The sequence below is a fragment of the Pinus tabuliformis genome, chromosome 6 (assembly GCF_031772625.1).
Source record: "Pinus tabuliformis cultivar Carrire ecotype Pingquan chromosome 6, CPIR1, whole genome shotgun sequence".
Lineage (NCBI taxonomy): Eukaryota > Viridiplantae > Streptophyta > Pinopsida > Pinales > Pinaceae > Pinus > Pinus tabuliformis.
In genome coordinates, this window is record NC_142292.1 from 859,671,794 (window position 1) to 859,960,151 (window position 288,358).

Consider the following 288,358-nt stretch of genomic DNA (forward strand, 5'->3'; position numbering starts at 1 on the left):
TCTCCTTTGTACCTGCATCCTTTGGTCTTCCTCGCTTCTTATCCCTTTTTCTCTTAGTCTTGTCATTACCTTTGCAACCCTGAATAGGCTTCAACTTATGGTTAGATTGCTCATAACATTGTTTCAACATCCCAGTTACTTCTTCCAATGTACGAGGCTCATCATACTTAATTTGATCTTTAAATTCTAAACTAGGAAATCCACTAACAAATATTTGAACCTTTGTCTTCTCATCCATAAGATACAACACATACCTCAATAACTACATGAAATTATTTGTATACTCTTCATTCTTCATAGATCCCATCTTCAACTCGCAGAACTCCTTAGCCTTACCATCATAGTATCTATTTTACAAGTACTTCTTCCTAAAAAGTCTCTTGAACTCATGTCAACTCAACTCCTTTATCTTGATGCCTCTAACACACTTCACATCTTCCCACCAAATTTACGCTTTCCCTTTGAGATTGAAAATGGCTATCATAGCTTTTATGTTCTTTATATAGTCATGCAACTCGAAGAAAGTCTTCATCTCAAGCAAACATGATTTTTCATCGTTTGATTGCTTCAACTCTCCATCAAATGTAGGAGGTTTTTATTTCTTGAACTCATCTGGAAATTAGTGCTTCTCGTTCCTCCTATAAGGATGATAATGATGATGACCATGATGTCTCTCCGATCCAAAACTAGAATAGAATCCATAACCACTACCTCTCATGTCAAGTGTATCCATACATCTACCACCTCTGACCATGTCATCTATGTTGGACCTGTGCCCTCCATGAGACTACTACCATACACTCCATTTGTCCTTTCCTCCCGTCCATAACTGATTTTCGACTGTCCTTATCTTAGAAAATATAAAAAACTGTGAAGGATCACTGCATTGATCTTTGCTTTCTTTTCCTATTGGAAAGTATTTCCTGTGACTGAATGATCCTATCATTATCTGCCATACAAATTCCTATTTCCGCCTTTAAATGTCTCAAAGTATCTTCTATTTCAGGAGAGTACTCATCTTTGTGCTTCTCATCTGATCTATAAGGAGAGTCACGTGAACTGTAATCCACCATTTTGGTTGTCATATATGATCTTCTACTTCCTACAAACATACCATGTCAAATAAACCAAATATAAACATAATCAACATACCTCAGTGAAGTTCAAGGGAGACTATCTCATCTGCACAAATCGGTCCATATATATATATATATATATATAACATCAACATATCAATCATCTTAGAATACCAGAATCATTAACCTCTACATGACTAAACAACTACGATAATGACCATCGTGAGAAGTAACCCACATGGCATGACAAACACATAGAAAATTATACATGCATACATAAAAATCACATATACCCCAAGTTCTAGGGTTACAACCTTACTCTGATACCACAATGTAACCACCCCTCCAACATTTACCCAATTTCACTAGCCTGCTAGGGTGAACATGAGATGAAGAGTTACTATGACATGACCTAACCTTCAAGCTTCAATTATGAAAGTGGGGCTGACAATCGATAATTCATAGACATCCCTCAAGGCTTACAAGACACTCATGAGCCAAAGAACCACCCCAGCTGACCAAAACCATGGTTGGGACTGCTTTTCTCTGCCTTAATATCCCAACTGCACATAGAAACCTATAAGGGTGTGGTTATAGATCTCCAATTGCATGCATGACATTGTTTCCATGCGATTATAGCCAAAAATATCTAGTTCAGAGGGTGCAGTATTGAGATCAAAGCCACAATTCCAGGCCAACCTCCAAACCACTACCTAGAACTATCTGATACTTTCTAGAATCATTATTGACATGAGGAAAAAGCTAAACATTCAAACTCAAATCAACAACTTGACCTCAACTGCCTAGAACACACTAGACCTTTTCTCACATGGAAAACATGTAAGCTACAAGTCATGAATGCATTTATGATCATAATATTATGAGATTCATCTGAGAATTACCAAGAAGGCTATATTCCCTCTCCACATAGTTTCAAAGACAATTATTAGTCTATATATTCATCAACCAATCAATAACTAAACAATTCATAACAAGATCCATAGATAATATACATCATATATAACCAACATATAACCGAAAATTGACCAACATAGAGATCATGGAAAAACAACCATAAGATTACCATCAAAATAAACACATATACTCATAGATCACAATAGGAAAATGTATCATATTAACATGGGAAAATACCAACCAATTCAAGGACTTCCAAGTACCACTCGATCATAGATTGGGCTGAACCAAATCTCTCTTTCTGCTAATCGCCCTCGTGCCATATTCCAAGCATGAATGTGGGATCTCGTGGAATAAACCAAGGCAAAACCAAACCACGGATTCCAAAGGCCAAACCACCTCAACCCTCAACCATGGTGTCTCCACCTCACGGTTGGACATCACTAACACCAACTAGATATGTCTCTATCTAAGCTGTCCAGGGCTCTAGGAACTAGTAACTCAACCCACGTCCTTTCAGCGATCTAGAGCATTTGTCTAACTTGGCTCCAAGGACTAGTAAATCAACCCACGAAGGGCTCTAGAGTGTTTGTCCTAACCTAGGATCTAGCACTAGTATCTCAACCCTAGTTGTTCTAGGGCTTCTATAACGTTTTTTCTAACCCACAACCATAAGGAATTAGGAGTACCAAGTAGAAAACAATCAAGTGGAAAAACCCACAACACCATGACTATACAGGAAATGGAAAGGCAAGGCTTAAACCATTGTCAATCTAGGAAATCCTCTATGCCAATGACAACACATAACTAGATAATCATATGGATATACCATGCATCCATAAATCAGCAAGGAAATCACACATGCAACACGTTACCTGCAAAGAAACCTAGATATAGTTGTTTATTCACTTGTTCCCTTGTGATTTCTTGCTTTCCTTTGCCTTCTTTATCCAAATCCAAGTGAAACTAGAATGCTCCAAGCATGCTCCAAGTGTACAAGAGTGTGAGAGAATGAGAGAATAGGAGATAGCTCCAAAACTGAACTAACAAGAAGCTATGAACTGATCTTCAAAAGCCTTTTTATTATTGAGGCTTCTATTTTCTTCATTTTCCTTCAATTTCCCCCTCATGTAAATTTGTGTCTCTTCACCTTCCTTTTCTGCTATTTTCTTTTATTTTCATAAATAAAATGCCAATTATTGGCACTTTTCCTTTGCCAATGCCTTTGTCTATTTCCATAGCCATAAATTAATCACCGGTGATACCCATCACTATGATTTTCCCAACATTCAACTTGGAATATGTTTCCCATGACCTTGGTCTTATTTTATTTACATAGAAATCAAAAAGAGGTTGTTAAAAATGTGAACTCCTCTTTGATTTGTTTCCTTTTTTAAGGAAAATTCCATAACATGTGTCCTGTCTTTCTATATATATAACTCCTTACTTCTCTTCATCTACCTTTGTCTCTCAAGAATAATATTTTCCCCCTTGCTTCTCCTCCTCTAGGTGATTGGCTGCTAGAGCTTTCTTCTTCTTCCTTTGGAGTTTGGAATATTCATATGTTGGAAGATTCCTTTCCATTTCTTGGATCCCTTCCTTTGTTTCTTAGGCTTTTCTTTCTATTCAATATCTCCTATGCTCTTAAAGTTTCCTTGTAGGAATTTTCCATTGTCTTCAGGGGCAAGAGGCCAATATCATCCAATATATCATACCTTAGGTCATTTATATACATATTCACTTTTTGAACATCTTCCTTTTGTGGTATACTTTGATGTTCAGTTTGTAGAATTATTCAGTGTACTCCTTTACTGTCATGGTTTTTTGCCTCAGATTTTGCAATTGTCTAAACAAATTTAGATATTAATATTTAACTTTGCTTTTAAACTTGGACACCATCTTGTCATAGTTTTTAATTTTCGCCTTTCCTTTCCTTTTCTTACCAGCCTATAGTTCATCCCATCATATGTATGTATGTCCCTTCAACCTAGTCACTACATATTTGACATTTTGGTCATCTTCCACATCTTCATAATTGAAGTATTTATCCATTGTACTGATCCAATCAAGAAACTCTTCCACATTTAAGTTTTCATCTTACAAAGGAACTTCCATATTTTGCCTGGATCCTGCCTTTCTAACCAACTTTATTAGTTGTTCCTTTGTCAATCCTCCTCTTTTTTCTCCTTTTATCTCCTCTTCTGGGCTTGTATCTTCACTCTCACTGGAATCTTCCATGTAGTTTCCCTTCTTTGAGTTGCCTCCATGGCTTCCACCATTGCTTGGATGTGCCTCAACTCCAGTTGTAATTCAATGTTTTCCATATTTCTCTCTCGACCTCCTCATCTAGGAAACATGTTTCTTGTAGTTTCTTTCCTAACCCTCTCAAAATTGTTCAAGCCTTTAGCTCTGGTACTAATTGACAAAACTCTGCTAGGTGGGCTCTCAGGGTTTGACAAGAAAATTTTTGTGTTTTCCTGAATTTTAATTTTCTATGTGGTATGGTTGATCTCCCATGGGCTATGAACTCCAATATTCTACTTCTCACACTATGAAGGGGTCACAGAATTGGAACCCCAAAATATCTTTAAAAACTATGAGGGTTGCAATCTAAGTCCAACTTTCAACAAACCCAAATTTTCTCTTAGATTAAATTTAGGTTCATCGAAAGTTGGACTTAGATTGGAACCCTCAGAGTTTTTAAATATATTTTGGGGCCCTGGTTCTGTGGCCCCTTCACTGTGTGTGAAGTAGAATGTTGGAGTTCATAGCCCACGAGAAATCAACCATACCACATAGAAAATTAAAATTTAGGAAAACACACAAATTTTCTTTTCAAACCTTGAGAGCCCACCTAGCAGAGTTGTGTCAATTGGCATCAGAGCTGGAGGCTTGAACAATTTTTAGAGGGATAGGAAAGAGACTACTGATGAAAATGACATTAACTCAGAAAAATAGATAAATCACATATAAAAACCAGAGACACAATATTGACGGAAAAACGCTGAAGCCTCATGATTCTCTCTCATTCATACATTCTTACATCCAAATAATTGAAATAGTGTTACAAATAAATAGATGAGAGATATTGGTCTCAAGATAGTGCGTGCTATCTTGGACATCTTTGGTTGAGATAATTTCTCCTTTGGTTGAGATAATTTCTCACCAGACACACCAATATAGGAGTTACCTAAACTAACTCCTATCTTAGAGGAACAACCCAAGAGTTAGGCACAAATTCCTAACTTGGAATTTTTAATTAATTAATTTATTTTTGGATTTATTATTGTTTTATGAGAGAGTCTAACATTCCCCCCCTCAATGATAAATCCAAAAACGAGAACCATCTTCCAAGTTCTCATGTTGATCCTTAAAAACATTGCCTGAAAAAACCGCCAAAAACTGGATGCTGGAAAAAACTCAAATCTGAAGAGAACATGAATCAGCTGCATGCTTGATTCATCTCTGAAGGACGCTTGACAACTCCATCATATGCCAAGCCGCAAAAGGATCCAACTGTCCTTTGCTTGAAAACAGCATCCGGTGTCCACTGACACAATTTGATGATGATTGCCCACTGGCTGAAGATGTCGAAAAAAAACTCAATGTTGCTTTTGCTATGATGAAAGCTGCTCACTGCTGCTTTGGCTGTCGATCGCCCACTGGCGAATTTGCTGATGCTCACTGCTGATGACAAATGCCCACTGGCTGATGAAGATGCCCACTGGCTACTTCGCTGATGTTGTCGAGACTTTCAGTCTGACAACCACTTGTCAATTTCATTGAAATTTTCCCCCCCTTTGTCAGCTGAAAGGAGTGACAATCTTCTCCAAAATATATTTGAACTCCCCCCCGTCAGGTGTAGGAGAGTTTCACTGTCGTACTCCCTCATTCAACTACATGAGAGTACCATTATCGATTCACTGCTGGCTGCACTATGTGTGAATGTAGTCGGTTGTAGAACTGAGACAACCGTTTGACTGTGGATGACCATTCCCAAGGATCAATCCATTCATATTGTATCTTCAATCTGGCTGATTTTTGTTGGTTGCGACATCTTTCTGAGGAATGATTCTGCTTGCCACAATGGTGACAAGGATGGAGATCAAAACATTGATCTTCCATATGACCAGTTCTTTGACAATGAGAACACTTTGGTTGAACTTCAACTTCAGGTTGCGTGCAATTCTGATTGTCGGCAACTTTCTCAGAACCTGCTGAGGTGAGTGGTTCAAGAAATCCTGCACTCACAAACTTAACTGGATTGGAATAATCTGGGATTTGTAAGTTGGTGTCATCAGGGACATATCCTAAGCCACGTCTATTCTTGTTATTTTGAATTTCTTCCCAGGGCTTGATGATGGGTTTGGAAGAAATTTGAATTTGATCATGAACAACTTCGACACTTGAAGTTGTTGGGATGAATGACTTATCATCGGGATGGTTCAAAGACTTGAAAGTATCACTCTTTTCTTGCAATTCATTCATTTGAAGTTGGGACTCAAGCTGAAGAAACTCAATGGTTTCATGCGTTTGCTGTAGATGCCGTGAAATATCAGCAAGAGTTTCTTTGCTGACGTGCACCATGTCTTCATCACTGGAGATGATCAAACTGTGAAGAATGTTTAATAACTGAATATGCTGCGCCATCTGAACTTGCTCACTTTAAGTCAGGCTCTCTTGTTGTAGATGTCGTGCTTTGAACTATTGCACTTGATTTTGTTACTTGGATGACAGGCTCGCTTGCTATGGAACTTGAATGGCACGCTCGCTTGATTTGTGGCTTATTGTACTTGCTGAGAACACTTGTTAGAACTTTCTGGAATTCACACTCGCTTGATGACGAACTCAACTTGCTTGATTGGTGTTAGAGTTGAACTTGTTTTGGTTGTTGTGATGGTTGTGTGAAGGAGTTAAAACTCATGGACAGGGTGTCGAACACTGTCGAAAATGCACCCAAAAAAGCTTACAATGATTTCAATGGTTCACTACAATGACTCAATTCAAGGCTTGGGTGTTGGTTTCAACCGAGAATGCACCCTGTACAATTCAATGTGATTGGAATTTGATTTACAAGTTCTTAAATTTGTTTGCAAGAATGTCGATGTAGACTTTTGCTTTGAAATGCTTTAACTTGATTAAGTGAATTTGCTTGTTGATGTAGAATGTTGATGTTGACAATCTATGATTATGAGTTGTATTTGCACAGATGCAAGTGTCGAGTTCAATTGTCCTTCCTTGACGCTATTCTTTTACAAGTGTTGTGCTTGCTTGCATTGAACTTTATGTGTGTGGTAAATGCGATCATTTATGTGTCAAAACTAGACACAAATCATAAGCAACAACATGAAGCCATAAAAACACTCGCCATCACAAATACACATGGTGTACCTAAGATCCCCTTATTCAATTTCGGGCGGATCTAGGACACAATCACCACAAAAAATATGATATCTTTATTAATCACTGAGTACATCTGAAGCAATGATAATGCCAAGCTGACAACCCTTTGAAACAACTCGCCTTCAAAATCTGAATGGATAGTGACATGATCCCTCTCAAAGTAAAACAATACTTTGAATTACAACAACTTTCCCTTATCACTCCAAATACAAAATAAGACACTTATATCTCCACAAAATATTCTTCAGATTTACAAAATGTAATGTACCTTATCACTCCAAATACAAATAGAAACACTCCTTATTTCTTCAATTTCAAAGAGCGAAATACCAACCTTTCAACTCACAATCTCACCACTCTCATGCATAAAAAATGCATCTCCAATTTCATGTCAAATAAATCCACTCTCACTCATTTACCTTTCTTCCATTAAAAAACAATTTTATGGATTTTATAAAATCACTTTATGAAAGGTGAATTCACGTAAATCCACTCATTCTCTCACATTCCACTCACTTATCCCTCAAAATAAAAAAACACACCTTATCACTCCAATAATTTCTGTTAAACTCCCATTGAATAGAATTTTATGAAATTCTTTTAAAAGGGTGAATTAAAATGTGAAGTGAGTCACTTTAAAAGAGAACGTGTCTCCTTCAAAAATGTAAGACACACTTTTTAAAACAAAATGTTGTAAGTAACCGTATTAGCAAAACAGCCTTTGCTCAACATTTCACCAAGCAATTGATTAGCTCGTTCAACATTACCTCTCTTGCAATACCCATGAAGAAGCGTGCTGTATGTTATGCTGTCTGGAACAACTCCGTTTCGAAGCATCGCATTCAGGATCCTCTCGGCATCAGATAGCATACACTCCCTACACATGTCGTCGACTAATTTTTGCAGATACAAATGGTTTGATTCAATAAAATGAAATGGATGTGGTTGTACCCATCTCTGATCCACAGATGGGGATAATGAATATAACCAATAAAAATCTCAGCAACAACATTATAAACTTCAAATTTCTTCCAAAGCAGCAGTGAGAACGTGTGCGCCTTATAAACATTGAGTTATTCGAACCTTGAACCTGCTTCTGATGCAGAGCAGTCCTCGAAGATATCACTGAAAATAAAAATCTGCAGAGAAATTAAATTCTGGAAATACTTGTCTGTGACAGAGTGCACTTGGCGCTCAACTGCGTCTTCTCTTATTCCCTTCGATGAATCTCTTCTATCAGCGCAGTGATCCAATCCTAAATGCGCTAGGCACAAATCTTTCCACTTTATTTCTGCACCTTCCAAAGGTAATAGATTACTTCGCCCTTTTCTAAATTCCTGGCGCTGGGGAAAGCGGAATTTTCACTTAACCAAAGAACATGATTTGCTTATTCGTGCGAGGCTTCAGCACTTAATTACAAGAATTTTGCTTTGATGCTATTAAATATTACTCCCTTCTGGATTTAAGTAAGCGCAAGACCTCAATTCTTTTATAAATCAACTGCATATCCATATAATGTGCAAATACGTGCAAGACATACCTTAACTGTAGAGTTCAAGCTATTGTTCCAGCTCTGTATTTTCCAGCCACGCAAGTCAACACTCCACTCTGCGCACTGTAGTTGTTCTCATAGATCCTACCAACAATCACTCAAACCGCACAGCAGTTCGTTTCAGAATGGCAACAGAAAACTCGTATGTGTACACACAGGAAAAGCCGTGGTTCTTAATAACAAGGCCATTTCTGTGGCTCTCACTCTCTTAATCCCAAAGAGTGAACCGTGTGCTCTGATACCACATGATGAAAATGACATTAACTCAAAAATAGATAAATCACATATATAAAAACCAGAGACACAATATTGACGGAAAAACGCTGAAGTGAAAACCGTGTGCTCTGATACCACATGATAAAAATGCAATTAACTCAAACAAATATATAAATCACACATAAAAACCAGAGACACAATATTGACGGAAAAAGGCTGAAGCTTCATGTATTCTCTCTCATTCCACCCTTCAAATAATTGAAATAGTGTTACAAATAAATAGATGAGAGATATTGGTCTCAAGATAGTGCGTGCTATCTTGGACATCTTTGGTTGAGATAATTTCTCCTTTGGTTGAGATAATTTCTCACCAGACACACCAATATAGGAGTTACCTAAACTAACTCCTATCTTAGAGGAACAACCCAAGAGTTAGGCACAAATTCCTAACTTGGAATTTTTAATTAATTAATTTATTTTTGGATTTATTATTGTTTTATGAGAGAGTCTAACAACTACAAGAAACATGTTGCCTAGACAAGGAGGTCAAGAGAGAAATATGGAAATCAATGAATTACTACTGGAGGTTAGGCACATCCAAGAAATGATGGAATCCATGGAGGAAACTCAAAGAAGGGAACCTAATATATCAAAAGATTTATTACAATTTGATTCAGGAGTATCTCAGAGTTTCTCCCTGAGACTCGAATTACTTTTTCCCTATGTCCCTCTCTCATTCGAGCTTGACATATTCATATATATTCAATAGGGGGAAAATATCTCATAAAAAAAGGGAGGTCGCTTACCAACAATACCTCTCATATAACTACATATAACCTATTTCTAAAAATTTACCCTAACCAATTATTTACATCTGTCTGATAGGGACACATAGGCATAACAAATAGACTCTTTCAAATGTAATTTTATTTCATGGGAAAAATAAAAGAGCCCATGTGGGATGTTCTTGCATCATGAATATTAGGAAACCAAGTTACATGTATGGATGAAGCCAAAGACACACTGCAACAACCAACTTAATTAACAAGAGAGATACAAAATCAAGAGGAAGAAATACATGTAGAGGAAGCTTCTAGGTGGATATAAGGCCGGGGAGATAGTAAATCCAAACAATGGAAGCGCATGAGAGTTGGGTGTAAGAAAGATTAGGGAATAATCTAATGCAAATCTAATAGAATATTAACATGTAAGAGAGGAGTATGGACCATCAAATATTTATGGGAAACTTAAATATATTTGGGAAGGAGTGGGTGAATATTAGGTTATGAAAAATTTGATAGAAGTTCCCTTAGACATGTAATTTTATTAATCAAAGAAAAATCCATCACATAAGGGTTCAAAGGCATAGAATATATATAACCTCTCTAGCCTTCTCTCATCATCGTAGGTGTCCTTGATCAACAACTTAAAGATAATCACTATGACAAGGTTGTGGGAAGTCCTATCTTCCACGGAATGCAAGACTTCTAGAATCAACTTTATTATTTTAGAAAAATGCATTATAGAATAACTTATTAATCTAGGAAAATTATCTCACTAAATAACCCAATAAACTTTAGGATTATGAGGTTAACTCCCCACCTTTGATCTTGAAGTTTATTTTTACAAATGCCATGTTCTTCTCTAAACTTTGCAAATTTTATTTTTCCTATTGTCCTAGAAAAAATGTTTGAAGTTCAAACTTCAAGTACACAATATTTTGGTTTGATGATGTCGTTGTTGATGAGAGTTCTTATGAAGTGATACTTGGCCTTGTCATGCTTTATTTTATTATAAAAAAATGGATTCTGGCCATTTTAATTATGGATTAATTATTAATGAATAATGTAGTTGGTGTTTTTTGAATAGCACCAAGATCTTGCAAATTTCTGTGTAGCCAGACATTTTCAAATGTTGCTTCCCAAGCTTAAATGGATTTTTCCTTTGTTGAAGAATTTATGATTGTTTCCTACTTTTACAACTCTAAGAAATTGTTGTTGAACACAAATTCATTAGATAACCTAATGTTGATGTTTTATCATTGATATCTCCTGCAAATTCTACATTGAAATACACAACAAGTGTAAAATTTTTGTTCTTCTTATAAAGAAGGCCAAAATCATTTTTTCCTTGTATCTAAGAAGGACCCTTTTTGCTGCATTCCAACAATCTTTTCTAGGTGCTTGCATGTGTATCTAAAGAATGTTGATTTCATATGATAAATAAGGGCAAGTAGTTATCAAATAAGTAAGGTTTCCATTGAATTATTGATAGCTCATACTATTTTCAATTTCCCCCCTTCAAATTTGGAAAGTTTGAGGCTTTCCCCATAGGTGTAAGATAGGGTTTATAATATTCCATGCCAAAATTCTTCAACAATTATGTAGCATACTTGGTTTGACTAAGGAAGATTTGATGATGTTGTTGTGAAACTTTTACTCCAAGATAGTATCGAAGTGGCCCCAAGTCTGTCATTTTGAATCCCTTTTGAAGTTCATGTTTTACCTACTCAATGTGATCTTCATGATTTCCTGTAATAATTAAATCATCAACACTAAGAACAATGATGACCAAGTTTTGACCTTTCATCTTGAAATATACATTATCTTTAGACTCACCATGATGAAAACCAACAAGACTAAGGTATTCATCCATTTTGGTATACCATGCAATGGGTATCTGTTTCAAGCCATATAAAGCTTTGTTGAGTTTAAAAATTATGGCTGTTGAGCCATATAGACTTCTTGTTTCAAATATCCATTAAGAAAGGAATTTTTCACATCATTCTTATTGCGTTCCATTTTTTTGTTGGGGAAAATGTTTCTTCATGGTCAATCCCTTCTTTTTGAGAAAACATTTTAGCCACAATTCTTGCTTTATATTTGTCTACTTCCATATTTTCTTTATACTTGGTAAACCCATTTGCAGTGAATGGGTCTAACATTTATAAGACAATCAAAAAGTTTCCATGATCCATTTGTAATGACCGAGTCATATTCATCCACCATGGATTGCCAACATTCCTTATGCTTCATCTATTTTGCAAAAGTTGTTAGTTCAATGGAATCATGAGTGAATAAGGAAAACATTTATTGACTTGAACTATTCCTTGTTTTTCTTTATTCATCTACATGAGCATCTTTTAGTAATTGTGTGAATAATTTTAGTTTTCTATGTTGTCCCTATAATGAAGTTACTATAATATATCTATCTTTTATTGAGGAATTATCATCTGGAGAAAAGTTATATAATTCATGAAGATTCATGTTAAAGGCTAAGTCTTTTTCAATCCAATTTGATTTTCTTTCAAGAATTGTTTCTTTGCCTCCTTTTCCAAGTGACTAAGGATATTATCATGCTCTTGCATTGTTTGAATTTTTGTCTAATCTAATATAACATCCTGACTAATAATAAACTTCTCAATAGATAACAATCTGCATCCTTTCTTTTTATCTAAATAGCCAAGAAGAATGCATTTCATAGACAATTTTCTAGCTTAGTCCTTTTCTCCTTAGGAACTAAGGCATAGCAAGTGAAGCCAAAAACATGAAAATGATTCATTGAATGCTTAGTATTGCACCAAGATTCATATGGAGTAATTCTATCTAAGGCTAATGTGGATGATCGATTCCTTAGATAAACTATTGTACAAACCACGTTTTCCCAATACCTTGGTCTTAACTCCTTAAAGTGTAACATAGATCTAGCCATTCCCATAAATGTGAAATTCATTCTTTTTATGACTCCATTCTATTGTTGAAAATAAAAATGATTCAATTATCTTTTTATTCCATTTCTCTTGCAATGGTCATTCACCCCCATTATCTATTCTCAATGTGGAAATCTTTTCCTTGGTGCATTTTCAACTAATTGTTGAAATTGTGTGGATTTGTCAAAGGCTTTTGATTTCTCCTTTAGAAAATACACCCAAGTCATCCTTATAATAATATACGAAAAAAATAAAGTATCTTCATCCACAACAAAGGATTATGTAGGACCACAAATGTCATCATGGATTAGTTGTAACCATTGGTTTTATTGCTATGTGCTTATGCGAAAAGGATCCTTCTTTTATTTTCCATTAATACAACCGTCACATTTAAATATCATTTTTAAAATGGGGCTATCCTATAACCACCTCATCAGCGTAAATTTTACTCAGGTTATTGAAATTCAAGAGGTCAATCTGTAATACCGTAATCTTAGAGAGCTAGGAGACAAATCCATTGATGCTACCAAATATCATTTGTGAGGAATAATTGTTCCTTGTAATCTTAAAAAATTTCAATATCCATATCCCTTCATTGTTGTTTTGAAAATTTGTTTATCTAAATTGGTTATGGTCCATTCAACTTCCATGATGATCAGATGACCTCCTTGTCCAATGAGCACCAATGAAAACAATTTTTTCTTGAATGTTAGAGCATACCATACATTAAAAACTAATCATTTTCCAATTCTTGAAAGATAAAAGTGAGGTGATCCTCTTCTTTGAGGTGTGTGAGTTGTGTCATTTGCCAAATAAATTGCAATGAGTTCCATATCTTGATATCTCTATAATTTTTGTTTATTTATTTATTATTATTTCTGTAGCACATGTGTTGAGTAGCTCTTGTATCAAGTATCCAATCATCTTCAAATTCTTTTCTTGGAAATTTATTGGTGGTCAGTGTATCTAAACATTCATTCTCCTAAGTTGTTGTGAGTACATAATCATACTAATCATTTTATACTTATTGAGTTGATGTTGAAGTATTAGACTTCAATTTTTCTTTATTCTTTTGTGAACTCTCATTTCTTGTCCCATAATATTCTGCCACATGTCCAATGTGAAGACATATTTTGCATTTAGGTTGAGTTATTTATTCACATTTTTGAAAATTTTCTTGAGATCTCGTAAACTATTGTTGATTTTGATAATTTCTTCCTCTTCCTTGGCTTCTTCCATGTCCATGTTCAAAGTTTTGACTTATTTCTCTTCCTCTATAATTGTCATTGCACCAGTACCTTCCTCTTGTTATTTCATTATAAGTGCCTATTACTCTTGTATTTTCATTTAATGAGCCTCTCCGACTTGAGATTTCTCCTTCCATTGAGTTGATAAACAGAAGATATTACCTTGATTTTTTAATTTTATTTCATTTTTTAATTTGTTTATCAAATGCCATATTATGTTGGACCGACAAGCCACCAAGGGAATCAAAAGTTTGATTAGCCAATTTGTTAGCAATTTGCAATATTTATAGAAAATATTTATAGGAGGGTGGTGCACATTCATCAGGATGGTGGTCATTAAAATTTATTCCACGTCTTTAAAAACACATTTCAGGAGTTCTTGTTGAATATTTTTCAATTGAGAGGTATAATCCAAAACATCTTCCTCTTCATCCATATTTTGATTGCATAATTTATTAGGAATTTAAATCCTTTATTCTTCAACTTGAGTATCAATCATACTTAAAAAAAATCCATGCAGTCTAAGTATCAAACACATTAATTTTAATATGAATATATACTGCATCATTGACTAAAGTTCTCAATAGTGCAAGTGCCTTTTTATCTCTTACTTCCCTTTTTGCTAGTTATCTAGCATCAATGGGCTTAATTGGAGCTTTGTCTCCATTGCAAATATATTTTCAAAAATCATTAAAGACTTATGTATTTTTCATGTGATGATGCCAAGTCATGTAGTTTTTGGTTCCTTCCAATTTTTCTAATTTGACAAATAGGTTGATTAGTTTTGACATCGTGAATTATTTACAAAAAGCCCATGATCAAGAAATTGAAGAATATAATGCACAAGAGCAACTTCACACTCTACAAATGAGTGCTATAGGGGCTGGGTCTTGACCCTTTAATAACCTAAAAAAAGGTTGTTGATAGAGTATTTTACTTGACTTTTATCAATAATTCAATTAAAAATTAAAATTGAATTTCGTTGAACTTTCAAATTTTGATCCAATAGTCTGTAATAAATCATAAATGTGCCTAGGCTTTGAAAATTTTGATGCTTCAATAACAAATCGATGATTATGACCGATTTCAAATAAAATTATTAAATACTCACTCCCCGCTCCCCCTTTTAAATGAGAAAATACTCTCAATCTTTAAAAATAAATCAATCGTTATCTCTCCAATTTTATATAAATTCTTATTTCTCCAACTTTATTTATTAAAGAAAAAAACTCATAAATATGTCAGTACCATTAAAAAAAATGTGTTGAACTTTAAATAAAAAAAATTAACATCCATTGTACCTAACAAAATTGTTTTTCTTCTAAAGGTGGTGAAGCCTTAGAGGAGCCGAACTTCAACCCAAGTTCTAGACTGAGACTGTTGAGACTCTATAGTTTTTCTTTGTTTGAAATTTTCACAGATAGATACATCCATGTTGTTAACGCTCAGGTTGTCCCTTGGCTCCTTAAGGGATACGGCCTAGGTAACCACAGACCAATCTTTGGACTGTAGGTTCTAGCCCACCTGCAATTAAAGAGGGCTCTCTCTTTTTGATTTAGCTTTGTTGATGATGATTTTAGGCTAGTTATTGGGTTCAAGGGGTTTTGTTTGTGTTTGGTGGGAAGGTGGGAAGGAGGATGCTTTTAAGTAGAGAGGCAATGCATAGTGTGGTAAGTTTCAAACCATTGGGCATGGAGTCATGGAGTAGGATTGCTGGTGCGTTTTCTTGGTCATAACAGGAAAAGAGGAGCAAGATAGTTGCTCATGAAACAACATTCAAAGCTAAACGGAGATGGATTGAATGCTAAGGAATGAGGGGCAACAAAGAATCCCTCAATCAGGTTAGCAGAGGGAAGGTGAACGAGCCTTATCTAGGAGCAGCTAAGAATTCCTAGATAACAGTCATTCAGATGTGAATTAGAGCAAATATGAGCCATAAGGAATCCATATTTATGCCTAAATCAAGAAGAAAAATTTAAGAAAACACAGAAGCTGAGCATAGAGTGCAGCTAGGCAAATTATAAACCAGTCTTTCGTTCTGTGACTTGAGCATACATGAAACTAAAATAACAAAGGTAAGAAACACTTATTGATTCAATCTAGCAGCACAAGAATTCCATCATTCACTCTTTAGGACCATTAAAACACATCAACAGTCCATTCTCCAAGCTTTCAGCAATCTTTGATTAAGTAAAACATGTCAGTTACAGAGCGAGTCTTGTCTCAAGTAAGCTTCATCCATCAACCAACAACCAACCCTTGAACAATGAATTAGGGTCATTTATATAGAGACAGATATCAAAATATCTATTACAGCTGACCTAAACAGGTCTGTGGGAAAAAGGTTCTTTTAACCTAAACTTGTGCTGAAATTAAATGCAAGAAAGTGACTAGAGCTGCGCCAGAAGCAGCCAAATCAATATGAATTAATATGGTATCCTTTGGTGGCTCGATGCAGTGCTTCTGCAATAACTGTGCTTCGGGTATTGATCCACTGATCTCATGTGACTTTGATGTGCATTAACTGTGATTTTAGAGCCTTTAAATGGCTTTACTATTTGTTGACTTTGCTGGGGGGGCTCTTTAATGTTGATCTGCTTCGAGCCATTGAAAAAAATCCTCACTGATACTCTTTGCCGCATCCTGATACTCTTTGACATAAAACTGGGGTTTATCTGCTCCTCGGGTACACAAAACTGCAAAATAGCTCCTTTTCGGGCAAAAATCACTGCTGCAAACTTGCGCTGGACTGGGGCTTTCCATTTTGGCCCTTTTTTCTTAGCGATGCGCGATTAGCAGCGCATCAAAAACTGCCTCAGAATTTGATTCCGGGCTTCCTAAGTCGCGATTTCGCCCTTCGCGCCCTTTTCGGCGGTGACGTCAGCATGATGTCAACATGTGGGACCCAGTACGACAGATGATGTGGCAGGGTGACGTGGCAGGGTGACATGGCAGTTATGTCACGCAGGGAGGCGGTAACTGGTTTCATGGCGCATTGCTTTTGTGCACAGGCAGTTTGGGAGGAGGGGGCTCCGCCACAGTCAAGAGGGTGACGCGTGGCGGGAGTACGACGGGAAAACCGCCCATCTCCTGGATGCTAACCATCGACACGTTCAGAGGGGAAAAGACCCGCCCACCGTAGATCTCGGGCACGGGCGATTAGACGGCTGGCAGAATAGATAAAGCGGCGGAGGGATAAGGAACAGGGCCCACTTTAATTTTATTTGTTTATTCATATGGTGGGGGGGTTTAGACATTAGAAAAGTGGGTTTCATGGGATTGTGAGTGAGCGGGGCAAATATTTACATGGGAAACTTTAGGATAAGGGTGTAACATGGGTGCTGTAAGGTTAGGGTTAAGGGGGAAATGGTTGTTAGTGTGACCAGATGTCAGACTAACTCCAGTTAGGACACGGATGGGTTAGTAGGAGCCCCAGATGGACTGCTGCTTCCCGGACTTAGAAGAATATGGCTATAGTGCCAGAGGGAGGGGATATTTAATACTTTTGGGATTTTATATAGTTTTTTCATAATAGGGGAAAAGGAAATGATTTAGGGAGTTAGATAATAGAGTTAGGAGTTAATATGAATTTGTGAGATGGAGTGTAGGGGAGAAGTTAAGCTTTGTGAGCTGAAACCTTGACACAGAAAGTGAATGGACTGTGGAAAAATGACTTTTACACAAGAAATGTGGCTTCTCTTGACTGGAGAAAGTCAAAGCCTGACTTAGTAGTTTTACAACAAATGAAGTGAAAACAGGACTGGTTGGGCAGATCCCAAGGTCCTCAAGGGGATGTTAGTGAGTGATTTGGGGAATAAGAAGGAGGGGAAGTTAGACATGCCTCGCTTGACCTGATCCAGCTGAAAAATTGTCTCATAACTGTGATCTGAATAAATATAACACTTGAAAACATGAAATGGATCACATAGCTTGATTCTGCAACCACAAAACTACTTACCCAATCTAGTTACCTAGCATTTTTTCTTCTTTTTGGTTTGGGTGCACTTGAACTAGCAAACCCAACTTTTCAACTTTTTTTCTTTTTTTGCTGTCCTCTTATCTACATCTACACTTATTTCATCCAGGGGCTCAGATTAAGCGTTGAGCACCCTTGCTTCTCTACCTATCTACAAATCTGCCAAGATTAAGCTATTTGGACGGATAATGATTCTCTACATTCTACAACAGGAAATTGAAACCTAGGGAGACCAAGATTAAGCTGTTTGGCCTTCCCTTTAACTGAACATTCTTCAAAAATGGATAACTCATCAAAATTGGAATACAACAGTGGCATTTAGACTAGAACACTTCATGGCCTCTTTTGGAAATATTGAGCGTTGCAGTATGCAAAGAACGACATATTTGGCATGTAAAAATGTAAATCATGAAATATGAACACCTGTTGCAACAGGAGGCTAACAGTGGCTCCACTTGGGGATGGCTTTTCCTTGGAAAGCCAAGAACAGCAGGTCAGACTGCCTTGATCTTCTATTGTTGCTGTGGACTTAGAAACACCTCTTTGTGCTGACTGTTGGATAATTGAGACTTTGGAATAAGAACAACATTTCCCTCAACTAAAATTGCTTGCTGAAATGAGTGCAATGACAGAGATCTGAAATGGTAGTCCTGGTTTGGTTCTGTCCTCATAGACTTTGATGTTGTTCTTCTAACAATCGGACTGCTTATACAAAAATAACAAAGAACTGATATATACAAACATTTATGTACAAATATAACCCAGCTGGGCTGCTTTCAACAAAAGGGATCATGATAATGCTTCAACATTCGGCCATTTACAGGGCCTTCTTCAGCTGTGCTGCCATCTGTAGCCTTGAGAAAATATGTGTTATTGCCTTGCACAACGCTGATAACAAATGGGCCTCTCCATAGAAAATCAAATTTAGCATGTTTGCCCTTGTCTTCCCTTCTTGAGTCCCACCTTAGGACTTTGTTACCAACACAGAAATCTTCAGCCTTAGCTCTCTTATCGAACATCTTTTTAAGCTTGTCTTGCAAAATTTGAGCTCTGTCATATACTTGCTCTCTGGTTTGCTGAAGATGGATGGTCTGATTGATTCTTCGTTGAATGTCATTTGGTTCAGCCTGAATCTCCTGTAACAGCTTGATAGTAGGAATGCCCAAGGATGAAGGAAATCTGGCTTCCATGCCATATACTAGCTCATAAGGGCTCATCCCAATGGATCTGTTGGTTGAGAGTCTATCTGCCCATAGGGCACTTGTTAGCTTTCTGTGCCAGTTCTTTTTGTTTTCTTCTAACACTTTCTTTATGATGTTGATGAGGCTTTTGTTGGATGATTCGGCCAAGCCATTACCTTGAGGGTAATAGGCTGTGGAGTGACCCAGGGTAATGTGGAATTTATGGCAGAAATTGATCATCTTTTTGGATTTGAAGGCAATGGCGTTGTCAATGGTGATTTTCTCAGGGCAGCCAAATCTAGAAAGGATATTGCACTCAAGAAATTGGATAATGGTGGTGTCATTGGCTTGCCTACATGGGATGGCCTCAATCCACTTGGTGAAATAGTCAGTGGCTGTTAAAATCCACTTGTGTTGGCCTGAAGAAGAAGGATGGATTTCTCCAATGAAGTCAAGACCCCATTGTTGAAAAGGCTTTTCAGTTGAGATGGGCTTAAGGGGAAAAGGCAATAGCTTTCTTTTTCCTTCAAAGATTTGGCATTTGTGACATGAAACAACAAATTTCTTGACATCTGCAAATAGAGTGGGCCAATAGTAACCAGCCCTTAAAATCTTGTCAGCTGTGGACTTCCAATATAAATTCCCTCCATAGTCTCCAGCATGGAATTATTTCATGATATTGTTAGTTTCATTCATAGTCAAGCAATTAAGTAATATGCCTTCATGATTTTTCCAAAATAAGGCACCGTCTAAGACACAAAACTTTAAAGCTTTCATTTTCAAAAATCTTTTCTTGGTTCTGGACAATCCTGGGGGAGCACACAGGTTTAACAATACAAAGCAAATGTCAGCATACCATGGGGATTGCAAAAAGGTTTCACTGATCTGTGGAGTCGCCAGCTCCGATTCATTGTCCAGTTGGTTAATGTCTAAGGCTTGAAAATTTGTTTCGGACATCAGTTTGGCTAAACCTTGTCCCTTTATCAGTTTGGTAGGTTTTATTTCTATGTCATATTCAAGAATGTTGGCAATCCACTTGCCTCTTTTGCCTTCAAGTCCCTCTTGAGTTAATATGTCTTTTACAACAGAGTTTGGGACATAGGCAATCACATGGGAGTATAGAATGTAAACTCTGAAGTCTTTAATGGCCTTAACAAGGGCATAAGCCTGTTTTTCCATGATTTGGTATTTCAAGGGTGCATCTCTTAAGGCTCGGCTGAAAAATGCAATTGGCTTTTCATTTCCTTGATCATCCTTTTGCAAAAGGACAGCCGCTATGGTGTGCTCAGATGCAAATGAAAAAATAATAAAATCTTTGTCAAATTGTGGACTTGTCAGGACAGGCGTTTGAGTCAAGGCAGTTTTGATACTTTCAAAAGCCTGCTTGGTTTCAAGAGACCATTTTACTTTGGCATCCTTTTTTAACATGTTACTTAACAGTCTTATCAGCTCAGCTAGATTTGGGATAAATCTCCTTAGGAAATTAATCTTTCCAAGGAATGCTTGCAACTCTTTTATGTTTCTTGGATAGGGTATTTGGAGAATGGCTTGGATCCTTTCTGGATCAATTCTGATACCATCTTTTGAAATGATGTGGCCTAGTAATTTACCTTCTTCAAGGCCAAACAGGGACTTCTTAGGATTTAAGGAAATGCCATATTTCCTACATGTCATGAATATTTGCCTTAAGTGTTTGAGGTGCTCTTGATTAGATTTGGAAAAAGGGGTAAGGTCATCGAGGTAGACAACTAGGAAATCATGTATTTCCTTGGCAAATGCAATATCCATTGCCCTTTGAAAGGTAGCACCAGCGTTCTTTAGTCCGAAAGGCATTTTAACATACTTAAATGTTCCCCACGGTGTGGTAAAGGTTGTCTTGTCTTGGTCATCCGGGTGAACAAGTATTTGATTGAAACCTAAAAATCCATCTAGCAAAGAGATTCTAGATGACCCCACTACTCTTTGTAGGATGTGGTCCATTTTGGGCAAAGGATAGTGGTCTTTTAGGGAGACTTGGTTTAAGTTTCTTAGGTCCACACACAGTCTGATTTCTCCTGACTTCTTTCTCGTGGGAACCAGATTGGATACCCATTCAGAAAATCTGATGGGTGCTATGATACCTGCTTCAAACATTTTCTTTACTTCCTTCTCAATCAGGGGAAGAAGCATAGGGTTGATTCTTCTAAGTTTCTGCTTGAATGGTTTTTGATTTGGTTTTAAGGGAATGGTATGTTGAATTACTGAAGTGTCATAGGACTTTAGGTCCTCATAACTCCATGCAAATACATCTTGAAACTCTTTGAACAGATCGACATACTTTGGTTTTTGATCAGGTGGCAGATTTTTGGACAACTTAATCATTTTGGGCTTCTCTGCTGTCCCTATGTTGTGTTCTTCTATAGCAGCGTTTAGAGGCTCCATTTTAGGTTTTTTAGGGACATCATTGGCATCAAACATATCCTCTAATGGGGTTAGGCCAGCAGGGAGAAAGTTATCCTTCAGATCAATGATCTCGGCTTCTGTTTTGGCTATTTCCTCCAAATGCATCTGTTTCAGCTCTTCTATGTTTGCATTGTCAAAAACAGTTGGGTGAAGGATTTGTTTTGCTGTTAGAGCTGTTACAGTCTATTGATTTTCATTTGTTTGCTGTTGGGTATCATTCATGGCATCCATGTCGATGTTTATATTTGAAAACTCACGCTCAAGAGTGAGGAAATTGTTAATCTGGGCATCATTTTCGAACACTTGCCAATCTTTAACATTGTTTGGGACAGCAGGCCTATGTTTTATCTCAGCAGTGAAATGGTGATTCGGCTCAAAGGGAAGCTTGCATGTACTGGCGAAAGTTGCTAGGCTATGTGCATGAATGTTATGATCTCTTGAAATCTTGGCAAGCTTGGATTCAGTGAATGTATTGAGTATATTGGTGGCAGCAGCCCTATAGGCCCTCATTCTATTGTCATTAGTAACAAAGTTACCTTTCATTTGTTGTATGACTAAATCGGAGTCACCTAGAATGGATACTTTTGTAGCGCCTAGAAATTTGAGCAGTTTGAGGCCTAAGAGCAGAGCCTCATACTCTGCCATATTGTTGGTACATCTAAAGTTTAGTCTATAGGCATGGCCTTCTGCATGATTGTTATATGTATTGTGAATCCATATCCCTGCCCCTGCTCCTAACTTATTAATAGACCCATCAAACTCTAAATACCATGTGATTTCTTGCTTTTGGCTAGTATTAAGAGTTTCAGTCATTTTAGGATTGGGCAGATTTGAATTTTCTATTTGGGGAGATTTTTCTTGTATGCTGGTTGCATTGGTTATTTTGACAGTTTCATGGGTATGGGTAACCGATTCTTCATTTATGCATGTTTCTTGTCCTAGAGCCAAAGGCTTCTCATTAGTTGGGTAACATCTATCATCATTAAATAGAATGAATGAATCCATATCAGAATGGATTGAGTAGAGAGGGAAGTTTTGGGGCTTTTCCTCACTACTTACCACATATTTCATCAGTGTTTCCCTGTACAGTCTCTTTGGTTGCCCAAAGACAGATATGGTGGCATAAGAGAGGTCTAATTGGAGCGATCCTTGGAGCTTTTCCCCCCATGATCTTGATAGGAGCATGCCATATTTTGTTGGAATGTCAGCAACTACTACGTCCATTAGGATTGTCTTGTTGGGATATTGGACTAAAGACACACAAAGGTCTTTGATTAAGCCTAAACACTTGACCTGACTTGAGTCGAAGGAGAATAGATCTTTATAAGGTCTTGTTATATCAAGGTTTAGCTTTTCCATTACAGCTTTGGGCATAAGGTTGTGCGAGGCACCTGAGTCAAACATAGCATTATGCAAGATTTTTTCATGTATGTGCAAACTGATATAAAAGGGTAGAACAGATCCATATGTTGATTTTCCATTAACTTCTGGACCGAACAACAGCTCAGGGGTATCATCTAAAACATTTACACTGTCTTTGACCTCTGGCATTTGAAGTGATTTTTGGATTTGTTGCCTATACACATCATGCTTGGCAAGTTCTGAGAGGGGGATGGATATCTTAAGTTTTCCAATCTCTGCTTCTAAGTTAAATGGTTTCTCCAGTGGAATCTTTGCGTTAGCAGTAGCAGCAGCAGATTTATCCTTTTCAAGTGTATTTTCTGTGTTTTCCTTTTGATTATCAGCATTATGGTGAATGATGGTTTGTGGTATTTCTGTTTTGGGAAGGTTTTTAGGAGTACTGTTCAAATTTTCTTTTGAGGAAGAAGGAGGCAGTGGCTGATCAATAGAAGGTTGCATGTCTGTTATGTCCTCTACAGTCACTTGATGCGGGTTTGGGACAGTTGTGTCAGCTGGTTCTGTTATAATAGCCTTGCCTTCAATCTTTTTGGGCTGTTTGCTCTCTTTTGATTTGCTAGGTACAGGGACATCAATGGTTCTAGTTCTCAGCTTGTATTGTTTATGGACCTCATACACAGCAGAATCATAGCCTTGTTTAAAATCAAAAGATTCTCCAGACTTAGTCTGAAATTGATTTATCTCATGGTCATCTTGGTCTTCTTGAGTTAGAAAAATTTGTTGCTCACCCTTCAAATCTATCAGGTTCATGTGAGTCTCCTCTGTTGGCTCACTAGATGTGGATGCTTCTGTGTAGTTTTCTTGGAAAGGAGGCCTAATATCATGGTTGGGACTAGCCCTTCCAGCATTTGGGTTTTGATTCTTTCTGAAATTTGGGTTCCTTATGGTATTTAGCTGCTGTCCTTCTCATGATGATTTCCTCTCAACACTCTCTACTCTGTCTCCCAACCTATGCATGCCATTGATAATAGCATCTAGCTTTTGCTCTAAGGCTGAGGGTTCTTCCTTAAAGGTGGTTCTTCTCTCATTTCTAGCTCTGTTTCTTTTGGCAATTAAGTTTGCCTCTACAGTGACAGCCAAATTTTGCATCTCAGCAAGGCTGTTAGGGGCTCTTTCCTTTAACTGGTAGGCCATATCTGGGTCGAATCCATCAGGGAATTTATACAAAGCAAGGTCAGGTGGAGGCCTCAAGTTCTGTGGTATTGCATTATAGACATTATTGAATCTTGCACAATAGTCCAAAACAGTCTCTTGAGGGCCTCTTTTAATTGTGTCGTACTCAGCTAGTATGTGCAAGGGGTCTTTCTTTTTCTCCCATCTGTTGATAAATGACTGGTATAGGGCTTCTGGGTCTGCTATGGAATTGGCCGGGAGTGATCTAAACCAAGTCCTGACATCACCTGTCAAACTTTGGACAAAAATCTTCATTCTCACACTATCATCGTCAATCTCATAGCTTTCAAAGTAATCCTGCATTTTCTTTGTATGTTGAAGGGCTGTGCAGGCACTTGTGCCATCAAAATAGGTTATTTTAGTCTGGTAATCCTGAGGCATAGCCCCGGGATTAGCAGGCAAATGTAAAGGTGCATATCTGTTAGCCATATTCACAGGGATAAGTGGAACAACAGGGATGAATGGAACAACTGGGATAATAGGAGGGGTAGTGGTGGTATGTGTAGTGAATGGAGGTGTGGAAACAGTGCTTGGAGAGGTAGGTGATGAACCAGGTGAAGTAGGGTTTGAACGAAACAGAACTTTAACAGGAGTTGGAAAAGAGCTAGGCTGAACTGTTTCAGGACTAGAGGCAGTAAAGTCTTCTTGTTTTTGCTTGCTAAGGTTTCTAGGGATTAAATTGGGATTTTCAAGAGCAGTTGGAGGATTTGGGTCTGGATTTGATCTTGAATAATGTGAATTCTTCTTGGGAGCCAGCTTCAGCTTGTTTTTTGGGGTTTTTCAAGAATATAAGGGTTAGAAAGAAACTTTTAAAGGTCAGATTCTTCCTCAAAGGATATTCCCCAGCGGAGTCGCCATTATGTTAACACTCAGGTTGTCCCTTGGCTCCTTAAGGGATACGACCGAGGTAACCACAGACCAATCTTTGGACTGCAGGTTCTAGCCCACCTGCAATCAGAGAGGGCTCTCTCTTTTTGATTTAGCTTTGTTGATGATGATTTTAGGCTAGTTATTGGGTTCAAGGGGTTTTGTTTGTGTTTGGTGGGAAGGAGGATGCTTTTAAGTAGAGAGGCAATGCATAGTGTGGTAAGTTTCAAACCATTGGGCATGGAGTTGTGGAATAGGATTGCTGGTGCATTTTCTTGGTCACAAGAGGAAACGAGGAGCAAGGTAGCTGCTCATGAAACAACATTCAAAACTAAATGGAGATGGATTGAATGCTAAGGAATGAGGGGCAACAGAGAATCCCTCAATCAGGTTAGTAGAGGGAAGGTGAACGAGCCCTATCTAGGAGCAGCTAAGAATTCCTAGATAACAGTCATTTAGATGTGAATTAGAGCAAATATGAGCCATAAGGAATCCATATTTATGCCTAAATCAAGAAGAAAACATTAAGAAACCACAGAAACTGAGCATAGAGTGCAACTAGGCAAATTCTAAACCAGTCTTTCGTTCTGTGACTTGAGCATACATGAAACTGAAATAACAAAGGTGAGAAACACTTATTGATTCATATAGCAGCACAAGAATTCCATCATTCACTCTTCAGGACCATTAAAGCACATCAACAATTCATTCTCCAAGCTTTCAGCAATCTTTGATTAAGTAAAACATGTCAGTTACAGAGCGAGTCTTTTCTCAAGTAAGCTTCATCCGTCAACCAACAACCAACCCTTGAACAATGAATTAGGGTCATTTATATAGAGACAGATATCAAAATATCTATTACAACTGACCTAAACAGGTTTGCGAGAAAAAGGTTCTTTTAACCTAAACTTGTGTTGAAATTAAATGCAAGAAAGTGACTAGAGCTGCGACGGAAGCAGCTGAATCAATATGAATTAATATGGTATCCTTTGGTGGCTCGATGCAGTGCTTCTGCAATAACTGTGCTTCGGGTATTGATCCACTGATCTCATGTGGCTTTAATGTGCATTAACTGTGATTTGAGAGCCTTTAAATGGCTTTACTGTTTGTTGACTTTGCTGGGGGGGCTCTTTAATGTTCGTCTGCTTCGATCAGCTGAAAAAAAATCCTCACTGATACTCTTTGTCGCATCCTGATACTCTTTGACATAAAACTGGGGTTTATCTGCTCCTCGGGTACTCAAAACTGCTAAATAGCTCCTTTTCGGCTCTTTTCGGGCAAAAATCACTGCTGCGAACCTGCGCTGGACTGGGGCTTTCCATTTTGGCCCTTTTTTCTTAGCGATGCGCGATTAGCGCTAGGCACTAATCACGCATCAAAAACTGCCTCAGAATTTGATTCTGGGCTTCCTAAGTTGCGATTTTGCCCTTCGCGCCCTTTTCGGCGGTGACGTCAGCATGATGCAGGATGTGGGACCCAGTACGATGGATGACATGGCAGGGTGACGTGGCAGTTATGTCACGTAGGGAGGCGGTGTTGTGGGGAAAAGTATCCAACATGGAATGACCCTATCCCACTCTAAGCGTGATAGTTCCTTAGCAACAGTCAAAGCAAAGCTATCTAAGATTACTTCTTTATGACATGCAAAAGAGGAAAGGAAGAGATCCACTTACCGATGTCTTGCGCAAATGGTCGATCCAATCTTCTCTCTTTGCCGCTTGCTCCCAGCTCCTTGTCTTCTCACGGGCCCAGCTACACAAGATCCTGCAAACAAGACAAGAAAAGGAAACTACAAGAAGCATGCATTCATAATTGATTCAAGGATTAGCATAAATCAAATACGCAAGTAAGACAATACATCATTGAAACACATGCGAATAGAAGAACCTCAAATGCTTTATTAATGGAAGAAAGTAAGGTTCAGGTGGTGATACAACCATAAGAGGTCCAATCCAGCATCACCTTCCCGACGGAAAGAAATCTCCTCTTCACCTCCCTCAAGCAATCACCCAATACTCTCAACTGTAAACCAACAACAATTCTTTGCACAAAATTCCGGCCTCCTGATCCCATGGGATGAGATCCTTATATAGAGTTTTGGAGTGAAGATAAGTCAGCTTGATGTGTGATTGTTGTCCTCTTCAACCCCAGTTGTTCTTCATTTCTTGAGTCCACTTGGAGATTCTACCTTCCACTCGGAGTTTTAGAACCTCTTACTCTTCACTTAGGCGAATCTTTTGATCCAAGTGTCATTTTGGAAGCTTCCTGGGCACTAACACATTGAGGAAAGATTCCTCCACATGTCCAAACTCGCTCAGCGCAGGTAGCCTTTGATGAAGTTGACATTCAGCGCAGGTACACCATGGAGCAGTTGACATTCAGCGCAGATGCTCAGTGGAGCAGTTGCTATGATCCAAAATTGACCTGTTTTTGAGTGTTTTTCAGTGGAGAACTGATCTGAAGTGCTGTGGTTTGCTGACCTTGTTCCTCTAGGGGTAGGAACAACATGTTTAGGGACTTTGGATCCCTCAGATTATTGACATTTCATGCTTCATGCTGTAAGGCACAAAAATGTCTATAACAGTTGCCCCCTAAAGTATGAGGTCGTTTATCGGGTGAAATGCTTTATTAGGAGGATCCGAAGTTCATTTAATCGTCGGGAGGTGACCTGTAACAAAATACAATACAATACATTATTTTTCATACTGCTTTCATGATCTAGCTGATGCGGGCATTTCCCATGCTCAGCTTTATAAATACATTTTCTGTACATAAACAGACGATCGTCTGATAGTAGACTGATAATTCTCTGCTTAAATTATCATCCTTTTAGTAGGATGATCATCTACTGCACATGTCTATGTCTTTATCTCCTGAATATATATCGCAGCCCGGATGGATGAAACTAGATCCGGGGTCTTAAAACTTGTCCGATCTTCACTCTAAGTACAGGTCGATCCATGTGAGAATTTCTTGGAGTCGAACATGGAAAGACATCGCTTGATTACCAGTCAATAATGTAAACTGTTAACAAGCGCGAGAGGAATCACCGATAATGATGATGACCCTCAAGGTACTGTAGCACAATTCACGTGGCATGAATATAGGATTTGGCATCGAACACCACGCAAAGTCTCCCGGTCGAAGGTCATTAATGTATACCTGTCGCCGGAAGTGAGAAACTTGCCATTGAGGCATGCAAGCTTCAAAGTACTGAGGGGGTGTTCCTAGATCAACTTCTTGGATAATGAGCTGATGTCGACAAGAAGCGATCTGTCAAAGGAGGGCCTTAATGAATCCCACATCAGTGACACGGAACGGAGCTAGTGATTGTGATGATGGTGAAAACGATATGTGAAATATGATTCAGGGTGGCGGTCATGAAAGGATGAAAGATGATGTATGGCAGTGGATGAGACCCGGTTGACACTCTCTGAATGACATCTCTTGAACATATAATGACATTGATGTGATGGATCGGTAGCATTACCCCAAATGTGGATGGTATGGCGAGACCATGGTGAAGGGACTGGCGAATGAAAACAACCCAACCCGATGTTTTTACGGAGGCAAAAGTGTCATGTTCAAGAGCGACTTGCTACCATTAAGCTTTGAGGTTCTCCCAATTTTTCCCCAGTCATTTCTGACCAGTACCTCTTTATTTTTGTCAAGCTTGAGGAGGATAACATATGCTTGTTCTATAACCTGCCCTTCGGGCAAGCCCATCGCTATGTTTTAACGAGCCTAGCGATAGGGAAACTCGTTCTCGTCTAAAGACAAGTTTGTCGCTATTCAATATTTTTAACGAGCCTAGCGACAAAGACAACTCGGTCCTTTTCATTTTTAGAGAGTCTAAAAAGGGTACATAAAGTTAACTCCAAAGGTCCTTTTTCGTCATCTAATCCCTTAAGTCCGAAAAAGTATAAAAAATACAGAAGGGATAAATGTTCGATAGCTTTATCGAGCCGAACTAGACAAGCGCTCGATCTTTTTGTGCAATAATCCCTCAGGTCCAAAAAGATTAAAATCTAGAGGAGGGATAGCTCTTCCGGTCCCTTTAACGAGCTGGAAGGCCAAAACTCGGCAAACTTTTCATATTTTACGAGTTAGTGAAAAGAGCTCAAAGAAGACTTGTATTTTGAGGAAAGAGTGATAAACAGGGATAGCAGCAGATTCCAGGTACAGGTTGGAATTTTCCAATCACGGCAATGTTACAAGGATGGCTAGGTGAAATCACTCTTCGCAGCTGTTCCTCAAAATAGGTAAACAATCAAGTGGATGTGAATGATCGGCCAAATGACGAGTGGAGGTGACGGTGCAAACACGACCAAGGTTTTTATGGCTGATGAATCTACGGTCTCAAATGGCTATTTACCAGTTCATTTTTTTTTTTTGATGAGCTTGAACTCTGGGGGAAGCTTGCTCAGAGGTGCATTTATTTTTTAACGAGCATGAACTCTTGCTAAAACTGCTCAGTTTTGCGTTTATTTTTTAACGAGCATGAACTTTGCCAAAACTGCTCGTTTTTGCGTTTATTTTTTAACGAGCATGAACTTTGCCAAAACTGCTCGTTTTTGCATGCCCCCAGCATCATAATAACGCATGTCAAAGGAGGGTGCCCCCCAAGCTTCATTGCATTCAACTTGGTGGTTGGAATGAAGGTTTACCTTTGAATTTTGAAAAGGGGATTTGTTTCATTTTTTAATGAGGTTGACACAGTAAAAGAACTATCCTCATGACTCCTTGTTTCATTTTTTAACGAGGTTGACACGAGATAAGAACCGTCCTCGGAGCCCACTGTATTTACAGTATTTCCATTAGGGCGATGATCCATGTTGACAAAATATTTAGGAATCTTCCGAATCCGTTGGCTATAGAAGATTTCATATTGTAGGTTTCCACTGTGGCTACTTCCACCAGATTACCCGCCGGCGGTAGGGCAAAAGTACCCATTAAGGCAGGGTCTTTTAGGAGACCTACTCCAATATTTTGGAGCGACTGATTACTTTCATGGATCATTGTGCTGCTTCCCGTAACTTGGGAACTGTTGGGGAGAAATGTTTGTTGATCGACGATTGTAATTTTTCCTTGAAAAGGAAATACAATCCTCCTGAAGTAGGTCGACACAACTGCAGCCATGGCATATATCCAAGGCCTTCCCAGTAGGATGTTGTAATCGAGGTTTCCGTCGATTACTTCAACATCAACTTCTACTGTTTTGCCCCCCAGTTCAACTTGCAAGTTACTTAAAATCCCGTATGGAGTGTATGATCGTCCATCAAATGCTTTTAATGTCGTTGATGATTTCGACAAGGGTGGTGAGCCTAAATTTTTCCAGCAACTCATCGACATAAGACATGTAGATGCCCCCTCATCAATAATTGTTCGATGAACAGTTTTGTTGAGGGCTTTCACTTGAATAAGGAAAGCTAGTTGAGCTGGTATCTGAGGGTCATATCCTTTATGATCAAAGGCCACAAGATTGGAATCCATTGGGCCAATCCCACCTATGGCTGATAATAAAGCTTGCTCTTGGGAGGTGCAATTTTGCGCTACCTCAAGTGTCGACATAGCGGACAACGATTGGGCCAGGTCCTCTATTATATTATAATCCTGTGTTATTTTTTCACGAGGATTAAATTTCGATTTGTGTACTACTCCCTTTGGCGACTTTATCATTGGTTTAGGAACGATGGGTGGCACAACTTTGGTCAAAGTTGTTGTTGAACTACTAGGTTGTTTATTTGCCTTGTTGTTCAACTGCTTTGGATTCCTGTAATCTTTATTCTTTGTCAAAGCATTATTCTGCTGCTTTGAGGTAGACAACATAAGCACTTGGGATCGGGAAGCATTTTGATTAGCAACCAGATTTTGTCTTGGGTTAGGAAACGGATCAGTCAATACTGCTGGGGTTTTTGAACTCTTGAAGAGTTTCTTAACTTCAGCTATATGTGGACAATCTTTCGTCCAATGATCCTCATCGCATATATGACACCCTGTCGGGGGTTTCCCTTTCTTTTTATTTTTCTTCTTGCTCCCTGGTTGCTTCAGTTGTTTGCCCTTGTCGGTCGACATGGCATTTACTTCTGAGGCAAGAAATTCTTCATTTGCATTTTGACTAGAAATTTTGTGTTTGCCAATCACGCCATTGCTGGCGTGAGAGTCAGTGTTCGATTTAGGAGGGGGAGGAATTGAAAATTCAGGTCTAGGGGCGTCAGGTATTTTGTCGTAGAGTGTGCCAGACTGAGTATATACTAAGTCTAAATATTGAGCGCGAGCAATGACTTGCTCCTCTGTTACGACTCCTCCCTTGGCCACATCTTCCGTTATAGCCGGAAGTAACGACTTTATAAACCATTCAGCTAACAGCTGATCGAGAACGTAAGTTTTCACCATCCTACGACGACGACGCCACTCATGTATATGATCAGATATGTGAGTAGCTGTCGTTTGTTTGAAGTTGGTCAGTATTTCGGTTCCTGTTTCATACCTGATTGGTAATTGAAAATGGGTTAAGAAAGTCGTGGCTAAGGAGCCGAAATTGTCGAAAGAGGCTCTTGGCAATTCAATGTACCATTTAGCCGCTGGACCTGTCAATGTCCTCTGGAAGAGGCGAAGTCTTATCGAATCATCGTTTAGAGTGTTCGATGAACACCACAGATGAAAACTCATGACGTGATTCGACGGGTCTTCACCTGGATTTCCATTGAATTTAGGAATGTCCGATGGAAGTTTATGCGGAATCGCTGGCCACCAAGGGGCATAAGCAATTGGATCATTCGTCAGCCGGTTTAGATCTGGTAATTCTAGAGTTGCTACAAAAGGCAACTGTTGGTTCAGATTAGGCGAAGCGTACCCAGGATACGACGGAATCGCCTGAGATTCTGGGTTCGCTCCCCAGTGGAGTCGCCAGTCTGTTGTGGGGAAAAGTATCCAACACGGAATGACCCTATCCCACTCTAAGGGTGATAGTTCCTTAGCAACAGTCAAAGCAAAGCTATCTAAGATTACTTCTTTATGACATGCAAAAGAGGAAAGGAAGAGATCCACTTACCGATGTCTTGCGCAAATGGTCGATCCAATCTTCTCTCTTTGCCGCTTGCTCCCAGCTCCTTGTCTTCTCACGAGCCCAGCTACACAAGATCCTACAAACAAGACAAGAAAAGGAAACTACAAGAAGCATGCATTCATAATTGATTCAAGGATTAGCATAAATCAAATACGCAAGTAAGACAATACATCATTGAAACACATGCGAATAGAAGAACCTCAAATGCTTTATTAATGGAAGAAAGTAAGGTTCAGGTGGTGATACAACCATAAGAGGTCCAATCCAACATCACCTTCCCGATGGAAAGAAATCTCCTCTTCACCTCCCTCAAGCAATCACCCAATACTCTCAACTGTAAACCAACAACAATTCTTTGCACAAAATTCCGGCCTCCTGATCCCATGGGATGAGATCCTTATATAGAGTTTTGGAGTGAAGATAAGTCAGCTTGATGTGTGACTGTTGTCCTCTTCAACCCCAGTTGTTCTTCAGTTCTTGAGTCCACTTGGAGATTCTACCTTCCACTCGGAGTTTTAGAACCTCTTACTCTTCACTTAGGCGAATCTTTTGATCCAAGTGTCATTTTGGAAGCTTCCTGGGCACTGACACATTGAGGAAAGATTCCTCCACATGTCCAAACTCGCTCAGCGCAGGTAGCCTTTGATGAAGTTGACATTCAGCGCAGGTACACCATGGAGCAGCTGACATTCAGCGCAGATGCTCAGTGGAGCAGTTGCTATGATCCAAAATTGACCTGTTTTTGAGTGTTTTTCAGTGGAGAATTGATTTGAAGTGCTGTGGTTTGCTGACCTTGTTCCTCTAGGGGTAGGAACAACATGTTTAGGGACTTTGGATCCCTCAGATTATTGACATTTCATGCTTCATGCTGTAAGGCACAAAAATGTCTATAATAGGCGGTAACTGGTTTCATGGCACACCGCTTTTGTGCACAGGCGGTTTTGGAGGAGGGTGCTCCGCCACAGTCGAGAGGGTGACGCGTGGCGGGAGTACGACGGGAAAACCGCCCATCTCCCGAACGCTAACCATCGACACGTTCGGAGGGGAAAAGACCCACCCACCGTAGATCTCAGGCACGGGCGATCGGATGGCTGGTGGAACAGATAAAGCGGCGGAGGGATAAGGAATGGGGCCTGCTTTAATTTTATTTGTTTATTCATACGGCGGGGGGGTTTAGACATTAGAAAAGTGGGTTTATGGGATTATGAGCGAGCGGGGCAAATATTTACATGGGAAACTTTAGGATAAGGGTGTAACATGGGTGCTGTAAGGTTAGGGTTAAGGGGGAAATGGTTGTTAGTGTGACCAGATGTCAGACTAACTCCAGTTAGGACATGGATGGGTTAGTAGGAGCCCCAGATGGACTGCTGCTTCCCGGACTTAGAGGAATATGGCTATAGTGCTAGAGGGAGGGGATATTTAATACTTTTGGGATTTTATATAGTTTTTCATAATAGGGGAAAAGGAAATGATTTAGGGAGTTAGATAATAGAGTTAGGAGTTAATATGAATTTGTGAGATGGAGTGTAGGGGAGAAGTTAAGCTTTGTGAGCTAAAACCTTGACACAGAAAGTGAATGGACTGTGGAAAAATGACTTTTACACAAGAAATGTGGCTTCTCTTTACTGGAGAAAGTCAAAGCCTGACTTAGTAGTTTTACAACAAATGAAATGAAAACAGGATTGGTTGGGAAGATCCCAAGGTCCTCAAGGGGATGTTAGTGAATGATTTGGGGGATAAGAAGAAAGGGAAGTTAGACATGCCTCGCTTGATCTGATCCAGCTAAAAAATTGTCTCATAACTGTGATCCGAATAAATATAACACTTGAAAATATGAAATGGATCACATATCTTGATTCTGCAACCACAAAACTACTTACCCAATCTAGTTACCTAGCATTTTTTCTTCTTTTTGGTTTGGGCACACTTGAACTAGCAAACCCAACTTTTCAACTTTTTTTCTTTTTTTGCTGTCCTCCTATCTACATCTACACTTATTTCATCCAGGGGCTCAGATTAAGCTGTTGAGCACCCTTGCTTCTCTACCTATCTACAAATCTGCCAAGATTAAGCTGTTTGGACAGATAATGATTCTCTAGATTCTACAACAGGAAATTGAAACCTAGGGAGACCAAGATTAAGCTGTTTGGCCTTCCCTTTAACTGAACATTCTTCAAAAATGGATAACTCATCAAAATTGGAATACAGCAGTGGCATTTAGACTAGCACACTTCATGGCCTCTTCTGGAAATATGGAGCGTTGCAGTATGCAAAGAACGACATATTTGGCATGTAAAAATGTAAATCATGAAATATGAACACCGGTTGCAATAGGAGGCTAACACATGTGATCATACCGCTTGTTCAAATTACCATTCCACTCAAGAAATTTTGTGAGAACACAATCAAATCAAAATTGGGCACATTTGTTGTGGAGGGCAAACCGTTGTGGAGGGAAAACCATTGTTGTGGAGGGCACATTTGTTGAGTAAATTTCAAGCAAATCACTATTAGATATCATTATCAAATATAGTTGTGACATACAATATGGATATTTGTTGAGTGCATCGACCTTCAAATATGGAGGAGTGTATGTTCATAACATACCACATTCATTCCCCTTCGCATATTCACAATGGTGTAACACTGTAATCGTGGTGTTATGGATGTAGTATTGCCTCCCATAGTTGATCTTTTATCGGATTTCTTGTTAACAATGGTGATGGTGGCCGACAAAAATGGATGACACTTGCCATTTTTATACCTGAGAATTACACAATGAACATTTTCTATGACTCCACATTCCTACTGGATAGACTCGCAATATCTTAACAAAATCCCTTGGAGAAATATTAGAAAGTATTTTATCATACGTAAAAGCATTCAAATTCTTCGTGTGACCATTTAAACAAAGAGTTCTAATGTAACAAGAATTTACATAACCCAAAACCAATGTCATATTAGCCATATAACTTTTACGAATTTACTATACAAGATTATATTTGACCATGGGTAAGAAATAATGAAGAAAGCATTTTGAAGACCAAAACACTTTGTGATTTAGAATTGGCCACTTAAACAACAAAAATAACTAAGGTAGTGTTAGAGGTGCAATTTCTCGATAATTATCTACCGCAACATTTTAGCTACAAGAAACAATTTTAATGATAATGAATCTACTAAACTAAGGAATTACACAACTAGATGTTATTTTAAATCTATACAACACCTTTGAATAAAATAATTATGGATTTGATAAAGGAATTTTATTATGTTAATTTTGTACCTAGAAAAAGATAAGGCCAAGCATGATTAACATGAAAAAAATAATTTGTTGAAGGTGAGAGATAAAGAATGGTTACAACTGAACAAGGAGAGGCTACTGCATATTGCTAAGAAAATCAAGGCTTTGTTGTATGGTCCCTTTGAGATACTAGAAAAGGTGAGAGGTATTTTCTATAGACTCAGTCTAAACCCATACATGCGCTTTTACTTAGTTGTCAATGTAAAGAATTTGAAACTCTACGAGCCTTCCATGCTACATCAAGAAGTGGAGAAAGTCTTTCCTTTTATAAATGATTTGGTGCCAGATGCTTAGGTAGAGTTGACATATGATATAGTTTGGTAGAAGAGCTATAAAACTACAATATAGGGGTGGCATGACCTTTGGTATATTGGGTTGAAAGGAAAACTTTTATGAAAAGATAAATGGTACACTAAAGTGAAGGTGGAGGAAAAATTTCCTCGCCTCATTCAGTAGAAGATTTTGGGGAACAAACGCCTCTCAAAATAGGGAGGTGTGATCCAGATTTTATAATTATGTTATTTTGTATCCATCTATATGCTTTTAGAGTGGAAAAAGTGTAGGAATAAGTTCACAGGACCATTTTTACCAGCCAAACCTAATTTTCAAACAAGGGTTTGAAACCTTTTGGGGGAATTTTGAGGTATTAAATGGTTTTTTTTGTGGCAAAAATTTCTTTCTTTAGTGTTGCACATTTCATCTTATTCTGCACACGGATACCTTTCCAATGGCACAATAAGAACCTCAAATAGAGCTCATATGTAAAATTTATGCCACTCGAAATTTGACCTTCATGTTTTGTCCACCATAATTTGAGAGGATATCATGTTAACCCCCATCACTCATGGAAAATGGGCTATCCATGATCATGATGAAGAATACCCTAGAAGTGTGCATATTGCAACTCTAGTTAAGGGTTGGAGGAGTCAAACCTAACCACTAGTAGGCTATCGGGTTGTGTTATAACTAGGCCACTAGTGGGAAAAGGGGTTCGAACTCTTTTCAAGATAATTTTGTTCCATAGATGAGAAAATTAGTTGAGAGGGATAGGGAGAGCGAAAACATAGAGTATTTTTTCACTATAGTAAAGCATGGGTCACAAAACTTCTTTGTACTTGTAACCATTTTCTATTCAAAGAAAGAGAGCAGAGTGACCTCACCTTCTAGTTGAGTTTTCTCCCAAAAGGGTTTCGGTGGATATATCTTGTGTCAATTATGTTTTGTGAGTTTTTATTTCGCTATTCTCTATTTTTTGCATAATTATAATTTACATGCATACATAATAAACAATGATTTACAGATCCAAAAATCTAAAGAGAAATAAACCCTCATAGTGTGGATTTCAAAACTTTTAACTATAAATTTATCAGATTTGTTGTGATGAACTTTCTAATGGAATATCCACTATATTTTATGGATCATTTAGCAAAAGGATTATCACATTCAACAATAATTAATTATACCTATAAATTCTTCTCTAAATTGGTAGAGTTTCCTAGTGATTGATCACTATTCAAGCCATTTATGTGCATGATAGTAGGTACTAATTTTGTAGAAAAATAGAAATCATAGTGTCTTCATCGAATTTCCTACAACTTAGGGATTTCTCAATTGTGCAAATGGGATAAGTTAATTCAGGAATAAGATCTTTTTCTTATTTATCTTCTAGCAGTGTAGGAATTTCTACTTCAACCAAATCTTGAGTAAGAGGGTAAAGTAAGAGTTGTTTTTGGGGCTAGGCATTGGTTATTGTAATGTTACCATCTCTAAAAATAATGTAAGATTATTTTTTTTCCATCTAAGGTGTCCCTAAAATGAGTGGATACCCACTAAACCTAGCCATTGATTGTAGAACTAGAAAACTAGTGGAATATTCCTAGGAGTCAATGGAGACCATGGCATCTTCTATCATAACATCTAGTTCCATTGCTGACCTATCGAAAATTGAAGTATTGTAATGGTCTACCTCTGAGTGTCTTGGAGATTGAGCTTTATCATTTGTCATTGGTCATAATGTTAATGGAATCTCCTAAGTCAATCAGAGTATTTTGGACTGAAATTTGGTTGATATGGACATATATAACTAGGAAATTTAGTTGATATGGAATCTTCATCCATTGTGTAGTAGTATGGAGAAGCAATCCCTTTTAAAAGGCTTTACAAATCTCTATATTTATTTTCCAAAAAGTCCTCAAGACATTTTATTCTTCCTAAAGAGATTGTTTCACACTCAATTATCTGTTGTTGAATGCTACTTCATAGACCAAAAGTGGGGGTTTGGGTAAAATATTTTCTGACTTATCTCTAAGTCGAGGAGGCATGCACTTTAATTTGGAATTGTAAATATTTCCCCTTTTTTTTTGAAATAAAAGCTAATGTAGGAAAGTATGTGGTTTTTTTATTTTCGAGACGAAGGCTAATGTGGGTAACTTGATGATAACTAAAGAAAAATGCATGCTTTTGAAACCTCCCTAGAAGAACACTTAAAAGTGATGGGATCCAAAATTACAACAATAATGTTTTCATCCTATTGTTCTCAACTTTAAATGTTAACCTAGGGTTCATACAAACATAAGAGGTGTTGTGAACTATATATGCAAGCCACAATTTCCATACTTATGATACTAATCCTAGGTAATGAAGGATAATGTCACCTTGCTAGCTTAAGTGAAAGAAAATTAGTTAATGGTTGGTCACTGAGACCCATTCCAAGATAAATCTACTGAATCAAATCTCAACTAACTCTACTTATAATCAAAGAAAGATGCCATCTCTAAGTTGCATAAATGAAATTTCTACTACATATTTGGAAAAATAAAGGGGCTATTGCTAAATTGTAAAAACAAAAATATCTAATTTGTAAAATTCAAAATGTAGAAGCAAAAACATTCATAACAAAATTCAAAAGAAGAGTATATATTTCTTAATCCCCCTTCTCCTAAAACATATTTCCTAGTGCCATTTGTGAAGTGATAGGCAAAGTCTGCCTTGAAATAATTAAAAATTGTCAAATGAAGGATTCAAGGCTATTCTATAAGAACACCAATAGAACTATAGGGAACTCTACAACACTATAGGAAACTCCTATATGTAATTCTAGATTGCAAATTAAAGAGACAACATGATTTTTTAAGGCTAAATATGCATCATAGTGTCTAAAGCATTTATGGAAAAAAAATAATTACTCAAGAATGCAAAATAACTATTAATAACTACCTTCTATAGGAACATGGAATCCTACCATAAACTAATTTTTTGCAATGAAAGGAAATGTAGAAACAATTTCAACATTAGAAAACATGTAAATGGAAAGAGAGAAAATACACAAGGTTTGTTGGATCTCCTATGGGTAGGCCCTCTCTAGGGTGCTCAGAGCCCTTTAGGAAATCACACTAGTTGAATGAAGAACAAAAATGATTTTTCATTAAATTGCTAAAATGAAAGACATAAGTTCTTAATTACAAAAATTGAAATATATAAAGCGGGATAAATGATAACAAAACATAACTCCCTTATTAGGTCAAGCCTCAAGTTATACTTATATAATATGTGGGGAACAACCTCCTTGTCAAAAGGGCTAATTTCCTTTAAAAATCGCTAAATCAAGGTCTAGTTTTTAGTGATGTCTTCTAGTTATATAAACGTGTTCCTCCAATAGGATGAGTTGCCTTAAATGAACACAAGTGGATGAAGGTCAAGGTCTACTATAGGAGGGCACAATATCATTAAAATATCTCTCTGTTGTTGGTTGAGAGTCACAAAATAGTCCAAAATATTAGATTGAGCTAAATAAAAAGTCATAATATCCAAAAGGTGCACTAATAATTCAAGCAACCCTAAGGTACACATAATAATTATGCATCTATCAAAATGTTCGTTAATTCAAGGTTAAAAACATGTAGAATTGATAAAATATTATTAGAGATGGGCTTATAAAATGTACATTGTGTGGGCCCATCAAAAGCTATGACAAATGAGTCCTTGATGTCACTCAAGGATAAATAACCTATATAAAATATAATTCTAGTACAAGAGTAAAATCCATAATTTTTTAGTGAAGACTTAGTGTGAGGAGTCATCACAAAACATTGAAATGATTTGCTACAAAGATCACTAAGGAACACATAAAATTTCATGTCATGGTCGGGAATGAATAATTCCCCTAAAAATTCTAATATGGGGATCAACCTTGATTTCAAAATTTATTTTGGATGATGAATAATTCCCCTAAAAATTCTAATATGGGGATCAACCTTGAGTTCACAATTTATTTTGAATGATTGGATAGGTTTTAAGGCCTATCTAAAAGAAATTGTGGATTCATTGTACTCTCGAGGAAGCAAGAACAAAGGGCTTGCATTTTTAACTAAGCATTGGATGTATTGAAATTATAACTTCTGAAAATATACCTAGCAATATTACTATATTTTCACACCTAATCTATAATCGGATATTAAGGGCATGTTTTATCGTAAACTAACTTGAATGAAATGCCTTACTCAAGACCATGGGGAAGGAATAAGAGCCTCCTTGAGTTGTATTATGTCCAAAAGGATATATGTGAAATTTTTTATTTCAGCTTATTGGAAATTCACGAGGACTCTGATCCTTGACCATTACGTTTGAAATTTGGCCTCTTGAATTAATTCTTGAAATGGGTTATAAAAGCATTATAATTTACCTAAATTAAGGTAGGTGAAGGATTCACTTAATTCTTGTTGGCCATGGAATAAAATGATCTTAATGATCTCAAATTAACTTGTTTAATGAAGTTAACTTGTTTAATGAAGTTTAGTTATTAGATATAATTATGTAAACTTAGAATGTGGAAGTTGCATGCTACTAAATGCCTAATGAATCTTTACTTGAATCGCCCCTAGATGCATAAGAGAGTTATCACAAGGAAAAAGGAATGTCTAAAGGGAACCTTTCACAAGTTGTCATTAGACTTAATAATGGGAGGGTGGCTTGAATTGTATTTGGAGATTATTATTGTGGGAATGGTTATACCCATGTTGCAGGCCTTGGGAGAGTTCCATGGATTAATTCAAAGACATTGTTCACAATTACCAAGGATAGAACTATTTTATCTCATTCCTACTTATTCTATAAGGGGTTATGGTCATTTTTATGCCAGCACAAATATGTAATTCAATGTCTAAATGTCTTTAGATTTGGATTGGTTTATGTTGTATTATTTTTTTACCCACATAAAATCCTAAATTTTATTGGGTTGAAATTTTTCAAGATTGGTGAATATATTGGAAGAATTTAGTATCTGTTTTGGCTTGTGTTAAATACATAGCATAACTCTAAAAAAATGTTTATTAATTCTCCTAGTCATATTTTAAATTCCTTAATTTTTATTCCCATTTTGTTGTATGGTCAAGTGTATATATATATATATATATATATATATATATATATATAGATAGATAGATAGATAGATATATAAGCAAACAGAATATATATATCTAGAAGTAAGATGAACTTGAGACCTTATACGAATAATTGTATTTAATTTTACAACTAGTGTCTATTTGGAAGAATTAATCCAATTTTATATTTCTACATGTAATTATTCCAAATGGTAGACATGTTTAATTCTAGTGTAATGGCATGTAATTGGTGTGGAACATATGCCTTATGAGATAAACCTTGACTTTCTCCATTCCTAACAATAAGATTTACTAATTCCATTGACAATAATGAATAGAAACTTATATTTATGTTTAAAATACTATGTGAGAGGTCTTCTCTACCTTGAAAAATATATTAAGTCTATATCTGGCAGAATATGGAACAAAATGTCAGTGTAAAGGATGGGTAAGTCCTACACCTTTGCATAATATTTCTTTAATTGGATTAATGATATGGTTATATTATATTTTTGGGCCTTGCGAAATGTGAAATTATAAGTCAATGTGAAGGATTGATAAATTTTAGACATCTATATAGTATTTCATTAATGAAAATATAAATATCTCTGTACTATATTTAAGATGTTTGCATGATTAGGTGGAATGTGGGAGACTAAGTCAATGTGAAAGGATGGATAAAATATTAAATTAAGGCCCATGCCTCTAATTTGAAACATAAATTAAGGCCTATGACCATCCTTCAGCACATTAAACCTCTCTTTTTGTATTAGATAATTTATTTTTAACTTTAATATATTTGTTACAAAGGTTTATGAATAATTGAATATTTGTGCCTAATATTATTTATTTTTTATGGAATATTATGAGAATATTAGGCATTTTGAAGATTTGGAGGAGGAGATAATTAAGGGACTTATTCCTTACTACTGGAGGATCAATAATAAATAATAAGTCAACAAGATATTATGGAATTATGACACAAATTGTGCAACTCCAATGATTGAGAAAATCTAGGAATGTGTTCCACTAATCAAGGGAGCAGATCCATCAATCAAGGGAGAATATCCACTAATCAAGGGAGCAGATCCACCAATCAAGGGAGAATATCCACTAATCAAGGGATTTCAGTGGGGAAAGATTCCTCCATTCATGGGGAATTATTCTTAATCATTTTGTATAAGTACCAAGTTGAATTTGCCTCTAGGGAATGATTGAGAAAATCTAGGAATGTGTTCCCTGCCATTTAATGCAAATTCCTAGTATTGGGGACTAGATCCACTAATCAAGGGATTTTGGTGGGGAAAGCTTCCTCCATTCATGGGGAATGATTCCTAATCATTTTTTATAAGTACCAAGTCGAATTTTCCTCTAGGGGGAGATTTTCATTAGTGTTATTGTGGAGAGAGCTTGTATTTTTGCAGCTCCATTGTATTTTCTTGCAGGGATGTAATTCTATTGATGAAAATAATGAATATTGGTGTCATGTTAAGATTCTAAATATTGTTCTCCTCCATAAGTCTTTGAGTTTCCTTGGGCTTGGCCAACCCAAGGCCCTTTTGTATCATTTTCTTTCCTTCTTTTCATTGCTTATTCACATGCATCTCTAGTTTTTATTTCTTTCTATTTCTGCATTTAGAATTAATGATTTCTTGTTGTAGGATTGAGTTAATTGGTTGATGTAAGTTCTTTTGCAAGATCACAAGAATTATTTCATCTTAGGAAAAGCTTTAGAAGTTCATAGGAATCATTGAGTTGCTTGGATTAATCTTCTTATTCCCAAATCTAGATTGCTGGACCTCCTTTTAAACAAAGAACAATAAATTTCTGCTAAATTTTTAGAGCATGCTAACGAGCTTCAATCAAATTGAATCCACTTTCATTAGATCATAAAAAAATTCTAGTTGATAACAAAAATTACTCCATTGCAATTACACTTGATTTGGTTAGGCATTTCTTAGATTTACTAGCTCACTAGTTCTCAGATTTCTAGATTTTTGACTAGTAATATTTTTGTTTTTTGTCTTTTTCATGGGTTAACATAGGTCTTTTTGAATTATTAAACTTGGAATAGGGACCTAAGAAATCATAGTTAGTAAGAAAATTTATCCCATCCAATTTGGATTTGATTTTCTTGGTCATTAAACCCTCACCAATTTCATCATTTCACAAGGAAACTTCTCCAACCCTTTTGAGTGAATCCATCCATCTCCCGACTTTGGTTTTGAGTTCTGAGTGATCCTAGGAATTTTCCAACTCCATTCCACCCATCACACACCTTTCTTAGGCCTCCCATCACCTCCAACAACTCACATTTTTCTCTCAGATGTATCTTGTAGGTTTATTGTAATTCCTACAGGATCATCCTGTAGGTTTGTAGTACATCCTATAGGTTTTCCTGAAATGGTCTGTTTTGGGGCTGAATTGAGAAAAAACCTCTAGGAAGTCACCAAAATCCTCCCAAGGGTCTCTCACACCATCCAACCATCTCCTAACCCTTCCATCCAATATCCAACATCCTTAATCCACCTGCCACATCACCAAAGGAAATTAGTTTGGATACTTGATTTTGCATGAAAAGACAACAAGACAAAAATAAATTTATTTCAGTCCCTTTACTTGCACATTAGTGATGTTTGATGCTTCTTACTCCCATTAATTAGATAGTAGCATTTGGTTCATGATAATTTAGAATTATTGCAAAGCATAGTTTCTTCGTAGTAAATTAGGAAATAGTGTGATTTAGGATTGAATTTCCATCTCTTTCTTTGTACTCTCTTTCTTACAATAGGTTAAGGTTCCATTTTGAACATTTCATTTTCTGGAATTAGTTTAGGATTTGAATTCAGTACCTGCACTCCATTACATCATGACAACAAAGGAAGGGCAGATTGCATGTTGCACATATAGTGCCAACACCTCTTAAGTTTGTATAAACCTCGGTTTGATAATTAAAGTTGGTAGCCTTGGGGGTTGCAACATTCTTGTTGCAATACCAAGGCTCATCAGTAAACCAAGAAGAATGAGATATAAAATAAGTCTAATACATGCATAATGTGGAGGGTTGGGTCTGTGTGGAAATGTAACAAGGGCACAACAAAAAGTAAGTTCCCTCTCTCCACATAAATGGAGTTTGAAATGTAGATAATAAAATGTCATTTACTTTGGGAATTTGGTTCAACAATTTAATGTGGACAAAAAATAATAATAGAATAAATGTTTTGGGGAATCTTGTAGATAATTTTTTTTCTTAAATGTAAAGTTTATTTATAAGGGTTTTATATAAATATCTTTTCCTAATGTAATTAATAAAATAATAATGTTTCATGGATAGAGGTAAAAACCTTACACATAAATAAATAAAGAAAGTAATTCATAAGGAAGTGTTGAAGCCCTGAAAATCGGGTCTACAACAAGGGGGATAGCCACCCGATCCCGACCTTGGTTAGTAGCTCATTTTCCATTTAGTATAGTGGGTCCAACTGGGGATATGGGACCAATTTCCCAATTTATGTGTGTGTGTGTTGAGAATTGATATTTCCTTACTAATAATTCCTAAGTAAAATGGTTTTATTCTAAATCTAATGTAATTGTATTCTAATGAACAAAAATATCTAATTCTAAAACTAACCCGGGATGTAATCTTTCTTTTATGCGATCTAAAATAATTTCAAATGACAATTGGTAATAAAGATCATTCAACTGCTATGAGAAAATTTTTTAATAAAGATAAACCATTTCGTATAAAAAGTTAGAAGAAACAATTGTGAAAAACATATCGCATAATAAGCTACTCATATATTAAGAATAAATAAATAGCTATCATCGTACAGAAGTGCCAAATTATAACTCAAGCATTCAAGCATTCATATATAAATAACTGAACATGAATATCACCTTAACACATAAGTAGAAATAGTTAAGAGATAAAAGTACCATTTATAACTAGTTCTACTCATGAGCTTCAACAATAATGATTTATCTCTTCTTAATCCAACATCTACTAAGAGTACAAAAGTGAAACATCAGTAGTAGATATTAAATGCAGATATCAATAAATCCTGTTCCATTCATTCATCAAAACCTCCTCAGAGGGTGCAAAAGTGCATGTTCTGAGGACAAGTTTTTGACAAATTTCAGGACCCTTCTCTGAATGCATGAGAAGGATTTAAATACTACTAGCTAAATCTAAAAATAATTTATTACAAAAATGTAGGATACAATTTAAATGACCATCCTCTTTTTAGGCAAAAATAAAGCAAAATTAAAACTAAAACTGAATCTAAAACTAAAATTGACAATTAACTATCTATGTATCTGTTCCTTGTAGTTGCAAGCGTTCAACATTTGCTTTAGGAGAGTTGGCTGGCCAACTTCCGCTTTAACTGTCCTGCGAAAACAGAATCGGAAAGTGATGGCACCATCTTCTTGGCAGAATTAATGATACATTTGAGAGTCATGCATTGGCTGTGTGGTTTTACCAAGTATGTCCAGTAAGAATCCCAATTCAACTTGATTAAGCTTTTGATGGGCTCTGCTCTTTGTTGAGCCTTCTGTCTCCAACTTGTCTGTAGATGCTGTACATTTGGTAGATATTTACATGCCACTTGAGGATATCCCTAATAAATACCATTGGTTTTAGAGTTCAAGTTTTGCCTTTCACCTTTAGCACTTTTTTCTACAAATTTCTAGGCTTACAGGTGACTTAGCGATTAGAGGCTTTCCTTCTCGAGGGGTTTTTCCTGGCGATGAGTGATTAGCGGAAACTGCCTCTATTTCTCGATCCGGGCTTCCTTGGTGCGATTTTTTGCCTCTTGTGCGCTTTTTTGTTAGAGGATATAAACCTTAAATTTTGTGGAAAGAACGACTCCATGAGTTCTGTTATCACTTAGAACCATAGTTCATGTATGTAATGTTGTCCACAAGTTCCATATAAAAATCTTTGGTTTAGTGAATAGGTTTATATGTGTGTGTGTCACTTTGAAATTAGAATTTCAAAAGGTATTGATGTAAGTCCGTGTAAAAAACTCGTTTGATACCCTCCATCATTGTCAGTTAAGGCATGTCTTGTCTTGATTACGTCATTAGTACTTTGCGCAGTTTCGCAGCGTAGTTTGTTTGGTCAATTTAGCTGCGCAATGATGTTTCCGCCTTTCCGCAGCGTACTGTTTACCAGCCATTTCGTAGCGCGTTTTGTCAAATCTTAACTGTCAGCGCTACGAAATCGGGGTTTCGGGGTTTTGTAGCGCCTTTTTTTTGAAATGTCAAGTCTGGGAGGGGTGAGTCATAGGTCCGTCCACGGTTGTCAGTTGATGTCCTCTCCAGGTCATGATAGATCATCATTCCGCCATAAGGTCCAGGATCACGCATATGAATATCATCTTAAGGGATTTTATGAGGTATGGTTGTGTCATAATGTGTAAACATGTCTGCTGTATGACGAGTGTTTTCTTTTAAAAGAAACGCAAAGAAGCCCGAGTTCTCATTTGAAGGGATCATCGCAAGCGAGCCTGCACTCCAAAGTCGAGATTGTTTTCGAGCTGTAGCTGCTATTAGTTTCCCGTGTGAAGATATTCGAAGCAAGATGGAAAAGAGGGAACATCGATCCGGTAGGTGCCTGAGAACAGAGCCAGAGGGGCTTGATGTTACACTCGGAGATGAAGGAGTAGCAAGAGCCTTTCGGAATGCTGGTTGCTGGAGGTTCTGCGAGAAGTTGAAGGGAGGACATGCAGAGGTAATGAAGGCTTTTGCATTGAATTTTACGGGATTGAATTCAAAGGTGTCAATGTTAGAAATTCCTGTGTCTCCTGAAGCCATTTCTATTGTCACAAAAATTCCGAGGGGAGGACCAGAATGGTTCAAAAATTTTAAATTCGACATGAGTCCCTGTAAAGAATTTTTGAAGGAACAGTATGTAAATGAGGACCTCACCAAAGCGGTGCCAAGGAGTTACGTAAAAGAACATTATGCTATGCTCCTTACATGCATCCAGAAATACCTAACATGAGAGGGAAGGTACAACAAAGTTTATTCCTATCACTTCAAACTTTTGTTGCACTTCACAGGTAAAGCTTCAATAGATATCCCTTTCTATTTGTTCAGAAGCATTAGTAAAATGTGTGATAAAATCCAGTTAAAGAAAGATGGTTGTGAAACATCCTTGTTTCACCATGGTCTGGTAAAGTTGCTGGTGTTGGATGCTTTGCAAAAGATTGGCAGAGATTGGGATTCTTTTGTTTTTATGGCCGGCTTTCAGATCAAAACAGGCCTCACTCCATTGCCTGTGAGGGAAAGGGAAGAAAGAATTGAAGAACCTACTCTGGCTGAGCTCAGAAAGGAGGTGACAGACCAAAAGAAGCCTAAAACCAAGTTAAGGAAATCAGAGAAGTCTGTGGTGGCAAAGGAGACACCTAAAACATCAGCAAAGGAAACACCTAAGTCATCATCTAAGGAGACACCTCAGTCATCAAAGCAGAAGATCCAGAAAAAGAAGGATGAAGCTGGACCAAGTGAAGTTGAAAAGATTTCAAGGGTAAAAACCAGAGGTCAACTAAACAAGGAGAAAGGTAAGTCAATTACTGTGGAAGAAAGCCCTATGTCAAAAGGCAGTTTAAGTGACTTACTTGTAGCTATTGAACTTGAACAAGATCAGCCAATTCAGATTGAACCAATAGAGTTTGAGCAAGATCACCCAGTGCAGCCAATGCATATTGACCTCACTCAATCTTCACCCGAAAGTACTAAGAAACCAAGAGCTTCAAAAAGGTTGAGATTTGAGGAGCCTAGTAAAGAATATGTTTTCAAGCCACGTAGGCCAGTCACAAGAAGACAAATGAAAGAGGTGGAGAAAGCGCAGAAAGAGGAGGCACCTTTAAAAGTGCCTAGTACAGATGTACTTGAGGTTTTGACCAGAACAGTTCATGCAGCCAGGCGTAAAGACAAGAGTCAAAAGGTGATTATTAGCCAAGGAGGCAATGTCATAGCCATTAGGAAACAAGCTGGAGCAACACAAGAAGAAGTGCCTCAGATTAAAAATGTTTCTAAGGAAAGGGCAGTGAGGTATACGAATTATAAAAAGGCTGTACTAAAAGGCAGAACAAGTCTAATGGGCCAAACTGACTCAGTGTCTGATGCATATTTGTGGACAGTGCCAGCTCTGAAGCAGGCAAAAATCATGAAACAGCTGAACACAAGCTTAAGAGCAGAAAACAAGGTTTTGAAGAAAGAAGTTAGCAGTTTGAAGAAGAAGCTAGGTAAACTAGCTGATTAATACAAGGGGAAATTTGCTTTTCAAGTTTTGATAAATTTTGGTTTCCATCATTTTGAAACTTTTTGGATCCCTTACACCTGTATAAAATAGCTGAAGAAATCATGAAGTTAAGTCAACAGTGCTTTAAAATTCATATGTTCTGTTTTGATTATCTACAGCAGTTTCGTAGCGCGCTACGAAACTGCTGTAGATGACTGTTTTGTGAGAAAAAATGAAATTGATGCTGAGGTCAGCAAATCTTGAAAAGGATGATTCGAGGCCAGTAAGGAGACTATACAAAGCTATCCAGATATTCAAAGGGTGACAGGTGTGAGTGTTAAAGAAAAAGGTGAAACTTTTTGTTTTTTGCTAAAAGTCCTCCTAAAGTTACTTTATGACCGAATTGTTAGGGTTCTGGTAGGGTTACCGAGATTTTGGGAGGTACACCTGTTCAGTTCACAAAGCATCCAGATCATGAGGCATATTGGATTATGCGTGGTTATTAAAGGTATTAAATGGCTTGGAGCATAGTCTTTAGTACATGAAGACTAATGGAAGGCAGGGACCGTGAAAACAGGGCACATAGCCTCATCAACTAATGAGTCATCCACACAGCAAGTATCCGAAGCTGCTCGTTCAGTGAATGTCTCTCTAGCATGTCTTGGCCACTACAGAAATGGTACAGGTGTCAAAGTTCAAGAAAGCATCAATGCACACGAGGAGATAGAATTAGAGTTTAAATAGGAATGGGACTCTATGTATTTACAGCGCAATACCTTTGTATTTAATAAGTTTGTTTAGATATAGATAAGGCAATTAATGATAGGATTTCGAGCTCCCCTCATGCTGGAGGAGGAGTCTCAAGTAGTTGTAGTTTTGTTTTCCTATATATAGGAAAAACTTTGATGTAAAAAAGGTTGGGAGATTTATGAAAAAACAGAGTTTCATTTTGGCTGATGTAAAAGACTTATTACAGTAATAGAAAAACAGCTGTTGTTTCTTCTCAAGATTCTCAATAGATCATATTGTTCAAATGTAGGGTGGTTTATTCTCTTAGTGTTCTTTTTACAGTATTGTTACAGCATAATCACTCAGAATTCATGTTTAATGCTCTGACTTCCTGTATGCTTGGCAATCTGTGGTTTATGTAAAGTATGTTTGAACATATGATGTAAAGAGCCTTGACTTCCATGAAAGGACAGTGCTTTTGTTTACTGAAATGGGTGAGACTCCATAAGCCCAATGAAGACTAATTTGAAATTTGTCCAACCATCTTATTTTTCATGTGTTGTTTAAAAGAGTTAGCCATCTTTTCTTGCCCTTAATGCATATCAAAAATCCGTGAGAGAGCCCTCTCTGACTAAGGAGGCTAAACCTTAGTCTAAAGCCTGGTCTGAAACAGTTTCATGAGATCTTGCTAAGTAGCAGCCCTTAGTACCCGATTTTGTGATAACAAGTTCTTTACCCCGAGTCTTAAATTGTTTGTTTGTGATATCAGCACTATCTAGTACCCATTTGACCATGTTCGTGTATGGAAGAATTTTGGGCCTCTACGCTATCCAGTGCAAGAACGAACATGCTAGTTCTATAATAGATGCTACAGACGACCCACGTGAATATGCAGAAGCTGTAACTTCCATTACTCTGGGATTTTCTTCCTCAAGTAGGCTGTGCATGCTTTCCCAAGTAGTAACACCAACATCTCTATTACAGGTGGTGTCTGTGTACAAAGGCGTCATTTATTTATCTTCAGAACTCGGAGCTTTACCCTTCTTTCCCATAATATTCTGAACACTGCTATGTATACTTCTCTGTTCTTCGCTCCTGCAGTTTAAAAATGAGGCAAGAGTAATGATAAGAAAAAAAAGGTGACGAGAAAGCTTTAAATGTCAAAAACATATAAAATATATCACCTTACATGAAATGGCTCTTTAATCAGATCAAAAGCATATTTCATTAATGATTGCCAACTAACTCATTAATTAACATTAACGCACATAACTTGGCATTGGTTTATGGGAAAACTTTTTCGAATGGCGAGCCCTGTAGATCTGCGATGAGGCGGTTTTGTGATTTGCTTCACAATATCGCTAATCCATTGTGTGTGGCAATCATCCATTAATGTGTTTTCTACGAAATGTGATTTGCAAGATGCACCATTGCATATCGGTGGTTTGAGGCATTTCAACTTAAGTGATATTCGAGGCATGCGAAGCGATGAGTGTCTTTTAGACACATGATTTCACATCGCGGTTTCGCAATCTTAGGATTCTGATTGTAGGAAGGCATCCATTACCTTTTTGCGATGTGATGCTCTTTATTGAAAGAGTGGTTTTATTCGAACATTATCATAAAACTTAAGTCTTTTTAGATTTTTTGGGTATTCTCCTAAGTTTCGATAGTAAGTTTTATTCAAAAAGGGAATACAACCACTAATTCATTTTTAATTTTTTTTTTGAATAAGGGTCCTCACTTATTTAGTATTAGCGCTAAAACTAAATAAGAAGGGTGATTGTTGCTAGCCACAACAATTGGCAATTCACTTGGAAGAACCAGTTATCTCTGCTTTTCTTTTGAATTTTCTAAACTTCCAAAATAGAAAACTTGTCTAGAAAATCAAACTTTATTATAGAAAGATAAAGTACATCATGCTTTCAATTGTCTATGGTAGTTAGTTTCTTCTATGTTAACTTTGGTTATTTACTTCCTAGAGCTAGTCATTATATCTACATCAGTCACTACTTGGTTTATAAAGATAAAAACAAAGGATTCTCTGTAAATTAGTTTTAAATATGCTCATTTATCGTAGGTAGAGCCTCTACTGCCAGCAGGCATTTATAGCCTCGACAGGGTTACCTATTACCCAACAATGATCCTGTATCCTACTTGGAGAATTATACGCTTTTCAAAGGGAAATCCATATTCACACTTACTGCTTTTATTTTCTTTTAATCCTTAAAGAACAATGTCTTGGTTTGGTAGCCAAATTATTACAGTGCCACTCACTTGATTTATAACTTTGCTGAACAAGCTGGATCGTGATGAGACCCCTTGTCTTTTGATTGCAATAATCTCGAGTCATTGCCCTGTTGCGATATGTAGTTTTGGCAAATTCAGCAAGCTATAATATCTATGATCATGATAAGTCGGCTCGTGATGAGACCTCTTATTCTTTAAGTTAAAGTGTATCGTTGGATTATTCCTTGAAGCTCGTAATTCCCTAGGTGGGGAGGAAGTCATTGTTTCCTTAAGAATAGCTCTGGACGACAATGGTAGAGTTTTTGGAAAGAGCTTTTCTACAGAGAATCTTCGTTTTGTTATTGATACCTTTCATTTGACTGATATAAAACAAATTCTCACTAAAGGTTGCTTTTTATCAAAATTTACAAAGTTGAAACTAGTATCATTTTCAGGCTTATAGCCTTTGACTGTATCTTTGAATAATAATGACCAATTTTCTAAATCAGTTCTATTTATACAAGCGAAAAAACAAAATCTAAAAGAAATACTTGTTTTTTTCATGAATTCCAAACATAACCATTTACAACTGATCAAAATAAAGGAAAACTAATTTACAAAAATAGAAGAATGATCTCCTATGGAAAGTATTTTTTGAGGATCTACCCATTAACAGGTAAAGACTCTCTTTTTCTTGTTAAATCCTGTAACATAAAAGTAGATGGACCTATGATTTCTGCAATTTGGAAAGGGCCAAGCCACATTCCTTGAAATTTTGTATGTTTTCCCTTTTCCTCATGAGCCTTATCCCATTTTAAGACTAAATCTCCAATTTGAAAGTCCTTTCTGGATATTTGAATCAAAAGAAGCTTTTACTAATGCTTGGTGATGAGCATGAGTTATTTTAGCTTGTTCTCGTTGCTCTTCTAGCTTAAGGATTTGTAACTGCCTTAGTTGTAAGGAAGAGGTTGGTGTTTCGTCAATATATTGAACTAAAGCCAAAGAGGGAATCACTAGATGAGTTGGAAGGACCACTTCTTTCCCATAAACTAAATTAAAGGGAGAAGTGCCAATGGAGGCTTTTTGCGTTATTCGGTCTGCCCATAGAGCATATATTAAGGATTTGTGCCAATTCTTATGAGTTTGATCAATGGTTCGCTTAGTGATTCTGATTAAGTTTTTATTCGTAGATTTAGCTAACCCATTCCCTTGTGGGTAATAATTGGCAGAGTATTTAAGGTTGAAACCCCTTTAGAGTGCAAATTCAATCATAGCGTTGCCAAAGAAATACGATGCATTATCAAACATTAAATCAGAGGGTAAACCAAACCTAGCGATTTTTGAACTGATCTATGAAATCAATGATGTGTTCAACATTAGCTGTCTTGAGAGGAACTGCTTCTACCCATTTACTAAAATAATTTGTAGCTGTAAGGATATACCTATGCTGTTTAGAAGAGTGAGGAATGATCTCACCTATTTTATCCAATCCCTATTGATCAAAAGGTTGGTCAATATTGACTGGTTGCAAAGGCAACGATGGTTTCTTTTGTCTCCTAGTAGCAGTTTGACAAACTTGACATTTCCTTATGTAGCTATGTGCGTCTTTGAATAGTGTAGGCCAATAATAGCCAGGATGCAAGATTTTATGTGCAGTAGCATCTCTAGCATAATGTCCACCTGCTGGTCCATCGTGGAGTTCCTGCAAATTTTTTTTAGCTTCAGATTTCTCAAGACATCTAAGGAGAACAGAATCATAATTCATCCTAAAAAGTACATCGTTCACGAGCTGATATTGCTTAGCCTTCAACCTTAGAGCTCTCTTCTTTGTATAATTGAGGTTTGAAGGGGCATATCCATTCTTTAGATAAAATATGATATCAACGTATAATGATTCAATATCGTTTAGGCTTACCTCATACATTTGTATTTCTACAGATGGTATTTCGGAAATAAGTGATGCTCCAGCCAGCATTTTGCAAAAGCCTTGACTTTTTACAATATTTGCTAGTTTAATTTCAGCGTCATATTCTTGTAAGGCAGTGACCCAATTGGCTCTTTTCTCACCCACCTATTTCTGTACTAAAAGATTTCTTACCGCTGGAAACGGTACTATGATTTTTGTATGGGTTTTAAGCAGAAAGGGTCTGAAATGTTTGATTGCTATAAAAACAGCATAAGCTTGTTTCTCGACATCTAAATAATTTAATTCAGCGCCTTGTAGATTTAAACTGAGAAAGGAAATTGGGGCTTCCGCCTTGTCTTGATTTGCTTGAGTGAGTATCGTAGCATATGATCTATCAGAGGCAAATATATACAAAATGAAAGGATTAGAAAAATTTAGAGTTGCTAGAGATGGGGTGTTAACAATTGCTTGTTTAATCAGTTTGAATGCTTCATATTCATCTTGGTGCCATTTGAAGATTGAATTCTTTTTAATCATTACTTGCAAGGGAGTTACGATTCTTGAAAAATCTGGAACAAATCTCTTAACAAAATTAATTTGGCCAAGGAAAGATTGCATAGCTTTCTTGTTGTGAGGAAAGGGTATTTCGGAAATCTCCTTGATTATGTCGGGATCAATATGGATTCCAGATTTTTACACTGTAAATCCAAGAAGTTTTCCCTCACTTAATGCAAAAAAGGACTTTTTTGGGTTAAGTGAAATTCCATACCTTAGGCAACGTTGGAAGATCTGTTTTAAGTCTCTGAGATGATTACATCGTTTTTTAGAATATGCAATTATATCATCCAAGTGGATTACTACTAATTTCTTTACTAATCCCTTAAATGCGATATCCATGGCCCTTCGAAATGTGGCACCAGTGTTGGTCAGACCGAAAGGCATCTTTTGATATGCATAAGTACCCGATTTGGTTCTGAACGTGGTCTTTAATTGATCATCGGGATGGACCAAAACTTCGTTGTAGCCAGAGAAACCATCCAAAAAGGACATTAATTTTGATCCTGCAACTGCCTGTAATATTTGCTCCATGGGAGGCAAAGGAAAATTATCCTTTTGGGAGGCTCTGTTAAGATTTCGAAAGTCAATGCAAATTCTAATGTATCCATTCTTCTTTCTTACGGGAAACATATTGGAAACCCATTTAGAATCTTGAACAGGAAAAATGATTTTGAATTTCAATAATTTATTGAGCTTAGATTTGATCTGGTTTTCTAGATTAGGATGGATCTTTCTTAGCTTTTGCTAGACAGGTTTTTCATTGTTTATCATTGGGATGGTATGCTGAATGATAGAAGTGTCGTAAGTCTTAAGTTCATCGTAGTTCTAGGCAAAGACACTTTTGTATTGTTTCAAGAGATGAATATACGCTAATTTTTCTTTAGGAGCTAGGCCAATACCTAGGTTGATATTCTGTGGCTTGGTATCAGTTCCTAGATTTACTAATTCATGGTTCAGAGTTGAAATTTGAAGTTTTGAATTGGTAGATCTTTTGAATCGATCTTTCAGATAATATAGGTCTTCTAATTTGACTACTGATTTTGGCATAGCATTATTAGTGCTATCTTGTTGCAATTGTCTGTCATGTTGGGCCTCATCAATTATCTGATTGGTGTAAGATCCCTCTGATGTGAGGAAGCTTACAATATCAGGATCATCGTTGAAAATTCTCCATTTGGTAATATTATCAGGAATTGAGGGTCTAAAGATTAATTCGATTGAAAATCTGTCAGGGCTATAGTCTTTTGAGGGAATGAGCTTGGAAGCTACGCTTTCCAAGAGGTCAGCACTAGCATTTTTGGGTCTGGGAATTGATGAAATATTGAATACTATAAAATGTTCAGTCAGATCTTGTACTAAAGATTGATAATGCTTTAAATGACCTGATAGAAAATGTATAGTATTTCGTACCTGTCTGATAACAATTTCAGAATCTCCGAAGACTTGTAGATATTTGATATCTAATCTGATTGCTTTGTATAATCCTTATACTAAGACTTTGTACTTTGCAGTATTATTAATGCAATTGAATTCGAGTCTACAAGTTAGCATAGTTTTGTTTCCTTCTGGACTGATTAATACGCATCCTGTGCCTGCTCCTTCGTTAGACTTGGAACCATCAAAAAATAAGTTCCAAAATAAAGATTTATTTACAGGACTATCTATAAAATTAATACATTTAGAACTATCTGTTTGAGAAAAATTTTCTACTTGAGATAAAACAGAATGTTCTAAGTAAGGTGAAGTATGAGCATTAAAATTTCCTAAGAAAGAATCAACAGAAAAGTTTCCAATTATATTATTGTTGTATGCTACGGGTTCATTTTCTCCTTCCAATTCCGTTACTATGTATTTCTGATGTCTTTCTCGCTCAACCTTTATTTGATTTGGTTTACCATTGTAAGGGAGCCACATATGTGACCAATTGGTTGCAAAGTATCCATGGAGTTTTTCAGACCAATCTCTGCTAAGAATTAAGCCATAAAATTCTGGAATATCTACAACTAAAATGTTGATAACTTGACATACCTTTGGATTAGATGAAAACCTTATGGTAACCTAATTTAGGTCGCCGATCACTTTAACTTTTGACCGATCTAGCTGAACTATGCGCACTGCAAATTTTTGAGGTTGAATGTTCAACTTTGCACATATTGATTTAGGTAAGATATTAGATGAAGCTCCTGAATCTACTAAATAATTATGCAAATTTTTGTTGAAAACTTCATAAGTAAGAAGAAATGGGGGAGTATGAGATCTTGACCTTCCTCCAATTAAAGCGATATCATTTGGATCAACTTTATTAGTCACATTAGTTGGAGGTCTTCCCATCTCATGGGAAGCTTGTGAGATTACAATGACAGGTAGAGGTGCAACCGGTACTGCATGTAACTCTTTCAAAAGTACCTTCTGTTGATGTTTTAACTTGCTCAATTCGTAAAAAGTGATGTTAGCCCTAGTCTTCTGCGTGTATTATATGATATTATACTCCATCTCATCAGAAACAATCAATGTTTTAGATGGAGTTGGTGAATCTGTTTGAACTGAGCTTGTTTGAGTCACTTTGGGTGACGTTGTCTTAGCCGCGACTTTATCCTTAGGCATTGAGCTTGCGCTCTTTGGCTTAGGAGTAAGTTGAGGAGGATCGAGTTGATTTTTATTTCTAGTACTAACCGGTGATGCCTCTTGATCTTCTTCATCTTGGAGGATGAAATCCCACATACCCTGTACTTGTACAACTTATTTTTCATCGGTAGGTTCTTCGGTAGCAATTTCCTCTTTTTCTTCTTCTGATTCAGCATTTGTAATAGCATTGGAAGGCTTTGAATCAGTTGAAAGATTTCTTCTATAAGGCTTGTATTATTTTTTAGAAGAAGTCTCTGCTACTTGTTTCTTAATGTCAATCATTTCATTAGACATGGTTTTCAAAACTTTTTGCAATCCTTCTAAGTCGAATGGGTCTTTCGATTGTTTTTTTTTTGGATCTTCTTTAAAAGTAACCTTCTTAGATTTTCATTCATCAACGACATTTTTCTTTTCTAAGGCTATGATATGTTTCTCTACCACTATTGCTTCCTTCATATTGTCAGCTAAAGTTGTTTTGTTAGCCCTATTGACGAAGATTGATATGTTTCATGGTAAAGCAGAGATGTACCATTCACTTCGAACTTCTTTGCTAGGCTTGGAAGCGGTAGGCATTTTTTTCAATAGTTTATTGAAATGTGAGTTAAAATATTTGATAGGTTCCTTTGACTCAACCCTAAGGTTAGACAGGTCATTGAAAAGTGTCGCAATGGACATGTTATCACCGAACTTAGCCAAGAATTGTTCTTGGAAAATATCCCAACTAGTGATAGATCCGAATGACAATGAGAAATACCATGATCCAGCCGCTCCTTGCAAAATGTAAGGAAAAAGCCAGACAACAACATCTTCATTAGTAACCCCATTGAGATTTATAGATAACATAAAGTTGTTTATATGTTCTTTTGCTAGCATGCCTGCTTCAGGATTAAACTTTGGCAGCCATTTTCCAGGATGGGCTGGTATTTGACTCAAGGGCACAGGCATTAAGACTGCCCCTGGGTTATTCCATGGAGTTTGGGCCATCGCTGAACTACTAACAGAGGAAAGCGTAGAAGATGATCCTTGCAGTTGGGAAGATGAGGATATTATAGTTCCAGATGATTGAGAAGGAGATGTGGAAGTTCCAGTGGATTGGTGGACAATAGTCTGAAGTGGAGGGGTGGATGGTTGACTTCACAGTGGAGAGGTTGAGATGGATGATGATGACGAAAGAGTCTCGCTATCAAACCTTTTAGGTGATTTCCTTGATCTCTTCCTTGTAGGTAGAGGTAACTCAATTGGCTCAATACCAAACTTTTCACTCTTTAATCTAGTAAGAGGATGAGTAGGGTTATATTGCGAAGTCACACTACCTTGAGATTTTTTAGATCTTTGGGTGCTATAGAAAATCACTGAAGTTTATGGATCAAAGATTCAACTTCAGGAGGTTCAATAATAGATTTCTCTGAAATGTTCGGGTTTGTGGCAGTGGTTGTTGTTTTATCGATTTCTGGCTCAATAATTAAAGATTCTAAATGCGATGGAGAAGTCGGGGGAGATGGTGAGGGAAATTTACTCTCAGAATGGTATTTAGATTTAGATTGACTTGCCATTCATAGTTCAGGACCCTCCTTCTAGTGCCAAATATGTTGAAGCCCCAAAAATCAGGTCTACAACAAGGGGGATACCCACCCAATCTGGACCTTGGTTAGCAGCTCCTTTTCCGTTTGGTATAGTGGGTCCGACTGGGAATATGGGACCAGTTTCCCAATTTATGTGTGTGTGTGTGTCGAGAATTGATATTTCCTTCCTAATAATTCCTAAGTAAAATGCTTTTATTCTAAATCTAATGCAATTGTATTCTAATGAACAGAAATATCTAATTCTAAAACTAACCCGGGATGTAATCTTCCTGTTATGTGATCAAAAATAATTTCAAATGGAAATTGGTAATAAAGATCATTCAATTGATATGAGAAAAGAATTCAATAAAGATAAACCATTTTGTATAAAAAGCTAGACGAAACAATTATGAAAAATATATCACATAATAAGTTACTCATATATTAAGCATAAATAAATAGCTATCACCGTACAGAAGTGTCAAATGATAACTCAAGCATTCAAGCATTCGTATATAAATAACTGAACATGAATATCACCTTAACACATAAGTAGAAATAGTTAAGAGATAAAAGTACCATTTATAACTAGTTCTACTCATGAGCTTCAAGAATAATGATTTATCTCTTCTTAATCCAACATCTACTAAGAGTACAAAAGTGCAACATCAATAGTAGATATTAAACGCAGATATCAATAAATCCTATTCCATTCATTCATCAAAACCTCCTCGGAGGGTGCAAAAGTGCATGTTCTGAGGACAAGTTTTTGACAAATTTCAAGACCCTTATCTAAATGCATGAGAAGGGTTTAAATACTACTAGCTAAATCTAAAAATAATTTATTACAAAAATGTAGGATATGATTTAAATGACCCGTCCTCTTTTTAGGCAAAAATAAAGCAAAATTAAAAGTAAAACTGAATCTAAAACTAAAACTGATAATTAACTATCTATGTATTTGTTCCTTGTAGTCGCAAGCATTCAATATTTGCTTTAGGAGAGTTGGCTGGCCGACTTCCGTCTTTAGCTGTCCTGCGAAAAAGGAATCAGCATGTGCTGGCGCCATCTTCTCAACAGAATTAATGATACATTTGAGAGTCATGCATTGGCTGTGTGGTTTTACCAAGTATGTCCAGTAAGAATCCCAATTCAACTTGGTTAACATTTTGATGGACTCTACTCTTTCTTGAGCCTTCTATCTCCAGCTTGTTTGTAGATGTTGTACATTTGGTAGATATTTACATGCTACTTGAGGATATCCCTGATAAATACCATTGGTTTTAGAGTTCAAGTTTTTCCTTTCGCCTTTAGCACTTTTTTCTACAAATTTTCGGGCTTACAGGTTACTGAGCAATTAGAGGCTTTCCTTCTCGAGGGGTTTTGATTGGTGATGCATGATTAGCGAACGCTGCCTCCGTTTCTCGATCAGGGCTTCCCTAGTGCGATTTTTGGCCTCTTGCGCGCTTTTTTGTTAGAGGATATAAACCTTAAATTTTGTGGAAAGAACGACTCCATGAGTTCTTGACCTTGAGTCTTAAATTGTCTATTTGTGATATCAACACTATCTAGTACCCATTTGACCATGTCCGTGTATGGAAGAATTTTGGGCCTCGCCGCTATCCGATGCAAGAACAAACATGCTAGTTCTGTAATAGATGCTTCAAACGACCTGTGTGAATCTGTAGTAGCTGTAACTTCCATTACTCTAGGATTTTCTTCCTCAAGTAGGCTGTGCATGCTTTCCCAAGTAGTAACACCGACATCTCTATTGCAGGTGGTGTCTATGTACAAGGGTGTCATTTCTTTATCTTCAGAACTCGGAGCTTTACCCTTCTTTCCCATAATATTCAGAACACTGCTATGTATACTTCTCTATTCTTCACTCCTGTAGTTTACAAATGAGGCAAGAGTAATGATAAGGCAAAAAGGTGACGGGAAAGCTTTAAATGCCGAAAACATATAAAATTTATCACTTTATGTGAAATGGCTCTTCGATCGGATCAAAACCATATTTCATTAATGATTGCCAACTAACTCATTAATTAACATAACGCGCATAACTGGGCATTGTTTTATGGGAAAACCTTTTTGAACGACGAGCCCTGTAGATCTGCGATGAGGTGATTTTGCGATTTTCTTCGCAATATCGTAGACCGCAATATCGCAAATCGCAATATCGCTAATCCGTTGCATGTGGCAATCATCCATTAATGTGTTTTCTGCGAAATGTGATTTGCAAGATGCGCCATCACATATCGGCGGTTTGAGGCATTTCAGCTTAAGTGATATTCGAGGCATGCGATCGTGATTTCGCATCGCGGTTTCGCAATCTTAGGATTCTTCTTGTAGGAAGGCATCCATTACCTTTTGCGATGCGACGGTCTTTATTGAGAGAGTAGTTTTATTCAAAATTTATCATAAAACTTAAGTCTTTTTAGATTTTTTGGGTATTCTCCTAAGTTTCGATAGTAATATTTATTCAAAAAGGGAATACAAGCACTATTTCATTTTTTTCTTATTTTTGAATAAGGGTCCCCACTTATTTAGTATTAGTGCTAAAACTAAATAAGAAGGGGGGTTGTTGCTGGCCATAATAGGAAGGTAAAGGATGACATCCCCGATGGGGATGTCATTAACTAACCCTTCAAAGGAAAAATGAGGAGGGACATTTATTGTTCATAACACATGGCATGGCATGGCGATGGAGGGTGGAATCAAGCCTTACACCCAACATCCTTTCTAGTTAAATACATGAGCGTGGATTGGCGAACAAAACTTTTGTATTGCAGTGGAGGTGAGGTGAGTTGTGTGGAGAACAATTTGGTCTCAGATTTGACTATAGGGGATCTCACGGACCCTCCTGGAGACCTTATCGAAACACCATTTGCTAGCTCTCTAGAACCAACTTTTCTTGTGTCAGAATAAGCGTCTCTTATGGTACCTAGTTTTGCTTCATTTTATGATGGTTCGTTATGGAAATGGTAATTGTTTGGTCCTAACTATCTCATGGAAGTAGTAAAATTTTGGTGCTATTTTGGTTTAGTTATGCCTGGAGTATTGGTGTCATTTTGGAAAGTTACGACTGGTGTTATAAGAAAGTTATCCACATGCAGTTTAGGTTTCAAACTTAGCTCTTTTCTTTGTTGGCTATTGAGGTGTTTGGTACTAGCTCTTTGGACCTATAGGATGGTGGTTGTTCTCTAGATGACTTCATCTGATATATGACATTCTGTATCAATGCTTCATAATTTCTCAGGCTTTCTCTGTTTGGTAGATTCATGTTATGAGGAATGGTACTGGGATTGGAGTTAGTTGCTTTGGAATTGGTATCTATGTTAGCTGTGGAATATTTTCCCCTTGTGTTATGTAGGTTTTTCTTAGCAATGGTGGTGGCTATGGAGTTATGTGATCATTGTTCTTCGTTGTTAATGTAAACATTCCTTTTATATTCCTTGCAGTTTGTTCTCTGACCATCTCCTTGATCCGGATTTTGGGGGGAGGCCTCCAAGGTCTAAAAGATTGAAATGGATTTTGGGGGAGAAGCCCCCAAGATTTGAAAAATTGAAATGCCTGAAGAAAAAGAGGAAAATGCCCAATAAATAAAACCACAAGGAAAGTTTTTATTAAAATTGAGAATAACTGTAAAAGCTACATTGTGGTGGACAAATTGTCCTTTTACAAAATGCAACCTTTTACTTATAGTATTTTTCAGTTACAATACCACAGGAAAATTCCATGGGCGAATGAATACCATGGGTGGATGTCACAATACCACATAAAATACCATGGGTGAATGAATACCATGGGTGGATGTCACTTACAATATTATGGGTAGATGCCACTTACAATACCATGGGTGGATGAATAACATGGGAGGATGAATACCATGGGTTGATGCCATTTTCCATTTGGATCATTCCTTCCTCCTTAAAAAGCAATGGTTCCCATTGCATGAAGTTCCTTCCTGCAAAGCCTTTGTTATATATGAAGAGCCACTGAAGAGAAGGGTTTTATGTGGTTAATCCATAACCATGATGAACAAAGATCCGAGGATAGAGATACCCTGTAATGCTTGTGACCAACTGTGATACTGATAGTGTGTGGCCTAACAAATGGACTTCGATGAAGTGTGGGTTTGTAGATTACCCATAACCATGAAAAACAAAGATCCGATGATAGAGATACCTTGTAATGTTTGTGACTAACTGTGATACTAACAGTGTGAGGCCTAGCAAATGAGCTTTGATGACAAGGATTTTATGTAGTTGACCCATAATCGTGATGTTGGTTGTTGATGAAGTAGTAGGTGTCTACATAGCCTAGGGTGGGAGGGCATGTCTCCAAAGAACACAAGCCAAACGCTGATATGCTGAAACTGATGAATGTGAAGCAAGTGACTACTAAAGTGGGGTGGGAGGGCACGTCTCCAAAGGGAACCCGCTCCGAATGCTACTTCAAGATTAAAATGGACATAACTCAATCAAGATAACTCAAAATAATTATTATAACATGTTTTTGGAAACAAAAGGACCGTTTGTCACCTTCCCAAGTGTTGGAAATCCTTATTTGGACACTCTAAAATCTCATATTCACATTGCAATGTTTCCGCTGTCACAAAAGTTATTAAAAAATAGATAATTTTAAATGAGCGATATCTCCCACATCTAAACTCTGATTCGATCCATTTTTTTTAAAATTGAGTGATTTTTTCGAGAGGAACTCAGATCTACAATCACTTTTTTAAAATTATTTACTATAATTGCAAAAAAAAAGATAGGAGCACCGTCATCCATGAATTGCTATAAGAACATTTCTACAACATAGCTGATTTTAAATCAGTGATATCTCCCTCATTGGGACTTTGATTCGGCTGATTTTTTTTTTCTTGAATTTGGGTATTTTTCGTAAGGAATCCAGATATGTTATTTGTTTTCATAAAATTTTCACAACAAATTTTAGATCTGATCTACAAACTTGCCACCCAAAAATATTCCTGTAAAAAAAATGAAAAAAGGAAAGTTCTTCTCGCTTGGCCCAAGAAAATGCTTTGTGAAGGAAATAACACATGCCTAAAGTTTGTTGAATATTGCTGCAAAATTTGAATTTGAAATATGCATCAAACTCTCATTCCTATGGAATCATAACCTACTTTGATACCACTAATCTACTTTGATACCACTAATCTGGATCTTGGGGGGGGCCAAGATCTAAAAGATTGAAATGAATTTTGGGGGAGAAGCCCCTAAGATCTAAAAAATTGAAATGCCATAAGAAAAAGAGGAGAATGCCCAATAAATAAAACCACAAAGAAAGTTTTTATTAAAATGGAGAGTAACTGTAAAAAAATACATTGTGGTGGACAAACTATCCTTTTACAAAATGCGACTTGTTACTTATAGTAATTTTCAGCTACAATACCACAGGTAAATTCCATGGGTGAATGAATACCATGGGCGGATGTCATAATACCACGGGAAAATACCATGGGTGAATGAATACCATGGGTGGATGTCACTTACAATACCATGGGTGGGTGCCACTTACAATACCACGGGTAAATTTCATGGGTGGATGAATAACATGGGTGGATGAATACCATGGGTTGATGCCATTTTCCATTCGGATCACTCTTGGCTTGTTCCCTTTTATGTATGTGGCCATCTTTAGGTTGGTTTTCATTATGTACTATTATTTTTCATAATGCAATTTATTTGCAAAAAAGGTAAAGGATGACATGGTAGAGCTAGGAAACCCTAGTGCCAACAAGGCATCATCCTCAAAGTGACATGTGGATTTAGGGTGCCACATCATTTGCAATGTCTCAATAGTACATCAAATTGACATAACACTATTTAGGAAAGCTTTTGAGGGATATATCTTATTTTCCGATAAATATCATGGGATAAAATTTATATTATCAAAAGTCTCTAAACCATTTGAAGACAATGGAGGCCTCAAAAGTGGCATTGGAATTGAATAAAGAAAGTGAAAACTTTATAACCTCCATATCCATAAGGTGACTTAGTGAATTGGTTAAGTTATACTTTCAATGTAAGACACAATTTTAGCTTTCAGCTTCCCTTCCTTTTATTACTAAAAATATTTTAATTTTGTGAGACCTCAAGAATGATGTTAAGATAAGCTAGCTTTCCCATATTTTCACACTAGGAATTATAGAGTTCAAATTCTATATCTTTCTATTTCTCTTTAATTTATTCTTTATAAAATCCTTAATGAGCCTTTTTTTTCTCTAGATAAATTATTAATATTAAATTATATATAGATAGATTATTTGGAATTTTAATCTCAACTAAATTTAATATAAAATTTAAAACCTTTAAAACTTGGTTTAATAGGTATATTTATACAAAAAAATATTTAATAATAAAGAATATTAATATATTTATTTTCATAATTAAATTTAAATGCATTACTTTCCATCAATAAAATTAATTTTTATTGAAATTTACATCTTTCTAACATCAAACACTTTTGATTATGGTTTTGTTTAATGAAAATCTCTTTTTTTCCATATTAGATGTCTTTATTTAAAGTGTGCCTCTCATTGTGAATCCCATTGTATGCATTCACTCAGTATAAAATATTCCAATCCTTTCATTGGAATTTGGCTAAAGTGGAATCTCTTCAATATTTATGTAGGCTTTTATTTATATTTATATATATATATATATATATATTTTTTTTTTTTTTGGAATTTTAACATAAACTAAATTTTAGTATGGAATTTAAAACCGTCAAAACTTGATTATATATATATATATATATAAATATAGTTTTACCAAAAATATAAATATATTTATTTTCATAATTAAATTTAAATACATTACTTTTCATTAATAAAATTATGTTTTATTGAAATTTACATCATTTTAACATTAAACACTTTTGATTTTTTTTTTTTCATATGAGATGTCTTTATTTAAAGTGTGACATTCATTGTGAATCCCATTGTAATCTAGTTGGGCTTATCCTTTTACTCAATATAGATAAAATATTCCTTTCATTGGAATTTGGTTAGAGTGGAATCATATTCCTTTCATTGGAATTTGGTTAGAGTGGAATCTCTTTAATATTTATGTAGGCTTTTACTCAAATGTTTCCCTTCCCTTGACTATTATTATTTCTCATTGTTATAAAATTAATAATAATGATTTATATTATTATTTTCATAAAATTTTGTTATAAAATTAATAATAATGATTTATATTATTATTTTCATAAAATTAACAATAATATTGTAAGTATAGAGTAATTATCTATTTCGCTTGTTAAATTTAAAAGAATTATTTAACTTATGTCATTGCCTAAGAAGTGACATCTTCCTTTCTGTTTTTATATTAGTTTATGTCATTGTACAAAATATTTCCCTAGGTTTCTAATGTTGACATTAGAGTTTGGCATTCCCAAGGTGGTGACTTATGCTCGCCACCACCACCAAGGCTCCAGAATCTAATGTGATGTGTCATTGCTCCTGCAATTACATGAACCGCAATTAATGGATATTACATTCTAAACATTATAGTGTAAATGCTTCATCGTACCTGCTGTTAGTTTTATTTCCTGCTGCATAGTAATACAGTGCGATACATTGTAGCGTAATGCTTCTCAGTGTTAGGTTTTTCCTCTGATGCTCGATGTATAGTGAATTTAAGTGTAGTAAGTTCTATGTATTTTTATTTATTTCTCACCGTTGTTACAATGTATTACATTGCAATGTAATTCTTCTTGACACTTCATTTGATGGTTCACGTGTCCTGGTGTCAATTATGGTGTAATTCTTCAAATAATTGTTGGTTATGTTTCATAGATTACAATGGCGCTATCTGTGTTGTTTACGTTAATGGTTATGGTCATTCCTACTATTTTGTGTCATTCCTACTTATTCTATAAGTGGTTATGGTCATTTTTATGCAAGCACAAGTATGTAATTCAATGTCTAAATTTCTTTAGATTTGGATTGGTTTATGTTGTATTATCTTTTTACTCACAAAAAATCCTAAATTTTATTGGGTTGAATGTTTCAAGGTTTGGTGAAAAATTGGAAGAATTTAGTATGTCTTTTGGCTTGTTTTAAATACATAGCATAACTCTAAAAACTGTTTATTAATTCTCCTAGTCATATTTTAATTTCCTTAGTTTTTATTCCCATTTTCTTGTAGGGTCAAGTGTATAGATATAGATATATATATATATATATATATATATATATATATATATATATATATATATATATATATATATATATAAATAAAAGAAAGATGAACTTGAGACCTGATGTGAATAAGTGCATTTAATTTTACAACTAGTATCTATTTGGAAGAATTAATCCAATTTGATATTTCTACATGGAATTATTCCAAATGATAGACATGTTTAATTCTAATGTAATGGCCATTACATGTAATTGGTGTAGAACATATGCCTTATGAGATAAACCTTGACTTTCTCCATTCCTAGCAATAAGATTTACGAATTCCATTGACAAGAATGAATATAAATTTATATTTATGTTTAAAATATTATGTGAAAGCTCTTGTCTACCTTAAAAAATACACTAAGTCTATATCTTGTAGAATGTGGAACAAAATGTCAATGCAAAGGATGGGTAAGTTCTACACCCTTTCCATAGTATTTCTTTAATGGAATAATGATATGTTTATATTATATTTTTGGGCTTTGTGAAATGTGAAATTATAAGTCAATGTGATCAGGAGCTCAGGACTAAGTGTCGTAAAATGGTCAAAAATTAAAATGCTCAGAACTGGCTCAAACTTGAATGACTGGAAAGAGCTCATCCTTCTAATTCTGGTGCTGCAAATGGTTCGAAAAACGGGTTTCCGTATGCAGAAGTTATGCCAAAAACAAAATCGCCCAATGACTCTTAAATTTTGAATTTAAAAAAAAATAAAAAAAAAATAAAAAAAGAATATTCTTATGAATATTCCTTTTAGGGTAGGCCAATCAAAGGATGCCACGTGGCAGACCCGGAGGCTGCCACGTGTCCATGGTGACGTCAGCATATATGTGGTGCATTTCAAAATTTTGTGAACGAATGCAAGATCGAACCTACAACCTCCTTACTACAAGCAATACGCCTTACCAATAAACCATGCGGGAAGGTCTTGATATGAGAGCGGCGGAAAATTATTATAAAGTTTAAACTTCCGTTGGGTAGGGCCCTAAGGGGGCCAGCCCCTAATGGCCAGCCCCCATTCCATATGCCCTTACACCCAAAACTATGGGCCTAGACCCTTAACCATTGGCACGGAATCCCATGCAAACAGCCAACCCGGAATTTGTGATCACATGCGCACTGAATGCGGAGTTAACTAATAGTCAAGTTGGTGGAAATTTTGGCGGAGTGCCAAATTTGGCGGACCCGCCATATTTGGCGGGCCTAACTGGCTCCAACTAAAGTTATCTGGAGTTTTTGTAGGGGCAACTGGCAGTTGGGAGTAAATGGCCATAAATTTGGCTAGGAAAGTCCGTTTTGGACGATTTTTATTTATTTATTTTGGGTCTCTTCGACCTTTTGAAGCCATTGGAAGAGGTTTCAAAGCCATCTGAGGTAATTTGCAGGTGATTTTACTTCGTGGAAGTTCCAGGAGCCACTAGGGCCAAATCAGTTTGGGAGTTGCATTGGGAATTGTGCAGCCAGTGAATGTGGAACGAAGGTCATTCCTGAAGGTTTCCAGCATTCTGAATCCATTTCTACAGCTCGTTTTTCCTGTTGAGGCATTCTTCTCACTGTTTAGCTTCAGGGAAGCTTTCAGGGCCACTAGGGCCATTTCAGTGCTTGAGCTGTTTGGGGGCTATGTTCATCCATTTTTGGTGATTCAAAAGCCTATGTCTGCTATTTTTGACCTTCTGAGTCTAATGGAAGAGGTTTCAAAACCAATTGAGGTCATCTTCACCTCAAAATTCTCCATTCAAGTTTAAAGGGCCAATTGGGGAAAGTATTGTATAAGGTACAAATCCATTGTTTAGTGTTTGGGAAAGAGCATGTGTAGCTAATTCCTATCTTTTGATTCTGTATTTATAGTCAGATCTATCTTTCGAGACACTCATATTCTTGTATTAGCCTTTGTAGCATTTTTAATACAAGAGGACAAGCCTAGTTTGAGAGGTTTGGTCCAGCAGATGTAGCCCAGAGGGGGTGAACTACTTTATCATTTTGATGTCTTTATTTGCTAAAGATGATATGCTAAACAAAACTAATATAAAGTTTTAAAAAACAAATATATATAACTTGCATACACACATAATCACCTATTCAGCTGCAGAAAGTTATTTGTCTTATTTCGCAAGACATTAAACTTCAAGTATGTGTATGTCAAAGACTTCTAAGTGTTTACTTTGTTATTTCTTTAGGCAGAGCCTATAGAGGGCCAGGTAGCCTCTGGAACTCATCCTCTCTTTAGAGGTGACATGTCCGGTGAATGCCCCTACAGTCTATCTCTGTATAAGAAATAAGAAGTTTTCACATTTTCAGAGGTCACTTGGAGTGTATAACTCACATTTGAAATTATGGGAAATGGATACCTTGCACCCTTAAACAAGTACATTCCATTTTCAAATTAGATGGTATTAGAGCTCTAGGTTTGCTTGACTGACATCACTAGCTTCATTTTGTAGCTTGAAACGTGTCTTAAGTAGTGTTGAAGATTGACTGCTTTATTATTTTGCAAACTACTTGTTGTTTGAGCTTGCTGAAGCTCTTTTGTTCATTTTTATAATGAAAACTTCCATAAGTGAGTTCTCAAAATCGTCCTCCTTCACAAGATTTTTTGATGAAGGCTTGAAGCAAGAATTTTTCATCATGATGAATATGGTGAGAGAAATGTATGAGGATGAAAGAAAGAGATCTAGACTTCAAGAGCAGTTGAATTCCATGAGGGAAGAGAAGCAGTTTCTTTCTGACCAATTGCAGGAAATGGAAAGGCAACTTCATATTGCAAACATGAATCAAGAAAGGATGCATGGGTTGGAGACACAAATCCTTGTTGCCAAAGAAGCCTTAGCCAAGTATCAGCTTGAAGAAGAGGTAAACAATTCTAGTTTGTCTTCAAATTCTTATAAGAATGTTTATGATGGTTCTTTTGAGAAACATACCAGAGGCATAGGGTCCAAGTTGATGTCCAAAATGGGATATGAAGGAAAAGGATTGGGCAAACATGCACAAGGTATAGTTAAGCCAATAATGGTTGAGGTAAGGCCTAAGAATTTGGGTCTTGGCTATGGAAAATCTTATGGAGAAAGTTCCAAAGCAGCCATGAAGGCAATTGAAACAGTTCCTAGAAGGAGTTTCATTTTAGGTTCTCTATTTCAAGGTTGTAAAGGTTGTATCCTTGAGGAATGCAATAGTTTGAAACATACCTTGCAAGAAGAAGGTGTGCATAAGCATGCACTTGAACAAGAAAGTGGTGAAAGCTCTAAAACCATTGAAGGGATTGATGGTGTTCGAAAAGGAGCTTCTTCTTCATTTGATTCACCTCCTCATGAAGGTAATGAAGGTGAAAGAGAAAGGTATAAATCTGATTTCAATCATATTTCCTTTGATCATGTAAAGCATGGTAAATTTCCACATAAGCATTGGAAAAGAATTGCATGTTCTTTTTGTGGTTTGTTTAACCATAGTGTTTCTAGATGTTGGAAAAGAATGACAACATACAGGAAACTTTTGAAGGAAAGGAGGTAAGAAGCCAAAGTTCCATTGAACAATGCAAATAATGTTGTCAAGAAGATGAACATGTGTTGCACTTATTGCCATAAGCATGGACATACTGTTGAAAGGTGTTGGACTCTGAATCCAACAATGCTTCCACGAAAGTTAAAGAAATTGGAGAAAGAGTATGACAAGAATGGGAAGGAAGTTTCCATCATTGATATGTGTCAGGATGATACACATGTTGATATTGATGTGCAGTTAAAGGAAGCGCCTTTTAAATGGATTGGTAAGAAATGGTTAGAATTCTTATCCAATTAAAGTTTCATGTCTTTTGATTGAATGCATTTCTTGGTTAAGGGAATGCAAGTTGCAGGATGGAGAAGCTGAGTATGAGACCCACTCTATCGCAGCGAAAGTTATATTCATTTCAGCTTTGAAAGTACATGTACATGTGATCGAGGATATTGTACTTATGATTGTACTTAAGATAAAGTTGAAGGATAAACTGCATGAATGAGAATGATATGCATGAGCACAAGGATCATGATGATTTCCTTGTATTTTAAACATGTATGTGTGATTAACTTGAAGGGTTGATTACTTTGCTTTTAACCATGCATGTAATGTAAATTGACTTGGAAAAAGTTAATTTGATCTCCAAGATTGTAAAGAGGAGAAATGATGAAGTGTGTCATTTTGTAAAAGCCTTCTCATTTGGGAGGCAGCTCTTCTTCTGGAGCGGAGGTGCCATGGATGGGCATCGTGACAATTGATAAGGCTGAACAGAAGAGGATATTTCTGTTCCTCAAGTGCTGTACAATTCAGTTCAGAGATTCAGTAAGCTTTTGGGGACCAAAAGCCCTCTCATTTGGGAGGTGTGATCAGGAGCTCAGGACTAAGTGTCGTAAAATGGTCAAAACTTAAAATGCTCAGAACTAGCTCAAAATTGAACAACTGGAAATAGCTCGTCCTTCTGATTCCGGTGCTGTAAACGGTTAGAAAAACGGTCTCAGTATGTAGAAGTTATGCCAAAAACAAAATCGCCCTATGACTCTTAATTTTTGAATTTTTTCAAAAAAACTAAAAATAAAAAAAGAATATTCTTATGAATATTCATTTTTGGGTAGGTCAATCAAAGGATGCCACGTGGCAAGCCCAGAGGCTGCCACGTGTTCATGGTGACGTCAGCATATATGTGGCGCATTTCAAAATTTTGTGAACGAATGCAGGATCGAACCTACAACCTCCTTACTACAAGCAATACGCCTTACCAATGAACCATGCGGGAAGGTCTTGATATGAGAGCAGTGGAAAATTATTATGAAGTTTAAACTTTTGTTGGGCGGGGTCCTAAGGGGGCCAGCCCCTAACGGCCAGCCCCCATTCCATATGCCCTTACGCCCAAAACTATGGGCCTAGACCCTTAACCGTTGACACGGAATCCCATGCAAACAGCCAACCCAGAATTTGTGGTCACATGCGCGCTGAATGCGGAGTTAACTAACAGTCAAGTTGGTGGAAATTTTGGCGAAGCGCCAAATTTGGGCAAACCCGCCATATTTGGCGGGCCTAACTGGCTCCAACTAAAGTTATCTGGAGTTTTTGTAGGGGCAACTGGCAGTTGGGAGTAAATGGCCATAACCTTGGCTAGGAAAGTCCATTTTGGATGAATGTTTTTTAGATTTTGGGTCGAACACTAGGGTCATTTCAGTGCTTGAGCTGTTTGGGGGCTATGTTCATCCATTTTTGGTGATTCAAAAGCCTATGTCTACTATTTTCGACCTTCTGAGTCTAATGGTAGAGGTTTCAGAACCAATTGAGGTCATCTTCGCCTCGAAATTCTCCATTCAAGTTTAAAGGGCCACCAGGGCCAATTGGGGAAGGTACTATATAAGGTACAAATTCACTGTTTAGTGTTTGGGAAAGAACATGTTTAGCTAATTCCTATCTTCTGATTTTGTATTTATAGTCAGATATATCTTTTGAGACACTCATATTCTTGTATTAGCCTTTGTAGCATTTTTAATACAAGAGGACAAGCCTAGTTTGAGAGGTTTGGTCTAGTAGATGTAGCCCAAAGGGGGTGAACTGCTTTATCATTTTGATGTCTTTATTTGCTGAAGATGATATGCTAAACAAAACTGATATAAAGTTTTAAACAACAAATATATATAACTTGCATACACACATAATCACCTATTCAGCTGTAGAAAGTTATTTGTCTTATTCCGCAAGACATTAAACTTCAAGTATGTGTATGTCAAAGACTTCTAAGTGTTTACTTTGTTATTTCTTTAGGCAGAGCCTGTAGAGGGCCAGGTAGCCTCTGGAACTCATCCTCTCTTTAGAGGTGACATGTCCGGTGAATGCCCCTACAGTCTATGTCTGTATAAGAAATAATAAGTTTTCACATTTTCAGAGGTCACTTGGTGTGTATAACTCACATTTGAACTTATGGGAAATGGATACCTTTCACCCTTAAACAAGTACATTCAATTTTCAAATCAAAATGTGAAGGATGGATAAATGTTAAACATCTATATAATATCCATGATACAGGTGGATGTTGGTGGCCACCCACCAATCCCACTTGGACACCCACAACTGTCTCTTATAACTTTTCAGTTTCTTTAATTGTAGCACAATTTACTATTTTTGGCAGTTTTTCGGGTCTTGAACTCCTGGAGATGTTTTGAGGCCCTAAACGTCATTTTTTGGAAAACTGGGAGAAACATGGGTCCATGGACTGATGTTGCTCATCCCAAAGTTGTAGTCCTTGGATAGATATTTCTAACGAGGTATTGTGCACATCAAATAGAGATCGTATGCCAAAGTTACGACCCCGGGAAGTTGATGTACCAATTTACCCAAAACGGGGCCCTTAGTTTGGAACTTCATCTCTTAGAGTTAGGTTTTTGGATGTTTAAGGTTTTCCATTATTTATCAACAATAAAAAGGCCTTCAAGCCTCATTGTAAGATAGTTCAAAGGCATGTAGCCGCCACATATATTCTTAGAGATAAGCTCCAATCTCCCTAGCTAGTTTATTTCCATTTCTATTTGTAAGCATATTTCAGTATTTTACATTTATGAAATTAAGTATTATTTCTACTGCATCTCTGTGTTTATGTTTATTTTTGTACCTTATAGCATTCCTGTTTAAATCCGGATCAGTGATATCAGAGTAGTCTATTTTTCTCTACATGTCCCCAACGAGGTCGAGATATAAGGAGTTAGGGCTTGAACTAGTCGAATCCTTGCAAGACCAGGCTCGAAAATGCCAACAGACTCCCATGACGAATGAAAAGAAATACGAGGGGCCGGAGATCCTATCAAAATCTTGCTCGAAGAAGCCCTCGAGCAACAAAGGAACACGATGATGGAAAACTTTGCCCAGATCCTTTAGCGGCTACCCAGGGGTGATGCATCTGCTTCCAACAGCTACTCTGGAAACACTACACCCTTTAAGGTAGAAGTTAACTTTGAAATCCCCATATTCAAGGGTTAGATAGATGTAGATGTCGTAGATAAATGGTTAAATCTGCTAGAAGGTTATTTTTCTGTTCATGATTTTTCCAGCTGGGAAAAGATCACTTTTTCACTTCTCAAAGAAACCCCCCACATCAAGGACTGGTGGGAAACCTACTGCGAGCAGAAGGATGAAAGTACGGGCTCACTATTTTCAGCCGCACCCACTTGGAATTCATTTCGAGATGCCATCAAGGAGCAGTACTACCCTGTCAGGAGCTATGAGGACAAATACATAAAGTGGACCACGCTACAGCAGGGAAGGGACCAAGATGTGCCAGAGTTCACAAATATTTTTCATACCCTTCGCACAAAGTTGGGTATCAAGGATTCTGAGTTGCATTTGGTACTCAAATACCACAACTGCCTACACAAGTACATCCAGGATGAGATGGAGTTCCTAAACATCTCCTCGCTCAGCATGGCATACCGATACACCGTCAAGATTAAGTAGAAGTTTAAACAAAAGAATCAAGACTTTGGATCTACAAATCCGAAGAACAGAGGACAAAGCCAAGGCAGGGTGACCCAAGAAAACTCGTCGAAGCCATAGGAAAAGAACAACACCACGAAGTCAAATAAGGACACATGAAAGTGTTGTGTGTTCCATAAGAGCCCCACTCATAACACAAGTGAGTGTCGGACCAAGCAGTCGCTGGTGGCTAAGTTGAAGGCTTTAGAATCAGATGCATGTTCTGATCCTGAGTTAGAACCTGACAAGGGGAATGACAAAGGGTTAGAACCCAATAATGGGAATGACAAAGGGAATAAAATCATTGATGCGGAGCCCAAAGCCACTATTCCCATTGCCAAAGTCTAGAAGAATGAGCCCGAAGATATAGAGGAGGGGGAGCGTCTTTTCCACTCACAAATGTGGGTGAAGGGTTCATCGCTACAATTCATTTTCGACAGTGGCAGGCAAAAGAACCTCATTTTAGTAGAGGCCATGAAGTGTTTGGGACTACCAACCATACCACACCCACAACTGTACAACATCGGGTGGCTTCATCAAGGATGAGATCTCTGAGTCCACCAGCAGTGCCACCTTCCCTACAACATCAAGCCCTTCATAGATGAGGTATTGTGTGATGTTGCACCGCTTGATGCTTGTGATGTATTATTAGGCCAACCATACTTGTGGAAGTGACATGCTGTGTATGAGTCAAGGCCTCATGCTATCATTATTTCTTTGTGTAATACATTATACAGGATACTGGAGGTAGCCCCACCTAACACCACTTCTTTGATCTCTGCTAAGAAAGGCAATAAGATCATCTCCCAGACTAGGAAATTTATTTTCTATCTGGTTCACCCTCAAAGTAAGGGGAAGATCATAACCACATCCATGGCCCCAGGAAGGGTTCCTCCACACAACAAAAGCAGGTGGATACAGTCATGAAAGAAGACAGGGACATCTTCTCCTCACCCACAGGGTTACCATTGTACTGTTAGGTCAAGCATTCGTCCGATCTGACTTCTGGAGCATCTCTACCCAACGGGCCAATCTATTGCCACTCCATTGTGGAAAATACCAAGTACAAGTAATGAAACGATCAACATCGGGTGCCACACAAGTTTCAGGTGGGCGAAAAAGTCTGGTTGCACCTACAGAAAGAATGCCTTACAAGAGCCCATCAAAAGCTCAGACAACTTCTGTATGGTGCTTACACCATTAACAAGGTTGTGGGAAATAATTCTTTGGAGCATAGCATCCCCCCATTCCTTCGCTTGCATTGAGTCTTCAATGTGGACTACCCTTGACCATGCTTCCCACCATTACGGGACACATCAAAGGTTGCATAACATCTCACCAGGGACTAAGTGCAGCAGAAGTTTCCTCATCTCATGGAGGAACTCAATGTAATGGGGGCCATTGCTTCCTAAGGGCGGAGGAATGATCCAGGTGGATGGTGGTGGCCACCCACCAAACCAAGTTGGACCCCCACAATTGTCTCTTTCAATTTTTTAGTTTCCTTAATTGTAGCATAATCTACTATTTTTGGTAGTTTTTTAGGTCTTAAACTTCCAGAGCTGTTTTAAGGCCCTAAATGATGTTTTTTGGGAAAATGTGGAGCAACATGGGTCCATGGATTGATGTTTCTCATCCCAAATTTGTAGTCCTTGGATAGATGTTTCTAACAAGGTATTGTGCATGTCAAACACAGATCGTATGCCAAAGTTATGACCCTGAGAACTTGATGTACGAATTTACATAAAATGGGGCCCATGGTTTGGCGCTTCATCTCCTAGGGTTAGGTTTTTGGATGTTTAGGGTTTTCCATTGTTTCTCAACAATAAATAGACCTTCAAGCCTCATTATAAGACAATTCAGATGCATGTAGCCACCATATCTCTTCTCAGAGATAAGCTACCATCGCCCTAGCTAGTTTATTTCCATTTATGTTTGTAAGCATATTTTAGTATTTTACATTAATGAAATGAAGTATTATTTCTGTTGCATCTCAATGTTTATGTTTATTTCTATACTTTATTGCATTCATGTTTAAATCTGGATCAATCCATTAATGACAATATATATAACTTTGCACTATGTTTTCGTGATCAGGTGGAATGTGGGAGATGAATTCAATGTGAAAGGATGGATAAAAGATTATACTTTGGATGGGAAACCAAGAAGAATGAGATATAAAACAAGTCTAAGGCTTGAATAATGTGGAGGGTTGGGTCCATGTGGAAAGGTAACATGGGCATAGTAAAAGGTAAGTTCCATTGCTCCACATAAATAGAGCTTGAAAGGTAGATAATAAAATATGATTTACTTTGGGAATTTGTTTGAATGATTTAATGTGATATAAAACAATAATAAAATAAATGTTTTGGGGAAATTTTTAGATAATTTTTTTTCTTAACTGTAAAATTTATTTATAAGGGTTTTTAATAAATATCTTTCTCTAATGTAATTTATAAAATAATAATGTTTCATGGAAAGAGGTAAGACACTTACACATAAATAAATAAATAAAGTAATTTATAAGGAAGGTAAAGGACGACATCCCTGATGGGGTGTGTAACACCCTCCTCACATCTACCCAAGTAACGAGCCAACTGGGGTAAACATGCAAAGAGAGGCTACTATGATTGGATTCGACCTCTTATGTGACCATAAGGAAGTGGAATTGATGGAACACATCAACTAACCTATCCACGTCAGCAACAAAACCCTTACGAGACATGTCAACCACTTAGAGATCCTTTTCCTAGGTCCCATTGATGTTATATACATCTTAAGCCTCAATTGCTCCAATGATATATGCATTGAAAGCGTCCAAAAACCTAAAGTCACTCTCATAGGCTTACCTGCTAACATCCAGAGACCCAATTTTCTAGTGTTATGCCAACATCCTCGAGATTTGAGCCAATTTTTCAGGCCTAGTGCTGAAGTCACTTCCCAAAATTGAATGATAACGTAGGAGCAATAAAAGACCAGGGAAACAATGATGCAAAGGAAATAGGTTGAACAAGACCTTAAATAGACCCCTACTAGCCATGACATGCATTTCATCAAACATGTCACAAGCATGTAATCTACAGGTGTAACCAACATAATTAAACATAGGGACTTTGCACTTATCTGAGAATCACTAAGAACCATTGTTACCTCATGTCATTTGTTGCATTACCATCTATTAAGCCATAGATACATTATCCATTCATTTACAAGTAAAAACATGTTGAGAGCCATACATAGATGCTATCATAAAACACACATATAACCAACATAATAACAATAGAAATACTCATGAAAGTAAAACCATATAAATCACATATAATCCATCAAAATTCTCATAGAAAGACAAGGAGAAAAAACCTCATTAATGATGCCAAAACCAAACCCGGGATGGTACTTCCACGTTCCACCTGACCATAAAATGGCTAAGCCAAATATTTCTTCAACCATTCACCTCCTTTCCATATTCTAAGCACAAATGTGGGACTCAAACCAAAAGAACCAACCAGGGCATATCAAGGCTAAACTAACTCACCCTCATCAATAGAAACTAGGCTTTACCATAATCCATCCTGGATCACTAGGCTAACACAATGAACAAATCATAATAGGCTTTATCGTGATCTCCACCCAATCACTAGGAAAAACAAGCATGGATGCCACCGAATTTCTCCAGCTACACCGTGAGGAATTTTCCTGCTTCCTAGTCTCTCAAGATTTACCACAATCCAAACCCGGATCATTAGGCCCTAAACCGAGACCCACTCTTTAGGCTTCCCATGGGTGGAGATCAATAGGCCAACACAATGAACAAATCATAATAGGCTTTACCATGATCTCCGAACCTGGATCACTAGGCCCTAAATCGAGATCCACTCTCTAGGCTTCTCTCTAGACTTCTCTTGAACACGTGGATGACACTACTCTGGATTTTGGCAGCATTTAACATCATAGGATTAGAGGTCATGGTGATCTAGCAAAGACCATATGTGAGGTTTAAAATGGATAACCCAAAACCTAGGTGTTATTGAGAAAACTAGTGTCCATTCAAAGCTACTAGTCCCACTAAGACGGGTAGCTATCTTAGAAACAAACAAACTAAAGTTACTTCTGTTTTCCTTTATGAGAGATAGATTAGAGAGAAGAAGAGAGCACCAATATTAATCTTTCACTTGGCTCCTTACTTGTTTCCTCTCTCCTTTGATAGAGCTTTGCCACTCCTTCCTCACTTGTCGCGCTTCAAAGAACACCTGTAGAGTCAAAGCAACATAATACCATCAAAGCACAGAGATCTATAACCATAAACAATTTAGAATCAGATGTACATTAACCATACAAATGCATACGCAAATATAAGATTCAGAAATATACAAGTATGTGGAGGAAAACTCAAACAACTTTATTGATAGAAGTAGTAGAAGAGAGGATTACAACCCAGTTGTCTGATCCAGCACCATCCTCCCAGCATCAAAGCCCTCTTCACCTCATGAAAAGCTAGATCACCCAACAATACAATGTTTCATAGAGAAACCAACAACACTTCCTTACAAATACAAAATTCTAGCCTTTGGATCTCTAGGATGAGGGATCCATATATAGATATTTGTAGGTAGGTGAGTCAGCTTATGGGATTTTGATTAGTGTCATTTCACTAATAGTTCTTGGTTCCACTTGGAGACTTCATGATCTCTTACTCATCCTTGGGCGAATTCAGAGAGGCAAGTGTCAAAGGGGAAGTTTCCAGAAGATTCCCTGGGTTTCCACTTAGCAAACTGCCTCTGCCATTTGTCTACTCTCACTCATCACACCCTACAAAAGGGCTTTTCAACATGCATCATTCCCTTTGTGTGTTGCAAGTGAGATGCATCGCACCCTTAGCATGGAGCAGTTTGTATGGTCCAGTTTTGACCAGTTCTGAGCAGTTTTTCAAGGAGAACTTTTGCGAAATGATGTAATCAGCTGACCTTGTTCCTTTAGGGTATGAAACAATAATTTTAGGGGTTTAGAATCCCTTGATTTATGGACATATGTGATTGGGTTGCAGTGCCCAAATATGTCTATAACAGTTGCCCCCTAAAGCATGAGGTTGTAAATCTTCTGATGTCAGGTGAAATGCTTTATCATGAGGATCCGAGGTTTTTCGAACTGGAAGGTGACCTGTAATAAGATACAATACAATACATTATATTCATAATATTTTCATGATCTAGTTGAGGAGGCGGGAATTCCCATGCTAAGCTTTATAAATTCATTTTCATGTACATAGGATAGATAACCGTCTGTGTGGCAGACTGATGATTCTGGTAGAGCCATCATCCCTTGGCTTGGATGATTATCTGTGCAGCTATGATGTAAATTTGATGTTTTTATTTTCTTTAATATATTGCAGCCCAGATGGATGAAATTAGATCCGGAGTCTTCAAAATCATTCAATCTTCACCTGGAGTACAAGTCGATCCATGTGAAAAGATGTTCTAAGGTCGAACATGGAAGGACATTGCCTGATTACTATCCAATGATGTAAGATGTTAATAGGCACGAGAGGAATCAACGATAATGATAATGATCCTCAAGGTACTGTACTGCAATTCACGTGGTGTGAATACATGAGTTGATGTCAAACACCATGCAAAATCTTTTGGTCGAAGGTCATTGATGTAAACTTGTCACCTTAAGTGAGAAACTTGCCATTGAGGCATGCAAGCTTCAAAGTACTGAAACGGTTGTTCCTAAGTCGACTTCTTGGATAATGAGCTGATGTCGACAAGAAGTGACTCGTCGTAGGAGGGCCTTAATGAATCCCACATCTACGACACGGAACGGAACAAATGATTTTATGGAGGTGAAAATGATCTGATGATACAAGGTTCAGGGTGGCAGTCATGAAAGAATGAAGTGTGAAGGTATTGCAGTGGATGAGATGTTAGCTGGGTTGGTGAATTCTCTGAGTGACTTCTCTTGAACATATCAGTGATACTGAAATGGATTGGTAGCATTAACCCGAAAAATAGATGATACAGAGAACTAATGGTGATATGACCGGTGAACGGAATAACCCAACTCGACTCAATCATGGTGATGGAGTTAAAGTGTTATGTTCAAGGGCGACCTGCTACCAATGAAGTTATTGAAGTTTTCTCCCCTTTTTCCCCAGTCATTGCTAACCAGTACCTCTTGTTTTTGTCAAGCTTGAGGAGGATAACATATGCTTGTTCTATAATTTTCCCTTTGGGAAAACGTGTCGCTATGTTTTAGCGAGCCTAGCGACAGTGAAACTCACTCTTGTCTGCATGGACAATTTTGTCACTATTGTTTTAACGAGTTTAATGACAAATATAACTCAGTCCTTTTCAGTTTTAGAGAGTCTGAAAAGAGATGGAAAGGAAACTCCAGTAATCCTTTTTCGTAGTATAAGCCCTTAAGTCCAAAAAAGTATAAAATAATATGAAAGGGATGACTTTTCTGATCACTTTAATGAGCCAAAAAAGACAAACACTCAATCTTTTTGTGTAATGATCCCTTAGGTCCAAAAATATTAAAATCTAGAGGAGGGATGGCACTTCCAATCACTTTAATGAGTTGGAAAGGCCAATTGCTTGGCAATCTTTTTATATTTTACGAGTCTAAAAAGAGCTTAAAAGAGACTCATCTTTGAGGAACAAGTGATATTTTCGGGTAGCGGCTGGTTCCAGGTAAGGTTTGGAACTTTTCAATCACAACAGTTTGAAGAAGGTGGCTAACAGAATCACTCGTCGCAGCTGTTCCTCAAAAGGGTAAACAATCAAGTGGAGGCGTATGATCGGCTAAAAAGTGGAGGTGATGGTAAGAACATGACCAAGGCTCAAAAGCTGATAGTAATGTGATCACAAAGGTTATTTACCGAAAGAAGGGTTCATTTTTTAATGAGCTTAAACTTTGGGGGAACATATGCTCATTGCTAGGTTTATCTTTTAATGAGCTTGAACTTCATGTAAACCTGCTCGTGCTAGTTGTATAAGAAGGATGTCTCTCATTAGTAGGTTCATTTTTTAGGGAGCTTGCCCCATGCACAACTTTTCTCTTGAGCCTTTTGTATGCAAGCTAGGAACGACCAACCTACGAGGTTAAAGGGTTGAGAGCCTACAAACTAAGAAAATAAAAGATCATTTTTCTCTTGCATTCAAAAAGGTTTGCATGCCCCAGGTATAAAGAGAAGTAGAGTTTCCAGGTTACCATATGGAAGTTCTTACATTAAAGCAAGGTTGTTCCATCCGCATTTGCAAACAAAACACTTCCTTGGCTCTGTCCATTGAAATAGACAAAGGTGAAAGGGCTGAATCCACTTCCAATTACATAACCTTTGACGGGGGAATCTTATTCAAGTCTAGTCCCATTTTCCTAAACGGATGGGTGTGTCAGACTAGTCATATATCCTATGTGGAAACCTACATTATATCTGGGGTTTTCCTACCGAAGCAGACCAGGGTGCATGCCCCCTGGGTTTAGTCACATTCATTGAATCACTCGCACTCATCAGTGGGATGGACTGGAGATTGATGAGACTTCCTTGTGCAAAAATACTAGTTAGGGATGGCACTTGGCTAGTAGCTGTGTTTGAACTGGGGAATGAAACCTGGTCTATGAGCTAGACCCCTCTGCCTTCATGCGAGAAACACATCACTTGAAAGAGTGAGGAAACAATAGCTCCCATGCTATAAATGTAGTCACGCCCAAGGAGTAGATTGTAATATAATGGCCCTTGGACTACCATTGCATTCAGATAAACTGTTTTCCTTCTCAAAGTTATAGGCAAATTTGGAAGGATCCCTAACAGTCGACTGGTTCCTTTGTTGAAGCCTAACAAATTTCAAATCTCAGGCAGAAGCAATAGCGAACCAAGTGCTTTCCAAGAAGTTGAGGAAAGGATACTCTTGGAAGCCCCTTCATCTATGATAGTACTAGCCATGACCATTCTGTAAGCTTGTACTATGATCCAGAATGGTACATTAGATGGAAGGTGGGGTCTCGCTAGTAGGTTCCAATTGAAGGAACAACTAGATTGCTTGGAGGAGGGACCAAATAAATGGTCGGATGAATCTCTGATGAACTTCCTTCCTGCAGTAAAGGAATGGGTAGATTTCCCCCATGTTTATCGAATTCTATGTTAACAAAAAGAATTTGAACGATGTCGTTCTCATTCTCTTTGGTGACTATATCATCCAAAGGTGGACCTTTTGAAGGCAAGACTGGGTTGACTACCGTTTCGACCTGTTGACTTTGGTACGATGTGGAATCAGAGCGTTTATCTTCAATGATAGATGCTTTAACCGACAATAGAGTTGTGTCAGTCAGATTCTCAACTAGTGATGGACTAGGCAAGAGTTTCTTGTATCTAGGAGGAAGTCGTTGCCGAGAAGCAGGATGATTATCCAAGACTCTTTTAGCTGCGTCCAAGAAGGTACAATAGTGAAGGGCATGTCACCTTCACACAGTCTACAAGGAAATTTATATCTTCCTTTTTGTCCATTAACTTCGTTTTCACTAGTTGACGGTGTACTTTCAACATGATCATCAGAGGTTGAAGACACCAGATTGTGCAAGCGGGGAGACCAGTGCCTTAAGATCCGTGATATGCAAGGACAATCTCAATGATAGTGGTATCCTTTGAAAATGACACATGGAGATTTAGGTTAGATGGTGCAATGTGTGGATTTTTGCTAGACGATGCATGGTTGCCCCCTTTCACCATTGGCTTCTTCTTCTTCTTCTCCTTCCCTTTCTTCTTCTTCTCAGTCACTTGGTTTTTAGCATTATTAGCTTCACCAATCGAAGAGGAAGAAGGAGAGGAAAAAAAAAACGAAGTAGAAGGTGGGGGAGTGACTTTAGTATCATCTAGTTTCTGATTTGATTGATGAGGAATTACAGTGTTTTGAACAACAGAGGTCGAGAAAAGCCATACTGGCAGGCCAATTGTGAGTCTTGGAAGGGACAATGTAGCCATATGTGGAGCACCAACATCTCCCTAAGAAGAGAAAGGACTAGGATTCCATCCAAGGGGAAATCCTTGATTGGTGGACTCCATTTTCTCAACCTAAGAACAATGAGGGAATAGTGATGTTATTCCAATTAAAATAAATTTTATGATGCTTTGACACAACTTGCTTTTTCAATTTTTAAGATTCGAGAAAAAGCTAAAGGTGACTCTAGTCGCCTTCGATTTTTAATGAGCCTGAAGTGACAAGTGCTTAGACAGACCCTTTCTTTTAAGGAGTCTGAAAAGGAACGAAAGTGACTACTCTGGAAATCTAGACAGAGGGATTACAAAAACAATCGAAAAACTGCAAAATACTTTTTACATACGGTAGTCAATCTTCTTGAATGCTGTGTTTAGTGCATTGCAATTGATAGGGCAGAAGACACGACTTCCTAAGGATAAAGGATATAGCCTATTGTGGTCTCCCAATATATACTTGACGGTATGTGGGAGCACAAGTCTATACTGGCACTTGTCATATCAAAGAGGAGGAATCACCCAACTTACGATGAAAATGATAGTTACCAGGTTTTACGATGCTGGAATACGTCTCTAGCCTAGACTTCTAGATGTTGTGCGTTAGGTTCCAAAGCATTTTTATGTTCATTGAGGTTTATTTTACGGTTGATATTTCTTAAGAAGTTTACCTTTAAGGTTCACCATGTGATGTAGATATACAATTCCTAAATATGCAATCTAAGATGATAAACAGTCGTTTATTTTCTTTTAGCAATGAAAATCCTAGCTACTAAGGAAAGAGAAGTAAAATTCTTTCAACATAGAGCAGAGAGCACACACTAAGATGCACTGTCCTGAATCAATTTCCATATGCAGTCTAAATGCAAATGCAGATGCATGTAATTTTATTTATTTATTTATTTTTATTTTTTATTTATTTTTATTTTTATTATTTTTATTTTATTTATTTATTTATTTATTTATTTTTATTTTTATTTTTATTTTTATTTATTTTTTTATTTTTATTTTTCCTTAATATGTGAATGACAAAAAGAAAACTAAGTACAGATCTGAACTATCTTTCCTCAAAGTGACACTTTAGCAATTTATTTTCAAAAACGAAAGGAAGACTATGATGACACTCTAAATTTCGACTTGAAAACTGCTTTCGACACTTCAAAGAATTGATGATTCAAATCAAATATAATAGCAAAAGTGTAATTGATTCTCTAAAAGAGGAAGACTTTACGACACTCTTTTTTTTTACTGAAAATGACACTTGCGACACTTTCAAATCAAAAGATGACAGTTCGATTAAGCTACTTTTTGCAAAGGAGGACTGTAAATGATGAAAAATACATAAAAAACATTTACATTTCCTTATCAATGGAGGCTGAATAATACAAAGGAAGAAGGTTTCAACAGTGATATACTAATCATAGACAACAAAACTACTGAATAAAGCTGAAGACGATGAAGAAAAAACCAAAATCTAGAGGTAGAAACAGTCTCATTCAATCATCACACCTGTAACACAAGGAAATAGGGATGCATCTCACCTGAAACACACGGGAGGTGTGATGCATCTAATTTGCCAATGAGAGATAGTGCAATGGTCTAGGGACAAGACTGAGCTTGGTTTTCACTCACAGTTTACATCTCAGTTTAGGGATTTAGGCTAAGCTAATGATAGACAGTAAACATAAAGTATAGGGGATGATATAATGAGGTTATTTGAGCTACCTCTAGGGCACTTAGGATGTTTGCAAGTTAGATGTTCAGTTCATAAACCAACCCGGAGATTGACTGAAGTAGCGTTGATCTACTTTGCAGTTGCATAGCAAAAGCAGTTTGAAGGTTAGTTGGCTTAACTTCAAGCTCCATCTATATTTTATAAAGAAAACAAATAGAAACAAACAAACAAACTATTCGCTTCCCCAGTGGAGTCACCATTTTGTTATCGAGAAAACTAGTGTCCATTCAGAGCTGCTAGTCCCACTAAGACGGGTAGGTATCTTAGAAACAAACAAACTAAAGTTACTTGTGTTTTCCTTTATGAGAGATAGATGAGAGAGAAGCAGAGAGCACCAACCTTAATCTTTTGCTTGGCTCCCTGCTTGTTTCCTCTCTCCTTTGTTAGAGCTTTTCCACTTCTTCCTCACTTGTCCCGCTTCAAAGAACATCTGTAGAGTCAAAGAAGCATAATACCATCAAAGCATAGAGATCTATAACCATAAACAATGTAGAATCAGATGTACATTAACCATACAAATGCATACACAAATATAAGATTCAAAAATATACAAGTATATGGAGGAAAACTTAAATAGCTTTGTTGATAGAAGTAGTATAAGACAGGATTACAACCCAGCTATTTGATCCAGTGCCATCCTCCCAACACGAAAGCCCTCTTCACCTCATGAAAAGCTAGATCACCCAACAATACAATGTTTCATAGAGAAACCAACATCACTTCCTTACAAAATTCAAAATTCCAACGTTTGGATCTCTAGGATGAGGGATCCATATATAGATATTTGCAGGTGGGTGAGTCAGCTTCTGGGATTTTGATTAGTGTCATTTCACTGATAGTTCTTGGTACCACTTGGATATTTCATGATCTCTTACTCATCCCTGGGCGAATTCAGAGAGGCAAGTGTCAAAGGGGAAGTTTCTAGAAGATTCCCTGGGTTTCCACTTAGCAAACTGCCTCTACCATTTGTCTACTCTCACTCATCACACCCTACAAAAGGGCTTTTCAGTATGCATCGCACCCTTTGTGTGCTGCAAATGAGATGCATCGCACCCTTAGCATGGAGCAGTCTGTATGGTCCAATTTTGACCAGTTCTGAGTAGTTTTTCAGAGAGAACTTTTGGGAAATGATGTAATCAGCTAACCTTGTTCCTTTAGGGTATGAAACAATACTTTAGGGGTCTAGAAGCCCTTGGTTTATGGACATATGTGATTAGTGTTGCAGTGCCCAAATATGTCTATAACACCAGGGAGGCAAGTGATAGAGCGAGGATGTCCCAAAAACTGACACAAACAACTGATGAGTGTCAATTTTCAATAGCGACATGCTGTCTAAAGTGAAGAATACAAATAATAAAATACTTCCAATTTCCCACCACCATTTCTGGCGAGTACCCCAATTATTTTTACACAAGCTTGCTAGGCATAAAATATGCTTGTAATATAGGTCCATCCTAGTAAGTTTCATGAGCCCTAGGAAGGAGTAGCTCAGTCTCGTCATAATGACAGGTTCTATGTCGTTTAATCTTTTAATGAGTCCGAAAAAGGTGAAACTCGACATCTTTTTCATCTTTAGAGAGTTTGAAAAAGACACGGAAAAGAAAAATCCAAATGGTCCCTCTTCGTAAAGTTGTTCCTCGAGCCCAAAAAGGTAGAAAACAATACTTGAGAGAACCTCCTAGCCATGTTCGACCAAGGTATACCTTTTCCGTAAATAGTTTTATTCCAACCAGAAAAAAGGGGTAAACGTATACTGCGTTAGAGTCCTATAGTGATAGGATTCATAATTTTGAATTGGCTATGGTTAATTCTTGAATGTTGTACATACCTTTGCTTTCTGCAAATGTTTCCATATTAAAATTAAAAAATGTAAAGAGGGTATGTCTTAAAAGAAATATCAATGGACAATAAAAGTAAGAAAATATAAAAAAATATCGAAAATGGAAGAATATGAACCCCAAAAAAAAATAGATCATGAAAGTGTGCAAGTCCAAGTGCCACTACTTTTTACTTTACTGTCTTAAATAATGGTTGTGTGTAACTTGTCATACATGCCACAACCCATGGTAGTCAAACTGATTAATTTTGATTATTTCATGCTTTGAATTTTATGTTTATAGTTAGAGAATAAAATCTGACCAAACAACGTAATCTTGGTAGATCGTTAGATAGGTAGAGAAAATAAAAGGGGCTCATCAGTTTAATCTGAGCCCTTGGAAGATATAAGGTTAGAAGTAGATAGTTTGTTTTATAAAAGAAAAGGAAAGAAAAGGGTTTGCTAGCTTAAGTGCATCCATCAAAGTGAAGAAAAATGTTAGGTTAGGTAAAAGGGTAGGTAAAGAAAGGTTGCAGAAATACAAGTCATTTGGCGCATAAGCACTACTGTCATGCTTAACTATGTGTTTCAAGTGTGCAGGAATGGTTATCAATGGAAAAATCATGCTCATAATATGAGTTTAACTAACTCCCCTTCCTTTCACAAACTTCTCCCTTTCATGCTTATTAATTTCCCCATCATCCCTTAAAATACCCCTTTTCCCCTCCATTTTTACCCTTACTTCATTATCCCATATTTTCCCCCTAGAAATTCCCTTTAAAATCCTTTCCCCCTTGCTAAAATCATCATTATGTTCCATAAATCCCTTTTCCTAGGGTAAAAACCCTTTCCCCCCTTTGTGAAAAGTTATTTTCCCCTTTTCCTTATCTAAAAACCTATAAATCAACTTATTTTAAGTTTAAAAACCCTTTTGCCTTGAAAAAAACACACACGATGGATCATTTGAGTTAATCCATGAATTAAAGTTAATTAAACATGCTTAAGTATGTTTTATTAGGCGAGCCCCTCCCTAACCTTTCCCCCAATCCCCTCCGTGCATCTTTTCAGCGCGATCATCGTCCGATCAACGCCCATCTAATCTGATGGTTATCACTCCATTTCGCACGCATTCAACTTTCGAGCTTTAACAGCCCTATAGCACCCAAAATGGGTGGTTTTTCCCGGACCCAGTTCGGTGACATGTCACTATCACAGTGTTGTAGCATTTTTTGGTTTTGATAAGACAGAATATTTAAAAAATGTTAAGTTAGGATATGGACATAACAATAGTAATTTTTTTTTTCTTTTTCGAAAGTATCTTGATGATGATGTCCATATCAAAGAAAATGTTAGGTTATATGTCCTAAAAAAATCAAGGCAAAAAGAAAATGTTAGGTTCGAAAGAAAAGAAAACAAATAAACTCTGAAAGTGAGCAAGTCTAAATGCCACTACTATTGTTTCTACAAAATAATGGTTGTGTGCAGCTTGTCTTAAATGCCACAACCCATGACAAATAGTTTAATCTTGACTACCTCATGCTTTAAATTTGATGTTATAGTTAGAGAATAAAGATATGGTCAAACTATTTAATCTTAGCAGATTAGTAGTTAGGTAGAGAATAATAAGATGCTCATCAGTTTAATTTGAGCCCTTGGAGGTTATATGGGTAGATTTAGTTATTTTGATTTTTTTAAATAAAAAGAAAGGAAAATGGTTTGCTAGCGTAAATGCACCTATTAAGTGAAGAAAAAATGATAGGATAAGAAAAGGGCAAGTAGAAGAAAGGTTGCAAAATAATGATGATTGATTGGACAAAAGATACATTATCATGTTTTACCATATGTTTCTATGTCCATGATTCAATTACACATAGCAAATGAAGGTCTAGAAGATCAATTAATTAACTTCCATCATCCCCTTTCATCCCTATATTTATTAATTTCCCCTTCCTACCTTCATACATTCATATTCATTCATTTTCCATAAAAGCCCCTTTTCCTAAGGTCAAAACCCTTTTTGCCTAGGAAAAGTGACAATCCCATTTAAAATTGCTTTTTACCACAAAAAACCCACAAAAGTATGTTTACCCTAAGTATTGATGCATATGCGAAAAGCAAATAAACCATGAAAAGGCATTATACTTAGTCTATTTCCCTTTTTCACCTATATTTCCCTTTTCCCCCTATATTTTCCCTTTTCACTTACATTTTCACTTTCCGCTCATATTTTCATATTAAAACTAACCTATAGTATTAAACCCCTAAAAGTCCTTCTCCCACATATATTAAATCCCTTTAATAAAATACCCTGAAACCTTAAATTTTTATTATAAAACTATGTATTTTCATTAAAACATCCCATAAACGAATTGCTAACCTTTTTAACATGCATCCGCTCCCCTCTGATTGTGATATGCGATGCACAATGGACCCAAAACCGACACAATATATATTATAGTTCATTGCCATATTGCATCCACCTCCATTGCAAGTCCTAGCTAAAGCATAACCCTCCACCATTGCGATCTCTGATATGTGATTGGGACCCAAACCCGATCACATATCATACATGATTTATTCCTACATCGCATCCGACCCCTATCACATTCCTTTGCGATGGGCCTTTCCTTTGCTAAGCTCTGATTGCGATATGTGATTATCCAAGACTTGATATCATTATCCGCCCGCATTCATATTATTTCAAGTCCGCCATACCGTGTTTTGCGAAGGTTTTCTTTGTTAAATCATTTTTATGATTTCATCAAAGAATTAACCTTAACCTCCATTTAACCGCTAAATCTTAGTTTTAACCTATAATAAAGCCATTGCCACAATAATTGATCATTGAGCCTCTCCGTACTGCTCCTCTCCATCACCGTCCGATCTAAGCCATTCAAATCCAATGACCCTCAATGATTTCGGGTTGGCTCTCTATATGGGCATTACCCACCCGAAAAGCAGTATTCCACTGTCCTCCCTTACTACGTGTCAAGCTCATATCAAGTGACCTCTCCCAAAGCCTCCCGTGCTTCATAAGAGGTGTGATGAAAACCAAAACCGCCTCCCGCATAATGACAAAATAGTTACTGTTCATTTTGCACCATAATTCAAATAGAAGATTGCTTTTCCGTTTAAATGCAAAAACTACCATTTTTCTCCATTTTGCCTGTTTTACATAGCGAAGCCTCCATAAGCCTCTATGACCAAAAAAGCCATCATTTTACCTTTCGATATGCTCTGGACTCCTTCAAATAGCCTTTCAACCTCTATAAAGCCATTGAAGACCTTCTGTCACCTATGTTTTTCATAACAGTTTCTATGTTTTGTAGGTAAAGACTCCTATTCTAGGCTTACAAAGGAAAAAGCCTATATACAATTTGAAGACAAATATGAAGGATTTATTGTTGAAAAACATAATAGAAACCTAAAATGCACAGTAAAGGTAAAAAGAAACAATAAAGGTTACTCTGCAAGGTTAAAGGATATTCAAAGAGATTAATGAGTATCTGATGAAAAATTAAAATGAAGGAATCAACCAGCGCAAAGGATTCAAACAATCTAGCAGCTTAAAGGGTGAAAAATCAAACAAAAAAGCCAACACAACCTGAATAAAAGGGACAACAAGAAGCAATTCAATAGTTGCCCCTATCTTCTTGCATGAAGATCTTTCCTTTCCTAGAATAAATCTTAAACAATTTTAGGGATTTTCTTAGTTTCATTCTTGTATAAATATCTCTCTTCTTGAGTTGTTAATGGTTCGAAGTTCAGGATTCATGGTTCATTGCTTGTTAAGTTGTGAGTGTTCATTCTACTTTGAAACTGGAAGCCACCTTTGAAGGAATCTCTTCTAGACACTTGATGTACTCAGTCTTTCTGGAACCTTAATACAAAGCAGAGGATTCTGAATTTGGTTTTACATAGTTTGTGTTATCCCGTAAGTTTTTCCGGTTATCAATCATTATGTTTTTCTTCATATTCTTATGACTTATAGAGATATCTAGGTAGGAAGAACTGTGTCTCAATTTATTCCTATAAACTCCTGAAGCGATCATCTATTAAGAGAATGGATTAATGAACTGTCTGTTTAACTAATCCCCTCTAATTAATAAATCGTTAGCATCTTGTGTAAGCTTAATTATACTGCCTTAAACCTTTGGAACGTAGTTTAGAAGGCTTTCCTACTTATGATTGTTCCATTTTACAGTTTGGAAACTATGATAATCATATTATTTTCTGTCTTCTTCTCACCACTATTTTGATTTATATCATTGTGTAAAGCTTTATAGCAACCCTTTACTAAGATATTAATATAACCCAAAGGATTAATTACTTCAATTATGCACCTGTCTTCATTCATTTGTCTTTCAAAACTAAAACGAAAAACCCCAAAACAATTAATTTAGATGCTCTGGCATTGGTAGTTGACCTACTACTGTCTCAGAGGTGCAACATCAGACTGGCGCCATTGCTGGAGAATCGAATTTTATTTAAGTTTCCTTGGGGACAACAATATTCATTCATTTTTTTCCTTTAAAGGTGATTAAAGGTTTATAAAGGTTAAAATCATTCACCTAGGCAACTCCACAGTCCCAAGCTGGCACCTTTTAAACATACTAGATCTCATTTAGAAGCTGACATAGTTAGACCTTCGTCAGATCCTGAAAGAATTCTGAGAAAAGCTAGTTCTAAAAGGGGACACCATCCATCTTCTTCTTCCTCTTTAGTCCTACAGTCGGAAGAATTAGAATCATTTGACCCGTATAGTAATATCCCATCTGGTCCTTATTACTCCCATTTATCACCTAAGATTGCTGAACTTCTAAATAGAGGAGTTGATTTTAAGTCACCCTACGTTATTCATTCATTAGAATCTCATCCAATACCCACATTACCACTAGGATCACCTAAAACTAAATCTGATTTGGGTGTTAATCTACCAGAATATAAACCCACAGATTTCATATCACCTACCACTTATCATTTTCCTTCCATTTTTTACCGACCTGAAGCTTCTTCTTCTAAACAATTTGATGAGACTTTCTTTATATGTTCCAATCCTCTCTTTGAAACAAAATAAGGTATTCCTTTACAAGTACCAAAGTTAGTTCTTAGGACTCTGAATTCTTTCAAGGGATCTCCTCCTTCTTCACCTCCAACTAGTTCATCAACCCCTAACTCACCATCTTCTTCCTCTACTTCTTCTTCATCCTCTACATCCACACAAACACCGCATACTCCACATGGACAACCTCACATACCTCAAGTACCTCATACACCACCTGCTGTCATGGCTTTCCAACCTATTGTACAGGCTAGATATGCTGCCTTAGTCTTACCTAATAACCTTGATGCATTCCCAGTTAGATACCTAAAATACCTTCCCAAGTATAATGGAGAAACTGGTCCCTCAGCTGAGGACCATCTTCAAGCTTTCCTAGACTTTGCAGACAACATGAATATTGAATAAGAAAATGTTTATATGAGATTGCTTGTACAATCACTTGCAGGAAATGTGAAGATTTGGTTTAGGCAGTTACAAGTAGCTTCCATTAGAAATTGGGAATAGCTTACAACCATATTTAAAAATCAATGGGGTGTGAAAAAGGATCCTCTTTATTTCCTCACAGAATTTGAAGAGCTTAAAAGGAACTTTGGTGAACCAGTATCATATTTTATCATAAGATTCAATGAACTCTATCACAAAATGTCTATTGATTGTAAGCCCCCCTGTAGCAGCAGCTACGTCTAGATTTTCTAAAGCCTTTGATGATGACTTTTCCGTTATGCTACGAGAGAGAACTTCAAGAACTCTTTAAGATATGAAAACAAACACTATAGAAGTAGAAGCAAATAGGGATGCCTCACCTTCTTTAAAACTTAAGGAAGAAAAGGCCCAAAGAAAACTCAAATTTGTTCAAGAAGCCTCTAGTTCATCTAAAACTAAATCAGAAGATTCAAAAATAGATGAAATAAAATCTCTTCTTAGAAACCTACAAAATAGGATTTCAAAGATTGAGACCCAACCTAGGACAATACAACAAACAATTACTAGACCTAAAAACCAAAATCAAGGTCAGTATAAAAGAAATCTGCCACTACAAATTCTTTAGAGACTTAGCAATGATAAATAGGTTCCTACTACTTTATTGATAGATGATAAAAAACTTGATGATAATACTATGATGATTACTGAAGATATTAATATTATGGATTTTTCTTCAAATCAAACAGCCATCATTCCTCTCTCACAACAAAATCAGGTTCAAGAAGATCAGGAATCTTCACAAGTCTCTAAATATCATGCTTTATTTGAATTTTTAATTTCAGAATTAAACAAGAGGTATGATCTTAGGCCTAGGCCTAGTCCTGGGAGACCTCCAAAGGAAACTCCAATAATTGAACCACATACCAAAACTGTTGAAACTCAAACAACTCTTATTCAACACTTAGATCAGTCAATTGATACTACCCAAACTGGTAAAACATTTTGACTACATTTAATGTTGAAAAAGAGTTAGAGAGGGTTAAGATCCCAATTCCATTGTCAGAACTTTCTAAAAACCTTGGCTACAAAATCCAAGTCAGAAAATGGATACAAAATACCTCGGTTGATGCTGAAGGTGATGTCATAAGTCTGTAAGATGAAAAACCAGTAGTAGTTTTTGGCCCTAGTTCAGACATGATAGATGAGATAGTGCATCCTTTCTACGTAACTCTTAAAAAAAATGATTCCATTTTGTATAATTGTATTCTTGATTCAGGAGCATCACACAACCTTATGCCAAAATCTATCATGAACCATTTGAAACTAGATCCTACCATGACTTGTACACCTTTGATTCTAAAAGGGTGCCTTGTTTGGGATTAATCAAGGATCTAGTGGTTACCCTTGCCCAAATTCTAGTGAAAAGTGTAGTACTTGATATTGTTGTCACAGATATGCCTCCCAAGTTTGGAATGCTCCTTTCTAGGTCATGCTATGCCAAATTAGGGGGAAATCTATAGATGGATATGTCATATGCTACTATTCCTGTTTATGGAGGAGAGAAATTAAGATTATATAGAGAGGTAAGATTTGTACATACTATTTGTAAGACTGACCAATGAAGGAACCATCCAATTTATGCAATAGATCAAGACTTTGGTTGTTTTCAACTCATTCCAAACCAACATAAAAGTCAAGTAAAAATTGAAGAGGTAGTTGAAATTCCTGAACCAAAACAAACTGATATTTGGAAACTATTCTTTGATGGCTCTTGTACAAAAGATGGGGCAGGAGCTGGAGTAGTTTTAATTTCACCTAAAAAAGGAAATATAACCCAATCATGTAAATTAGATTTCGATGTTACAAATAATGTCACTGAATATGAAGCTTTCCTTTTAGGATTGCAATTAGCTAAAAGCTTAAAAGTTCAAAAACTTAAGTGTTTTTACTGATTCAGAACTTATCGTTAAGCAAGTACGAAATGCTTGCTAGACCAAGCACCCTAGACTTAGCTCCTGTTATCACCCCAAGAAACTCACCTAGGTTGTAAATCGGTGATGCTCAGGAACATTAAAAAATATATAGTTTGTTGGATAAAATGATGGATAAATGGAAGATATGCAGCACCTTTAAGCCAGATAACCACTCCTACTATGATTTACCCCAAACATGGGTGAAGACCCCCAAACTACAAGGCTTTCAACCACCAACTACTCACGGTTTAAGGCAAAAGTGATAACAGAGAAGACAGATTGCACTAGCAGATGCACAGAGCTCTGTGATGGCCAACTGCAATCATTTAGAGGATTTGCAAGACTATTATTCAATAGACAGTGAGGATGACAGCTCTCTGTTATTAGAACAACAGCAACCTGCAAACAATTTTCAGTGAACCACTAAACTTTAACATAGAGGTGGGATGACAGCCCCTCTGATATTAAAAATCCACAGCACATCAAATAAATGTAAGCAGGCACAACCTAGAAAATAGAAGAATTGAAAAGCGAGCAGATGATAGCAAAAGAAGCTTGTATTAATGGAAATCAAGACCAGAAGCTGCAGGTCTCATGGTATTAACAGTCTCCAGAAGTTGAAAGGCTACAATAAGCTCTCATTCACCAAACACTCATCACCTTGCTACATTTTTCTCTTGAGTATATATAGTGTTATAATACAAATTATCTCTATCAAACCATGCGTGGAGGAGCCCATAAATGGCCACCAACCATATTTACATTCAGGAATGTGCCTCTGATACGAATCTGGCTGTGATGTAAATGGATGTGACCTCTCTGTTGCTCTGCAGTCCTCTTATGGCATGAAATACCAATGGAACCATAACCATTGAATGCTCTGATCAGATAAGGGGTGTCCTGCTTCCTCCTCGGCCATACTGTTGATTAAATGCAGTCGCCGAACATTATAATGGCTCCATAATGACTGTTTTGCTTATTAAGCAGTGAAATACTGTCCAACTGCTCATTCCTGCCCATAATGCTTCACCTGAACTTCAAAAGGTTCATCTATGGCTCAATTGTGACTGATAAATGATGATCTGTCTGAGGCACGTCTTCTTTCCTGTTAGGCCATACTATCAATTGAAGGCAGCTGCCTACTACGATGTATTGTTGCATGCTTGCATTAATCATCTTCGCGCCACTGAGAAATACTACCCACCTTGCTATCTTTTAAATATCAAAGGCCCCCACATATATATCCTTTCTATCGGGTCCGCCCTTTTGGGTTGCGATGCATATCTTAACCAGCCAATCCTCTGTTTTATTGTATTTGAAAATACATGTAAAAATTCCCCAGAATTAATAAAAATAGCTTTGGCGGACTTGAAATATATATATTTTGCCTTTAGAACCCTTTCGGGCCCGAACTCCATCGGCAATCGCACCTGCCACAGGCTTCCTTTTGTATTTTCTTTATACAAAGAAAATACACAAAATATATTGAAAATGCGAAGGGTGCGGATTTGAAAAATTATGAAATGGAGCGCTGTGTGCATATTGGGTCCGGCCCGTCGGCCTGCACCATAACTTATGTAAGAGCGCCTGCCGATAGCAATATTGCCGCGGACCCGAAATGATATAAAATGAAGTGTTGTATGGCCATCGGGTCCAGCTTATCGGATCAAAACATGATTTATGCTAAAGCCTGCTCCTTTGAAAGTGCCGATGCGACATCGGCGGACACTGCGGACCCGAAATACCATAAAATGCAGCGTTGTATGGCCGTCGGGTCTGACCCATCGGCGATCGCTCCCGCCCCTTTGACAATGCCGTTAGCGATACGCCCGTGCGATATCGGCGATCGCTCATCGACGAATATATTATGACGCTACCACTGCCATCCCCTGACTTGCGATATGCTGACGAGACCTGGACCGCTGATCGGCCAAATCCAACGGCCAAGACTACAACGGATCCTTAAGCCTGCTCTTGTGAATTTTAAATGACTTTAGAGCAATTGCACCTCCCGATAGCGTATTTCTACCCTCCAAAGGGCTTTCCTCTTGCAAATTTTATCGGTGGAAGACTTTTTAGCCCAAAAATGAGGATTTCGACAGCATCGATGGTTCCTTTGGCATGATTATGAAAGTGTTCTCAGCCTTTGAGAATGTTTGAATCCATTTTTGATGCTTTTGCATAACAGTGCTAACACTGGCTCCTTCTGGGGATGAGATCCTCCCTATGAGGTCTCAAGAACCTGCAGATCAATGCCTTTCCAGAAAAAACATATTAGCTAAAATTCCTAGTGTTCCATTGGGCATGGAGTCTACTGTGACTATACTAAAAACTGATAAAAATAGAATATTTACAGCTTTTAAGGCCAAAAGACCTTAAATCACATAGTTCTTCAGAAACCGCCCATTGACTGGGCCATCAAAGACTGGTTCCCCTCCCATACTTTTCAGTATGAAAGTGTTGTTTCCTTGAATCTGTGCAATGATGAAAGGGCCTGTCCAGAGAGCATCAAATTTCCCATGATTGCCTTTCTTTTCTTTAAAAGCATCCCATTTCATGACCAAATCCCCAACCTGGAAATTGTTTCTTTTTGTCTTCTTGTCAAAGGCTTCCTTGACCTTTTGTTGATGTGCTGTAGCTTTTTCAATCAGCTGCTCTCTGGTCTGATATAATTCTGTTAAATCAGTGATTCTATTGGCCATATCATCTTCTTCATTCTGTGCTGTTTGGAGCAATTTTGCCACAGGGAGGGTAAGTTGAATGGGAAAAACAACATCAGTACCATATACCAGCTTGAAGGGAGAGCAGCCTGTAGATCTCTTAATAGTCACTCTGTCCGCCCAAAGTGCATACTTCAGCTTGGCATCCCAATTCTTTTTATTATCCTCTAACAGCTTCTTAATAATCCCGATCAGGCTTTTATTAGAGGATTCTGCTAGACCATTCCCTTGGGGGTAATAGGAGGTGGAATGGACAAGTTTAATGCCCATTGAATCACACATTTCCACCAAATCCTTTGCCTTGCAGGCTGCTGCATTATCTGTTATAAGCTTATGTGGGCAATCGAATCTGCTGAAAATGTTTTCTGATAAAAATTTCATCACCACATTATGATCAGCCTTCCTTGTTGGGATTGCTTCAATCCATTTTGTAAAATAATCAGTGGCAACTAATATCCACCTGTGCTAGGCACTGGAATGTGGGTTGATTTCACCAATAAAATCCAAGCCCCGCTGCTGAAAAGGTCCTTTTGCAATTATTGGCTTTAGGGGCAGGGATTTCAACTGCTGCTTACCTTCAAATCTCTGGCACCTATCACAAGATTTAACAAAAGCAAATACATCAGAAAATAAAGAGGGCCAATAGTACCCGGCTCTGAGAATCTTTTGGGCTGTAGTTCTCCAATAATGATGTCCTCTACATATGATGTCATGGAATTGCTGCATAACTTCTATTGACTGTTCTTTGTCGAGGCATCTTAAAAGCACTCTAGATGGATCCCTCCAATAAAGCAAGCCACCATTAATGCAATATTTCATCGCCTTGAGCTTTAACGTCCTTGCTTGACTTTGATAAAATTTTGAAGGAACCTCTAGCTTTAACAGGAAATTAATTATTGCAGCATACCAGCTACATGAAGCTAGGTTCCCAGCCACCGACTGTCCTCTTTGCGCTTCAGCTGTTTCATGCTCTTTCATTTGACCATTGTTTGCTACATTGAACAAGAAATCAATGTCCAAAGACCTGCAATTTTCTTCAGCCAACAGTTTAGCAAGTCCCTGACCTCTTACCAGCTTGGTGGGCTTCAGCTCTATGTTGAATTCTATCATTTTTGCAATCCACTTCTCTCTTTTTCCATCAGCATCGGGCTGCGCTAAAACATCCTTTATTGCAGCAGAAGACACATATGCAACTATTTTGGAATGCAAGATGTAAACTCTAAAAGCCTTCAAAGACTTGATAAGGGCATAAGCCTGCTTTTCAATAATATCATACCTTAGTTCAGCATCCCTCAGATTCTTGCTGAAAAAGGCAACTGGATGCTCTTGGCCTGCTTCATCTTGCTGCAACAGGACAGCTGCAATGGTATCCTTAGAGGCAAATGAGAACAGATGAAACTCCTTGCTATAATCAGGACTTATTAAAGTAGGAGCTTCCACAATAGCCATCTTAATGGACTCAAAAGATTTTCTGGCCACATCAGTCCACTTTACCTCTACTCCCTTTTTTAACATGGAGGTTATGTGCTTAACCAGCTCAGCAAAATTAGGAATGAACCTCCTCACAAAGTTAATTTTGCCAAGAAAGGACTGTATGTCTTTCTTTGATCTAGGGAGGACCAAGGCTTGAATAGCTTTGACTCTTTCTGGATCGATTTGAACTCCTACAATAGACACTACATGCCCCAACAGTTTGCCTTCTTCCAAAGCGAATTGGGATTTTTTTGGATTGAGAGAAATCCCAAACTTCCTGCATTTTAAAAACACTTTTTTTAAATGATGTAGATGATCATGATGGCTGCCAGAATAAACAGTTATGTCATCAAGATATATCAGCACGAATTTATCCTTTTCACCCACAAAAGCAATATCCATAGCGCGCTGAAAGGTGGCTCCAGCATTCATTAGCCCAAATGGCATTTTTGCATACATGAACGTGCCCCAAGGAGTGGTAAATGCTATCTTTTCTTGATCATCTCGATGCACAACAATTTGATTAAAGCTTGAAAACCCATCTATGAAAGACATCACTTTGGCACCTGAGACTTGCTGCAACAAATGCTCCATTTTTGGCAGGGGATAATTATCCTTTTTGGAGCATTTATTTAGATTTCTGAAATCAACGCACAGTCTCATTTCTCCATTCTTCTTCCTCACAACAACCAGATTGGCCACCCATTTAGAATATCTGAGAGGCACTATAATTTTAGCAGCCAACAACTTTTTAATTTCTTTCTCAACCAGAGGAAGGAGCATAGGATTCATTGGTCTCATCTTTCGTCTGAAAGGAATAGTGTCTTTTTCAAGTGGAATTTTATGTTGAATTACATTTTTGTCATATGTTTTCAGATCACTGTACTCCCAAGCAAACACATTAGCAAATTGCCTCATTAGTTTGCAATATTCAGCACTCTGATCAGCAGATAGATTAGTGGACAGATTTATGAATTTGGGCTGACCTGGACCTCCTATATCATGCTTGCAAACTTCAGACTGATCTTCTTTTTTGGCAGCTTTGTAAGGCACATCATTATGGTCAAACAATCTCTCAAGAGGATTTAAACCTTTAAGAATATGGTTACTAGGAAGCTGGACTATACTATTCTTGCCAATCTTATTTCTAAGCTGGGACTTGGGATCTTCTAACAACACATCATTATTTTGCTCAATTTGCATTTCAGAGAACTCATCAATGACTCGAAGGAACCTAATTAACTCATCATCATCATCAAAAACATTCCAATGGTGGAAATTATCAGGCACAGAGGGTCTATACTTCATTTGTACCTCATAAACTAGTTTGGGAGGCGATGGAGGAATGAACAAACTAGCAGAGACAGCAAGGGAATCAGCAAGCTGATTTTGGGCTCTAGGAATATATGAAATGCAGAAAAAATCGAAGAACTCTTTGACTCTCCATACCTCATCTCTATAAGCTCTCAGCCTTGGATGCTTTGCTTGGAATGTTGTATTTACTTGCTAAATTATCAGATCAGCATCTCCAAATACCTTCAACTTCTTTATTCCTTTGTCTTTGGCTGCATGAAGGCCCAATAGCAGTGCCTCATACTCTGCTATGTTATTTGTCACCTGAAATACCAGCTTCAGAGACAACTCAACTCTTTCTTTCCATGGAGATATTAACACCACCCCTGCTCCTGCAGTCTCTTTGGTACAAGCTCCATCAAAGAACATCTCCCAAATCTGTCCTCCTCTATCGTGCTCGGCTTGATCTGTTGGTTTCTTGACCTGCAACGCAGCCTTCTGAGATTCTTCTATTTGGAGAATTCATGCTCCAAAATCAGTGTCCACTGCATAAATGGGATGGTTTGTAGGGTTCTTCTCATCACTAATGATATATGCCAGCTGTGCTTCTCTATATAATCTCCTGCTTTCTCCTCCAAACACTAGAACAGTTACATAAGATAAATCATTCTGCAATGTCCCTCCTAGTCTCTTAATCCACCCTCTAGACAACAACATACCAAACTTAGGGGGAACATCTGCCACCACTATATCCATCATCATACTCTTCATGGGCAGCTGGGTTAAGGTAATGGCCAGATCCTTAATTAATCCAAGGCATTTTACCTTCCTTGAATCAAACGAGAACAAATCATGATAGGGTCTGGTGATATCAAGGCCTAGCTCTTCCATGACAGTTTTAGGCATTAGATTGTGGCTGGCCCCTATGTCTAGCAGGCAATTGTGAAGGATTTTATCATGGATAGTTAATGAAACATAGAAAGATGGAGAACTATTATCAGCAGGTTCAATCATGTGGCTAAGCACAAGAATAGGCTTGTCATCTTGCAAATTGACAGAGTCAATGGAGGTTTGTTTAGACTCAAGGTCAAGGGCTTCAAGGATGGGCTTCCTGAACAATTCACTCTTCACCAATTCAGCCAGAGGCATGGATATTTTCAATTTCTAAATTTCTGACTCAAAACTAAAAGAAGAGGATACTTTATCAACAGTTTTTACCTCTTGAACTGGAGCTTTGAGGGTAATAGGATCAGCTGCTGGTCTTTTTTGCCTGCTATTCTGTGGCATTGCTTGAGCAACTGCTTCTTGTGCAACATTTTCTTTGGCATTCTTTGCATTGGATCTTAGATTATATCTTTGCTGCTGCTCACCAGATTGCAGAACAGCACCACTGTCCCATCTCTGATTGTTTTGCTCTTGCAGCAATGACTCTTCATATTCAGCCAATGTTAAAAATGCAACGCTGCCTTTATCCTCCAAGCAGTGAATTTCATCCTCATCTTCTTCAAACTGTTCCCCCTCCATGACTGCATTTTGAAAGGGAGCTTTCACTTTATGATCTTCTTTTGCTTCTTCACCCCTTTGCATAATTTGTAGCTGCTCATTTGCTTTTCTGAATGGGTTTGGATTCCTTGAAACAAAGGTATTTTGCTGCCTTGTTTTGCCTGAAGCCTGCTCAACCTTTAGCTTGGAAACTTCAGCGGCCAATGACTCTATCATCTTAGTCATTTTGTCTAATTTAGGCTCTGAAGTTGAAACATGGGAAGAAGAAGCCTCACCTCTCGGACTTCTTCTATCAGCCTGACTCTTCAACTTCTCTGCTACCATAATATTGGATTCCACCTCCAGGGCTGATTCTTGCATATCATTCAAAGTTGCACATCATCTTTCTCTCAACAATAAGCAGAAATCAGGGTCAAAAGCATTAGCATATGTAAGTTTGGCAGTGGTGGGGGTAGGCTTTACCTCAGCTGGTATTTTACTATACATTCTATTAAATCTCTTATTGAAGTCAGGCACAGACTCACCCTTTTCTCTTTTCAAGTTTCCAAACTCTGTATGATAATATAGCAAGTCCTTTTTATCTCCCCATTGCTTCAAAAATGCATCATCTAATGCTTCAATATCTGTTATAGATATTTGGGGTAATTCTCTAAACCACTTCCTAGCCTCTTCATCAAGGCTTTGGACAAAAACTCTCATCCATACATCATTCTCACTGATATCTAAGTTATCAGCATAACTATAAAAAGCTTCAAGATGTTCCTCTGCTGTCACTCCCTCTGTTCCAGTAAATTTGGGCATATATTTTTGATATTCTCCTGTAGGCATGGCATTTAAAGGTGCAGGCAATACCAAAGGGCCATATCTAGCATCAACAATTCTTTCAATCCTGGTGGGTGCTTGTTGTCCTGCCATATTTGGGATATAAGGAGGAATAGTAACAGATGGAGCAGTAGGAAATAATGCGATGGATGGCAGAGATATCGGGATATTTTGGACAATATGGGAAGCTTTCTTTGGAATAAGATTCAAAGGGGAACTGAGTGCGCAAGGGGTTGCGTTAGTCTCTGAATGAACTTCTTTGCTAGCAATGTTGTGATTTAAGATTTCAAGCTATGATTCTTCAACTATAGACTCATTTTTCAGAGATAAATCAGAGCTTTTAGGCTTACCTGATCCTGATGCCCCTTTCTTTGATGATTTCTTTGCTTTAACAACTTTCTCAGGGTCAAGCAATGGTTCAGCTGGAGACTTCTGTAGATTTCTTCTAGTGTGCCTCACAAACTGAGCCAGAACTTCAAAGTGGAGTCGCCAAAGGATGATCTTCCACCAGTGGAGTTGCCAGACAGAAGATTACAGCTAAAAAATGTGTTCAAACCTTGTTTGTCATCAAAGCTTGAAACTGTGTCGTCTCCCAGGGAAGTTGAGCTTCAATTCTCCTCTCCTTGGCAATGGCGCCAATTAATATTATCACCCCAAGAAACTCACCTAGGTTGTAAATCGGTGATGCTCAGGAACATTAAAAAATATACAGTTTGTTGGATAAAATGATGGATAAATGGAAGATATGCAACACCTTTAAGCTAGATAACCACTCCTACTATGATTTACCCCAGACATGGGTGAAGACCCCCAAACTACAAGGCTTTCAACCACCAACTACTCACGATTTAAGGCAAAAGTGATAACGGAGAAGACTGATTGCACCAGCAGATGCACAGAGCTCTGTGATGGCCAGCTGCAATCAGTTAGAGGATCTGCAAGACTATTATTCAATAGACAGTGAGGATGACAGCTCTCTGTTATTAGAACAACAACAACCTGCAAACAATTTTCAATGAACCACTAAACTTTAACATAGAGGTGGGATGACAGCCCCTCTGATATTAAAAATCCACAGCACATCAAATAAATGTAAGCAGGCACAACCTAGAACATAGAAGAAGTGAAAATCAAGCAGATGATAGCAAAAGAAGCTTGTATTAATGGAAATCAAGACCAGAAGCTGTAGGTCTCATGGTATTAATAGTCTCCAGAAGTTGAAAGGCTACAATAAGCTCTCATTCACCAAACACTCATCACCTTGCTAAATTTTTCTCTTGAGTATATATAGTGTTATAATACAAATTATCTCTATCAAACCATGCGTGGAGGAGCCCATAAATGGCCACCAACCATATTTACATTCAAGAATGTGCCTCTGATACGAATCTGGCTGTGCTGTAAATGGATGTGACCTCTCTGTTGCTCTGCAATCCTCTTATGGCATGAAATACCAATGGAACCATAACCATTGAATGCTCTGATCAGATAAGTGGTGTCTTGCTTCCTCCTCGGCCATACTATTGATTAAATGCAGTCGCCGAACATTATAATGGCTCCATCATGACTGTTTTGCTTATTAAGCAATGAAATACTATCCAACTGCTCATTCCTGCCCATAATGCTTCACCTGGACTTCAAAAGGTTCAGCTATGGCTCAATTGTGACTGATAAATGATGATTTGTCTGAGGCACGTCTTCTTTCCTGTTAGGCCATACTGTCAATTGAAGGCAGCTGCCTACTACGCTGTACTGCTGCATGCTTGCATTAATCATCTTCGCGCCACTGAGAAATACCGCCCACCTTGCTATTTTTAAATATCAAAGGCCCCCACATATATATCCTTTCTATCGGGTCCGCCCTTTTGGGTCGCGATGCATATCTTAACCAGCCAATCCTCTATTTTATTGTATTTGAAAATACATGTAAAAATGCCCCAGAATTAATAACAATGGCTTTGGCGGACTTGAAATATATATATTTGGCCTTTAGAACCCTTTCGGGCCCGAACCCCATCGGCGATCGCACCTGCCACAGGCTTCCTTTTGTATTTTCTTTATACAAAGAAAATACGCAAAATATATTGAAAATGCGAAGGGCGCGGATTTGAAAAATTATGAAATGGAGAACTGTGCGCATATCGAGTCTGGCCCGTCGGCCTGCACCATAACTTATGTAAGAGCACCTGCCGATAGTGATACTGCCGCAGACCCGAAATGATATAAAATGAAGTGTTGTATGGCCATCGGGTCCGGCTTATCGGGTTGGAACATGATTTATGCTAGAGCCTGCTCCTTTGAAAGTGCCGATGCGACATCGACGGACACTGCGGACCCAAAATACCATAAAGTGCAGCGTTGTATGGCCATCAGGTCCGACCCATCGGTGATCGCTCCCCCCCTTTGACAATGTCGTTAGCGATACACCCGTGTGATATCGACGATCGCTCATCAACGAATATATTATGATGCTGCCACTGCCATCCCCCGACTTGCGATATGCCGATGAGACCTGAACCGCTGATCGGCCAAATCCAACGGCCAAGACTACAGCAGATCCTTAAGCCTGCTCTTGTGAATTTTAAATGACTTTAGAGCAATTTCACCTCCCGATAGTGTATTTCTGCCCTCCAAAGGGCTTTCCTCTTGCAAATTTTATCGGTGGAAGACTTTTTAGCCCAAAAATGAGGATTTCGATAGCATCAATGGTTCCTTTGGCATGATTATGAAAGTGTTCTCAGCCTTTGAGAATGTTTGAATCCATTTTTATGCTTTTGCATAACAGTGCTAACAGGTCCTACCGAAATGAAGTATGGGATTCAGTTGAAAACTTCTTTGATGCTTTTAATTTGACTCATATTCCCAGAGATCAGAATATTCATGCAGATGTCCTAGCTATCTCTGCTTGCTCTTTTAAAATTCCTGATCATACTGATGTACTCTATCAAATACAAGTCAAATATAGGCCATCTATCCCAGATAATATAAAACATTGGCAAATATTTGAAGATGATGAAAAGTTGAAATCATTTTTGTTTGTAATAGATGATTTTTCATTTCTACAAATTGATGAAGAGAGAACTGAAATAAATGAAAATATAGATGGAAATGATACTTCATATTTTAAAACCCAAATTGCTAATCATGACATTATTCAATTATCTAATAATTTTATTCCAAAAGGACTCATTCCTTTAGAAAAATTGTTTAATCAAAATGATGTCCTCCGAAACCCTCAATCCATTTCTTCAGAAGATGACCTAGAAGAGATTAACATTGGAATTGATGAAGATATCGAAAACATCAAATTATGTGCATCTCTAGACCCTGAGATCAAAGCTCAATATCTTAAGTTACTACAAAATCATAAGGATGTTTTTGCTTGGACTTATGCTGATCTAAAGACCTATGATACTTCATTAATACAACATAAGATTCCTTTGAAGCCAGAAGTAAAACCTTATCGACAGAAACTTAGAAGGATAAATCCAACCCTTCTACCAACTATAGAAAGGGAGATTAAGAAAATTCAAGATGCTCAGATCATCCTCCCTCTTAGATATTCTAATTGGGTTGCAAATCTAGTTCCTGTTAGAAAAAAAAAATGGAGAAATAAGACTCTATGTGGATTTTAGAAATTTGAAAAAAGCATCATTAAAAGATAATTATCCTTTGCCCAAAATGGATCAGTTACTTCAAATGGTTTCAGGAGCACTAAGACTTTCTATGCTTTATGGTTTTTTCAGGTTTACAATCATGTGAATGTTGATACAGCGGATAGAGAGAAGACAACCTTTACTACACCTTGGGGTACATTCATGTACGCTAGGGTGCCATTTGGCTTAACCAATGTTGGAACAACATTTCAGAGAGCTATGGACATAGCTTTTATGGGTTAGGTAAATAATTTTGTGGTTATTTATCTTGATGAAATAATTGTTTTTTCTAAATCTGATCAAAAACATCTAAAGCGCTTGATGAAGGTTTTTTTACAGGTGTAGAAAATTTGGAATATCATTGAACGCTAAGAAGTACTTGTTTGTTGTCAAAGAAGGAAAACTGTTGGGCCATATTATTTCAAAGGATGGAGTAGTAATTGATCCCAAACGAGTATCTGCCATTGAAACATTAACCTTACCTAGAAACAAGAAGGAGATTCAAGCTTTTATAGGAAAGATTAATTTGCAGGTTTATTCCAAATTATGCAGAGATTGTAAAAGATATAGTTGATATGCTCTGAAAGGATCATGAAATAAAATGGATTGCCTCTTCTAGGCATGCATTTGAACAAATAAAAAGGGCTATCTTAGAAGCTCCCACCTTAGCCAGCCCTGATTATACTAAGACATTTAGTATTTTCTCTTTTGCCTCTAAAACAACCCTTGCTGCCATTCTATTACAGAAAAATAAAGATTCCCATGACCAACCCATAGCCTTTTTCAACAAGGTTATGATAGATGCTGAGCTTAAGTATGACATCATTGAGAAGCAAGCCTATGCCCTCATTCAAGCCCTGAAGTCATTCAGGATGTATGTTTTACATTCACCTATTACTACTTATGTTCTTAATAGTGTTGTGAAAATTGTCCTAACCCAACCAGACACTGATGGGAAAAGAGGTATATGGATCACTCAAATTCTAGAGTTTTATCTAACTATCAAGACTACCAAGCTAGTAAAAGGTCAAGGATTAGCCAAGCTTCTAGCTGAATCCAACTACAAAGTTCTTGGAATCAATTCTGTTTTAGAAATACAAGGGAAGAATACACAAGAAACTTCTGTCCCAGAAGGGGAGAATCCACAAGAACCACTACCTTCTGAGTAGATCAATCCTATACACATTCATGAAAAATTCTTGTTTTCAAATTGGTATCAAGATATTGTAAATTTCTTGATCCATTTTGAGTGTCCAGCATCATTCTCCAAAACCTAGTGTAAACCTTTAAGCTAAAATCAGTCAAGTACTGCATTATAAATGCAAATTTATACTGGAAAGATCCACTGAATATTTTGTTATTATGTTTAACAGAATCAGAAACTGAAGGAATCATTGATTAGTTTCATACAGGATTTTGTGGGGGACATTATGCTTGGAGAACAACAACATACAAGATCATGAGGGGAGGATTTTATTGGACCACATTGTTCTTACAAGTAGGGGCAAAGGTTAGAGGTTGTGTTCCATGTCAAATGTTTGCTGGTAAACAAAAATTAGCAGCTCTTCCACTCGTTCCATCAATAGTTTCAACACCTTTTTCTCAATGGGGATTAGATTTTGTTGGAGAGATTCACCCCACTTCAAGTAATCAACATAGATGGATCCTCATTGTAACAAACTACTTTAATAAATGGGTGGAAGCAATTCCAGTCAGAAATGCTATTGATTCAGTAGTAATTAAATTTATTGAGGAGAATATCTTATCTCGATTTGGTTGCCCAACCCAAATTGTCACTGATAATGCAACAACTTTTTCTAGTGTTAAAATGATTAAATTTTGCTAGAGATATCAGATTCTGTTACACCATTCAACTCCATACTACCCTCAAGGTAATGGCCTTGTAGAGCCATCAAAAAAAAGTTTGGTAAAGGTAATAAAAAATACTCTAGCTGATCATAAGAAGAGTTGGGATTCACATTTGATTTATGCAGTATGGGCAAACAGAATTACTCCAAAGAGATTAGCTAGAAAATCTCCATTTCAGTTAGTCTATGGGAAAGATTCAATATTCCCTACCAATTTGGCCTTCCCTGTTTTAAAATTCTTGCAGGATTCAAAAGATGAACCTGATGATTTTTCAAGAAGAATAAATCAGATTATTGAACTTAATGAAAACAGAGATGAAGTTCAATACAAATTGAATAAATATCAGCATAAAATGAAGGTCTTATTTGAAAAAAGAGCCAGGGAAAGGGACTTTAAGGAAGGTGATCTAGTTCTAAGATGGGATGCCAGGAGAGAAGAGAAAGGAAAGCATGGCAAATTTGACAATCTATGGTTTGGACCTTTAGCAATTGCTGAAGTGAAGGGTAACAACACTTTTGTGCTGCAGAATCTTGAGGGGCTATATTCCACTTATCCTGTAAATGGAAGGTTTCTCAAACATTACATTTAGTACTAAGAAGTTGAAATAGTTTTCATTGTAAATACTCTGGTTTTCTTTTACTTTTCAAGATGTCAGTGTGATCTTCTTACAGCAAGGACTCCATAGCTCGAGGAGAAGGCACATGGATCTGTAGGTTCTCTGCATTCTATAGGAGAAAGCAGTCCCCAGTTGGAGCCAATGTTGTAGCATTTTTTGGTTTTGATAAGATAGAATATTTAAAAAATGTTAAGTTAGGATATGGACATACCAATAGTAAATAAAATGTTTTTTAAAATATCTTGATGATGATGTCCATATCAAAGAAAATGTTACGTTAGATGTCATAAAAAACTCAAGGCAAAAATAAAATGTTAGGTTAGAAAGAAAAGGAAACAAATAAACTTTGAAAGTGAGCAAGTCTAAATGCCACTACTATTGTTTCTGCAAAATAATGGTTGTGTGAAGCTTGTCTTAAATGCCACAACCCATGACGGTCAAATAGTTTAATCTTGACTGCTTCATGCTTTAAGTTTGATGTTATAGTTAGAGAATAAAGATCTGGCCAAGTTGTTTAATCTTGGCAGATTAGTAGTTAGGTAGAGAATAATAAGGTGCTCATTAGTTTAATCTGAGCCCATGGAGGTTATAAGGGTAGATTTAGATAGTTTTCTTTTGTAAAATAAAAAGAAAGGAAAAGGGTTTTCTAGCCTAAATGCACCTATTAAGTGAAGAAAAAATGATAGGATAAGCAAAGGGTAAGTAGAAGAAAGGTTGCAGAAGAATGATGATTGATTGGACAAAAGGTACATTATCATGTTTTACCATATGTTTCTATGTCCATGATTCAATTACACATAGAAAATGAAGGTCTACAAGATCAATTAATTAACTTCCATCATCCCCTTTCATCCCTATATTTATTAATTTCCCCTTCCTACCTTCATACATTCATATTCATTCATTTTCCATAAAAACCCCTTTTCCTAAGGTCAAAACCTTTTTTGCCTAGGAAAAGTGAAAATCCCATGTAAAATCCCTTTTTACCCAAAAAACCCACAAAAATATGTTTACCCTAAGTATTGATGCATATGAAAAAAGCAAATAAACCATGAAAAGGCATTATACTTAGTCTATTTCCCTTTTCCGCCTATATTTCCCATTTTCGCATACATTTTCACTTTCCGCTCATATTTGCATATTAACACTGACCTATAGTATTAAACCTCTAAAAGTCCTTTTCCCATATATATTAACTCCCTTTAATAAAATACCCGAAATCTTAAAGATTCATTATAAAACTATGTATTTTCATTAAAACATCGCATCGACGGATTGCTAGCCTTTTTGACATGCATCCACTCCCCTCCGATTGAGATATGCGTTGCACAATGGACCCAAACCGCAATATATATTATAGTTCATTGCCATATCGCATCTGCCTCCATCGCAAGTCTCAGTTAAAGCATAACTCTCCGCCATTGCGATCTTCGATATGCGATTGGCACCCAGACTCGATCACATATCATACATGATTTATTCCTATGTCACGTCTGGCCCCTATCGCATTCTTTTGCGATGGGCCTTTCCTTTGCTAAACTCTGATTGCGATATGCGATTAGCCTGGACACGATATCATTATCCCTCCCACATTCATATTATTTCAAGTCCGCCATACCGTGCTTTGGGAAGGTTTTCTTTGTTAAATTGTTTTTGTGATTTCAACGAAGAATTAACCTTAACCTCCATTTAACTGCTAAATCTCAGCTTTAACGCATGATAAAGCCATTTCCACCATAATTGATCATTGAGCCTCTCCATACTGCTCCTTCGCTCCATCACCGTACAATCTAAGCCATTCAAATCCAACGGCCCTCAACGATTTCGGGTTGGCTCTCTGTATAGGCATTACACACCCGAAAAGCGGTTTTCCACTGTCCTCCCTTGCTATGTGTCAAGCTCAAATCATATCAGGTGACTTCTCCCAAAACTACCCGTGCTTCATAAGCAGTGCGATGAAAACCAAAACCACCTCCCACATAACGACAAAATAGCTACTGTTAATTTTGCGCCATAATTCAAATAGAAGAATGTTTTTCCGTTTAAATGCAAAAGCAACCATTTTGCTCTATTTTGCCTGTTTTACAAAGCAAAGCCTCCATAAGCCTCTGTGACCAAAAAAGCCATCATTTTACCTTCTGATATGCTCTAGACTCCTTCCAATAGCCTTTCAACCTCTATAAAGCCATTGAAGACCTTCTAACACCTATGTTCTTCTTAACAGTTTCTGTGTTTTGCAGGTAAAGACTCTTGCTCCAGGCTTACAAAGGAAAAAGCCTGTATATAGTTTGAAGACAAATATGAAAGATTTACTGTTGAAAAACACAGTAAAAACTTGAAATGAATAGTATAGGTTACTCTGCACGGTTAAAGGATATTCACAGAGCTTAAAGAGTATTAGATGAAAAATTAAAATGAAGGAATCAACCAGCGCAAAGGATTCAAACAATCTAGCAGCTTAAAGGGCGAAAAATCAAACAACAAAGCCAACACAACATGAATAGAATGGAAAGTAAGAAGCAGTTCAATAGCTACCCCTATCTTCTTGCATGAAGATCTTTCCTTTCCTAGAATAAATCTTAAACAATTTTAGGGATTTTCTTAGTTTCATTCTTGTATAAATAACTCTTTTCTTGAGTTGTTAATGGTTTGAAGTTTAGGATTCATGGTTCATAGGTTGTTAAGTTGTGACTGTTCATTCTACTTTGAACCTGGAAGCCACCTTTGAAGGAAGCTTTTTTAGACACTTGATGTACTCAGTCTTTCTGGAACCTTAATACAAAGCAGCGGATTCTGAATTTGGTTTTACATAGTTTGTGTTATCCTATAAATTTTTCCAGCTATCAATCATTATGTTTTTCTTCATATGCTTATGACTTATAGAGATATCTAGGTAGGAAGAATTGTGTCTCAATTTATTCCTATAAGCTCCTGAAGTGCTCATCTATTAAGAGAATGGATTAATGCACTGTATATTTATCTAATTCTCTCTAATCAATAAATCATCAACATCTTGTGTATGCTTAAGCATATTGCCTTGAACCTTTGGAACATAATTTAGAAGGTTTTCTACTTATATTTGTTCTATTTTACAGTTTGGAAACTGTGATAATCATATTATTTCCTGTCTTCTTCTCACCACTATTTTGATCTATATCACTGTGTAAAGCTTTATAGCAACCCTTTACTAAGATATTAATATAACGTAAAGGATTAATTACTGTTGGCGTTATGATGCATGTGTTGTACTTGATGGCAACCCCTTGTAGAAAAACATCTCACTTATACATAACTAGATGAATCTACAGAAGAGAGATCAGATGCGACAGAACACGTGGGATGCAGGCAGCTCAAAGGAATCAGTTCAGATGTAATGTACAATGACAACTCATTAAGCTGACAGTTCTTAGTATGGCAACTCACTCAAATGGCAGAACACAGTTCAGGCTCTCAGAATGGAAGAAAATGAGATACCCGCGGGTTCCTTTTCACAAAGCCACGTACATACGTAGGTGCACCGATCAAAAGGTGCATACATATACGTAGGTGTACCGACCAAAAGGTGCGTACGTATAATACACACACTTTCATGCAGAGAAAAGCGCACACATGTGGGAAATCTTATGGTTGGTCCATGGTATTTAGTCTAACATATTTTAACCTATGGTTTTGGTTCGTGGTTTTGCATCTAAAGTATTGAACCCAAGTATTGGGTCCCTAGTATTGGATCTCGATGGTTTTGGACCATGGTTTGAGTAAGGTTTAGAATATAAAAAGGGAAGGAGATCATTTGGCTTGGCGTGACTGATGTGTTGAATATCTTGAGAAGAGAAAGATCTGAAATACTCGTGATCAGTTGGTGAGTTATAGCTGGACCTGAATCAAGGAGGAACCTGAACATTACAGGATGGTTAAGATCTACTGATGGGTCGAGATCTCCTTGGCACATCATCAGATCTATAAATCTGATAATCTGGGTATAATTGAAGTCTGATTAAGAAAAAGGATAAATTATCTATACTCGCAAGTCTGACACAGTGGAAGAACGTATACCCGCATGTTCGACACAGTGGAGGCACGGATATACGCGAGTTTGACACAGCGTAGGCACATCTTCTGCAGGTTCGACACAGCAGAGGCGCAGACACCCGTAGGTTTGACACAGCAGAGGCGCGGATACCCGCAGGTTAAGCAAGTGAATACTGTGTATAGACGCAGGTTCGCTTTGACATATCTGTGGATTTACGCAGGTTTCTATTGGTGAAGTAGCGGACTTTTCTTGAAATATGTTTTGGCTGCTTCTATTTATTACTGCAATGTTCTGAGTTTTGAATTGGTGTCTAGTTACTGGTACTGTGTTCTGAGAAGTTATTGATTGATTCAATATGTGTACAAAGGAGATTGGTTGTTGCAGATCTATTTGATGTTTGATTGATATTCATGGATCCAGTCTGAAAATTTATGAAACGTGGTCCCTGGAAGAAAAGAGAAGGTTGAAGCTTTTTGTAGGTCAGCACCTACGTAGTAGTACCTCAGCTAGTACAAGTGCTAAGGGAGTTGTAGCTCCCTTCCAGGAGAGTCTGGAGAATGAGAGAAGGTTGTAGCCTTCTGCAGGTAGAAGCATGCATACTGGTATAAGACTGTACCAATACAGAACCATTTTAAAAGAAGTTTCTTATTAAAAAGAAGATTGAGACGACTTGCAGCAAGTGGTTTTCACCCACATTGGGTTTCCACCTTACATCATGGTGTTCATGTGTGCTTCTTGTGTGTGATGGTCTATTCTATTTTACTGCTCCTATTTACTGTTCATATGGTTAATAATGTTCTGATGCACTCATTAAGGATCAACTAATTGAATCATAACTTTACTGGATATACGTTTGTTGCATTACACACAGTTGCGTATATACATGGTTTGCCTTAACTGAAGTAGCGTATATGAATATTAATATGGAAATGAAAAAGTTATATTGATTTAATAATATTGGTTCACCCCCCCCCCTCTCAGTATTATTTCCAACAATTGGTATCGGAGCAGGTCCTCTAGTAGAAGCTTGATCGCTTGAAGGAGATCCATAGAACAATGGGAAAGAAAGTTAAGAAGAAAGTGCCTAAGAAGAAGAAGACATTTCAGAAGAACTATGACAGTGGGAGAATCAATTGGGGAATATGTGGAAGAAGAACTTCAGATTCATAATCACTTCAGAATGAAGATGAACTATCAGGTATGAATTTGTTATCCTCTGGTGATACACTTATCTATCCATTTGAAGATGATGAAAGTGATAGTGAAACAACTGAAATTTCTCTTATGGTTGAGAAAGAAAGATATCAAATAGAGGTAGAATTTAAAAGGCTTACAGACAAAATTAGAGATCAACAAGATCTATTGAACAAAAGGGAATGTGCCTTCAAAGAAGAAGCTACCAAACTAAAAGCTAACTAGAGGAAGGAAACAAGGTAAGGAAGTCATTCAAGGACAAGGAAGATCAATGTCAAAAGTTGCAGGATGAAGTCAATGAAAGGAGCACAACAATCAAGAAAATTAGAGATAGATCCAGTTACTATGAAAGTCTTGAAGCTACGATCCTCTCGCTAAAAGAAAATCTTGAAGAATAAAAAAGGCAGAATAAAGAACTAATCCAAGCTCTTGAAAAAAAGAAAAATGAAGTTCCTGAACTAAGACATTAGTTGGAAGAAGGAAGAAAAGCTGAAGAAAACATGAAGAAGCAGTATCATGAAAAGGAAGAGCAACATCAGGTTGAGGTAAATATTCTTAAAGATAACTTAGAAGAAAAGGATAAGCTCTTATGATTTCAAGATAGTACTAAGATCTTGGATGATATTCTTAGTAGTCAAAGGTCTCCTGCTATCAAAACTGGTCTTGGTTTTCATGAATATGTTGAAGGAGAATCTAGTTCACAAAGTAAGACAAAGGAATCTAATGTAAAATCTGAAATGTTCAACAAGGATATGAGAGGTCAATCCCATCAACAACCAAGGAAAGAAATTCTTCAAAGAAAATATTTTATTCCTAACTATGGAAATAATAGTTGGTCAATTCCTCAAATGAATAATGTTGAATGGTATGTATGTCATAATCTTGAACATGTTGTAGCCAGATGCAGAAGAAGAATGGTTCAAGGCTATCACTTAGAAAGATCATCATGTTCTAGGTAATTTAAGGGATATTGCTTTGCTTGCAATGTGTTTGGTCACAGAGCTGTTGATTGCTATAGAAGGAATATGAAACATGTAAGATGTTATGCATGTAACAAGCTTGGACATACAGCAAAGGAATGCAGGAACAAAGTATGAGCACAATACCAAAAGGAGAAAACATCATCACACTTCAAGATATGGAAGAAGAAGGAAGTACAATTAGAAAGATGTGGCATAGAAAAATATACAGACATAACAGACTCAGAGGGACTTGAAAGTGCAAAACTTCAGTGTCCTAAATCTCATACACAAGTTTCATAAAGGGAAGTCGCGTACATATGTGAGCTGGTTACTGCACAGTCGTGTATATGTTAGTTTGAGGAAAAGAAGTGGGACAGGCTCAGGAAAAGGGGTCTGATATGATTCAGTCCATTATTTGCTCTGTTTCATAATGGTTATAATCTGTTGATATTTTGTGGAAACGTCTTGATTCTTAGGAATGATTTGATCTTAACTTGTGGATGATGATACTTCTTATATGCATGATCAGATCTGACAGTAAGCAAGATGGCACAGGTTCAGGGGGAGCATATGATTTTAATAATGCATTGTTGCCATTATGGTTAGTAGTCCTTAATGATGTTTCTTATATGGCTAAATGATACATCTTGCTATGATATGGTTATGAGTTGTCCATGACAAAATCTCATATGATTCTTGGGTTTACATAGTTGGTGCTTTGATCAGATTTGTGGATGCATATATGGTGCTTACATGGTGATCTTCATAAGGATAAGGAGAAGTACAAAGCTTGAATACACTTGATGATGAGTCACTCATATGCTGATGTTGTCATATGCATAAAGATCATATAATAAAATTATGATGTAGGATTCTTATAGATCTAAGTGCTCACATGGATGAGGATTGTTGCTGTTGATGATATCAAGAAGTCTTGCCTAAAGATCTTGAGCTCAAGAAACATAGTGCTATACATAGTATGCTGGATACATGAATGTTTACTCAAAGTTGCATTGTTGGAGACATGATGATGATAAGTTCTTACCTATATGATAGGTTGATACTTACATATGTTGATTGATGCAAATGTTCCCATGTGATGATACTTGGATCATGTAGATCTTGATGTTGATGAGATGGCTATGGTGTTTTTCACATATGATATAATGTGAATGATGCTACATGTCATATGCAGAATTCTATTCAAAAGGATGAGTTGATGTAGACATACCATGTTGCTGGTCGAGATGCTGTTATCAGATGATTATGGAGCAGATCATACATTGTGTATGATAGTTGTTGATGACTATCATGGTCTTGTTTAGATATTTGGTCTCTATTGTAAATGTCATGTATATCATTCAGTGTAAAGGTCATATCAAGACTCATGATGTAATAGTTTGTCTCTGTCTATTGTAGTCATTTGATGAATCCCTTTTGGTCACATGATGTAAATTGTACCCCCACTATGCATGGGAAGAATGATGTAATATTTCAGTCATGTATAAACAATTGGTATCTGGTATATCCCCACTTGGTTGGGAGATGGATGTATGTATGAGTCTTTGGTGATAGGAAGGTCATTTATGATGTATAGAGTCATGTTATTTTTGTAGAACATCTTTTTGTAGACCTTGCTTACAGTCAGGGGGAGCATGAACAACACACTTCAGCAGAGCAGAGATTTTAGCATGTACTCAGAGGGAGCATGGACAGATTGGTACACCTTGGCTTATACAAAGGAAGAGCTCAATCAGAGATTTCAGCAGGTACTCAGGGGGAGTATGGACAGCGGAATGTATATCAAGGAAGAGAATATCTTGGTTCACACTTTGCCCTTGATGTCAAAGGGGGAGAGTGACTTGGTATGGTTGTTGCCATCAAGTCCAAAGGGGGAGATTTTTGGCATTATGATGCATGTGTTGTACTTGATGGCAACCCCTTGTAGAAGAACATCTCACTTATACATAACTAGATGAATCTACAGAAGAGAGATCAGATGTGACAAAACACGTGGGATGCAGGTAGCTCAAAGGAATCAGTTTATATGTAATGTATAATGACAACTCATTAAGTTGATAGTTCTTAGTATGGCAACTCACTCAAATGGTAGAACATAGTTCAAGCTCTTAGAATGGAAGAAAATGAGATACCCGCGGGTTCCTTTTCACAAAGTGGCGTACATACACAGGTGCACCGATCAAAAGGTGCGTACATATACACAAGTGTACCAAACAAAAGGTGCATATGTATAGTACACGCACTTTCATGCAGAGAAAAGTGCACACACGTGGGAAATCTTATGGTTGGTCCATGGTATTTTGTCCGAAATATTTGAACCTATGGTTTTGGTCCATGGTTTTGCATCTAAAGTATTAAACTTAAGTATTGGGTCCCTAGTATTGGATCTTTATGGTTTTGGACCATGGTTTGAGTAAGGCCTAGACTATGAAAAGGGAAGGAGATCATTTGGCTTGGCGTGAGTAATGTGTTGAATATCTTGAGAAGAGAAAGATCTGAAATACTGGTGATCGGTTGGTGAGTTATAGCTGGACCTAAATCAAGGAGGAACCTAAGCATTACAAGATGGTTAAGATCTACTGATGGGTCGAGATCTCCTTGGTGCATGATCAGATCTATAAATCTGATAATCTGGGTATAATTGAAGTCTGATTAAGAAAAAGGATAAATTATCTATACCCGCAGGTCCGACATAGTGGAAGCGCGTATACCTGCATGTTCGACATAGTGGAGGCACGGATATACGCGGGTTTGACACAGCGCAGGCACGTATTCCACAGGATCGACACAGCATAGGTGCAGACACTCGCAGGTTTGACACAACAGAGGCATGGATACCTGCAGGTTAAGTAAGTGAATACTGCATATACACGCAGGTTCGTTTTGACATATCTGCGGATGTACGCAGGTTTCTATTGGTGAAGTAGCATAATTTTCTTGAAATATGTTTTAGCTGCTTCTGTTTATTACTGCAGTGTTCTGAGTTCTGAATTGGTGTCTGGTTACTGGTACTGTGTTCTGAGAAGTTATTGATTGATTCAGTATTTGTACAAAGGAGATTGGTTGTTGCAGATCTATTTGATGTTTGATTGATATTCATGGATCCAGTCTGAAAATTTATGAAACGTGGTCCCTGGAAGAAAAGAGAAGTTTGAAGCCTTCTGTAGGTCAGCACCTACGTACTAGTACCTCAGCTAGTACAAGAGCTAAGGGGGTTGTAGCTCCCTTCCAGGAGAGTCTGGAGAACGAGAGAAGGTTGTAGCCTTCTACAGGTAGAAGCCCGCGTATTGGTATAAGACTACACCAATACAGAACCATTGTAAAAGAAGTTTCTTATTTAAAAGAAGATTGAGATGACTTGCAGTAGGTGGTTTTCACCCACATTGGGTTTCCACCTTACATCATGGTGTTCATGTGTGTGATGATCTATTCTATTTTACTGCTCCTGTTTACTGTTCATATGGTTAATAATGTTCTGATGCACTCATTAAGGATCAACTAACTGAATCATAAGTTTATTGGATATACGCTTGTTGCATTACACACAATTGCATATATACACGGTTTGCCTTAACTGGAGTAGCGTATATGAATCTTAATATGGAAATGAAAAAGTTATATTGATTTAATAATACTGATTCAGCCCCCCCCTCTCAGTATTATTTCCAACAATTACTTCAATTCTACATCTATCTTCATTCGTTGGTCTTCCAAAACTAAAACTAAAAACCCCAAAACAATTATTTTAGATGCTCTGGCATTGGTAGCTAACCTAATACTATCTCAGAGGTACAACACACAACATTTCTTATCCCCTCTGAGTTTTACCACCCTTCCCCCAAAAGTGGTGCAATGAGGGGCAAAACCACCCTGTCAATACCAGTCACTGTTGATAAACATTTTTTCCCACTTTTCTCAGTTTTCGCCCAATAAAGCCCTACAAACACCATTTTCACGATTTTTTTGATCATCTGTACATTCATAGCCTGAGTTTTCTTGCATGCCTAAAGTCTACAGACCGTCAAACAACTATAAGATGCCATCTTGCCTTCAACACATGTCCAAAGCCACTACCTGTCACCTACAACCTAAGGCTCTCAACTAAATTGTTATGCTCTTAACCTGCAAAACGATACCCAAATACAGAATATGCAAAGAAAAGATACCCAGAACACAGAATAGCAATGATTTTTATTAGTTAGAGAGTAATGTTCACTTGCCTCTTCGAGGGGGCAACCTCCAATAGAGCAGAGCTCAATTACAAAATAAGACATGATGCTCCTCACAGGGAGTCTCTATCCTTTATATATGACTCATACATGCAATACCACGAATCAATACTGTGGGTTTTATTAATGCCATCTATCTAATACTACGACCCATTTACAACTAACTGTGGTCCCATTATTAATTGCGGGTTAACCACTTACAAATATTAATATGGGCTTTATTGACTCTTGACTATGACGTGATCCCATGACATAAATAAGGGGGTTAGGGTGGGACCCTAACATGCCCTCCCCCTTAAGACTAGCCTTGTCCTCAAGGCTGAAGCTGTGGAAACTACTGAAGAATAGTGGCTGGTTCCCAAGTTGCATCTTTCGGAGAGGTGTCTTTCCATTTGACGAGGACTTCCTTAATCATGCGGCCGCGCAGGTGCTTGTCTCGTGTGTCTAGGACCTGTTTGGGTTGAAGCCAGATTGACCCTTCTTCGTCCAATTCAGGTAGACTGGTTTGAACTCAGTAATTGTTCCCAATCACTTTCTTGAGGCATGATACATGAAAAACTGGATGGATTTTTGCAATAGGTGGCAAAGCCAACTTGTAAGCCACTTCTCCAATGCGCAGAAGTACTTGGTATGGTTCGTAGAATTTTGGAGATAGCTTCTGACAACCCTTGCCTTTGAGTGATGTTTGCTTATATGGTTGCAGCCTCAAAAATACCTGATACCCTTCTTGAAATTGGCGCTCTGAGCGATGCTGGTTGACCTGTTGCTTCATGCGGTTCTGAGCTTGATGAAGATTCTCTCTAAGATGGGCGAGCATGGTTGCGCGGTGTTGTAGGAGTTGATCCACTGCTTGTACTTTTGAGCACCCCTTGAGATAAGAAGTAGGGGAAGGTGGAAGTTGACCATATACTGCTTCATAAGGAGTCATTTTGGTGGTGGCATGATAATTGGTGTTATACCACCATTCAGCCAGAGGTAACCACTGTACCCAAAGGTGTTGCTTTTCTGAAGTGAAACACCTGAGGTAGTTTTCTAGACATTTGTTGATGGCTTCGGTTTGACCATCTGTTTGCGGATGATAGGAAGTACTGAGTTTTAGTTGAGTGCCTTGTATCCTAAAGAGTTCCTGCCAAAAATTACTGGTGAAGATCGGGTCACGATCGGACACAATAGAAGTGGGCATGCCATGCAATTTGAAAATCTAATCCATGAAAGATTGAGTGACCAAAGTTGGTATAAACGGGTGGGGTAGGGTGCAGAAATGAGCATACTTTGATAGTCGGTCCAAAACCACCATGATGACTGACTTGTTCCCTGACTTTGGAAGACCTGTAATGAAATCCATAGAAACCTCCATCCAAATTGATGTCAGAATGGGCAATGGTTGTAATGTGCCTGGTGTGTTGACGGTTTCCCCTTTGTGGCGTTGACAGACATCGCATTCTGCTACGAAAGTAAGGATGTCATTTTTCATGCCTGTCCAAAAAAATGATCTTCTGGTGCGAGCATACGTCTTTTGAAAGCCTGAATGTCCTGCAATGGGAGATGATTGCAATTCTGCCAAAATGCGACTTTTGAGGGTGGATGTTGGTGATATTACGACTCTGTCCCTGTAGCGAAGAATATCATCCTGCCACGAGTAGCCCTTGGTGGAATTTGGATCTACCTGCAATTGAGAAATGAGTTGGTATAGCCCGGGGTGTGAAAACCATTCCCTGCGAGCCTCTTCAATCCATTCTGGAATGGGGAGGGAAATTGCTAGCAGAGTACTTTCTTCCTCAAATTGGCGAGATAATGCATCTGCTACACTATTGTCTTTCCCTTTCTTGTAAATGATCCCATAATCATATCCCAGCATTTTGGCGAGCCATTTATTTTGTTATGGGGAGGATAGGCGTTGCTCAAAAAAATATTTAAGACTGTGATGATCTGTGCAGATTTGGAAACGTCGCCCCAATAAGTAAGGTCGCCAGGTCTCGACTGCATGTAAGATGGCCATCATTTCCTTTTCGTAGGTAGATTGGCCCAGATTCCTCCCACTTAGTTGTTGGCTTGTGAAGGCCAAAGGTCGTCCTTCCTACATTAAGATCGCCCCAATACCTGTCCCTGAAGCATCACATTCAATGACAAAATATTTGGTGAAGTCAGGTAGTGCTAAGACTGGAGTGGAACACATGGCATTTTTGAGAGCTGTAAATGCCTGTTGTGCTTCCTCATTCTAGAAGAATGAATTTTTCTTTAGGAGTTGAGTGAGGGGCTTCGCTATGTGACCATAGTTGCAGACAAATTTATGATAATAGCCTATGAGACCCAAAAATCCTCTCAAGCTCTTCAAGGTCTTAGGTTGAGGCCATTCTTGCATTGCCTGGATCTTTTTGGGGTCCACCTTGACACCTTCACGCCCCACAATGTGGCCCAAATACTCAACTTCTTCCATGCCAAATGAACACTTGGACATCTTGACAAATAATTTATGCTTGCAGAGCAGTTGCAAGAGTAGATCTACATGCTGAAGATGTGCAGCCCAAGTGCCACTATAGATGAGGATGTCATCGAAGAAGACAAGGACAAATTTCCTGAGATATGGTTTGAGAATGTGGTTCATAAGGCTCTAAAAAGTAGAGGGGGCATTACAAAGACCAAATGGCATGACCAGGAACTCATAATGTCCTTCATGAGTTTTGAAAGCAGTCTTGGAAATGTCTACTTCCTTCATGCGAATTTGGTGGTAGCCTGAGCGAAGATCCAGCTTAGTGAAGAATTGAGCCCCATTGAGTTCATCCAGCAAATCGTCAACCACCGGGATGGGAAATTTATCTTTGACTGTCAAATAATTGAGGGTCCTGAAGTTGGGACACATCCTCCACTCCCCATCTTTCTTGAGCACCATGACCACTGGGGATGAATAAGGACTAATGCTGGGACGAATGACACCTGCTTCCAAAAGTTCCTTGATTATTTTTTCTATTTCATTCTTTTGGGTGAACGGATATCTGTATGGGTGCACATTTGGGGGTTGGGCCCCTAGAACCAAGGTGATGCTATGATCATGTTCCCCTCGCGAGGGTGGAAGCTCATGAGGCTTGTCAAAGACCGACAGATGGTTATTTAAAATCTGTTGCATCTCAGGATGAATTGGCAGAGACTTGGTTTCGACTACCTGGATGGCATTAAATTGAGCTACCACTCCATGATTGCCCTTTTTTAACAATTTTTCCATCATATGCGAGCTGATGATAGAGGGGGCTCCCGCCTGGAGTCCACTGAGGGTATGTGTGTAGTTGTTCTACTTAAAACTCATATATAACTCCTGGAAATCCATTGTGATTGGCCCAAGAGTGCGGAGCCATTCAGCGCCGAGGACAATGTCGCAACCCCCCATGTGTATGGAAAACATGTGGGTTTTCAACTGATAATCACCCATTTGAAGTTTGACATTTTCACAGCGGCCTTCAAATTTCATTGTGCCCCCATCCGCAATTTGGACTTGGAAGTTAGAAACTGCTTGTACAAAACAATGCACTGCTTCTGCGACTTTTTGATGGATGAAATTATGTGTACTTCCACTATCAATAAAGACTACTACTGGGCAATGTTTAAGAAAACCTCTGATTTTGAGAGTTTGAGGGGAAGAAATCCCTGCCAACGCATGCAGCGAAATAACTGGTTCATCAGAGACATTGTCCTTTTGGTTGTCTTCTTCTAGCGCCTCATGTTCCTCAAGTGGTGGATCTTCCTCTGTTGAGCTGTAGTCAGTGGCATCTATTTGAAAAAATTTGGGCTCCTTGCATTTATGACCTGGGGAGTATTTTTCATCACAGTAGTAACATAGTCCTTGCTTTCTTCTTTCGGCCATTTCCGCAGGTGACACCTTTTGGACCTTAAGTGTTTGAGTCATGTTGTAAGCTTGTGGGGGGCGACCTTTAGCGGAGAAATTTGGGCGACTGTATTGGGCTGCTAATGCACGTTCCACGTTATGAGCTACCTTGCAAGCCTTCGTCCATGTGGGAGGGTGGTGCAGTAGGACTTGAGCTTTGATGGCTTCTTTAAGACCGCTGATAAAACATTCCGTGTAGAACACATCTGAGAGACCCCAAGTGCAGAAGGCTAAGGCTTAAAAAGCTGTAATATATTCATCCACTGTACCAGTTTGTCGGAGCTTAGTAAGACAACCCAAAAAAGAGGATTCCTGGTCAAAGCGGTCTTGAAGAGCTTTTGTAAATTGGGTCCAAGTCCTAAAAGGTCCATTGCAACGTTGATGCCATTCCCACCATTGCCACCTTTCCTTGTCCAAGTACATGCTCCCCAACATAAGCTGAGTCGCATCATCTAAGATGCGATTCAGTTTGAAATACTGCTCCATTTGTGCTATCCATGCCGACGGGTGAGAACCGTCAAATTTATGCATATCCAACTTGGGAGGTCGCTGACTGGGTTGTTGGTGGGTGTGCCAGACGTGAGGAGAGTGGCTAGACTCACCCTCATTGTATCCATTGCCATTATATGCCTCCTCGTGGGCTTGCTCCTTGCCATTCGGGATTATTTTCTCGACCTGGATACATAGTACGTTAAGTTGAATGAGGAGGGATTGCATGGATTCTTCAAGTTTGTCCATCCTTTCATTGGCCATCGCTTGAGCTCTAGTTTCTACCATACACCACCCTGATGAAAAATTGGGACCGCCTAAAAAATTTTCATTAATAATTGAATGGTACCACTGTGCTCAGCTCGTCGTCCTGATTCTGATGGGCTAGATCACCAATAAGTGCCCCGGAAGATCTCAGACTAACGGAGTTTTACTCCTTCCTGATCAATACTGCAGTCGCCAAATCCTCAAAATGTCAATGCGGCCAAAAGTCCTGCGAAAATTATACCTCAGTATAGGAACCCTTCACAACAACTCCGATCTGGTCGATCTGAGAGATCTGAATGGCGGATTAGATAGCTCTGGGCAGTGGAACAGACTTCTACTGCGGATCTGCTGGATCTAATAGATCGGAATGACTGATCTACGAACTCGAGACTGTGGGACTGATGTCTGCTGCTGTTGCACCCCTTTGCACAAGAGGATCTGGAATAGATGATGTGTGATCCCCCGATAGAAAAGGGAACTATGGTCTTGAGGAGTGTCAGGTGCTACAGATCGCAATATACATAAGGGTCTGGCAGTAGTACTCAGCCCAATGTTTCAGGGCTCTAACTAAGGAGGATTGACCATACCCTTAGCCGTACAACCCGACTACCCTATCGTACGAGTGAGTAATCTCTCCGAGTGCTGTTCTCGGTGTACTGTAGCCACAAGACGGCCGACGGTTTATCTATGGCGAGGTTTCAAGGGAGCCTAGGGGGCTTTCGATATACCCAGAGGGTACGTGGAAGACAGTCCGTGCGCAGTTCTGTCTAATGCACTACTACTCAAAGGGGTACCCACAAGGGTTACAAGGGAGTCCAACAGACGTGACCACCTCTTGTATTTCCTGCGCGCATGCCTCCCCAAATCCGCAGCTTTATGCGCTCAACGACAGATCCCGTGGTTTAAAGACGCCGGAACACGTCTCTAGGCAAAATTTTTTTTTTGCTAAGAATTGGAGATCCCACCGGCCCTGGAAAGTGCTCTAATACCACTTGTTATGCTCTTAACCTGCAAAATGATACCCAAATACAGAATATGCGAAGAAAAGATACCCAGAACACAGAATAGCAATGATTTTTATTAGTCATAGAGTAATGTTCACTTGCCTCTTCGAGGGGGCAACCTCCAATAGAGCAGAGCTCGATTACAAAATAAGACACGATGCTCCTCGCAGGGAGTCTCTATCCTTTATATATGACTCATACATGCAATACCAGGAATCAATACCATGGGTTTTATTAATACCATCTATCTAATACTACGACCCATTTGCAACTAACTGTGGTCCGGTTATTAATTGTGGGTTAACCACTTACAAATATTAATATGGGCTTTATTGACTCTTGACTATGACGTGATCCCATGACATAAATAAGGGGGTTAGGGTGGGACCCTAACATTCATAGCTTGAGTTTTCTTGCATGCCTAAAGTCTACAGATCGTCAAACAACTACAAGATGCCATCTTGCCTTCAACACTTGTCCAGAGCCACTACCTGTCACCTACAACCTAAGGTCCTCAACTAAATTCACAACACCCACCTCCGGTTTCATGTACTCTGCAAAAACACACCACATTTACCCTTGTTAATATAAAAAAGTTCAATTAATTTAACATTTAATGAACTTAACTTGGCTATCCTACCCATGAATTAGGTAATTTTCACCCACACCTTTAAGAAACCTGCAAAATCTAGACCACTAGTCGAATCCCACCAATTCAATTTCCGACTTTTACCCCAGTTTTCCACACAATGACTACCCACATTTCCTTGAATATTAAGCTTATCAGAACCCTCCACCTTGACCAATATCACCTACCCTTAGCTAATAGGGATTTTCATATTAAAGACATGTCTTCAGCCTTTGAAATAATGAAGCTTCACTTCTGGAGCAAAGAAAGTTTTTTAAACCATGCTGGTGATATTTACCTCTGGGAGTCAAATCTCCCCCTCTACTCATTCCCAGAGGTCCACAAACATTATCCATTATTTTCAGACCTGTTACATCCCCAGCCAGAGAGTTGTAGTAGCCCCCAATCAACAACTTCTCTTCACTATCACTCCAGAATCCATCAATCAGATGTTATAGGTCCATCCTAGCCCAAATTTAGCTCCCTTTTCCATTGGAGGACTACTAGAACTCTATAATTCTATTGATGATGGTAAAGCCAAGCAAGTGTTCAAGGACTTCATAGTTGTAAAAGAACACCAAGTTTTACTCCTCCATACATAGCCCCCATATTTTCACAAACTACCAGAGATATTATCACCATGATATCTTCTATCCTTGGATACAAGATAGATGAACATGTAGATGCAGTCACTTTTGCATTCCTGTCCCTTTTTACCCCTGGTAAACCTCTTGCCATCAAGTTTGACTATGCTCAGTTCATTGCAGACAAAATGCATGAAAAACTCATCAAATTGCCCACTGAAAGGGTTTTTAAGTTCTCTGTAGTATTGTATTATTTGTTCTTGTACCACCAAACTGATAAATTCCCCATGAAGATCATAAAAGGCGACAGTAGAGGAAAAGAGAGGTTTGTACTCTATTGGACATCTATTGTCCAGTGATATTCCACTGTCATTAATTATAAGGACTTCATAGATTCCATTGCCTACCCAGTGATGAATATGTTGATAGGGACTGTGCAACCTAGGATTAGTCCTTAGATCAATAAGGTCCTTCAACTGGCTAAAAACAGTAGAGTGGGAGACTGGTACTTATACCAAGATCACACAGCTATTAGAGTCTATGGCTACCAACTGCCTCCATATAAATTGCCAAAGTATCTTCCCTTAAGAATTTTTGCCTTGGAATATTTTAGGTAAATGATCAACTCACATGATGTCCACTTCATGGCTACAAAGAAGAAGGCCCAATTCAGAGTCAAAAGTGAAATAGGCCTCTTTATTTGCAACAATAGACAAGCTGGAACAGAGGCAGGCAATATGTTATAGGAGTTGAAGTTTGCCAAGAGTTTTATGTGGTAGTATGACCCTCATGGAGTAATAACAAAAATGAGAACCAGAGTTAAACAAGCTCCTTATGCACATTATTCAGTGTCTGAAATTGAAAAATATGCCAACTAAACTGAATGGCTGGAAAATACTTTGGTAGATAAAGATAGCACAATTTTTTATGTTGAAAATGCTCTGTATGATATTCAGCAATAGATTGACCTGAGTGAGTTCTTGCAGGTCCCAGATCAAGGCCAAAGGATGGATGCTCCCTCTACATTGCAAACACCCATGAATAAGGAGAAAAACCCAAAAATCAGAAAAGAGACTTCTAGTTCCCACATGGAAATAGTGGATGAACAAGGAGACCGAAGAAAAAGGAGAAAGCTGAATCCTGTATCTAAACAGGAAGAACAGAGTGAGGCAAAAAGAACAGAGTCAAAACCACAGTCAGAATCATGACCATACACAATAGGTCAGAAAGGGAAAGAGGAAAAGGAAATGAATGAACCCACCACCTCTAACACACAGTTGATAGAAAGGAAAAAGTTTGCAGAGGTTTCCTCCTTTTTTAGACCAGCTGACAAAGAAAAAGCCATAAAGGATAGATATAAGGAGATTAAAATGAGAAATGAAAAATTGAAAGCTGAGACAGATGCTTAGTATTTCAAACATTCAGGTCCTAACCAAAGCAGACTAATGACTACATTTGATATTGAGGAGGGAAAGATGCAAATGTCATATAATAGTGCCACAACCCAAGTCTCCAGCAGATTATAAGAAGGCCACATTTGAAGTATTGGAAAAGGACATCCATCCCATGGACCAAATAGAGTTTCATAAAAAAGTTGGAGAGATGATATACTCCACCTTGACTGGTATGGCCATGGATGCATAAATATTACAAGAGTCCTTGAATAATACCATTTCACAGTTTAAACTTGAGATGGCCTCCTCCAATGCTAAAGACACAAGGATTAAATCCTTGGAAGACCTAATCATTGAGCTAGGCCATGACCCAAAGGACATAAAGGCTACTGAGCAATTGATAAAAAGGAAGAATGAAGACATTGCAGCCCTGAAAAAATAGCTCGAATTGCCTCAGTCACAGTGCCCTCAAACAAAACAAGTCTTAGAGATACAAACTACCCAGGAGGAAATTCTTGACTTAGTGTTGCAGTTGAACACCCAGCTAAAAGAAATGGAAAAAGAAATCGACGAGTTGACCAAGTAGGCCAGCCTCCAAGAAAATGTAGCCACAGTCATGCCAACTGTCACCACAATAGTACCATCAACATTGGCTCCTACAGTTCCATTGGCCACTGCATTTCCTGTGACAACACCATCCACTTCAGCAACAGGGTCGACCGCAACAAATTCTAGAGGTGAAGAAGACAATAAGTTGGCTAAATCCATGGAAGAGATGTCCCTCAAAGCCAATGAAATTAGGAGACTGGAAGAGAAAGTAAACAGTCTAGAGACAGACTATAAACTTGCTCAAATAATGAATAAGGAAGAACAACACAAGGTAGCAAGATTAACTGAGAGGATAAATAATCTGGAGAAAGAAATGACCCTAGGTGAGCCATTGGGATAGACAAAATAAAAACTATGGGCCAATATCATTGACTTTGTCAATGATATTTGGCCATCAATTCAGGTAATTTTTGAGCAGATTGATCTGGTTAAAGAGTTCACAGAGGCAATTCAAAAGGTTAAAACATAACTAGAAGGGATGCCAGAAGAGGCAACCAGGATCATTGACTTTTTGAATTCCAAGAACAAATATGAACTGGAAGAATTGGATATTAGTGATAGGATAGGGACAATCCTTGATGTAAGAAGAGTTCTTACTAAAAGGAATTTGATGCACAACTTGGAAGACAAGTGTTAGACTATGCAACTTTCTGTTGATAGATTTAAATTCAAATTTGACACTTTGATGCAGAAAGGTTTACCAAGTACTTTGGTAATTAATTATAGATTGATGACATAAGAGGACTACAACAAAAAGCTCAGGGAAGTGGCTAAAACTCAAGTCAACAATGCAGCCATCCATAACACAGAAAAACAAGGGATTCCCTCTGGTAAAGTTCTTTACCAAGCTTTGGAAAACTTGTTTTACCTCCAGCATGAGGTAAAACACTTGTTTGTAAATAAGCCTACATTTGCTAAGTACATAGAGGCTGATGAGGTCTTCAAGAGGTTGAAGAACATTCAATTACCAACTAAAGAAATATGGGAGTAGCTAATTAACTTACTTTAATTCAAAGTAAGTTCAAAAATTAATACAGTTTGGTAAAGACAGAATGCTGAAAGTAAATAGGAAGCTATCCCAATCAAAGCGTATCAGAGTCAAAGAGTATCAGTAAGAGAAGATAAGTCGAATAGCATCAGATGACAACAAAAAGATCGATCAACACAAAATAAAAGGAAATCAGATATAATAGTGCCAAAGAGAAATCAGTTAGAAAGGTGGCATTACACTTTTAGAATTAGATATTTTTTCCCTAAAATAAATCCCAAGTCAGTTTGGGATATTTTGTAAATAATTCTATATAAATACTTCATAATTCGAAGTATGTATGGTGGATTCTACTAGACATTTCTATAGAATTTTTTATCAGAAAACCCAGAGGGTTATTGTATAATTTGTTGAACCAGAAAGCTGGATTGATAAATAAAGATCAGACATTTCAAAAGATCCATGTGTTAAGCGAATTTCATACAAGTAATCTCATGTGTTATTGTTATTTCTCTCAAGTTATTCATAATCTTTAATGTTTTTCCAAATATAAATGTTATAACTGGAATAATACTTCAGAACTTGTTTAATTACACGTTGTCTTAACAATTATAGTTTAAATGTTTTCTGCTAATATCTAAATTAAAGAATTCTTAATTTCTCTTTGGTTTAGATTGATTTCTTGAATATCTAGGCTAGAGGATACTTAATTTCCCTTTGATCTCAATTATCTCTTCATTCATCATTCATTATTAGGGTTGAGAACCCTTAATTTCTCTTTCACCCCTAGCGAAAACCTTTTACCCCTCTGTCTCAAAGATCTGAAAAAAACTTTGCTATCTTGCCCTTTGGACATTCACTTTAGTGAGTTAGCTATTTGACTCCACAGCCCAATGGTTTAAAAGACATCATTCTATCCATCTGTCTAAGTGATCCCACCACCCAATCTTAAATACAAATAAAAAACCCCTTGAACAATCATAACTAGCCTAAAAGCATCTTACCTAAAACAAAGTTAAATTTTAAAGAGAGATCCCTCTCTAAGAATCAGGGATGCTAGGTCTTGATCTCCAAAAGCGATTTGTGGTTAGCTTTGGTTTTTATTTCTTTTTACTTCAAAATAATTACCAGAGTGATAACATTTCTAGTGGCCATACTAGGGACTTCAATCCTCAGTCTCATAAAACTTTAAGGAAACCTTAAATTAAATCTTGAGCACCTTAAGGTCATTATTCGAAGTAAATTTTCAAAAAATTTCATAAAAACAGTTTAAAAAACTTAAAATTATGGCTCCTAAGAAGATTCACTATACTAGGGCAAACCCAGATCCAAACCCTACAACTATAGTGGATGACCCAAACAGGATTCTAAGGAAACCAAAAAATGAAGAAACTCAGGCAAGTAGTAGCTAGTTAGACAAAGCCAATTCACTCCTTGAGGAGTTGTCAACTTTAGAGGAAGTCCCTTTGGTTTGTCATTTTACCTCTCACTATTTAGAACCAAATATGAGAATGATATCCATGAAACAGTTTTAGACCCTGAGTTTACTCAACTCATTGAATAAAAAAGGGTTATCCATCCAGATTTAGATAAATTTGTCTTGGATGCTTTTGAAAAGTTAGAAGCCTTGACCTCTATGTTGATTAGCAAGATAGATAGTGCTTACCTTCAACAATATGTTGATCTAGCTACCTTTACTGCTACTGCCTCTCAAATTTCTGCACAATCTTCACCCACTGTAAATACCCCTTCCTTTATCACAACTTCATCAATTGTATCTACCACAATCCAATCACCTAAACCACTTATTAATCAATCATCTTCATCATCCTCTAGTTCACCTCCATCAGTTTAAATCCCTTCTTCAACCACCACAACTTTACCCCCTAGTCAATCTAGAATTACAACAATGGATAACTGATATGCCCCTCTTGTTCTGCCTGCCCAACTCCATTCCATGCCTGCAGATTATCAAATTAAGATTTTCTTGTTTGATGCTACTGGTCATTACACTGCCTAATAGCATGTACACAAGATGTCTGACTTTTTTGAATTGCATTACATAGATGAAGCAGATGTCCAAATGAGGATTTTTTCCCAAACTTTAACTGGGGATGTCAAGAAGTGGTTCAAAGCCTTTCCTGCCAACGATATTGTAGAATTAGCTAATTTTCAAAGGTTATTCAATGATAGATGGGAGAGAAAGAAAAACCCATTGCAAATACTTTCTAAATATGAAATATTATAAGAGCTCCCAATGAGTCAGTCTAGGACTATTGCACTAGGTTTAATAATATCTATAACGCAATTCTAGCCAACATTAAGCCTCCACCTGACCTAGCATTAATTAATTTCCCTGATGGTTTTGATGATGACATGTCATACTAGCTAAGGGAAAGAAATCGTGAAACACTTGAACAAATGCAGAGCAATGTTGTTAGTGTAGAGGCCAATCTGTTAGCTAAGAAAGCACAAATGAGGAATGAAAAGAAATTTGTATTTAAAGATGAAGCTTCAACTTTAGATGGAAAAGTAGATGTTTTAGCTAATAGTTTAGAAAGAATCATGGATATGTTAGAAAACATGGAGAGGAAAAATCAATGGGAGAATCAACAACAACAACCCCCAGTAAGAAACCCAAATTTTAGGAATAACCCTAATCCTGCAAAAAATGCTACACCAAACCAACATATTAGGCCCCCCTTCCAATAAAATTATATTGGGGATTCACAGAACCAAGAAGCAGAAGATGATACCAAGATTAATTTACTAGAAACCAAAGAGGAATACACTGTTTTTCGTACTCAAGAAGAACATGAGTTGTATATGCTTCAGCAGTTGCAATTAGAATTTGGTGAATCTTTTGATTTTAAACAGGGATATGAGTTAGCTATATATGAGGTACATAAACAATATAGCTTGAGAAGTAAGAAGAATAATGAGACTCCCATAAAAAGATCCATCCAAACCCAGACTAAGATAATAAAAGAAGCTCTAGTTAACAAAGTGCTGCAAATTCTCCCTAGGGGAACACAGGAAATTTCAACCCCTAGGATTGTAGATATAACCTCCACTAAAACCCAAACAGAGACAATTACTAAAAATAATCAAAATGAAAGAAATCAAGGCAAGATAGTAGAAACACAAACTAAAATGCCTACCACTAAGAAACAGAATAAAGACACTCAAACTACACATTAAGGAAGATTTGAATCAAACAAGCAAATCTCAGCTCCCTTTCAACATTAAAAATGAAATAGCTAAATTAAAGATATTATTTCCTTTGACCGAACTGGTAAAGTATCAATCTTATAGGTCACAAATAACTAAGACTTCGAACATAGGAGAGGGAGAAGATTTTGTTAATTTGAATAATGAAAAGCCTAAATTATTATTTGGCCCTGAGGCCAATGGTATTTATCAGCAAGGGGGAGTTCCCCCTTTTTGCATCAGCCTAAACATCCATGATAAAATTTTGCATAACGCTATGTTGGACTCAGGGGCATCCCACAATCTGATGCCAAAAGGTAATAATGTGAAGACTGAACCTAGACATTACCAAGCCTTATAAGGATTTTTTTTTTCTTTTGACTCCAGTGAGGTTAAATGCCTTGGTCTAATCAAGGACTTATGTGTGACTCTTGTCCAGTGCCCTGCAAAGAGAATTCTAATGGACATTGTAGTTGTAGACATCCCACCAAAATATGGAATGCTACTATCTCGCTCATGGGGAGAAAAACTGCAGGGATCTTTGCAGTTGGAACATAGTAAACTTTGAAACGGGAACTGATATTGTTACCCTTTTCGTAGAGAGCAAAAAATTGACTTGATTTTGAAAAGGGATGATGCAGAACACACATGTTTTTTTTAGGGCATAGTTTTTGGCACTTTAATTTTTTTTATGTACATTACGTTTTAGAATGGTAGTGACTTTCATGCTAATTTAAAAAAGTGGGTATTCTGCATCACACCCTTTTTTTAAAAGACCTATTTTTTGACTTTAAATTTTCTAATGTATGAAATGTAAATAATTATTTTCTAAATATGATAGTTTTGAAGTGGTCGTTTTCTTCATATTTTCTTGTTTTTTATTTTAATTTTAATTTTTTTGTAGTGAGGTTTTTATTTTTTTGCATTTTTAAATTAGAAAGTCAATATTTTGAATTTTTTATAATCTACATATTTATACATTCTTAATTAATTTTTTAATCCACATGAAATAATTGTTTCTAAAAAACAATATTTTTTAACAATAGACATAAAAATAACCATTTTTAACATAAATATAAAAAAAAAAATTACACGTTTTGATAATTTTTTGCTAGAATTGACATGTCAAAATCACAATTTTTATACAAAAATTTTATTTAAAAATGGTCAAATAATAGTTTTTTTAAATGAATTTCATGTCAAAAAAATAATAATAATCACCTTTTAAAAAAAAATGATTAATTTAAAAATCAATGCGAAAATCACATATTACAAATATTGAACGCATAACAACCTTAATTGATTGATTATTCTTCTCATAAAATGTCAAATTCAAAACATTGCAAAGCTTGATTTCCAAGCATAACTTAAATTTAATCAACAATGTCACGTAATCCAAACTCTTCGTCCTTTAGAGTTTCATCATTGTCTTCTTCCACAATATTTTTTGCTTCCTTTTTCTCATTTTCCTCTTCTAATGGATCTTTGATGTCTGCGAATCTCCCAATGTATGTCTTTCCAAACATTCCATGTAATGGTGGTTGGGGTTCGTTTGCCTTTTTGGCCACACGTGATTCACTGAAGTCCCCTTTCTTCAACCCAATTTCTTGCATTGCATCTGGAAGAAATTGAGGAGCATTAATTCTTTGCTGAATGAAATTGCACTGTAATGGATCTCTCTCAATTGCAATGAAATTTCTTCCTTTTTGAAGGCAACATGCTAGTGTTGTACCTAATTATCAAGCACAAAAGAAATAATGAAGTAAATTAGTACAATGACATATTAATTAAAAAAATAATATATTGAAATTCAATTCCATATAATAAAACTTACCTGAGCCAGAAAATAAATCCAGAACCCAATCTCCTTCATTTGAACATATGTCTATAAGATAGTTAATCAATAATTGTGGTTTTTGATAAATGTTAACTATCTCTCCTTTTGTTTCTTTGTCTTCATATGATAGTTTTCTCACAACAACATCATAAGTCAGTATTTGGCTATGACTCTTTCCGTCCAGCCGATTAAAAATCATAGACATATGGCTATCATATTTTGTCCAACTATCAATATGAATGAAGTCACAATCATTTTTAAATTGTTGATCTTCATTGTTAAGAAGATTTGACTTTTGCCTGTAACATGAAATAGTAAAAGTTCAATTAACTTGTACATAAATGAATTTCTCAACATTAATCAAATATACATTTTAAATGTCTTACCATGTAAGCTGCATCCTTGAATTTTTTTCCCTTGAACCTTGACAATATCATTGCCAATTGTGTCTCTGAATGAAATGTCACAAATCTCCATAATGGTGATGACGTCACTTCTACAAATCCTGCAACCACTTTATTAAGAGCTTGATAAGTATAAGGGTCACTATCATAGTAAATGTTTGGAATATTGAAACCATGGGGAATATCTGCAATAACTAGGGCATAATCCCTTTTCGGTATGAGTTTAGCAATGTCTTCATAGTCGCCTTGTATTACTTGATATTTAATAGTGTCTAGCCCATTCCAAATGAAATGATTAAGAGTTGGATCAAGTTCAACATTCTTAATACATTGTTTCCTCAGTCTTTCGATCTTTATTTTTTCAATAAAGGTCTTGAAACTATTTGGTGCTCCAATATCTTCCTTCCTAATCTTTTATAAAATAAACAAATATATGTGTAAGTTATAAATTAAAAATAGTACACAGATGAATAAAAATGAATGTATAAATCAAGATACCTTTTTAAATGCAAGATAAAAAGCTTTTAATGTTGATGTAGAACTTGAATCTGGATAGTTGCGTACAACATCATTCCAACTATATTCATTCAACAATCTAACCATTTGTTCTTGAATTTTCATGTGGACTTTCTGATTACATAGATAAAGTAAGAAAAAATTAATATAATGATATGTATAACAAATACTACCAAGAACAACATGTTTTATTTAAAAGATAACTATAATCTAGAAATAAATAAAAATAATTCAGCAAACTTACTTTTGAAATTCTTCAGACATTTCCTCCAATGTTAATTCCTCTGACCTTACACGAGATAATATTGTTTTGACAATTTTTTCATCTTTCACTCCTTACATCTCCCTCCAAGTCGTGATAGTCATATCGTCTAGAAGTTGTTTCAGTTCAGGAGCTGATTTACTCTTGCTACATATCAATGGCTTAGACTTTTTGGCTCTCTGGTTTTTAATGCCAATGCCTTCCCACATGCTAAAAATCTCACAATAAACTTCCAAACATCTCCAGTTCTAAATGCCAATTGGAAAACGTTATCAACAACTCTAAATAAATCACTATTTTTGTTGCCTTTTCCACCTTTTGAATTGGTTTTCTCTTCAATTTGATAGCCTATTTCCATACAAAATTCCTTTTGGAAATCTGTAGTAACATTTATCCTATCCCCACCACATTTTTCGTGAAATTCACTATGAATAAATCTAACCTTTTGGATGAAAGTCATAGACATCCTATACTCATTATCTGAATTATGATCCCATGCCACTAACTTTGCTTCTGTTTCATTTAAATAAGCATAAATGATACATTTCATTGTTTCAAAACGTGGGTTATTAGGATATTCCTCCATCAATTGTCTTTGAGCTTATACAGAATGGTTCCCCCCACGCACATAATAATTGTATTCAAAACAATTTTACTTATCAAATGCTTCTTTGTTGGGAACTTGAAGTGGATCAACAAGAAGCACATAACTAACCACATGAGCATATGGATTGTACCTCATCAATGTCTTCAAGTTGTGAACATGCAGATGATGTGGCTTTCTGACTTGATATTGACATTGTCCTTCACTTGCCTTATAGGTTTGTCTAACATTAAGCTGAAATGTATGACCACCATCAATTAAGTTTCTCTTTGTCAAATTCTGTAGAATGGCATTTTGGTTTGTTTTGATAATGCCATCATCTAAATCAGCTCATGGTGTAATGATTTCTATGCTTTCTTTTGAAGTTTCACTAGGTTCTTGACTGTTGGTAATGGCTACTTCAAAATCTTCAACTTTACTTTTCTTCATCATAACATTCTCAGCAGATTTATTCTTGGGCATTGTTACTTTTCGTCTTTTACTACTTTTCTCAGTTCCAATTTCATCTTTAGTAATGGAAACATATGCTTCACTATTAGTTTCAACTTCATCATCCTCAAAAGTAAATTGTTTACCCTTGCTAGATTTATCCACTAGAGGCCCTTTTTTTTTTACTCTGGGGATGTAGTTTTGTGGCATCATCAATTACTACATTTTGCTTGTTTTCCATATCTTCTTCTGACACTGAGTAAAAACTGTTGACAACTTTCATGATATCACGCTCTATGAAATGAATGCCTCCCAACCTAATTGAACAACTTTCAACAAAATTTTGCCAAAAAAAATATCATATGTCAATAAAAACAAAGTTAAAAAAATATAGCGAGACACTTTCAAGAATGCAAAATACAAATATAAATAACAATACTTACGATGTTTTGTGTCATCTAATTTACGATTTGTTTACACAACTTTGTAGATACCTCTCTCATGTCATACAGTGAATATGATAGTCGGTATTTAATCATTTCATGTGACTTGGGAGATTTTTTAAATACGTAAACAACTTTAGTGTTTGGTACCGAACACATATCTATGACTCTTCCCATCACCTCAAAATTTCCATTATCATTTGGTATATCAGTATATAGATATATATTCATATTTGTGCTTTCTTTTTATTTCACATATGAGACCCTTGATGGAAATTTCACCTCTTTTGAATTCTTCCAGTCTGAAATTATCTTCTTATCACTTGAGGCACTTGAAAGATTTGTAGCCATGAGCTCAGGTGGAGTTCATTCACCAATGTTTTTTGAAGATGCACCTTTAAGAGTCTTTGGTCTAGAAAGAGTCACATAATTTTTTTTTTGATGCCATTTTCCTGAAAAATAGAAACACATAAATCAGTAAATAACAAAAACATATTAACTTAAATTAGCAATGAAAATATATCATAAATTTTTTATTTTTATAATCAGAATCGGCGTTGGGCGGGTTGGTGGGGGGACGGGAGGTCGGGTGAGGGACGGCGGGGCGGGGTGGATAGCTAGACGAGTGAGGGCGGGTGGACCAGGTGGGTGTGGGCGAGAGGAGTGCGTGGGTGTGGGTGAGTAGGCGATGGGTGGGGGCGAGAGTCTGGGGGTGCTGCACCCGACCCCCTTCCACCCCCATGCACCCACGCTGTCCCTCTTCCATCACATCCACCCGCCTCTCCCCCATCCCTCTCGCTTCCCCCCTCACCTGCACGCCCTCCTTGGCACCCTCTCCACCCATGTGCTCCCACATCCCCCCAAACGTGTGCTCCACTCACCCACCCCCTTGCCCCCTACACCTCCCCCTCACGCCTTACGCACCCCTCACCCATCCCCTCACTTTACCCCTGACCCACCCACGCCCTCCTGACTCCTCACCCTCCCCCTCCCCCCGTGCCATCCTCCCCCTCACCACCCACACCCTGCCCACCCCCTCACACTCCCCCTCCCCCTCTCGACCCACCCTTTCCCTCCCTACCCACGATGACCCCTCCCCCCTCCCTCCCTGCCCACGACCCCTCTCCCCCTCCATCTCCCCACCTTCCGCTGCCCACGTCCCCTCCCCGCACCCCTTCCCTCCTTCCCTCTACCCCTCTCCCCCCCCTACCCCACCCACAACCCCTCCCCGGCCCCCCTCTCCCCCCCTACCCCACCCACAGCCCCTCCTGAGCCCCCCTCTCCCCCCCTACCCCACCCATGGCCCCTTCCTGCCCCCTCGCTCCCCTCCCTCCCCTGTCCACGGCCCCTCGCCACCCCCTCATTCTCTCCCTTGCACTCCCCCGCCCATGGCTCTTCCCCGCCCCTCCTTTCCCCTCCCCTCCCTTGTCCACGGTGCCTCCTCGCCCCCTCCCCCTCCCCCTCCCGTCCGTCCCTCCCGTCCCACCTTCCCTCCCTCCCCTCCCACGGCCTCCACCACCCTCGCAAGCGGCCCGACCCCCTCACAGGTAGCCTGCTCCCCCACCCCCCTGCTGGGGTGGTGCAGTAGAATCGCCCAGCCACTAGTTGGGCAAGGGGCCGGGCCGCCGGGGTAACGTGGCTGAGGCCGGCGGCCCGCCTCCCCAGCAACCAGGCGATTCCGGGGGGGTCAGCCTCAGCCGCGCCACCCTGGCGGCTCACCCCCCCGTCCGACCGACTATCGAGCGATTCTCGAAATCTCCTGGCCACTAGCGTGGCGCCAACCTTGGCCGCACCACCCCAGCGGCCCGCCCCCTTGCCCGACAGGTGGTTGGGCGAATCCGGGAATCACCCGGCCGCCTCAGCGGTGCCATGCTAGTGACCCGCCCCCCCCACTCGATTGGCGACCAGGTGGTTCCAGGAATTGCCCGGTTGCTGGTCAAGTGGGGAGGTCGTGGGCTGGGAGGGTGGGGAGGGAGGCAGGGGAAGTGGGAAGGTCATGACAGGGAGGGAGGGGTGGCGCATGGGGAGGGAGGTGGGAGGGGTTGTGGGGAGGGAGGGTACAGGGGGAGGGTGGGGAGGGGGGTTGAGGGAGGGGTGGTGCGTGGGGAGGGGAGGGGAGGGGAGGGGTGGTGCGTAGGGAGGGAGGGGGAGGGGGTGGCAGGGAGGGAGGTGGAGTTGCGCGCGGGGAGGGGGGGTTGAGGGAGAGGGAGAGGGAAGGGGAGGGAGTGGGGGCCGGGCAGGGGGGGAGGGAGGGAGGGGGGGTGGGGCGAATGGGCAGGGGTATGGGGAGGCCATGGGAGGGAGGAGGGAGCAGGTTGGGAGTTGTGGAGAGTGGACGCGGGGGGGCGGGGAGGGTAAGGTGGGGGGGGAGGTGGTGTCGTGGGGGGTGGGGGGCGAGGGAGGGGAGAGAGGGGCCATGGGAGGGGGGGAGTGGGTGGCGGGGCTGAGGGGGCATGGGGGGGGCAGGTAGAGAGGGGTGTGGGGAGGGCATGGGAAGGGAGAGGGAGTGGGCTGGGAGTGGTGGAGGGTGGGCGCGGTGGGAAGGGGTGGAGTGGGGTAGGGAGGGTGGGTGGAGTGGGAAACTGAGGTGGGCGGGAGGGCGAGCGTGAGGGGGTGGGGAGGATGGCCATGTGTGGGTGATGGGTGAGGTTGGGAGGGCACGTGAGGTGAGGGGTGGATGACAGGGAGGGTGTGTGGGTGAGGGGGCAGGTGCGGGTAGGGATGGGAGTGTTGGCGAGTCATGTGGGGATGTGAAGGGGGGTAAGGAGGTAGGGGCATGGGGTGTGGTTGAAGGGGGTCAGAGTGTCGAGAGTAGGGGGGGTTGGTTATAGGGGGTGAGTTGGGCCGTGGCGTCCACCCTGGCAGCTCGCCTGCCCACCGCAGGGGTTGGGCGATTCTGAGAATCACCCAACCCCCACGACAGGCGAGCGAGCCACCGGGGTGGGCGCCGTAAACCTTACACCCCAGCCCCCCACGCCCTCACACCCCGCCCAACCTCCCCACCCACTATGTGACACCACGGCGGCCCACCCACGGCTGTTGGGTGATTGAGTCTGATTGGGCCCACCATGCTCACGATGGACGTAATCGTTATTTTGGCTAAGAAAAATTATTAATTTTAAAAAAAAAATTTCTTCATTAAATTAATTTAATATGAAAATTTTCAAGGAGAAAAATTTAACTTACCTTTCAATTGCGAGAATTCTTCATTGAATATGTTGTTGATAGTAATATAGCTGCTCCAAAAATTCATGAGTCTTTCAACGAACTTCAGAAAACCTGGATGTGACGTGAATAATAATGATAATGAAATTTAACATATAAGTGAAATTACGAAGACGTTTTACTGTACGGTTAATGTGGGATAATTTGTTTTAAAATATTATAAAGCAAATATTGTAGAATTGTTTTACAATGGGTTCAATGTGGGATTAATTTGTTTTAGAATATATTATAAAAAAAAAAAAAAAAAAAAAAAAAAAAAAAAAAATTCAATTGTTTAGTAAATATTATATACTTTAACTATTAAGATAATTAAAGTAGAAGTTGTAGTTTACAATTTTAATTTTAGTAATTTATTTCATAAAAAAATTTAGTTTACATTTTTCAATAAATTGTAGAATAAAATAATGAAGGTAAATAAATCTAACAAAATTTTTGGAGGGAAATATTTTCATGAAAATTTTTGGAGGGAAATATTTTCGCGAAACTTTTTGGAGGGAAAATTTCATTATTTAAGCTATATAATATCTTTAGGAGACTCTCTATTTGTATCATTCAACATCTTCTATTTGAAAGGGATGGATTGTTCTGATAGTGAAGTTTTGATTTATACACCATCAACATCTTCATTGCATAACAACTCTATTCATATTGATGAATATAGCGGGAATTCTTCCACTATGAGTAGAAAGTCAATTATTCCACCTAGTCTTGATTCTAAGGACTATGAGAGCAGCATTGATGAAAGAGGGGATGGATAATTTCATATAAATAAAGAGTCACAGATTCCACTTAGTCCTAATTCTAAGGACTATGAAAGCAGCAGTGATGAAGAGCATGATGGTGAAGTTCAAAAGAATGGAGTGTCACGATGTCCACCTAGTCCTAATTCTGAGGACTATGAGAGTAGTAGTTTTGAAGAGCATGATGGTGAAGTTGAAAAAAATGGAGTGTCAAGGTGTCCACTTAGTCCTAATTCTGAGGACTATGAGAGTAGTAGTTTTGAAGAGCATGATGGCGAATTTCAAAAGAATGGAGTGTCACGGTGTCCACTTAGTCCTAATTCTAAGCAATGATGAAGAGCGTGATAACGAATTTCAAAAGAATGGAGTGTCAAAGTGTCCACTTAGTCCTAATTCTAAGGACTATGAGAGCAGTAGTGATGAAGAGCATGATGATGAATTTCAAAAGTATAGAGTGTCACTGTGTCCAGTTAGTCCTAATTCTAAGGACTATGAGAGTAGCAGTGATGAAGAGCGGGATGGTGAATTTCAAAAGATTGGAATGTCATGGTGTCCACTTAGTCCTAATTCTAAGGACTATGAGAGAAACAGTTATGAAGAGAGTGATGATGAATTTCAAAAGAATGGAGTGTCACAGTGTCCTCTTATTCCTAATTCTAAAGACTATGAGAGTAGCAGTGATGAAGGATAGGATGATGCACTTAGTCCTAATTCTAATGAGTATTAAGGTATCAGTGGCAAAGGACAGGATGTAGTATCTTCAATAAGTATATAGTCACATTTTCAATGTAGTCCTAATTCTATGGACTATGAGAGTAGCACTGAAAATGCACATGACGAAGAATATCCATTAAACATCAAGTCAAAGTTTCCATTCAGTCCAAATTCTAAGGACAACGATAGTAGCACTGAAGAAGGGGAAGATGAAGAATATCCTCCAAGTCAATATTTGAAAAGCAAAGCTGATCATAGTGTGGATAACATTCTTCTTAATGATGATGAAAATCCTTATACAAATGATAATCCAATGATGGAGATGTTGCCAAGAAATATTGTATCGAGGAGTAGGAGCAGACCTTTTCGTATCAATACAAACTGTTCTAGTTATACAAAGGGTAGAGCAGAATATCTGACGAGGAGAATTTCAAATAAATAAAGAGTCACAGATTCCACTTAGTCCTAATTCTAAGGACTATGAAAGCAGCAGTTATGAAGAGCATGATGGTGAAGTTCAAAAGAATGGAGTGTCACGATGTCCACTTAGTCCTAATTCTGAGGACTATGAGAGTAGTAGTTTTGAAGAGCATGATGGTGAAGTTGAAAAAAATGGAGTGTCACTGTGTCCAATTAGTCCTAATTCTAAGGACTATGAGAGTAGTAGTTTTGAAGAGCATGATGGTGAATTTCAAAAGAATGGAGTGTCACGGTGTCCACTTAGTCCTAATTCTAAGGACTATGAGAGCAACAATGATGAAGAGCGTGATAACGAATTTCAAAAGAATGGAGTGTCAAAGTGTCCACTTAGTCCTAATTCTAAGGACTATGAGAGCAGTAGTGATGAAGAACGTGATGATGAATTTCAAAAGTATGGTGTGTCACAGTGTCCAGTTAGTCCTAATTCTAAGGACTATGAGAGTAGCAGTGATGAAGAGCGGGATGGTGAATTTCAAAAGATTGGAATGTCACGGTGTCCACTTAGTCCTAATTCTAAGGACTATGAGAGAAATAGTTATGAAGAGAGTGATGATGAATTTCAAAAGAATGGAGTGTCACATTGTCCTCTTAGTCCTAATTCTAAAGACTATGAGAGCAGTAGTGATGAAGGATAGGATGATGCACTTAGTCCTAATTCTAATGAGTATAAAGGTATCAGTGACAAAGGACAGGATGTAGCATCTTCAATAAGTAAATAGTCACATTTTCGATGTAGTCCTAATTCTATGGACTATGAGAGTAGCACTGAAAATGCACATGAGGAAGAATATCCATTAAACATCAAGTCAAATTTTCCATTCAGTCCAAATTCTAAGGACTATGATAGTAGCAATGAAGAAGGGGAAGATGAAGAATATCCTCCAAGTCAATATTTGAAAAGCAGAGCTGATCATAGTGTGGATAACATTCCTCTTAATGATGATGAAAATCCTTATACAAATGATAATCCAATGATGGAGATGTTGCCAAGAAATATTGTATCGAGGAGTAGGAGCAGACCTTTTCGTATCAATACAAACTGTTCTAGTTATACAAGGGGTAGAGCAGAATATCTGACGAGAAGAAGTTCTATCAACACTCACATTTCAAGTGAATGTTGCCAAAAAAAATGCTTGAAACATATGGATTTCACATTTGCATTAGAAAGTAGGAAGAGATATTTGTCAATGAATAAAAGCATGCAAAATTCATATTTACTTGGGTGCATGCAATCTACATTGTTAGGTTATGATTGTGATATTAGGAATTTATTTATGTGTAGAAAATATTTCAAAATGTTTCATTCGATTGGGAATTTTTGTCTCTCGAGAATTCAAGAAAATTTGGAAAAGGATCCCACATTTTATTCAGAAGTATGTCATAAAAGATTGTTTGGGCCATTATCAAACATTGCAATGTCATGGATGAAAGATTTCTTTTCAAAGCATGGAGAGTGTATGCCAAATAGAGAGACAATACATATTCTAGATAATTTTTCAAGACGAGAAATATACAACTTATACAAATAATATGCAGAAGGTGCTGAGGGACATGGCCGGTTTATTACATATCAATATTTTATGAAGGTATGGAAGAAAGAATTCAACAATGTCCGTATTCCTAAGAAGACAAGGATGGAGATTTACAGTACATGTGATTCTCTTAAATAAAAAAGGGACAAATGTGAAGGCTCAGAAAGATGTAAGCATTCATAACTTTAACTTTTAAAATTGTATAGTCATCAACTATGAAAACATATTTCTTAATGAATTTCTTTTATGTTGTGTAGATTTAATTGTCAAAGAACTTTAGGAGCATCGCAAACAAAAAACAAACGAAAGGAAGAAGTTGTACAAGCATCAAAAGAAGTGTTATGATAATATGAATAAATATTTGGGTTTGATAATTGATGGTATGGACCAGAAGAAAACACTTTTACCACATTTTGTTTGCACACCCAAAACTTTACAGGAGGAAAACTTTATTTAGTTTCACTTGGTCGGTTGTATGGTCTTCAATGGGAAAATGTTGTTAAGGGTGTACTTCACAGCTCCAAATATTCATAATGATGCAAATCTGACCATAACCATAATTCATGATGTGATTTCTCATTGATCTGGTAATCTTCTTGAAGTTTTGTATCTACAATTGGACAACACTTGCCGTGAAAACAAAAATCAGGTTGTTTTTGGATATCTAAACATGCTTGTTGAATTGAGAATTTTTCAAAAGGTAAAGGTTGGTTTCCTTCTTTTTGGGCACACTCATGACCATATTGATCAAATGTTTAGTCATTTTTCAGTCACATTGAGGAGGAAGGAAGTTGGGATCTTTCCATCACTAATTGAATGTATTAAGAAATCTTACATTCCAGAGCCTACTTTTGATGTGTTGGAAGAAACTGTTGACATGCGAAGGTTTATTCTGGGATCATATGGTGAGGGGAAATGCATTGAACAACTTAATGACATTAGCTTCCAACATCAATTTCGTATAAAAAAAATTGATGGGAAAACACTAATATGGGGCAAGAAGTATTCAACTACTATAGAATGGGCACCGTCATCAGGTTTGCAGTTTTTGAAGTTCATTCCATATCATCCAATATTTGCATCAAAAATATTGTTATTACAATTAGTTGGTGAAGTTTAGAATGCATGCAGACAGAATAGAGATATAAATTATTCTGATTGCTTGGAAGAAATTAAAAAATGTATTAGATATACATATGAGTACTTTGCCATTGCTGATTCAGTTTGGTGGGAGTCATTTTTCAATAATCAAAGTGATATCATTTCAACAACAACAAATGAAGATATACCTTTGAAAAATCCATTTATTTAGCCACAAAATGTTTCGAATAAACATGAGGAAATAAACATTGTTGAACAACAATAATCTCAAGGTATTATTAATTCTTCACAATCAGCAGAAAGAGAGATGTATATTGGTTCCAGAAGATCTCGTGCACAACGTGAAGCCATGGAAGACCTTTATAGGGGTTCAGTATAGGATATTAAGGAGGGTTGCATGATTGCAGTGCTAGCAGATGGAGATCCCAATGGCTATCCATTCTGGGTTGCTAAAGTTATAAAGGTCTTTACAGAAAATGAGGATGTTACAATTGTTGAAGTACATTGGTATGCCACAAATACACACCCATTCAATGGTGTGTATAAGACAGAGATGGTAATTGACAAAAAAATGGCAGAAAGAGAAAAAGAAAGGGTACAAATATAAATCGCCGCCGCACAAACATATTAAAATTGGAGGATGTTGACTTAATTGTTTATGACTTCAATTTAACAAAGAGAGGAACTCTTCGCTTCAAGACGATAGAGATTCTGAAAAGATTGTTACCAGAAGGAACAATGTTGACATGGGAGTCTGTTGAAGCTAGTCGTAGATCTAGAAGAATTTTGAAACCTCAAATGTTGGGCATGAATGTGGACTCAGATGGGGCAGTAGTTGATGAAAGAGAAGAATATGGAACATCTTCGTCAGCCCAGTCACTCATCTGAAGATGTGAATTCTAATGGTGTGCAAGAAAATATGAGTGATTTTGAATAATTGTTTAAGATAGTTTATATAACTAATGTATGCATCATATCTTCAAATAAAATTAATGTTTTCCATATGGTGTTAAATGAGAAGTTATGAGGCATTTTTATGTTGTTGGATTATATGTCTTAATTATGATATATTTTATTGTTTAAAATATCTACAATGCAATATTAAATTAGAGATATAATGTATGTTTTATTCAATATACAAATATTGACTTTTGAATTCATTTAGTGATGTAATTTGTTCATAATGTCATGGTTTTTTAATTTTATAGTTGAAAATTTTCAATTTTTTTGTATCTAGCATGTTATGGTTGAAAACATGTTGAATTTATACTTAGGAAAGAAAAATGATATTTTACAAAAAACATTAATGTGCTTTTTTCCTCATAAACAACTTTGTTTGACACATAAAAATTTGGTTTTACTAGCATTTTTTAAAATTTTTGAAAATTGGCCCTAAAAAAAGTTCATTGTTCCAGTATCATCACTTTCGTTTTGAAGTTATATTTTGCACGAAAATTTCATAGTAAATTTCGTAGTCACTGCCATTTTTAAAACATGTTCAAAATTAACACCTAAAAAATAAAAACATCATTGAGTATACACACTTTTCGTTTTTAGCATTGTTTTTGATGTTTTTTCGGGGTTTTTTGGCCAGAGTTCCCGTTTTGAGTTTATAGTTCCCATTTCAAAGTTTACATTGTTTTGGATATGCCTTATGCTACCATATTTGTTTTTGGCCAGCCAATAAAATTATATAGGGAGACATTGATGAAGTACATGGTGAGTAGTGAGGAAAAGCCAAAAAAGTTTCCTATATACTCCATGCATTCATATATGGACTCCTTCATATTATAAAATGCAGAAAATGATAAAAAGGAAATCACAGCCAAAGACCTTAAGTACAGAACAGCTAACAGTGAGAACATATTCCATGAGTCACTTTGGCATTTAGACTTTGATGGGTATGTCAATAGGTTAGGTGCTGGTGCAAGAGTGTGGATCCATAATATGGAGAATAATCATGCTGAGGGACATGATTTCAAATTGAACTTCAAATGTACTAATAACATGGCTGAATATGAAGGCCTGATTTTGGGGTTACAATTGGTTAGGAAATTGGGAGCCAAAAGAGTTTCCATCATGGGAGACTTAGAGATGATTATTAAATAGATTAGTGGTGAATACTTTGTCAAAAACCCTAGGCTTGGTCGATATAGGGATACTGTCTTAGACTTGATCAAGGACCTCCTGGAATCCAACTTTGTTTCCATTCCAGAAAACAAAACATGGATGCCCATAGTCTGGATACCTTTGCTAGTACTTGTAAATTGTCATTTCAACCAAACCACCAGTACACTGCAAAAGTCATACATAGGTCTATTATACTAGACAACCTCAAGTATTGGTAGATTTTCTCCTAGGACTCTCAGATCTATGATTTCATGAACAACGAAGGTGATTTTTAGACATGTAAGATAGATACTGACTGTACGATAGATAATAATATAGAAAGAAACTTAGATCTAAATATTTCCGATGTAGCTAAACCAACTAAAGTTACTAGTGTAGAAATAGATAGTTTAGGAAAGGTAGAGATAGATGAAATGATGGATGATGATCTTGAGATTCTTCATTTGAAAAATAATTTTTTGCCTAAAGGATTAGTACCTTTAGAGGATTTGTTTAACTCTAATGATGTAGCTAGGAAACCCAAGATGGAACCCCTCAGGGCTGACATAGAAGAGTGTAATATAGGGACTGAAAATAATCCAAAACTTATTAAGATATCTAAAGCCTTACACCCAAAGGAAAAGGTCAAATATATCAATCTGTTTAAGGAGTTCTAGGATGCATTTTCCTGGAGTTATGAAGACTTAAAATCTTATGACACCAGCATAATCCAACACAAAATACCTTTAAAAGAAGTTCACAAACCTTTCAAAGAGAAACTTAGGAGGATAAACCCAGTTCTTATGCCATCAATAGAGAAAGAGGTTAAAAGAATTTTTTATGCCCAAATAATAGTGCCCATTAGATACTCATACTGGATTTCAAACTTAGTTACAACTAAGAAAAAGACAGGTGAAATTAGAATTTGTGTAGATTTTAGAAACTTAAAGAAGGTTTATTTAAAAGACAACTACCCCTTACCAAAAATGGACTATATATTGCAAAGGGTAGTGGGCTCTGTTAGCAATCTAGGAAACTCTCCTAGGTTGCAGCTCGGAGATGCCTGGTAGCATATAATCTTCAATATTGTTCTTAGAACTATTGGAGTGGATGACGGTTTGGATCAAGTTAGATAACCATTTTAGCTCTATTCTCACTCGGGACATGCATGAACACCCACAACAATACAAGGCTTTACACCACTAATGCTCAATAATTTATAGATTCAATGGATAGATGGAGAATACTGATTGTACCAGTAGATTGTATACATAAACACATATCAATGGCCAGCTACAAGAAGTAAATGAGAATTGCAAATCTAATTTATTAATGTAGAGATAAGATGACAGTTATCTGGCATTAGACACAGTAGAAAACATGAATAACCAATTCAAGTGCAAGCATAGAACAACAAAAGAAATGGAAATTGAACATATAACAACAAAAGAAGTTTATATTGCTAGAATGAAGATGAGAAGCAGCAAGCTTGAAGGAACAGAGTAGCAACAATCTCCAGAAGTTGAACCTTTGTTACATTTACTTTTTAGCCTTTTATAGGCCTTTTACAATGCTCTTGAGCTCTCAAAGGCTCGTAGTCTTAATCTGTCCTCTCTGTCCCTTAACTATTTGATTCACTAAATATGCAAGCATGGCTCGAAGGTTTTCTCCTTTTGAAAGAGGAATAACCACCTTCAGGTAGTTTGATGTGTTGTCTGGGAGCTCTCTCGTGCCAGAGATGCTCCATGATCACTTGTTGGTTTTGGATAAGTTGCACTGTTGATGCCTCATGAAAGATTCTGTTTCGGGCTGTGTTGCACTATTGATGCCCATGATCTTTGTTGTTGTGGCTATGTCAGGTGTGTTGTGTTATGCTGTGCCCTTTCAAATGTTTAGCAATGCATGCTTTCTGTTAAAACAGAACAACGCTGCCATATTGTTTCTATTTTAAACACAAAACACAACAATATTGAGAAATCCCGCCCCTCTCTGTCCTTTTCAGACTTCAAAAGTCCTCAAAAATGGTATATATATCTATCGGGTCCGCCTTTGGGGTGATATCACATCTCTACTGTTGATCTGGGAATTCTAGGTCCAACGGTCATGATCCATTTCAGGGGGCTCTTTTGTATTGGAGTTAATCGCCCGATGAGGGTGGTTTTCTCTCTCCCCATCCTGGACACGTGGCAGTTGTTGTATGGCATCAGGCGAAGCTTGGCCTAAACCACTTATCTGCTATGTTATTTGTGACTTGAAAGTTTAATTTTAAAGATGAATGAATGTATTCCTATGTGGGGGACATAAGGACTACACCTACCCCTGAAACTTCCTTAGAGCAAGCTCCTTCAAAGAACATGTCCCAAATATGTGGGCTTTCTTCCTCAGCGACCTGGCAAACTTATTTTTTAAGCTGCATGGAGGTTAACTAGGATTCTTCAATATGAAGAATACATGCTCCAAAACTAGTGTCAACAACATAGATGGGATGATTAATGGGATTCTTCTCATCACTGATGATATAAGTCAATTGAGCTTCTCTATACAATCTCTTGCTCTCACCTCCAAAGACTGGGATAGTAGCATAGGACATATCATTTTGTAATGATCCACCTATTCTCTTGATCCAACCTCTAGAAAGTAATATGCAAAACTTGGGGGGTACATCTGCTACCACAATATCCATCATCATGCTCTTCATGCGCAGCTGAGACAAATTGATGGCTAGGTCCTTGATTAATCCAAGGAATTTCACTTTTCTAGAGTCAAAAGAAAACAGGTCATGATAAGGCTTGGTAATGTCAAGACCCAGCTCATCCATGACAGCCTTGGGCATTAGGTTATGGCTAGCTCTAGTGTCTAGAAGGCAGTTATGAAGGATTTTATCATGAATAGTCAGAGATACATAGAATAATGGGGAGTTGTCTTCACAATTTTCAATCATTAGGCTGAGAATTAATAGCTGGCTTGGCATCTTGCAGATTTACATAGTCAGTGGAGGCTTGGATGGCTTTAGGCTCAAAGGCCTTGAGGATGGATCTTTTGAAGGACTTATTCTTCACTAGTTCAATTAGAGGCATAGGTATTCTTAGCTTCTGAATTTTTGATTGAAAACTGAAAGGAGAAGGAGACTTGTCAAGGCCTCTTACCTCATGAGCTGGAGCTTTGAGGATGATGGGATCAACTGTTGGTTGCTTTTGCTTATTAGCTTGATGTAATGCAAGGACAATAGCTCTTTGAATAGGAGCTTCCTTGGCATTATTCATCTTTGACCTCAGATTATATCTTTGTTGATCTTCAGTTTGTAGAACAGCTTCACCATCCCACTCTTGGCTGATCTGGTCATTGAATAATGACTTTTCATAAGCAGCTAAGGTGAAAAAGGAAGCATTACCTTTGTTTTCCAGAAAATATATCTCATCATCTTCTTCAAACAGCTCTTCTTCCATGACTGCATTTTGAAAAGGGGCCTTCACCCTTTGGTCTTCATTGGCATCTTTGCTTCTTTGAAAAATCTGCAACTGCTCATTAGTTCTTCTATATGGATTTGGATTTGGATTTCTAGGAGCAAAGGTATTAGGAACTCTCCCTTTCCCAGGGTGCTTCTCAACCTTTAATTTGGAGATTTTAGAAGCTAATGACTCTATCATTTTGGTCATTTTATCTATCTTGGGATCTGAAGATGATGAGGACTCGCCCCTCTGTCTTCTTCTATCAACATTTCCCTTGAGCTTCTCTGTAGCCATAATGTTTGATTCCACTTCCAAGGCTGCATCCTGCATGTCAGCCAAAGTACCACATCGTCTCTCTCTCAACGGTAGGCAAAAGTCAGAATCAAAAGAACTGGCATAGGTGAGTTAAGAAGAGGTAGTAGTGGGTTTTACTTCTGTTGTTATCTTGTTGTACATACGGTTAATCCTCTTATTAAAATCAGACAAAAACTCACCATTTTCTCTCTTTAAATTCCGAAACTTAGTGTGGTAGTAGAGGAGATCCTTCTTATCCCCCTAATGCTTTAGAAATGCATCATCTAAAGCCTCAATATCTATTATAGATCTTGGGGTTAGTTCTCTGAACCATTTTCTAGCCTCTCCATATAGGCTTTGGACAAAGACTCTCATCCACACATCATCTTCACTAATGTCCAAGTTATTAACATAGCTATAGAATGACTCAAGATGTTCTTCAGCAGTAACACTTTCAGTCCCAGTGAACTTAGGCCTATATTTTCGATATTCCCTAGTAAGCATGGAATTCAAAAGAGTGGGTAGTATTAGAGGTCCATACCTAGCAGCTATGATTTTTTCCATTTTGGTAGATGCTTGTGGACCTGCCATAGCTATGGTGGCTAAAAGAGTACTGGAAGTCTGAATGATAGAGGGATGAGGAGTGACTAATAAGACTAAAGGAGTATGATGGATAGGAGGTGAGGTTTCCTTTGGGCTTACAACAAAACGAAACATAAAGTAAGGAGATTTATGAATCTCTGAGACTTTTTCTTCACTGCTAGTATTAGATACTATACTCTCAACATGTATTTGTTCTATTACAGGATTTTATTGAAGAGATATAGGAGATTGTTTAGGTTTACCTGAACTTGATGCTCCTTTTTGCAATGCATTTCTCTCTTTGGTGATTTTTTCAGGGTCAAGTACTGGGTCAGCTTGTAGCTTTTGAGGATTTCCCCAAGTATGCCTCACAAACTGAGCCAGAAATATGAAGTGGAGTGGCCAAGAGGTTTGGCCTCCAATAGAGTCGCCAGATAGATGATTACAGCCAAAAAAGTTCCCAGACTTTGTTTATCATCAAAGCTAGATCTATGTCGTTTCCCAGGGAAGCTGAGCTTCAGTTTCCTCTCCCCAACAACAGCACCAGTTATGTTAGCACTCCAGGAAACTCTCCTAGGTTGCAGCTCGGAGATGCCTGGTAGCATATAATCTTCAATATTGTTCTTAAAACTATTGGAATGGATGATGGTTTGGATCAAGTCAGATAACCATTTCAGCTCTATTCTCACTCAAGACATGCATGAACACCCTCAACAATACAAGGCTTTACACCACTAATGCTCAATAATTTATAGATTCAATGGATAGATGGAGAATATTGACTGTACCAGCAGATTGTATACATAAACACATATCAATAGCCAGCTACAAGAAGTAAATGAGACTTGCAAATCTAATTTATCAATGTAGAGATAAGATGACAGTTATCTGGCATTAGACACAGTAGAAAACATGAATAACCAATTCAAGTGCAAGCATAGAACAACAAAAGAAATGGAAATTGAACATATAACAACAAAAGAAGTTTATATTGCTAGAATGAAGATGAGAAGCAAAAATCTTGAAGGAATAGAGTAGCAACAATCTCCAAAAGTTGAACCTTTGTTACATTTACTTTTTAGCCTTTTATAGGCCTTTTACAATGCTCTTGAGCTCTCAAAGGCTTGTAGTCTTAATCTGTCCTCTCTGTCCCTTAACTGTTTGATTCACTGAATATGCAAGCACGGCTCGAAGGTTTTCTCCTTTTGACAGAGGAATAACCACCTTCAGGTAGTTTGATGTGCTGTCTGGGAGCTCTCTCGTGCTAGAGATGCTCGATGATCACTTGTTGGTTTTGGATAAGTTGCACAGTTGATTCCTCATGAAAGATTCTGTTTTGGGCTGTGTTGCGTTATTGATGCCCATGATCTTTGTTGTTGTGGTTGTGTTGGGTGTGTTGTGTTATGTTGTGCCCTTTCAAATGTTTAGCAATGCATGCTTTCTATTAACACAGAACAACGCTGCCATATTGTTTCTGTTTTAAACAGAAAACACAACAATATTGAGAAATCACGCCCCTCTCTATCCTTTTCGGACTTCAAAAGTCCTCAAAAATGGTATATATATCTATCGGGTCCGCCCTTGGGGTGATATCACATCTCTACCGTTGATCTGGGAATTCTAGATCCAACGGTTATGATCCATTTCAGGGGGCTCTTTTATATTGGAGTTAACCGCCTGATGAGGGTGGTTTTCTCTCTCCTCATCCTAGACACGTGGTGGTTGTTGTATGGCATCAGGCAAAGCTTGGCCTAAACTACTTATCTCCTTTGGCTCTCTCTAAATCCTGTCGGTTTTGTGATTTTCCCTTTATATTGTAAATATGTCAAAAAAATTGGAAACTATGAGAAAACAACCTTGGAAAACCTGAAATATTTATATATTTCATTCCCGAACCCTTTTGGTTTTGGGCTTCATCGCATCGATGCCACTCCTTGTCTCCCCTTGTATTTCATTAAATAATGAAAATATGCAAAATACAATAAAAATGGCTTGATGCGGATCTCAAATTTTATATATTTCACTTCCCAGACCCTTTCGGGTCCGGGCTCCATCGCTATCGACGCTACCCAATTCCCCTTTGTATTTCATTAAATAATGAAAATACATTAAAATGCACTGAAACTGGCCTACCTGCGAACCTGAAATATTATCAAATATCTTGTATATAACCATCGAGTTCGGTTATTACATCACACATATACATGTGCATAGGCCCCGCCCCTTGGTGCTGCTCCGCTGTGTTATAGCGATGCGATCTAATCGCAATTGCTTATCGCTGATGCCTAGGGCCTTTACTTAAATCGTTGATGCCTTTGCCGATGCCACCTGTCAATTCGATCATCGAAGATTACTGATCGGTGGTGTCTTGCGCCCATCCTTAAGTCATCCTCTCTACAACACTGATTGTGGTTACCCTCTTAGATCTGGGTCATTGATAGTCCAGATCTAATAGCTACTGTTCTTTCAATGTTTAAGCCTACGATTTTGGTTTTTTCATGGTTTTCAAGTGTTTTTGCTTCCTGATAGTGTATTTCCACCCTTCCAAGGGCTCTTGGCATGCGACTATTGGGATTTTTAAATGATCCTTAGGTGAATTTTGAAGCCTTCAGTAGTGTTTTGGATCCACTTTTGGGCGAAATGCTTCGAAGGCTAACAGTCTCATCTAGGATTTCATTGTTAGATGGATTCTCTGGGTATAACTAGATATTAGTCCAACCTGAGGACCAATTCAAAATTGCGTTTACTACTCCTTGGGGTACCTTCATGTATTTGAAGATGCCATTTGGATTAGTGAATGCAGGTGCCACATTTCAAAGAGCTATGGATATAACTTTTGCCAAGGAAATCCATGATTTCCTAGTAGTATACCAGGATGATATCACAGTCTTCTCTAAATCTGACAATGAACACTTAGACCACCTCAGAAGAGTATTTATCAAATGTAGGAAATTTGGGATTTCTTTAAATCCTAAGAAGACACTTTTTGGTCTAGAAGAGGGAAATCTATTAGGACACATCATATCTAAAGATGGGATTAGGATAGACCCTGCTAGAATAGAAGCTATTTTGACCATTTCCCATCCCCAAAAAATTAAAGAGTTACAATCATTTCTAGGCAAGATTAATTTTCGTAGGAGATTCATCTCAAATTTAGTAGAATTAATTAGGGAATTAATAACATGCTAAGAAAGGACTCAGCAATTAAATGGACATTGGAGGCCAAACAATCCTTTGAAGCTATTAAGGAAGCTTTAACCAAGACTCCAATACTGATTAGTCCTGACTTTAACAAAGATTTTATTATTTTTTCTTTTGCTTCAGAACACACCATTGCAGTAGTCTTGCTGCAAAAGAACAATCAAGGATATGAACAACCAATAGCATTCTTTAGTAAATCCTTAAGAGATGCCACACTCAAATACAATATCATGGAAAAATAGGCTTTAGCTTTGGTTAAGGCTATCAAAGATTTCAGAGTATACATTTTGTACTCTCACATTATTGCTTATGTTCCAAACTCTGTAGTTAAGGACATTTTGACTCAAAATGGGCCTGAAGGAAAAAGAGGCAAATGGATTGCCACAATATTGGAATATGATATAGAGATAAAGCCCACCAAGCTCATCAAAGGCCAAGTTTTAGCCAAAATCATGGCTAAATTGAACTTTCAGGTCCTTGATATCAACTTCATTAGTGCCCTTGATGATCACAAGGAGATGGCGACTCCACAGATCAGTGAACCTTTTACAGATTCACCCTAGTATGCAGATATTACATTTGTATTACTAAACTTACAAGATCCTCCTGGATTGACAATAACTAAAGCCAGATTCTTAAAAATGAAGTCATTAAGATATTGTGTTGTAGATAATGCATTGTTTTGGAAGGACAGTAGTGGTATTCTTTTAACATGTTTATTAAAAGATGAAGCTGACAAGATTTTACAAGAGTTTCATGCAGGGGATTATGGAGGGCACTTGTATTGGAAGATTACTGTTGACAAAATTCTGAGGGCTGGTTTCTATTGGCCTACTTTGTTTGCAGATGTTAAAAAACATGTGACCTCCTATCATAAATGCCATATTTTTTAGGGAAAGAGAAGCCTTTTACCCTTGCCTCTTAAACCAATTTCCACTGAGATGCCATTTCAACAATGGGGGTTATACTTCATTGGAGAAATACACCTAGCCTCCTTAGCTCAACACAAGTGGATTTTGATAGCCACAGACTATTTTACCAAATGGATAGAGGCCATACCTTCTAGGTAAGCCACATACATTGTCATATTCACCTTCCTAGAGAGTAATATCCTGTGAAGATTTGGATGTCCCCAGAAGCTCATTACTGATAATGTAACAATCTTTAAATCCAAAAGAATCATATATTTCTATAATAAATACCACATCACCTTTGTCCATTCCACAACCTATTACCCTTAAGGTAATGGACTAACAGAGTCATCCAATAAAAGTCTAGTCAATATTATCAAAAGTTACTAGAAGATAACAAAAATACATGGAACATGAACTTAGTCAATGCCTTATGGGCAGATAGATTGACTACTAAGAAGTCTATTGGAACATCACCCTATCAGCTGGTTTATGGGATGGATGTAGTTTTTTCCATCATCTTTGGGAGTGCTAGTCATGAAGACACCATAGGAATTACAGGTGGAACCAAATGATATTCAGAGAAGAATAAATCAAACCATACACCTATAGCAGACTAGAGAAGAAGTATATGCAAAATCACAGGTAATCCAGCAAAAGATTAAGAAAGTATTTGATAACAAGACTAAATATTTTCACATAGGAGACAAAGTCCTTAAGTGGGATTCAAGGAGAGAAGAAAAAGGAAAGCATGGAAAATTTGATTTTTTGTGGAAGGGGCCTTATGTCATTTATGACTACAGATGCAACAATGCCTTTTTCTTGACAAACATAGATGGATCAGATCTATTAGGAGGACTTGTTAATGGTAGGATGCTGAAGCACTATTTTTCCACTGATTCACAATAGTTCATTTTACTTTGCATCATTGTATATAACATTGTAGAGTGTATATTGGTTTGGATGGTAATCCTTTGAAGTTGAAGCCCAGAGAGAAGGCCCTGAGCTTTGGAGTATTTATTGTCATAAGTATCAATAAAGCAGGAATCACAGAAGCACAGTTCACAAGGTAACTACAGTCACAATTTAAAGGCTATTGATCTTCATAGTTCTTGGCATTTCACCCAAAAATTTCATCCCCGTGTGGAGCCACTATTAGAGTCCTATAGTGATATGATTCATAATTTTGAATTGGCTGAGGTTAGTTCTTGAATATTGTACCTACCTTTGCTTTCTGCAATTGTTTCCATATTAAAATTAAAAAATGTAAAGAGGGTATGTCCTAAAATAAAGATCAAAGGACAATAAAAATAAGAAAATATAAAAAAATACAAAAAATGAAAGAATATGGACCCCAAATAAAAACAGATCATGAAAGTGTGCAAGTCCAAGTGCCACTACTTTTTGCTTTACTACCTTAAATAATGGTTGTGTGCAGCTTGTCATACATGCCACAACCCATGGTAGTCAAATTGCCTAATCTTGACTATTTCATGCTTTGAATTTTATGTTTATAGTTAGAGAATAAAATCTGACCAAACAACGTAATCTTGGCAGATCACTAAATAGGTAGAGAAAATAAAAGGGGCTCATCAGTTTAATATGAGCCCTTGGAAGATAGAAGGTTAGAAGTAGATAGTTTGTTTTATAAAAGAAAAGGAAAGAAAAGGGTTTGCTAGCTTAAGTGCACCCACCAAAGTGAAGAAAAAATGTTAGGTTAGGTAAAAGGGTAGGTAAAGAAAGGTTGCAGAAATACAAGTCATTTGGAGCATAATCACTACTGTCATGCTTAACTATGTGTTTCAAGTGTGTAGGAGCAGTTATCAATGGAAAAAGCATGCTCATAAGATGAGTTTAACTAACTCCCCCTCCTTTCACAAACTTCTCCCTCTCATGCTTATTAATTTCCCCATCATCCCTTAAAATACCCCTTTTCCCCTCCATTTTTACCCTTACTTCATTATCCCATATTTTTCCCTTAGAAATTCCCTTTAAAATCCTTTCCCCAAGCTAAAATTATCATTATGTTCCATAAATCCCTTTTCCTAGGGTAAAAACCCTTTCCCCCTTTGTGAAAAGTTATTTTCCCCTTTTTCTAATCTAAAAACCTATAAATCAACTTATCCTAAGTTGAAAAACCCTTCCACCTTGAAAAAACCTGCTCGATGGATCATTTGAGTTAATCCACAAATTAAAGTTAATTAAACATGCTTAAGTATGTTTGATTAGGCAGGCCCCTCCCTAACCTTTCCCCTAATCCCCTCAGTGCATCTTTTCAATGATATCACCGTCCAATCAACACCCACCTAATCTAACAGTTATCTCTCCATTTCGCATGCATTTACTTCCGACCTTTAACAGCCCAATAGTGCCCGAAATGGGCAGTTTTTCCCAGACCTAGTTTGGTGATGTGTCACCATCACAACATTTCGCATCCCCTCCGAGTTTTACCACCCTTCCCCCAAAAGTGGTGCGATGAGGGGCAAAACCACCCTCTCGATACTAGTCACTGTTCATAACCATTTTTTCCTGCTTTTCTCAGTTTTTTCCCAATAAAGCCCTACAAATGCCATTTTCACGATTTTTTCGATCATTTGTATATTCACAGCCTGATATTTCTTGTGCGCCTGAAGTCTACAAACCACCAAACAACTACCATATGCCATCCTTCCTTCAACACTTGTCCAAAGCTGCTACCTGTCACTTGCAACCTAAGACCCTCAACTAAATTCACAACACCAACCTCCGGTTTCAGGTATTTTGCAAAAATACACCACATTTACCCTTGTTAATATAAAAAATTTCAATTAATTTAACATTGAATGAACTTAAATTAGCTATCCTACTCATGAATTAGGTCATTTTCACCCAGACGCTTAATAAACCTGCAAAACCTAGACCACTGGTCAAACCCCACCAATTTAATTTTTGACTTTTACCCCCATTTTCCACACAATGACTACCCACATTTCCCTGAATGTTAAGCCTATCAAAACCCCCCACCTTGACCAAGATCACCTACCTTTAGCTAATATGTATTTTCAAATTAAAGACACATCTTCAGCCTCTGAAAGAATGAAGCTCCACTCCTACATCAAAGACATATTTTTAAACCATGCTGATGATATTTACCTCTGGGAGTCAAATCTCCCCCTCTACTCATTCCTAGAAGTCCATGGTCTCCCAGACATTATCCATTATTGTCAGACCTGTTACATCCCCAACTAGAGAGCTGTAGTAGCCCCCAATCAACAACTGCTCTTCACTATCACTCCAGAATCCATCAATCAGATGTTACAGGTCCATCCCAGCCCAAATTTAGCTCCTTTGTCCATTGGAGGACTACTAGAACTCTATAATTCTATTGATGAGGGTAAAGCCAAGAAAGTGTTCAAGGACTTCATAGTTGCAAAAGAACATACACCAAGTTTTACTCCTCCATACATAGCCCCCATATTTTCACAAACTGCCAGGCATATTATCACCATGATATCTTCCATCCTTGGATACAAGATAGATGAACATGTAGATGAAGTCACTTTTGCATTCTTGTCCCTTTTTACCCTTGGTAAACCTACTGCCATCAAGTTTGACTATGCTCAGTTCATTGCAGAAAAAATGCATGAACAACTCATCGGATTGCCCACTGAAAGGGTTTTTAAGTTCTCTGCAGTATTGTATTATTTGTTCTTGTACTACCAAACTGATAAATTCCCCATGAATATCATAAAATGCGTCAATAGAGGAAAAGAGAGGTATGTCCTCTATTAGACACCTATTGTCCAAGGATATTCCAATGTCACTAATTATAAGGACTTCATAGATTCCTTTGCCTACTTAGTGATGAATATGTTGATAGGGGCTATGCAACCTAGGATTAGTCCTCAAGTCAAAAAGGTCCTTTAGCTAGCTAAAAATAGTAGAGTGGGAGACTCGTACTTGTACCAAGATCACATAGAGATTAGAGTCTATGGCTGCCAACTGCCTCCATATAAATTTCCAAAGTATCTTCCCTTAAGAATTCTTGCCTTGGAATATTTAAGGCAAATCATCCACTCAGATGATGTCCACTTCGTGGCTGCGAAGAAGAAGGCCCAATTCAAAGTCAAAAGTGAAATGGGCCCCTTTATTTGCAACAATAGACAAGCTGGAACAGAGGCAGATAGTATGTTACAGGAGTTGAAGTTTTCCAAGAGTTTTAGGTGGTAGTATGACCCTCATGGAGTAATAACAAAAATGAGAACCGGGGTTAAAATAGCTCCTTATGCACATTATTCAATGCTTGAAATTGAAAAATATGCCAACCAAACTAAATGGCTGGAAAATACTTTGGTAGATAAAGATAACACAATTGTTGATGATGAAAATACTCTGTATGATATTGAGCAACATATTGACCTGAGTGAGATCCTGCAGGTCCCAAATCAAGGCCAAAGGATGGATGCTCCCTCTACATTGCAAATGCCCTTGAATAAGGAGAAAACCCCAAAAAGCACAGAAGAGACTTCTAGTTCCCACATGGAAACAGTGGATGAGCAAGCGGACCGAAGAAAAAGGAGAATCTTGTATCTAAATAGGAAGAATTGAGTGAGGCAAAAGGAACAGAGTCATAACCACAGTCAGAATCACAACCATATGCAACAGGTCAAAAAGGGAAAGAGGCAGAGGAAACGAATGAACCCACCACCTGTAACACATAGTTGATAGAAAGGCAGAAGTTTGCAAAGGTTTCCTCCTTTGTCAGACCAACTAACAAAGAAAAAACCATAAAGGATAGATATAAGGAGATTAAAATGAGAAATGAAAAATTGAACGCTGAGACATATGCTCAGTATTTCAAATATTCAGCTCCTAACTAGAGCAGACTAATGACTGCATTTGATATTGAGGAGGGAAATATGCAAATTTCATATATGCATCCGATAGTGCCACAACACAAGTCTGCAGCAGATTATAAGAAGGCCATATTTGAATTATTGGCAAAGGACATCCATCCTCTGGACCAAATAGAGTTTCATAAACAAGCTGGAGAGATGATATACTCCACCTTGACTGGTAAGGCAATGGAGACATATAGATTATAGAAGTTCTTGAATAATACCATTTCATAGTTTAAACTCGAGAAGGCCTCCTCTAGTGCTAAAGACACAAGGATTAAATCCTTGGAAGACCTGATCATTGTGCTAGGCCATGACCCAAAGGACATAAAGGCTACTGAGAAATTGATAAAAAAGAAGAATGAAGGCATTGCAGCCCTAAAAAATAGCTCAAAGTGCCTCAATCACAGCACCCTTAAAAAAAACAAGTCCTAGAGAGCCAAACTACCCAGGAGGAAATGCTTGACTTAGTGTTGCAGTTGAAGAACTAGTTGAAAGAAATGGAAAAATAAATGGACAAGTTGACCAAGCAGGCCAACATCTAGGAAAATGTAGCCATAGTCATCCCAACTGTCACCACAACAGTACCATCAACATTGGCTGAGAAATTGGCTCCTACAGTTCCATTGGCCACTGCATTTCCTTCAAAAACACCATCTACTTCAGCAACAGGGTCGACGGCAACAGATTCTACAGGTGAAGAAGCCAATAAGTTGGCTAAAGCCATGGAAGAGATGTCTCTCGAAGCCAATGAAATCAAGAAATTGTAAGAGAAAGTAAATAGTCTGGAGACAGACTGTAAACTTGCTCAAATTATGAATAAGGAAGAACAACACAAGGTATCAAGATTAACTGAGAGGATAAAGAATCTAGAGAAAGAAATGACTCTAGGTGAGCCATTGGGACAGGAAAAAGAAAAACTGTGGGCCAATATCGTTGACTCTTTCAATGATATTTGGCCATCAATTCAAGTAATTTTTGAGCAGATTGATTTGGTTAAAGAGGCCATAGAGGCAATTCAAAAGGTTAAAACATACCTAGAAGGGATGCAAAAGATGCAACTAGGATCATTGACTTTTTGAATTCCAAGAACAAATATGAACTGGAAGAATTGGATATTAATGATAGGATAGGGACAATCCTTGAAGTAAGAAGAGTTCTTACTAAAAGGAATTTGATGCACAACTTGGAAGACAAGTGTCAAACTATGCAGCTTTCTATTGATAGATTTAAATTCGAATTTGACACTTTGATGCAGAAAGGTTTGCCAAGTCCTTTGCTAATAAATGATAAATTGATGACATAAGAGGACTACAACAAAAAGCTTAGGGAAGTGGGCATAACTCAAGTCAACAATGCAGCCATCCATAACACAACAAAACAAGGGATGTCCTTTGGTAAAGTTCTTTACCAAGCTTTGGAAAACTTTTTTTACCTCCAGCATGAGGTAAAACACTTGTTTGTAAATAAGCCTACATTTTCTAAGTACACAAAGGGTGACGAGGTCTTCAAAAGGTTGGAGAACATTCAATTACCAACTAAAGAAAGATGGGAGCAACTAACTAACTTACTTTAATTCAAAGTGAGTTCAGCAATTAACATTGTTTGGTAAAGACAAAATGCAGAAAGTAAATAGGCAGTTGTCCCAGTAAAATAGTATTAGAGTCAAAGAGTATTAGTAAGAGAAGATAAGTTGAAGAGCATCAGATGACAACAAAAAGATCAATCAGCTAAAAATAAAAGGAAATAAGATATAATAGTGCTAGAAAGCAATCAGTTAGAAAGGTGGCATTACATTTTTAGAATTAGATATTTTTTCCCTAAAATAAATCCCAAGTCAGTTTGGGATATTTTGTAAATAATTATGTATAAATACTTCATAATTCGAAGTATGTAGGGTGGATTCTACTAGACATTTCTATAGAATTTTTGATCAGAAAACCTAGAGGGTTATTGTATCATTTACTGAGCCAGTAAGCTGGATTGATAAATAAAGATCAAACATTTCAAAGGATTCATGTGTTAAGCGAATTTCAGACAAGTATCATCGTGTGTTATTGTTAATTCTTCTCAAGCTATTCATAATCTTTAATGTTTTTCCAAATCTAAACGTTATAACTGGAATAATACTTCAAAACTTATTTAATTACGCTCTGTCTTAATAGTTATACGTTTAAATGTTTTCTGTTGATATCTAAATTAAACAATTCTTAATTATCTCTTAATTCATCAATCATTTTTAGGTCTGATAACCCTTAATTTCTCTCCCACCCCTAGTTAAAACCTTTCGCCCCTTTGTCTCAAAGATCTGAAAAACACTTTGCTATCTTGCCGTTTCGACATTCCCTTTAGTGAGTTAGTCCAGTTCTGCTCCCTCACTATTTGACTCCATAGCCCAATGGTTTAAAAGACATCATTCTATCCATCTGTCTAAGTGATCCCACCACCCAATCTTGAATACAAATAAAAAACCCCTTGAACAACCATAACTAGCCTAAAAGCATCTTAACTAAAACAAAGTTAAATTTTAAAGAGAGAGCCCTATCTGAGCATCAGGAAGGCTAGGTCCTGATCTACAAAAGCGATTTGTGGTTACCTCTGGTTTTTATTTATTTTTACTTCAAAAGAATTATCATAGTGATAACATACTGGGTAAATAATGTTTCACTGCCTTTAACAGTTCAAGATGACAAGAGCTTGACAATCTTTTCGTATTTTGAGAGTCAGAAAAGAGCTCAAAGATGACTCCCTACTTTTATTTTCTTTAACGAGTCTAAAAGGGAAAAATACCTTAAAATCTTTTCATTTTTTACGAGTCAGAAAAGAGCTTAAGGGTGACTCGTCCTTAAGGAATGAGTGGTATAAAGGGTAGCAACTGGTTCCAGTTATGGTGGAACTTCTCAAAAGATGTAATGGTCAAGAGGTTGGCTAACAAAATTTGTTGCAGTTCCTCAGGAAAGGAAAAACAATCAAGTGAAAGCATATGATCGGCCAAAGATATGGTGGCCATGGAATGAGACAACCAAGGCTCATCTAGCAGAAATTAGCTGATAAAAATGGAAATCACGAGATGTAAATTGGCCATGGGTTCAATTTTTCAGAAGCTTGAACCATGGGGAACTCTTCTTGAATTCAGTTTCATGTTTACACAAGCTTGAAACAAAAAACTATGCTTGAGTCTAGTTTCATTTTTACACAATCTTGAAACAAAGACAAAATATGCTTGAGTTACATGCCTCCCAAGCTTCATTTCATTCACCTAGGTGGATGGAATGAAGGTTCACTTTCTAGATCCAGGAAAGAATCGACTAGGATTTTACGAGATCTTAATCAAAGACTCAATTTGGAAAAGGGAGTTGCTTCATTTTTTTAATGAATTTGATAGAGTAAAAGAACTATCCTAAAGACTCCTTGTTTCATTTTTTAAGGATCTTGACACAAGGCCAGGAATCATGCTCAGATACTTTGTTTCATTTTTAAACAAGGTTGACACAAGACCAAGAACTATCTTCACGACACCTGTTTCATTTTTTAATGAGGTTGATACAGGAACAAACTATCCTCGAAATGATCCAGGTGTATATTGGTGGCTAGTTGTCAAGTCCACTTGGACCCCCACCATTGTTTCTTTCTACTTCTCAGTTTCCTTAATTGTAGCACAATTTACTATTTTTAGAAGTTTTTCGGGTCCTGAACTTCTAGAGTTGTTTTGAGGCCCTAAACGACATTTTTTGGGAACATTAGGAGTAACATGGGTCATTAAATTGATGCTGCTCTTATCAAAGTTGTAGTTCTCAGATAGATATTTCTAACGAGATATTGTGCGTGTCAAACAGAGATCATATGCCAAAGTTATGACCTTGGGAAGTTGATGTACCAATTTACCCAAACCGGGCCCACAATTTGGTGTTTCAACTTCTAGGGTGAGGTCTTTGGATGTTTAGGGTTTTCCATTGTTTCTCAACAATAAATAGGCCTTCGAGCCTCATTGTAACATAGTTCAGAGGCATGTAGCCGACACATCTCTTCTCAGAGAAAAGCTACCATCACCCTCGCTGGTTTATTTCCATTGTTGTTTGTAAGCATATTTCAATATTCTACATTAATGAAATGAAGTATTATTTCCATTGCATCTCTGTGTTTATGGTTATCTCTGTAATTTGTTGCATTCCTGTTTAAATCTGGATCAGTGGTATCAGAGCAGTCTTCTTTTTCTCTGTTTTTCTTTGCATGTCCCTAATGAGGTCGGGATATAAGGAGTTACGGCTTGAATTAGCCAAACCTTTGCAAGACCAGCCTCACAAATCCCGATGGCTTCCCATGGTGGATGAAAAGAAAGATGAGGGGGTAGGAGATCCTATCAAATCTTGCTTGAAGAAGCCCTTGAGCGACAAAGGGATGTGATGATGGACAACTTTTCCCAGATCATTCAGCGGCTACCCAGGGGTGACGCATCGGCTTCCAACAGCTACTCTGAAAATGCCACACCATTTAGGGTACAAGTTAATTTTGAAATCCCCATATTTGAGGGTTAGGTAGACACAGATGTTGTCGATAAATGGTTAAATCCGCTAGAGGGTTATTTTTTGTTCATGATTTTTCCAATTGGGAAAAGATTATTTTTTCCCTTCTCAAAGAAACCCCCCACGTCAAGGACTAGTGGGAAACCTACTGCGAGCAGAAGGATGAAAGTACAAGCTCACTATTTTTAGCTGCACCCACTTGGATTCATTCTGGGATGCCATCAAGGAGCAGTACTACCCTATCGGAAGCTATGAGGATCAATACATAATGTGGACCACACTGCAGCAGGGAAGGGACCAAGATATGCCGGAATTTACCAATATTTTCCATACCCTTCGCACAAAGTTGGGTATCAAGGATTCAGAGTAGCATTTGGTACTCAAATACCGTAGCTGCCTACACAAGTACATCAAGGAAGAAATAGAATTCCTGAACATCCCCTCACTTGGCACAGCATACCGATATGCTGTCAAGGTTGAGAAAACGTTTAAACAGAAGAAGCGAGATTTTGGATCTGCGAATCCGAAGCAAGGGAAAGGTGCCCCCAAACCGTAGAACAAAGGACAAAGCCAAGGCGGGGCAGCCTAAAATAACCTGCCAAAGCTACAAGCAAAGAACAATGCCCTGAAGCCGAAAAGGGACATGGGAAAGTGGTGTGAGTTCCATAAGAGCTCCACTCACAACACAAGTGAGTGTTGGGCCAAGCAGCCATTGGTGGCCGAGCTAAAGCTTTCAGAATCAGATGCATGTTTCGACTCTAAGTCAGAACCCAACAAAGGGAATGGCAAAGGGAAGCAAATTATCAATGTAGAGCCCAACACCACCATTTCCACCACGAAGATCCAAAAGGAGGAACCCGAAGATCTAGAGGAGGAGGAGCGTCTTTTCCACTCCTAGATGTGGGTAAAGGGCTCCCTACTACTGTTCATTGTCGACAATGGGAGCCAAAAGAACCTCATTTTGGTAGAGGTCATGAAGTGGCTGGGCTTACCAACGATAGCACATCCACAACCGTACACCATTGGGTGGCTTCACCAAGGACGTGATCTTCACGTGAGCCAATAGTGTCACCTTCCATACAACATCAAGCCCTTCACGGATGAGGTATTATGTGACATTTCTCCCCTTGAATTTTGTGATGTATTATTAGGACAACCATACTTGTGGAAGCAACATGCTGTGTATGAATCAAGGCCCCGTGTTGTTATTGTTACCTTGGGAAATAAGTTGTACAAGATACCAGAGGTAGCACCGCCTATCACCATCTCTTTGGTTACTGCAAAACAATGCAATAAGCTCATTTCCCAAACCGGGAAATTTGTTTTCCTAGTGATATGCCCTCAAGGGAAGAAGAAGACGATGGTCGCGACCTCCAGACAGGGCCCCTCCGCACGACAACTACAGATGGACAAGTTCATGGAGGAGTATGAGGACATCTTCACCTCCACTACAAGGGTTCCTCTACACTGTCAAGTCAAGCACTCCATCGATTTAACCCCAGGTGTGCCGCTGCCCAATGTACCAATCTATCCATGCTCCGTTATGGAGAATGATGAAATCAAGAGGCAGATTCAGGAGCTACTGTAGAAAGGTCACATCCGTCCGAGTTCATCACCATGTGGGAGCCTGATCGTGTTGGTACAGAAGAAGGATGGGACTTAGGGACTCTGTATTGACACTCGGTCACTAAACAAGATCATTGTCCATAATAGGTACCCAATTCGATGGATTTATGACCTCCTGGACCAACTGAAGGGGGGGAAAACATTTCAGCAAGATCAATTTGAAGTCAAGATGTCACCAAGTACCAATCGAACCCTCTGATGTGTGGAAGACTGCCTTCAAAGCCAAGGAGGGCCTTTTCGAATGGTTTGTTATGCCTTTCAGATTGACGAATTCTCCTACAACCTTCATGAGGCTAATGGATGACATCTTATGGCCATTCACCAACTCATTTGTAGTGGTATACTTGAATGATATCCTAATCTTCAACCAAAGTTGGGAAGAGCACCTCCACCACATCTGACAGGTTCTCCAAACATTGCGGCAACACACGTTATGTGCCAATTTGGAGAAATGCGCTTTTGGCATGACCCAGGTTTAGTATTTGGGATACATTATTGATGAATAGGGGGTGCTTGTGGATCTATCCAAGATCCAAGTCATTCGGGATTGGCCATCTCCAAGCACTCTGATAGAGCTCTGCAACTTCCTAGGTCTTGCCAACTTCTACCATAGCTTCGTGCTGGTATTTTCTCATGTCACTTGGCCCTTGAGTCAAGTCACCAATGGAGGAGTGAAAGAAAAATTATTTTGGTCTGTATCTCAACAAAAGGCATTCACAGAGTTGAAAGATTGCCTCTGCTCGACACTAGTGCTTGTATTACTAGACTTGCAACAACCATTTGAGGTCGAGACAGATGCCTCTAACTATGCGGGAAGTCTTTACTCAACACGGGCATCTAGTGGCATATCACAGTGAGAAAATTTCAGACACAGTCTGGAAGTATCCCACTTATGACAAAGAGATGTATTCCGTTGTGCAGGTCGACTGACAATGGAAGCATTACATTTTGGGGAAGGAAATGCTCATCCACATAGGTCACCAACACCTGTAGTTCATAGAAACCCAAGGGAAATTGCAGAATGATCACCATCCCAAACCTACAATAGTTCCATTTGAATATCAAGTATAAGAAGGGTAGCACCAATAATGTTGTAGATTGCCTCAGTCGACCACCAATCATGGCGTTAACCACCATGCTCAACTCTTGTGGGCACAAGACTTCTGAGTGACCCATAATTTGGCCAAGCATACCAGACACTCTTGGAGGGTCAGAATGTTCCAGATTTTCACCTACAAGATGCCCTGTTATGCCAAGATGATTTGGGAAGCACACTACAGTCGGGTTGCTAGGGATTTTGGGGTCAAGAAAATGGTGGTAGTACTGTAGAAGTATTTCTATTGGCCGAATCTTAGACAGGATGTTGGGAAGTACATCAGATCATGCACTACCTGTGCCATTGCCAAACCACCCATCAAGAAGCAAGGGCTCTATACCTCGTTGCCTAGTCAACCTTCGAAATCCATCTGCATGGATTACATGTTAGGCCTTCCTTCCACTAAGCATGAAAACGACTGTGTTTTTGTGGTTGTCGACAGGTTCTCGAAGATGGCCATTATGGTGGCCTGCAAGAAGAATATCACAACAGAAGCTGCTATTAAAGTCTTCTTTGAACGAGTGTGGATACACTTTGGGATCCCACAGTCTATCGTCTCAGATCGGGACAATAGGTTCCTCAGTAAATTTTGGTCTTGTCTCTAGTTGATGCTGCACACCAAACTCACTCAGTCCACAACCTTCCATCCTCAAACTAATGGCCAGACAGAAGTTGTCAATAGGATGATCGTACACATTCTGCACATGTACAACTCAAAGCATCCACGCACATGGGACGAGAACCTCCCTTATGTTCAGCACAGCTACAACTGGGCTCTCCATAGCTCAACTGGCCACAACCCTTTTCAGGTGGGCATGGAATTCCAGCCACTATGTCCCATTGATGTGGCCATGCTATTTGCAGCTACTCACGCAGATTTGACTCATGTCCACTCTAAAACAGATAAGGAAAACAACTTCATTGAGCACATCCAACATATTCACTAGTAGGTTCATGACATTTCGGAGAAATCAAATGCCAAGTACAAGCAGTGACATGATCAACATTGGGTGCCACACAAGTTTCAGGTGGGCGACAAAGTCTAATTGCATTTGCAAAAGGAATGCCTTACCTGAGCCTATCAGAAACTCAAACCACTCCAATATGTTCCTTACACCATTACCAAGGCTTTGGGAGACAATGCATTTAAGCTCAACTTTCCTCCATTCAATGGCTTGCATCCAGTGTTCAATGTGGACAACATTCGGCCATACTTTCCACCATTACTAGACACATCTGACATTGCATAACAGCTCACACCCACAGAGTTAAATCCAGATTGCATGGAACAAGCTACAACTGATCGGATCATGGACACACAGGTCAAGCACACTTGCCAATAGAATATCCAACTGTATCGAGTTGTCAAAGTAGGCCAACTCCTTCACCAGGGCAAGTGGCTCACCAGGGACCAAGTTCAACAAAAGTTTCCTCATCTCATGGAGGAACTCAATGGAATGGGGACCATTACTTCCTAAGGGGGGAGGAATGATCCAGGTGGATATTGGTGGCCACCTTCCAAGTCCACTTGGACCCCCACCATTGTTTCTTTTTGCTTTTCAGTTTCCTTAATGGTAGCACAATTTACTATTCTTAGCAGTTTTTTCGGGTCCTGAACTTCCAGAGCCATTTTGAGGCCCTAAGTGACAGATTTTGGGAAAATTGGGAGCAACATGGGTTTTCTCTTCCCAAAGTTGTAGTTCTCAGATAGATATTTCTAACGAGATATCATATGCCAAAGTTACGACCCCGGGAAGTTGATGTAGCAATTTACCCAAACAGGGCCCACAGTTTGGCATTTCATCTTCTAGGATGAGATTTGTGGATGTTTAGGGTTTTCCATTATTTCTTAACAATAAATAGTCCTTCGAGCCTCATTGTAACATAGTTTAGAGGCATGTAGCCAACACATCTCTTCTCAGAGATAAGCTACCACTACCCTAGCTGCTTTATTTCCATTATTGTTTGTAAGCATATTTCAGTATTCTACATTAATGAATTGAAGTATTATTTCCATTGCACCTCTGTGTTTATGGTTATCTCTGTAATTTGTTGTGTTCCTATTTAAATCCAGATCGCGAAATCTGTTTCATTTTTTAACGAGGTTGACATAGAAAAAGAACTATCCTTGTGCTCCTTGATTCATTTTTTAACGAGCTTGGCACAAGACAAGGAACTATGCTCACTTCCCTTGTTTCATTTTTTTTAATGAGCTTGACATAAGACAAGGAACTATGCTCATGAACTCCTTGTTTCATTTTTTAAGGAGCTTGACACAAGACAAGGAACTATGCTCCGTAGCCCTTGTTTCATTTTTAACGAGCTTGACACAAGATAACGAACTGTGATCTAGTCTCCTATTCATGGACCATACGAGAACATGTCTCCCAAGAGGTCCTCACTAGATGGGAGAACCATGCTCTAGGAGGAATACATGTCAATGGGTACCAATGATAGATGAAGTTCCAGTGCCCCTGGTACATAATGTACTATACCATCTGTATGATCATCATCAAATGTGGAGATGGAATAGGTAGCCACATAATTGACCTGTGGCGGGGAAGGTACTGCTTGCAAACAAAATCCAACAGGGGATGATGGTTACAATGGAGGCACCTGGTGACCAATGAATGACAATTCATCAATGGTCACTATTCTCCCTTTGTGTGGAAAACAAACCACACGGAAAAGTGAAGAAACAAGAGCTTTGATGACATAAACATAGTCGTGTCCAAGGAGAAGATTGAAATCTAAGGGACCTTGGACTACCATCATGTCTATATAGATGATCTTTCCTCCCAAAGTAATAGGGAACTTCAGAAGGATCCCTAAGGGTTAACTGGTTTTTCCGTTGAAAGCCAACAGATTTTAGGTGATAGGCACAAGCCGTGGGGAACCCAAAGCTTTCCAAGTAGTAGAAGACATTATTCTAACAGATGCACCTTCATCTAATATAGTGTCATGTACACCATATTATAGGCTCGTACTATGATCTAGAAAGGCATATAAGATGGAAGACAGAAAGTAGTCAATGGGCTCCAATCAAAAGAAATGACAAAACTACTTGGTGGGGGTATCATATGATTGCCCCCATGCTTTACAGGAATAGGAGAAGGACTCTCTGGAACAACTGGGATGGGAGGGCCACTCTTTGATTCATAAGAATATGAGGAGACGAGAAGAACATGAGTAGTATGATCACTACTCTCTTCAGGAATAGAGTGAACAACTGAAAGCGGAGCTAAGTCGACATTCTTTTTGACCAATGGTTGGTCGGGAATAAACAGAAGAGAGTCATGCTTAGGAAGAGTAGGATGTGCAAGAGATGAATCCATGTCAATCTCTTTACCAACTAGGAGAGGGTTAGAAGAAAGTCTCTGATAACCAATAGGTAGTTGGCTTGAGGAGCTATAAGGTTTTCCAAAATTTTGGAAGCTTTGTCCATAAGAGGATAAAGGTGAAGAAGATGCTTCCCTTCACATAACCTACAAGGGAATCTAATCTTCCCTTTCTTCTTAACATCATTAGCTAAAGGCATAGCATCGAAATGATATCTAGAGGTTGACGGGGATGGTCGATTCAGGTCTTGGGACCATACCTCTAAGACTCTGGGAATACCATTACAGTCTCAAAAGAGATGATCACCCTTACATAGACTGCAAGGGAATTTTACCTTCGGCAAAGGATCAGAAGGTTTGTTGACAGGAAGTGCATTTGGAGCAATAGCTGCATGGTTGGCCTCTCGCTTATTTGACTTCTTCTTCTTAGCCTCTTGGTTACTAGATTTCAAACTTTCACCAGGTGAACTAGAAGAGGAGGGTGAAGAAATAGGGGAAGAAGGCGAGAGGTCATCCTTAGAATCACCATGATGTGATTCAAGTGAAGGAGATGGCTGGGAAAGTGTTGGGACGCTCGGGACCACCAAGGTTGAAAATAACCAGATAGGTAAACCAATAGCTAACCCAGGAAGGGACAGCGTTGCCATATAAGGAGCACCAATGTTTCCAAAAGAAGGAAAAGGACCAAGATTCCCATCCAAGGGGAATCCTTGACTGATAGACCCCAAAAACATTGCCATTGGAATTGACCATAAAAAATCACTAAGGAAGATAACTTTAACCAGGAATATTTCATGGGTAGTTAATTTTAAGGCACTGAAACGAAACTTTGCCTTTTCATATTTTAAGAGTTGAGAAAAGAGTGAAATGTGATTCTAGTCGCTTTCAGAGTTAATGGTCTTGAAAGGACAAGATATCGATGATATTTTGAAATTTAAAGAGTAAAAGGAGATGAAAATGACTTCTTAGGATAATCTAGGCAAAATGATTACTAGGTTATCGTGAACTACAGAATACCTCTCGGCGAACCGAAAAGTACGAGCAAGTTATCTCTGCGACTGCTGTGTTCAGTGTATCACATTTACAAGGTGGTAGACTCCACTTCCTATGGATAAAGGATGGAAACCTATAGGGGTCTCCCTTTATATACACGACAGTATGGGGAGCACAAGTCTGTACTAGCGCTATCTAAAGTTAATGACATCTACTAGGTTTAAAGTCGCTGGAACACGTCTCTAGCCTAGAACACTAAATGTGAGTGTTAAGTTTCAATGCTTCCTTGGGTTAATTCAATCAATTTTAACAGTTGATCTTGAATTAGGTTTCAATTCCAAGGTCTTACCACTGTCATCTGAAAAACTCCTATATGTAATTGTATGAGAAAATAAATATTTCTTTGATGAAATTTAACACTGATTGATGGATAGAGAGCACACAATCAATGTGACAATCAAAGAATGAAATCTTTCACTAATACATGTCCTAAATGAACTTAATCTTCCCTTAACAACAACATAAGTTTCATTTCATTTCAAATGCTTATGATGATGCAATTATGGTTTCTCAATAATGCTACTAATGTAATATTTTCACTTAAGTAAACTAGAATGATGTTCTTCTTTTCATAAAATGAAAAATGAATCTTTCACATAGAGCATTTTTAATGAAAAACTCACAATTCTGAACAAACAAGCATCAATCAATCCAAGGAATTATAAATGAAACTAAAAGCAAACTCTTCCCTGAATCAAACAAACCAAACACATAAATTCTTCAACTGACAAACCAAGCAATGTAATCTATGCTTGAAAAGAGAAAAGAAACACTCCAAATAAGAGAACAAACGAGACTCTTTCACTCATTCAATCGAAAATGAAACAATGAAGATGTTGCGATTGAAAGATGGATTAAATGAAGCAACAAACCAAAAACTTGAAACAATGAGTGAATTAACAAATGAACAGAAATTGACCTAGATGTCCTAGGGTCATAGAAACCATCCAAAAACTCAAAAAATCAAGTAATGAAACTTCAAGCCAATCAACCAATCAAACCTAGCAAACAAATCATCCTAGTAATATTAGTTCACAGGGAGAATAGATGCAGAAAGGCCAAGAAATGGAATCTAGAAGGGCAAAAAACACTAGAATATGGTTTTAAAAAAACCCTGATTTCAGCCTATAGGAATCGACATGACTGTTTAACAGGAAGAAAGAACCATAAAGGGATGTGGCATGATTGTTTAAGCAGAACTAGTCCTGGTCAGCGCGACTATCAGAAAAATAATAGTGTTGATCGAGGGATTCAAAGATTTTTTTTTTTTTTTCTCAAACCACAGACATACTAGCTACTCTAAATTCAAAATCAAAGACTGCAAATGGTGTAATATTCAGAAAACAAAGGAGAAACAGTGATCTGACAAAAGTCGTCACAAAACGACAAGATGAAGAACAATCTAAAGAGAAGGGTGTCATCCCTAGCGGAGTCGCAAATTTGTGGTGTAGAATATTCTCTCTGCAGACAAAGACAATCCCTCTAGCCTAGGGGAGAGGGTCTATCCACAAACAAGAAAATCTAACATAAGTTCCCTTAGATTGAGAATGGATAACATCCTATCTCTTGTATCGCTTATCCTTGCTTGATGAAGTCCTTGTGTCTTTGCTCCAACGATCAGTCCCTTCATGTCAATCAAGCACCTGAAACAAATAGACAAGAAACCAAAGCACATGTGATAGCATACAATAGAGTTCAATCTACTTAAGAGGCTAAGGAGTCTTAAGATACCAAATACAATATTGCAATTGATATAGGAAACAAAATATCGGTTGTATTAATATGACAAAAAGAAAAGTACAACCTTCGCTTAAGCATTGCAGGTTTCCTTTGATGGGTCTGGATCCTAAGCATATTTCTAACATCTCCTCAAACACCTCAATCATGGGAGTTTAAGGTCTCTTTCTCCTTGTTCACACTAAAACATTCTACAAGCTATCCTCCCTTTAACAAGCTCTTAACAAGCATAAACTAAGAGCTAAGATTAGCAAGCTTTTTCATATTATTCTAGTCCTTCCATAAGCCAGCTGAGGTTGGAATAGGAGAAGTTTATATAGGCATGAGAGAGGGGATATGCTTCCTCTTGTGATGGGAAGGAGCGTTATCTCTTGGATTAGTTCCCTTTTAATAAGGGAAAGGAGCCCAAACAGTCTCTCTCAGCTCTATCTTGACTAACATTTACTAGACTTCTATTCACGAAGCTTCTAAAGTTGGAAGCTTCAACTCCATTTTTAAAAACTTTCCAAAAGAGGATCGACACAGGTAATCAAGGGATAACCACGCTGATCAGCACAGGGCTCAATGTTATTCTCAACAAATCGGCATGGGGAAGAAACTGAGGGATAATGTGGACCTTTAAAACTAGGTTTAAAGGAAGTATCTCTGGAAATGATGTAAAGGGAAAATGCTTTGTAGATGGAAAGTGACTTAGAGAGATGTTCTTCATGATATGGAAGTACATAGGTTTTACTATAGAGGTGTCCTAAGATCAAGCAATAGGGAGTACAAGGACAGTGAAAAATTACTATGTAACAACATGGCAGGACTCTTTAGCAAATGAGGATGTTGCCACTCACTGCTATTCAATCACCAGCTGCTTCAGAAAGTCAAATAGAAGTGATGCTTGAGGCTAATTCTTGAGTCTTAGAAGCTTTATTGAACCCCCCCATGGCCTACTTCTCGAAAAGATCTTTCCAACGGTATAAATAAGTCCAAAAAAGGGTTCCTAGATCAAAAGATACACTTATATGAAGAATCCCTTTGGAAATCCCTAAAAGCATGGAAATGAGAAAGGTGGCTAAGTGTTGGAGAGAGAGATCACAATTGGGACAGTGGAGGCATATCGACATATCGACTATCGATGAAGTGAAGAGGAATTCACTTAAAGACTTATCTTCAAAGGCGAAGGCCGATTTCGATTTGTGAGATTTCCCCTAGACGCAATAAAAGATCACAGTTTGGTTAATAAGGGCCCTGCATCTGGATTATCGATGATATTGCAATCCCGCACATCGACGTTCCCTAGGCTCAAACTTAAGTTTTATTGGTGGTTTGGAAGGCCGATTGTCATTTTCAATGCCGCATATCGAAATCGGCGATTTATAAGAGTTCAAAGACCATAGTGGGGGGAGATATTGTGATGTGTAGGGTTTCTCCTGGATGTGATAAATTATAAGCTGCAATCTATAAATACTTCAGGTTCTGGGAACCCACCAAAAAGGGTTTCATTGTGATATAAGGAAAAATCCTTCCTCGCATGTTATGGAGATCCTTAAGCACTTTACAAATGGGCTCTTGGTCTCCACCTATGGTCATACGCCGAAATTCATAAAAGGGGCTATCAAAGGGGGCCTGAGACTCATTTAAAGGAAAAAATCGGCCTGTTTGCCAATTTTTCTATTCAAAGCTGCCTGTCTACTTGTTTTCAATTAAAAGCCTGCAACCCAGATAAAACACTGCACAAAGATATTTTCATAGATCGAGGGGGCGACCGCTAGAAATTAATGAAGTATGGGCATAATCAAGAAAAAGACAACCTATCATGCCTTATTAGTTAGCACCGAATGGATTTTCATTGCTAAAATAACTCAACATCCATCAAACCACCTTAAACTGTCGAAGGAAGCTCAAAACAATAAGAACGTGGCTTAACAAGTGGCTTCCACTGAAACATCAATGAGACACGTCCTCCTTCCTTTCTCATGCCTCTTCCTCTTTGTATTAATGATTAAATTTTTCGAATGGGTATTTAACCCTGTTGTAATTAATTTTCAAGGGGCAGATCTTGATAGAGCCGCAACAACTCGTCTTGCATGATAGCTGAGGGCTCAGAATTGGATTTTTGTAAACATTAATGAAAGCCTTCCGTTATCCTCTTATAAAAGGGTCGAAGAGATATGTAACATGGAGGGGTTGGTTCGGTGGGTTGGTTTGGGAGTGTTGTTAGAGAGATTTAGAAACATGAGAGAGCTGATCTCTGTAATACCGCTTTGAATTCTATCTGTTTGTAATGCAGGTATCAATGATTTGAGGACTGAATAAACGATTGGTTATTAGGCTTTAAAGCATATATCTTTTTCCTCTGTTGATTCCAAACTCGTTATGGGAAGTAAGTCTTTCCCTTTTTGTAACTTCATTTCATTATGTATTTCTTCCTCAAAACAGTATCAAGGATGTTGTCATCGTTCTGGTTGCTAATGAATTTATCTACGCTGGTAGATAGGAGAGTTTACGTGTGTGAAATTCTAGATTTAATTCAGTTATTTTATATGCACTTAGTAACTATTCTATTTCAGATTTAATAGTGTTTATAAATAGATTACAATACCTATGGTATCCCAGACTTGCCTCAACTGTTGAACAAAGTATGATACCCATTAATATGCAGTTTGAAACCTTTGAACAACTCCCTCTATTGTTGTCATCCCACCTTCCTATTCTTCCATATTTCTATTGGAAATTAATGGCTGAAGATTATGCTTCTTAGCCTTCTGCAACTGATTTCCTCCTTCTTCTACTCTTCTCCATCATCATTTCAACCTCTGTTTAAACAGTTCCATTTCCATTTGTAGGCCAACAAAAGAAGAATCCATCCCTCTTTGAATTTGTCCCATACATCCCCTGAAATTAAATGCTTAAATTAGCCTAAAATTCCATCATTAATGGCACATAGAAATAGAACTAAACCCTCTGGCCGCCATCTCAATTTCATGACGATTAGAGTGTTGCTCACCCCTTTCGAAACATCTCACAAGCACTCCTCTACCCAAGCTGTCCTAGGAACTAGTCTACAATCAACCCATAGTCTATCTCTAGGGATATTTCCTTGCCTCCTGCTGCACTTGTGTTGTAGGTGCAAGATTTAGCCACAACATCTTTCTGCCACCCTTTCTGGGGACATAGATTAGAATATTTTTCCCTAGGTATGACAAAACATTTCACTTCCTCGGATAGGTGAGCATAGGAAGTGTGGGTTGAAGATCTCTCACCTTGGCGACTCCATTATCAAATCTGTGGTAAATATCCTGGCAACTCCATTGTCCAGATATCTATTTTGATCATCCTTGATCCGGGTTTAAATAGGAACGCAACAAATTACAGACATAACCACAAATATAGTGATGCAGTAGAAATAATACTTCATTTCATTAATGTAAAACACTGAAATATGCTTACAAACAGAAGTGGAAATAAACTAGCTTGGGCGATGGTAGCTTATCTCTGAGAAGAGATGAGGCGGACATATGCCTCTGAACTGTGTTAAAATGAGGTTCAAAGGCCTATTTATTATTGAGAAACAATGGAGAACCCTAAATATCCAAAAACCTAACCCTAGGAGCTGAAGCGCCAAAATTGTGGGACCAGTTTGGGTAAATTGGTACATCAACTTCCCGGGGTCATAACTTTGGCATAAGATCTCTGTTTGGCAATCATAATACCTTGTTTCAAAGGTCTCAAAGAGAAGGCCAAAAACAAATAGGCAAGCCAATTTGGTACATTTTCAGTGTCTCCGTTTTCCCTAAAACCGTCGTTTAGGGCCTCATAATGACTCCGGAAATTCAGGACCCAAAAAATTGCCAAAAAGAGTAAACTGTGCTAGAATTAAGGAAACCGAAAAACTAAAAGGGACAGTGTTGGAAGTCCAAGTGGAAAAGGCAGGTGACCACCAATATCCACCTGGATCAATCCTAGCCTTTCAAATAGCCTCATACTCACTCATACTACAACATTTAAGATGACCATTCCTGCATTCTTGGCCAGCCAATGTTCACCACTAGATTTCTCTGCTATTGTTGGTTTTCCTCATCATGTCCCCTCCATTTCATGAGTGGAACACCTATTTGCCCAAATTTAGTGAGAACTCTAAGAAAAGACTTGATCAACACCTCAAAGAATTTGACAATTGCATGGAAGAACACGATATCTTTCTTGAATATGTCCAGATGAAGGTATTTAAATTATCTTTAGAGGGAGAGGCTAGGATCTCATTTAAAACACTACCTCATGGCAGCATATCTTCCTTGAAATCCTTCCATTCAACATTCTATAACTACTATAAGAGATTTTACCCACATAATGCATTATTTTAAGATTGCTGCATACTTTATATTGGAGAAATCAGTTTTGAGGTAGATGAATATGCTGAAGATGCTTGTGGAGCTTCTCTCCAAGAAAGCATTCTTTCCCATCAAGAAAAAATGCCTTATGAGCAAGAAGAAGAAGGAAGAAACACCTATGATCTGCAAACCAACTCTCAAAGCACTTTTTCTTTTGATTTGAATGTTTTCCCTTCTTATGATCGATATGTTTATGATGAAGAGATAGGTGAGGCAGAGCTTCCATTCTTTTAGCTAGGGGAAGTTGAAAAAGTAAAAGAGGCTCCTGTTTATGATGCAAATATTTCACCTGAAGAGAAAAACCAACAATATCCTCCAATTTATGATTCATATGACTCAAAAGAGGAGGAAATGGTCATAGAGCTGCAAAAAGAACTAATTACCAGCTAGTGGAAGGAAATATCCTAGTAGAAATATTTCCATGAAGAGCCCAAAGAATAGTTGCTGCAAAACTGCTCAACGGGCCCTCCAATTTATGATTCTTATAGCTCTAAAGATGAAGAGCCTATTGCAGATCTTCAGAACAATTGTCTCGTTGAAAAAGGAGCAGTAAATGAGCAACAATCAGTCTTTCTTGGAAACACTAAAGTTGAGGATTTGGATAATGTTTGTGGCTGCATTGGCCAAAAGGATATTGGTCAACAGACTGTAGGTGAAATCAAAATTGCTACAAACATTCCTAGTCTATTCCATGACCCTGTGGCTGAGTACATGAACCTATTCTTAAGCCAACAATAGAGGTCACTTCACCAGCATGTGACAGGTCCCTTGCTAATTTTTCATGGTGCATGCTGATTTTGGTTGTGTTTTTTCAGTAGTATGAAGGTTTATGGTCTAGTACTTAGCTAAATTTAGCATTTTATAGAAGTAGGACTGTACATAAATAATCTCACCAATTGAGCATTTACTTTCAGTTGCTAGTTTTATTTTCTGCATGTATATAAATAAAGATAGGTCCTATGGAGATATTCCTTATTTTTGAAGTACATATACTACTGACTCCATGCCCAATGGTGAAGAAGGTTGGTCTGCAGGTTCTCAACACCTTTCTAGTAAGGCATTGTACCCAAAAGGAGCCAATGTTGTCAGTCACTACTATTTCGTCACGAGCTGCTTCAGAAAGTCAAATAGTAGTGATGTTTGAGGATGATTCCTAAATCTTAGAAGCTATCAAAGCTTGATTGGACCCCACTCCCCCACCCCCAATGGCCTAGTGCTTGGAAAGAGCCTTCCAACAGTATAAAGAAGTCCGGAAAAAGGTTCCTGGATCAAAAGATACACTCAATTGAAGAATCCCTTTGGAAAGCCCTGAAAGCATGAAAATGCAAAAAATGGCTAAGTGTTGAAGACAGAGATCACAATAAGGACAGTGGAGGCATATCGACATATTGGCTATTGGCGAATTCAAGAGGCACTTACTTAAATACTTATCAACAAAGGTGAAGACCCATTGTGATTTGCGAGATTTCCCCCAGAAATGATAAAATATCACATTTTGGTTAATAAGGGCCCTGTGTCTAGATTATCGACGATATCACAATCACACGTATTGGCATTCCTTAGGGCTCAGACCTAAGATTTATCGATGGTTCAAAAGGACAATTGTGATTTGCAATCTCGCATATCGTAATCGGCGATAAACGAGTTATAAGAGTTCAAATACCACACTGGGGGCTGATATTGCGATATGTAGGGTTTCTCCCGGAAGCGATGAATTATAAGCTACAATCTATAAATATTTTGGGTTTGGGGAATCCGCCAATAAGGGTTTCATTGTGATATAAGGAAAAAGCCTTACTCGCATGTTATGGAGATTCTTAAGAACTTTACAAATGGGCTCTTGGTCTCCGCCTGTGGTCATATGTAGAAATTCATAAAAGGGGCTATCAAACGGGGCCTGAGACTCATTTAAAAGAAATAACTAGCTTGTTGTCCAATTTTCCTGTTCAAAGTCACATGTCTGCCTGTTTTGAATTAAAATCCTATGAATAAGATAAAACACTGCATAGAGATCTTTTCACAGATCGAGTGGGCAACCGGTGGAAATTAATGAAGTATGGGTATAATCAAGAGAAATATGGCCTGTCATGCCTTATTAGTTGGCGCCAAACACATTCTCACTACTGAAATGACTCAACGGCTATCAAGCTACCTTAAACCACTAAAGGAAGCTCAAAACAACAAGAACATGGCAAAACCAGTGGATTCGACAAAAACATTAGCAAGACACCTCCTCCTTCCTTTCTCAATCCTCTTCCTCTTTGTATTAATGATTGGATTTTTCGAAAGGGGGATTTAACCTTGTTGTAATTACTTTTTGGGGGGTAGAGCTTGACAGAGTCACAACAACTCATCTTGCATGATAGTTGAGGGCTCAGACTTGGATTTTTGTAAACATTAATGAAAGCCTCCCCTTCTCCTCTTATAAAAGGGTTGAAGTGATATGTAACATGGAGGTGTTGGTTAAAGTTATGGGCAATAAGTCTTTCCCTTTTTGTGACTTAATTTCATTATGTATTTCTTCCTCAAAATAGTATCAAGGTTGTTGGCATTTTTCTGGTTGCTAATGGATTTATTTGCACTGATAAATAGGAGAGTGTACCTATGTGAAGCTCTAGATTTACTTCAGTTATTTTATATGCACTTAGTACCTGCTCTATTTCAGATTTACTACTATTTATAAATAGCTTACAATACCTGTGGTAGCCCAGAATTGCCTCAACTATTGAATAAAGTATGATACCCATTAATATGTAGTTCAAAACCTTTGAACAACTCCCTCTGTTGTTGTCATCCCACCTTCCTATTCTTCCATATTTTTATTGGAAATTAGTGGCTGAAGATTCTGTTTCTCAGCCTTCTACAACTTGTTTCCTCCTTCTCCTAATCTTCTCCATCATCATTTCAACTTGAGTTTAAACTATTCCATTTCCATGTGTAGGCCAACAGAAGAAGAAGCCATCCCTCTTTGAAGTTGTCCCATACAACCCCTGCACTTCAATCCTTAAATTACCCTGAAATTCCCTCATTAAAGGCACATAGAACCGGAACTAAACCCTTTGACCACCTTCTCAAGTTCGTGACAATTGGAGTGCTACACATCCCTTTCAAAACATCTCATAAGCACTCCTCTACCAGAGATGTCCTAGGCACTGTTCTACAATCAACCCATAGGTTGTCTCTAGGGAGATTTACTTCCCTCATGCTGCACTTGTGTTGTAGGTGCAAGATTTAGCCACAACAGAGGAAACGCCAAGTGACAGGCTACAGTTTGCTGATTGGAATCGCAGAAGCCCATGGGTAGAGAATCGACTGCCAACAATCCTGGGTTAGGATTTACATTATCTCAATCGCAGATCAGAGGCAGGTTGGAAGTAAAGAATTGGCCCTAGAGCAAGCCAGAGTGTGATGCAATATATCGCAATAGCAGATCACAAGAAAAGAGGTTAAGGAATTGACCCCTGGCAGAGTCAGGTTGCGATTTGCAATATCACAATTGCAAAATATAAAGGGAAGCAGTCATATGGAGAATCACCCCCGGATCCACTGATTGCGATTTGCAAAGTTCTTTTAGACCTGATATATTATATACTGTAGTTTAATAGTCCGTCAGGTCCACCTTTATCGCATGCCACTTGTAGCAAAGGTGAGGTTTGTCCGCCGATTGAAAGCGTCGATTCTCTATGATTAAATGTGTGGAAGTTAAGAGGTTTCACTATGTTTGGCGATTTGTTACCCACGTGCTATGAGGGTTCAAGATTATTGGTGAAGAAACTACCCACCTCTGATACTTTTCCTTTGTTAGGAACTACCCAGGATTGAGGAGTTAGCCACCAGCATATATAATGGACTATCCTTATAGGAAAAAGGTAGAGAGATTGGCATAGAAGTTCAGAAACCATTGCGTACAACAGTACCTTAACTTGGTAGCAAGCAGGAACCTCACATTGAGAAACACGTAGGTTCCGAGAGGGTGCAAAAGCTTCATTTCTCTGAATTGGGTGTTCAGATAAGAAATTTTGCATGATTTTTTGCCAAGATTTCAATGGTACTGTCTGTTTTTGAAGCTTGGCTCTCCATTATTCATCCATCTTCTAGGTTGGAGGTATAAGGATTGTAAATGAATGTTTCTTTTACTTCGATATATTTTTATGCCACTTAATGAATGAAGGCCTCCCCACTATTAAGCAAGGCCTAGAGACGTAGTCCAAATTGGATGAAATCTATAATCAAATATCTGTGTCATGGTTTCATGCTTATCTTGTTATTTCCGCATTGTTTTATGTGATTTTAAGTTCCTTGGTTAATAAGCTATGTTTCATGTAATTTTGATGCATCTATAGGTAAAATATCTTGGATCAGGTTTGGTATTAGAGGATGTTGGCTTGTATGGGCCTGACCCAGGTTCAGAGGTGATTTAGCCAAACAAATCTCAGTACTACTGGCCCTTTCGACAACAGTCCGCGGAGCGTGGAATGAGGTGTCATCCGAAGTAGTATGGGAGGGTGCTAGAACTAGGTTTCCACACCCTGGGGATGTCTGATGAGCTTCTGGTGGTCCACGGTTTGACCCTGCGCACATGCCGCTACATGCATCTATTAGTCCCTCACACCCTATGATGTTGCCTTCACACAACCCTACTTGGGGCGTGATCCATGTTATTACCGAAGTTCCTCACTACTAAGCTATTATTACCCTATTACTTAACTTATCTATGTAATTATAGTGATAATTAATAGTATATCCAACATTCATATAAGTGCGCGCGATAAACAAAACAATATAAATGTATAGAATGCAATATACAAGCAGATGCACAGAACTTGGAATCAACCTCTATTTCCTATTCTTTGTTCAAGGTTACAGACTTGACACTGCCCTACGCACTCAGTTGTAGGGGTCTGCGCACTCAGGTGTGGCCTTTACTAGGCCTTGCGCACTCAGCTACAGAGCCTCTTCCTACTATTACGACCCAATACTCTTAGATTCTCACTTTATTCTCTATCTTTTCTCTGCTCATCTGCTAGCTATCTTTACAAATTAGAGACTTGCTATATTTATACAATTCTATGGTCCACAGACCATGGGTAGGCCGACATGACATTACATTACATTACAAAACTTAGGGCGGACAACCCTATGACTCAACCTATACTTCGCACTCCATGCCTACAATTCACAAGGTCTTATAATACATTTGACCAGAACCTGGGCTTTGAGCCCCAAAACATGTTTTGGGGGGATCTGATTCCAACATAAACATCATGACTCACCATCGAGTCACTCTGTTGACGCGACGATCTTGGCGTGGGGTCCATCCAACTGGTCCCGAATGGCTCAGAGGTCTGCAACGCACTATTCTGCGGTTTGCTAGACCTACTGCATGCGCTCTTCTTATGCTTCCTTGTGAGGATCAAATCCCTGCCTTAGCGCATAGATCCCCTACATTTTCGCGAGCTTGCCCTCGATATCTACTGTAATTTTGAAGGCCTTGTAAATCCATCATTGGATGCGCGCTTTTATAAGTGCTTCTTTCTATCTTGCGGCATCCACCTGCTCTTTCAGTGCCCTTTGTTGCTGCATCTTTGTGAGCCATTGAATGAGGACAGCTATCTGCACAGTTCCCCTTACACTGTCATACTGCTCCTGAAGCTTGCACACCTCTCTTTCCAGGCACTGTATGTTGGGGTCCTCTTGCAAGGATGTAAGGACTCTAAAGGCTTGGTCAAACATACCAGTATAGTCCTGCACTGCCCATCCAATTTCTTCCAATCTTGTTTGGATAGTGCTAACGTGCTGCTCTCTAACTTCCGAGGAAGTGGAAAGTTATGCCTTTAGCTGCAACTCAACAATCTAGAGATTCAGCGCCAGCTGCACTTGCATTATTTCCTTGCACGTGTTTTGGACTCCACTTGCCAAAAAATGGATCCACATTTCTGTTGGTAGGTCCGTGGTGATAGACAACTCTGGGACATGCTAGCATTCTTTATCCACTGTCTGTACTGACTGCTGGTTTTGTGACACCAGTTTGTCATGCTACAGGCTAAGTTGTTCGATGTTGATCTTTTTCTCACTCATCACCTAAATCGCGCAACCCTCCCTGGCATGGAGCTCTGCTGTTATTCCATCCTGTAGTTGGTATAGTGTGTCTCGTGGAAGGGCAACCAAATTAAGACCAAGTCCCTTGATCCTGCCAACCGCAGCTTTGTCGATCTCATTCTCTACTGCTAACACCCCTTCTGGTAGCACTAAGGTGTTGGCCATCCTTGCACATAGCATCTGCTCTACTGCCGATGTGCCTACTATGCCATAGGTGGCTACGGTTCCTTCCTGTGGGGGCCACACCTGTAGTTCCTATAGCTGTGCCCTTAGGGCCCCCAACACAGTCTGCTGCTCCATCATGGCTTCATGGAGTGCTTCCTTGGTGACCTCGCGAACGTGTCGCCGATGTCATAGAGGTCACCTTCCATTAACATGATCAGGTTGATGGCTAATTTGGAGGCCTTGAACTTTTTCCCTAGACCCAATCTCTCTGTGACGCGTGGCCTTTTGAGTTGGGTGGAAGTTGTGCCCGGGTCTGCACCTTCTTCTGCAAGGTCTATGTCCTCTGCCTCCCATCCTATAGACAACTCCTGGCCCTCCTCTTCCTACGTTGTTGTGGCCCTTGTTGTCTGCGTTGTTGCTGCTACTTCGGTGGCCTTTGGCTGCTCCGCAACTACCTGTGTTGCCTCACAGAATGCCCTTACCTCGACTGCCGCTTTCTCATTATGCCTCTTCTCGGCCAGCTATGTGACGCATAGCTTCGCCTCATCCTTTCTTTTCTGTATTGTGGTCCTATCCAACTCTGCCAAATATGGGGTGCACCACTCGAGAGGCCATGATTCTAACACTATAAAAATTGCATCATCAGTGATGATGAAGGGGATCTTGGTCCACTACTGCGCCGAATCCTTTCATGCCTTGATGTAAATATTATGCATGTTCACCTTGAATTCTGCAAAGCTTCGTAGAATATTGTGCACTGTGGGGGATAGGCGCGACCTTCTATTAATCCAAATTTGGATTCTCGCATCCATGAGCACCTAGAATATCTTTATATCGCGAACCCGTTTCACATCCTTGGTAGCCCAGAGCGACGCATACTTTATGGCCTCTGGTAAGTCATGCTCAATGCTTGGGAAATGACTGTCCTCTAGTAGTTCTCTCGTTACCAGCAAAATGGATAAGAGCAACCAAGCGTAGTGGAAGGTCTTACCCTGCTCCTAGGCTTCCTTGTAGTTGATCAGAATTCCTTGTAGAGGAACTCGGCCCAGTTGAATTGGACCCCCACTGCGCATTGTTCGGCCAATGCAACTACCAACGGTGGTACTTCATTGCTGTGGCCTTTTCTCATTACCTTCCTGGCCAGGAGTTGGGTAGCTATGTGTGCCCCTTCATCCTTGATACTGCTGATGGTGTAACCCCTATTTTTCTTCTTGAGTTTATATTTTTTCTTCATGGCTTCCACGAGAGCCAAATCACTGCTTTTTCCTGCTATCATCACGGGGTCCTTTCCCTCACAGGGAATCCGAGAAATTTTTTGGATGAGATCCGCCGTGATGGGAATAGGCTCCTCCAGCCATAAGTACACATCATGCACCAAGTAAAGTAGCTGCCTGATGACGAAAATGGTAATAGGTACACAGTGAAAGTGTGGTATCAACAACAGATGAAGAAATCTGGCATTCTCCACACCACGCAACCATTTTTGTGGCTCTAGTGTTATGACTGGCCCTTCTATGCTCTGCTTCATGAGGCTCTCCATCTCTAAGTCTAGGAACTTCTTACTATCCACGAGGTCCCAATCTTTGAACTTCATTGTGGGCATGTGGCCCAAGTGTGAGCCCTCAAACACAGTTCCATTAGGGATGAGCAGGGTCTAGAGTAAGCTCTTTGTGGCATCCAGATCCTTTGGTATCTTGGTTTTCCCTTTTCATAAAGGGACGTACTCAGGGAATTTCACTACAGAGCACACTGGCTGGATATCCTCTTCCCTATCTTCTGATTCCTCTACCTCAGCAATGAAAGCCTATAGGTCGTCCTCCTCGTCATCTAACTCAATGATGACGGCCTTACCCTTTTCTTCCATTAAGAGCTTACCGAACTGCGGATTCCTCAGGGATGTGTGGACTGGTCCCGCTGCCTGCTTATGTTTTTTTGGTCTCGGTGTCCAAGGTGATTTTGAGATTTATGGCACAACCTCAGTACCTTCGAGAACACCATGTACCATGGGGTTCTACAAGGCCTCGTCAAAGGTTCCTTCTACAAATCCCAAACCTCTCCTAGTAGCGCCATCTTGTTTGAACTATCTGTGGTTTTTTGTGAACTTCGGGGCTCAAATATCGCTTGGCGCTCAACACTCTATGATCTAATCAACTGCTCAAATCTCAAGGGAAAAAGTGTTGTCTCCTGGCTAGCCCCTAGAGTTTTATAGCACCTTTTGAATTAAAATTTGACCATTCCCCCCAATTCTCCGCCATCAATGCTTTCTTGGTGGCAGATTGTCCCAACTCTTGCCCTTAATTCACATCTTAAATGCCCACTGCCTGCTCCCTTTTGCCTTAAATCGAACATTCTGTCATGAATAGTGACACCAATGGTCACTTCCCAACCTACCTACATGGCAGCACAGCCCACCATGCGTGGGCGTGAACCTTGTGACATGCTGATTCTGCACGCACCTCCCTTATCACGCAGCTCCTAAACAGACTCTTTTATAGTCTCGCACTCTCTTTCAACTACTTAGAGTGATGAGACTATGCTTCCTACGGGTAGTTAGGTGGTCACACCACCTATGTGAGGCTTCAACTCGCCTTCCAGTATAGTCTGCGGAAAATCCTTAACTGCCCTTGTGAAATATGACGCCACACATTCTATCATATGTAGTGCACTTCCTTGGTTACCGCATTTGATGAGATGTGGTTGTAGCCATGGCAACAGAGTCATAAATTCTCATCGACAGTCTTTTAATTTAGTGGTATGATCATACACACCCTGCCTTGTCATCCTTGGTTTATTGATGAGACATGCTTGCTTGATCTCATTTTCCAACCGCTTGACCTCGGCGTCCATCAAAATTCTTTTCTTCCTCAATCGTACCCAGACTTTTTCGAGTTCGCGAAGTATAAGGTTCCCTCACAAAATGGCTTCCTGAATCCTTATGTGTTCAACCTCGTGTAGCTGTGTGATTTCTTCATACTGGTATTTGTGCACTGTCACATATGTGGGAGCTATTACATGTGGATTCACATTTGTATTCTCTTCAGAAATTATGGTCTCTACTCTAATCCACACCTTTGAAATCGTTTCTACGGTCAAGGTTTTGCACATGGTCCTATAGGCCCATTGAACCGCTAGTATGCACAGGTCCCAATCAGTGTGTCTCACCTAGTGAACCCCGTTCAGTACTTTTCACACCCTATTGAATGCTTCTTCGTGGATAATTGGTAGCACACCTTGCCTTTCCTACTGCTACAGTTTGTTCCAATTCTCTACTCTGGGAGTGGTGTGTGCTTGTGCAGACTGTACAGCATATGTCTATACCCATCTAGAAAGGTGGGCATGCAAGTTGTTTCACCCCTGTTGATTGGCTCTCATTCTAAGCTGGGGTTTTCCAAAGCGTAGGTGCATCATCCTTCTGCATCCGTGCTAGTCCTCAAAACTTCCTTGATGCATACCCCACCATCATGTGGCTGTTGCACGCAGTGCCCACTTCAGAGCATCAAACTGCTGTTGTTCTAGTACTGTGCTTTCAAATTTGTTTAAGAATTCATCCACCACTGTCAACCCATCATATGTAGGCAGATCCCTTGCCTATGTTGTCACGTAGCGCAGTGATCTAATCATCATGTTGTAATTAAGCGTTGTTACTTCGTGCAACCGATTCTGCCATCGCTCTATCTCTTCACCTAAATTTGAAGTGCAGGAGCTTTCGTGCTCCCATGGAATCCTTCCATCTATAGTTGGATTCACCCAATGCTCTTGTCACATGGTTATCTTGTAAATACAATTGAGATCGTCATCACTACCGTCATCATGCACCAGTTCAATGTATCACGCTCCTTCGGCTGGGTCTAGTGGTACTACTACGTGTAGTGACTTTTTCTCAAAGATCATTTTGTGCTTCTTCAGATTTATGACTCCATTCATATTGGTGGCCCAGTCTATTCCTAGTAGCATAGGATAGGGATTACTGTCATCGACAATCTCTATCACTTCAAAATCTACCTACGCGCTCACACCTTCAATATCTACTGTTACCCCTTGCAATCTTCCCGTGGGCAAGATCTTCTGTTGGTTTGCCATTCGTAACTGAATAGGAGACCACTGTAGCATGGGTTTTCCCATGCGTTCCTATGTTTGTTTTGGCAGTACATTCACATCTGATCTGAGATCCAGGATTACTTGATCCATTTCATGCTCATCGATTTTTGCAGTCAACCTCCTTTCCCTTCATGTGCGTAATGCATGCTTTCCAAGTTTCTGGACCACATGTAGTTCTCCTAACTCCGTCCACTTAGTGATAAGTTCCTGTAGTCATTTTATTGCCTTGCTATCACGTAGCAGTTTCATGCATGTCTCTAGAAAGGTAGTGAGCACTGAAGGATCCATCCCTGGTTCTAATTGATCCTTACTACTTGAAGTGGAGGTCTCCATGAAGCTCTTCTTAGCTTCCATGAATGTCTCCTTGGCACGTTCTAAATCAAATTTGGGTCCTTTGTAGGAGCCTTACGAACCCACACACTTTCTTCTGACTTCTTACCTTTATCATCGCCAGTGGCGATACCACTCCTGAGCATCATGTTTACATGCGGGTCTTCTTCGCGCGGTTCAAACCTAATCATTTGTAGATTCTGAGTTGGGGGAGGCTGGAGTACCCCTTTTGCACGTAGCCTTGCTATCAATGTAGGGTAGTCTTCTACCTCATGATCAAATTGGGTACAGTACAAACATGATGTCCTTGTCGGGTTTGTAAAATTGTGTACATATTGCCCTGGCCCTCCACAATTATAACAAATTAGTTGTCCCCGACCCCTTCCTGGTCCCATTCCACCTCAACCTCGACCGTGCCCCTGAAATCTAGTGCTTGCCATTCCTACTTTTGGTTTGAGGGCTCACGTTTCAGTCTTCACCCTGTGGGCAGGAGTCTGATCCATCATTAGTTCATAGCTTCTGCAGGTGCATTCATCATGGCCTACTGACCTGTAGGAATTTTAAAACAATTGCTGGGACATCTATGTATACTTCTGCAATAGATGACAATTATCCATAGTGTGATTTCCTCCTATTTGACAGATCATGCACCATAATGTAGGTGTCGCACTTGGTCCTGCCTGTGCCTCAGGTCTTAATGGCATTGGCCCTCCTCCTTCCAAGTAATTCATGAAACTAGGCAGTGGTCCTTGTCACACCCTTGGCCTTTGCATTTTATGCACCATACCTCCTCACATGCCTCTAGCCGAGGTGTCCTGTCCTGTTTCAAACTTTGCATCTCCAGACATAGATTTTGCAATTGCACATGGAATTGTTGGAATCCTAGACTAGGGTCTTGTATAGGGGTCTCATGAAATATCATCGCCATCTCCAAAGCTTTGGTTTGGGTGGAAAGTTTTTGTTGTGACAGTGCCATCCTTAAGTGAAGTGTTGATGATGCTACAAACCATGCGTGGTGCTATCCATCTGTCAACATCATGTTGGCTTCGCGAATCATACCCTTCACTCTTTGGTCCAGATCCCAGGGGGTCTCACCCAGGAGCATCACGATCTCCTTAAACCCGATGATTGATTGTGTTTTCGACTTTGGCCTGCTAAATTCCCTGTTCAGTGTGGTCTGGATTTATGCAATTCCTTTGTTTGGATGGTCATTAGAATGCTTGATGTACCATGTTAATGTGTGATCCTAAAACGTGCTTATCAGCGTAGCCTTTTTGATATTGTCATCCATGACTCCTTGTGCTTCCCATATTGCTCTTACCATGAACCAAAATTGGTCTGGATCTTCATTTCCTACTCCTCTAAATACCGATATTTTGATCGCGCTTGCCATACTAAACTATGGTGGTGGTTGGGGCAGTGAGGGTGGAGATGGAGGTGAGGAGGGTGAGATGGGTGGCGGTGTAGGTGGAGGTGGTAAGTGCAGAATTCACTGCCTCATCAGACTGACCACACTTCTTGGAGAAAATTTTGCGAGCTCCTCCTCACTTTCCTACGAAGGGGAAATGAAGAGACTGTTTTCTAACTCTTCACTACTTTCGCTTCTACAGATCTTCCCATTTCGTGTAGTCCTAGACATTAATTTATTCACATAAATCGCTTTTCACACAATAGCATCTTAATCCAAGTGTTCAAAGATTTGATATACTTACCTTGCGGTCCCTTGAGGAAACGTCACTCCACATCACTATAGTTGATGGTTGTATCTACCGTGAACTCAGTGATAAATCCTCCTATAATGCGGTCGAGCCAATGGTCCATAGCTCACACGATCTTATCTCCTGATGCTTCTAGTCTGCGCACTAATTCTGGAGTCCGCACAATTGGTTTGTAGAGCCTACACCTTCCTTGAATATTTGCTAGCTTCGTGATCCACTCACACAACTCAAAAGGAAAGGATGCAAAGAAAATTTCATGGATTTCCATATATAAGTAGAGCTCCAACCACTATTCCTTAGATACTCGTGGATTTCTGTTTTCCTGTGCCGCAAACTTGTGAATCTTCTTGTCCAACCACTCTTCAATTTCTTTCTTTGTTAGATTCCAGTGGCACAACATCAGACATCCTTTATGTAGATCCTGGTCCTAGCAAAAAAACCATTTGTTGGCTTGTATGGGCCTAACCCAGGTTCAGAGGTGATTTAGTTAAACAAATCCTGGTACTGCTAGCCCTTTCGGCAACAGTTTGCGAAGTGTGGACTGAGGTCTCACCCGAAGTAGTATGGGAGGGTGCTAGAACCAGGTTTCCGCACCTTGGGGATGTCTGATGAGCTTTTAGAAGTCTATAGTTTGACCTTGCATGCATGTCACTAGCGCATCTATTAGTCCCTCGCACCCTATGATGCTGCCTTCATGTAGCCCTACTCGGGGCACGTTCCATGTTATTACCCAAGTTCCTCAATATTAATTCGTTATTACCTGATTACTTAACTTATTTGTGTAATTATAATGATAATTAACAGTATATCCAACATTCATATAAGTGCACGTGATTAAAAAAATAATTTAAATGTATAGAATGTAATATACAAGTAGATGCATAGAACTTGGAGTTAACTTCTCTTTATTATTCTTTGTTCAAGGTTACAAACTCGAAACCACCCTGCGCACTCAGCTGCAAAGGTCCGCGCACTTAGCTGTGAACTCTACTAGGCCTCTGCGCACTCAGCTACAGAGCCTCTTGTTACTAATATGACCCAATACACTTAGATTCTCACTATGCTCTATCTTTTCTCCACTCATCCGCTAGCTATCTTTACAACTTAGGGCCTTGCTCTATTTATACAATCCCATGGTTCGCAGACCATGGGGTAGGCTGACATGACATTACATTACATTACAAAACTTAGGGTGGAAAACCCTATGACTCAACCTATACTTTGTGCTCCACACCCACAATTCATAGAGTCTTACAATACATTTGAACAAAACCTTGGCTTTGAGCCCCAAAACATGTTGTGGGGGGATCCGATGCCCAACAGAGGAGGTCTTTGTCAATGCGAATTGCATGAGTATATGCCAACTAGGAACAAGCTACAAAAAGGTGAAGGAAATCTTAAGTCCTTTGATCTTGAAGCAGGAATATTGGGCAGCGGATCCCTTGTGTAATGGTTTTGGGGCTCAAAGCCCGCAATTTTGGGTAAAAGTAGGATAAAGGTTCCGTGAAGTGCATGGAGTGCGAATTGTAATGGGTCAAGTCCAAGGGTAGTCTGCCATAAAATATTATAGGATAATCTAGAATGTGTCGGCTTGCCCATGGTCTGCAAACCATGGGAATGTATAAATAGAGCAAGGCTCTAGGTTTAGAAGGAAGTTGGGAATAATAGCTTGGATGGAATTATAAAGTGTATGGGTTTGTAAAATCGAAAGCATTCTGAGTCTGTAAGTTCGAGTCGTGGGTGGTAGTGGTTAGAGTAGGCTTTGCGGCTGTGTGCGCAGAGGCCTGGTAGAGTCCGGAGTTGTGTGCATGGACCCCTGCAGCCATGTGCGTAGGGTGGAATTGGGTTGTACTGAACGGAAGATAATAAAGATAAGTATTTTGGAATTATTTTGTATTTGATTGCAACTCTAAATGATTATGCTTATGTTATGGTTTTTTAAGTATATTTAAGATTTACGATTGCACGCACTGGGTTTAACTGTTAAATGCTCAATTAAATACCTTAAGGAATAAATCATATCTATAATAACTGCAATAATACTAAGGATATAAGAAAACCCCATCGCAGATCTTCACAAAGGCCAGATAGCTGTGCGGAATAGCGTAAGTGCATAGATCTGGTTGCGACCCCTCCAGACCTCATCAAGGCATCCCTAAGGCGCGGAAACTTGGTTCCAGCACCCTCCCATACTACCTCAGATGAGACTTCAGTCTGCGCTATGCGGATTGTTGCCGAAAGGGCTGGTAATGTCGAATTTGTTTGGCTACTTCCGGTCCTGGGTTAGGACCCAATAAGCCAACAAATGGTTCCGTTTCTAGGATCTGGATCTGCTTAAGGGATGTTTGATGCCAGAACACTGGAACCCTATGAAAAAAGAGATTGACGAGTGGTTGGACCAGAAGCTTCACGAGTTCGTGGTGCAGGAAAAAAAAACCCCACAAATATCTGAGAAGAGGTTGCTGGATCGTTACATATACATAGAAATCCATGAGATCTTCTTCACATCCTTCTCATTAGAACTGTATGAGTGGATCGCGAGGCTAGCAGGCAACATAGGGAGGTGTAAGCTTGATCAGCTGATAGTGTGGACTCCAGAGTTAGTGCGTAGGCTAGAGGCATATGAAGATAAGATCGCGCGAGCCGTAGATCATTGTTTGGATCAGATAGTAGGAGGGTTTATCACTGAATTTGCGATAGACACAACTGTCAACTACAATGAAGATGAAAGTCGTTTTTTCAAAGGACCACGAGGTAAGTACATCAAATAGTTGAATACCTGGATTAAAATGTTGTTATGTGAAAAACGAGTTATATGAATCCATTGATGTCTGGAGTAACACAGAGTGAAAGAGGCTATCAAGGGATCAAAGGATTAGAGAACAGTGCCCTGATTTCAGTTTCATGGGAAAGTGAGGAGGAGCTTGCTGGGTTTTCTTTGAGAAGTGCAGTCCAGTTGATAAAGCAGCACATTCCATAGTTATCGCCCCATCCACACTGTCACCTTCTTCACCTACATCCACCCCATCTCCACCTACCCCACCTCCACCACCTCCAAGGGTGGGAATGGTGAGTACGAGCAAGTTTCCTGTGTTTAGAGGCATAGGAAATGAGGAACCAAACCAGTTCTGGTTTGTGGTAAAGGCGGTATGGGAAGGCCAAGGTGTTACGGATGATAACAACAAAAAGGCTACTTTAGTGAGCATGTTTCATGATCACGCGTTGATGTGGTATATTAAGCACTCTAGCGATCATCCAAATGCCAGAATTGTGGAGGTCTAGGATGCCTTGAACAAAGAGTTTAGTTGACCAAAGTCAGAAACTCAGTCAATCATCAGATTTAAGGAAATTGTGATGCTTCTAGGTGAGACTCCATGGGATCTAGATCAACACCTAAAGAGTATGATCCACAAAGATAATATGATGCTTTTAGATGTGCAACACTACACCTGGTTTGTGGCATCCCTAACACCATACCTAAAGACAACATTGTCACAACAGAAGATCTCAACTCAGGCTGAAGCATTAGAGATAGAGATGAGGTTGCATGAAACGCCAATACAAGATCGTGGGTTGGGAGTCCAAAAAATCCATGTGCAACTACAAAACCTATGCCAAGAGATGCAGAGTTTGAAGAAGGATAGGGCACCCTAGTCAGAGGCATGAGAAGAAGTGTGATGTATAAAATGTAAGGGCCAACGTCACGATAAGGATCACTGTCTTGTATTCGAGAACTATTTGGCAGGAGGGGGACTGATGCCATTGAGACCAAAAGAGTAGGTAGGTCCAAGTGCGTCTGCTGCTCTCTGGTGCAAGTTCTCATGTAGGGGGGAAGAATGCAACAAACAACTGTCACTTGTTGTAGAAGTATACCCAGACTCCATAGCAATTGTATTGTAATTTTTGTATATCAGTGGGTCACGATGAGTGGACATGTCGAAGATATGAACTAATGATGGATAGGACTCTAGCTTATCGAATGTATATGGAAACATAAGGACTTGACCCCGCTGCAGTGATAGTACAAGGTGGCTTCCAAGGGCAAGGTTGAGGACAAGGAGGGATGGGACCAGGACAAGGGTGTAAATAGTTAATTTGCTACAACTATGGAGGACCTGGGCACTACATGCGCGACTGTATGAATCTGACTAGAATAAGTTGCCCATATTTCTATTAGTTTGATCATGAAGCAGTAGATTGTCCAATGTTGATTGCACAAATGCGTGAAAAGGGGGTACTACAGCCTGCTCCAACTCAAAATGTCGAAATGATGAGGTTGGAACCATGCGAAGGAGATCCGAATGTGAACATGGTACTTAGAAGTGGTGCGAATATAGGGGAGGATAAGGAAAAGAAACCTGGGGATGATGTATGGGTTTGCAAGCCTCCTACAAAGGCGTTTGAACTTGGCTCAGGACGTGCAAAGGAGATGGATATGGAAGCTACCTAGAGCTTCGCGTATGTCTCTAGCTCAGGTAGTAAGAAGCAACCATAATAGGGAATGATCAATCTGTGCTTACTAGCTTTTTAGAGACTTACATGGAGTTGCTAGGAGACAATGAGGTAGTTCAAGGACTCCAAGAGTTGATCACTAAGTGAGCAGGACCAGGGGAACCATGTGTAGTTCGAAAGATGGGAAAGCATACCTTGCGTACGAGGAGGGAAATGCAGATGACAACACAAATTGGTGAATATGAAATGGATCAAGTAGTTCTTGAACTAGGTTCGGATGTGAATGTGTTACCAAAACAGTCTTGGGAACATATGGGGCAACTTGCATTACAGTGGTATGCTATTCAATTGAGGATGGAAAATCAACCGAAGATTGTACCCATGGGAAGAATACAAGGGCTAACTGTGGATATTGATGGCGTGAATACATAAACAGATTTCAAGGTAATAGAGATTGTGGATGATAATAACCCTTATTCTGCATTATTAGGGATAGATTGGGCTACAAACATGAATGGAGTCATCAACCTAAAGAAGCGAAAAGTGATTTTCGAGAAAAAGTCGCTACACGTAATTGTTCTGCTGGATCTAGTCGAAGGAACGTGCTACACTGAACCTATGTGAGATGAGGACAGTGATGATGAACTAGACTACATTTACCAAATAATGGTGCAAGACCAAGATCACATGAATCTGACGGTGGACGGAAGAATTTCATGGGAATGCGACAGTTCCTGCACATCGGATTTAGATGAAGAGATAGAGCGATGGCAGAACCGATTGCATGAAGTTGCAATACTAAATTGTAATATGATGATTAGATCACTGCAGCACGTGACATTTGGAGGAAGGACACTGCCAGTAGAAAATGGAGCCATAAATATGGAAGAATTTGTAGAACACTCAGGAACTACATTTATGGAGCAGAAGCGGCATGGTGCGCAAGAAAGTGTGCTGCATGTAGCAGCTACACAAGGATGGAGAGCACCTGGGAAGATTAGATGGAATTGGCACGACCATAAGAGGCAGCTACACATACATGTTGGAGGCCCTCAGCATTGAACACAGTCTGGGTAGCCAAGACAGAGTCGTTTGGGAACCTAGCTACGATGAGTGATGCAGCCATATCTGTGTATACCAAGGGTTCGGCGGGCATATAGGACCATAAACAAAATGAGGCACGCAAAGATGACCCTATATGCACTCAGACCGGATGAAACTAAGAAAGTGGACAGAATTTCCCTGATCACCACCCCTACAGTCTTGACTAACCTGGGTGAAGGAATTCAACGATTACATGAAGCTATTTGGTGTGAAAACTTGAGACTTTGCGAACTTGATGAAGAATGGGCAAGGCTACGGAGGAAAAGTGCAAGGTTGGATGAGGAAATCAGCAAAATAAAAATTGGAGTCACAGAAACGAGGCGCGTGAACTTGAGAATAAGGGGACCCAACCTAGCCGACCCTCCTACAGTACTAGAACAAGCTACGACCTTGCTATCATGGTTGCGACCACACCCTATTGAATGAGGGAGCATAGAACACAATGTGCTTCTAGATTCAAAGGTACACGAAGTTTGCCTATAGCCCAAACTAGTAGGGAAGTGGAAGCCTCGCACGGGGGGTGCGACCACCTAATTATCTGTAGGAGGCCCAGTCTTAGTGCTTCAAGCAGTTGAAAAAGGTCTGAGACTATAAAAAAGTCTGCATGCAATTTGTGCGAAAAGGACATTCCGCACAGGACCAGTTTGTCATCTAGATCATAGCCATGAATAAGGGGCTGTGCTGCCATGTGGAGAGGTTGGGAGGTGACCATTGACTGCACTATTCATGACAAGAAATTTTATGTACGGCCGAGAGGAGTGGGCAGTGGGCCATTAAGACAAGCATTCCAAGTTAGATACGAAAAGATCTACCGCCAAAAATATGTTAATGATTCAGAAGTGGAGGGAAGGGTCAAATTCATATTCACATGGTCATATAAAAACCCTAATTGGCTGCCCATGCATATGTGCCCAAGTGAATCCAGGATAAAAATCATGTCTAGAAACAGAGAAAGGTTCGCGGAAGAACCCTATCTGACCCAAGAAGAGCTGGAAAAGGAGGCTGCTACCCCAAAGATTCGAAAGTCCCCACGTACGTAGAAACCCCAGAAAAATAAACAAGCTATGGGGCCAGTTCGAGCATCACTGCGATTCAATAAATTGTCAATGGTAGAAAAGGGTAAGACAATCACTACTGAACTCGAGGAGGACAAAGAATATATCCAAGATCTAATAACTCAGATTAAATCCCAAAATGAGGAAGAGGAAAATGTTCCCCAAGTAAATTTGGCGATAATGCTACCACCATATATCTCTCCGTGGAAAGGAACGACAAAGATTCTGAAGGACCTGGAGGCCACCAAGAGTATGCTCCAGACCCCACTTCTTCCAGATGAAATAAAGTTTGAAGGTCTGCCACTGTGTCGGATACTGAATATCAAGTTCAAAGATTGGGATTTTGCAGGTAATGAGAAGTTCCCCCATTTTGCTGAGGAGAAATTACTGTAGCAGAAGTTGTTAAGGGGTGTGGCAAAGGCGAGATTACTCAATCTAAGGTGGATACCCCACTATCACCATGCGGCCATCACAATTTTTGTTATCTGATAGTTACTATGTCTTGTACATGATGGGTATCTCTGGCTGGAGGAACCGATTCCCATCACAGCTGATCTCATAAATTGAATCTCCCAGTTGCCTACTAAAGGAAACAACCCTACAGACATCACTGGAATGAGTAGCGACATGGGCCTCACCAAAGCCATGAAGGTTAAATACAAGCTGGAAAAGCGGAAGCAAGCGTATGTAATAGAAAGCATCAAAGACCAAGTGGTGCAACTCGCCACCCAGTTACTGGATGGTAAGCTCATGAGGAAATGCCATGCAAATGAGGTGCCAACCTCTGTCATTGCGATCGCGGAACAATGCGTAGAGGGAGTTTAGTTCAACTAGGCACATTTTCTCTGTGATGAATTTCTAATGAATTGTCGAGAAGCCCAAGAGCAAGGTAAGAGTTTCCATTACGCATGGTTGGTCCTAACAATCTTACTGGTTGTAGGAGAGCTGCTGAAAGGCAGCCAGTTTCCTGACATTGAGAAAGACCTACCTAAAGCCGTGCTGTATAATTTGCTCTGAGCTACAAAAGATGCCACGAGGATTCATCAGATCAAGGTGTTTTGGATATTCATGGAGGTAAGTATACAGACATAGATCAACCACAGGTCATGGTTATCCCCGACAGTATACAACTGGTTACAAATTACAGTTGAGTTCAAGGGGGGATATGCATAATTTGTATATTCAGGCGCAAAAGGATCCTACTTGAGCATGGGTAAAGCTTCCATTTATTACAATGGATGATGTAATATTTGAGGCAATGGAGGCATGGCCTCTAGAATGGCACACTCAAAACTTGGCCGAATTAGAAAAAATTGCGGCTCAATAGTGGAAGAAAGAACTCAAGTTGTGCATTACACAGTTAGCGGAAAGAACAGGCCATGAAAAGGAAACACCCACGCAACAGGAGGCGACTGAGGCAGTAGCAGAAACTATCATGATGGCCGTTCAAGAGATTGTGGAGGAAATATCCCTAGAGAAAGACATACAGGGGGAAGTGGAGACATAGGAACACATGGACCTAACCACAACATCGACTCAACTTAAGAGACCGCGTGTCCAGGAGCAACCACCAGAATGCAAAAAGATGAAGATAGCAAGGACTTTGGAGGGAGATCTTCTTGCCAACAGGGAACTAGTGCAGGATATCACTAAGAGTGCTCTGGAGGAATTAATAACAGAGCAAAAAAATGTGTTGGGGGTGATCAGAGCGTAGCTGTAGGCATTACAAATGTGATCCCCAAGAGGGATGAAACCGAACCTAGCGGATGATACATCTGCAACAAAGCAGATGGTGCGCGTCCACACAACGAACACATTAGGATTACTAGTAGGCACTGTCATAGTAGAAGCTGAAGGTAACGTGAGAAGTTGGGGGTTGAAATTGTCTGCCCTGCCAAGAGAAACCCTATACCAGCTGCTGGATGGGGTAACCACTAAGATCCATGCCAGGGAAAGCCACGCCCTCCAGATCTTTATGGAGAAAAAAGGAAATCCGGACCAGGTTAGTCTCCAGCGGGATGACCTGGTCGCACGCAGTCGAGAATTGGAACAGGCCATGGCGGAGATTTGTAGTAGTGTACTAGAGCTAGATGTGCGATGAAACTCCCAGCAGCCGAAAATATTCATCATATAGCCGCAGGATTTCGTAAGGCTAAGGAGGATGTTGCCCAAATTCAGTGGGAATTGAGCTTGCAGATTGCAGAGCTAAGACTAAAAGTGTAGCCCCCTACACCACTGGAAGTCAAAGAGTAGTGCCATCATGCCCTTCACAAAGGATTAGCAGTAATGGAGCGTGCCATATAGGATTACACAAGACTATTGTATCAGTCCCTTCTTACACTCACATCACTGCAAGAAGACCCAACACTGCAGCAGGTCGACATAGAAGCATGGGAGTTGCAGCAGGCCTATGATAATGTCCAGAGGACAATGCAGATGGTTTCCATTACTCAACGATTGGCCAAGATGAGGGAGGCCCAGGCATTCAAGGCACAAGTTGATGCTTCTTGCTAGAAGGAAGCAGTCCTTAAAGAATGCATCTAGTTGTGGCTTGATGAGGCATTGACGATCACCGCCAGCATCAAAGGAAGGCTAACCCACATGAAGGTAGGATACAAACTCAGAGAAGCAAGTGAAGTTGATAATGACATATCAAAGACTCGTGTGCAACAAGTATAGTAGATGGCAGAAGAATTTGTTGCAGGAGTAAGCGAAGTGCAGAAGTTGCTGAATAACCTCTGTGCAAAGAACACCGCACTAGATGAGTGACATGAGATGAGTCACGATGATTGTGTTGGGGGCTTGTTGGGTAGCAGATCCCTTGTGTAATGGTTTTGGGGCTCAAAGCCTGCAATTTTGGGTAAAAGTAGAGTAAAGGTTCCGCGAAGTGCGCAGAGCGTGAATTGTAATGGGTCAAGTCCAAGGGTATTTTGCCCTAAAATATTATAGGATAATCTAGAATGTGTCAGCTTGCCCATGGTCTGCGAACCATGGGAATGTATAAATAGAGCAAGGCTCTAGGTTTAGAAGGAAATTGGGAATAGTAGCTTGGACAAAAATCTAAAGTGTATGAGTTTGTAACAGAGAAAGAATTCTGAGTCCATAAGTCTGAGCCGTGGGTGGTAGTGATTAGAGTAGGCTCTGTAGCTATGTGTGCAGAGGCCTAGTAGAGTCTGCAGCTATGTGTGTGAACCCCTACAACTGTGTGCGCAGGGTGGAATTAGGTTGTACTGAATGGAATATTAATAAAGATAATTATTTTGGAATTATTGTGTATCTGATTGCAAATTTGAATGATTATGCTTACGTTATGGTTTTGTAAGTATAAACGAGCATTGGGTTTAACTATTAAGTGTTCGATTAAAGACCTTAAGGAATAAATAAGATCTATAATAACTGTAAAAATAATAAGGATCTAAGAAAACTCCATCGTGGATCTTCGCGAAGACCAGACAGCTGTGTGGAATAGCGTAAGTGTATAGATCGGTTTGCGACCCCTCCAGAACTCATCAAGACATCCCTAGGGTGCGGAAACCTGGTTCTAGCACCCTCCCATACTACCTCGGGTGAGACTTCAGTCTGCGCTATGCAGATTGTTGCCGAAAGGGCTGGTAGTGTGGGATTTGTTTGGCTAAAAACTCTTTCGAACCTAGGTCAGTGCCCAATAAGCCAACAAGGACATGCATAATGGAGAAGAAACATGGAAAATGAAGAGGCTCGTTGGGAAGAGGAACACAATTTCCACAAGGTATTCTACAATATGGCAGAGAAAGTGGAAAGTTGTCTTCAGAGTATGAGAAGGCACTTGGGCACGAGAAGAAAGATGCCAATGAAAATATATCAACAAATCATTAAGGTGGTGGAGAAGAGCCTCCTCCCTCTCCTTCTTCAAGTGATACTTCTCATCACTCTAATCATGATTCCAAACATACATCTAAGAAACAATTCTTCAAGATAGATGTAAAGTTTGACTTGCCCATGTACAATGGAGAGTGTAATGCATAAAAGCTTAACAATTGGATAAGGAAAATAGAAATTTACTTTCATATTCAATAGATGAAGAAGATGAGGCAAAGGTCTAGTTAGGATCTCTTCGGCTGAGTGGCACCACTCTCGTTTGGTGGGAGAGAAAGTTGCAGAAGGGTAGCAAAAATTTAGGTAACCTTCTTTCCTCTTGGTCCAGTTTTATTTTTGCATTAAAAGACCAATTTTACCCTTTGGGTTATAAACAAAAGGCACTAATGGAATGGAAATATCTAAGGCAAGGTAAAGGCAAAAAATTTCAAAGCTTCACTGAAGAATTTCATAAACAAGCATTGAATTTGGGCATATCATTAGATTCGCCTGAGATTGTAACTAAGTATGTTGGTGCGCTACATAGTTACATAAGACACTCACTATTATTGTTTGATCCTACTATGATTGATGGGGCCAATGTAAAGGAAATTCATCTTGAAAGCCGAGGCAAGAATGATAGATATGATCAAGCTAAGGAAACACCGTTCAACCCTCAGCATGGAAAATTCCAGAAGAAAGGCAAGGGGAAGGATAAAAAGACCGTCACAACTAAGAAAGGGGATGGAGAAATGCCATCTTGCACTCATTGCAAGAGAGAAGGTCATGGCGAGGACCACTATTGGAAGCTACATCTAGAGCTGAGACCAAAGAGATTCAGTGGAAAGGGAAAGCAGAAGATAGTGGAAACATTGCAGCAGGACATTGGATCAGATTTCGGTGACGAGACATTGATCACAGCCGTGGGTGCAAGAGGTATTATTTAAGAATGAGACTGTAAGTCTCATTGAAGAATTGCAAGTAATGAGAGGTATTACTTGCAATTCTTCAATTCTGATTCAATTGAAAGTACTAGTTATTTGAATGAGACTGTAAGTAATGAGCAAAAGAGAATTGAATTATTCCACATTAGGGTTATTTTAAAACACACAAAGGTGGAAAATTTGTTCGATTCAGGTTCCCAAGAAAATTTAATGTCAGAGTCCTTTATGAAAATGTTAGGCCTCGAAACTAAGGCTCATTCAAGTCCATACCTACTTGGTTGGGTAAGCGATAAAGAAAAATTACAAGTTACTGTTGGGAGCAGGATCCCCCAAGGAAAGTTTTGGGGCTAAAAGCCCATGTTTGAGTTAAGTTTCTTAATAAAATGGTAAAGTATCTACATTTGGTGGTCACAGAGTGCGAAGGTGTTATGTGTCATAAAGGGCAGACCGCCCTTAGTTTTGTAAAGTAAAGTCAGCTGTAAGAGATCTACCCATGGTCCGCAAACCATGGGATTGTATAAAAAGAGCTAAGCTCAAAGTAGTTTTGGAGATATGGAATGATGAATAACGTAAGAGAGTCATAGCTTTGAAGTAAGAATTCTATGTCTTGGGTCCTAGTGTAGGTAGAGGCTCTACAGCTGAGTGCGCAGAGGCCTAGGGTAGAACTAGAAGTCTGTTGCTGAGTGTGCAGACCCCTTCATCTATGTGCAGAGGGTGGATAGAGTTTGTAAACACTTGGAAGATATTAATAAAGAAAGATATTATGCAATTTCTATGCCTTTGTTCTATTGGTGCATCTTGATATGTTATGTATGAATTTCCCTTATTATGATTATATGATGTGTGAATGAATACAAATACATTGGATAACTGAATGTGATCAAGGATATCTATCTAGGTAGTGTTAACTTTAATTATTTAATAAGATAAGAAAATCACTTAGACTAATTGGGGAATCTGCATGGCACGCTACCATAGCAGCACGAAAGTACCTTAGCAGCTGGCTAGGGCTCTGTGAAGGTCAATCATACCCTTTTGCGGAGGTATTAAAGGACAGAATAAAGGGCTCGTTTTACAAGCCCTAGAGAGAAGCGACCTACGCGAAGGCAGGGATATAAGGAATCACATAACATCACAACCATCTCAGGGTGTGGAAACTTGGTTCTAGCATCTCCCCATACTACTCTGGGTGAGACTTCGATCTGCGCTTTGCGGGATGATGCCAAAAGGGCCAATAGCGTAGGGATTTGTTTGGGTAATCAGCAATGAACTTGGGTTAGGCCCCTTCAAGCCAAAAAATGGTTTCGTTGTCAGGACTGGAATCTACATAAGAGATGTGTGATGTCATATCACTGGAATCCATCTAAGAAGGAGATTGGAGACTGGTTGGATAGGAATATCCACAAATTCACGGTGGAGGAGAAAAAAAATCCGCGACTAAAAAAGGAATAGTGGTTGGACAGATACCTATATACAGAGATCCATGAGATTGTTTTTTGCTCCTTCCCTATTGATCTATATGAGTGGATTGCGAAGCTATAAGATAGCCAAGGAAGTTGGAAAGTTAACGGTCCTATTGTGTGGACCCAGGAGCTAATACAGAAATTGGAAGCATCGGAGGATAAGATCATCCACGCTATCGATCATTGGCTCGATGACATCATAGGAGGATTTGTGACTGAATTCACGGTCGACACCTCAGTCAGCTAGAACGAGGCAGAGCGACGCTTTTTCAAAGTACTGCGAGGTAAGAACGTAAAAACTTTGAATCTTAGATTAAAATGCTATTGTGCAAAGAACGGGTTATGCAACTACCTTGATGTTCGGGACTATGCGAAGTGGAAAAACTTATAGGAACGAAGGAAAAAATGGTCTGGAGTATAGTCCATTGATTTCACCTCCACGAGGTGACGAGGAAGAAATAACAAAGGTTTCTCCGTGAAGTGCTATTCAATTAATAAGACAAGGATTCTCGCAAATACCACCTCCACCCACACCACCTCCGACCTCACCAACATCGCCTCCAACTTCATTTGTACAACATCCACCTCCACCATAGTTCAGTATGGAAAATACAATGAAGCTACCTTTGTTCAAAGGCTTGGGAAATGAGGACCCACACTGATTCTGGTTCATTGTGAGGGCTATATGGGAAGCTCAAGGTGTTATAGATGATCATATAAAGAAGGCAACACTGGTTAGTGCTCTGCAAGATCGTGTGCTAACTTGGTATATTAAGTACTCTAATGATAACCTGAATGTTGGAGTGGCAGACATCTAGACAAAACTGAATAAAGAATTTAGTAGGCGTAAATCTGAGGAGCAGTTGATTGTGGGATTAAAAGAAATCACAATACAATTAGTTGAGATGCCTTCGGAACTATATCCTAGATTGAAATGTACAATTTGTGAAGCCAACATGAACCTAACAGACGGACAACGTCGCAAGTGGTTTGTTGCTTCACTCCTACCACACATAAGGGCTGCGCTGTCGTAGCAGAAGATAAACACTCAGGTGGAGGCCTTGGAGATGCCATGAGACTACATGAAACTTCGATGCAAGATCCAAATCTAGGATTTCAGTATATCTCTGCATAGTTGAAGAATCTATGCCTTGAGATGCAAAGTCTGAAGCATGATAGGATGGTTCGACCAGAGGTGCGTGAGGAGGTATGGTGCTTGAAATGCAAGAGTCAGGGGCATGACAAGGACCATTGCCGAGTCTTTTTGAACTATACTATAGGAGAGGGACCTATGCCTTTAAGTCCAGAAGCTCAAGTAGAACCTAGTTTGGGGCTTGCATAATCTGAGTTGACTCAACTCCCAGATTTAACTAAGATCTTTTACTTTTGTGATGTGATTAGAATTGCATTTAAAATAGCATAATTGAACATATTTGAATGCTATAAAGAAGAAGGAACATGACAGTAATCGACAACATAAAAATAACAAGACATTGATAGCGGAGTTCGTCCAAGAGGGACTATGTCGCTTGGCCTCAGTTTCAAGATGGTGTAGGCTGTTGCATTAAGTTCTGTCAATAGTGATGATGTACATAGGTGGTGATGTCACTATCATACAAGGAAAATTCCCTCACGCAGGAGTGGCTCCACGAGATGTTCCGCTATAGGAACTCTCAGTAAAAAAGGACTCCTATCAGTATGACATAAGCTCATGCATGATGATAATGAGCATCCCACCAACATGGAATCAAAGGGATCTCAATGCAAACATACATGGTGACACATGAGTATCCCATCAACATAACAACAAAGGGATCTCAAACAAAACATTACAAATCATGAAAACAAGTGCATCCCACAGATGATTCCGTGTCACATCAAGCAGGAATCATGTAACAAGTAAGAAAACAAGATCCCACATCAAACATCAAATAAGGATCTATGCAGCACAATGCATATCATAGGAAAATAAGAACATGAACATACTGCATATACCTCAGAAAATAAGAACATGAACATACTGCATATACCTCACATCTTAGGACCATCTGATGAAAAGGATGTCAAACTGCTGAAGCTGGTCGTACCATCAATCTTGCAGTGTCGAATCTCATGGAATGAATTCTCGCACATTGAATGCTGACACCTGCACTCCACTCTGAAAAGTGGCTGAAAAATGAAATGATCAAATGGAAAATTTGAATTCACCATCAGATTTGTGGCATCGAATAGGGTAAAATCTGAGGCTTAAGGAATCTTTTAGATTCCCCCTAGATTCCACAAAGATTCCCTCCTCTGAGTCATCTGAAGATCTGTTGCTCAGATCAAAATCCTGACTATGCCATCAGGTTTGTGTCATTGAGAGGTGTAAGATCAACATAAAATTTATCCAATTTGGACACTGGCAAAATCTCGCCCTCTTGAGAATTTGGCTCAATCATGGTTCCACCTACTCTTTTTTCCAGAATCATGGTTCCACCTGCAAATAAACAAATAATATATCTTGATCTGCATGCCCACTATCCTCCCCCTCCATGCACTGAGCAAATGAGTTTATATGAAATTTTGGGTAGACTTTTCAAAGAGGCCCCATTAGCCATTTGGTAAAAGATGGCAATTTGTTAAGGGGAGGTCGGCGGATCAAAACCTACCTCCCCAAAAAATCTGCATGTACCAGCCTTTTATAAAGCATGGTCTGTTTTTTTAAATGGTGTGCATTATTTAATTTTGGGTTGACTATTAAATGGGGCACATTAAAACCATTTCATTTATGAGGCGCGATTGCATTGGTTACATTTTGGGTTAGTTGGTTAGGTGGCCCGTGGAGCAGGCCGACCACATGGGCAAGCAGGTTCGATTCCTACAGCCCAAATTTTTCTATGGCATGCGGTGGTTGGGTGTGGTCCAGGTCCACCGGAGGTGGCCTACCCACAACCCTTAATGTAATATTTTGGTTGGCATTGGAGGGTCCGACGGGGTCATGGTCGTCGACCCATTTTATATTAATTGTTATGTGATGTAGTTGGGCCAGTGGGTGTCATGGCCCATCGACCCCTTTAATAGTATTTTTTTTTTTTGTAATATAGCTTGGGGTGCCGGGGGGGTGGCCCTCCACCTCATTTATATATTTTTTAATTTTTTTATATTAAATAACAACATATTTTTTGAATTTGTCTAATATAGGGGATATTAGACAAATTAATAATCCAACAAATTCACCCACTTTTGGGAGCTAGGTTTCATGTCCCAGGGTCGGTTAAATTGTAGGACACTTAAACTTCACCCACAACCCAACTTTGACCAAAAATTTGACTGGATTGTTCTCCCTCATACGAACTCTAATTGACAAATCGTTCACGTCGTTGTGATCAGGACGACAAGATTTACGCTCTAGTCCTAGTTCGAAAGAATTTTGATCACCTTGATTTTTGAGCTTCCATAAGATCTCTTTGTCCTGTGTGTCTCTGGAGCCACCTGGATTAATCCTCCCCACTGAGGAGCTCTTGGTCCTCCAAAAGCATGAAAAATAATCTGCAACTTCTTTGTACATTGTCTACATCACAAGCATCTTGAAAAGGTCTCACTTCCATCTCCTTCACCATTGTTCTTCGAAGCCTTAAGCGATGAGATGACACCTACTACCTCTGCAACCTGTAGTACATTTTTTTTCAAATTACATCTTGACTTTTATGACCAACTAATGAACCAAGCATCCCATATTTTCCATGAGTTTATAACACATACTTGGTGGTCAAGTTTACATCAAAATGGAAACAATCCCCCAGCTACTAAAACAAGGCCAACATATCATTGTTGTGTCAACATGTGATGGAAAACACATCATCAGTGCAAAACATGATTTACAAAGATAATGCCAAACACTATTTTTCTTTAACAAGTGATGGAAGCACGACATCACTTTCACAGTTTATCATGCAACTCAAAATAAGACCAGACATCATTGTTGCTTAACAAGTGATGGAAAACACATCATCACTTTTACATCTTAAAATGCAACAAATGATTTACAAAATCATGACCATGACAAGCTAATATATTTAGAGACCATTTTTCACTTATCAAGGTGAATGGGTCATTCCTATATGGTGGTTTTCTTGTCGAACAATTGTTTCACCTAGTTCATGCATTGACACTTTGTCTTTAAGGTGCTTCTCTAGATGGAGCCTCCAACATGTGGCTCTTTGATGGCCACTTCTGTTGCAATGAATGCAATACATATTTTTCCTCCAGATCTGCTTAACATGTTTCTTTACCTGTTGTTGAGAGGGTCTTTCATGCCTACTCCTTTTGTGTGCTACTATTCTTTTCCAACACTTAGAAAATGTATGGTTATGTAATCCACAAAAGGTACATGTTTTTCGATGCCTTGATTTATGTCCATTACTAACAACACGATTATAATTGAAATAAAGATTCAAATATCGACACTGGTTATACCTTTCCTTTCTATTGCTAGTGTCATTATGGTAATGAGACCTTGCATCAGCTCTTTCCTTGTAATGGACACTGCCATGGGATGATGGGGATGTGTTCCCATCATTCTCTTTTCTCGACGATTTTTACGAGTTCTCGGAAGAATCTGACACCTTCGAGCATTCTCCTTCAATTTATCCCAAGCCCGCAAATTGAGGTCTCTGCATAACCTCCAATGGTTGAGTTATGCCTTGGATATTAACACCAATTTCTTTTTCCACCTTGTACCTCATCCTGGTAAGGAGCCTCATGTTTGTCCCTGTAATTGGGATCTCCAAATATCTAATAGAAATCATACTATGTGGACGAAACTGAAAGGAAATCAACATCTTTTACCTCCACTGTTGATTTGGAAAGAACTGATGAGGACTGCTCATCATCTGTTGTTTTTGGTTCACTAGCTATCTTGGTGCATTCCCTAACCTCCTTTTTGACATACCCAAGTCCTATCTGACAGGGTAATTCCTCCACTTTGATGGGGTTGACCATGCCTTGGCCATTAATGTCCAAGCCTTTTCCTTCATACCCCATTTTCTTCAACTATTTGGATCCAATTCTTGTAGTATGATTTTCAAAAATAACGAAATCATCATCAATAAAATACATGAAGATGGAGAACTACTTTTTACCTCACATGGGTCATGCTGCAACTTTTCCAAGGCCTCATCCTTTGCTTGCAGGTGTCATAGAAAACTATGTTTCTCCTCTTTCTCTTCATGTAGAAGCATCATCAATTCAACGTTCTCTGTTTGAAGATTCTAATTGTTGTGCTTCAGTTCTTCCAGGGCCTCTTTCATGGCTCACAACTGAAGCTGCAATTGCTCCTTTTCCTCCATCTCTTTTTGTAGATCTTCATACATTATTTCCACCCTTTGGGAAATTTTTAGCATGGTTTTGTACATTGATTTTTCATCCTCTGTCATTGCATGTTCCATTGTTCACACTTGCAATTCACATCCATGCAATACCGCTCCGATAACAAAATTGATCCGAGTTAACTCAGCTCTCGGATTTAACCAAGATCTTTTACTTTCGTGATGCGATTAGAATTTCATTTAAAATAGCATAATTGAGCATATCTACATGCTATAAAGAAGAAGGAATATGACAATCATTAGCAACATAAAAATAACAAGACGTTGATAATGGTGTTTGTCTAGGAGGGACTATGTCTCCAGGCCCCGGTGTCAAGATGGTGTAGGCTGTTGCATTAAGTGCTATCAATAGTGATGATGTACATAAGTGGTGACATCGCTATCATACAAGGAAAATGCCCTCACACAGGAGTGGCTTCTCATGATGTTCCTCTTTCATTAAAAAAGAACGCCTATTAGTATGACAAAAACTCATGCATGATGATATTGAGCATCCCGCTAACATGGCATCAAAGGGATCTCAATGCAAACATACATGGTGACACATGAGTATCCCATCAACATAAAAACAAAGGGATCTCAAACAAAACATGATGAATCATGACAATAAGTGAATCCCACAGATGATTACGTGTCACATCAAGAAGGAATCATGTAACAAGTAAGAAAACAAGATCCCACATCAAACATCAAACAGGGATCTATGCAGCACAATGCATCTCATAGCAAAAGAAATACATGAACATACTTCATATACCTCACATCCTAGGGTGATATGAAGAAAAGTGATGCAGGAGCATTCAGCTCAGAAATTTCATTACATTCTAGTTAACTTAGGGGGTCCTGTGTTTTCAAGGAAGTTGGATTCATATGTATGTAATTATTAATGTTTTGAGTGATTAGAATAGGAATTAATTAGGTATTTTGAGGATATTTGTAAATGCTCTCGAATGTAGGATAACATGAGTGATGATGAGTGATGACGAGAGAGTTGGAAATCAACTATAACTATTAGACTAGAAAGTGGTGTCATGATTCATGGAACTAAAGAGGATTCTTAGGGATTTCTGGAGTTAAAAGTGGACTTAGAGGATATTCAGGATTTAGTTTAGCATATTAAGGATCTAAACCAGAATTGGTTAAACCAAACCTTTTGTATAAATGTAAACCTAAAAGGCATATGAGAGAGGTAGAGAGTCAGTTACTCCGTTAGTTAGAGTTAGAATTACACTGTAAGCCTACGGGTAGGAGAGAAAGGCCACTGATATAGAAGATCAAGCTGAGGAAGAAATTCTTGTGTAATGGTTGTTTAGTAATACAAATAACTTGATTATGAGTTTGTGTGATGTGCATTTGAATTATAAGTTCTGTGTGGACTTGAGTAATTCTGCGTAATGTAGGTTGTAGGTGTGTAGAATCTGAGAAGAGGTGTAGAGAGGAGTGTTATGGTTTTACACATACATAGTATTGGAGAAAGCCTTTAATGTTACAACGAAGGTGAAGGAAGCATAAAGGAGCAAGTGAAGATCGATATCAGAATAAGTGAAGATCATGAGGCGAAGACAAATACACAGGCAGAAAGCCGAATGTGCGATTATACAATAAGAACCAAAATAATGTAATGATGCATAGGAATCGTTGGATCTGTTAGATCAACGGACGAGTTGGTGTGTGATAGATGACTAAGATTAAGTCGTGTAAAGTAAAGTTAAGAAGATGAATGGTGGAGATTAAGCGATAACCTTTTATTAAGTTGAGTTCTTTAAAGTTTTGTATTGAGCATGTGGGTGGTATTCAAAATGGGTAAGTAGTTTCTTGCACGCTCTAAAGGTGGTAAGTGGTCTTTCAAAATTTCACACAATTACCTTTAGTGGCCAACACGTAGCAAACGATGTTGAGAGAAAACCACTTTTCTCGTGTGCTTCCAATCTGATATTGGTCATGCAAATATCTACACGAGATTGTGTGATAACTGTTGGATCAAGTGAGATTGATCAAAGATGGAGATCAGCGAAGCTAGTTGGTGATCGGGTGACATGAAAACCATTGGATTGGGTGGAGAAGATCAATAGTAGAGATCGTCCGAGTTAGTTAATGATCGGGTGACGCGATAATCGTCGGATCGAGGAACGAGATTGATAGTGGAGATTTAATGCGCTAAGGAGAGCATCGATGTATGTGGAAAGGTTTGAAGAATGGCAGAAAAGTAAGGTTTAAGTGTGTTTATGAAATATTTCTATTGTACATAAATTATAATAGAAATAAGTGGAGTTAAGGTATTATGGTCGAAGTTGAGTTAACCAAAGTCTAAAGACCAAAGTATGGTTAATATGCGCGTGTAATAAAATCAACTGAAGAGTTGAGTTATAAGGATTAAAGAATTAACCAAAGGTTATGAAGGGTTCCGCTAAAGGGTTATTAAAGTTTAGACTTTGCAGAGTCAAATGGAATGTTTCCGCTTAAGCATTTAATTAAAGAGAGTTAAACCTTGACTCATGGAAGGTTTCCTAAGTATGGAATCTTTGGAATTCCTAGGACACACATAGTGTGACATGCAATTGTATTTGCACACTGTGGGTATATGCAGCTTAGGCTGCATCATTGGAGGATATGCAGTTTAGGCTGGTTTCATTTGGTATCAGAGAAGAACAAGGAAATTAGTTGTGTAAGAATTATTTGAGAGAAATCTGTTCTAAGAGTTTTGTTTTGAAGGTATGTATGCAGGCAAGAGGAGATCAAATTTTAAATCTAACAAATTGTAGGCACACAAAGATAAAGTGTAACAGAATTGTAGATGCAAAGAAAATGAAGAACAATCCATTCAAAATGTAGGTGAATGGTAGAACAAGATCACGCAGAGGTCTTGAAGATAGTAGGTGAGAAGATTGCAGCAAACTAGAGCAAGGAGTGCTCAATTGGTTCCAGAAAAGAGAACCAGAGTGATGCCAAAAGATTGAGCTCAGAGGAGAGAAGCTTAGTGAGGCATGTGTAGCAAGAAGGGGACTTGTTACTACATAGGTATTGTTGCAGCTCATGGAAAGATCATAAAGTCAATTCCACAGAGGATGTGGGTATAATTTCTAAGCGATGAAAAAAGGTGGTAAGACTTTTTGATTGAAAGAAGAGGTGGTCAGAACCTAGTATATCATTTGTGATTGAATTACAAGAGGACAGTTGTGTTCTTAAAATGTGCAGATGAGTTGAAGCCTAGAAGGAGCAGAGAGAAGTGCTCAAAGAGGTTTGAGAGAATAGAGAACCAAGTGCTTGCCAAAAGACCAAGTACAGAGGAAAGCTTGGTGAGGTAAGTGGCAGCAGGGAGGACTTGCTATTGTAGAGGCTTTAACATAGCTCATAGTAAGTGAGTGAGGAACTCATGAAAATAGAGAAGAAGATGACCATTGATAGTCATAATAAAGATAACAGAGGTTCTAAGGAAGACCACAATAGAAGAAAAGTGAAGAATGAGGATGCCAAGGCAAATGGAAAGAGAATGAGTCAAGAGGAGCGTGACAAGGAGATTGTATTAAGGATGATACTAGAGGAAAACCAAAGACAAGCTTGGGTCTTTAGGAAAAAGGCAGTGAAGTGGTCTGAGTTACAGAGAAGGCTACGAAAGAGGCAAGTGAAGTGGCTGGTGGAAGAACTTAGAGAAGCTGAGTTGGAAATGGAATTTTCCATTTGTGAAGCAGAATAGGGTGAAGTTCTACGTAAAGATGAAGATTGGAGATCTGTGGAAGATCTTATGAATTATTATGAGATTCAAGACAAAAAGGAGATATGATGACTGAAGCAACAAGTGAGACCACAAGGTCTTATGCTTTTAAAACTAATAGTTTGTGTATGATTGCATGTATTGCAAGAGAAAAGAAACTTTGTGAAGATGTCTTCAGGATGGATGAAGATCTTGAAGTGAAAGGTGACAAAGAATATTTCTCAGAAGAGGAAGAATTTGATTGGTTACAACAGAAAGAGTCTATGGATGAGTTACTCAATGAGAGAAGACAATCATTTAAAGCTATCATAGACGTGGAAGACCAGGATCTTATTATGATGAAGAATGAAGGAATATTGTCTCAGAGAGGTAATCTAATGAATTTGATTAATGTTATTGATGAAGAAAAAATTCAAGAGAATATTAATGCAGATGATGAGGCAAGGATAGCTCTTGAAGGAGGTTTATAGAGAGACAGGATGACAAAATGTATTGAATAAGGAGGACATCTACTGAAAGATGTTAAGAAAGAAGAAGTCTATTCTAAAGATTTAGAAAAGGGAGAAAGGAAATTTGATGATTGGTCACTAACAAAGGAAGGTTTTGTAGAGGATGAGTAGTCTTTTGAAGCTGTCAAAAGTATGGAAGAGTATCTTTCAGAGGATGAATACTCTAAAGTAAAAAAGGATGGAGAGTGTCTCTTAAATGGGGAAAACAATGAATTATTGTAGTAGAAAGAATTTAGTAATACATTGATGTTTGAAGTGGTTACAATCCAAGAACAATTTCTTGTGAAAGAAGGAGATGAGAATCACTCTGAGGAGCTGATATGTGAAGCAACAATTGAGACTGTTGAACCTTGTAATTCTCAAACTGATAAATTGCGTACAAATGCAAGAATTATAAGTGATGATGAAATAATTATGAAGTGTCACAGATAAATTGAATTGCTGGAGTATTTTCTGGAAAAATCAGAGTATGACAGTGTGATTGCAAAGGAAGGAGTTCACTACAGTGGACAAGAGCAGAAAGACATCTTTGAAGCAGATGGCTTGGAAGAGAAATTTTCTAACAGTCTTGAGAGTCCTTTGGAAGATTCTTTAGAGAGGTTGAATCAGCATACTAATATGTTGATAGAGGAAAAGAAATCAGAGTAGCATACTGAAATGTTGCCAAAGGAAGAAGAGGAATTGAGGCCTTATGTTTTTCAATTTAATAATTGTTTTGTGAGTGCAGGTTTTGTTGCAGATGTTGGAGAAAATTTGGGACATATGAGCAGCCAAGTAAAGAAAGAATAGGAATGAAAATATGTTGGAATTGATGAACAAAATAGTAATGTATTTGAGGGGAATCAAGTACAAATGAAATTGGAGGACAATTTACTTTTTGAAAGTAAATTTATCGATATTGAGAAGAGGTTGTTTGGACAACAACAAGAGGGTAAGGATGAAAGGGCGGTAGTAACAACTTCAAAGAGAAGACAACAAACATTAGTTTGAAGATGAGTGGACAGAGTCATAAGCACATGATCAGGAGATCATGATTATTTTAACCTTGGGATTCTGATGCAAGAGCATTCAACTCAGCAATTTCATTACATTCTAGTTAACTTAGGGGGTCTTGTGTTTTCAAGGAAGTTGGATTGCTATGTACGTAATTATTAATGTTTTGAGTGATTAGAATAGGAATTAATTAGATATTGTGAGGATATTTGTAAATGATCTTGAATGTAGGAGAACATGAGTGATGATGAGTGATGACGTGAGAGTTGGAAATCAATTATAAGTCTTAGACTAGAAGGTGGTGCCATGATTCGTGGAACTAGAGAGGATTCTTAGGGATTACTGGAGTTAAAAGTGGACTTAGAGGATATTCAGGATTTAGTTCAGTAGATTAAGGATCTGAACTAGAATTGGTTAAACAAAACCTTTTTTATAAATGTAAGCCTAAAAGGCATAGGAGAGAGGTAGAGAGTTAGTCAGTTAGTTAGTTAGAGTTAGAATTAGAATGTAAGCCTACAGGCAGGAGAGAAAGGTCACTAATATAGAAGATCAGGATAAGGAAGAAATTCTTGTGTAATGGTTGTTTATTAATACAGATAACTCGATTCTGAGTTTGTGTGTTGTGTATTTGAATTATAAGTTGTGTGTGAACTTGAGTAATTCTGTGTAACGTAGGTTGTAGGTGTGTAGAATCAGAGAAGAGTTGCAGAGAGGAGTGTTATGGTTTTACACATAGACAGTATTGGAGAAAGCCTTTAATGTTACAATGAAGGTGAAGGAAGCATAAAGGCACAAGCGGAGATCAAGATCAGAACAAGTGAAGATCGTGAGGTGAAGAAAAATACACAGGCAGAAAGCTGAATGGGTGATTATATAGTAAAAACCAAAAGAACGTAACGGTGCATAGGAACCCTTGGATCCGTCAGATCAACAGATGATTTGGCGTGCGATAGACGACTAAGATTAATTCGTGCAAAGTAAAGTTAAGAAGATGAATGGTGGAGATTAAGTGATAACCCTTTATTAAGCTGAGTTCTTTAAAGTTTTGTATTGAGCACGTGGGTGGTATTTAAAAGGGGTAAGTAGTTTCTTGCGTGCCCTAAAGGTGGTAAGCGGTCTTTCAAAATTTCACGAGATTACCTTTAGTGGCCAACATGTATCAAACGATGGAGAGAGAAAACCACTTTTCTTTCATGCTTCCAATCTAATATTGGTCGTGCAAATATTTGCACAGGATTGCGCGATAATCATTGGATCAAGCAGGATTGATCAACGGTGGAGATCAACTAAGCTGGGTGGTGATCGGATGACACGACATTCGTTGGATTGGGTGGAGCAGATCATTGGTAGAGATCGTCCAGGTTAGTTAATGATCGTGTGATGTGATAACCGTCGAATCGAGGAACGAGATCGATGACGAAGATTTAACGCACTAAGGAGAGCATCGATGTCTGTGTAAATGTTTAAAGAATGGTGGAAAGGTAAGGTTTAAGTGTGTTTATGAAATATTTCCATTATATGGAAATTATAATAGAAATAAGCAGAGTTAAGGTATTATGGTCTAAGTTGAGTTAACCAAAGTCTAAAGACCAAAGTATGGTTAATATGCGTGGGTAATAAAATCAACCGAAGAGTTGGGTTATAAGGATTAAAGAATTAACCAAAGGTTATGAAGGGTTCCGCTAAAGGGTTATTAAAGTTTATACTTTGGAGAGTCAAATGGAACGTTTCTGCTTAAGCATTTAATTAAAGAGAGTTAAACCTTGACTTACGGAAGGTTTCCTAAGTATGGAATCTTTGGAATTCCTGAGACACACATAGTGTGACATGCAATTGTATTTGCATACTCTGGGTATATGTGGCTTAGGTTGCATCATTGGAGGATATGCAGTTTAGGCTGGCATCAAAAAGGATGTCAAATTATTGAAGCTGTCCGTACCATTAATCTCGCAGTGTCGAATCTCATGGAATGACTGCTTGCACGTTGAATGCTGACACCTGCACTCCACTTTGAAAAGTGACATAAAAATGAAATGATCAAATGGAAAATTTTAATGCACCATCAGATTTGTGGCATCGAATAGGGTAAAATCGACTATCAAATTTCTAAATTCTGAGAAAATGAAAATATGGGGTTTAAGGAATCTTTTAGATTCCCCCTAGATTCCTCAAAGATTCCCTCCTTTGAGTCATCTGAAGATCTGCTACTCTGATCAAAATTCGGACTGCACCATCAGGTTCTTGTCACAGAGAGGTGTAAGATCGACATAAAATTTATCCAATTTGGACACTGGCAAAATCTCGCCCTTCTGAGAATTTGGCTCAATCACAATTCCGCCTGCTCTTTTTTCCAGAATCATGGTTCCACCTACAAATAAAAAAATAATATATCTCGATCTGCATGCCCACTCTGCTCCCCCTCTGTGCATTGAGAAAATGAGTTTATATAAAATTTTGGGTGGACTTTTCAAAGAGGCCCTACTGGTTCATTGGTAAAAGATGGAAATTTGTTGAGGGGAGGTTGGGGGATTAAATCTCGCCTCCCTAAAAAATCCATGTGTACCAGCGTTTTATAAGGCGTGGTTTGTTTTTTATTAAACATTATGCGTTATTTAATTTTGGGTTGACTGTTAAATAGGGTGCATTAAAACTGTTGCATTTATGAGGTGTGATTGCATTGGTTACATTTTGGGTTAGTTGGTTGGGGTGACCATGGAGCGGGCCGGCCACATGGTTGGGCGAGTTCGATTCCCATTGACCAAAATTTATGTATGGCATGCAGTGGTTGGGTATGGGCCTATTCCACTAGAGGTGGCCTGCCCACAACCCTTAATGTAATATTTCGGTGGGCATTGGAGGGTCCGGCGGGGTCATGGCCGAGGGCCCATTTTATATTAATTGTTATGTGATGCGGTTGGGCCAGTGGGGGGTTATGGCTTGTCAACCCATTTAATAATTTTGTTTTTTTTTGTAATATAGTTTGGGGTGGCGGGGGTTTTGGCCCACCACCTCATTTATATATATATTTTTTGATTTTTTTTATTAAATAATAACATATTTTTTGAATTTGCCTAATATAGGGTATATTAGACAAATTAATGATCCAACAAATTTTTCCGCTTTTGGGAGCTAAGTTTCATGCCCTGGGGTAGGTCAAATTGTAGGACACTTAAACCTAGCCCACAACCCAAATTTGACCAAAAATTTGATTGGATCGTTCTCTCTCATATGAGGTCGAATTGACGAACAGTTCACACCATTGCAATCAGGATGACAAGATCTATGCTCTGGTCCTAGTTCAAAAGAATTCTGGTCACTTTGATTTTCGAGCTTCCATAAGCCCTCTTTATCTAGTCTGCCTCTGGAGTCACTAAATCACTGCATTATGGTGCGCTATCTGTCAGGTAGTCGAAAAGCATGCCATAGATAGCTGTCACTTGCTACAGAAGTCTGTACAGACACCATAATAGCTGTTCTGCAACTTTTGTAGGTTAGTAGGGCATGATGAGCGTACTTGCAGGAGCTATGAATTGATGATGGATAGAACTCCTACCTATAGGGTTCATGCTGAAATGTGCCCCTCTGACCACAACATAGGGATGGTGCGGACAGGATTTTAGGGGCATGGACGTGTTCAAGGCGGAGGAGGACCTGGCAGAGGTTGAGGACAGTTGATTTGCTACAATTGTGGAGGACCAGGACACTATGCCCATGATTTCACTAATCCAACACATCCGTCATGCAAGTATTGCATACTATTTGATCATGAAATAGAAGAATGTCCTTTGCTGATAGATATGATATGTGACAGAGGGGTGCTACCACCTCCGCCGACTCAAAACCTACAGATGATGAGGTCTGAGTCCCGCGAAGAGGATCCAAATGTAAATATAGTGCTCAGAAGTGGAATTGTGATAGGAGACAACAAGGGGAAACATCTAGAAGAAAGTACATGGGTTCACAAAACTCCGGTGAAGGAGGCTGAGTTTGATTTAGAATGTGCACGTGAAACCTTTTGGAGGCTAAGAAGAACTTCGTTGAGGCCTCCACCTTAGGAGGCAAGGATAAGCCCGAGCAGGAGATGGATCCCTCTATTCTCACAACTTTCCTCGAGACCTGTATGAAGTTATTGCGTGATAGTAAGGTTGTGAAAGGGTTATAAGATCTCATCAATAGATGCACTAGAACTGCATTGGGTGAGCCACGCGTAGTACGAAAGATTGGCAAGCATAAAACAAGGACGGGATGGGAGATGAGACTAACTGCACAGATAAGAGATTATGAGATGGATCGGGTTATTTTTGACCTGGGATCAGACGTGAACATCCTACTGAAGCAGACTTGGGAACGAATGGGGAGACCTATGCTACAATGGTCTCCGATTCAGCTAAGGGTGGTCAATCAACAGAAGATCATCCCCATAGGGTGGCTGCATGAGGTGACTGTGGATATTGAGGGAGCGAGCACACTAGCTGATTTTGAAGTAATAGAGATAGTGGATGACAACAATCCCTATCTTGCACTCCTGGGAATTGACTGGGCCACTAATATGAATGAGGTAATGAATTTGAAGAAGTGAAAGATGACCTTTGAGAAGAAATCACTACGCATAATAGTACCTCTAGATCCTGTCAAGGGATCGTGCTATACGAAACCAGTGCGTGATTATGAGAGCGATGACAATTTGGACTATATCTATAAGATAACGACGTGAGATTGAGATTGGGTGAATCCCACCATGGATGGACGAATTACATGGGATCGCAAGAGTTCCTGCACTTTGGACTCTGATGAAGAGTTAGAGTGCTAGTAGAACTTGTTACATGAAGTGACTATGTTGAACTACAACATGATGACTTGATCGTTGCACTGTGTGTCCTCAAAGGTAAGAAATCTACCTACTTATGATGGTTTGAATGAGGTAGATATCTCTTTGGGTGCATGTGAAAGGGAGGTACCAGAAAAGTAGCACTTCCAGGCATTGGACTGGCCCTGCCCGCTACGCCTGGAAGATGGTGGGGTACACACAAGGGAAGCTTTGATGATTAGTACGAATGAAAGAGAATGATGAGAACTTTCTTTGGGAAGCTGAAGATGCGAATGATAGACAAGTATGATGAGAAAAATGATCTGCGTGCACATTTGGCCAAATGGACCCAGGCTTATGGAGAGAAGCCCCAACCTGAATGGGTGCACTTGTTCTGTCACACCCTGGATATTGTCCCAATGAACTGGTATGTAGAAATCGAGCTTCACCATGGGATAGGTGAATGGGATATCTTGTGCGAGGGATTCATGATGACATTCAGTTTTGAGGACGGGTTTGGCAATATTGATTAAGCGTGATAAGAAGTGAAAGTAGCAATATTTAGGATACCGCAGTATCATTTAGAATTGATTCAGTGTGAATGGACTACTTAGTTGAGTCACGAGCTAGAATGTTATAATGTAACTACTGAAGAAGAGGCCGAGGATCCGTGGAAGAATAACATTCCAGAAACAGAAGGTCACTGCGAGGTTTAAGGACCACAGATTGAGAACCCTGATATAACCGCGCTATTGAAAACAAAACAAGTAAACATTGGTACAAAGGTAGAACCCAAATTCACAAAGATTGGAGAATACTAGGATGAAACAATGGTGGATAAGGTCATTGAATTACTCTGCAAATACCAGGATTTATTCCCTACCAAGTTTATAGATCTAAAAGGGATAATCGAGGACCTATGAATGATGAAGATTACATTGAAACCTGACGCAAAGCCGGTTAAGCAAAGGCCTTACTGTCTCAATCTGAAATATAAGGAAAAGGTCTGCTTAGAGCTGGACAAGATGCTCACAGCAAGAATCATTGAGTCTATCGAAGAATTTGATTGGGTAAGTCCGATGGTGGTATAGGAAAAGAAGTAGAAGTATGAAATAAGGATATGCGTGGATCTCAGAACGCTGAATGATGCTTGTGTACATGATCCTTTCCCAATTCCATTCACTGATGAATTGTTGGACAATGTAGGTGGCCAGGAAGCATATTCCTTCACTGATGGGTTCTCTGTGTACCACTAGATCAAAATCGCACCAGAAGACAGGAATAAGACAACCTTCATGATTGAGTGGGGTTGTTTTTAGTACACTGTAATGTCATCTGGATTGAAGAATGCACCTACAATCTTCTCATGCATAGTTGTTGTTGCATTCAAGGAATTTATTCATAAGTTCCTTGAGGTATATTTTGATGACTAGACTATGTTTGGGTTGGTTAAACGCCATGTAGCAAGCTTGCGCCTGATGTTGGATACCTTTCGAAGATACCAGATTGCACTCAATCTCAAGAAGTGTTTGTTTTTTGTTCTTTTTTGGAACTTCTTTGAGCATTTGGTTTGTAGATAGGGATTGATGGTAGACCCCGCAAAGATCGCAGTGATATTGAACTTGGAAGCACCAAGGAATGTGAAATAGCTATGTGTTACCTTCGGACATATGGGATATTACAGAAAATTTATCAAAGGCTATGCCCAGATCACTGCACCTATGGATAACTTGTTGAAAAAGGATGTCACATTCTATTGGAATGATGACTGTAAGAAGAGCTTGGATATATTGAAAGAAAAGATGGTCACTGTGCCGATTCTATTCTTCTTGGATTGGAAGAAAAAGTTTCATGTACATGTTGACACATCATGTATAACGTTGGGATTGATTGATGCACAAATATTTGCAGTGCACGTCGCGTATGGTGATTTTGAGGATATAGTACATTTCCTAATGGCAGGTATTGCACCGAAAGGATACACTACCCAACAAAAAAAGGAATTAGTGGTGCATGCGGTAGATTTATCTGTCATTGCTTGGAATTTGTATAAGATGGGGATTGATGAGATATTGCGACGGTATGTACCTGAGTTTGAAAGAAACAACATCCTTGCATATGCTCATGGGGGTGTTGCGGGAGGAAATTATGCAGGGAGAGTGACTGTGCAGAAGATTCTATGCATAAGGTTGTGGTGGCCAACCCTCCATTAGGACTCAAAAGCATATTGCAAGGCATGTGATGTGTGTCAAAGGGCTGGCATGCCATCGTAGAGGGATGAGATGCCTTTGAATTGAAAAATGGTGTTGCAACCCTTTGAGAAGTGGGCGATAGATTTTGTAGGACCCATTCAGCCACAAGGAAAGACAAGAGCAAGGTACATTATCACCATGACAGAGTATTTGACTCGTTGGGCAGAGGCACAGCCGGTGAAGGATTGCACGGGCGTGACTGCTGCAAAGTTCCTATTTGAGCATGTACTAACGCGATTTGGCTGTCCAAAGATCTTGATGAGTGATCATGGTACGCACTTCCTAAATAAGAAGTTCAGTGCGCTAATGGAGGAATTTCAGGTATACCACCAGAAAAGCACACCTTATCACCCGCAGGCTAACAGGATGGTGGAAGCGTTCAACAAAGTGCTCGAAAATGCACTGACCAAGGTTTGTAATGCTCATCTGATCCAGGTGGATATTGGTGGCCAATTGCCAAATCCACTTGGACCCCCACCATTGTTTCTTTCAGCTTTTTAGTTTCCTTAATTGTAGCCCAGTTTACTATTTTTAGCAGTTTTTTGGGTCCTAAACTTCTAGAGCCATTTTGAGGCCCTAAACGATGTTTTTTTGGGAAAAATGGGAGCAACATGGGTCCATGGACCGATGTTTCTCTTCCCAAATTTGTAGTTATCAGATAGATCTTTCTAATGAGATACTATGCACATCAAACATAGATCGTATGCCAAAGTTACGACCCTGTGAAGTTGATGTACCAATTTACCCAAAAGGGGCCCACAATTTGGCATTTCATGTTCTAGGGTTAGGTTTTGGAATGTTAAGGGTTTTCCATTGTTTCTCAACAATAAATAGGCCTTCGAGCCTCATTGTAACACAGTTCATAAGCATGTAGCCACCACATCTCTTCTCAGGGATAAGCTGGCATCGCCCTAGATGGTTTATTTCCAATTCTGTTTGTAAGCATATTTCAGTATTTTACATTAATGAAATGAAGTATTATTTTCATTGCATCTCTCTGTTTATGGTTATCTCTGTAATTTGTTGTGTTCCTGTTTAAATCCGGATCAGTGGTATCAAAGCTCTTTGCTTTTTCTCTGTTTTTCTTTGCATGTCCCCAACGAGGTCGGGATATAAGGAGTTAAGGCTTGAACTGATCGAACCTTTGCAAGACCAGCCTCACAAATCCCAACGGCCTCCCATGGTAGATGAAAAGAAATATGAGGGGGCAGGAGATCCTATCAAAATCTTGCTCGAAGAAGCCCTCGAGTGATAAAGGAACGCGATGATGGACAACTTCGCCCAGATCCTTCAGCAACTACCTAGGGGCGACGCATCGGCTTCCAACAGCTACTCTGGAAATGCCACACTGTTTAAGGTAAAAGTGAATTTTGAAATCCCCATATTCAAGGGTCAGATAGACACAGATGCCATCGATAAATGGTTAAATTTGCTAGAGGGTTATTTGTCTGTTCATGATTTTTCCAGTCGAGAAAAGATTACTTTCACTCTTCTTAAAGCAACCCCCCACGTCAAGGACTGGTGGGAAACCTACTGTGAGTAGAAGGATGAAAGTACAGGCTCACTGTTTTCAGCCGCACCCACTTGGGATTCATTCCGAGAGGCCATCAAGGGGCAGTACTACCCTGTCAGAAGCTATGAGGATCAATATATAAAGTGGCCCATGCTGTGGCAGGGAAGGGACCAAGATGTGCCAGAGTTTACCAATATTTTCCATACCCTTTGCACAAGTTTGGGTATCAAGGATTCAGAGAAGCATTTGATATTCAAATACTGCGGATGCTTGCACAAGTACATCCAGGAAGAAATAGAATTCCTGAACATCCCCTAACTCCGCACAACATACCGATATGCCGTCAAGGTCGAGAAAAAGTATAAATAGAAGAAGCGAGACCTTGGATCTGTGAATCTGAAGCAAGGGAAAGGTGCCCCAAAACCGTAGAACAAAGGACAAATCCAAGGCGGGGCAGCCCAAGAAAACCTGCCAAAGCTACAAGTAAAGAGCAATGTCATGAAGCCGAAAGAGGACACAGGAAAGTGGTGTGAGTTCCATAAGAGCTCCACTCACAACACAAGTGAGTGTCAGGCCAAACAGTCACTGGTGGCCAAGATAAAGGTTTCAGAATCAGATGCATGTTCCAACTCTGAGTCAGAACTTGACAAGAGGAATGACAAAGGGAAGAAGATTATTGATGTGGAGCCCAACGCCACCATTGCCACCATGAAGATATAGAAGGAGGAACCCGAAGATCCAGAGGAGGAGGAGCATCTCTTCCACTCCCAGATGTGGGTAAAGGGCTCCCCACTACAACTCATTGTCAACAACGGGAGCCAAAAGAACCTCATTTTGGCAGAGGTCGTGAAGCAGTTAGGCTTACCAACCACAACACATCTACAGCTATACCCCATTGGGTGGCTTCACCAAGGATGGGATCCTCGCGTGAGCCAACAGTTTCGCCTTCCATACAACATCAAGCCCTTCACGGATGAGGTATTGTGTGACATTGCTCCCTTTGAAGTTTGTGATGTATTACTAGGACAACCTTACTTGTGGAAGCAACATGTTGTGTATGAATCAAGGCTCGTGCTGTTATTGTTACTTTGGGAAATAAGTTGTACAGGATATTAGAGGTAGCACCACCTACCGCCATCTCTTTGATTACTGCAAAAGAATGCAGTAAGCTCATTTCCAAAATTGGGAAATTTGTTTTCCTGATGATACGCCCTCAAGGAACGAAGAAGATGGTGGCCATGACCTCCAGACGGGGCCCCTCTGCATGACAACTACGGATGGACAAGGTCGTGAAGGAGTATGAGGATATCTTCACCTCCCCCGCAGGGATTCCTCTACACTGTTAGGTCAAGCACTCTATCGATCTGACCCCAGGTGCGCCACTACCCAATGGACCAATCTATCAATGCTCTATTATGGAGAATGATGAAATCAAGAGGCAGATTCAGGAGCTGTTATAGAAAGGTCACATCTGTCCAAGTTCATCGCCCTATGGAAGCCCGATCATTTTGGTACAGAAGAAGGATGGGACTTGGAGACTCTGTATTGACTATCGGGCACTGAACAAGATCATTGTCCATAAAAGGTATCCAATCCAATGAATTGATGACCTCTTGGACCAACTGAACGGGGCAAAATATTTCAGCAAGATCAATTTGAAGTCAGGATATCACCAGGTACCAATTGAACCCTCTGATGTGTGGAAGACTACCTTCAAAGCCAAGGAGGGCCTTTTCGAATGGCTAGTTATGCCTTTTGGATTGACGAATGCTCCTATCACCTTGATGAGGCTAATGAATGATTTCTTGTGTCCTTTCACTAACTCATTTGTAGTGGTATACTTGGATGACATCCTAATCTTCAGCTAGAGTTGGGAAGAACACCTCCACCACATCTGATAGGTTCTCCAAACATTGTGACAACACAAATTATGTGCCAATTTGGAGAAATGCACTTTTGGCATGACCTAGGTTCAGTATCTGGGATACATTATTGATGAAAAAGAGGTACATGTGGGTCCATCCAAGATCCAAGTCATTCGAGATTAGCCATCTCCAACCACTCTGACAGATCTTCGCAGCTTTCTAGGTCTTGCCAACTTCCACCGCAGGTTCATGTTGGGATTTTCTCATATCACTTGGCCCTTGAGTCATGTCACCAAGGGAGGAGTGAAAGAAAAATTCTTTTGGTCTGAATCTCAACAGAAGGCATTCACAGAGTTGAAAGATCACCTCTACATGACACCATTGCTCGCATTACCAGACTTGCAACAACCATTTGAGGTCGAGACAGATGCCTCTTGTTGCACAGTAATTTGCCACTACCTTCACCCCAATCCTTCTACTGTGTCATGAGTCCAAGTGAAACATGCGCAGATTGAACAAATGCTCTCTTATGTTTCCATGTGACCTACTTTTCCTAAGTTTTCTACCTCATCGCGATTATGGACTTAATATACACAATGAACAGCGGTTGTAAATAGTCCAGTCGCGCTTCTAGTGCAGAAGTACATCTGTTTCCAGTGACAGTCTGATTTCATGCTCCGACGCAAGGCTACTTGCTATCTTTAGCGATGGTCTGACTGGATACATTGTCTACTAGCGATGTCAACACTAAAATTAGTTATAAACTCGTGATGATCTATATTGGGCGAATTCATTCCAACAATTGGCCTTCTGGATGTCTCTAGACCTGGTTGTTGGTATAGTTTGTGTCACCCTTCCTCCTTTGGTATGGTATTTCCATCATTTATGCTACCTTCCTTTGGGATAAGCTCTCTCTTCAACCTTTCATGGAGACTCCTCCTATTTAAATACTCACCATTGCTATGATCAGCTGGTTGGTAAATTCTTGGATTGAGCAGTCCTGTTAGTGTTTCTGAGTTTGATAGATAGCTGGTGTGGGTGTGATAAGTGTGGGATTGTTGATAGCTTGTGGAAGGTTGTGAAGTGCCCTTAACTTTGTGCTAAAACTTATGAGTGAGAGAGAAACTTTGCGTGTTGGGAGATCCATCTTGAAAGAGTGAATGGTTAATAAATACACTGGTTGGACCCTCTGAGAATGCTTGCGACGTGAAGACTTTGGTTTTAAGCTTGCTCTTATTTCATTATTAATACAATCAATGATGTTTTCCTATGTCTTTTATGTAATTTACTTGATAGCTCATGACTTCTTGACTTTGTGAGTAAATAGATCATTGTTGTTTTCCACTTACATGCTTTGTTGTATTTCCTTTGCATTGTTTCAGGTTGATCACTCATTGGGAGGAAGGAATTGAATGCTGGAACAACACAATGGAACTCCATCAACCATTGGTTGAGGTAGGCCTTTAACTATGACTGTTTACGGAAATATATTGTTGATCTATCCTTGCTGTGACTAGACCCACTCTAGGGCTAGAGAGGTTGCCTCTGTTCGTAGAGGGAACACTTTCCTGCATCACAAGTTGGTGACTCCACTGGGGAGTCTGTCCTATGTTCTTCTCTTGTTTGGTCTTGTTTTGATTTTGATTTGGTCTCTCTTGAATTTCGGGGATTAACTATCAGTCTTTTGGGTTACCCAGATCAATCTGGGAAATCCCTCTATTGTCTGTTGGATTGACTGGTTTTTTTTTGGGAGTCTTTTGTTCATTTGTCATTGTTTTTAACATCATCATGGAAAATACCTTAATAGTAGCACTAACATCATGCTCACTCTTTTGTAAAGTCCTGAGCATCGATGAATACCGTCGGACAGTCGTGAGAACTTTTGAAATTGGCACATCGCGGGAAAGACATGTACTTCCATGACAATGTCGCTCTGTTGTTACAGTTAGTTGCTTATTAGCACTAGTTGCTTGTGTTTTCCTCGTGATGATTCCTGTAGAATTGATTTTTTCAATTCTGCCTCCTTTCACCAGTCCTTTTGATCCTTTATTTTTTTCCTCTTGCTTAGTAGCTTTTTTTCACTGTTTATAGTTAAGGCACTCTTTCTTTGGCTCTGTTGAATGAATCTTGCATTTTTGCCTGTGTGACCTAGTTGTTCTTTCAAGTTCTTGAATCAATTGGCTTGGTTGCTGGTTTGCCCAAAATTTGTTTGTAACTTTCTTGTTGGTTTGATTCAACCTTTCCCATCGCTTGTTTCTGGTTGATTTTTAGTGACAATTATTGAACCAATCTTTGGTATTGATTCAATTTCTTTTCACTACCGAACATAGATCACAATTGTTTGGATCAACCAATTTTTTCCACACTTGCTTGTTTGTTTCTTTTAGATTCAAAGACATCAAAATCAAAAGATTGCATTTATTTAGTATACAAAAGTGAAAGTGAATTTGCATTTCATGTTTGCATATTGGAAAACGAATGATAAAATCTCTCATTAGTAGTACCTGTGCACTGTAGGAATTGATGTCTGTATGCATTGAGTGACTGCATTTGTTTATGTTGGTTTTCTTGGTTTGGGAATGATCTCTCTACCCTTTTGTAGGCAGGTGTTCATTAAGTAAAAGGATATTTTGCTCATTCTAGTTACATCCTAGGATTTGTTGTATACATACGGTAAGGCCTGAAAACTAAAAAATAATTCAAGATCAACTCTAAAATGAACTGAATAAACCTAACAACGCATTGGAACATAACGCACACTATTTAGAGGTCTAGGCTAGAGACGTGCTCCAACGTCATTAAACCTAGTCACTATTGTTTTCACTCAAGGATGGGTGATTCCTCCTTCTGTGACTCAGTAGCGGTCTAGTACGGAATTGTGCTCTCATGTACCGTCGAGTATATGTTGGGAGATCCCACTAGGTTATCATCCTATATCCTTAGGAAGCTGTGTTTGTCACCTTGCAAATCGTAACACACCAAACACAACATTTTGGAAGATTGACTGCCATACGGAAAGTCCTTGGTTTTCATATGACTTCCAAGGTGTATATGCAGTTTTACAGGTTGTTTGGTAAACCTTTTGCCTAGTTCTCCAGAGTAGTCACTTTCGTTCCTTTTCAGACTCCCTAAAAGAAAAGGTCCATCTGAGCACTTGTCACTTCTGGCTCATTAAATATTCGTAGGCGACTAGAGCCATCTTTTCGTCCTTTTCTCGACTCTTTAAAGCTGAAAAGGTCAAGTTCTATTCCTATGTCTTCAAATTTATTTGGCCACGTTCACATTTACCCTACTAGATCTTGTTTGCGTTTTAGCTTGTTTAGGGTTCTTTCTCATTAGTTTTCTTAGGGTTTTGAATTAAATCATCCTGGCAGAATCACCGATCCCATCTCCCGTTCCAAGTGACCAAGGGTCTCCATCCTCTATAGCTTTTGAAGTACTGGCTGTTAGTGACACTCTTCCTGTCATCTAAAGTATCCAACCGCATAACTCTCGCACCCCAGAGGAAGAGTCTTACGATATTCGTTGGAACCCCATTTGGGAGCCTTCTGAAGAAGATATTCCCGCTACTCCTCCTAGTGTTTCGATCCCAATGTCTTCTTCTGACATGGATGACACATCCCTCGTCACGAGTGAAGAGTCCTTTGGGACGAGCGGTGAAATTCCTATCTCGACGGAAAATTCACCCTTCCATGTCACCCCTCTTGGTGTCATGTTGCCTTTATGCTATAAGGCTTTGAAGGATATTATGGGTTCTAGATCTCCCCTTACGAGTTCCATGTGGTCTCGTACCGTCACTCTGAATTCGAAGCCTTTTACCCCTCAAATTCACAATGTGTCTGTCACCTCAGTCCCAACTATTCCAGTTGTTTGTGTGGTTTCTTTAGCCCCTATTGTTAGTGCCGTCATTGCATCCTCAATTGTGACCACTGTTGCTGGACCTTCATCCGGACCGGCGAATAGTGGCCCATCGGCATCTACATCTGGAGTTGTTGATCGTACACTAAGTGCCTGACCTTCTTCTGGTTCCATTCTAGCAGGCAGGGGGGGGGGGATACGATCAATATTTTCAATCTCTTCAGAATCTGGATCCCCAAAATCCGTTTCATTATTATGATTCTCAAGGAGCTCATATTTATTACCCGGGACCTTTGCCATCTCAACATGCGGTTGAGGTCTTGGTTCCGTTGTCCGTCACTTGGGGTACCACCGCTTATCATGGTGGACAAGTACCCCCTGCAAATTTTCAAGGACCACCCTATCAAGGTCAGCCGTATTACGAACAACCTTATCCAGGGCAATCTGGAGGCCCACAAGGACAACCCTTCCAGGGACAACCTTTGGCCTTTGGTGGTTGCTCATTTACCTATTTCGAGCAACCTTCTGGTAATCCAAGACAACTTTACATACAACAAGGCCAACCTGGTGTCCAGCAAGGCTACCCTTTTGGGCAAGTTAGTCAGCCTTACGTTCAGCAAGGCCAACCCACTGTCTAGCTTAGTCAACCAGCTAGACAAATTGGTCAGCCTCAAAACCAATCGGGCCAACCAACTGTCTAGTCTACTCGGCCATCTCGCGTTTCAAGACAGCCCTCAGTTGTCTAAGGACAACCCAGTGCCCAACAAACTCAATCTTATGGACAAATGGGTCAACCTCAATATCAACTAGGTCAACCTTCTAGCCAGATGGCTCAGCCTCAGTTCTCTCAAGGACATCCATCTGTGCCTGCTCAACCAGGTACTCAAATGATTGTTGCTTCTCAAGCTCCACCTAGTTTTCAGCCCCAGTCTGGGCCCCAGACCCAATCCGGTCCTCAAATTCAGGTTGGATCCCAATCTCAACCTACTTATCAAATGCAGCCTAGCTCCCAGGCTTAGTTTGGAGCCCACCCACCTTATGGTTTCCAGAATTCCCAAGGGAAAACCCAATTTTCCCCGTACTAAAATTATCAACAACTGCAGGTGAGTCCTTACCATAATTATCAGCAACCATATGTTGCTCCTGTAGGCCAAGTTGGTAATCAGTGGAATGCTAGGGGACACATCTAGGGTCAATCGTCCAGTTACAACTATAACCCCTATGGACAAAATCCCTATGGACAGAACCCTTCTAGGCCAAATCAATCCAGACAAAATCAATGGGGGCAACAAGTAGCTGGCTGGAACTTTGGTGCTACCTCCTACCCATGACCTCAAATGTCCTTTAACCCTCAGTTACCATTTTTAGCAACATTGGAGTTACCAGATGTGTCCAAACTGAAAAATGATCCTATTCTTCATAATCTGTATTGGCCACCGGTTCCAACTAAGATTCCCGGTGAGTATCCCAAGTTTGACGGTAAAGCTGGAGAAGATTCCCAAGCCCATGTCATGACTTATCATCTATGGCGCTCGTCAAAATCGTGGCTTGACAATTCAATCCAGCTCCACATTTTTCAACGAACCCTCATTAGCTCTACTGCTAAATGGTATATTGAGTTAGCTCGCGGATCTTTTCAAGACTTTAACTTGTTGGCTATGGCATTTCTAACTCATTTTCAGCTTCCAATTCGATATCAAATGGGCACACATCTCTTGACATCCTTGAAACAAACAATGGCCACTTATATCTCCGATCATATCCATGAATGGAGATAGCATCACCGTTGATTAAGTTTTGGATTCCCGATCAGCTTCTGACCAACTGGTTCACAACCTCATTTGTCGGTCCGATAGCCCGGGACATTGCTATAGGGGCATGTGTAACTGAAGAACAAGCTATTGCACATGCTCAGTACCTTGACTTGGTTTACTCCCAGTCCGGTACACTATATGATTATTTTCCTGATGCTAGGAGGATCGAAACTTCAAAAGCCCCACCAACACCATCTATTGATGGCATCATTGGTTCTGTTAATCCGTCCTCTAAGAGATCTTTTGTGAACCCTGGGGAGCAAAAGTTGAATGCTTTAAATGAAAACACTTCTCAGGCTGTACGAAATTCTAATAACACTTCCGAGGTTAATGCCATCTAGTCCACCATGGTAGATAAAGCCTTGAAAGGGAAAAAGAAGGGAAAAGGAAAGAATAAGGCTGATCAACCGAAGCAGGATCCCCCTAAACCTTCACCCAAGGAAGGTGCCAAACGGAAGCCTAAATATCCTTGCCTTATCTGTGGTGAGGATCACTATACCAAAGATTGCCCTAGGTGGTCTGAAGTTAGTCATTTGTTGAAAGGTGCCCCTAGGACTCTTGCCATACTCAAAGATCCTTTTCCCTCACAACAAACTCAAATGGTGGCTGATCCATCTCAATCCTCTTCTCCCTTTGGTTCTCATGTATTTATGGCTAGGATGATTCCCATCCACATTAGTACTCGGGCAAAAGAGTGTCTGTCGCCTGCCGAGAAGGAGCCTGAGGTCCCCTCTAGTGCTCATTTGTCTAGTTCTGTTCCCCTTCATATTGAGCGACCTAGCACTAAAGTGGTCATTTGACCTCCTCCTAAAGGTGTGCTCCAGAAATCTTCATACAACCCTAATTCTTGTGCTGCTCAGAACTATAGCATCATTGAGGACTTAGCCCAGTGTCTGTCAGCTATGTCTACATTGGAAGTTCTCCAGAGCTGCCCCTCTCACAGGAATTCCTTGCTATTAGCCATCAGTGGCATTGACCGGGCCAATTCGGATTTGATCACTTTTGACCTAGACAGTCATATACCGAGACTGCCTCACCAAATTTCCTTCCTTATCCAGGAATCATCAATTCTAAAACGATTCATCATACCGTCATTGATGAAGGCGCTTCTACTTGCATAATGTCTGTTTCTTATTGGAAGGCTATTGGTTCTCTGACTCTGAGCCAGTCTCCTACGACCTTGGAAGCCTTTGATGGGAAAGAGTCTCATCCTTATGGTATACTCCAACACTTGCATATTACTCTGGAAGGGAAGATGGTTGAAGTTGTTGATGCCAATTTAACTTACAACCTCCTTCTAGGACACAACTGGACATATTCCATGCGAGTCGTGGCATCATCTCTATTCCATGTCATTCGTTTCCCTCATCAGGGGAAGATCATCACAGTAGACCAGTTGTCCTTCTTCGCTTCCTCCTCCTTCAATGGCAACGTGCCTTTTGTGGAGCATACCTCTGTTCCGTGTGAGAGTGTGGGTGCTGGGATCTTTAAAGATCCTGCCCTTATGGGTGTTTTTTCACTCCCACCTACCAACATCGCTCCCATTAATATGATTTATGTTTGCTCTGATCCTTGGGTTCTTCACCCCACTGATCAGATAGAATCCTGGGGCGATGAGATGTCATTGAGTCCTGCCGAGATCAACTACGTCGAAATTGTTTTTGCATCGGCTCCCTCCTCTGAATCTACTCCTTCGAGCAGAGATTTTGGCTCGTACATTAAATCCCCTTGGCTTGGAGATGACACTTATTCAGACCCTTTAAAGGAAATTTTTCTTTCTGCTGAAGTGATTATTGAGACCATGTCTTTCGAGGAACCCCCGTGGTCTGTTCATCACCATCGTTCCTCGTTTCTTCTTGCCCTTCAGACACCCATCCAAGTTCATCAAGTGTCTTCTGAAGGGAATATGGGAAACATTATGCAAACTCAGCTAGTCGACATCTTTGTTAAACCAGGGATTGACAAGCACATCCATGTTGGAGTAACCTGTACTTCAAAGGAGATTCAGCTTTATACTGATCTTTTTCGCGAATTCTATGATGTGTTTGCTTGGTCTTATGAAGAAATGCCTGAAATCGATCCTAGAATCGTGGTGCATGAGAACCTACCTATCTAGGTGCTAAACCTGTTTGGTAGCATCTATGCCCCGTGCACCCCCAAAAGGCTGCGACTATTAAAGCGGAAGTTGAAAAGCTTCTTAAAGATAGTTTCATTTACCCCATCCAACTCATAAATTGGGTCTCTAATATTGTCCCTGTGACTAAAAAATAGAGCACTATCAGGGTATGTGTTGATTATCGTGATATTAATTGTGCCTATCCCAAAGATAACTACCCTACACCCTTCATTGACCAGCTCATTGATGAGTGTGCCAGGAGTGAAATATACTCATTCATGGATGGTTTTTATGGTTATAACCAAATTAATATTGCACTTGTAGATCAATACAAGATCGAATTTATCTATTCGTGGGGCACTTTCACTTATAAAAAGCTCCCCTTCGGTTTAAAAAATTCCGGTGCCACCTTCTAGCGCGCAATGTCTTATGTGTTCCATGATATTCGACACATTGTGCAGCCCTACCTAGATGATCTTCTGGCTCATTTAGAAAAGCGCCAGGACCATCCAACCCACCTGCATGAAATCTTTCTCCGCTGTCGACACTATCGTATTTGACTGAATCCGCATAAATGTGTCTTCTGCATTAAGTCAGGCAGACTTCTCAGGTTCATCGTCTCTCGAGAGGGTATCTGTCTCGATCCCCTTAAAGTGGAAGCCATCCTGAATCTTCCTCCCCCTGCTTCTTTGCAGTAATTGCATAATTTGCAAGGTAAAGTGAATTTTTTACAACGATTCATTCTAAATTATGCCGAAGTGGCCAAAGGCTATACACGGTTATTAAAGCAGGATACCCCTTTCCTTTGGGATGCCGCTGCACAAAAGTCATTTGAGAACCTCAAGGCCCTCCTTGTTTCTGCTCCATTGTTGCATCCTCCTAATTATCATCGTGACTACACTCTGTATTTAACCGTTGTTGATACCACTATTGGCATGGTTCTAGTTCAAGATGATGACGATGACACTGAGCATGTCATTTACTATCTCAGCTGCAATTTACTAGATATGGAAACTCGATATTCGTATGTCGAGAAGTTGGCATTGGCTGTTGTTTGTGCCATCCAACATTTCCGCCATTATATATTATTGCGCACCATGATGGTGGTTTCTGATTGCAACCCAATGATGTACATTTTGTCACATCAGTTACTGGGGGGAAAATACTCAAAGCGGATTGTCATCCTCCAAGAGTTCGACTTGGAATTCACCACTGCCAAGTCTAAGAAGTCCCTCGTCTTTGCTGAGTTGCTTTGCTCTCTGCCATCTGTTACCACGCCCTCTCAGTTAGAGGACCATATTTCGGATGAAACTCTGTTCTTGATTAGTGCCCTCGATCCTTGGTACGGGGATATTATTTTCTATCTTCAGGCGTCCTCTTTTCCTCCCAATTTGTCCAAAGATGCTTGGTGATGGATTCACCATCATTCTCAACCCTATTGCATTATTGGGGACACCCTGTACCGTCTTGTTGCTGAATCTGTTCTCCGCTGATGCTTAACGTTCTAGGAAGCCGAACGAGTTCTAAATGACTGCCATTCTGGCGCCTGTGGTGGTCATGTGTCTGGATATGCTACTGCTCAAAAGATCCTCCGTGCTGGTTATTTTTGGCCCTCCATCTTCAAGGATTGCATTCTTGCCATCCGTTCTTGTCATGAATGCCAAATCTACCAACGAAAAATGCGTGCGCCTCTCGCTCCATTGCACCCTATCATTACCGTCGGCCCTTTTACCAAATGGGGCATTGATTATATGACCTGTAACCCTAGCTCGGCTGGGGGGCATGGGTATATCATCGTTGTTGTTGATTATTTCACAAAATGGGCCAAGGCGATGCCTACACTATCTAAAGACGGTCACACAGAGGTGCAGTTTTTATTTAATCATGTTATCTCATGGTATGGAGTTCCTCGGGCTATCATCACTAATCACGGCAAACATTTCCATAATCATATGATGACTGAGTTAACAACCCAGCTAGGCTTGTGCATGATAGCTTAACACCATACTATCCTCGGGCCAATGGCCAAGTAGAAGCCGTCAACAAAGTTCTAGTTATGATGCTTCAACGCACCATCAACATGCACAAGTCCAACTGGCACTTGATGTTGTTCTCTGCCTTATGGACCTACTGAACTTCAGTGAAGGATGCCACTGGGTTCACCCCATTCCAATTGGTTTACTAGTCTAGAGGCTACCCTTCCGATTGAGTGTGAGATCCCTTCCTTGAAATTAGTCATTGAATTACCCCCAACACTACTTCGGTAGAAGAACGTCTCCTCTATCTAGAGTGACTAGACGAGATCCATCAATTAGCCTCTCTAGCCATTGAAGCACAGAAGAAGAGAGTGAAAGCTCACTTCAATCATACTATCCATCCTTGTTCTTTGGTTGAAGGAGATATAGTCTTGCTTTACAATCAAGCAAATGATAAACTGGGGGCAGGCAAATTTGAGCCTATGTGGCACGGGCCTTAGATTGTAAAGTGAGTTTTGCAAAAAGGGGCCTATGAGCTGATTGATTATAAAGGGAACCCTCTAGATAAGCCCCGAAATGGGATTTATCTGAAAAAATATTATGCATGAACCCCATGCATTCTGATTTGTACATACGTGTGTTTTAGCAGGTACGTTGTATGTGTGTTTTCATGTTTGGCTTAGTGTGTAGGCATAATTGCAGCTTATCGTGTCTTCTTCTTCTTGTGCAGATGTCTGGTACACCTTACATTGGTTTCACTGATGGTACCTACCGCAGTACCCGCAACCTTTCTTCTGCAGCATGGGTGATCTACGATTCTCATAGTGAGTTAGTAGACCTTCAAGGTGTTTGTCTAGGTTGCACCACAAACAATGTCGTTGAATATAGTGTTGTTATTGAATTACTGACCAAGGCTATCAACCTTGATATTCGTACATTAGTTGTGAATCTGGATTCTCAGCTTGTTGTCCACCATCTTAATGGGCATTATTTTGTTAGAGATCATCGGATTTTAAGGTTGTATTTACATGTTAAATTGTTAGAAAGGAATTTTGATTTTATTACATATCAACACATTTCAAGGAGATTAAACACGTTAACTGATACATTAGCAAACCATGTATTAGATAGACATTTGCGTAACATGTAATTAACACAGCATATAAAATCATTTGAAACATAATAATGAACCATAGGAATATATATATATATATATATATATATATATATATATATATATATATATATATATATATGTCATGTGGCACACCGAGGCACTCAAAAAATAGGTGTATATGTCCAAATAGAGTCTGTGTTCTCCGTACATCCAAGACATGCGTCTCTCAAAAAAAATTAGCAGGAAACAAAACCTAGGCATCTACTGCGGTGGGTTATGCTCCCTATAGCACACCACCGCTCGTGCGACTCGTTTCAACAGGCGATGCACCATGGGTATCACCCCTACTGTATGTATCTGGAACTCTTTGGGGACATCCTCAACCGCCATGTAACCAGGGATCCCCGCCGTCAGACCCTCAAGATTTTGGGCCACTGTCTCCACCGGATTGCTAGCCTGGGGAGCCAAGGCCAGCTCTCTGATGCCCTGTGGATTCCTCCATGCCTCTGGAGCCAGTCCTATGGGCCTCATTGGTCCCACATCTACAAATACCATGGAGTACATCATTAGGACATATGCATGAAAAAATATAAAAAAACATCATAAAAGATAAAATACAAAACTAGTATGATCAAGTGCTTTACCGCCATCATCCCACTGCTCGCTAGCAGGCAGCTGCATGGTGGGGTCTCCACGAAAGTCCATACCAGCATATGGCTAGTCCTCGAGGAAGATCGTTTGGCGATCTATCCACTCACGAAATAGTGTCCCACACGATACTGGTCGTCTGCCACATCCTTGTGGCATAACATGTGCCCACCATGTGATCCTGGTCTCTCGTGGCCTGGGCACGTCCAAGTCCATATCCTATAACTGTAGCACCAACACCTACTATAGCATGAGCGAGATCAAGATAGACCCATAGCCAAATTGTTTCGTCTCCCCGCGATGACAGTTGGTAAGCTGTCTCTTCATGTTCGTCGTCAGTGTTTCCGCCCAGTTGAACATGGTCAGGTTGAGGCATTCGAGAACCAACCAGAGTTGGGTCTTTGATGCCTCATGTTGGGTTTGGAAGCCTACTGCCCTCATCACCGTAAATAGAACTGCACAAAGAACCAAGTCTTCCACCGCCGGAATTTCCACCTTCCGGCTTTTTGATTTGTGTGCCCATGGGCACACTCGTGCCATTAGCATGTCTAATGATTCACTACCAGTCCATTGGCCCTCTAGAATCGGCCTCTCACCACGATGGGACAATTCAGTTAGGAAATATATGTCTGTAGCATTGAACTCAATGTCTCTGCCATGGATGACAAATTTTCCATCTATTGGGTTCCAGACATGAATTAGCAGCTCTAGCAAATTGGGTTGGGCCCGAAGGTGCAGAGGAAGAAAGAATTTTAGCAACCCGCATGCACGTAAAGCATTTCCGCACCCAGCATCAGCAAAGGATTCCTCATTGTTGACGTCGTGAATTCATTCCTGCCAAACAAATGCCACGATGCCCTGCATGACAAGAAAAATTGAATTAGAACTCTTTCTGCAAATTTAAATTCATAATTTACGTAAAAAAATAATTTTACATCGCCATCGCGACTGTTTTTAAAACAGCTGTGATGGTGCTCAGTTCACAGTTCATTTTTCTTGCGATCATTGCAAGAATACATCAGTTTCTCCCGATGATCCAAAGGTGTTACGTGTAAATCACACTCAGTCATAGAGGACCCAAGCAGTTTTCCCACTATGATTGAGAGGCAGACTCCGATTCAAAAATACATCTAAATTCACCTACCCAACACCAAATTGCATGAAAAAAACTACTAAAATGCAGCACAAGACGAAATGTACTTACTTGGCGAAGGTTTCAAGATGAACCGTGGATGGATGAGGCCGAAATCAGCTTGAGAACTTTGCTTAGGTTGGTGCTCCAAATGCTCCAAGGTAAAAATGAACAGTGCAAATGGTCAAAACAAATGAATTACCCCACCCTTTTTATAGTAATTTTTTAAAAATTAAAAATTATACTTTAAAATGTGGGTTTTTCACATTTTTATCACATGGTTAATTAAAGTTTTGGCTTTTTAACTGTGTTTCTGCATATATTAATAATTTTATGTCAAATGGGTTTTACATTTGACGTATTTTGTGCAGAACTACAGGTAGTGGGGATACGTCATACTTCGTCTACACTTGATCCATAAAGTCCTCTTTAATGCTCTTTTTTGACTTAAAAGATGAAAATATAGCTGAGTTATTCCTTTTGAGTCATTAAAAAAAATAAGAGGTGGTCTGATTTAATCTCTTTTCCAACTGTATAAACGCGAAAAGATTGTCGGGCCTTTATCATTTTGGTTTCATTATTGATTGCGAAATGATGTGGTTTCGATCACCTTTTTTACTTTTTTTGGGTTGAGGTCACTAATCACGAAAAGTAATCCTTGATCGTAATGGTCAAGTTGTTCTTTTGAGTTTCGTTTTATACTTTTTCGGGCTTGAGAGACACAAATCTACGAAAAAGGACCCCCCTGAAGATTTCTTTTCTATGTCTTTTTCAAACTCCCTAAACATAAAAAAGACTCCGAGTTTTACCTATGTCAAACTCATTAAACCCTGACGACATTGGCCTCGTCACCATGATGAGACTCAAGTTTCTCCTCCCTAGGGCTTGTTAAACTATTACTAGGTTCGATTCAACTGAAGGTTGAACTTATATTACAAGCATATGCTATCCCACTCAATATTTTTTTCAAAAATAATGGGGATACTCGCCAGCAATGGTGGGGGGAAAGTTGGAAATCATCATTGTCTGTGGCAGCTAGTCACTTTTGAACATCGACACTTTTGCTTCTTATCGGGTTGGGACATCCATACATCGTCATTTGGCCTTCCACGGGTTTGGGTTGCCATTTAGCCTCATTCCATCTAATCCATGTTGTCTCCATCAAGCCTTTAATCCCTTGGTATCTGAATGCTACCACCCTCCAAAGTCATGTCACCGACATGTTCAAGAGTATAATCCTTCTGCAGTTTACATCCCTGCCTCCTCCTTTGATACTCTGTTTCGCCATCTACCACTTGTCCCTTATCTCGTGTCATTGATGGGGGAAACATTATGGCCATCCTGTGACGGGTCATCTCCTGTTGATATCAGCTCATTGTCTAGGAGATTGACCTAGAGATCACCTTTGGTACGTTATAGCTTGCATGCCTCAATGGCAAATTCTTCATGCCTAACAGTCGACTTTCATCATTGGTCATTGATTGGGTGATTCTACAAGTGTTTGACTTCAGCTCCCTCTTCACACTTTGTGGATTGTACTAGATATTACCTTGAGAACCATTGGACTTATTGGTGTACTTCACTATCAGAGATATCAGTTGTACTTGCGCCTGTAGGTTATTCTAGATGGTGTTCCAACTTAGTCAGTTTCATGAAGCATTTCACCCCTCCCACTCTCTCGGGCTTCATACTTTAGGGGGCATCTGTTACACAGTAATTTGTCACTGCCTTTTCCCAAGTCCTTCCACTATGTCATGAGTCCCAGTGAAACATGCTCATATTGAACAAATGCTCTCTTATGTTGCCAAGTGACCTACTTTTCCTAATTTTTCTACCTCATTGTGACTATGGACTTAATATACACAATGAATAGCAATTGTAAATAGTCCAGTTGTGCTTCTAGTGTGGAAGTAAATCTGTTTCCAGCGACGGTCTAATTTCATGCTCCAGCGTGACGCTACTTGCTATCTTTAGCAACGGTTTGACTGGCTACATTGCCTACTAGCGATGTCAGCACTAAATATTAGTTATAAACTCGCAATGATCCATATTGGGCAAATTTGTTCCAACAATCAGCCTTCTGGATGTCTCTAGACCTGTTTGTTGGCATAGTTTGTGTCGCCCTTCCTCCTCTGGTATGGGAGTTCCGTCATTTGTGCTACCTTCCTTGGGGATAAGCTCTCTCTTCCACCTTTCATGGAGACTTCTTCTCCTATTTAAACACTCACCATTGCTATGATCAGCTAGTTGGTAAATCCTTGGATTGAGCAGTGCTGTTAGTGTTTTTGAGTTTGATAGATAGCTGGTGTGGGTGTGACAAGTGTGGGATTGTTGATAGCTTGTGGAAGGTTGTGAAGGGCCCTTAACTTTGTGCTAAAACTTATGAGTGAGAGAGAAACTTTGCGTGTTGGGAGATCCATCTTAAAAGAGTGAATGCTTGAGAAATACACTGGTTGGACCCTCTGAGAGGGCTTGGACATCAAGACTTTGGTTGTAAGCTTGCTCTTATTTCATTATTAATACAATCAATGATGTTTTCCTATGTCTTCTATGTAATTTACTTGATAGCTCATGACTTCTTGACTTTGTGAGTGAATATATCATTGTTGTTTTCCGGTTACGTGCTTTGTTGTATTTGCTTTGCATTGTTTTAGGTTGATCACTCATTCGGAAGAAGGAAGCGAACGCTGGAGTAGTGTAATAGAACTCCATCAACCACCAGTTGAGGTAGGCCTCCAACTATGATTGTTTAAGGAAATCTATTGTTGATCTATCCTTGCTATGACTAGACCCACTCTAAGGCTAGAGGGGTTGCCTCTGTCCGCAGAGGGAACACTTTTCTGCATCACACCTCTGACTATGCTAATGGGGAAATCCTCACTCAGCACGGGCATCCAATGGCATATCACAGTGAGAAACTTTCAAACACAGTCCGAAGTATCCCACTTATGACAAAGAGATATATTCCATTGTGCAGGCCTGCCGACAATGGAAGCATTACATTTTGTGGAAGGAAATAATCATCCACACATACCACTGACCCTCGCCATCAGAAGTGGTCCACATACCTGCAATAGTTCCATTTGAATATCAAGTATAAGAAGGGTAGCATGAATAATGTTGCAAATTGCCTCAGTCAACCACCGATCATGGTGTTAACCACTGTGCTCAACTCTTGTGGGCACAAGATTTCTGATTGGTCAATTCTCTATAAAAGCGACCTAGAATTTGGCCACACCTACCAGAAACTCTTAGAGGGTCAGCATGTTGCAGATTTTCACCTCCAAGATGCCCTATTATGCCACCTTGGTCACCTTTGTGTTCCTTCAAGAGAGCGTGCCAAGATGATCTTGGAAACACACTACATTCAGGCTACTGGAGATTTCTAGGTTGAGAAAATGGTGGCAGTACTGAGAAGTGTTTCTATTGGTTGAATCTTCGACAGGATGTCAGGAAGTACATCAGATCATGCACTGCTTGCGCCATTTCCAAACCGACCATCAAGAAGCAAGGCCTCTATACCCCGCTTCCTACCCCTAGTTGACCTTGGGAATCCATCTCCATGGATTACATGTCAAGCCTTCCTTCCACTAAGCATGGAAATGACTGTGTTTTTGTGGTCGTCGATAGGTTCTCAAAGATGGCCATTATGGCTAAATACAAGAAGAACATCACAGCAGAAGCCACTGCTAAACTCTTCTTTGAACGAGTGTGGGTACACTTTGGGATCCCACAGTCTATCATCTCAGATTGGGATAGCAGGTTCCTCAGTATGTTTTGGTCCAGTCTCTGGTTGATGCTCGACACCAAACTCACTAAGTCCATAGCGTTCCATCCTCAAACTGATGGCCAGACTAAGGTTGTCAACAGGATGATCATACATATTTTGTGCATGTACAACTCAAAGAATCCATGCACATGGGACGAGATCCTCCCCTATGTTCAACACAACTACAACCGAGCTCTCCACAGTTCGACTGGCCATAACCCTTTTTAGGTGGGCTTGGGATTCCAACGACTATGTCCCATTGATGTGGCTATGCCATTTGTAGCTACTCACACAGATTCAGCTCATGTCTAGTCCAAAAAAAATAATGCAAACAGCCTCATTGAGCACATCCAACATATTCACTAGCAAGTCCATGAAATTTCAGAGAAATCAAATGCCAAGTACAAGCAGCGACATGATCAACATTGGATACCACACAAGTTTTAGGTGGGTGACAAAGTTTGGTTGCATTTGCAAAAGGAACGCCTCACCGGAGACTATTAGAAACTCAGACCACTCCAATATGGTCCTTACACCATTACCAAGGCTATGGGAGATAATGCATTTGAGCTCAACATTCCCCCATTCCTTGGCTTGCACCCAATGTTCAATGTGGACTGCCTACGGCCACACTTACCACCATTACTAGACACATTTGACATTGCAGAACAACTCAAACCCATAGAGTGAAATCCAGATTGCATGGAATAAGCTGCAGCTGATCAAATCATGGACACAGAGGTCAAGCAAACTTGCTGTTGTAGCTCTGATACCACTTGTTGTAGATCTGATCCAAAAATATAAGAGAATACAAATAAACCCAGAAATAAGATAGAATTGATTCTTTATTAATATCAAAACCCTTATGGTAGGGCAACACCCTAAATTCACTCCTTAAGGAAGGAGAACACTTCACAAGCCATATGCTTGTTCATACAAGAATACTTCTCTTCATCTTCATATCTCTCCATGTGGAGTCTCTAGCCTCTATATAGGCCTCATACATACAATACCATGGGTCATTACCATGGTTCCCTCATACCATCAACTAATACCATGGGTCATTACCATGGTTCCCTCATACCATCAACTAATACCATGGGCCCATTACATTATTATTAACTACTTGTGGTCCCTTACATGACATGGGTTAACCACCTTATTTATTACTATGGCCCATCCCATTATTACATTATTACCTTGGGTACCTCCCTTGGTACCCCATATTATCCCCCCTAGGTATATAACACTTGCCAGCAGAATATCCAATTGTATTGAGTTATCAAAGCAGGCCAACTCCTTCACCAGGGCAAGCGGCTCACCAAGGACCAAGTTCAACAGAAGTTTCCTCATCTCATGGAGGAAATCAACATAATGGGGATCATTGCTTCCTAAGAGGGGAGGAATGATATAGGTGGATATTGGTGGCCACCTACCAAATCCACTTGGACCCCCACCATTGTTTCTTTCAGCTTTTCAGTTTCCTTAATTGTAGCCCAGTTTACTATTTTTAGCAGTTTTTCGAGTCCTAAACTTCCGGAGCCATTTTGAGGCCCTAAACGATGTTTTTTGGGACAACTGAGAGCAACATGGGTCCATGGATCATGTTGCTCATCCCAAAGATATATTTACCGGATAGATCTTTCTAACGAGATACCGTGCATATCAAGCGGAGATCGTATGCCAAAGTTACGACCCCGGAAAGTTGATGTACCAATTTACCAAAACAGGACCCACAGTTTGGCATTTCATCTTCTAGGGTTAGGTTTTGGAATGTTAAGGGTTTTCCATTGTTTCTCAACAATAAATAGGTCTTCGAGCCTCATTGTAACATAGTTTAGAGGCATGTAGCTGCCACATCTATTCTCAGAGATAAGCTACCATCACCCTAGCTAGTTTATTTCCAATTCTGTTTGTAAGCATATTTCAGTGTTTTACATTAATGAAATGAAGTATTATTTCCGTTGCATCTCTGTGTTTATGGTTATCTCTGTAATTTGTTGAATTCCTGTTTAAATTCGAACCATCATCGAAGTGATTGGGACCTATGCATACCTGCAGTATTATGGGCTTATCGAATGACATGCAAGAAGTTGACTGGACAAACCCCCTTTAGGCTCATCTATGGGGTTGAAGTGGTAATGCCTATGGAATATATTATGCCTAGTTTGTGCATAGTAGTGCTCATAGGTATGATGGATTGTAGAGCCCTGGAGGAAAGGCTCGTACAGCTGGATGAGCTCGAAGAAGAGATATTTTTGGCTGGATTCCACCAGCAGGTCAAAAGTAGTGCGAAAAGACATGACATGATCGACACATTAAGTTGCACTCATTTAAGGTAAATGACCTGGTTTTGTTATATGATAGTAAGTTTTATAAATTTCTAGGGAAGTTTAGGATGCACTGGTTAGGGCCTTATGTTATGAAGGAGATTACCAATGGAGGAGTGGTACAACTGGTAAAATTGAATGGAGAAGCCTTCCCCAGAAAGGCGAATGACAGTTGCTTGAATCCATACACCGGCAGTCCAGCCATTTGACTAAATGAAGGTAGCATAGTCTTAATGCTCCAGGTAGCTAAAAGGAGGCGCGAGACTATAAAATACACTACCTGGGTTGGGGAGCTGCACGATTGGAGGATGGTGCAAAGTAGGGGAGTCTCACTAGGTTCACGAAAGTGCGGAGGGAGTTGCACTACCGAGGGAGAAATCATGTAGGTTAGCCAAGAAGTGACTGCTAAGGTCACTGTTCACGAAAAGGTAGTAGAAGTGAGGCCAAATGTAACGGATGACCAACATTTAAGATAAAATTTATGGCTTAGATACTTGAAAATTTGCTGCCAATCCGGCATTAATGAACCGATTTTTGGAGGATTGGTCGGATTTGAATTCAAAATGCCCTATAAATTACAAGTGGTAGTCTAGCGAGAAACAATTGGAATTTTGAGAATTGAGTTGTTGAGTTCTCAAGTGCATATGAATTGTGAGCAATATGAGCTTCTGATAGCTACTAAGGTATTTGAGACTTTGTTGATTGAAACACAAGAATTCTTGCATAAGATCATGTTCGTGCCCCCAGAGGTTATAAATACTGAGCAAGTAGTAGAGGAGTTGGCATAGGAAATGGACATAAAAGCAGAGGTAGTTGCTCTAGAAGTGGTCGAAGTATTGGCAGAAGTCACTAAATCACTAAGAATATCGAGACTGAAGCCAACCCCAACTAAGGAGACTGTGAAGGAAAAAAAGGGCAAGCAGCTTACCATACTAGTGCACACATTGCCAAGGAGAAAGACAAGTCTATAAACCTAGGAGTAGAAGAGGAAGATATCGAAGACATCCCGATGGATGATGAGGATGTGGGAGCCGAAGTGGAGGAGGTTGAAGCCTAGGGAGTGGACCTTATTATGCGGTTGTCGTAGTATGTCCCTCCATGCAAGCCTAAGTTGAAGTTCCAAAAGGACATTGATGAGAGTAAGACTCCCTTGCAAACCCCTTTGCTACCGGATGTAATTTCTTTCAACGGTCTGCATTTGGCATAGGTGCCGATATTCAATTTTGAAGACTGGGACATGGTAGACCACGAAAAGTTCCCGCACCTAGTGATTGAGCAGTTGATATGCCACATCATTGACACCAATATGAGAATGACCACCTTGGAACTATGGAGGTGGCTCAAGGGAGTAGAGAAGGCAAGATTGCTCAACTTGCTATGGGTGCCGCACTATAACTGCACCTCGGTTACACTTTTGGTCATCAAGCAGCTACTGTACTTGGTGCATGATGGGTGTCTATGGCTGGAGGAGCTGATACACATCACATATATGTTGATTCACCGCATAACGCACCTACCATATATAGGTGAGAATCCAAAAATGATCTTTGGCAGCAAGGGTTGCAAACAGGGTCTTGCAAAGTCAATGAAGGAAAAATTAAAGCTGGTGAAGAAGTTGCACAGGTATGCTATCTCTAGCATCTATGACCCTGCTGTGAAGGTAGAAATGTAGATCCTTGCATGGAAGGTGATACATAAGTGTTGCGCTGATGAGGTGCTGGTGCCTATCGTTGCACTCACACAAAAATATGTGGAAGGAGTCGAGTTTAACTAGTTGGACTACCTTCATGGAGAGTTCTTGGCAAACTATAGTGAAGCGCAAGAGAAAAGCAAGACATTCCACTACACATGGCTCTTGATGTCGATTGTATTGGTAGCACGGGAGCTACCAGAGGATAGCCAGTTCCCTTCGGTCATGCTAGACCTCCCTGAAGCAGCGAAGTACACTTTGTTATGGGCGACCAAGGATACGCAGCAAGTTCGGGACAATAAGATCTTCTGGATCTTGATGGAGATGAATATTAGGATGGCCATCAATCACAAGCTACTATTGTCACCCATGGTGTACGCTAACTCGTAGAGCTATGCCGAGTTCAAAGCCGATTTCCATTGAGTATCTATTAGGGTGCAGAAGGACACTGCATAAAAGTGGTACAACTTACCATATATGGCCACGGATGACGCCATCGATGCAGTGCTCAATCAATGGCCGGCGGAGTGGCGCACTACCATGGACTTGGTGGTGGGTGGCAGCAAGTCTGCCGCGTAGAAGAAGAAGGACGAGGCCAAGCTGAAGATGGCACAACTGGTCGAAAAGAGGAAAAAGGAGGCCGCTGAGAAGGCCTAGGTGGAATAGGTAGAAAAGAAGGTAGGCAAGCAAATAGAGGGAATAGAGTGTGGCTTTGACAAAGGCACGTGGTTGCTTTCTCCTGAGACAGAAGAGGAAGAAACAGAATAGCACGACATGAACCCTCAGGAGACGTGTTGGTTCCCTATAATACTAGTGATTACCCCATTACTATTGTAGTTATACCCCTTATTAATATTGTTGTGCCCTTATTGCCCCCATATTGTTATTACTGTGCCCCATAGAATCCCTCTATTGTTATTTTTGTGGCTTTATATTATTATTGTTATGTTGGCTGGATTATATTGTGACTCCTTAGACTCCTATATATAGAAAGGAGGTTTTGTCATTTGAATCATCAAAGAATTGTTCATTTATGTAATGTAAAGGAGGTTGCCCCCTCGAAGAGGCTGAATTCTAAGGCATTGATCTATATTTTCTATCTTTTCTTGAGCTGGTTTCATAACATTTGGTATCAGAGGTTTGGATTCTAGGGTTTCACTACTCCAAACAGGTCATCATGGCATTTTCGCTATAACTTTTTTTCTGTGATGTTTCAGAAGTTGCGAAAAAAAACCCATTTGAGAAGAAATCGCGCTAAACCTTGGGTCCGAATTGTAGAAATTTTGAATAATTTAACACATATTCAACAGATATTATCCCGATCATGTAATATTGCAGAATACATACAAAATAGATATTCTCCTCTACGTTGATCATCAATATAGCAGCATCAATAACAATAAAACATCAAGAGCATTCACACATTAACACAGTATGTAACCCGGGGAAAGCATCTCGCTAAAAACCCCACACTATATGTATATTAATGATTGAGAACATGTAACATTACAAAGTACAATTCTTATCACAAGCAATCCAGTACCAGCTCCACCTGTTACACACAATATAGCTTAGATCTGATCTCCAAATCTATTCCACTGCTTGCCTGCCTCCACAGCTCAATACCTGCTCAAGAACTGATGAGAATGGTTTACCAAACTCATTTTTCACCTGCAAAGAATCACTCACACTATGTTGGACATGAGCACAGGCTACAATTCTTGGTATTGGCATTAGCATTGGCATACTCAATCCCTCTGATTGTGCAAATCATCATGCACAGCTATAGTCACAACTGATAACAATCTGATCCTCTAACACCTGTCCCTGCTGAACTGAACATGCACTGACATGCAACTGAGTTAACTGATGTATTCTATAGTTGAATTATGAGTAATAACTTGTGAATTAATTAATAACTAATTCACCCAACTCATCTCTAGTCTATTTTCCAGTTAGACTAAATACAACCAGTTTAACAAAGCTAAACTGAACACAACTCCATCAACTACACCTCCAATCCACTAAACTCAACTCACTTGAGTTCTAACTGAAGTCCTGCATGCAAATATTAGTCATCCCATAGGTAACCACGTATTTCCTTCTGGGATCTGCATGTACCACATTCGTAGCTCATCCTGAAGTGCTCCAAGAGAATAAGACAGTTTATAGTCTAAATATTATTATGAGCTAATAATATTTGACTGTTCTATATTTAGACTGAGTAGTCACTCCGCTGTGATCTAAAAATAGAAGTCCATCTATTTTTCCCAACTTGACCAATCATCCATAAAAATAGACTTGCGCCAAAAGTAGCCTGCGAGCCCACTTAGTGAAGGCGACTCTTTTCAATAAGCTCCATCATCTTGTTGCAATCTCAACACTCCCTCTCAACAAGATATGGATTATCAACAACCCCTATCTTGCCTCTGCGGTATTCGAATTTGCTCCTGGTGAGAGCCTTCGTCAGAATATCAGCATCCTAATCCTCCGTTGGAATGTATGAAAGTAACATGATCCTCCGCTGCACACAATCTTTGATATGATGGTAACTGATGTCATCCGTTGAGCTCCTTGCCCAATCTGCGTCCTCTTGTCTGTACCAAGATCCATATCCTGATGTGCCTCTCAAGTAGTGCAATACATGCTTGCCCACCTTCCAGAAGAGTTTGGTAGGCTTAACCATAGCTTGTGAAATCTGGTTAACTGCATAGCATATATCGGGTCGTGTACTGACCAAATACATCAACGACCCCACCAATTGTCGATAAACAGTGGCATCCACTTCTTCTCCCGAAGTGGCATCCTCCTTCCTCCAACCTCCAGGAAGAGGAGTATCGACAGGCCTGCAGCCATGCATGTTGAACTTCTCTAGTATCTTCCGAGCATACTTTCCCTGAGAAACAAATAGTTCACCACTGCGCTGCCATATTTCCAATCCTAGGAAATAGTGAAAGAGGCCCAAGTCCTTAATCTCAAACTCTGTAGAAAGATCCTTCTTGCATGATAGTATCAACAGCTCATCACCCATTAGAATCAAATCATCAACATATAGTACAATGATAAGCAACTTACCCTCCACCACAATCTGGTATAGGTTAGGATCCTCCTCACTCTTGGAGAATCCAAGTCCTATGAAATAGTTGTCTATCCATGTGTACCAAGCACGTGTTGCTTGTTTCAACCCATACAACGCTCTCTTGAGCCTGCACACATGTGACTCATTGCTGAAGACCTCAAAGCCTTCGGGCTGCTCAATGTACACCTCCTCCTCAATGACTCTGTTGAGGAACGCAGTCTTCACATCCATCTAATGAATGTGCCATCCCATCTATGCTGAGAGAGCAAGAATCATCCGTATCGAAGAATACCTTGCGACAGGTGCAAAGGTCTCCTCATAATCGATCCCCTCTATCTGTGAAAAGCCTCAAGCAACAAATCTTGCCTTGTACTTCTCCACACTCCCGTCAGCTACCTGCTTAACTTTGTAGATCCATCTCGAACCCACCACTGATTTCATTTTCGGTCTAGGAACAATCTCCCATGCACTGTTTCTGACAATAGAATCATACTCTTCCACCATGGTGTCTACCCATGCGGGATCCTCCACAGCTTCCTCGAAAGAGGATGGCTCAGTCACAACACACTTGCTCATAAGAGCCATGTAACTAGTGTACCGATCCAGTGACTGTCTCTGCCTGTGTTGGGCTGTAGGTGGTCCTACAACTTTCTTTGCATCTTGAGCCAGTCGCTCAGCTTATGTCAAGCGATTTCACCCTCTGATGGTTGGCGCTGCGTGAGTGGATTCTTCCACTCCATGAACCTCGTCCTATGGCTGATCCATGTCCTGAAGCTCATCCTTAGGAACTAATAGCTCCTCATTTGCATGCAAGTGTAGCTCCCTCTCAAGCGAACACTTCATGGATTTCTCCTCCTGAAATTTTATATCTCATCGCACAACAGTTTTATCACTGTCTGGAAAATACACATGATAGTTGTGGGGTGTATCAGTGTACCCCACAAATATCCCAACCTCCATGGTCGGCTCCAAATTCTTCCTGGCATCCTTCATCACATGCATGTAAACGTTAGCACCAAAAATCCTCAAATGAGAAAGATCAAGATTTTTACCAGAATAAGCCTCCTCGAGTGTACTCATGCCAAGTATCCTATGAGGACAATGGTTCTGCACATAAACTACTGTATTGCATGCTTCCACCCACAAGTCAAGGGGTAGGCCCTGATCATGCAACATCGCCCGTGTAGCACCCACGATCATTCTGTTCTTCTGCTCAGCTACCCCATTCTGTTGTGGGTTATGGGGAGCTATGAGCTCTCTATGAATCCCTTCTGCCTTGCAGAAATCCTTGAACTCGTCCGAGTTGTATTCACCACCATTATCGCTCCTAAGAGCCTCCACCTTCTTCCCCACCTCCTTCTCGACTAGTGCTTTGAATTCACAGAACTTTGAATATGTTTCACTCTTCTTCTGCATGAAGAAGATCCAACACTTACGAGAGAAATCATCAACAAAAATCACATAATACCTTTGTTTTGCTGTCGAAGCAACTGAGAAAGGTCCACACACGTCTGTGTGAATTCTCTCAAGGATCGTCATGGCGTGACTATCCTTCTCGTGAAAGGTGGCTTTCACAAACTTCCCCAAAGTACACCCCTTGCACTGATCTGACTGCGCAAGAGTGCCTTTAGGAAGCCCTGTAGTGATCTGCTATAGTATCTTCAAGGCTCCATGGTGAAGGTGACCCAATCTCCTATGCCACAACTCGCCATCATCCCGGCTCACCAATCCTTCTGCCTTGCATGCCATTGCTGCGCATCCATCTACATGCAACTGATAAAGGTTCCTTACTCGAACCCCTATCTTCCGGGTCTCACCAGTTTTCTTGTTGCGCAGGAAAGCTTTTCCCTCGCTGAAAAGAACATCATACTCCTTGTCTTCTAACATTGCCACATATATGAGATTCTTCTTCAATCCTAGAACATGCATGACTTCCTTCAATACGAAGGGTTTACCAGACTCCCTCTCAAAGGAAATGGTACCGATACTGGTTGCACTGTATCTACCATCATCGCCCATCTCGATGTGCACTCCAAGATCTTTGTCCTCCAGATCAGAAAACAAATCTCTATCTCCCGTCATGTGAAAAGATGCACCACTATCCAAGAACCACACTGATCCCATCACACTTGAAACCAAGCATGCGATCAATGAAAAATCAAGCTCAAACTGAGAAGCTAAGGCCTCTCCCCCTGCAAATCCAGCAGCTTGCTTGTTCTTCTTCTTCTGCGGACAATTTGTGGCATAGTGTCCGTGCTGGTGACGGTGAAAACACTTCACCTTGGACATGTCCTGCTTCTCGCCTTTCACACTACACGGAGAATCTTTCTTGCTCTTCCCTTTCTTTTCTTTGGCAGCCAAAGCGCAATTCTCTTCATCAGCTCCCTTTGATGAAGATCCGTCCCTGGTACTTCGCCTGATCTCCTCCTGCACAAGATCTGACCACAGTCTTTCCCATCCTGGCAATTTCTCCCGACCATTGACAGCATCCAAATTGGAATTCCAACTCTTCGGAAGACCAAGGAGAGCCAAGCTCACCAAGTCCTCATCATCTACAGTAACCCCCACACTTCCTAGCTCATCTCAACACTGAGTGAACCTCGTGAGATACTTGGGCATACTGTCACCCTTCTCACATTTGATGCTTTTGAGTTTATCTTTGAGCGCCAGCTTCCTTTGATTGCTCTTGCTTTGGAATAATTCTGTTAATGATTTCCACATCAAATATGGAGTAGCCTTTCCATGTAGGCTGGACACAATGTGATCCCTCACGCCCTCCAACAGAATTCTTCGACATTTTGCTATCTTCTTTTGCCAAGCTTCAGCTTCAGTAGCATCAGTAGGTTTTGGGACATTCGCATCCATGAACTCCTTCAGCCTATTATCATCTAACACTTCCTCCATCCTATCCTTCCATGCAATATAATTCGTACTACCCTCAAGGGCATACTCCAATCGTGAAAGACATCTTAGTTTTGACACCAAGAAAACAATGCTGCAAATTCGAATTCCACCAGCAACCAACTCAACCGCCTCGGATCTAAGATTCATGAGAACACAATATTTCTCATACAGAGATCGACTGTTTGGGCATTCACTGGATATTTCACCTTCCAAAAGAAGGATGAATCTAGAGGCTTCCTGGCCCGATTACAGACTCTGCCTGAAGAAATAGAATGTAAACACTTCCTGAATAGCAGATTTGATGATCAACAGCTCCGATACCATGTAGAATTTTTGAATAATTTAACACATATTCAACAGAGATTATCCCGATCATGTACTATTGCGGAATACATACACAATACATAAGCTCCTCTACGTTGATCATCAATATAGCAGCATCAATAACAATAAAACATCAAGAGCATTCACACATTAACACAGTATGTAACCCAAGGAAAGCATCTAGCTAAAAACCCCACACTATCCGTATATTAATGATTGAGAACATGTAACATTACAAAGTACAATGCTTATCACAAGAAATCTAGTACCAGCTCCACCTGTTACACACAATACAACTCAGATCTGATCTCCAAATATATTCCACTGCTTGCCTGCCTCCATAACTCAATACCTGCTCAAGAACTAATGAGAATGGTTTACCAAACTCATTTTTCACCTGCAAAGAATCACTCACACTATGTTGGACGTGAGCACAGGCTACAATTCTTGGTATTGGCCAATTCATTGGCATACTCAATCCCTCTGATTGTGCAAATCATCATGCACAACTATAGTCACAACTGATAGCAATCTGATCCTCTAACACCTGTCCCTACTGAACTGAACATGCACTGACATGCAACTGAGTTAACTGATGTATTCTATAGTTGCATTATGAGTTAATAACTTGTGAATTAATTAATAACTAATTCACCCAACTCATCTCTAGTCTATTTTCCAGTTAGACTAAATACAACCAGTTTAACAAAGCTAAACTGAACACAACTCCATCAACTGCACCTCCAGTCCACTAAACTCAACTCACTTGAGTTCTAACTGAAGTCCTGCATGCAAATATTAGTCATCCCATAGGTAACCACGTATTTCCTTCTGGGATCTACATGTACCACAATCGTAGCTCATCCTAAAGTGCTCCAAGAGAATAAGACAAAGTTTATAGTCTAAATATTATTATGAGCTAATAATATTTGACTGTTCTATATTTAGACTGAGCAGTCACTCCGCTGTGATCTAAAAATAGAAGTCCATCTATTTTTCCCAACTTGACCAATCATCCATAAACAACAACCTGCAATCCATAGACATGATCCATATGTCCAAAAATAGACATAGTCTAAAAATAGACTTGTGCCAAAAATAGCCTACGGGTCCACTTAGTGAAGGCGACTCTTTCCACTAAGCTCCATCATCTTGTTGCAATCTCAACACGAATTTTAGATCTTTTCATGCTATATTTGCAGAGATATGATCTGAGGAAGTTGGTCTTTTTGCAGACTCCTGAATTACATTCCAAAAAGGTGACCTGGGGAAAATCATCATAACTTTCTCTCTGGGGATCAGATTGAAATTTCTTAAGAAGGTACAGAAAGAGGACGGCCTGTAGTTTCTTGTATGCATTTTTCAGATCCATAGGTCGAAACAGTGACTCGTGGCACGTTGTACAATTTTTCTCTACTGAACTAGTCTAAAATCAAGTCACTGTGGGAGATTTCGCATAACTCTTCCTTGGAGAATCTAATTTGGGTCAGACTTGTGGAATTGGAAAGAGGACATAGAAGGCTACTACAGATCACAATTTTAGAACTGGATGATCCGAAATTACAGAGATACGTCAGATTCAATATCAGGCTTCTACAAAGTGAAAAAAGGTGTGTAGTTTTTTTTAAATTTTTGCGTAAGCTTGGTTTGAAGGAATTCAAAGGGCATAGTAAAGAATTATTATCAGTAACTTATGCCTCGAGGAAAGAAAATGCAAACACCTATTAAGGAACTTGAAAGCTCTAGCATGACTCATGAAGAAGAGGAAGAAATGCTACATGATATATCAAAATTACAAGAACAAGTGCAACAAATGTCACACTCACAAAAGCTAAAAAAAGCTAAGATAAATGGCGTGGAATCTAAGATAAAGGGCATGGAAGCTAAGATGGATGATTTGAAGATAGATTTGAAGAGAGACATGGCAGATTTGAAGACAGATTTGAAGACAGACATGGACGAATTGAAGATAAATATGAATAAGTTGCTACAAGAAATGGGCACTATGGGTGAAAGGGTACTAAAGGAAACTCATGATGAGAATAAAAGAAATGTTAATCATGATTCCATAGACACTAATGTTGGATCGAAGACTCACCATATTCCAAAAATTGATATGAGGAAGTTTGATGGCAAGGATCCTGCCACATGGATATTACAGATGGAGCAATTCTTCGATCTCAATAATGTGCAAAACACACAAAAGGTACGTATGGCAACTTTATATTTGGAACCAAATTAGTTTGTATGGTATCAATGGCTTTGCTCTCGTAAACAATTTATCACTTGGGAAATTTTTACGGAAGAATTGATAGCACATTATGAGGATACAAAAAGCAACACTTTTTTTAGCCAATTGATAAGTCTCAAACAAAAGGGTTCAATAATGGAGCACATTGAGGAGTTCCAAAAATTGAACATAAGGGTAAAAGATATAGAAGGAGGAACCCGAAGATCCAGAGGAGGAGGAGCATCTCTTCCACACCCAGATGTGGGTAAAGGGCTCCCCACTACAGCTCATTGTCAAAAACGGGAGCCAAAAGAACCTCATTTTGGCAGAGGTCATGAAGCGGTTAGGCTTACCAACCACAACACATATACAGCTATACCCCATTGGGTGGCTTCACCAAGGATGGGATCCTCGCGTGAGCCAACAGTGGCGCCTTCCATACAACATCAAGCCCTTCACGGATGAGGTATTGTGTGACATTGCTCCCTTTGAAGTTTGTGATGTATTACTAGGACAACCTTACTTGTGGAAGCAACATGCTGTGTATGAATCAAGGCCCGTGCTGTTATTGTTACTTTGGGAAATAAGTTGCACAAGATATCAGAGGTAGCACCACCTACCACCATCTCTTTGATTACTGCAAAAGAATGTAGTAATCTCATTTCCAAAATTGGGAAATTTGTTTTCCTAATGATACGCCCTAGAGGAATGAAGAAGATGGTGGCCATGACCTCCAGACGGGGGCCCTCTGCATGACAACTACAGATGGACAAGGTCGTGAAGGAGTATGAGGATATCTTCACCTCCCCCGTAGGGGTTCCGCTACACTGTTAGCTCAAGCACTCTATCGATCTGACCCCAGGTGCGTCACTACCCAATGGACCAATCTATCAATGCTCTATTATGGAGAATGATGAAATCAAGAGGCAGATTCAGGAGCTGTTATAGAAAGGTCACATCCTTCCAAGTTCATCGCCCTGTGGAAGCCCAATCATTTTGGTACAGAAGAAGGATGGGACTTGGAGCCTCTGTATTGACTATCGGGCACTGAACAAGATCATTGTCCATAAAAGGTATCCAATCCCATGAATTGATGACCTCTTGGACCAACTGAAGGGGGCAAAATATTTCAGCAAGATCGATTTGAAGTTAGGATATCACCAGGTACCAATCGAACCCTCCGATGTGTGGAAGACTACCTTCAAAGCCAAGGAGGGCCTTTTCACATGGCTGGTTATGCCTTTTGGATTGACGAATGCTCCTACCACCTTGATGAGGCTAATGGATGATATCTTGTGTCCATTCACTAACTCATTTGTAGTGGTATACTTGGATGACATCCTAATCTTCAGCCAGAGTTGGGAAGAACACCTCCACCACATCTGACAGGTTCTCCAAACATTGCGACAACACAAGTTATGTGCCGATTTGGAGAAATGCACTTTTGGCATGACCTAGGTTCAGTATCTGGGATACATTATTGATGAACAAGAGGTACATGTGGGTCAATCCAAGATCCAAGTCATTCGAGATTAGCCATCTCCAACCACTCTGACAGATCTTCGCAGCTTTCTAGGTCTTGCCAACTTCCACCGCAGGTTCGTGTTGGGATTTTCTCATATCACTTGGCCCTTGAGTCATGTCACCAAGGGAGGAGCGAAAGAAAAATTCTTTTGGTCTGAATCTCAACAGAAGGCATTCACAGAGTTGAAAGATCACCTCTACATGACACCATTGCTCGCATTACCAGACTTGCAACAACCATTTGAGGTCGAGACAGATGCCTCTTGTTGCACAGTAATTTGCCACTACCTTCACCCCAATCCTTCTACTATGTCATGAGTCCAAGTGAAACATGCTCAGATTGAACAAATGCTCTCTTATGTTTCCATGTGACCTACTTTTCCTAAATTTTCTACGTCATCGCGATTATGGACTTAATATACGCAATGAACAGCGGTTGTAAATAGTCCAGTCGTGCTTCCAGTGCAGAAGTACATCTGTTTCCAGTGATAGTCTGATTTCATGCTCCGACGCAAGGCTACTTGCTATCTTTAGCGATGGTCTGACTGGATACATTGCCTACTAGCGATGTCAGCACTAAAATTAGTTATAAACTCGTGATGATCTAGATTGGGCGAATTCATTCCAACAATTGGCCTTCTGGATGTCTCTAGACCTGGTTGTTGGCATAGTTTGTGTCACCCTTCCTCCTTTGGTATGGTATTTCCATCATTTGTGCTACCTTCCTTTGGGATAAGCTCTCTCTTCAACCTTTCATGGAGACTCTCCTATTTAAATACTCACCATTGCTATGATCAGCTGGTTGGTAAATTCTTGGATTGAGCAGTCCTGTTAGTGTTTCTGAGTTTGATAGATAGCTGGTGTGGGTGTGATAAGTGTGGGATTGTTGATAGCTTGTGGAAGGTTGTGAAGTGCCCTTAACTTTGTGCTAAAACTTATGATTGAGAGAGAAACTTTGTGCGTTGGGAGATCCATCTTAAAAGAGTGAATGGTTGAGAAATACACTGGTTGGACCCTCTGAGAAGGTTTGTGACGTGAAGACTTTGGTTGTAAGCTTGCTCTTATTTCATTATTAATACAATCAATGATGTTTTCCTATGTCTTTTATGTAATTTACTTGATAGCTCATGAATTCTTGACTTTGTGAGTAAATAGATCATTGTTGTTTTCCAGTTACATGCTTTGTTGTATTTCCTTTGCATTGTTTCAAGTTGATCACTCATTGGGAGGAAGGAATCGAATGCTGGAATAGCACAACGGAACTCCATCAACCATTGGTTGAGGTAGGCCTCCAACTATGACTGTTTACGGAAATATATTGTTGATCTATCCTTGTTGTGACTAGACCCACTCTAGGGCTAGAGGGGTTGCCTTTGTCCATAGAGGGAACGCTTTCCTACATCACAAGTTGGTGACTCCACTGGGGAGTCTGTCCTATGTTCTTCTCTTGTTTGGTCTTGTTTTGATTTTGATTTGGTCTCTCTTGAATTTCGGGGATTAACTATCAGTCTTTTGGGTTACCCAGATCAATCTGGGAAATCCCTCTATTGTCTGTTGGATTGACTGGTTTTTGTTTGGGAGTCTTTTGTTCATTTGTCATTGTTTTTAACATCATCATGGAAAATACCTTAATAGTAGCGCTAACATCGCACTCACTCTTTTGTAAAGTCCTGTGCATCGATGAATATCGTCGGACAGTCGTGAGAACTTTTGAAATTGGCACATCGCGGGAAAGACATGTACTTCTGTGACGATGTCGCTCTGTTGTTACAGTTAGTTGCTTATTAGCGCTAGTTGCTTGTGTTTTCCTCATGACAATTCCTGTAGAATTGATTTTTTCAATTCTGCCTCCTTTCACCAGTCCTTTTGATCCTTTATTTTTTTCCTCTTGCTTAGCAGCTTTTTTTCACTGTTTATAGTTAAGGCACTCTTTCTTTGGCCCTGTTGAATGAATCTTGCGTTTTTGCTTGGTTGCTGGTTTGCCCAAAATTTGTTTGTAACTTTCTTGTTGGTTTGATTCAACCTTTCCCATCGCTTGTTTCTGGTTGATTTTTAGTGACAATTATTGAACCAATCTTTGGTATTGATTCAATTTCTTTTCACTACTGAACATAGATCACAATTGTTTAGATCAACCAATTTTTTCCACACTTGCTTGTTTGTTTCTTTTAGATTCAAAGACATCAAAATCAAAAGATTGCATTTATTTAGTATACAAAAGTGAAAGTGAATTTGCATTTCATGTTTGCATATTGGAAAACGAATGATAAAATCTCTCATTAGTAGTACCTGTGCACTGTAGGAATTGATGTCTGTATGCATTGAGTGACTGCATTTGTTTATGTTGGTTTTCTTGGTTTGGGAATGATCTCTCTACCCTTTTGTAGGTAGGTGTTAATTAAGTAAAAGGATATTTTGCTCATTCTAGTTACATCCTAGGATTTGTTGTATACATACGGTAAGGCCTGAAAACTAAAAAATAATTCAAGATCAACTCTAAAATGAACTGAATAAACCTAACAACGCATTGGAACATAACGCACACTATTTAGAGGTCTAGGCTAGAGACGTTGTTGTGGGGAAAAGTATCCGACTCGGATGACCCTATCCCTACTCTAAAGGTGACAGTCTTTAGCAACAACTGAAAGTAAAGCTTTGATGTTTTCCTTTATGAAAGTACAGAGAGAAGGAAGAAGAGATTAACCAACCTGGTGTCTTTCGCTTAGTCGATCCTTATCCTCTCTCTTTGTCTCTTGTTCCCAGCTCCTTGCTCTCTTTGCCGGTCCAGCTACACACAGATCCTGCACAAACAAGAGAGGAAACTACAAGATACAAGTACTCATAACTGATGCATGGATTAGAGTGAATCAAATATACATGTAAATACAATACATCAATGCAATACAAGTATATAGGAGAACATGCAAAACTTTATTGATAGAAGTAACAGGGTTCTGAGAAGGTTACAACCAATGATGGCTCCAATCCAGCAGCACCTCCCCAGCAGCAAGAACTCTCCTCTTCACCTCTAGTAAAACAATCACCCAATAGCTCTAACTGTAAACCAACAGCACCTCCTTGCTTTACACAAAATTCCAGCCTCCTTAGACCTCATAGAAGAGCTCTATATATAGGAGAGAAGAAGAAAGGATGAGTCAGCTTGAGACTGACATGAAGCTGCCTTGTGTCCTCTCCCTCTTCAGTTAATCTTCAGTTCTTGAGTCCACTTGGAGATCCTTGCTTACACATGGTGATCAAGTACCTCTTACTCATCACAGGGCGAATCTCATGAACCAAGTGTCAGTTTGGAAGCTTCCTGGGCAGTTGACACCTTGCAGAATGACTGTGCCACTTGGCCAATCTCGCCCAGCGCAGGTAGCCTTCATTAGATTTGACTTCCAGCGCAGGTACAAGGAGGAGCAGTTGCATTCCAGCGCAGATGCTCAGTGGAGCAGCTGACATGATCCAAAATTAGCCTGTTTTGAAGTGTTTTCAGGTGGAGAACTGATTGGAAGTGCTATTGTTTGATGACCTTGTTCTTTTAGGGGTAAGAACAACATGTTTAGGGACTGAGGATCCCTGTAATTATTGACATTTCATGCTCCATGTCGCGAGGCACAAAAATGTCTATAACAGTTGCCCCCTAAAGTATGAGGTCGTTTATCGGGTGAAATGCTTTATCTAGAGGGTCCGAAGTTCATTCCAGTGCTGAGGAGGCGCCCTGTAATACAATACAATACAATACATTATTTTTCATTCTGTTTTCATGATCTAGCTGAGGCGGGCATTCCCATGCTCAGCTTTATAAATACATTTTGGTACATAGAACAGACGATCGTCTGATGGTAGACTGATAATTTTCTGCTGAAATTATCATCCTTTGAATAGGATGATCATCTGCTGCAATGATGTACATGACAAATGCTTTTATATTTCCTGAATATATATCGCAGCCCGGATGGATGAAACTAGATCCGGGGTCTTCAAACTCGTTCGATCTTCACTCTAAGTACAAGTCGATCCATGTGAGAATTTCGCTGAAGTCGAACATGGAAAGACATCGCTTGATTACCGGTCAATAATGAAAACCGTTAACAAGCGCGAGAGGAATCACCAATAATGATGATGACCCTCAAGGTACTGCAGTACAATTCACGTGGCGTGAATAAAGGACTTGGCGTCGAACGCCACGCAAAATCTTCTGGTCGAAGGTCATTGATGTATACCTGTCGCCGGAAGTGAGAAACTTGCCATTGAGGCATGCAAGCTTCAAAGTACTGATGGGGGTGTTCCTAGATCAACTTCTTGGATAATGAGCTGAAGTCGACAAGAAGCGATCCGTCAAAGGAGGGCCTTAATGAATCCCACATCAATGACACGGAACGGAGCTAATGATTTTAGTGGAGGTGAAAACAAACTGTGACATATGATTCAGGGTGGCGATCATGAATGGATGAAGGATAATGTATGGCAGTGGATGGGACACGGTTGACACTTTCAGAATGACCCCTCTTGAACATATAACGACACTGATGCGATGGATCGGTAGCATTACCCCAAATGTGGATGGTTTGGCGAGGACCATGGCGATGAGACCGGTGAATGAAACAACCCAACCCGATGTGGTACGGAGGAAAAGTGTCATGTTCAAGAGTGACTTGCTACCATTAAACTTTGATGTTCTCCCAATTTTTCCCCAGTCATTTCTGACCAGTACCTCTTTATTTTTGTCAAGCTTGAGGAGGATAACATATGCTTGTTCTATAACCTGCCCTTCGGGCAAGCCCATCGCTATGATTTAACGAGCCTAGCGATAGGGAAACTCGTTCTCGTCTAAAGACAAGTTTGTCGCTATTTAATCATTTTAACGAGTCTAACGACAAAGAAAACTCGGTCCTTTTCATTTTTAGAGAGTCTGAAAAGGTACAGAAAGTCAACTCCATAATTCCTTTTTCGTCATCTAATCCCTTAAGTCCGAAAAAGTATAAAACAATACAGAAGGGATGGGTGTTCGGTACTTTTAACGAGCCGAACAAGACAAGCGCTCGATCTTTTTGTGTAATAATCCCTCAGGTCCAAAAAGATTAAAATTTAGAGGAGGGATAGCGTTCCGGTCATTTAACGAGCTGGAAGGCCAAAACTCGGCAAACTTTTCATATTTTACGAGTCAGTGAAAAGAGCTGAAAGAAGACTCGTCTTTTGAGGAACGAGTGATAAACAGGGATAGCTACAGATTCCAGGTACAGGTTGGAATTTTCCAATCACGGCAGTGTTACGAGGATGGCTAGGTGAAATCACTCTTCGCAGCTGTTTCTCAAAAGAGGTAAACACACAAATGGAAGTGAATGATCGGCCAAATGAACGGTGGAGGTGATGGATGACAACACGATCAAGGCTCTTATGGCTGATGAATTTGCGATCTCAAAAGGTTATTTACCGGTTCATTTTTTCCATGAGCTTGAACTCTGGGGGAAACTTTTGCTCACACTTTTCTATTTTTTAACGAGCATAGATTCAGTCATAAAACTGCTCGAATTTTGCGTTTATTTTTTAACGAGCATGAACTATATGCTAAAACTGCTCGATATACCAGTCATAAAAAGAACGCCTCCCGTAAGGACCAATTTTTATAGAGCTTATGCCTTACCACAGCTATGCTCATTTTTGGCAAATTTTACTTTTGCCCCACAGGCTTCTTTCATGCAAGTTTGGAAACGGCTAATCTTAAAACCAGATAAATAACTGCCCCTAGCTTGCACTCCAGAAGGTTTGCATGCCCCCAGGTATAGGATAGAATTTCGAGGCTGCCCCTCCTCTCCCCTACCTCTGCTTTTCTTTGGGTGTTCACAGTTACTTGTCATCTTGCCAATCTAATGTTAACGATACTTGTCTTCTCGTTATTCTAAGGGGTCTTACGCAGTACTCAGGCTTCCCGTCGGCCCACTTTTAACAAACAGCTATTTGTGACAATGGAAGAACACTACTCAAAGATAAAACATTGGTATTATTGAGGGAGGCTTGCCTCTTTCTTATTATTCCAAAGACGGTTCGATTTGCTGCCGCAAATCAATCTCTTTCTTTGGCGGTGTCTATCATTGGGTTGTCCAAAGATGGTTACCTTCTGTCAAAACAATATAGTCCCCTTCCTTGTAGGCTGCCCCTGCTTATCCTTCAAAACATATGTTTCGATGGGCGAGGCTTGAATTCAAGGATGTTTACTATCTGTTGCAATAAGGAAATTCCCACTTGGGCATTGCCCACTTTTTTAGACAAAGGTGAATGACTCTTTTGTCAAACACATAATTTTAACAAAAGAACACTATTCCAGAACAACCCCACTTCCTTCCACGGACGGGGTACGGACTAGTCATATTCTTCTGCGGAAATTCTTCCTTATACCCGGGGTTTCTTCTGCCCGAAGCAGACCAGGGTGCATGCCCCCTGGGTTCCAGTCTTTCTTTCTAAATCACTCGCACTCATCGGGAAGAAGGACTGGGGGTGGAGGCGAATCTTGAGTGAACAGACCATTTAGGAATGGTATTTGACTATTTGCGATGCGAGATCCCGGAAACGAAAGTTGGTCTACGAGCTTGACCACCCTTCCTTCGTGTGGAAAACACATTACTCTAAAGAGTGAGGAGACTATCGCTCCCATGCAATAAATATAGTCCCGCCCAAGGAATAGGTTATAATCCAAAGGTCCTTGGACGACCATCACGTTCATCTCGACGGTCTTCCCTTTCAATGTAACAGGTACATTGGGGAGGATCCCTAATGGTCGACTGGTTCCTTTATCAAAACCTGAGAGATTTCTCAACTCAGGTAAAAGCGTTGGGGAACCCAGTGCTTTCCAAGCAACAGAGGAAAGGATACTCACAGACGCCCCTTCATCAATGATAGTACCAGCCATGATCATTCTATATATCTGGACAATGATTCTGAATGGTACACTGGCTGGTAACCGGGGTCTGCCTAGTTGATTCCAATCAAAGGATACAACCAGGTTGCTTGGTGGTGGGACCGAATATACGGCCGGATATGACTCTGATGATGTTCCTTCCTGTGATAAAGGAATGGGCGCATTGCCCTGACGCTCATCGGAGTCGGTGCTGATGAAAAGAACCTGGATGGTGTCATCCTTATTCTCTTCAGTGAGGGTGTCGCATGAAGACGACTCTTCGGCGACGGTGTCATTTGAAGACGGGTCTTCAATGACGGAGTCATTGGACGATAGAACCTTTGAAGGAAGAACCGGGTCAACTGCCGTTTCGACTTTTAGACTTTCGTCTGGTCTGGATTCAGTAGGTTCATTCTCAATGACTGACACTTCAGCTGACCACTTGAGCGGGCCAGCTGGATTTTCAACTATCGAGGGATTAGGCACGAGTTTTTGGTATCCAGGAGGAAGTCGTAACGGTGATACTGAACGATCTTCCAAAACTCTCTTTGCCTCATCTAAGAATGGACATTTGTGGATGGCATGATTGCCTTCACACAATAAACAGGGTGATCTTGGTCCCCTTCTTCGTCCTTCACTCTCGTTAGTTGACGGATTGCAATCAACATGACAACCAGAGGTTGATGCTACCGGATTGTGCAACCTTGGGGACCAGTCCCTTAGTATCCGGGGAATACAAGGACAATCACGATGGAAGTGGGTCCCTTTGCAAATGACACATGGTGATTTAGGCCCGGTCGGTGCAGTGTGTGGGTTTTTGTCAGCTTTCTTCTGCTTGCCCCCAGTCGCCTTCGCCATAGGCTCCTTCTGCTTCTTTTCTCTCTTCTTCTTTTCATTCTTCTCCTTGGGAGGCTGACTTTTGCCAGCTCTACCTTGGGAAGATGAAGGATCAGAGGAAGTATCATAAGAAGTGGAAGGCTGGTGGGTAGTTCTAGATTGTTCTGACTGTTGATTCGACTGCTCAGGATTAGTGGCGATCTAGACTACATTAGTTGAAAAGAGCCATACAGGGAGGCCGATTGTCAACCCTGGAAGTGACAATGTAGCCATATGAGGTGCACCAACATCTCCCCAAGAGGAGAAGGGGTTTGGACTTCCGCCAAGGTTATTTCCTTGGTTGGTGGGCTCCATACTTTTCAACTGAAAGATCAACGTGGGAATAACAGGTGATTATGTTCCTCTTAAAATAAATTTTATTAACGACGCTTTTAGACACAAACTTGCTTTTTCATGTTTTAAGAGTCGAGAAAAAGCTAAAGATGACTCTAGTCGCCTTCGATGTTTTAACGAGCCCGAAGTGACAAATGCTCGGTTGGACTTTTTCAGTTATAGAGTTTGAAAAAGGCCAAAAGAAACTGCTCTGGAGATCTAGGCAGAGGGTGTGCCAAACCTTTCGCGAAACCACAGAATACGTTTACGGTACGGGTGGTCGATCTTCGTGAATGCTGTGTTCACTGCATCGCGATCAGTAGGGCGGCCGACATGGTTTCCTAAGGATAAAGGATAAAAGCCTATAGGGGTCTCCCAATATACGCGACGGTACGCGGGAGCACAAGTCCGTGTTAGTGCCACCGACTCTCAGGAGGAATCACCCACCTTCGTAGAGATCGACAGTCACTATGTTTAACGACGCCGGAACACGTCTCTACCTAGACCTCTAGATGTTTGCGTTATGTTACAAAGCGTTGTTATGTAAATTGGGTTTATTTTAATGTTGATCTTGCTTAACAGTTTGCCTTTCAGGGTCGCCACGAGATGTATATATACAACTTCCTATATGCAATCTAAGATGAGAAGCAAATCTTTTCAATCTTTCAACTTTGAAAACCTTAATCTACTGAGGGAAAAGAAAGACACAACTTTTTCCACAGATCATAGAACACACACTAAAATGCACATTTTCCTAAATCGTCAAACACACAGTCAAATGCAAAATGCACAATGCATGTATTTCTTTTCGTTATCCTTAATGTTGATGTAAGACAGAAAGGAAATTGTTGTATAATTTTGAATCTAATTTCAAGTAGAAATAAACAAGCTTGTCCAATAATCAAAAAGACACCTTATGATCGACTTGTTTAAACACAGGAAATGTATAGATCCAAACCATAAAATGAAAAACAAACAAACTCAAACAGCCATGAACAGTAATAAAACTAGCTCTTAAGATCTCAAAGACACTTTTACAGTTCAGGATCTAAGAGGTCACAACTATACTGGTTCGCTTTTCACAATGGGAAACTGTAACTGAAACAAGAAATACTGAAAGAACATTCACAGTTTCATCACACAACTGAGGCGGAATAATGTCAAGGAGAAGTGGTTTACAGCAAGTACAATGACCAGCAAGCAATCAGCAAAAAATCAGTGAAAACAGGGCTCAGACACTAAGGGAAACCTCAGCAAGACACTGGCTAACTGGACCAGCGCAGGCTCTGGTCTGTCAGTTTGATTCTCAGCGCAGTTCCCGAAGGGAGTACCTGCGCTGGAATGCAGACTGCCTGTGGACAGCCTGCACTGAGACACGAGAGTTGCGTTTACAAGGAATTCCGGGTCATAAAAAGCTCAAAAATGCACTGTTTTTGCTGAAACAAAAAGCTATAGGTCAAGTACAGGCTAAGGGATGATCAAGAGGATGAAGATCTATCACAAAGAGTAAAGAGTCTTTTGTAGATAAGCTCTTTAAATCTTGAATTTGCTCAGCAAATGAGCAAGAGTAGCAGACCCTCTACTTCGCTTTTGATATAGTCAAAAGCTTTTCGATTTGGTACTCTTTTCTTCAAGAAATGAATAGCAAAATACTACAAACACCAACAAGATACTAGGATCCCCAGTGGAGTCACCAGTTTGTTGTGGGGAAAGGTATCCGACTCGGATGACCCTATCCCTACTCTAAAGGTGACAGTCTTTAGCAACAACTGAAAGTAAAGCTTTGATGTTTTCCTTTATGAAAGTACAGAGAGAAGGAAGAAGAGATTAACCAACCTGGTGTCTTTCGCTTAGTCGATCCTTATCCTCTCTCTTTGTCTCTTGTTCCCAGCTCCTTGCTCTCTTTGCCAGTCCAGCTACACACAGATCCTGCACAAACAAGAGAGGAAACTACAAGATACAAGTACTCATAACTGATGCATGGATTAGAGTGAATCAAATATACATGTAAATACAATACATCAATGCAATACAAGTATATAGGAGAACATGCAAAACTTTATTGATAGAAGTAACAGGGTTCTGAGAAGGTTACAACCAATGATGGCTCCAATCCAGCAGCACCTCCCCAGCAGCAAGAACTCTCCTCTTCACCTCTAGTAAAACAATCACCCAATAGCTCTAACTGTAAACCAACAGCACCTCCTTACTTTACACAAAATTCCAGCCTCCTTAGACCTCATAGAAGAGCTCTATATATAGGAGAGAAGAAGAAAGGATGAGTCAACTTGAGACTGACATGAAGCTGCCTTGTGTCCTCTCCCTCTTCAGTTAATCTTCAGTTCTTGAGTCCACTTGGAGATCCTTGCTTACACATGGTGATCAAGTACCTCTTACTCATCACAGGGCGAATCTCATGAACCAAGTGTCAGTTTGGAAGCTTCCTGGGCAGTTGACACCTTGCAGAATGACTGTGCCACTTGGCCAATCTCGCCCAGCGCAGGTAGCCTTCATTAGATTTGACTTCCAGCATAGGTACAAGGAGGAGCAGTTGCATTCCAGCGCAGATGCTCAGTGGAGCAGCTGACATGATCCAAAATTAGCCTGTTTTGAAGTGTTTTCAGGTGGAGAACTGATTGGAAGTGCTGTTGTTTGATGACCTTTGTTCTTTTAGGGGTAAGAACAACATGTTTAGGGACTGAGGATCCCTGTAATTATTGACATTTCATGCTCCATGTCGCGAGGCACAAAAATGTCTATAACAGACGTGCTCCAGCGTCATTAAACCTAGTCACTGTTGTTTTCACTCAAGTTTGGGTGATTCCTCCTTCTGTGACTCAGTAGCGGTCTAGTACGGAATTGTGCTCTCATGTACCGTCGAGTATATGTTGGGAGATCCCACTAGGTTATCATCTTATATCCTTAGGAAGTTGTGTTTGTCACCTTGCAAATCGTAACACACCAAACACAACATTTTGGAATATTGACTGCCATACGGAAAGTCCTTCGTTTTCATATGACTTCCAAGGTGTATATGCAGTTTTATAGTTTGTTTGGTAAACCTTTTGCCTAGTTCTCCAGAGTAGTCACTTTCGTTCCTTTTCAGACTCCCTAAAAGAAAAGGTCCATCTGAGCACTTGTCACTTCTGGCTCATTAAATATTCATAGGCGACTAGAGCCATCTTTTCGTCCTTTTCTCAACTCTATAAAGATGAAAAGGTCAAGTTCTATTCCTATGTCTTCAAATTTATTTGGCCACGTTCACATTTACCCTACTAGATGTTGTTTGCGTTTTAGCTTGTGTAGGGTTCTTTCTCATTAGTTTTCTTAGGGTTTTGAATTAAATCATCCTGGCGGAATCACCGATCCCATCTCCCGTTCCAAGTGACCAAGGGTCTCCATCCTCTATAGCTTCTGAAGTACTGGCTGTTAGTGATACTCTTCCTGTCATCTAAAGTATCCAACCCCTTAACTCTCGCACCCCGGAGGAAGAGTCTTATGATATTTTGGAACCCCATTTGGGAGCCTTCTGAAGAATATATTCCCGCTACTCCTCCTAGTGTTTCGATCCCAATGTCTTCTTTTGACATGGATGACACATCCCTCGTCACGAGTGAAGAGTCCTTTGTGACGAGCAGTGAAATTCCTATCCCAACGGAAAATTCACCCTTCCATGTCACCCCTCTCGGTGTCACGTTGCCTTTATGCTATAAGGCTTTGAAGGATATTATGGGTTCTAGATCTCCCCTTACGAGTTCCATGTGGTCTCGTACCGTCACTCTGACTTCGGAGCCTTTTACGCCTCAAATTCACAATGTGTTTGTCACCTCAGTCCCAACTATTCCAATTGTTTGTGTGGTTTCTTTAGCCCCTATTGTTAGTGCCGTCATTGCATCCTCAAGTGTGACCACTGTTGCTGGACCTTCATCCGGACCGGTGAATAGTGGCCCATCGACATCTACATCTGGAGTTGTTGATCGTACACTAAGTGCCTGACCTTCTTCTGGTTCCATTGGGGGGGGGGATACGATCAATATTTTCAATCTCTTCAGAATCTAGATCCCCAAAATCCATTTCATTATTATGATTCTCAAGGAGTGCATATTTATTACCCCGGACCTTTGCCATCTCAACATGCGGTTGAGGTCTTGGTTCCATTGTCCGTCACTTGGGGTACCACCGCTTATCATGGTGGACAAGTACCCCCTGCAAATTTTCAAGGACCACCCTATCAAGGTCAGCCGTATTACGAACAACCTTATCCAGGGCAATCTGGAGGCCCACAAGGACAACCCTTCCAGGGACAACCTTTGGCCTTTGGTGGTTGCTCATTTACCTATTTCGAGCAACCTTCTGGTAATCCAAGACAACCTTACATACAGCAAGGCCAACCTGGTGTCTAGCAAGGCTACCCTTTTGGGAAAGTTAGTCAACCTTACGTTCAGCAAGGCCAACCCACTGTCCAGCTTAGTCAACCATCTAGACAAATTGGTCAGCCTCAAAACCAATCGGGCCAACCAACTGTCCAGTCTACTCAGCCATCCGGCGTTTCAAGACAGCCCTCAGTTGTCCAAGGACAACCCAGTGCCCAACAAACTCAACCTTATGGACAAATGGGTCAACCTCAATATCAACTAGGTCAACCTTCTAGCCAGATGGCTCAGCCTCAGTTCTCTCAAGGACATCCATCTGTGCCTGCTCAACCGGGTACTCAAATGATTGTTGCTTCTCAAGCTCCACCTAGTTTTCAGCCCCAGTCTGGGCCCCAGACCCAATCCGGTCCTCAAATTTAGGTTGGATCCCAATCTCAACCTACTTATCAAACACAACCTAGCTCCCAGGCTTAGTTTGGAGCCCACCCACCTTATGGTTTCTAGAAATCCCAAGGGCAAACCCAATTTTCCCCGTACCAAAATTGTCAACAACTGCAGGTGAGTCCTTACCATAATTATCAGCAACCATATGTTGCCCCTGTAGGCCAAGTTGGTAATCAGTGGAATGCTGGGGGACACATCTAGGATCAATCGTCCAGTTACAACTATAACCCCTATGGACAAAATCCCTATGGACAGAACCCTTCTAGGCCAAATCCATCCAGACAAAACCAATGGGGGCAACAAGCAACTGGTTGGAACTCTGGTGCTACCTCCTACCCATGACCTCAAATGTCCTTTAACCCTCAGTTACCCTTTTTAGCGACATTGGAGTTACCAGATGTGTCCAAACTGACAAATGATCCTATTCTTCATAATTTGTATTGGCCACCGGTTCCAACTAAGATTCCCGGTGACTATCACAAGTTTGACGGTAAAGCTGGAGAAGATTCCCAAGCCCATGTCATGACTTATCATCTATGGCGCTCGTCAAAATCGTGGCTTGACGATTCAATCCAGCTCCACATTTTTCAACAAACCCTCACTAGCTCTACTGCTAAATGGTATATTGAGTTAGCTCGCGGATCGTTTCAAGACTTTAACTTGTTGGCCATGGAGATAGCGTCACCGTTGATTAAGTTTTGGATTCCCGATCAGCTTCTGACCAACTGGTTCACGACCTCATTTGTCGGTCCGATAACCCGGGACATTGCTATAGGGGCATGTGTAACTGAAGAGCAAGCTATTGCACGTGCTCAGTACCTTGACTTGGTTTACTCCCAGTCCGATACACTATATGATTATTTTCCTGATGCTAGGAGGATCGAAACATCAAAAGCCCCACCAACACCATCTATTGATGGCATCATTGCTTCTGTTAATCCGTTCTCTAAGAGATCTTTTGTGAACCCTGGGGAGCAAAAGTTGAATGCTTGAATGAAAACACTTCTCAGGCTGTACGCAATTCTAATAACACTTCCGAGGTTAACGCCATCTAGTCCACCATGGTAGATAAAGCCTTGAAAGGGAAAAAGAAGGGAAAAGGAAAGAATAAGGCTGATCAACCGAAGCAGGATCCCCCTAAACCTTCACCCAAGGAAGGTGCCAAATGGAAGCCTAAATATCCTTGCCTTATCTGTGGTGAGGATCACTATACCAAAGATTTCCCTAGGTGGTCTGAAGTTAGTTATTTGTTGAAAGGTGCCCCCAGGACTCTTGCCATACTCAAAGATCCTTTTCCCTCACAACAAACTCAAATGGTGGCTGATCCATCTCAATCCTCTTCTCCCTTTGGTTCTCATGTATTTATGGCTGGGATGATTCCCATCCACATTAGTACTCGGGAAAAAGAGTGTCTGTCACCTGCCGAGAAGGAGCCTGAGGTCCCCTCTAGTGCTCCTTTGTCCAGTTCTGTTCCCCTTCATATTGAGCGACCTAGCACTAAAGTGGTCATTTGACCTCCTCCTAAAGGTGTGCTCCAGAAATCTTCATACAACCCTAATTCTTGTGCTGCTCAGAACTATAGCATCATTGAGGACTTAGCCCAGTGTCCGTCAGCTATGTCTGCATTGGAAGTTCTCTAGAGCTTCCCCTCTCATAGGAAGTCCTTGCTATTAGCCATCGGTGGCATTGACCGGGCCAATTCGGATTTGATCACTTTTGACCTAGACAGTCATATACCGAGACTGCCTCACCAAATTTCCTTCCTTATCTAGGAATCATCAATTCTAAAATGATTCATCATACCGTCATTGATGAAGGCGCTTCTACTTGCATAATGTCTGTTTCTTATTGGATGGCTATTGGTTCTCTGACTCTGAGCCAGTCTCCTATGACCTTGGAAGCCTTTGATGGGAAAGAGTCTCATCCTTATGGTATACTCCAACACTTGCATATTACTCTGGAAGGGAAGATGGTTGAAGTTGTTGATGCCAATTTAACTTACAACCTCCTTCTAGGACACAGCTGGACATATTCCATGCGAGTCGTGGCATCATCTCTATTCCATGTCATTCGTTTCCCTCATCAGGGGAAGATCATCACAGTAGACCAGTTGTCCTTCTTCGCTTCCTCCTCCTTCAATGGCAACGTGCCTTTTGTGGAGCATACCTCTGTTCCGTGTGAGAGTGTGGGTGCTGGGATCTTTAAAGATCCTGCCCTTATGGGTGTTTTTTCACTCCCACCTACCAACATCACTCCCATTAATATGATACTTGTTTGCTCTGATCCTTGGGTTCTTCCCCCCACTGATCAGATAGAATCTTGGGGCGATGAGATGTCATTGAGTCCTGCCGAGCTCAACTACGTCGAAATTGTTTTTGCATCGGCTCCCTCCTCTGAATCTACTCCTTCGAGTAGAGCTTTTGGCTCGTACATTAAATCCCCTTGGCTTGGAGATGGCACTTATTCAGACCCTTTAAAGGAAATTTTTCTTTCTGCTGAAGTGATTATTGAGACCATGTCTTTCGAGGAACCCCCGTGGTCTGTTCATCACCATCATTCCTCATTTCTTCTTTCCCATCAGGAAATTCTTACTTGTCTCGAGTGGTTTGCTCCTTGTCTCCCATCCCAACCCCTTCAGACACCCATCCAAGTTCATCAAGTGTCTTCTAAAGGGAATATGGGAAACATTATGCAAACTCAGCTAATCGACATCTTTGTTAAACCAGGGATTGTCAAGCACATCCATGTTGGAGTAACCTGTACTTCAAAGGAGATTCAGCTTTATACTGATCTTTTTCGCGAATTCTATGATGTGTTTGCTTGGTCTTATGAATAAATGCCCGAAATCTATCCTAGAATCGTGGTGCATGAGATACCTACCTATCTAGGTGCTAAACCTGTTTGGTAGCATCTATGCCCCGTGCACCCCCAAAAGGCTGTGACTATTAAAGCGGAAGTTGAAAATCTTCTTAAAGCTAGTTTCATTTACCCCATCCCACTCATAAATTGGGTCTCTAATATTGTCCCTGTGACTAAAAAATAGAGCACTATCAGGGTATGTGTTGATTATCGTGATATTAATTGTGCCTATCCCAAAGAAAACTACCCTACACCCTTCATCGACCAGCTCATTGATGAGTGTGCCAGGAGTGAAATATACTCATTCATGGATGGTTTTTATGGTTATAACCAAATTAATATTGCACTTGCAAATCAATACAAGATTGACTTTATCTATTCATGGGGCACTTTCACTTATAAAAAGCTCCCCTTCGGTTTAAAAAATTCCGGTGCCACCTTCTAGCGCGCAATGTCTTATGTGTTCCATGATATTTGACACATTGTGCAGCCCTACCTAGATGATCTTCTGGCTCATTTAGAAAAGCGCCAGGACCATCCAACCCACCTTCATGAAATCTTTCTCCACTGTCGACACTATCGTATTTGACTGAATCCACATAAATGTGTCTTCTGCATTAAGTCAGGCAGACTTCTCAGGTTCATCGTCTCTCGAGAGGGTATCTGTCTCGATCCCCTTAAAGTCGAAGCCATCCTGAATCTTCCTCCCCCTGCTTCTTTGCAGTAATTTCATAATTTGCAAGGTAAAGTGAATTTTTTACAACGATTCATTCTAAATTATGCTGAAGTGGCCAAAGGCTATACGCGGTTATTAAAGCAGGATACCCCTTTCCTTTGGGATGCCGCTGCACAAACGTCATTTGAGAACCTCAAGACCCTCCTTGTTTCTACTCCGTTGTTGCATCCTCCTAATTATCATCGTGACTACACTCTGTATTTAACCGCTGTCGATACCACTATTGGCATGGTTCTAGTTCAAGATGATGACGATGACACTGAGCATGTCATTTACTATCTCAGCTACAATTTACTAGATATGGAAACTCGATATTCCTATGTCGAGAAGTTGGCATTGGCTGTTGTTTGTGCCATCCAACATTTCCGCCATTATATATTATTGCGCACCACGATGGTGGTTTCTGATTGCAACCCAATGATGTACATTTTGTCACATCAGTTACTGGGGGGGAAATACTCAAAGCGGATTGTCATCCTCCAAGAGTTCGACTTGGAATTCACCACTACCAAGTCTAAGAAGTCCCTCGTCTTTGCTGAGTTGCTTTGCTCTCTGCCATCTGTTACCACGCCCTCTCAGTTAGAGGACCATATTTCGGATGAAACTCTGTTCTTGATTAGTGCCCTCGATCCTTGGTACGGGGATATTATTTTCTATCTTCAGGCATCCTCTTTTCCTCCCAATTTGTCCAAAGATGCTTGGTGATGGATTCACCATCATTCTCAACCCTATTGCATTATTGGGGACACCCTGTACCGTCTTGGTGCTGACTTTGTTCTCCGCCGATGCTTAACGTTCGAGGAAGCTGAATGAGTTCTAAATGACTGCCATTCTGGCGCCTGTGGTGGTCATGTGTCTGGATATGCTACTGCTCAAAAGATCCTCCGTGCTGGTTATTTTTGGCCCTCCATCTTCAAGGATTGCATTCTTGCCATCCGTTCTTGTCATGAATGCCAAATCTACCAACGAAAAATGCGTGCGCCTCCCGCTCCATTGCACCCTATCATTACCGTCGGCCCTTTTACCAAATGGGGCATTGATTATATGACCTGTAACCCTTGCTCGGCTGGGGGGCATGGGTATATCATCGTTGTCGTTGATTATTTCACAAAATGGGCGAAGGCGATGCCTACACTATCTAAAGACGGTCACACAGAGGCGCAGTTTTTATTTAATCATGTTATCTCATGGTTTGGAGTTCCTCGGGCTATCATCACTGATCACGGAAAACATTTCCATAATAATATGATGACTGAGTTAACAACCCAGCTAGGCTTGCGCATGATAGCTTAACACCATACTATCCTCGGGCCAATGGCCAAGTAGAAGCCGTCAACAAAGTTCTAGTTACGATGCTTCAACGCACCATCAACATGCACAAGTCCAACTGGCACTTGATGTTGTTCTCTGCCTTATGGGCCTACTGAACTTCAGTGAAGGATGCCACTGGGTTCACCCCATTCCAATTGGTTTACTAGTCTAGAGGCTACCCTTCCGATTGAGTGTGAGATCCCTTCCTTGAAATTAGTCGTTGAATTACCCCCAACACTACTTCGGTAGAAGAACGTCTCCTCTATCTAGAGCGACTAGACGAGATCCATCAATTAGCCTCTCTAGCCATTGAAGCACAGAAGAAGAGAGTGAAAGCTCACTTCAATCACACTATCCATCCTTGTTCATTGGTTGAAGGAGATTTAGTCTTGCTTTACAATCAAGAAAATGATAAACTGGGGGCAAGCAAATTCGAGCCTATGTGGCACGAGCCTTAGAATGTAAAGTGAGTTTTGCAAAAAGGGGCCTATGAGCTGATTGATTATGAAGGGAACCCTCTAGATAAGCCCCGAAATGGGATTTATCTGAAAAAATATTATGCATGAACCCCATGCATTCTGATTTGTACATACGTGTGTTTTTAGCAGGTACGTTGTATGTGTGTTTTCATGTTTGGCTTAGTGTGTAGGCATAATTGCAGCTTATTGTGTCTTTTGCTTCTTGTACAGATGTCTGGTACACCTTACATTGGTTTCACTGATGGTACCTACCGCAGTACCCGCAACCTTTCTTCTGCAGCATGGGTGATCTACGATTCTCATAGTGAGTTAGTAGACCTTCAAGGTGTTTGTCTAGGTTGCACCACAAACAATGTCGTTGAATATAGTGTTGTTATTGAATTACCTACCAAGGCTATCAACCTCGGTATTCGTACATTAGTTGTGAATCTGGATTCTCAGCTTGTTGTCCACCATCTTAATGGGCATTATTTTGTTAGAGATCATCGGATTTTAAGGTTGTATTTACATGTTAAATTGTTAGAAAGGAATTTTGATTTTATTACATATCAACACATTTCAAGAAGATTAAACACGTTAACTGATACATTAGCAAACCATGTATTAGATAGGCATTTGCGTAACATGTAATTAACACAACATATAAAATCATTTGAAACACAATAATGAACCATAGGAATATATATATATATATATATATATATATATATATATATATATATATATGTCATGTGGCACACCGAGGCACTCAAAAAATAGGTGTATATGTCCAAATAGAGTCTGTGTTCTCCGTACATCCAAGACATGTGTCTCTCAAAAAAAAATTAGCAGGAAATAAAACCTAGGCATCTACTGTGGTGGGTTATGCTCCCTATAGCACACCACCGCTCGTGCGACTCGCCTCAATAGGAGATGCACCCTAGGTATCGCCCCTACTGTATGTATCTGGAACTCTTTGGGGACATCCTCAATCGCCATGTAACCAGGGATCCCCGCCGTCAGACCCTCAAGATTTTGGGCCACTGTCTCCACTGGATTGCCAGCCTGGGGAGCCAAGGCCAGCTCTCTGATGCCCTGTGGATCCCTCCATGCCTCTGGAGCCAGTCCTATGGGCCTCATTGGTCCCACATCTGCAAATACCATGGAGTACATCATTAGGACATATGCATGAAAAAATATAAAAAAAACATCATAAAAGATAAAATACAAAAGTAGTATGATCAAGTGCTTTACCGCCATCATCCCACTGCTCACTAGCAGGTAGCTGCATGGTGGGGTCTCCACGAAAGTCCATACCAGCATATGGCCAGTCCTCGAGGAAGATCGTCTGGCGATCTATCCACTCACGAAATAGTGTCCCCCACGATACTGGTTGTCCGCCACGTCCTTATGGCATAACATGTGCCCACCATGTGATCCTGGTCTCTCGTGGCCTGGGCACGTCCAAGTCCATATCCTATAACTGTAGCACCAACACCTGCTCTAGCATGAGCGAGATCAAGATAGACCCATAGCCAAATTGTTTCATCTCCCCGCGATGACAGTTGGTAAGCTGTCTCTTCATGTTCGCCGTCAGTGTTGCTGCCCAGTTGAACATGGTCAGGTTGAGGCATTTGAGAACCAACCAGAGTTGGGTCTTTGATGCCTCATGTTGGGCTTGGAAGCCTACTGCCCTCATCACCGTAAATAGAATTGCACAAAGAACCAAGTCTTCCACCGCCGGAATTGCCACCTTCCGTCTTTTTGATTTGCGTGCCCATGGGCACACTTGTGCCATTAGCATGTCTAGTGATTCACTACCAGTCCATTGGCCCTCTAGAATCGGCCTCTCACCACGATGGGACAATTTAGTTAGGAAATATATGTCTGTAGCATTGAACCCAATGTCTCTGCCATGGATGACAAATTTTCCATTTATTGGGTTCCAGACATGAATTAGTAGCTCTAGCAAATTGGGTTGGGCCCGAAGGTGCAGAGGAAGAAAGAATTTTAGCAACCCGCATGCACGTAAAGCGTTTCCGCACCCAGCATCAGCAAAGGCTTCCTCATTGTTGATGTCGTGAGTTCATTCCTGCCAAACAAATGCCACGATGCCCTGCATGACAAGAAAAATTGAATTAGAACTCCTTCTGCAAATTTAAATTCATAATTTACGTAAAAAATTAATTTTACATCGCCATCGCGACTGTTTTTAAAACAGCTGTGATGGTGCTCAGTTCACAGTTCATTTTTCTTGTGATCATTGCAAGAATACATCAGTTTCTCCCGATGATCCGAAGGTGTTACGTGTAAATCACACTCAGTCATAGAGGACCCAAGCAGTTTTCCCACTATGATTGAGAGGCAGACTCCGATTCAAAAATCCATCTAAATTCACCTACCCAACACCAAATTGCATGAAAAAAACTACTAAAATGCAGCACAAGACGAAATGTACTTACTTGGCGAAGGTTTCAAGATGAACCGTGGACGGATGAGGCTGAAATCAGCTTGAGAACTTTGCTTAGGTTGGTGCTCCAAATGCTCCAAGGTAAAAATGAACAGTGCAAATGGTCAAAACAAATGAATTACCCCACCCTTTTTATAGTAATTTTTTAAAAATTAAAAATTATACTTTAAAATGTGGTTTTTTCTCATTTTTATCACATGGTTAATTAAAGTTTTGGCTTTTTAACTGTGTTTTTGCATATATTAATAATTTTATGTCAAATGGGTTTTACATTTGACGTGTTTTGTGCAGAACTACAGGTAGTGGGGATACGTCATACTTCATCTACACTTGATCCATAAAGTCCTCTTTAATGCTCTTTTTCGACTTAAAAGATGAAAATATAGCTGAGTTATTCCTTTTGAGTCATTAAAAAAAATAAGAGGTGGTCTGATTTAATCTCTTTTCCAACTGTATAAATGCGAAAAGATTGTCGGGCCTTTATCATTTTGGGTTCATTATTGGTTGCGAAATGACGTGGTTTCGATCACTTTTTTTACATTTTTTGGGTTGAGGTCACTAATCACGAAAAGTACTCCTTGATCGTAATGGTCAAGTTGTTCTTTTGAGTTTCGTTTTATACTTTTTCGGGCTTGAGAGACGCAAATCTACGAAAAAGGACCCCCTTGGAGTTTTCTTTTCTATGTCTTTTTCAAACTCCCTAAACATGAAAAAGACTCCGAGTTTTACCTATGTCAAACTCATTAAACCCTGACGACATTGGCCTTGTCACCATGATGAGACCCAAGTTTCTCCTCCCTAGGGCTTGTTAAACTATTACTATGTTCGATTCAACTGAAGGTCGAACTTATATTACAAGCATATGTTATCCCACTCAAGATTTTTTTCAAAAATAATGGGGATACTCGCCAGCAATGGTGGGGGGAAATTTGGAAATCATCATTGTCTGTGGCAGCTAGTCACTTTTGAACATCGACACTTTTGCTTCTTATCGGGTTGGGACATCCATACATCATCATTTTGCCTTCCACGGGTTTGGGTTGCCATTTAGCCTCATTCCATCTAATCCATGTTGTCTCCATCAAGCCTTTAATCCCTTGGTATCTGAATGCTACCACCCTCCAAAGTCATGTCACCGACATGTTCAAGAGTATAATCCTTCTGCAGTTTACATCCCTGCCTCCTCCTTTGATACTCTGTTTCGCCATCTACCACTTGTCCGTTATCTCGTGTCATTGATGGGGGAAACATTATGGCCATCCTGTGATGGGTCATCTCCTGTTGATATCAGCTCATTGTCTAGGAGATTGACTTAGAGATCCCCTTTGGTACGTTATAGCTTGCATGCCTCAATGGCAAATTCTTCATGCCTAACAGTCGACTTTCATCATTGGTCATTGATTGGGTGATTCTACAAGTGTTTGACTTCAGCTCCCTCTTCACACTTTGTGGATTGTACTAGATAGTACCTTGAGAACCATTGGCCTTATTGGTGTACTTCACTATCAAAGATATCAGTTGTACTTGCGCCTGTAGGTTATTCTAGATGGTGTTCCAACTTAGTCAGTTTCATGAAGCATTTCACCCCTCCCACTCTCTTGGGCTTCATACTTTAGGGGGAATCTGTTACACAGTAATTTGTCACTGCCTTTTCCCAAGTCCTTCTACTATGTCATGAGTCCCAGTGAAACATGCTCATATTGAACAAATGCTCTCTTATGTTGCTAAGTGACCTACTTTTCCTAATTTTTCTACCTCATCGTGACTATGGACTTAATATACACGATGAATAGCAATTGTAAATAGTCCAGTTGTGCTTCTAGTGTGGAAGTAAATCTATTTCCAGCGACGGTCTAATTTCATGCTCCAGCGTGGTGCTACTTGCTATCTTTAGCAACGGTCTGACTGGCTACATTGCCTACTAGCGATGTCAGCGCTAAATATTAGTTATAAACTCGCAATGATCCATATTGGGCAAATTTGTTCCAACAATCAGCCTTCTGGATGTCTCTAGACCCGGTTGTTGGCACAGTTTGTGTCGCCCTTCCTCCTCTGGTATGGGAGTTCCATCATTTGTGCTACCTTCCTTGGGGATAAGCTCTCTCTTCCACCTTTCATGGAGACTTCTTCTCCTATTTAAACACTCACCATTGCTATGATAAGCTAGTTGGTAAATCCTTGGATTGAGCAGTGCTGTTAGTGTTTTTGAGTTTGATAGATAGCTGGTGTGGGTGTGACAAGTGTGGGATTGTTGATAGCTTGTGGAAGGTTGTGAAGGGCCCTTAACTTTGTGCTAAAACTTATGAGTGAGAGAGAAACTTTGCGTGTTGGGAGATTGATCTTCAAAGAGTGAATGCTTGAGAAATACACTGGTTGGACCCTCTAAGAAGGCTTGGACATCAAGACTTTGGTTGTAAGCTTGCTCTTATTTCATTATTAATACAATCAATGATGTTTTCCTATGTCTTCTATGTAATTTACTTGATAGCTCATGACTTCTTGACTTTGTGAGTGAATAGATCATTGTTGTTTTCCGATTACGTGCTTTGTTGTATTTCCTTTGCATTGTTTTAGGCTGATCTCTCATTGGGAAGAAGGAAGCAAACGTTGGAGTAGTGTAATAGAACTCCATCAACCACCAGTTGAGGTAGGCCTCCAACTATGATTGTTTAAGGAAATCTATTGTTGATCTATCCTTGCTGTGACTAGACCCACTCTAAGGCTAGAGGGGTTGCCTCTGTCCGCAGAGGGAACACTTTTCTGCATCACACCTCTGACTATGCTATTGGGGCAATCCTCACTCAGCACGGGCATCCAGTGGCATATCACAGTGAGAAACTTTCAAACACAGTCCGAAGTATCCCACTTATGACAAAGAGATGTATTCCATTGTGCAGGCCTGCTGAAAATGGAAGCATTACATTTTGTGGAAGGAAACAATCATCCACACAGACCACTGACCCTCGCCATCAGAAGTGGTCCACATACCTGCAACAGTTCCATTTGAATATCAAGTATAAGAAGGGTAGCATGAATAATGTTGCAAATTGCCTCAGTCGACCACCGATCATGGTGTTAACCACTGTGCTCAACTCTTGTGGGCACAAGATTTCTGATTGGTCAATTCTCTATAAAAGCGACCTAGAATTTGGCCACACCTACCAGAAACTCTTAGAGGGTCAGCATGTTGCAGATTTTCACCTCCAAGATGCCCTATTATGCCACCTTGGTCACCTTTGTGTTCCTTCAAGCGAGCGTGCCAAGATGATTTTTGAAACACACTACATTCAGGCTACTGTAGATTTCTAGGTTGAGAAAATGGTGGCAGTACCGAGAAGTGTTTCTATTGGTTGAATCTTCGATAGGATATCAGGAAGTACATCAGATCATGCACTTCCTGCACCATTTCCAAACCGACCATCAAGAAGCAAGGCCTCTATACCCCGCTTCCTACCCCTAGTTGACCTTGGGAATCCATCTCCATGGATTACAGGTCAAGCCTTCCTTCCACTAAGCATGGAAATGACTATGTTTTTGTGGTCGTCGATAGGTTCTCAAAGATGGCCATTATGGCTAAATACAAGAAGAACATCACAGCAGAAGCCACTGCTAAACTCTTCTTTGAACGAGTGTGGGTACACTTTGGGATCCCACAGTCTATCATCTCAGATCGGGATAGCAAGTTCCTCAGTATGTTTTGGTCCAGTCTCTGGTTGATGCTCGACACCAAACCCACTAAGTCCATAGCCTTCCATCCTCAAACTGATGGCTAGACTAAGGTTGTCAACAAGATGATCATACATATTTTGTGCATGTACAACTCAAAAAATCCATGCACATGGGACGAGATCCTCCCCTATGTTCAGCACAACTACAACCGAGCTCTCCATAGTTCGACTGGCCATAGCCCTTTTCAGGTGGGCTTGGGATTCCAGCGACTATGTCCCATTGATGTGGCTATGCCATTTGCAGCTACTCACACAGATTCGGCTCATGTCTAGTCCAAAAAAAATAATGCAAATAGCCTCATTGAGCACATCCAACATATTCACCAGCAAGTCCATGAAATTTCAGAGAAATCAAATGCCAAGTACAAGCAGCGACATGATCAACATTGGATACCGCACAAGTTTTAGGTGGGTGACAAAGTTTGGTTACATATGCAAAAGGAATGCCTCACCAGAGACTATCAGAAACTCAGACCACTCCAATATGGTCCTTACACCATTACCAAGGCTATGGGAGATAATGCATTTGAGCTCAACATTCCCCCATTCCTTGGCTTGCACCCAATGTTCAATGTGGACTGCCTACGGCCACACTTACCACCATTACTAGACGCATTTGACATTGCAGAACAACTCAAACCCATAGAGTGAAATCCAGATTGCATGGAATAAGCTGCAGTTGATCAAATCATGGACACACAGGTCAAGCACACTTGCTAGCAGAATATCCAATTGTATTGAGTTATCAAAGCAGGCCAACTCCTTCACCAGGGCAAGTGGCTCAGCAAGGACCAAGTTCAACAGAAGTTTCCTCATCTCATGGAGGAAATCAACATAATGGGGATCATTGCTTCCTAAGCGGGGAGGAATGATATAGGTGGATATTAGTGGCCACCTACCAAATCCACTTGGACCCCCACCATTTTTTCTTTCATCTTTTCAATTTCCTTAATTGTAGCCCAGTTTACTATTTTTAGCAGTTTTTCGAGTCCTAAACTTCCGGAGCCATTTTGAGGCCCTAAACGATGTTTTTTGTTAGAAATAAGAGCAACATGGGTCCATGGATCATGTTGCTCATCCCAAAGATATAGTTACCGGATAGATCTTTCTAACGAGATACTGTGCATATCAAACGGAGATCGTATGCCAAAGTTACGACCCCGGAAAGTTGATGTACCAATTTACCAAAACAGGACCCACAGTTTGGCATTTCATCTTCTAGGGTTAGTTTTTGGAATGTTAAGGGTTTTCCATTGTTTCTCAGTAATAAATAGGTCTTCGAGCCTCATTGTAACATAGTTTAGAGGCATGTAGCTGCCACATCTCTTCTCAGAGATAAGCTACCATCACCCTAGCTAGTTTATTTCCAATTCTGTTTGTAAGCATATTTCAGTGTTTTACATTAATGAAATGAAGTATTATTTCCGTTGCATCTCTGTGTTTATGGTTATCTCTGTAATTTGTTGCATTCCTGTTTAAATTCGAATCATCATCGAAGTGATTGGGACCTATGCATACCTGCAGTATTATGGGCTTATTGAATGACATGCGAGAAGTTGACTGGACAAACCCCCTTTAGGCTCATCTATGGGGTTGAAGTGGTAATGCCTATGGAATATATTATGCCTAGTTTGTGCATAGTAGTGCTCATAGGTATGATGGATTGTAGAGCCCTGGAGGAAATGCTCGTACAGCTGGATGAGCTCGAAGAAGAGAGATTTTTGGCTGGAATTCACCAGCAGGTCAATAGTAGTGCGAAAAGGCATGACATGATCGACACGTTAAGTTGCACTCATTTAAGGTAAATGACCTGGTTTTGTTATATGATAGTAAGTTTTATAAATTTATAGGGAAGTTTAGGATGCACTGGTTAGGGCCTTATGTTATGAAGCAGATTACCGATGGAGGAGTGGTACAACTGGTAAAATTGAATGGAGAAGCCTTCCCCAGAAAGGCGAATGACAGTTGCTTGAAGCGATACACCGGCAGTCCATCCATTTGACTAAATGAAGGTAGCATAGTCTTAATGCTCCAGGTAGCTAAAAGGAGGCGCGAGACTATAAAATACACTACTTGGGTTGGGGAGCTGCGCGATTGGAGGATGGTGCAAAGTAGGGGAGTCTCACTAGGTTCATGAAAGTGCGGAGGGAGTTGCACTACCGAGGGAGAAATCATGTAGGTTAGTCAGGAAGTGACTGCTAAGGTCACTGTTCACGAAAAGGCAGTAGAAGTGAGGCCAAATGTAGCGGATGACCAACATTTAAGATAAAATTTATGGCTTAGATACTTGAAAATTTGCTGCCAATCCGGCATTAATGAACCGATTTTTGGGGGATTGGTCGGATTTGAATTCAAAATGCCCTATAAATTACAAGTGGTAGTCTAGCGAGAAACAATTGGAATTTTGAGAATTGAGTTGTTGAGTTCTCAAGTGCATATGAATTGTGAGCAATATGAGCTTCTGATAGCTACTAAGGTATTTGAGACTTTGTTGATTGAAACACAAGAATTCTTGCATAAGATCATGTTCGTGCCCCCAGAGGTTATAAATACTGAGCAAGTAGTAGAGGAGCTAGCATAGGAAATGGACATAAAAGCAGAGGTAGTTGCTCTAGAAGTGGTCGAAGTATTGGCAGAAGTCACTAAATCACTAAGAATATCGAGACTGAAGCCAACCCCAACTAAGGAGACTGTGAAGGAAAAAAAGGGCAAGCAACTTACCATACTGGTGCACGCATTTCCAAGGAGAAAGAAAACTCTATAAACCTAGGAGTAGAAGAGGAAGATATCGAAGACATCCCGATGGATGATGAGGATGTGGGAGCCGAAGTGGAGGAGGTTGAAGCCTAGGGTGTGGACCTTATTATGCGGTTGTCGTAGTATGTCCCTCCATGCAAGCCTAAGTTGAAGTTCCAAAAGGACATTGATGAGAGTAAGACTCCCTTGCAAACCCCTTTGCTACCAGATGTAATTTCTTTCAACGGTCTGCATTTGGCATAGGTGCCGATATTGAATTTTGAAGATTGGGACATGGCAGACCACGAAAAGTTCCCGCACCTAGTGATTGAGCAGCTGATATGCCACATCATTGACACCAATATGAGAATGACCACCTTGGAACTATGGAGGTGGCTCAAGGGAGTAGAGAAGGCAAGATTTCTCAACTTGCTATGGGTGCCGCACTATAACTGCGCCTCAGTTACACTTTTGGTCATCAAGCAGCTACTGTGCTTGGTGCATGATGGGTGTCTATGGCTGGAGGAGCTGATACACATCACATATATGTTGATTCACTGCATAACGCACCTACCATATACAGGTGAGAATCCAAAAATGATCTTTGGCAGCAAGGGTTGCAAATAGGGTCTTGCAAAGTCAATGAAGGAAAAATTAAAGCTGGTGAAGAAGTTGCACGGGTATGCTATCTCTAGCATCTGTGACCCTGCTGTGAAGGTAGAAATGTAGATCCTTGCATGGAAGGTGATACAGAAGTGTTGCGCTGATGAGGTGTTGGTGCCTATCGTTGCACTCACACAAAAATGTGTGGAAGGAGTCGAGTTTAACTAGTTGGACTACCTTCATGGAGAGTTCTTGGCAAACTACAGTGAAGCGCAAGAGAAAAGCAAGACATTCCACTACACATGGCTCTTGCTGCCGATTGTATTGGTAGCATGGGAGCTACCAGAGGATAGACAGTTCCCTTCGGTCATGCTAGACCTCCCTGAAGCAGCGAAGTACACTTTGCTATGGGCGACCAAGGATACGCAGCAAGTTCAGGACAATAAGATCTTCTGGATCTTGATGGAGATGAATATTAGGATGGCCATCAATCACAAGCTACTTTTGGCACCCATGGTGTACGCTAACTAGTAGAGCTATGCCGAGTTCAAAGCCGATTTCCATTGAGTATCTATTAGGGTGCAGAAGGACACTGCATAGAAGTGGTACAACTTACCATATATGGCCACGGATGACGCCATCGATGCAGTGCTCAATCAATGGCCGACGGAGTGGCACACTACCATGGACTTGGTGGTGGGTGGTAGCAAGTCTGCCACGCAGAAGAAGAAGGAGGAGGCCAAGCTGAAGATGGCCCAACTGGTCGAAAAGAGGAAAAAGGAGGTCGCTGAGAAGGCCCAGGTGGAATAGGTAGAAAAGAAGGTAGGCAAGCAAATAGAGGGAACAGAGTGTGGCTTTGACAAAGGCACGTGGTTGCTTTCTCCTAAGACAGAGGAGGAAGAAACAGAATAGCACGACATGAACCCTCAGGAGACGTGTTGGGTCCTGTTGAGGGCCCTGAAATCGGGTCAACAACAAGGGGGATACCCACCCGGTCGGGAACCTGGTTGGCGGCTCCGTGCCCGTTTGGTGTAGCGGGTCTGACTGGGGATAATGGGACCAGCTTCCCAATCTAAAGGGTGTGTGTGTGTAGAGTTTGGTGATGTATGTGTGTAGAATGTGATGATACTAAATCTGGAGATATTTCTAAGCTAATTTAATTTCTAACTCTAAACTGACTCTATGCTATTATAATCTAAAGAAAACAACACATCTAATCTACTCTAACCCGGGGTAGAACTTTTTCCATTATGCGATCTAAAAAGATTTCATACAATAACTGATAATAAAGATCATTCAGCTATCATAAGAATATAAATCAATTAAGATGAACCATCTTGCGTAAAAAGTTAAGCAAAACAGTTGTGAACATCATATCGCATAATCAATTATTCATATGTCAAGCACAAATAAATGACTCCACTGTACAAAAGTGCCAAATGGTAACCCACACATTCATACATTAACATATAAGCAACATCAGCTGTATATTACTCTAAGAATGCAAGCAGAAATTCGTCAAGAGATAAAAGTACCATTTATGACTGATTTTGTACTCACAAACCTCAAGCAATAATGATCTATTTCTACTTACTTCTAACGCCTACTAAGAGTACAGAAGTGCAACATCAGTAGCAGACATTAAAATGCAAACATAAATAAATCTCGATCCGTCCATTCATCAAAAACCCCCTCCGAGGGTGCAAAAGTGCAAGTTCTGAGGACAAGTTTTTTGACAAATTTCTAGATCCCTCTCCAAATGCCATGAGAGGGGTTAAATACTACTAACTGACTAATCATAATTACACAAATTTAGGGAACGGCTTCAAATGACCGCCCTTTTACTAAAACAAATTTATTTCTAAAAACTGAATATAATTTCTAACCGTTTCTGTATCTGCTCCTTAGTGCTGTAAGCAATGCGCTGTTCGCCTGGAAAGAGTCGGCTGACTGTTCTTTCCTTTTGTTCGAGCTTGAAAATTAGAAATAACAAGAGCTAGCACCTCTTTCTGACAAACTAGAAGATATTTTTGAAAGTCTTCTTCTGGAGGAGTGTCTTCACGGCGTGTATACTTAGTACAACTCAGATTTCTTTCAAAATGATTGTGCTATTGCTATTTCGGTTTCCGGCCGTGCGAATGACTCAATGAGTTAGGGACTTTGTTTCCTGAACAATTTTCTGAATTGAAACTTGTTTCCGTTCTTTGTTCCAGGATTTTCTGAGACGTCTTCCCTCTTAAGCGTTTTTCTTTTTTCTTTACCCAATTTTGGCTTCAGGATCTTTCGTAAACGCTTTGCTTTTGTGAGCCTTTGACTCTGAGTCCTGGATAGTCTATTTCCATCAGTATTTGTTGAGTGATACTCTGGAATCCGCGGTCCTGCTGCATGCGGTATCCATTTGCGAAGTCATCTCCTCTCTGTTCTTCTAGCTCTGGCGCTTTCCCTTAGATGTTTCCTGCATATAGATTTATATTAGTTGCTGCCTTATAGTTCACGCAAATGAAAAGAGACACGATGAAAAGATTGACATGAAAGCATTAAGTTATAATGAATGCATAATCATGACACCCATTATGGCTTGACTCTTCGAAAAACGCAACACAATCATCTTTGGATACACAGGCGTACAATCATTAATTTCCCGTAAGGTGCGCGCTCAATTTTGGGCTTACAGATCATGCCGAGGAATGTTTGCGATGAATGGTTCCTGCGATTCGCATCGCAGCATTGAAGATTGCGATGTTAAGAAGTGTCATCGCAGCAATTGATAGTCTCATTTGTCGCAAATCGTAAATCGCAGATCACAGTTTTTGTAGGATCGCAGATCGCAAGGTTTTTGTTTTATCATTTTGTGCTGCTTATGCGACATTGCGACGTGCAACGTCGCATATCGGCCATCGGCGATTCCTTAGGTTTTCCCTTTTTGAGCGCTTTTAATGCACGCGATGTGATGGGTTTTCACGTCGCTCCTTTGCAGCGTATTTATGCGCTTTGGGAAAACGCTTCTCTCTACCTTTGCGACGCGATATAGCTCTTAGGGAGTTAATACAAAAGAATTTTTTTTTTTTTAACAAAATATTTTTGGGATTTTTGTTTAAGGGTCCCCCTTTGCTTGATGTTATTGCTAATATCAAACAAAGAGGGGGGTTGTTGGTGACCACAACAATGGCGATTCACTGTGAAGAACCAGTTATCTTTGCTTTTCTATTGACCGTTCACTTCTGAAACAGCAAAATTTTCACATGTCTAAATTTTGTTATGGACAGATAGAGTAGATTACCCCTCACCCTGTCAACGATACTTTGTCTCAACCCTTTTTATATCCCAATTGCTTGCTTCCTCAGGCTTCTTCTTGCATTCGCACCAGACATTACTCGGTCTTTATTAAAGATAAAATAAGGTCTTCTCTGCGTACTGGCTTTAAAGTATGCTCATTTGTCGTAGGTAGAGCCTCTGCTGCCCGCAAGCGTCCATAGCCTCGACAGGGTTACCATGTTATCCAGCAATGATCCTTTTTCCTACTTGAGGTTACTCGCAACATTCCAGAGAAAAATCCTTCTTTGACACTTTTTCCTTTTTAATTCTCTAAAGAACAATGTCTTGGTTTGGTGGCCAAATTATGACACAGTCATTCACTTGATTTACACTTTTGCTGAACAAGCCGGCTCGTGATGAGACCTCTTGTCTTTTGATTGCAACAATCTTTAAGTCGTTGCCCTGTTTTGATAGACAGTATTGGCAAAGTCAGCAAGTTATAATATCTGTGATCATGATAAGCCGGCTCGTGATGAGACCTCTTATTCTTTGAGATATAGTGTTTCCCTTGGATTGTTTCTTTGAATGCTGTGATTTCCTTTTAGCAGGGAGGAAGTCATTGCTTTTCCTTAAGAAAGCTCTGGACGGCAATAATAGAGTTTTTTGAAAACAGCAGTCTTGCAGAGAATATTTATTTTATTATTGATGATACCTTTCATTGTGCTGATACAAAACAATTCTTTACCAAAGGTTTCTTTTGTCAAAGATTTTTGAGGTTGAGACTAATATCGTAATCAGGGTGAAGTTAACTCTATTTGTCAATAATAAAAATCATATTTTTCAAAAATTTTGCTATTTGTACAAGCGAAATCAAAATATGATAGAGAATTGGTGCGCTCTTTCATGAATCCTTTTAAATGATCATTTACAATCGGTTTTATTCATAAAAGAGAAAAACAAAACAAAATAAAAACTAAGACTAACCTACAAAAATTAGAAGAATTCTCTTCTATGGAAAATATAATTTAAGAATCTTTCCATTGACAGGTAAAGAATCTCTTCTACCTGCCAAATCCTACAACACAAATGTAGACGGGCCTACGACTTCTCACTACAACAAAACCAGCGATTAGCGTCCCTTTTTACTTCTTTTTTTGCATCTAGAGCCCATTTTTGGTGCTATTTGCATCCATTTATCAAATATGGTGCAAAACTTGACACAAAATTTGCATCAAGTTTTGCACCAAATCTTACACCAAGTTTAGCACCAAGTATTGCAATAGGTTTTGCACCACGTTTTGCACCAAATTTTATGCCAAGTTTTGTGTCATCCTTTACACCAGGTTTTGTTCCAGGTTTTGCATCAAGTTTGGCACCTAATTTTGTTTGACATACTTTTGCATCCTCATTTGCATCCACTTTTTGCACCTACACTTGCATCAACTTTTGCATCGACTTTCGCATCCTTTTTTGCATCCTTTTTTAAATCATTTTTTGCATCCATTTTTTCATCCATTTGTGCATCCCTTTTGCGCCAAGTTTTACATCGTGTTTTGTGTCTAGTTTTGCATAAAATTTTGCATCTACTTTTGTTGCATCCACTTTGCCCTCTTGTTTGGCATCCATATTTACATCCTCTTTTGCATCTATTATTGTACCCACTATTGCATCTAATATTTTTGTGCCACAATTAGCGCCTAGTTTGGCACCTCCTTTTGCACCCACTTTTGATTATAATTTTGCATCCACGTTTGCATCCTCATTTGCGTCTAGGTTTTCATCAACTACTACATCTATTTTTGCATCCCTTTTTGTATCCAATTTTGGACCGGGATTTGCATCGGGTTTTGTGTCTCGTTTTGCATCTACTTTTGCATCGACTTCTATTGCATCCACTTTTGCACACAATTTTGCATCCACTGTTGCACCCATTTTAAATTTCACTTTTTGCATTCCTTTTTACATCTTCATTTGCATCATACTTTGATTCTTTTTTTGCATCTATCATTACATCCACTTTTGTTATGCCACAATTTGCACCATGTTTTGCACTCACTGTTGTATCCACGTTTGCTTCCAATTTTGCATCCATGTTCACATCCTCTTTTGCATCAAATATTGCATCTATTTTTGCATCCACTTTTATGTCAGGTTTATGCATTGGGTTTTGCATCTCGTTTTGTATCTACTTTTGCATCTACTTACATTATATCCATTTTTTGCATCCAATTTTGTTTTGCCTGTTGCATCAATGTTTGCTTCCACTTTTACATCCATTTTTGCATCTTATTTTGTATATTTTTTGTCTATTGTTACATCCACTTTTGTTGCACCATATCTTGCGCCTACCATTGCAACCACATTTGCTTCCACGTTTGCATCCCCTATTGCATCCACTTTTGTTTCATCCATTTTTGCATATACTTTTGTTTCCGTTGTTGCATCCACATTTGTTTCACCACAATTTGTGCCAAGTTTTACACCTACCATTAGACCCATGTTTGCTTCCACTTTTGCCTTCATGTTTGCATCCAAGTTTGCATTGACAACTGCATCTACTTTTGCATCCACTTTCGTGTCAGGTTTTTCATGTTGTTGTGCATCTACTTATGTTGTATCCACTTTTCATCCAATTTTACTTCTATTGTTGCCCCCATTTCTATGTTCGCTTTTGCATCCCTTTTCCAACACTCATCATATTTTCTGCATTGATGATATTCCTTATGGCATTGACAATTATGAACAATTGATGACAATGTCAATAATATTGACAATGATGAAAATGAAGATGATGGCGATGACATGAATTGTGATTATGATGATAAAGACGATAGAGGTTACAATGACAATGATGATGATGACAATGATTATGATGATGATGATGCTAATGACGTTGGCGAATCTTCCCAATTTTAGATGTTGTCATTGTCATAATCATAAGCATTATCTTTGGTGTCATGATCATCATTTTCATCTAGGTCATCATCAAAAACAATAATGGCATGAATGATGATGATGCATGATTACAACAATGTCGATAGAAATTACATTAATGATGATGATGGGGATGATAAAAATGACAATGACGATGATAATGGTGGTGATGATCATCATCATCGATCATCTGTCAAAAATAGAGTTGTTACTTCTCTTACGTATATCAATGTTTCCTAAACAACCCTTTTCTAGCACTGATCACATTTTTTGGGTTGATGATATTTCTTACAACATCTACAATTATGAACAATTGCAAACAATGTCCATAATGATGATGATGATGGCATGAATGGTGATTATGATGATAATGTAATGATGCCAATAACAATGACAAGGATGATGGTGATGATGATGACAATGATTATGATAATGAGAATGACCTTACAATCTTATGGATTCGTGAACAATTACTAGTTTCAATACCATCTTCTGGATACGTATTACTATCATACTTTTTAAATTTTCTGTCTCTCTTGAGGTATCTTACTATAATGGTGTTGTCAACACTAGAAAGATATCTTGTTGTAATGGTGGTTCTAATGTTAGCACTAGCAAAGTTTAGTAGGGAGGATGCTACTACAAGAGGAATTCCTTCTAAGTGACTATGGCATTCAAAATGAGGCTTTATGGGCTGCTTGTTAACACATGTTCTCATGCTCATATAAAATTAATGTGAAAAGTTGCTTTAATTGGTTCCCATGCATAATTGATATTGATAATGGGGTGGTATAAAATTGTAATGGGAATATCCGTTAGTTAGTTATGATGGGTCAACAACATTGAAACCATCCAAGTGACATTTCACCTTGGAACAATCGTCGCTTGTGCGAAAACACGAAGTTTATGTAAATGAAAGTTGTGATTGTAGTGGAATTAAAACCATCGAGAAATATCAAAGAAGACGTTTCCTACCAGTTTTGAAAGACAACCAAGGCATTGAACAACTATTTGCGTTAGGATGTAGTGAGGGAATCGAAGGAAATTTGGCAGCCCTAAGTTTCCATTACTATTGCCAATCACACATTCAATAGTAACCATAAAAGGTAGCCACATATAAACAGAACCTCGAGGTGTTGACAGTCAGAATCTATTGTAATAGCTTTGACATATATATAGT